Here is a 218083-nt window from a genome sequence, read left to right on the forward strand (position 1 = left end):
ACAGATCAAAAGATTCCCCTCCCACTTTCTCTCTACCCTGCCTCCTCCCGAACCCCCTCCCAGACTGAAGCTCCAATCCATGTGCTCTGTATTCAGAGCATGGGTCAGGCTGGACAGCACATGTTACACTGACTCTGGGTTCCTAAACTGGCCAGCAGGGGGCAGCCAAAGGCAGCAAAGGAGAGCTGGGGCAGTTTAGTCAGGGCTGGCCGGGGGAGGGGAGCCCCGGTGGGGCACGGTGCCAGCCTCTGTTTGGACACAGCATACAACATTCATGCGGAGGGGCTTGTCTGCAATCTGTCCTCATCCCACACTCAATAGGATACCTTTCGGGGACTTTTTACTCCTTTTCACCAGAAAGCCTTTAGGCATTGTCACCTTAACAGCATCATGGGCATCTGGACAAAGTAATGCACTGGGGCCCCTACCAGAGAGAGAGAGTTGCAACTTCCCCACAATAGCATTCAATGCGCGTGGTTGTGGTGGGGATGATGCAGCATTTAGGGTGTTAAAATAGGTGGTGAGGAGGTGACATAGTGTCTCTTCAACAACTGTCAAATGCGTCTGAAAAGCAGTCTGCACAGGGATCTGCACATCCCTGTGCAGATTTCTCTTCAGAGGAGTGGCAGTCTTATGCAATCAGAGACTCAGAGAAACAGAAGCAAAGAAGACAATATGCAATGTCAAGGGGGGGATGTTTGGACAGTGGACTCACCAATTTTTCAGCCTCTAGTGTGTGTCCTCCAATTTGTCGCCTGCTGCACACACACCTTCCATACTTCCACATCAGGGGGTGGAGTATGGGTGGGGCTGCTGGCGCAGGCACAGATAGGATTGGCTAGATCACAAAGAGGTGGGCCAGAAATGATGGGCCCCTTCAGCACCCTGCACTGTTCACTAAATCCTGTCTCTCAATATCTCACAGGATTTGTGTGAATGAGATTTTGAGTAACAGGATTGGCACAAGCAGCCACAGTTCGCACAGTGCACTGTGCACCCGCTCCCAGCCATGGCCAAGACCAGCATTCAGCAATGATCGAAGGCTCAGGTGACAGCTTGGGGATGGCAAGCAGAACATGCCGCCGGACTGTTGTCCTCTCAGCCTGAGTCCCACTGCTAACAAAACTAAAGTTACTTGTGTGCAGTGCAGTTACCATGCCAACTGACCTCAACACTGTTATATCCCCCTGGATCGGAGCCGGTGTAGCCTTTTTACAGGGTATCAGAGAGGCCCAGGGAGCAATTTCCCCCCTTGCCCCACGGCCCAGTCCATCCCTGGTGCCACTCCCACAACCGCTTTGTCCACAGAGCACAGCAGATTATGTTTCCCGGTACCCAGCCCCTTTGAGCAGCCGGGGGATCACGTGATCGCTATTAAATCACATGATCACAATGTCATCAAAGCTGTTATGAATGAATTTCATTCATATCAGCTGTGATTCCTGTATAGTACTGCTGTGGTTTGCCCACAGCTAGTACATGGTACCTGGGCGTAGCACATCACCCTGTACCATGTGAATATCTGTAGCCAATCCCAACATGTCAACAATAGTGTCGGGTAGTTCAAATGATTGCTGTCACAGTGATAATCACTGTAGCAGCAATCACAGTGTAAAAAATGAAAACACCCCTGATTATCCCCCAGAGTGGTACAGTGTCACTGAAAAAAAGGTAAAAAAAAAGTTTAAACAAAGTCATTTTTCTTTCTACATACTCTCACCAGTCAGTATCCCTGATCACTGTCACACCAGTAATATGATGAGGTTATACTGCATGACAGTATGAAAAAACAAAATGTGAACAAAAAAAACTTGACTTAATTTCTTAATTTTCCAAAAAATGTAACAAAAAATTACAAAGTTAAAAAAACATATAATGCCTCTTACTAAGTACCCCAGACTGTCTACCTTATAACCTTGCAGTATTTTCGTAGCAGTTTCTTAGTGAATTTAACATTTTTTTGGAAAACGCTGTGTGGTATCTTACTACATACTCAGATGTAGTAAGATACCAATTTGTGAATGGAGCCCAATGTGTTACAAATCTCAGGTTTGAACCCAGCCTTACTGTTACAGGTTACAGGCCCCTTATGGGACCAGCTCCCTGTACAAGAAAATCTGGGAGTTAAGGTGGACCCCTTCAAGCTACTTCACCACTTGTTTCTGAAGAAACAGGATTTCCATTTTTTACATTTGAAACTTCCTTAAATAATAACAAAAGAGGCAGGAGTGTACTTAGGGTGACTAAGTGCCCATGTACACAAGAGATCTGCTTTATAAGAGCGTTATAATCTCTATAAAATGCAAACACTGGTGTGTATTGTGTAAGAGCAGTGTGATGCATTGTTGGAATGCATTGCACTATTTACTTTTTTTTTTTTTTTTTTTTTTTTGCTTTATTGAAATGTCACCAAATGAACTGTGAACTGAAACAATAGTACATAGGGCAAAATGCCTTGTCCATACATTCGGACTGCAATGATCAATGCAGGCCAATATACATGGTGTAAATGGGCCTTAATATCTAGCTAAACAATCTACAGTCAATAGATGTGTTTATTTGCAAAATCAGATGGGAATTTGCGGTTTTACCTAAAATATCTGTTATCTGATCTGTGAGGACCTAAATTGCCACCCACTTTGCAGTAAAGCCTAACACTTCTGCCTTCCTCAGTAAGGCTTACTGTGAAATAGCTATTACAGTGAAACTTTTCCTGTCTCTGCAACTATCAGCAATAATGATAATTCTTCTTCTTGATGGACGTAAGTATATTATCTACATTTATTGTTAAAATATTCTTCTGCTAATGAATAATAAAGGTTAGACTAGAATTCCACCTTTAGAAAAAAAGTAATAAATGCACCCATTTTTGCAAAAAGTAAGTGTGCATTTTTTTTTATTTTGGCCTGCAGAGCATTGCACTCCAATCAGTGGGTGCAATGCTCTGACTCCTTCAAACTTTTTCTCCAGCCACGGGTCCATACCAAGATACAGGACTTCAGCTACAGAGCTGGCGAGAGTATCAATGGACTACAAGTGAGGTGACATCACCACACTTGTGCTCCATTGAGAACTACAATTGCCTCTGCCATGGTGGAAGATGGGACTTGTACCTATTTCATTCACAACTGAGAATGAATGATGTGGCTGCGTGGGTGGAGCCATGCACAATACATGCATAGCTCCCAACTGTCCCTGGTTTGGAGGGACTGCCCCTGATTTGGAACAATGTCCCTCTGTCCCTCTCCCCCCCTCATTTGTCCCTCATTTTGAATTGATCTATATAGATGTATATAAAATTCACCTTTTATCTATCAATAAGTGTTTTCCAGTGCTAAACCTTTCATCCAATTTCTAAATTGCTGCATTTGTAAATTTTAAAAGCCAATATAAAGGAATAGTTGTTGTAAAAAAAAAAAAACCCTTGTTGATTTAATTAACCTTTTTTTTGGGTTAATTCTCCTTTAAGGGGGTGTGGCAGGGGGCATGTCCTATGCCTACATACGTTTGTTAGTAGGTGTCCCTCATTCCCATCTCAAAATGTTGGGAGGTATGGTACATGACTGTGATGTAAAATGTTCTCTGTGCATGAAATTGATGACAGCTGTGCTCCAGTGCTTGTATGCAAAATATAGCAGCTTACCAACAGCACAAACTAGCAGAGTCTGCATTAGCGTTGCCAACCTACCAGATTGAAATTTACTGATATGACACAAACATTTTTACTGGCACCGCCAAGTTTTTAATGGCATTTCCAAAAATTTTAAGTGAAAATTTCAGTATTTAGGCTACAAACAAGTACGGTATGTAATTAGCAATGTGATTTAAGGTTGATATTTAAGGCAAAAAACATATTTCTTATTTTATTTTCAATATAGTAAGATCCCTTTCACACTGAGGCATTTTTCAGGTGCTAAAGGGCTAAAAATAGCGCCTGTAAAGCACCTGAAAAACACCTCCCCTGCAGCCCCAGTGTGAGAGCCCGAGTGCTTTCACACTGGAGAGGTGCGTTTGCAGGACATTAGAAAAAGTCTTGCAAGCAGCATCTTTCAGGTGGTGTGGGAGAGCTGTATACACCACTCCTCCAACGCCCCTGTCCATTGCAAAGCGCTTTGTCAGCGCCACTTTACTGGCACATTTAACCCTTTCTTTGGCTGCTAGCAGGGGTTAAAAGCGCCCCACTAGCAGCCGAAAAGCAATGCTAAAACGATGGTAAAGCATCGCTAAAACTAGCGGTGCTTTACCACTAATGTGGCCCGCTGGCAGTGTGAAAGGGGTCTAAGTAAGTAGCTACAGGACAGGATAGATGATGATGACACCCCCCCTCCAGTCACAGTGACAGTCTCTCACCACGCCAGGTGGCCCCTTCAGTCACTCCAGTCCAAATAGCACTCATAAATGAAAACGAGGAAAAAGATATCAGCCTGTACAGGCCAGAACCGAGCATACACTGGAATAATACATGTATGATACTTTAATAAATATGTAACTTTTATATCATTTCAGCGTATGCTCCTTTCTGGCCTGTACAGTCCCATATCATTTTCCTTTTGTTCATTTATGTATACATTTACGGATGATGGCCTATGAGCGTCACAACATTTGTTAAATCCAAACAGCACTGACAGTCCTGTTTCCGGCTTGCCTTGCTCCCATCCTGCAGACCCGTACATGAAGCTCCGGCTGCTCCACTCCCTTGCACCATGACATCATACGTCACACTCAGGCACCGCCTCCGCCAGACCCCCCCCCCACAGGCACCACCCAAACACTCTGTAGCAGCCAGGGGCGTAACTACCACCATAGCGACCCATGCGGGCGCTATGGGGCCCGCAGCTGAGTGGGGCCCAGTGAGGATAAGAGTACCGCCGGCACAGTCTCCCAGCCAGGGGAAGAGAGAGGAAAGGAAGAGGTGAGCTGTCCGTATCAGCAGAGAGCTGAATTGCCCGATGTAAGAGCTTTCATTAGAACTTCCAGTGTTCCTGGGGCTCACGTCACATAGCTCCACCTTTTGGCCCGGTGCCTTTGATAGACAGAACGCCGATCCAATGCGGGACATGTGACGTCATCAAAGGCGTCGGGCCAAGAGGTGGGGCTATGTGACAATGAGCCCCGGGAAGACAGGAAATTCAAATGAAAGCTATTACAGCGGGCAATCCCACTCTCTGCTGATCCGGGTGGCTTGCCTCTTCCTCTGTATAGGTGGGGCTGTATGGGGCACAGGTCACGCTGTATTGGACACAGGTCACGCTGCATTGGGCACAGGTCACGTTGTATGTGGCACAGGTCATGCTGCATTGACACTAGGGCAGCTGTGGGGGGGGGGGCTGTTTGCAGGGGGGCCCCATACAACATTTTGCTATGGGGCCCTGCTATTTCTAGTTACGCCCCTGGTAGCAGCCACTCGGATGGTCTCGGCTGGCTCCGGATGTGCAGTTCCGAGCCAAGCATCACAGCCATATTTTTTACTGCCAACCTTTTCCTGTCACTGGCATTTACTGGCAGGAGAAATGTGCCTGTTTTTTACTGGCTGCCTGTAAAAATACTGACAGTTGGCAACACTGGCATATATGCATGAGAAACTCTTCCAGCCGGGTTAAAACGCAACTATCTCCACTTGGATCGCCAACATGAAACTCAATCCCTCCTCACATTCCAGGGTAGCCAGTTAAAACATAAAACAGGAGAGCTCCATAGTGTAGTAAAGTCCTATATAAAAAAAATGTATTTAAAAATAGATGTACATACATAGACGCAATCAATCATAGCAGTAAGATCACAGATAAGAACCCCACCACAAAATCAAATGGCCTGCAGTGACGTCACACGATCGCCTCTGCCCAATGCATTTCCCCCAGTAGGGCATCTTCAGGGATAGAGACTGATCCTAAGACATTAAGTTACAATGTAAATAGCCAAGCTAAGGACAGAGCAAACCGCTGCTGACCAATCCACATTAAAAATAGCACTGGGTACAAAAACATGCCCAAAAATAGCACAAAGAATACACTAAGGATTGATCCTTAGTAAAAATATACAAGAAAAATAAAAAAAGACAGAAAGCGTATAAAAGGTAATAGGTGCCATCTAGTGGTAAAAAAAAAGCAGCCATTTACTCCACTCATACCCTTATTACACATATCAGTTATTTAAAAACAAACATTTACAACATAAAACTGACAAGCAACTATAATAACCTAACTACTGTTAATATAACAGTTGATGTCCCATTCTATATTTAAACCTGAGGGAGCAAAGGATTTTAAATCAAATATCCAGCAAGTTTCATGTCTGGATATCTGCCTGCAAAGGTTGCTACCTCGCCAGTGCTGGGAATAGTTTTCAATACCTATCAATTTTTAATAACGAGGGTCCCTATTATGGCAATTACATAAATGTTTAGAGAGACCCTTTAAGCCATTCTTGATATTATTTAAGTGTTCCCCCATGCTAACGTTAAGTGCCCATGTAGTGCGTCCTACATACTGTAAGTAGCATGGACATTCCAAGAAGTGAATGACTCCTTTGGTGGAACAAGTAATGAATCCCTGTATATTGTATTCCTTTAAGATGACCATTTTACACTTCCTACATATATTGCCTCTCCTGCAAGGGAAACATCCTTTAAGATTCCCAAACATTTCCAAACTGGGAAGTTTTCTACCAAATTGGGAACAACAGTGTACCCTAAAGTGCATGCTTTTTTGAAAATCACTTGAGGTTTATCTGGAAGATGTGGCCCTAATATTCGCTCATTCTTATGTATACACCAATGCTTTTGCAAGGTCCTACTGACTCACCTGTGCTGGGTAGAAAAGGTGGTCAAAAATGCGCATTTAAAAACATTGGTGGCTTGTAAAATCTTATTCTTAGGCACCAATAATGTGTCCCGTTCCATATTGGACACAATCTGGTATGTACCCTCTGATATGAGTGCAATTATGCCTACTTCTTTTAAACTACCCCCCAGGAATGGCTTTCAGCCAAGATGGATGGTGGCAAACCATTCTGGTCAGTGACCAAAAAAGGTCTTGGTATAAAGCCTTTTAGGCTCCCTAAAAATCACTAGTTCTAAAAATGTAACCACTTCAATACTGGGCACTTTCAACCCCTTCCTGCCCAGTGCAATTTTCAGCTTTCAGTGCTGTCGCATTTTGAGTGACAATTGAGAGGTCATGCTAAACTGTACTCAAATTCATTTTTAGAATTTTCTTCCCAAAACTAGAGCTTTCTTCTGGTTGTATTTAATCACCACTGGGTTTTTTATTTTTTGCTAAAAAAACACTAAGATCACAATTTTTGAAAAAAAAAAAAGTTTTTCTTAGTTTCTGTTGTGAAATGTGAAATATGTAAATAAGTAATTTTTCTCCTTCACTGATGTGCGCTGATGAGGCAGCACTGATGGGGTGGCACTAATGAGGAGGCACTAATATGCAGCACCGATGGGCACTGATATGCAGCACCAATAGGCGGCACTGATGGGCACTAATAGGTGGTACTGATGGGCACTGATAGGTGTCACTGATGCGCAATGATAGGCGGCAATTATGGGCAATGATAGGTAGCACAGATGGGCAGCACTGATGCGCACTGATTGGTATCACTGTGCACAGATTGGCCTCACTGATGGGCATAGAGTGGTGTCAATAATGGGCACAGAGTGGCATCACTGATGGGCACTGTTGGAGCTGCATTATAATTAGGACACTGATGATCAGTGCCCTGATTACCTATACACATCTCCTCTATGAGGAAATGCCGCTGATCGGCTCTCCTCTCCTCACACTCTGTCAGTGTAAGGCGAGGAGGGCTGACAAAAAGCATCTTCTTGTTTACATGTGATCAGCTGTGATTGGACAGAGCCGATCACATGGGTAAAAAGCCGCGGCCATGGCTCTTTGCGGAGATCGGGGTCGCGCCAAGGCAGGGCGTCCTCATATGACATCATCCCAGAACAAGAGCCATCTCGCTCTGCCATCAATTGCCTATACAGCGGGCAGGAGGCCGTTAATAGAAGTTTGGTTCCACTCACAGTCATATACTGATTTTCATTTCTGAAGATCTGCACAGTGGACTGGATTCCTCTATTTTGCACAATTACCCTAGCCTTGATCGTCCCACTGCGTCACTTTCCCTATGGCATATCTCTGCTGCCATGTCTTTCAGTTCCAGTGCAAATTGCAGAATGGATAAACTGTTAGCAAGGTATTGAAATTATGCGCTGGGAGCTTCTTGTTTGAAGCAATAGCATTGCTTTTATGGAGAATATCAGAACATGCCTTTACATCATGAGAAACAGGAAGAGAAAAAACAACAAACGAGTACACAGAACAGAGGAAAGACAATACTTCCTCTTATTGCATTACAATAGATTTTCCATCCACATAACACTATAATGCCGCATGCACACAATCGCACATTCTGACAACAAAATCCATGTTTTTTTTCCTTTGGATGTTGGCTCATACTTGTCTTGCATACACACAGTCACACAAATCTTGTCGGAAATTCCGATCGTCAAGAACGCGGTCACGTACAACACGTATGACGAGTCGAGAAAAATGAAGTTCAATAGCTATTGCGGCTCTTCTGCTAGATTCCGAGCATGCGTGGAATTTTGTGCGTCAGAATTGTGTACACACGATTGGAATTTCTGACAACGGATTTTGTTGTCGTAAAATTTGAGATCCAGATCTCAAATTTTGTTTTTCGGAAATTCCGACGAAAAATGTCCAATGGAGCCTACACACGGTCGGAATTTCTGACAACAAGCTCACATCGAACATTTCCCGTCAGAAAATCTGACCGTGTGTATGCAGGCATAACACTGCAGTGCCACCTGCTGGATAGATAGCTATAATGCATCTATATAGTTCACAGTACACAGTACATTACATGCTGTTGCTTTTTCCAGCATTAACCCACTCTCTACTTTCCGCCAATGAAGTGGGCCCTAAGGTCTCCTAATGTAGTCTCTCGGTTTTTCACTGCTTCTAAGAGGTTAACTATCTTGTCAAAGGAATCCTGGTTTTCTGCTGGGAGCAGCAGGATTAACCTCCTTGCTTCCCCCCACTAAGGCATGGCTAGTTCTGCCTGCAGAGTGGACAGAATCCCACATGAGCAGATCAGGCCCTGCAATCTCTTAAACTAATAAGAATAAAAAAAAAAAAAAAAAAAACCCTGTTGAACCGCTAATCAATCAATTAATGAGCAATGGCTGATTTGTCTTAAAGCCAAAAAAATACCTCATATGTACCAATGATTGAACAATTCTAAAAGATTGAGAACACAGAAATGTCCCCAGAATGGTAAAAATTCGGAGGGTCAACCACAGTCTGTTGCACAAAATGTTAGACTTTATTGATAAAAAAATGTTAAAAAGCGTAAGATACATCAGAGGCGGCACAATTGGGTGCTCAACCACCGATGTAGTATGCTCTCACAGTATCGGACAACAATTCATACACTGAAACACACAAAGACATAAAATCTTAAAAACCACTAAACTCAAAAATTCTCCCCATTAGCTCCACTATCCACTCCAGATTCCACCCTCACGAGAAAAGGGGAGTGCTGATGAACCGTCCGTGTAGCAAAAAGGTTTTACAGGTGTTTCAGTGCTGTCCAGTGGTGAAATCTGGCAAGTGTTTTATTACTGAACATGTCATGTATAGTCATCAATTCCCATTGGTTGAGGGCCAACCACTGATATCTACAGCAAGGGTCCTGGTAATAATGTTCCACTGCTTGCCTTAATCAACTTAAATCATAGGATTCATAAAGAAACAGTTCCGTAATGAAACCTTATAATGATGGTAATGCTTGCGCTTACAGCTGTAAGGAATTACCACTTTGCACTGTTGACTGACTGCATAGTTTGGTGAAGGGTAGGTCTTGTATAGGTACATGATTACAATTACTTCTTTTGCACTGACACCCCAAGCCAGGTTTAAAATTCAGAGATGTGAGTTACAGGTAATGTATGGAAAGAAGTCTCTTCATTAGCTCATACCATTCCTCCGCACCATTCAGTTCATTGATGTGACATCAAATGCCCAGCGGAGTTTATCATTAATAAGCTGAACCAAAGGGACAAAGGGGTTGTAGTTAAGTTTTTTATATGTCTGTCCATCTGAGAGGAGGCGACGTACCTCTCTCTCATACATATCAGCAGACATTAAAACTACATTCCCTACTTTGTTTAATGACATCGCCGGCTTCTTGTAATTCTTTTAATGCTGATATGTATGAGAGAGAGGTACGTCCGCTGGGCATTTGATGTCGACCACTTATCAAAAAAGGAAATGGAATATTTGTCTGTGAATTATTACAATTTTCCAACATTATACATAATCCCCAAAATTCATAAAAATAGGGACAATCCTCCGGGAAGGCCAATTGTATCCGCGATCAAGGGACCACTTGAGAGAGTGGGGAAGTACATTGATTCCCTGATTAAAGATCTGGTTAGATTCTTGCCTTCTTATGTGCGTGACACAGGTGACATGTTAAATAAAATTGCGGACTTGACCTTTCCAGAGGACTCCCTCTTGGTAGGGATAGACGTGGAGACACTCTCCATGTCTATCCCCATGAATGGGGGATCGCTGCGGTTTACCACTTTCTTGAGCAGCAATTTCCAGAAATGGAGACACAAAATGAGTTCATAATTGAGCTCTTGGAGATTGCGCTCAAGAACAACTTCTTTCAATTCTCAGGAACAAATTATCAACAACTTCAAGGTACCTCGATGGGGGCACCGTGGGCCCCCGCCTATGCCTGTCTCCATCTGGGCTGGTGGGAGGAGGAGGTTGTCTATGCCTCGTCGATGTACCTTGGCCATGCTAAACTTTACGCTGATCCACATGAGATTTCGTTCTTGGATCTCTCCTTTAGGCTCCTAGATGGCCAACTCATAACCAAAACCTTTAGGAAGGACACAGCAGTCAATACGCTGCGACGAGCAGATAACATCATCCCCACTCCCTAATAAAGGGAATCCCAGTGGGACAGTTCCACTGAAGAAGATTACAGAGTCTTTGGAACTCTATCAAAGGTTTAGGGAGAGGGGATACTCTCACTGTACACTTAGAAAAGCTAAAAAAATTGCAAGTCTTTGATCAAGAAAGGAACTTCTGCAACCTAAAATAGCTAAAAATCAACCCCAGAAAGATTCACTGGTGAGGTTTATAACCCCCTATGGTACCCATTGGCACCAAGTGAATTCTATACTCCTTAGCCATTGGCAGATTTTGACTTGGCCAGAACACCTAAGAAAGATTGTTGGGGATAGGCCCTCCATGGTAGCCAGACTAGCTAAAAATTTAAGAGATAGACTTGTCCAGTCAGAATACCAAAGACCCCAAAATAGGAATTGGCTTACTGAAATGCCAAGAATCAATGGGATGTTCCCATGTGGCCAGTGTGGCACATGTAAACATGTAGATTGTTCACAAACATTCAGAGATTCTGGAGGCGTACGTGAATATAAAATCAATTTGTTTATTAACTGTGCCACAACTAGGGTCCTGTATATTCTGGAATGACCGTGCAGGACATTATACGTAGGTAAAACCAAACGCCAGCTACATGTATGATAATGAGCACTTGAAAAGTGTTAAATTCAATGAAGATACCCCGATAGCTAATCACTTTGCAGAATACCACAAGGGAAATGCTCAAGGGCTAAAAGTCAAGGGATTTTACTCTCTTAAACTTAGTGACCGTAGAGGGGACTTTGATACGATACTCCTCCGCAAGGAAAAATTCTGGATATTCAGGCTCAACATGCTCCAGCTGTCTGGCTTGAATAACGAACTGAGCCTGAAGATTTTCCTTGAACCTTAAGATTTGGGTAAGGTGCAATACTTACCTTTCTGCTGCTCGATATTTTGGCCATATTGCTTCTTTTTGCCTCTCTAATTCCCCTATCATTTTCCTTCCTTTAACTATCCGGGGTTAAATATCTTTGATTTGATTTATTTGCAGAACAATGGTAACATTGGTAAAAAGAATATATATATATATATCTTGCTAAGCTTCTCTAGAGACATTTGGTACGCTCAAACGATTCCACATATGATCAGCTCTATATATCTGATAATATTTAAGTCAAGGTAAAAAGTGGTGACAATGGATCTCTAATTGAAGTTAGTTTTAATTGAAAAATACTGTATCCATGCTTTCCCTCACGGGAAGGCTTTGTCTGTCTGGGTAGTTCAATATTTGGATCTGTAACACATTCAATTTACCACAAGATGGCAGTATAAAGTATTAACAACAAAGGTGAGGTTTGATTGGGCACAAGCCCCTACAAATAGTCTACAGCAACCTCTGTTGGGCGTCCAGATGAAGTGCAGATGAGCTTCACGAAACGCAAGCGTTGACGCGGCTGATGTCGGCTCACCCCTGCTCTCCCTTCCAGTCCCTCTCACTTACCCATAAGGCAACTCCTGGGGCTTTCCATCATGGGACATGATGACACTCAGCTTCCATAGTTTGCCTCAATGAATTGGATCACTACTGAGAACGGTTCCCGACAAATGCATTGCCTATTACAGCTCATTTCTTTATAACTAAACAGTGAAGGCTCTTCGTCATATATGGATGTAAGGAAAATAAGAATCCCGTTTATAAGGAAATGATTCATCTACAGTTGTGAAAGTGAAATCACGCAGAGCAACTTTATAGAGACTCCTGTGGAAATCACTGTCATAAACTACAAACAACCCAGGAGAGATAAGTACCTATGTAAGGTGAACTCTCCGTACTGTTTCATAATTATAGCGATATCATAAGGACTAGACTTAACATCACTCTGTGCCTAATTAAGGAGGCTCAGCTGCTACACCCCGCCTGTCACATCAATGAACTGAATGGTACTGTCTCTAATCTACTTCAGTGAGGCAGCTGATTCAGTTAGCTGCAGTGTATTTTGTATATATATATATACATCCCGGCTTTGTATATACAGTGAGGCAAAAAAGTATTTAGTCAGCCACCAATTGTGCAAGTTCTCCCACTTAAAAAGATGAGAGAGGCCTGCAATTGTCATCATAGGTATACCTCAACTATGAGAGAAGAAATGTGGAAACAAATCCAGACAATCACATTGTCTGATTTTTGAAAGAATTTTTTTGCAAATTATGGTGGAAAATAAGTATGCGGTCACCTACAAACAAGCAAGATTTCTGGCTCTCACAGACCTGTATCTTCTTCTTTTAGAGGCTCCTCTGTCCTCCACTCATTACCTGTATTAATGGCACCTGTTTGAACTTGTTATCAGTATAAAAGACACCTGTCCACAACCTCACACAGTCACACTCCAAACTCCACTATGGTGAAGACCAAAGAGCTGTCGAAGGACACCAGAAACAAAATTGTAGACCTGCACCAGGCTGGGAAGACTGATCTGCTTTAGGGAAGCAGCTTGGTGTGAAGAAATCAACTGTGGGAGCAATAATTAGAAAATGGAAGACATACAAGACCACTGATAATCTCCCTCGATCTGGGGCTCCACGCAAGATCTCACCCCATGGGGTCAAAATGATCACAAGAACGGTGAGCAAAAATCCCAGAACCACACGGGGGGACCTAGTGAATGACCTGCAGAGAGCTGAAACCAACGTAACAAAGGCTACCATCAGTAACACACTACGCCGCCAGAGACTCAGATCCTGCAGTGCCAGACGTGTCCCCCTGCTTAAGCCAGTACATGTCTGGGCCCATCTGAGGTTTGCTAGAGAGCATTTGGATGATCCAGAAGAGGATTGGGAGAATGTCATATGGTCAGATGAAACCGAAGTAGAACTGTTTGGTAGAAACACAACTCGGGGTGGCAACATCATGCTTTGGGGCTGTTTCTCTGCAAAGGGAACAGGACGACTGATCAGTGTACATGAAAGAATGAATGGGGCCAAGTATCGTGAGATCTTGGGTGCAAACCTCCTCCCATCAGCAAGGGCATTGAAGATGAAACGTGGCTGGGTCTTTCAGCATGACAATGATCCCAAACACACTGCCCGGGCAATGAAGGAGTGGCTTTGTAAGAAGCATTTCAAGGTCCTAGAGTGGCCTAGCCAGTCTCCAGATCTCATCCCCACAGAAAACCATTGGAGGGAGTTGAAAGTTTGTGTTGCCCAGCAACAGCCCCAAAACATCACTGCTCTAGAGGAGATCTGCATGGAGGAATGGGCCAACATACCAGCAACAGTGTGGGACAACCTTGTGAAGACTTACAGAAAACGTTTGACCTCTGTCATTGCCAACAAAGGATATATAACAGAGTATTGAGATGAACTTTTGATATTGACCAAATACTTATTTTCCACCATAATTTGCAAATTAATTCTTTAAAAATGTGATTGTCTGGATTTGTTTCCAAATTTTGTCTCTCATTGTTGAGGTATACCTATGATGACAATTACAGGCCTCTCTCATCTTTTTAATTTGGAGAACTTGCACAATCGGGGGCTGACTAAATACTTTTTTGCTCCACTGTGTATATATATATATATATATATACACACTGTATCCAGTTTAGCTAGATCTCACTGCAGACTGTTCCTGGTGTACTGTTTCTAATCTACAGTGTATTTAGTATATATATATACATCCCGGCTTTATATATATATATATATATATATATATATATATATATATATATATACACACTGTATCCTGTGTAGCTAGATCTCACTGCAGGCCATTCCTGGTGTACCTATTCAAATACACTTTCAGGCAGGCGGGCCAGGCAGGCTATTCAGTGATCTGCAGTGCATAAAATATACATACTGTCTCCTACATATATATCCACTGCATTCTAGTCTAGCCAAGCCTATATCTGACTGCAGGTAGTTCCTGGTGTATGTTTTCATATACACTTTCAGGCATGCAGGTGATTCAGTGATCTGCAGTTCATTAAATGTATATACAGTCTTCTACATACAGTGGGGATGGAAAGTATACCTGTCTACAGGCCATTCCTGGAGTACATTTTCAAATACACTTTCAGGCAGGCAGGCAGGTGATTCAGTGATCTGCAGTGCATAAAATATATATACTGTCTCCTACATATATATCCACTGCATTCTGGTCTAGCCAAGCCTATATCTGACTGCAGGCCATTGCTGGTGTACGTTTTCAAATAAAATTTCAGGCAGGCAGGTGATTCAGTGATCTGCAGTGCATTAAATATATATACAGTCTCCTACATATATATATATATACACTGCATTCTAGTCTAGCCAAGCCTATTTCTGACTGCAGGTAGTTCCTGGTGTACGTTTTCAAATACACTTTCAGGCAGGCAGACGATTCAGTGATCTGCAGTGCATAAAATATATATACTGTCTCCTACATATATACCCACTGCATTAAAGTCTAGCCAAGCCTATACGTGACTACAGGCCATTCCTGGTGTACATTTTCAAATACAATTTCAGGCAGGCAGGTGATTCAGTGATCTGCAGTGCATCAAATATGTATACTGTCTCCTACATATATATCCACTGCATTCTAGTCTAGCCAAGCCTATACCTGACTACAGGCCATTCCTGGTGTACGTTTTCAATGACACTTTCAGGCAGGCAGGCCAGGTGGGTTATTCAGTGATCTGCAGTGCATAAAGATATATATACAGTCTCCTACATATATATCCATTGCATTCTAGTCTAGCCAAGCCTATACCTGACTGCAGGCCATTCCTGGTGTAATTTTTCTAGTAAACTTGTAAATGGGCCAACATACCAGCAACAGTGTCTTCACAATCTTGTGAAGACTTACAGAAAACATTTTACCTCTGTCATTGCCAACAAAGGATATATAACAAAGTATTGAGATGAACTTTTGATATTGACCAAATACTTATTTTCCACCATAATTTGCAAATAAATTCTTTCAAAAATCAGACAATGTGATTGTCTGGATTTGTTTCCAAATTTTGTCTCTCATAGTTGAGGTATACCTATGATGACAATTACAGGCCTCTCTCATCTTCTCATCTTTTTAAGTGGGAGAACTTGCACAATTGGTGGCTGACTAAATACTTTTTTGCCCCACTATATATATATATATATATATATATATATATATATACTGTATCCAGTTTAGCTAGATCTCACTGCAGACCGTTCCTGCTGTACTGTTTCTTCTACTTCAGGCAGGCAGTTGATTCAGTTAGCTGCAGTGTATTTTGTATATATATACAGTATATATATATATATATATATATATATATATATATACATCCCGGCTTTGTATATATATATATATATATATATATATATATATATATATATATATATATATATATACACATATACACACTGTATCCAGCAGTGTATTTAGTATATATATATATATATATATATATATATATATATATATATATACACCCCGGCTTTGTATATATATATACACTGTATCCTGTATAGCTAGATCTCACTGCAGGCCATTCCTGGTGTACGTATTCAAATACACTTTCAGGCAGGCAGGTTATTCAGTGATCTGCAGTGCATAAAATATACATACAGTCTCCTATATATATATATATATCCACTGCATTCTAGTCTAGCCAAGCCTATATCTGACTGCAGGTAGTTCCTGGTGTATGTTTTCAAATACACTTTCAGGCATGCAGGTGATTCAGTGATCTGCAATGCATAAAATATATATACAGTCTCCTACATATATATCCACTGCATTCTAGTCTAGCCATGCCTATACCTGTCTACAGGCTATTCCTGGTGTACATTTTCAAATACATTTTCAGGCAGGCAGGCAGGTGATTCAGTGATCTGCAGTGCATAAAGATATATATACAGTCTCCTACATATATATCCACTGCATTCTAGTCGAGCCATACTTGACTGCAGGCCATTCCTGGTGTAATTTTTCTAGTAAATTTCAGGCTGTGTTTTGCTAATCCAATTTTACAGCATGTCTGGAAGGCCACCAAGGAAAGGCAGACGCTCACAGGTCACTAAAAGAGGGCAAGCAGGCTCTGTGTCTACAGCCAACAGTGCTGGTCGTGGACACGGTGCATCCTCAACACGTGGCCATGGGGCACACTTGTCCTTTTTTTCAGCAGCTGGCCGTGTTGAGAAACAACATGCAGAAGAGTTGGTAGAGTGGATGACAAAGCCGTCCTCATCCTCCTCATCTTCTGTCACCCAGGCTAAGAGAAGTTTGGCTGCCAATGCAGCTGCCAAAGTGGCCTATTCCATCGGCTCAATGGCATCAGTCACTCCTTCCCTAGCCCCACCATCATGTCCTGAGGAGTCCCCCGAACTGTTCGACCACAGTGTCAGGTACATGCTGCAGGAGGATGCGCAGCGTTTTGAAGGCTCCGATGATAGTACCCAGGTTGAGGATGAAGGCAGTAACATGAGCCCAGAGAGAGGGGGTGCCCAAGGACAAGAAACTGGCAGTCATGTTCCCCCAGCTGCAGCACACTGCCAGGCTCCAGTGGCGAAGAGGGAGGGGATGATGAGGTCACTGACTCTACGTGGGTGCCTGATAGCAGAGAGGAGGAGGAGGAGGAGGCACATCTCCAATGAGGCAGGATGCCCTCCATGGGCCAGCTTAAGGACAGCCAACCGACTGCATCACACCGCAGAGCTCCGCATGTGCAGGGCGCTGCTGACTCCGCGCATTTTTTCAAAAGTTCTTTGGTGTGGGCTATTTTTGAGAGCAGATCGAACCATTGCTGTTCGCAACATATGTCTAAAGCGTATTAAGCGTGGCCAAAACAGCAGCCACTTGGGCACCACATGCTTGACCAGACATATGTCGAGCTCCCATGCAGTCTGTTGGCAACAGTACTTAAAAGACCCACACCAAAGAACAAGGCGGACCTCTCCTTGCTCCTCATCAGTTGGGATCTCCAACCCCACTATACCTTCAGTCCTCTCAGAGACCTGCACTGAGAGGAATGAAGGTGTAGAATTAGGTGTCCCAAGCACTTGCGGCCAATCTGCTAGCGGTACACCTAAATCCTATTGTAGCAGACAAATTTCCCTACCCCAGTTGCTAAACCGGCGAAAGAAATTCAGTCCCAGCCATCCACATGCTCAGCGGCTGAATGCTAGTTTGGCTAAATTGCTAGCAGTCCAACTGCTGCCTTTTCAGCTGGTAGACTCTGCCCCCTTTCGAGAATTTGTGGAAAGTGTGGTACCTCAGTGGCAGGTTCCCAAACGCCATTTTTTTCTCGCAAGGCCATTCCGGCTCTCTACTGGCATGTGGAAGGCAATGTCTTGGCCTCGTTGGTCAGGACGGTCAGCGGTAAGGTGCATATTACCGCTGACTCATGGTCTGGCAGGCATGGACAGGGACGTTACCTTTTTTCGTTACCTGGGTAACCCTGCTGGTAGCTGGGAAGGATGCAGGACACGGTGCAGTAATGTTGGATCTTGTTCTGCCACCACGCCTCCAAAATGCTGGTAGTGGTGATTCTGCCACACCTCTCTCCTCCACCCCCTCCTATTCTTCTTCCTCTATGGCCCTGTTTCTGTGCAGATTTGTCATCAGAACCAGCAGTGCTCCGTAGGCGTACTAGGGGCTACGCAAGCACTCAGGCAAAAAGATTCATGCGGTGCTTGAGTTGGTCTGCTTAGGGGAGAGGAGACACACTGGGGCAGAGATTCTGGCAGCTCTGCAGGGGCAAGTTCAGAGGTGGTTGACATCACACCACCTTCAGCCAGGAATGGTGGTTTGTGACAATGGCACCAATCTCCTCTCTGCCTTCCGTCAGGGACACTTGAACCATGTTCCCTGTTTGGCTCGCGTTCTTAATTTGGTGGTGCAGTGGTTCTTGTGCAGGTACCCAGGCTTACTGGATCTCCTGAGGCAGGCCAGGAAAGTCTGTGTGCTCAGCTGGCTGACCTTCAAAAGGAATGCAATGCCATCACTGAGTATCTGTGCGAGTATGGCACCAGGACAGGGTCAGGGGAGCTTGGCTTTTTTTCGCTACGCCAGTGGCTAATGATCAAGGATGCATGCACTGTCCTGCCACCATTTGAGGAGGCCACGAGGATGCTGAGCAGTGACAGTGCATGCATCAGTGATACTGTCCCTCTTGTCATCCAGTTGGAGCATACGCTACGTGGAATAATGGACAGGGCACTTGAGGCAGAACAGAGGGAGGAAAAGGAGGCCTTCTTTACCTCTCAAGGCCCCCTTTATCCAGACAGTATTCCTGTGAGCCCACCTATCAAACAGGAGGAGGATTGTGTCAGCATGGAGTTGGAGCCTGGCACTCAGCATCAGCAGCAGTCTTCAAGGGATCGTTTTCAGTCCCAAGAAACCCATGGACTTGTACGTGGCTGGGAGGAGGTGGCTGCGGATCATGTCGCCTTTAGTGACCCAGAGGACTCTGGACCAAATGCCTCAGCAAACCTACGCTGCATGGCCTCCCTGATCCTGCAAAGCCTGCGAAAGAACCCTTGGATTTGTGGTATCAAGGAGAGGGATCAGTACTGGCTGGCAACCCTTCTTGATCCACGTTACATGGGTAAGATTGCAGAACTTATCCAGCCGTCGCAGAGGGAGCAGAGGATGAAACATCTTTGGGAGGGCTTGCAGAAAGGTTTGTGCAATGCGTTTCCAGAGCCTGGGAGGTTACAATTTCCTGGTCCTCCTGGACAACGTGTTGCTGAGGCTTTGGTCAGTCACAGAAGGAGCATGAAGGTGGCCGTCTGACCGATGCATTCAGACAATTTTTTAGTCTGCAGCCCCAAGGTCTGATCGGTTCCAGCAACCATTGCCAGCATCTGATTTACATGGTGCAGGAATACCTTGGGGCAAGATCAGACTTGGAGACCTTTCCAACCGAACATCCACTGGGTTACTGGGTCTTGAGGATGGATCACTGGCCAGAGCTTGCACAGTATGCAATTGAGCTACTGGCCTGTCCTGCATCCAGAGTTCTATCTAAACGCACATTCAGTGCTGCTGGAGGCTTTGTAACTGATCACAGAGTGCGCCTGTCCACAGACTCGGTTGATCAGCTCACCTTCATAAAAATGAATCAGTCTTGGATCACCAGCTACCAAGCACCTGATGCTGATGTAACTGATTAACTTTTTTATGAATGTGAGATCCCTTGAAGACTGTCTACGCTGATGCTGAGTGACTATCCTGTTATGCTGAGTGACTATCCTATTCCTCCTCAATGTTCATGTTGATAGCTTCTAAGAACATTTTGGTTCTGGGCACCAGCACCAGTGCCTAAAGCCCAATTTTTCAGCCCCTGTATAACAGGGGAGTGTAATTACAATTTTTGCTGTAATATTTTGCAGCAGGGCTCGTTCCTGCTCTCAACTAGATTATCTGTGAGAGGTTGCAGTATTGTGGCACCACCACCACCGCCGCCTAAGGCCCAATTGTTCTGCCCCTGTATAACAGGGGCACGTAATTACAATTTTTGCTGTAATATTTTGCAGCAGGGCATGTTCCTGCACTCAACTAGAGTATCTGTGAGGGGTTGCAGTATAGTGGCACCAGCACCAGTGCCTAAAGCCTAATTTTTCTGCCCCAGTTTAACAGGGGCATGTAATTACAATTTTTGCTGTAATATTTCACAGCAGAGCCTGTTCCTGCGCTCAACAAGAGTATCTGTGAGGCTTTACAGTGTTGTGTCACCACCACCACCACCACCGCCTAAGGCCCAATTTTTCTGCCCCTGTTTAACAGGGGTGCATAATTACAAATTTTGATCTAATATTTCACAGCAGGGCTCGTTCCTGGGCTCAACAACAGAAACTGTGAGGGCTTACAGTGTTGTGGCACCACCACCACCACCAAAGGCCCCATTTTTCTGCCCCGGTTTAACAGTGGCGCGTAATTCCAATTTTTGATCTAATATTTCACAGCAGGGCTCATTCCTGCGCTCAACAGAATCTGTGAGGGGTTACAGTGTTGTGGCACCACCATCACTGCCTAAGACCCAATTTTTCTGCCCCGTTTAACACGTGTAATTACAATTTTTGATCTAATATTTCACAGCAGGGCCCGTTCCTGCGCCCACCAAGAGTAACTGTGAGGGTTTATAGTGTTGTGGCAACACCATAACCAAAGGCCCAATTTTTCTGCCCCTGTTTAACAGGGGCATGTAATTACAATTCTTGATATAATATTTCACAGCAGGGCCAGTTCCAGCGCCCACCAAGAGTAACTGTGAGGGCTTGCAGTGTTCTGGTACCACCAACACCTAAGGCTCAAATCTCTGCAAAGTATATAGGGCAGGCCGTATAGTATATACAGGCGGTCCCCTACTTTCAAACATCTGACTTACAAATGACTCCTACTTACAAACGGAGGCAGACAACAGGAAGTAAGAGGAAATCTACACCTAGGAAGGGAAATTCTCTCCTGTAAGAGTTGGGAAAAAGGTGTCTCCACTGATGCTTTATCACCAATCCTTGTTTCCCTAAAAACCTCAAATTTTCAAAATCCTATTGACAGAAAGTGAGGTGAAATCTTCTGAACAGGGGCACAGACAGCAAAACAAATGTTACAGGGGTGATGATAACCTTTCCCTATGTTATCCAAAAAGCTTAAAAATAGATTTTTTGGCTGGAGCTACACTTAAAAAATCTACCTGTTCCAAATTACAAACAGATTCAACATAAGAACAAACCTACAGTCCCTATCTTGTTTGTAACCCGGGGACTGTCCGTATACTGCTGTTCAGAGTATATAGGGCCTGGGGGCCCCACGCCCTTTCTTTTTTTTTTGGGTGTGGGGTTCCTCTTAATATCCATACAAGACCCAAAGGGCCCGGTAATGGGCTGGGGGGTCACCCATGCCGTTTTTCTCAATAATTTTCATCCATATTGCCGGGACCGGACATTACATTACAGCCGCAAGCATTTTTAAATGACTTTTATTCCTTTAGAAATGTCATTTTGTGCAGGGACTGTTCTAAACACAGGAAATACGTGCCACTTTACAGGCATACTATAGACACCCCCAGGTACGATATTTAAAGGAATATTTCACTTTTATTTTTTCACTTTAAGCATCATTAAAATCACTGCTCCCGGAAAAATGGCCGTTTTTAAAACTTTCTTTTGCATTAATACATGTCCCCTGGGGCAGGACCCGGGTCCCCAAACCCTTTTTAGGACAATAACTTGCATATTAGCCTTTAAAATTCACACTTTTGATTTCTCATGTTCAAGTCCCATAGACTGTAACGGTGTTTGAATGTTCGTGCAAACTTTTGGTCCGTTCGCATGTTCTGAATGCGAACTGAACCAGGGAGTGTTCGGCTCATCCCTAGTCATGAGGACTTTGTGGATGATTCAACTCTGCAAGGATACGTCTCCCCATCCAGTAGTATCCGCGGCCCGGAGAGTGAGACTAGAGACGCTGTGAGCCGGGAGGCAGCGGCGACAGGCAGAGAGAGGCAGCTGAGCTCAGCTGACAGTGTCCAGCAGGAACAGAGGGTAAGCGGATCTGATCGTGGGGCTGCCAGTGCCTTCAAGGCTTCAACACAGGTGTGCTTTGGGGGTGTCTGAATAGACTACATTGCACTGTGTCTATCTCTCTGGCATAATAACATGGCTGCTGGTTGCTGATTTTGTTAACTTATTGGTCATAAGTTAACAAAATTAGCACCCAGCAGCCATGTTATGTGACACACTGTGACAGAGCCATCCAGAGCCATGATAGAGTGCCTGCTGCCTGTGTGTTATCATAATGCTGCTGATCTTAACCAGTTGCCGACCACACCATAGCAGATTTACTGCTACAGGGCGGTTGCGCTGCACAGAATCATGTATATATACGTGATCCTGCATTTCTGGGTATTGGAGCCGATCATTCTGTACACAGGCAGAATGGCAGTCTGCCTATGTAAACAAGGCAGATCGCCATTCTGTCAGTATGGAAGACATTGATCCTGTGTTCCTGCAAAGCAAGGACAGGGATCTATGCCTTCCCTTAGTAAAAAGCACCTCCCCCACAGTGAGAAAACACTTGTTAGGCACACATTTAACCCTTTGATTGCCCTAGATGTTAACCCCTTCCCAGCCAGTGTCTTTTGTACAGTGACAGTGCATATTTTTAGCACTGATCACTGTATTAGTGCCACTGGTTCCTACAAAGTGTCAAAAGTGTAATTTAGTGTCCGATTTGTCTGCCACAATATCGCAGTCCCACTATAAGTCGCTGATTGCTGCCATTACGTAAAAAAAATTATATGCCCCCGGATTTAATTTGAAAAATCTTGTCACTTTAGTTCAGGCCTTTTATGTGACAAGCTCCCTGTCCAAGAAAATCTAGTAGTTAAAAGCTGTTTCATCTTTTTTTTTTCTAAATTCCAGCCCCCCTATATACCAATATAGCATCAATGTACTTCTTTTGGAAAATAAAAACAACTTTCCATTTATTCTACACACGCTTACCTCACTCTCTTCACAGCTGTTTAAAAACACTGCTCCATTACTTCTGCCTTACTTCCTGGACAGATTTTAGGTCATGAGACAGGAAGGAGTTGACCAGCTGATCTCATTAGCACACACCCTGCATCATCTACCCTCAGCTGGTTAACACCTTTCTGTGTCATGACCTAAAGTCTGTCCAGGAAGTAAGGCAAAAGTAATGGATCAGTGTTTGTAAATGACTATGAAGAGAATGAGGTAAGCGTGTGTAGAATAAATGGGAAGCTGTTTTATTTTTGCAAAAGAGGTACAATATTGCTGCATAGGGGGGCTGAAATTTAGGGGAAAAAAGGTGGCCTTAGCCTTTAAAGGTGAACCATTTCAAGCTACTTTACCACTTGTTTCTAAAGAAACAGGATTTCCTTTTCTGTTTTTTATTTGAAATCTTCTTAATTGATAATGAAATAGGCAAGTGTTTACTCCAGGTGATTAAAAGCTCATTTACACCTGGAGATGCGCGTTATGCTCTCTATAACATGCACACACTGGTGTGCATTGTGTAAGGGTGGCGTAATGCATTGTTGAAATGCATCGCACTGTTTTTTTGTTTTTTTATTTTATTTTTTTTAGCTTTATTGAAATGTCACAAAATGAACTGTGAGCTGAAACAACAGTACATAAGTCAAACTGCCTTGTCTATACGTTTGAACAGCAATGATCGAAGGGCTAATGTACATGGAGTGAATGGGGCCTAATATATAGCTAAACAATCTACAGCTAACAAATGCGCCCATTTGCAAAATCAGATGGGAACTTGCGGTTTTGTCTAAAATATCTGTTATCTGATCTGTGAGGACCTAAATTGTTATCAACTTTGCAGTATAGCTTAACACTTCTGCCTCCCTCGCACATTCCGACAACAAAATCCATGTTTTTTTCTGACAAATGTTGGCTCAAACTTGTCTTGCATACACACGGTCACACAAGGTTGGTCGGAAATTCCGAACGTCAAGAATGCGGTGATGTACAACACGCACGAAGAGCCGAGAAAAATTAAGTTCAAAAGCCAGTGCGGCTCTTCTGCTTGATTATAAGCATGCATGGCACTTTGTGCGTCGGAACTGTGTACACACGATCGGAATTTACGCGAACGGATTTTGTTGTCAGAAAATTTGAGAACCAGATCTCAAATTTTGTGTGACAGAAATTCCAATGGAAACTGTCCGATAGAGCCTACACACGGTCGCAATTTCCGACAAATGGCTCCCATCGAACATTTTCCGTTGGAAAATCCGACCGTGTGTACGGGGCATTAATGTGAAATAGCTATTACAATAAAACTTTACCTGTCTGCAACTATCGGCAATATTGGTAATTCTTATTCTTGATGGACTTAAGCATATTTGGGGTTATTTACGAAAGGCAAATCCACTTTGCACTGCAAGTGCACTGAAAGTACACTTGGAAGTGCAGTCGCTCTAAATCTAAGGGGTAGATCTGAAATAAGTAGAAGCTCTGCTGATTTTATCATCCAATCATTTGCAAGCTAAAATGCTGTTTTTACTTTCCTTGCATGTCCCCCTCGGATCTACAGTGACTTTACTTCCAAGTGCACTTTTAATGCACTTTCAAGTGCACTGAAAGTCCAAAGTGGATTTTTTTTTTTTTAGTAAATAGCCCCCCTTGTCTATATTTATTGTTAAAATATTCTTCTGCTAATGAATAAAAGAGGTTAAAGGAGAATTCCACCTTTTGCAAAAAAAAGCAAGTGTGCATTTATTATTTTTCATTTGAGCCTGCAAAGCACTGAACTCCGATCAGTGGACTACCGGGTGGCTGTGGTTACAAAGGCAAGCAGCTGGAGGAATGCCAGGCTACACAGGGCAGCCATCGCATTGGAATTTCCGTACTCTAGTGAGGTCATCCTCTCTCACATTAGCTGAGTCTTCTTGAGAAGCTGCATGCTATAGAGGCTTTGTCGCGACTGCTCATATGCAGCTTCTGACAGTGGAGGGCCTTCAACTTGGCAGCAGATCACTTTACCAGCTGTTTCTGCCTCATCAAGTGTGGCCTCTCTAAACTACTAAGATGGAAAAGCAGGGAAACTTATCTCCCCTGGACCTGTTGAGGAACCCAGGGAGTTTTGGGAAAAGGGGTTAAACTTGCCTGCGAGAGGATCCAGAGGTTGTCAGCATCCCAGGTTGCAGAGAGAAAGGCTCAGGTCCCACAGTGGTTTCAAGGATACATGAGCGTTTAAGCATATTTTACAGGAAAAGTTCTGAGGAGAACCCAGCTCACCTCATTGCAACCACTCTTAGCTCACAGCTGTCCACTCAGGTGTTCCCACTTCACAGATGCCCTCCTAGGATTGGGTGAGGTTCTAGGGACACCTGTATTTGACTGCTCTATATCCACAGGTATTAGTCTCAGGACATAGAGGCTAGGATCTTCTTAAAATCACTTTGCAGACCCTGCTCTCTACACAAGTGTAACCCCTAGGCCCTAATCACACCTGTGCACTGCACCCCTGCGTGTTAGGAAAAATAGTACAGGTGCATTCTTTGGTGCATCAACACACGACCCAAAAACTTTTAGGGCAGCGCACAAGAAACACATGTAACAATTCTGTGCGTTTTCGTGCATGGCAACAAATCCCCACTCCTCACAACCTCTACTTTATTTAACTTTCTTTGTCCAAGCAAAAAAAAAAGCAGAAAGCATTAAAAAAAAAAAAAGTTTACTAAAAAGTGGGCAAATGTGCTAAAAATCTCAGGTTTGAACCTAGCCTTACTGTTCAGGTCTCTTAAGTGACCAGCTCTCTGTCCAAGAAAGTCTGGTAGTTAGGGTGGACCACTTCAAGCTACTTCACCACTTGTTTCTGAAGAAACAGGATTTGCATTTTTTAAATTTGAAATCCCCTTAAATGAAAATGAAATAGGCAAGTGTTTACTCCAGGTGATTAAGGGCTCATTTACACCAGGAGATGCATGTTATGATCTCTATAATATGAACACGCTGTGCATTGTGTAAGGGCAGCGTGATGCATTGTTGCAATACATTACACTGTTGACTTCTTTTTTATTAGCTTTATTGAAATGTCACAAAATGAACTGCAAACTAAAAAAATAGTAATAAGGCAGACTGGCTTGTCTATACGTTCGGATTGCAATGAACACCGCAGGCCAATGCACATGGAGTGAATGGGCCCTAATATCTAGCTAAACAATCTACAGTTAATAAATGTGTTTATTTGCAAAATCAAATAGAAACTTGCGGTCTTGCCTAAAATATCTGTTATCTGATCTGTGAAAACCTACGTTGTCACCCACTTTGCAGTAAAGCTTAAAGAGGAAGTAAACCCTGATGGGTGTTACTTCTTCTTTGTTTCCCTGCAAAGGTAAAGCATAATGGGCTACTATGCATTGCATAGTAGCCCATTATGTGACACGTACCTGCAGGAGAAGCCCGCAATGTCCCATCTTTCTCGCTAGTAGCGAGCGTCCATTCTTCACTCCTCTTCCTTCCGGGGCTGCAAACTCCGTCTTTGTGACTGGCTGGAGTCGCGTGACGTTACTCCCGCACATACGCTCGGGAGCCGCCTTTAACGGCATGACCCGAGCTAGAAACGGCACAGCATGCCCTTTCTAACTCCAGCGCATGCGCAGAATAAATCGCCCTACGGCGATTTGCAAATATATCCTAGACCGTGTAGGTCTGGGAGATATTTCAAGCACCTACAGATAAGCCTTAATCTAGGCTTACCTGTAGGTTAAAGTGGTTGTAAAGGGTTTACAACCACTTTAAGGCTGCTTTCACATTGAGGCGCTTTGCAGGCACTAAAGTGCTAAAAATAGCACCTGCAAAGCTCCCTGAAAGAGCCGCTCAATGCACTTCAATGTGAAAGCCCCGAGGGTGCGCTTGCAGGGCGGTCAAAAAAGTCCTTTGGATCGCTGTAGGAGTGGTGTATTTACCGCTCCTAAAGCTCCCCTTCCCATTGAAAACAATGGGGCAGCGCTGCAAACCCGCCAGCAAAGCGCCGCTGCAGCGGCGCTTTGCGGGCAGTTTTAACCCTTTTTCGGCCGCTAGCGGGGGTTAAAACCGCCCTGCTAGCGGCCGAATAGCGCCGCTAAAAGGACGGTAAAGCGGCGCTATATTTAGCGCCGGAGAAAGCCCCACTGCTCAGGCAGGTCCACCAACAAAGAGTCCTTTATCTCCGGAAAGAAATAGAGCCCCAAGTGCTGGCTATTGCATGTGTAGATTAGGATAGAAGGAGAAATTCTGGACAGCCGCACACCGATAAAAGTTTCTTACGCCTTTATTTGTGAACCAGGATCACAAAGTATACATGACACCAAAGCGGAGTGGTACAGAAAGACAGCTGACGCGTTTCACACTTATACCAAGTGCTTACTCATATGTAATCAAACATGTGACCATACGATTATATAGGAACTCAGAACAGCTGTGAACCGGCCAGCTGAGATCTCCGCACATGCTGCTGAGTGGTAAATTGTGAAGTGAGGGAATTCTCAAGATGATATAGTGTGTAAGCAACAGAATAAAAAAGTGAAAAAGAAAAAAGATTACTGGTAAATGAAATAAATGAATCAAGATGACCTAGTCAGGACTATACATGAATTGAGTTAAATGAAATGAATACGAAGAAACGAAACACAATAAAAAGATATGTGTATAATAAGACTAGGAGGACTAAAGTTTTTGTTTTTTTATTTTTTTGTGCAAAGGAGAATAATCACTATGTGTGTGGTGACTACGGTTTCAAAAAACTGTTATAATGAATAGAAAGGTTAATATGGTGATGCTTGTGATGGTATATGGTGAGTGAAATGAATGCCCTAGAGACCAAAAAATCGGGGGAAGGGAAATTTTAAAAATTGCTAAAAAATTGGGAAATAAATAAATAAATATATAAAACATAAAAGATACAACTAAGGTGAAAATAGATGTGTACTATGGATAAATTATCAGTAGTGTAACATTGTTCTGTATGAATGTACGTGTTAAATATAGACACAAAGCTGGAATGACCGAAATGGAACAATAAATCCCATAAATGAAGTGTTCATACTAAGACATTGTCCCACATAAACATGTGTACTACATCGACATTGGAATGAAAGACAAAGCAGGACATTATCAGTTAATGTATATATAGAACTGTCAAAAGAGACGATAGTATCATGATGATGGTGTAATCTGATTACCTAAAAAATTGAATCATATGGAATAGTGTTTATTGGTACGTTGATATGTGTTATGAGTGCAAGACAAGCAATGCCAAGCAACAAGTGCTGAGATCTCAGTGTACAGGACATCATAGGCAATTATACCTAAATAGATGATTTTAGTGTGTGGTGCTAAGTACTCGTCATACACAACGTTCTAGTCCATATTCAAAGAAAGCAAAAAAGAAAGAAGACCAATGTGTCAGATAATCCCACATTCAATACCACAGCACTCATAACCCAATTAATATGCAAATAAATAATATAATTCTTGTAGGTTGCTGTAAGAAAAAAGAGAGAGATCACCCATATGTACGCATAACTGTAAAGAGTTGCATAACTATCTTATGTTTAAATATTTGTACATGTGGATGACAAACAATTAACAGACAACCTAATGGGCAACGTCTAAACATAAAGCTAGATAAGAAATGTAAGCTATATTTAGCGCCGCTGTACCGCCAGCGCCCGCACCCCTTAGTGTGAAAGTACCCTAGCACTTCTGCCTTCCACAGTAAGACTTATTGTGAAATAACCATTACAATGAAACTTTTCCGGTCTCTGCAACTATCAGCAATATTGGTAATTCTTCTTCTTGGTGGATGTAAGTATATTGTCTATGTCTGCCTGTACGTCCCCCTTAATTTGCGAGCCTAGTAGGCGCGCGCGCCCACCGCGTACAGCGTGACCATGCCCGCGGGTCCTGCGGACTCGATATCTGCCAGTGTCCCGCGATCGTGTCACAGAGCCCCAGAACGGGGAGATGTAAACAAGGCATTTCCCTGTTCTGCCTAGTGTGACATGACAGGGATCTACTGCTCACTGTCATCAGGAGCAGTGATCGCTGTCATCTCAGTGGTGGCCCATCCCCCCCACAGTTAGACTCACTCCATAAAACACACTTAACCCCTTGATCGCCCCCTAGTGTTTAACCCCTTCCCTGCCAATGTCATTTACACAGTAATCAGTGCATTTTTATAGGACTGATCACTGTATGAATGACAATGGTCCCGAAATAGTGTCATAAGTGTCCAATGTGTCTGCCATAATATCGCAGTCATGATAAAAATTGCTGATCGCCGCCATTACAAATAAAAAAAAGTTCATAATAAAAATGCCATAAATCTATCCCCTATTTTGTAGACGCTATAACTTTTGCGCAAAACAATCAATATACGCTTATAGCGATTTTTTTTTACCAAAAATATGTAGAAGAATACATATTGGCCTAAACTGAGGAAAATATTTTTTTTTATATATATTTTTTGGGGATATTTATTATAGCAAAAAGTAAAAAATATTGCTTTTTTTTTCTAAATTGTCGCTCTTTTTTGTTTATAGGTCAAAAAATTAAAAATGCAGAGCTGATCAAATACCACCAAAAGAAAGCTCTATTTGTGGGAAAAGGTGCTCTGGTCAGGAAGGGGGTAAAATCTTCCAGGGCTGAAGCGGTTAAATACCACCAAAAGAAAGCTCTATTGGTGTTTAAAAAAATGACAAAAATTTCTTATGGGTACAGTATTGCATGACCATGCAATTGTCATTCAAATTGTGAAAGCTGAAAATTGGCCTGGGCAGGAAGGGGGTAAAAGTGCCCAGTGGTTAAAATCACCTTGCAGACCCTGCTCTCTACACAAATGTAACCCTTAGGCCCCAATCACACTTCTGCACTTCACTGCTGCTTGTTGGGAAAAACAATACTGGTACATTACGTTTTTGGACCCAAAGTCTTCTAAGGCAGCTCACGAAAAGCACATGTAATGTTTTTTGTGTTCTCGTGTATGGAAACAAATCCCCACCCCTCACAGTCTTTACTTTATATAACATTCATTTGCTAAACAAAAAAAAAAAGCAGACTGCATGAAAAATGTGCTAAAAATCTCAGGTGTGAACCTAGCCTTAATGCTCAGGCTAGGGTGACCAGACGTCCTCGGACTGAGGACACCATCCCTGTATCCAAGTCTGTCCCCGGTTTTGTCCCTGGATTGGATTTGAACAGAGGCCCGGGCAATTTCAAAGACAGTCAGTGCAGAATAAAAAAAAAAGTTACACACCACCGCTTCGCTGCTTCTACTCCATTATCTGTGCCCCTTTCTGATGATCATGTGCTGGTTGGAGCGGAGGGACTATTTCTTCAGTTTCGGGCACATGCCCATTCCCACGTTCCCATGCCTTGGCTCAAGTCCCGGACAGCCGCCTGCCTGCTTCCCTGGTGGAGTGATCTTCCTCCGCTCAGCTCCGCTCCCCATCCAGTAGTAGCCTGGGGCCCGGAGAGTGAGACTCAAGACGCTGTGAGGCGGGCAGCAGTGGCGACAGGCAGAGAGAGAGGCAGCTGAGCTCAGCTGACAGTGTCCAGCAGGAACAGAGGGTAAGCGGATCTGATCGTAGGGCTGCCAGTGCCTTCAAGGCTTCAACAAAGGTGTGCTTTGGGGGAGTCTGAATAGACTACATTGCACTGTGTCTGTCTCTCTGGCATAATAACATGGCTGCTGGGTGCTGATTTTGTTAACTTATTGGTCATAAGTTAACAAAATTATCACCCGGCCACCATGTTATGTGACAATTTAAAAGAAAAAACCCACTTGAATCCACTTGTGTATAATGCCAAAAAATAAAAGATCAAATGATTCGTCAATATGATGGGCTATCTCCCACGTAGCAAAAATGTATATGTAGAAAAAGGAAAGGATGAGACCACAGCAGTCCCAGGAATGCAATCAAAAGGGAGAATCAACAACGTAATATGATCAATTATATGATTAACTTTATTGAAAAATGCACAATAATTGAAAAGAATCCCACATATGTGGCACAAAGTGGGACCCGTTCCTCCATGATGCCTACTGACAATGGTAAAAAATTACAAACTGTAGAGAAAGAAAAAAAACAACGTTGTTCATTAAAAATATATGCTGACAATGAAACCTCCCCCTATCGCTCCCGAGCTTAAAACTTCCTTGAGCCAATAAGAACCTCGAGCCTGGTTATAGAAAGTAATGTCCTCTGTATGTAACAAACAGCTTATAATTGTTCCAGACCACTTAAAGATTTGTGCCCTAACTAGGAAATCTAAATAGAAGTGTCAACAGGAACACACAGGGAGCTAGCTAATGCTCGATGCAACTGCTCTCATGTTGTTGAAACAATATAAGGATGGTAATAATGATCCTGCCGGCATGGGTATATATTAAAAACCAGTTCATCTGTGCATAATCAAGCATAAAGATCTCCAATTATTCAGTGATAAAGCAGAGCACACCCGGACAAACGAACTTTGGTTCAGTTGGTGCAAAAAACTGCAAGGATAAATGCTGATTATATGAGCCCCGGAGCCATCTCATGTCAATTAGTGCACATAACGACCGTTAGTCTATAGCATATAGACAGATGTGGAAGCTTGTGTAGAGAGAATATACCAGTCCACATGGGGTTCTTACCCTTGTCTTTACTGTAGCTGCTTGGCCAAAAGGCGTCTTTCACAAGTCAGATTTAGACAGATCCAGCAGACAGAGACAGGTTGCGGTCGGAGTAAGTTCCGTGTATCCGGCAGAGTGACCACTTGTCTGCATGGAGAGCAGTAGATCTAATTGCATCCGGTTCGCTGTACAGGTCGCTCAGCTACGTTCAGCCAGCAGAGGGCACCCTCTATTAAGTCCGTACCAGAACTTTTGCCTTCGGTATTCCAGTGCAAGGAATGACCTTGCCGTTAACAGTATGGAGCCGCTCAGGGAAAAAGGGGGGCTGCCAGCATCTATGGCATAGCTATGTCGACGCGTTTCGTGCTTTAAGCAAGCACTTCATCTGAATTCCACCTTTTGCAAAAAAGCAAGTGTGCATTTATTATTTTTCATTTGAGCCTGCAAAGCATTGAACTCCGATCAATGGAGTACCGGGTGGCTGTGGTAACAAAGTGTGCATTTATTATTTTTCATTTGAGCCTGCAAAGCATTGAACTCCGATCAGTGGAGTACCGGGTGGCTGTGGTAACAAAGACAAGCAGCTGGAGGGATGCCAGGCTACACAGGGCAGCCATCCCATTGGAATGTCTGTACTCTAGTGAGGTCATCCTCTTTCACATTAGCTGAGTCTTCTTGAGAAGCCGCATGCTATAGAGGCTTTGTCGCGACTGCTCACAAACAACTTCTTACAGTGGAGGGCCTTCAACTTGGCTGCAGATCACTTTCCCAGCTGTTTCTGCCTCATCAAGTGTGACCTCTCTAAACTACTAAGAGGGAAAAGCAGAGAAACGTATCTAACCTGGGCCTGTTGAGGAACCCAGGGAGTTTTGGGAAAAGGGGTTAAACTGGCCTGGCTATGCATCTTAGCATGGTGAGTATAAGGGCACTCCACTACGTAAACACTGTAGGGAAGTGAGAGGATCCAGAGGTTGCCAGCATCCAGGTTGCAGAGAGAAAGGCTCAGGTCCCACAGTGGTTTCAAGGATACATAAGTGTTTAAGCATATTCTACAGGAAAAGTTCTGAGGAGAACCCAGCTCACCTTATTGCAACCACTCTTAGCTCACAGCTGTCCACTCAGGTGTTCCCATTTCCCAGATGCCCTCCTAGGATTGGATACAGTTCTAATGACACCTGTATTTGACTGATCTATAGCCACAGGTATTAATTTCAGGTCATAGAGGCTAGGATCTTCTTAAAATCACCTTGCAGACCCTGCTCTCTACACAAGTGTAATGCTGCGTACACACGGTCGGACTTTTCGTCTACAAAAGTCCTACAGCCCGTCCGACAGACTTTCGGCGGACTTTTGGCGGACTTGCGGCGGACTTGCGGCAGACTTTCTAACGAACGGACTTGGCTACACACGATCACACAAAAGTTCTACAGCCTAGTATGCGGTGACGTACACCAAGTCCGGCGAGACTATAAAACGGAAGTTCAATAGCCCGTACGACACCCTTTGGGCTCCTTCTGCTAATCTCGTGTTTATCTCGTGTTAGTAGAAGTTTGGTGAGAGATGATTCGCGCTTGTGAGACTCGTATTTTTCAGGTCGTTTTAACTGTTGTCCAGTCTGTGCTTGTGAGGTTTGTATCTGCTTTTCAGTGCATTTGGTCAGTTGGCATTGAGAAATCTTTGTTTTATTGTCCGCTCATTCCTGATTTTCAGGTCGCTCTTCACAGGCCTTGCTGTTCTTCAGTGCGTTCTGTTAAGTGCGTTCTGACCAGCCGACCGTTTTGAAGCCATGTTACCTGTACATACTCGTCGTCAAGCTCGTGCATTGTATGTGCTTGGTGCTGTAGATCATTCTTCAGCCCAAGACCTGTCCATGAACAGGGCGAGGAGGAGTTCATGGACCAAGAATTGGTTGCTCCAGCGTGACCAGTTCTGTCACATGCCATTGCTCCGTGAGATCCGTGAGAATAATCCTGAAGATTTCAGGAACATTCTCCGGATGACGGACCTCGTTTTTGACTGTTTGTTGGCTTTGCTGACCCCCTATATCAGCAGGCAGGATACCTGCATGAGGCAAGCCATCACTCCGGAGCAGAGGCTAGTTGCCACGTTGCGGTACTTGGCGACAGGGAGAAGCCTGCAGGACCTCAAGTTCTCGACAGGCATCTCCCCCCAGGCTCTGGGGATCATTATCCCAGAGACCTGTTCTGCCATCATCCAGGTCCTGCAGAAGGACTATATTAAGGTAAGAATTTTTTCTTTTATTAGCATCACATGTTCTTTTATTTAATCTTTGATAATGTAATGTATTTCTTAACTCAAACACTACTTACCATCATTGCAATATAGTGTGAATGTCCCCTTTTTCTCCTCATGCATGCTGGACTTTTTTCCTGTTCTTTTTTGTCATGCATGTATATTTGGCTTTAATAACCTCCCCAGCATACAATGCTGGGCACATATCCACCTAGTCTACTCAGTTTGAATGTATTTAGTCAGCTGCATTGTATTTTGTTTCCCCTAAACTCCATCCAAATAGTGTGCATGTAATTAGCTTGATTAACAACCCCCCCCACCTAAACTCAATACAAAAAGTGCGCATGTAATTAGCTTGATTAACAACCCCCCCCACCTAAACTCAATCCAAATAGTGTGCATGTAATTAGCTTGATTAACAACCCCCCCACCTAAACTCAATCCAAATAGTGTGCATGTAATTAGCTTGATTAACAACCCCCCCCCACCTAAACTCAATCCAAATAGTGTGCATGTAATTAGCTTGATTAACACCCCCCCACCTAAACTCAATCCAAATAGTGTGCATGTAATTAGCTTGATTAACAACCCCCCCAAACCTAAACTCTATCCAAATAGTGTGCATGTAATTAGCTTGATTAACAACCCCCCCACCTAAACTCTATCCAAATAGTGTGCATGTAATTAGCTTGATTAACAACCCCCCCTCCACCTAAACTCAATCCAAATAGTGTGCATGTAATTAGCTTGATTAACAACCCCCCCACCTATACTCAATCCAAATAGTGTGCATGTAATTAGCTTGATTAACAACCTCCCCACCTAAACTCAATCCAAATAGTGTGCATGTAATTAGCTTGATTAACAACCCCCCCACCTAAACTCAATCCAAATAGTGTGCATGTAATTAGCTTGATTAACAACCCCCCCCACCTAAACTCAATCCAAATAGTGTGCATGTAATTAGCTTGATTAACAACCCCCCCCACCTAAACTCAATCCAAATAGTGTGCATATAATTAGCTTGATTAACACCCCCCCACCTAAACTCAATCCAAATAGTGTGCATGTAATTAGCTTGATTAACAACCCCCCCACCTAAACTCAATCCAAATAGTGTACATGTAATTAGCTTGATTAACAACCCCCCCCCACCTAAACTCAATCCAAATAGTGTGCATGTCATTAGCTTGATTAACAACCCCCCCCACCTAAACTCAATCCAAATAGTGTGCATGTAATTAGCTTGATTAACAACCCCCCCACCTAAACTCAATCCAAATAGTGTGCATGTAATTAGCTTGATTAACAACCCCCCCACCTAAACTCAATCCAAATAGTGTGCATGTAATTAGCTTGATTAACAACCCCCCCCCCACCTAAACTCAATCCAAATAGTGTACATGTAATTAGCTTGATTAACAACCCCCACACCTAAACTCTATCCAAATAGTGTGCATGTAATTAGCTTGATTAACAACCCCCCCCACCTAAACTCTATCCAAATAATGTGCATGTAATTAGCTTGATTAACAACCCCCCCCACCTAAACTCAATCCAAATAGTGTGCATGTAATTAGCTTGATTACCAACCCCCCCCCACCTAAACTCAATCCAAATAGTGTGCATGTAATTAGCTTGATTATCAACCCCCCCACCTAAACTCAATCCAAATAGTGTGCATGTAATTAGCTTGATTAACAACCCCCCCACCTAAACTCAATCCAAATAGTGTGCATGTAATTAGCTTGATTAACAACCCCCCACCTAAACTCAATCCAAATAGTGTGCATATAATTAGCTTGATTAACACCCCCCCACCTAAACTCAATCCAAATAGTGTGCATGTAATTAGCTTGATTAACAACCCCCCCCACCTAAACTCAATCCAAATAGTGTACATGTAATTAGCTTGATTAACACCCCCCCACCTAAACTCAATCCAAATAGTGTGCATGTCATTAGCTTGATTAACAACCACCCCCCCACCTAAACTCAATCCAAATAGTGTGCATGTAATTAGCTTGATTAACAACCCCCCCACCTAAACTCAATCCAAATAGTGTGCATGTAATTAGCTTGATTAACACCCCCCCCCACCTAAACTCAATCCAAATAGTGTGCATGTCATTAGCTTGATTAACACCCCCCCCCCCACCTAAACTCAATCCAAAATCCAAATAGTGTGCATGTAATTAGCTTGAATAACAACCCCCCCACCTAAACTCAATCCAAATAGTGTGCATGTAATTAACTTGATTTCCAACCCCCCCTAATAATTTGCTATAATGTTCTGTGGTGTTGATTTTTACAAAGCAAATATATTTTGCACTTTGCAAAATGCATTTGCACTCTGCAAGTGCATTTGCTCCAGTGCTTTAGTAAATGAGCAGAAGCTCTGCTGATTTCCATCATCCAATCATATGCAAGCCACAAAGTGTTTTGATAAATTGCACTTGCATGTGATTGTGTACTCCTTGCAACATGAAAACCTTTTTACCTTACCTCATTTACTTAAGCTGTGGAGCAACTGCACTTGCAGAGTGCGACAACTGCACAGTCTTGTAGCCTTTTAGTCAATAAATCCCTGCATGTCCTTAAACTTTTTTTTTTTCTAATTTCACCACCCCCTAAAACATAATCAATGTGCCATCAGAGGGGGTGAGCAATCTAATAAGTGTGCCTTTCCATATTATTTATTCAAGAAGATTTCAATTATTTAATGTTATACTGATGCTGGGCAATAATGTTTGAATTGTATAATTTTCTTGCAATGTTATTTTCTAAATTACTGAGTTTTTTTTTCTTGTTTGATTCCCCCGTTTCCTTCAATGCCACAGGAATGGCAGACTGTGGCATCCCATTTTGCCACCCGTTGGGACTTTCCCAATTGTGGAGGGGCTATAGATGGGAAACATGTCCACATCGTGCCACCACCCCATTCGGGGTCATACTATTTTAATTATAAGGGGTTCCATAGTATTGTTTTAATGGCGGTGGTGTCGGCACACTATGAATTTCTATATGTGGATGTGGGGAAGAATGGCCAGATGTCGGATGGAGGAGTATTTGCCCAGATGGAGTTCTGCCAGCGTCTCCAGAGTGGTGGCCTGGGATTGCCACCTGATGCAGATAACGTGGAAGGACTCCCCTTTGTTTTCATTGCCGATGAAGCCTTCGCTCTGAGCAAGCACCTCATGAGGCCATTCCCCCAAAGAACCCTCACCCCGGAGAGGAGGGTTTTTAATTTCCGGCTGGCCAGAGCTAGAAGAGTTGTTGAGAATGCGTTTGGGATTCTGGCCAGCCGGTTCCGCCTGTTTCAAACCTCCATTAATTTGGCGGAATACAAACTTAATTTTATCATTTTATCATGCTGCATCCTGCACAACTTTTTGCACAAACATTCCTCTAATTATATTGTGCCAGTTGGGCCTGAGGCCGGACTTATTAGCAGTGACAATCTTACGGGCCTGGATACTGTCCGTACTGGCTTGGCCCCCCAAAGTGCCCGACAAGTTCAACAGCAATATGTAAATTATTTTATGAGTAGGGGGGCCATTGCCATGGGCCAGGATATCTAAATAATCAAAATAAAAAATCTTGATGAAATATTGAATTATATTTATTGCTTGCCTTTCTTTTGGGCTTTCTCCTAGGTTATGGTAGAGCAGTTGTAGTGCCAAGTGTATTTCCCTTGTAAATTTCTAAATAAGCTCCATTGTCACTGTAAACAACTATTTTAAATTTAAACAAACTGATACTGAGCATTGAAATAACAAACCACACATTTATTTAATTCCTAAACAGATGTTTTAATATTTGGTATACATTCACTTATGCATTAGTATAAAATGTTCATAGTCAAAAATATCTTGATATATTTACAAATTTAGAATAATATAATTAGTTATATTTTGTGATAATTTAAAATATACATTTTTTGACATTTTGATTTTACCAAACAGGCCTTTTTTTTTTTATATATATATTTTTTTTGGACAAAACAGGCCTCATTTTTGCAAAATTTTTTGGTGTTTTTTTGAAAAACAGCCTTTTTAATTTTTTTTAGGTTTTTTAAAAACAGGCTTTTTTTTGTTTTTTTAAAAAAGGGTTTTTTTTTTTTTTTTTAGGTTTTTTTAAAAACAGGCTTTTTATTTATTTTTTGGGGGGTTTTTAAAAAAAAGTTTTTTTGTTTTTTTTTTTTTGTTTTGAGAAAAACAGGCTTTTTTATTTTTAGTTTAACAGGCCTCTATTATTATGTGTTTTTTTTTCAAAACAGGCCTCCTTTTTTTATAAAATGATGTTTGTTTATGTTGTTAAACAGGCATATCATTTACACAAAATAATAAAGAGAAGGCCCAGAATGGGGTCAGCAAACCAGGAAATGAAGGACATGATTGATGTTTTTTGGGTTGAAAAAGGGCATTTAGATTCGACCCAAAACATCAATCATGTCCTTCATTTCCTGCTGCATACGATCCAGCCGATTCCGCATTTGATCTATCTCGCCATTCCAGGCCATTATTTGAGCTATGAGTCATTGGGCACTGTCTGTGGTGAAATAATCACTTGGACCTAAAATTGAATGAAAAAAAGATGTGTTTAGAAATATGCAGACATACATAGTTTACCTTACCGTAAGCTGGTGTCTCAGACACTGACCTGGTGGGGTGCCCATGTTGCATACTTCATGAACATCCTCGGGGGTGGCACTGTTGCTTGAGTCAAGCACAACCAGATAACCTAAAATAGAGTAGAAAAATTACATAAAATAAAAGGCAGCCATGCATAGATTACCGTAAGCTGGTGTGTCAGACACTCACCTGGTGGGATGCCCATGTCGCCCACCTCTCCTTCCTCCACATCCTCAGTGGGGCTTGGGCTGATTTCCCAAGTATGTTCTTTTGGTTGGGGGGGGCTGGGTTCTTCTTGGCTGAGTGTTTTTTCCCCTATGTGAACCAAAAAATTAATATACTTAGCACACAGATATTTTAGTACATAGTAATCTTCAAACATTGTAGTGAAGTGGTGTACAAATTGTCTGTTTGTGTAGAGTTCCTAGTTTACTAAAGATTTTAATTTTCTAAAGACATATCGAGAGAGATAGATATATCAATATCTAGATATCAATATCTAAATATATCTAAAAATATTGATCTCTCTCTCTATATCTATATCTATAAATATAAATTTAAATATATATATATATATATATATATATATATAAATAAATATAAATATATATTTAAATTTATATTTATAGATATAGATATATATAGAGAGAGAGAGATCAATATTTTTAGATATATTTAGATATTGATATCTAGATATTGATATATCTATCTCTCTCGATATGTCTTTAGAAAATTAAAATCTTTAGTAAACTAAGAACTCTACACAAACAGACAATTTGTACACCACTTCACTACAATGTTTGAAGATTACTATGTACTAAAATATCTGTGTGCTAAGTATATTAATTTTTTGGTTCACATAGGGGAAAAAACACTCAGCCAAGAAGAACCCAGTCCCCCCCAACCAAAAGAACATACTTGGGAAATCAGCCCAAGCCCCACTGAGGATGTGAAGGAAGGAGAGGTGGGCGACATGGGCATCCCACCAGGTGAGTGTCTGACACACCAGCTTACGGTAATCTATGCATGGCTGCCTTTTATTTTATGTAATTTTTCTACTCTATTTTAGGTGATCTGGTTGTGCTATATATATATATATATATATATATATATATATATATATATATATATATATATATTTATTTATATATATATTTATTTTTTTATATATATATATATATATATATATATATATATATATATATATATATATATAAATTTATATTTGTAGATATATATAGAGAGAGAGAGATCAATATTTTTTATATAATATATAAATATATCAATATATATACATAGGGATAAGATGATGAGGGTTTAGCAGAAACATAATAAAGTGTTTTTTGTCTTGTGTCTTTATCTTTTACAGACATTATGAATGCCAAATTTAAGGAGCCTGAATTTTTGTTGGCTTTCATCGACAGATATAGAGAGATGAGGAATCTGTGGGAGGTGAAACACCCTCAATATTATTTGAAGCATGTCAGGAAGTCAACGCTGGAGAGACTTCTGACATTTGTCCAGACGACCATCCCAGAAGCAACAATGGAGACGTTGTTAAAGAAAATTGGGATCTTGAGGAACATGTATAAGAGGGAGCATAACAAGATCCAGGAATCCATGAGATCAGGAGCATCAGCAGATAATGTATATGTACCCAGGCTGTGGTACTACAATAAACTACGGTTTCTTGATGACCAGACTGAAGCCAGGGCATCACTTTCAACCCTTCCCTCCACCCTTCCCTCCACCCTTCCATGCACTCTTCCATGCACCCTTCCCTCCACCCCAGCAGAGGCTGATGAGGACCAAGCTGGGTCTTCCATCCTGGATGAACCGGATATGACCATCTGGAGTCAGGTAAATTAATTTCAAAAATATTTACTGTCCTAATATTAATGATGTTAACTGGATGTTATAATTGATTCAAATAATTTTCCCCTAAAAATGATGTATACATATCAATTGACATTAGTGGCTAAATATGTTTGTCACCTGCTTCAAAAAATTAGGGTGTCTGATTTCTATTTTATTAAGAGATGTATTCACATTGAATTTGCTAGTCATGAGAAGCAAATTGTGTGTCATTGATGAACCCAAAAATAAATACTAAAACTATGTCCTTTTTTTTTACACAGGATGAGGCCAGCCAGGAGGAATGTGGGGAAAGTGGCAGGCAGGAGGAGACCGGGCCCATGGACAGCCTGGAGGAGGCCGGATTCAGCATAATCCTGGAGGAGGCCGGACCCAGTGTCAGGCAGGAGGAGGCCGGACCCAGTGTCAGGCAGGAGGAGGCCAGACCCAGTGTCAGACAGGCGGTGGCTGGGCCCAGTGAGGTGGCTGGGCCCAGTGTCAGGCAGGAGGTGGCTGGGCCCAGTAGGAGCCTGACACAATCACAAGTGCCTCCCCTCCGCATTCCAAAAAAAAGGGCCAGGAAGGGGACGGTGACACAGGAGGCATCCCTGCGCCTCATGAGAGAGGCCACCCATTTTTTAACGAGCCCCCCGAAGCTGAAGAGGCCTATGGGTGCTACTTAGCCAGCAGGCTGTATAAAATGGAGTGGGGCCAACGCCTCATTTGTGAGAGACTGTTTGGGGAAACAATACACAAGGGCCTGCAGGGCGCGCTAACCAGCAACACACAATTACATGAGGCAGCCCCCCTCCTCCTCCTCCTCCTCCTCCTCCTCCTCCTTCTCCTCCTGCCACAACTCAAACACCAGAGCCACAGCCTCCAAAGAAGGCTGCAGGGAAGGCTGCAGGGAAGGGTGCAGGGCAGCGTGGAGGAAAGGCTGCAGGGAAGAGAAGAAAGTGATGACCTGGGTTCAGTCTGGTCTGACAGAAGACGCAGGCTGTTGTAGTACCACAGTCTGGGGACATATATGTCATCTGCTGCTGTTGATGTCTGGGATTCCTGGACCAGATTGTGCTCCCTCTTATATGGACTCCTCAAGCTCCCAATTTTCTTGTACACAGACTTTTTCCAGCGTTGACTTCCTCTTTATTTTATTTAGACCATGAATAAATGGATATTTGAGTTTATGAAAAGACTTTATGTGTTTTATTTTAAATCATTGATTTTAGACACAATGTCAAATTAACAAGGAACAACAATCTCATTGAGTTTGCAAAAACACACAAAAAATACATTAATAATGTTAATAATGTTCTAGTGGTAAGTAAAAAAAAAAATGATACATAACCAAAAACGGTTCTTTGTGTTAACTTTATATACAAAAAAGAAAAAATCACAATAAAAAAAAACCAAAATGGTTTTTAAAAAGCATACTATATCATTCATGAGATCAAAGAGAAAAAGAATCCAGAAATCAGTTTGGGAGAACTCTGTTTGAATATGAACAGCAAAACATCTTCATGCTTTATAGCATTAAGTAAAGAAGACATTAATGCGCTGCATTCAACGATCACAGATTTTGCAGCGTGAGGAATGTGCTACCTACAATACGAACACTAGTTTTACTAGACCGAGTGCTTCCGTTTAGTTTTTGCTTAGGAGCATGCGTCGTTTTTTTGTCCGTCGGACTAGCATACAGACGAGCGGATTTCTGGGTCCGGCATAGTTACGACATAAAGATTTGAAGCATGTTTCAAATCTAAAGTCCGTCAGATTTGAGTCCGCTGAAAGTCCGGGGAAGCCCACACACGATCGGATTGTCAGCCAGCTTCAGTCCGTCGGCGTCCGCCGGACTTTTGTAGACGTAAAGACATACCGTGTGTACGCGGCATTAGGCCCTAAGGTGTTAGGAAAAATAGTACAGGTGCATTCTTGGGTGCATCAACACACGACCCAAAAGCAGAGAGCAAAAAAAACATATGTAACAATTCTGTGCGTTTTCGTGCATGGCAACAATTCCCCACTCCTAACAACCTCTACTTTATTTGACTTTCATTGTCTAAGCAAAAAAAAAAAAAGCAGAAAGCATACATTTTTTTTTTTTTTTACTAAAAAGTGGGCCAATGTGCTAAAAATCTCAGGTTTGAACCTAGCCTTACTGTTCAGGCCCCTTATGTGACCAGCTCCCTGTCCAAGAAAATCTGGTAGTTAGGGTGGACCACTCCAAGCTTCTTCACCACTTGTTTCTGAAGAAACAGGATAGGCATTTTTTTATTTGAAATCCATTTGAAATGCATTAAAATGCATTGTGTAAGGGCGGTGTGATGCATTGTTACAATGCATTACACTGTTGACTTCTTTTCTTTTTTTCTTTTTTAGAATTATTGAAATTTCACAAAATGAACTGCGAACTAAAAAAACTGTACACAAGGCAGACTGCCTTGTCTATACGTTCGGACTGTAATGAACACTGCAGGCCAATGCACACGGAGTGAATGGGCCCTAATATCTAGATAAACAATCAGTTAATAAATGTGTTTATTTGCAAAATAAATGTGTTTATTTGCAAAATCAGATGGGAACTTGCCTAAAATATCTGTTATCTGATCTCTGAAAACCAACATTGTCACCCACTTTGTAGTAAAGCTTAAAGAAGATGTAAACCCTGATGGGTGTTACTTCCTCTTTGTTTCCCTGCAAAGGTAAAGCATAATGGGCTACTATGCATTTTATAGTAGCCCATTATGTGACACTTACCTGCAGGAGAAGCCTGCGGTGTCCCCGTCTTCCTCGCTAGTAGGGAGCGTTCATTCTTCAGGGAGGCGTGATGCATTGTTGCAATGCATTACACTGTTGACTCCTTTTCTTTTTTAGATTTATTGAAATATTACAAAATGAACTGCGAACTTAAAAAATAGTACATAAGGCAGACTGCCTTGTCTATACATTCGGACTGCAATGAATACCGCAGGCCAATGCAAATGGAGTGAATGGGCCCTAATATCTAGATAATCAATTAATAAATGTGTTTTTTTGCACAATCAGATGGGAACTTGTGGTCTTGCCTAAAATATCTGTTATCTGATCTGTGAGAGCCTACGTTGTCACCCACTTTGCAGTAAAGCTTAACACTTCTGCCTTCCTCGGTAAGGCTTACTGTGAAATAACCATTACAATGAAACGTTTCCTGTCTCTGCAACTATCATCAATATTGGTAATTCTTCTTCTTGATGGACGTAAGTATATTGTCTATGTAGCACCCTGGTCCTAAACAGGGCTGCTAATAAATCTAGTTGTGCTAGGTGGTAACTAGCCTGGCTAAATTGGTAGGTTAGTCCACTGATTCCTGTCCTAAGTCTGAGTTTGGTGTAGTCTCTCTCTTCATGGCATTGTTGCATTTGGCATTGGAATGATGGACTGCCATAAATTCAGGGAATGGATAATTAGGTTGTCTCAGCCAATCAGCAGGAGTTTCTTTAACCACTGTGTATGCTGGGATAGGCTATTTATTTGGGAGGAGTCAGGTGATGGGGGTTCTTCCTGCCCGGGGCTTCAGCCTGGCTGTGTGTGTGTGTGTTGAGGAGCGCCTGGTTGCTAGGCCTGAAGCCAGAGGCTTATCCAGGAGTCATGCTGGCTGCTAGGTCCACTTAAGGCCTATCCAGCAGTTCAGGGTTTGCGCAAAGGAGGAGCAGCCAAGGTTAAGCACAAAGCCTGGGGCGGAACCAAATATGTTAAAGGCTCAGCCGAAAGGGTGCCTGATTGTTGTCGGTGGTAAAGGAGAAGCAGTTGCCACAAAGGGATGAACACTTCTGTTACTGGAAGCAAGTTTAAGAGGGATGAAGTTCTGAAGGAGTACCAGAGCAGATGCTTCACTAGCCGGGGACAGTGAAGTAGTGGGAAAGCTTCAGAGGAGACTCATCCAGTTAGGCAGGGGGTAGCTGTGAGTAAAGTTTGAAGGAGTACGGCGGGTAGCTGCAAGTAAAGCTTGACGATAAAGTACAATGGTTAGCTGTGGGTGAAGCCTGGGAATCCAGCAGGTAGCTGAGAGTCCAAGAAGACTAGTGAGAGAGACAGCGAGCTGAGCTTAAGGATCTACAGTGGGATACTGTGAGTCAGCTGGAGGATCTACAGTAGGATACTGTGAGAGAAGTGTTTGCCATAGGAGACAGCAGCTGCTACAAGATACAGATTTGCTGCATTCAGCTTAAAGGCCCTCTTTCTGTATTGCTGTCTGCCTAGTTCTATTTTTGTCTGCGGAATTTGCCTTAATTGCTATTGCATTTGCCTAAGGCTGTCCTGTGCCCTAAACCCTCTCTCCCCAATGTTCTTGTTAAGAGAACTAAAACTCTCTTTGTTCATCTTTACAAAAAGTGACTGGCACCAAATCTTTTCACTTCTGAGTAACTTGATACCCAATACGTATGTAGAGCGTTAAAATTGTATGCACTCAAGAAATCAGGAAAAACGTTGGTACCCTAAATTTTCCATTCACAATGCTTTAAAAGCCTTTATAGGTCATCAGTTTATAGTTAACTGTGAATAATAGCGCTAGAATCATTTGTATCATCCTTGAGGCCCCTTTCACACTGGGGCGGTTTGCAGGCGGTATTGCGCTAAAAATACCGCCTGCAAACCGCCCCTAAACAGCCTCCGCTGTTTGTTCAGTGTGAAAGCCCGAGGGCTTTCACACTGAAGGGGTGCGCTGGCAGGACGGTGAAAAAAGTCCTGCAAACCGCTTCTTTGGAGCGGTGAAGGAGCGATGTATTCACCGCTCCTTCACCGCTCCTGCCCATTAAAATCAATGGGACAGCGCGGCTATACCGCGGCAATACCGCGGCTATAGCCACGCTGTATGAGGGATTTTAACCCTTTTTGGGCCGCCAGCGGGGGTTAAAACCGCACCGCTAGCGGCCGAATACAGCTGCAAGAACGACAGTACAGCAGCGCTAAAAATAGCGCTGTTGTACCGCCTACACCCCCACCACCCCAGTGTGAAAGGGGCCTGAGAGCACATATGTAACATGTATAGCACAATCAAAATGTTTGTGTTTAGATTGGTTTGTGTGTTAATGGGGGGGGCTCAAATTTTTTTAAGGAGGAGAGATTTATATGGTTAGATATAACACTTTTTAAAAAAAAAAATTTCACTAAACTTTATTTGTTATTACATGGGGACAAAAAACCTTCTATATGATACTATTTTTTGGGGACAGGTTCTCTTATGATTATGCTCTATTAGCTCCTAATAAGCAGCTGAGGAAAGTGACAGCCAAACCCAGAAGTGATATAATACATGATGCCACTGGATTCTTACTAGGTAGGGGAGAAGTCACCCCCACCCAGCATTTCCACCCTTGGCCATCTTGAGTAAGGGCAGATAATTCATGTAGCATTTACTTCCTGGAATCCCTTAGCTCGGGCATGCAGGCAGGAGGGTGTGCTTAGCTGAGAAAACCCCTCCTCCTCTCTGCTTGGGCCAGAAACCAGCAATTGAAATGAAAAAAAAAAAAGTTTAAACAAGTAAATATAATAAACCTTCCTACCTATTTACTAAGGCTAGCAGCAAAATGATTAAAAGTAGTTAAAGCAGACCTTCAGTCATTTTTTCATCTTTCCATCTAGTAGATCTTCTGCCCTTGTTGTTTTAACTTTGGATAGTAAAACATTTTTTTTTCTGCCCGTAAATACCTTATACAGCCCACTTCCTATTTCTTGTCTGGTCAATAGCCTAGGCTTATGACATCATGCACAGTTCTCTCTCTCAATCTTGTGAGAGTTTGCCAGCACGGGGTGTTGAGAGTGGAGGAGAGATGAGTCATAGGAGAGCCAAGGAGAGCTGCAGAGCTGGAGAGGGCTGGATGAGTGCAGAGATAATAGAAGACTGCAGAGATCCATGTGTATTCATAGAGAGAGAAGAAACAAGCAGTGGTGTGAGTGTGTCTGTCTGTCTATATACATTTGTGTATGCGTGTGTGTATGTGTGTGTCTCTGTGTGTCTGTGTAAATCCAGGAAGTGAACAGGCAGCAGCTTCATCTGCCCACAGTTAGGCCCCATTCACACTAGCGCGTTTTTTGATGCATTTTGCATTTTGCAGAAATGCACGGGAATTTTTTAACATGGGTTCCTATGGAACATGTTCACATCAATGCTTTTTTGTATCTCCGCGTTTTTGGAAAGGGTCGGGGACTTTTTCTCATGCAAAATGCAGCGTTTTGCATGTAATGGTTTTCAATGGACAAGCATCAAAAACGCAAGTGCACCTTTTTTGCAGCGTTTTTGATGCGTTTTTGGTGCGTTTTTGGTGCGTTTTTGCCGTTTTTTTTTTTTTTTTTTTTTTTTTTTTTTTTTTGTAATTTTTTTGTAAGACTGTAAAAAAAAATGAAAAAAAAAAAAAAAAAAAAAAAAAAACGCAAAACGCAAATCGCGGCAAAAACGCGGCAAAAACGCCGCTAAAACGCGGCAAAAACGCGGCTCAAAAACGCGGCAAGCATGAAAAAAAAACCTCCAAAAACGCTCAAAAGCAACATGCATAGGTGTGAATCGAGCCTTAAAATGGATGCAGCCAGGCTCAGTGAAGGGAGATTTCTGCAGCATATTTGGCAAGTACAGAATCACAGTATGGCTCCATGCACACTGAAGATCATAAACGTCCGTTTTTGGGAGGTTGAGCATTTTTTTAACAGCCCATAATCTCCCCTCTATGTTACACATGGACGTTTATCAGCAGTGGAGTTTATGGGCTGTTTTCTGAACGCCATAAAATCGCGTTCAGGAATTGCCAAACGCTCATTAAATGCTGATGAACGTCGATAAACGCTCAAAAACGTGGCTCACCAGCATTTTTTAAACTTTTTGATCCATTAAAAAAACAAACCTAAAAAACGCTATTGCAAAAACGTTAAAAAACGTTGAAAGACTCACTGTACTGGCGTTTTTATAACGTTATTCTAACATCCAGTGTGCATGGAGCTTATATAGAAAATAATATGCAAAGTGGTTGGAGGGAAGCTTCAGAATGGCAAAGATGTTTTTTTTTTACAAATTATGTGAGCAGACTGCAGTTCCTCTTTAATGTTGATTGAGTGAGTTTAGTTCTGCTTTAATGGATTTTATGTCAGCTTGTCAGTATTCAGTACACATGCACAGCAAACACAGAAGTTGTTATTGCATGTCTCTGTTGATGATGTTCCATATTTACAATGGCAAGCAGGCCCAAATTTGGAAGGGGACGGGGTTTCTATTTTTCCAGCCAGTAATTGAATGTACCGACTTACCAATCTGTTTTTTAAATTTACCTACAGCATTTTTGTCTACTTGGTCATTTTAAACAGCCTGCTTATGTTATTTTAATTCACATTTTAGGAGCTTGTATGAAAATTATTAGAGGAAAAGAGGCAAAACCTCATTCACGACCTTACATGGTGCACATAAAACAGGAGTCCTGGATCTGTGGAGTAATCCTGATTAAACCTCACTGGGTGTTAACTGCAGCACACTGCAACTTGTAAGTACTCACCTTTTCCAATGTCTCAGAGCATTATATTTTATTTCATAGGAGCTTGTTTTGCACCTTTATAACTTTTAACTTTTGTAGTCCACCCCAGATAAGACTTTAATTTGGCAGCAGATGTGTTCATTAACCCCTTGACCTTTGGAAGATTTACCCCCCTTCATGACCGGGCCATTTTTTGCAATACGGCACTGCGTTATTTTAACTGACAATTGTGCGGTCGTGCGCCACAGTACCCAAATAGAATGTCTGTCCTTTTCCCCACAAATTGAGATTTCTTTTGGTGGTATTTGATCACCTCTGTGGCTTTTATTTTTTGTGCTATAAACAAAAAAAGAGCGATAATTTTGAAAAAAAAAACAAAACCTTTTTTTACTTTCTGCTATAAAACATATCCAATAAAAAAAAAACTGAAAAAAATTATTTCTTTATCAATTTAGGCCAATATGCTACATATTTAGACATGTGCACTGCCAAAAAATTTGTTTGTTTACGTTTTTGTTTCATTCGTTTTTTTTTCTTTTTATTTTTCGGGTCATTCGTTATGATCGCGATTCATAAATTCGAAAATCCGAAAATTCGAAAACTCTAAATCAGTGGTCATCCATCCTTTCCTCAGGACCCACTAACAGGCCAGGTTTGCAAGATAACTGAAATACATCACAGGTGATATCATTTGCTGCTCAGTGATTGCAGTATTCTAGTCTGCATCTCCCAAAGGTAATACATAAAACCTGGCCTGTTGGTGGGCCCTGAGAACAGGGTTGATGACCACTGCTCTAAATGATAATTAACTAACTAACTAACTAACTAATAACTAACTATTAAATTGTTGGTATTGGAATTTCCTTTTTCAAATTTGGCTGATAGTGAACGTAACGAATACGAATTTATCTGAAGTTACGAATTATCCGAAATTATGAATGCCGCATCTAAACAAATAGAATGGAACAAATTAATAATAAATAGCAATAATAAAAAGTTTTTATTATTATTGTTATTTATTATTATGAATTTGTTACGTTCCATTCGTTTAGCTACGGCATTCATTATTTCGGATAATTCGTAACGTCCCATAAATTCGTATTTGTTATGTTCACTAACAGCCAAATTTGAAAGGATATTCCAATAGCTAGAATTTAATAGTTAGTAATAGTTAAGTTATTGTTAGTTATTATTTCAGATTTTTGAATTTTCGGATTTTCGAATTTCGAATTTCCGAATCTTCGAATTTACAAATTTCCGGAAAAATTCATTAAACAGGTTTTTTTTAAATTTGGATATTTTTGAATTAACAAAGTTTGCGAAATTCATTAAAAAACTAATTTGGAAAGAAATTAATTGCATGTCTATTTTTGGTAAAAAAAATCCCAATAAGCGTATATTGATTGGTTTGTGCACAAGTTATAGAGTCTACAAACTCAGCAACTTATAGCGGGACTGCTAGTTAGTGTCCGGATAATCGGACACTAACTGACACTTTTGACACTTTTTGGTGACCAGTGACACTAAGGCTGGATTCACATCTATGCAGTTTTAGTGCTTTTTGCATTTTGCAGATTTGCACTACAATCCATTTAACATTGTTTCCTATGGAACATGTTCTGTAGTGCAAATCTGCAAAATGCAATAAACATTAGAAATGCATAGGTATGAATCCAGCCTAATACAGTGATCAGTGCTAAAAATATGCACTGTCACTGTACTAATGACACTGGCTGGGAACATCAAGGGTGATCAAAGGGTTAACTGTGTGCCTAGCTAGTGTGTTTGTGTGCTGTGGGAGGGGCTTTTACTAGGGGAAGGCATGGATCCATGTCTCTGCTTTGCAGGAACACAGGATCAATGCCTTCCCTATTGACAGAACAGCAATCTGCCTTGTTTACAAAGGCAGATCGCTGTTCTGGCTCTCTGCCTAACGATCGGCAGGTGCCAATGGACATCGAGTCCCTGGTACCTGCAGATCAGCTCCTGCTGTGTATATTCACAATGGGAGCAGGTTGCCGGCAGCGCACATGCATGCCCCAGACCCAAAGTGTTGGATCACGTACTAGGTACATGGTCTGGCGCAGCAGTGCCACCTTGCCACAGCATAAGTATGTTATACTGGCGGCAAGTGGTTACAGACATCCTCCTTATCAACTGATGACATCATTGGTTGTTAGGATGCCAGTGTCTACAAAGTCGTAATATTGCAAAATGAAAACCCATGGCTTTGTGTAACTAAAAGGCAGGCTTTATCTGCTGGCTTGTATACAATTTTTGATTAATTTGTAGGCATTTTGCTAAGGCAGCCCTGAAGAAGCCTCAAGGCACTCTGGTTGAAATAGGCTACTCCAACCTTCTGGATAATAGGGGAAACAATTAAACCCAGCAGTAGCTACTGAAACACTGAGCAGACCTAAGTAATCACACACACAGCTGCAATGAATACAGTGAGCCAGCTAATTTTACCTGACCCAGCAATTGCAGCCACACACATTACAGTGTGACAAGCTAAATTTACCAAATTTATCAAAAAAACACACACATTGCCCCTCATCAATACCTCCCAAAGGTCCCTAAAATTGTTAAGAAAATTCAAAAAGGAAAATTTTATAATTTGTGGAGACTTTAATGCCCCGATGGACCCATCCATAGATACCCCTAAGGGAATTCACTCTACAAGAAATGGTTTGAAAAATATCTTTTCTCAGGAAGACCTTCATGACCCATGGAGATGCCTTCATTCAACAGTAGGGATGAGCCGAACACTCCCCTGTTCGGTTCGCACCAGAACATGCGAACAGGAAAAAAGTTTGTTCGAACTCGCGAACACCGTTAAAGTCTATGGGACACGAACATGAATAATCAAAAGTGCTAATTTTAAAGGCTTATATGCAAGTTATTGTCATAAAAAGTGTTTGGGGACCTGGGTCCTGCCCCAGGGGACATGGATCAATGCAAAAAAACGTTTTAAAAACGGACCTTTTTTCGGGAGCAGTGATTTTAATAATGCTTAAAGTGAAACAATAAAAGTGTAATATCCCTTTAAATTTGTACCTGGGGGGTGTCTATAGTATGAATGTAAAGGGGCGCATGTTTCCCGTGTTTAGAACAGCAAAATGACATTTCAAAGGAAAAAAAGTCATTTAAAACTACTCGCGGCTATTAATGCATTGCCAGTCCGACAATACACATGTTCATTGATAAAAACAGCACACAGGGGAACCCCGAACCAAAATTTAAAAAAAAATGACGTTGGGGGTCCCCCTAAATTCCATACCAGACCCTTCAGGTCTGGTATGGATTTTAAGTGGAACCCCGCGCCAAAATTTAAAAAAAAAAAGGCGTGGGGTCCCCTCAAAAATCCATACCAGACCCTTATCTGAGCACGCAACCTGGCAGGCCGCAAGAAAAAAGGGGGGGACAAGAGAGCGCCCCCCCTCCTGAACCGTACCAGGCCACATGCCCTCAACATTGGGAGGGTGCTTTGGGGTAGCCCCCTAAAGCACCTTGTCCCCATGTTGATGAGGACAAGGGCCTCATCCCCACAACCTTGGCCGGTGGTTGTGGGGGTCTGCGGGCGGGGGGCTTATTGGAATATGGAAGCCCCCTTTAACAAGGGGACCCCCAGATCCCGGCCCTCCCCCCTGTGTGAAATGGTACCCCAACATTTCACTAAAGTGTCAAAAATGTTAAAAATGACAAGAGACAGTTTTTGACAATTCCTTTATTTAAATGCTTTTTCTTTCTTCTTTCTTCTATCTTCCTTCATCTTCTTCTTCTTCTTCTTCTGGTTCTTCTGGTTCTTCCTCCGGTGTTCTCGTCCAGCATCTCCTCCACGGCGTCTTCTTCCCTTCTTCTCCTCAGGCCGTTCCGCATTCATGGCATGGAGGGAGGCTCCCGCTCATCTCTTCATCTTCTTCTCCTCTTCATCTTCTTCTCTTCTTCATCTTCTTCTCCGGGCCGCTCCGCATCCATGGCATGGAGGGAGGCTCCCGCTGTGTGATGCTTCTCCTCTTCTGATGGTTCTTAAATAATGGGGGGCGGGGCCACCGGGTGACCCCACCCCCCTCTGACGCACGGTGACTTGACGGGACTTCCCTGTGATGTCATGGGGAATGCCACAGGGAAATCCCGTCCCGAAGAAGAGAAGAAGTTGAAGAAGAGAAGAAGATGAAGAGAAGAGCGGGAGCCTCCCTCCATGCAATGGATGCGGAGTGGCCTGAGGAGAAGAAGGGAAGAAGACGCCGAGGAGGAGATGCTGGATGAGAACACCGGAGGAAGAACCAGAAGAACCAGAAGAAGAAGAAGAAGATGAAGGAAGATAGAAGAAAGAAGAAAGAAGAAGCATTTAAATAAAGGAATTGTCAAAAACTGTCTCTTGTCATTTTTAACATTTCTGACACTTTTTTAATCAAATGGTAGGGGTACCATTTCACACAGGGGGGAGGGCCGGGATCTGGGGGTCCCCTTGTTAAAGGGGGCTTCCAGATTCCGATAAGCCCCCCGCCCGCAGACCCCCACAACTACCGGCCAGGGTTGTGGGGATGAGGCCCTTGTCCTCATCAACATGGAGACAAGGTATTTTGGGGGGCTACCCCAAAGCACCCTCCCAATGTTGAGGGCATGTGACCTGGTACGGTTCAGGGGGTGCACTCTCTCGCCCCCCCTCTTTTCCTGCGGCCTGCCAGGTTGCGTGCTCGGATAAGGGTCTGGTATGGATTTTTGGGGGGACCCCACGCAGTTTTATTTTTAATTTTGGCGCTGGGTTCCCCTTAATATCCATACCAGACCTGAAGGGCCTGGTATGGAATTTAGGGGGAACCCCCACGTCATTTTTTTTTTTAAATTTTGGTTCGGGGTTCCCCTGTGGGGAATTCCCATGCCGTTTTTATCAATGAACTTCTATGTGTATTGTCGGACCGGCAATGCATTAATAGCCGCGAATAGTTTTAAATGACTTTTTTTCCTTTGAAATGTCGTTTTGCTGTCAGACTGTTCTAAACACGGGAAACATGCGCCCCTTTACAGGTATACTATAGACACCCCCAGCTACGAAATTTAAAGGGATATTACACTTTTATTGTTTCACTTTAAGCATTATTAAAATCACTGCACCTGAAAAAACGGCCGTTTTTAAAACTTTTTTTTGCATTGATCCATGTCCCCTGGGGCAGGACCCAGGTCCCCAAAAACTTTTTATGACAATACCATGCATATAAGCCTTTAAAATTAGCACTTTTGATTTCTCCCATAGACTTTTAAAGGGTGTTCCGCGGCATTTGAATTTGCTGCGAACACCCCAAATTGTTCGCTGTTTGGCGAACTTGCGAACAGCCGATGTTCCAGTCGAACATGAGTTCGACTCAAACTCGAAGCTCATCCCTATTCAACAGAAAAGGACCATACTTTTTACTCTAATGTGCACTAGTCTTATACAAGGATCGATTTTTTTCATCACTGATAGATTTCTCCTGCAAAAAATTAAGAATGCCCAGATACACAACATAACATGGTCCAACCATGCTCCAATTTCGATGAGCATTAATCTAGGACAACAATCTCCTAACTCCTCACTCTGGAGAAATAATACATATATCCTATTGCAGGAGAAAACTATCAGTGATGAAAGAAAGACTAGAAGAAATGTTTAATATTAACGATAATGATTATGTTTCTGCTCTCAGCTTATGGTGCGCTCACAAGGCATATGCCAGAGGGTTACTAATTCAAGTGGCTGTTTTTGTTTGTTGTTGTTTTTGTTATTTTTGAGATCAATAATGGCACTTTTGAATTATAATAATATATTCAAATTATCTGTTTTTTGATAGAAGGCTCTGTAAGCTGCACATGACCAGTGTCCCCTGAGGAAGTCCTATGGGCGAAACATGTTGGGAATCCATTATTGCTTTATTGTTGCATATATACCATTGTACTAGCCAGTACTATATCTCCTTTTTCCCTTGTTCCCTTTCTTTTAAATACATAAATTCTTATTTTGTTCATCAAAATAAAATAATTTTTTTATACTATATTTGATATTGTGTCTAATTACTTGCACCTTTAAAGTCCCATTTTCGTGTTTTCTACTTTCTAAATTTTGGGATGTGGTGCCATTAAATTATTTGGGGGTGTTCATGCTCATAAAAATCCACATAAGCTGTATGAGGTAAATTACCTTATTTTATTAGAACAAATCACTCAAGACCTCCAATCCATCCAAAAAAATCATTTATCCTGGATCGGTAGAATAGCAGCATTTAAAATGCAAACACTACCTAAAATTTTATATTACTCTCTCCCTGATGTTCATCTCTACTATTGTGCATCATTACTAGATCAGATGAAACACTGGTTTGTATATTCTAATCATATACTATGGTTGAATATTGAACGTGAAATAGTTAAAGGTAACAATCTTTTCCTTAGCCTTCACTTATTACCTAATCCAAAAAGTGAATATGCCTAACTACCTAACACTTAAATCTACCTTAACAGCCTGGACGTTTATTTTAACCAAACTACAACCTATAAGCTATCCAGCCCATGTTCCATTACCAATAAGAACTATTGACTATTGCAAAGCATGGCTTAATGTAACGCCCTGGACTAAGCAAGGCTTACATTTTTTTCTTAACCTGCCAAAAGACCCGATTCTCGAATAAGCTTAATTACAAACCTCACCTCAACGATTTTTAATCCCAAAATGAAAATGGAGATTCCTAGGGTTATCTAGGATTTCTTCACCTCTAGCAAAGTAAAAAAAAAGAGGCATATCACTGTTTTATAAACTCATCTCCTCTTTTCCCCCAAAAACCAAAACATCTAATATGATTAAATGGGAGAACGATCTTTCTCAATCTTTCTCATGGGAAACATGGCATAAAGCCATAAGGATTAATAGCTCAGCATCTTCATGCATGGAACACTGGGAAAACTCCCAAAAATGATTAAACCGTTGGTATTTGACCCCATACAGACTTTCTAAAATATTCCCATCTTCATCTTCCCTGTGTTGGAGATGTAACACCTAGATAGGTAATTTATTACATACACTTTGGGGATGTAAAGCTTTGTCCAGCTTTTGGAAGACAATTTCCTCCTTTGTTGCGTCTCTTACAGGTAATCTAACAGCACTCACACCAGCAATGGCCTTACTAGGGTTAAACTTAGATTTATACCTGCTCAATTATAGGACTATAGTAGCCAATATATTATTAGCCTCGGGACTCACCATAACTAAATTATGGAAATCCACTTTAGCTCCTAATCTCTCTGATGTCATTTAACCACTTCAATACCAGGCACTTAGACACCTTCCCGCCCAGCCCAATTTTCACCTTTCAGCGCTGTTGCAATTTGAATGACAATTGCGCGGCCATGCTACACTGTACCCAAACAATTTTTTTATCATTTTGTTCCCACAAATAGAGCTTTCTTTTGGTGGTATTTGATCACCTCTGCGGTTTTTATTTTTTGCGCAACAAATAAAAAAAGACCGAAAATTTCGAAAAAAAACAAGTTTTTCTTTGTTTCTGTTAAATTTTTTTGTAAATAAGTACGCTTTCTCCTTCAATAATGGGTACTGATATAGCTGCACTGATGGGCACTGATACGGCGGCACTGATGGGCACCGATGAGGTGGCACCAATGAGGTGGCACTGATGAGGTGGCACTAACGGGCACTGATGATGGGCACTGATAGGCGGCACTGATGGGCACTGATAGGTGGCACTGATGGGCACTGATAGGTGGCACTGGTATGCAGCACTGATGGGCACTCATAGGTGGCACTGATGGGCACACATAGGCGGCACTGATGGGCACTCGTAGGTGGCATTGATTGGCATATATGGGTGGCACTGATGGGTACTTATGTGTGGCACTGATGTGTGGCACTGATGGGCACTGATAGGTGGGCACTGATGGGCACAGATGGGCACTGACAGGTGGCACCGATGGGCACTGACAGGTGGCACCGATGGGCAATGACAGGTGGCACAGATGGGCAATGACAGGTGGCACTGATATAGCATTGCTGGGCAGATCTGGTCATTGCTGGGCAGATCTTTGGCATAATAGTGCCAATCAGTGCCCATTTGTGGGCACTGATTGGCACAGATTGGGCACATGTGGATGGCCATGGGGTACATACCTGGCCATCCACGTTGCCCCTTCCCTGGTGGTCCTAGTGGCATCCCTGGTAGTCCAGTGGGGTGATCTGCGGGGGGGCTGCGCTGATAAACAATCAGCGCAGACCCCACCTGCCAGGAGAGCCGCCGATCAGCTCTCCTCTACTTGCGTCTGTCAGACGCGAGTGAGGAAGAGCCGATCAACGGCTCTTCCTATTGACAGCGTGATCAGCCGTGATTGGACACGGCTGATCACGTGGTAAAGAGCCTCCGCCGGAGGCTTTTTACCAAGATCAGTGTAGCGGTGTGTCAGACTGACACACCGCTCCACCGATCGCCGCGATGCGCGCCCCCGGGGGCGCGCTGCGGCATGTTATCCTGCTGGACGTCATATGACGTCCAGTCAGGATAACACAACCACTTCCCGGACGTCAATCCGCTATAGGGCGGGCGGGAAGATTCAATTCCATAGCCCATTTTGAATTAATGTTAACTCACAAAAATGGCTCCATAGCTAAATTTACAATAGTTTGGCTTGCATGGACATTACATCCTAGAGCTTCAGATTTTTTGATAGATAACAAGAACTACTAAACTTGTGTTTCCAACATAACTCAAGACAAAGCTATAAAACTCATACGGTAACTTCCTCTCTCTTTCTTTCCTTTCCTCCTTTCTTATAGTTTAGCAACCTATCCTTGTTTACAGAGTGTTCTCCTTTGGGATAAACAAGGATTATTTTATTATTAAAGAATAATACAACGTTGGTTTCACTTAGTCTAGAGCAAATCAAAAAAGATACTGATAATGTATTTTGTTTGCTTACAGAAGTCTTACATCTGTTTTATGGTGACATTATCGAACCAAAATATTAATCTACTATTTTTGTTAAATATCTGAAAAGTCCAATAAAAATCTTTGAATTGGGAATATAAAAAAACACACACACACACGGTGAGTCAGAACTAAATCTAACTAATCCTAACACCTATGTAGGAGGGTGCTACAAACATTTCTCTTTAACTACATATTTGCGAGTAATTGGCTCATTTTTCTTAAAGACATTTCAGCACTAAGCCAAGAGACTTCTTCAGTTCTACAGAGTATTAGGACTGGTGTACACTGGCTTTGAATGTAAAAAGAAAACGTACTAAGAGCAAGGCTGTGATTGTAGTCATTTTCTGAAAATAGTTGTCAGGCTGTAATGCTGATCCAGTGGCTTCAGTAAATTTATAGTCACAGACCTGGAACAAAAATGCAAATTGGAAGTTGTCACATCACTCTTAAGCTGAGTATACACCCAAGAGTCTTCAGGCAAGGAGGAGGGGTTTTCTCAGCTAAGCATACCCTCCTGCCTGCATGCCTGAGCTAAGGGCAGATGCATTTCAGGAAGTAAACGCTACATGAATCATCTGCCCTTACTCAAGATGGCTGTGACTAGAAATGCTAGGGGGTGTTGTTCAAAGTGATTTCTCATCAAAATAGAGCATGGAGACATGGATGGATGGTTGAGTTTGCTTTGAATATGAAAAATGAATTAAATAGCAATTTTGGTTTGTGGTGCTCAGATGCAGTGTAGTTCAGCTTTAACCAATTGCCGACAAGCTCACGCAGATATACGTCGGCAAAGTGCCATGTTCCCGCGAATTGCCGTATATGAACGGCAGCTCCTTTAAGAGCCATAGCAGGCGCACACACCCGCTGCACAGTGGAAAACCCAATGCCCGTGGCCAGCGGGTGCGATTGCCGCCTGCCACCCACGATCGCGGGCACTAGAGCTAGAATAGGGTGTGGGTAAACACACAAATCCCTGTTTCCGACAGGGGAGGAGAGACCGATTGTCTGTTCCTATTAAGTAGGAACAATGATTTGGCTCCTCCTCTAGTCAGTCCTATCCCCTCACAGTTAGAAACACACCTAGGGAAGATATTTAACCCCTTGATCGCCCCCCTAGTATTAACCCCTTCCCTGCCAGTGACATTTACACAGTAATCAGTGCATTTTTATAGCACTTATCGCTGTATAAATGTCAATGGTCCCAAAGAGATGTCAAAAGTGTCCGATCTGTCCGGTGCAATGTCGCAGTCCCACTAAAAATCGCAGAACAATGCCATTACTAGTAAAAAAAAATAAAAATGCCATAAAAATGATATAAATCTATTCCCTATTTTGTAGACGCTATAACATTTGCACAAACCAATCAATATACGCTTATTGCAAATATATATGTAAAAGAATACATATTGGCATAAACTGATGAAGAAATTCATTTTTTAAAAACATTTTTGGGAATATTTATTATAGCAAAAAGTAAAAAATATTGTTTTATTTCAAAATTGTCACACTTTTTTTGTTTATAGCACCAAAAATAAAAACCGCAGATGTGATCAAATACCACTAAAAGAAAGCTCTATTGTGGGAAAAAAAGGACATCAATTTTGTTTGGGTACAACGTCGCATGACCGCACAATTGTCAGTTAAAGTGATGCAGTGCCGTATCGCAATAAAATGACCTGTTTGTTAAGCAGGAAAATCTTCCAGGGCGGAAGTGGTTAATATAATTTTATAATTGTATTTGTTTTTTTAAAAACACATTTTTCGTCCTTTGTTAAATAATTGAAAACCTTTTATAAACATGTTTTTTTCCACACAGTAATCATACAGCAAACATTACACTTGGTGCCCATTCAATTTCTGCTGTAGAAGAAGAAAAGCCATTTCTAAAACTGGACAGAGTGATTACACATGAGCTTTATAAGGATGGATCATTTAACTATGATGTTGCTCTTCTGCAGGTAAAAGTAATTTATAATTCTTCTGGTGATTAAATGGTCAATACAATATTATCAGCAGCAGTAATGACAGAATTTGGCACCAACAATGGCTTTCGAATTTTTAGAAAATAAAAAAGGCCATAGAAAAAGAAAAAAAAAAAAGATGTGTACTAAGGGTTCTTCCACGCGGCGATCTGCCCGGAGGACTCTGCTTTGCTCAGCGGGGGATCAATCCGCTGATCCCCACTGAGCCAGAGGATGACAGGTCCATCTCCGCTCACTGTGCAGAGACGGACCTCTCAGAGCCCCGCTCTCCTCTATAGGGAGATTGGATGAAAACGCATCCGCCTGCCTGTTTTCCTCCGATCCCATCCAATCCTCCAGACAGATGGAAAATAGGGTCACTATCTGTCTGGATTTCACAGACAGGATCGGATAGCAGTGGGTGTCAGCGAACATGTCACCGTTGACATCCGCTGCTAGGAGTGAATGGAGCATTCGATGAAAAACTAACAGGCGGACCTGATCGGAAAGCCCATGTGAAAGGGGCCTCTAGCAAAAAACAAAACAAAAAAAAAAACAGAGTGGTGGGTGGCAGCAATTTTAATAATGGTTAAAGCGGGAACTTCACCCAAAAGGGGAGTTCCACTCTTCTTCCTCCTTCTCCTCCTACCCCATTCTTCTGCAATATTTGGAGCATATTGGTTTTTTTTTGGGGGGGGAGCAGGTACCTAATTTTGACAGATACCCACTTCCACTTGAATTCCCTAGGCAATCTATGTGGAAGTTTTCCTCCCCCACACCCCCTTGCCAGCAACTTTCTAGGACACGTCACAGGTCCTAGAAGGCTGCAGGACCATTCATAATGCAACACGACCAGGGTGACCACACTATTAAGCTCTCACCGCTGATAAATGGTGGTTACTTACTTCCTGCCACTCCTCTGATTGAGAGGTTCTAACCGTAGCCTGCATACAAATATTGAAACTGTCCCTGGGAAAAACACCAGAGTGGGTAACCCAGGGATAAAGATGGCTACTAATGGTCAGAGAGGGCAATAGGAGAGGAGTGGGTAAAAAACAATGCCAAATTTTATTAGTTTACCAAAACCACATGATGTATAAAAACATGTTGCTTCTCAATGGAAGCCAAAGATTCTCGGTCCCCCGTCACCAACCATAAAATGGTACACCAGGAGAAACAATCACAGATGGTGCACCGATGGAACAGATAAACTGACAAGGACTAACAAGACAAACCGTACACATTAAATAACAGACAAAGAAAACATGCAGTGCAGGCGCCTACAGTGATCCACACATACATAGAAACTCCAATGGCTAAACGCCAATAAACGTAATTAACCAATATTAATGAAAGAGTACATAGGGGTGACTATGCATGTGTGGCCCCCGGGGGAGCAATGAAGCTGAATCTGGCTAGTAGGATAACATCATGAAAAATAGGGCCACTAAGAATGAATAGTATTAGGATGACAGATAGCGCTAAAAGGGGGTCCTTTAGTACATGCTGTGGTTGTACAAAGTCACACTGGTTGCATATTGTAAATGCATATCCTAGGGATAACAAAGTTCAAAAAGCAAGGCTCCTATTGCAATGATGTTCACATAACCATAGGCGTGAATCTAGTCAGTTATTTGTCAGGCATGCCAAAGTAACAGTGATTGTTGGACGAGTTGCTAATACCAGAAAAAGTTCAAAGTAGTATTATGCCATATAGCTTTTCGGACGTCATCAACACTAAGTGTGCCCTAATTGCATGTCCATCAGAGCAGACTGTCACGGGATCTGGGTCAATCCCCGTGGCACTCAGTTACTGACTAGCAAAGTTCCAAAGTAGAAATACAATGAGTACAAAAGTGTTGCAGTGTAACGTTACCGCCTTCCTTGTTGGTATGAGAGCAGGCGCTTCAGAGGTAAAGCGGGCTCATCACATTCCCATCCGTCTGTGGGGGGTAGGTAAGTTGGCGCCAGTGGATCTAACGTCCTGGGTATCCACCCGCTCTCTGCGCGTGAGTCGGCCGCGCCGCGGCGGAGTCCTGCAACCGCTGGTGGCTTTACTCGCGATAGCTTCAACTGTGTGGGTGGAGACATTTAGTAGGGAGCTTCTCCGCTTCACCGCTTCCTGGGATGTTCGGGGAATCACTGGAGCGGCGTCCATGCATTGCAGTTACGTCGACGCGATTTGCAATGTCACGTAGCTTCAACGTAGTGATTAGACTGGCAGGTACTGCAGACTCGATGTCCGCTGGCACCCGCCGATGCTTCGGTACACAGGCAGAACGGCGTTCTGCCTATGTAAACAAGGCAAAATTGTCTTTTTTGGTTTATAGTGCAAAAATTAAATAAAAACCACAAAGGTGATCAAATAAAACCAAAAGAAAGCTCTATTTGTGGGAAAAAAAAGGACATCAATTTTGTTTAGGTACAGCGTTGCATGACCGTGCAATTGTCAGTTAAAGTTATGCAGTTATCGCAAAAAATGGCCTGGTCATGAAGAGGGGTAAACCTTCCGGAGCTGAAGTGGTTAAAGTGGTGTTCCGGCCGAAATTATACTTTTTAAATAAAAATACCCCTATAATACACAAGCCTAATGTATTCGAGTAAAGTTAGTCTGTAAACTAAGGTCTGTTTTGTTAGTTTATAGCAGTAGTTTGTTATTTTATAAACTTACAGCAGGCCGTGGCCATCTTAAGTGTGGACAGCTGAAGCCAGACTATATTTCTTCCTGGATCTAATCCTTGCAGATCTTGCACATGCTCAGTGCAGCACAAGCAGTGTAATGGGTTTCAGGTTAGGTTTTCATAGCAACGGCAGTGTCAGAGGAAGTTGCCGCCCCTTCCCAGAAGGCATTGCAAACAGGAAATGATGCGATGGGCCACGGCGAGGGAGGAGGACGTGAAAAATGAATACAGCAGATATACCGTAGGTGCTGAGAAAAAAAAAAAAAAATATCCAATTCGTTTACAGTGCACAGTTTAGTGAGCGATGCTGAAGAGTTGTAAAAGTGGGTGGAACTCCACTTTAAGATCACTAGTGTCATTTCTGTCTGCTGCTTCATTCCTTTGCTATCGGCATGAGTCAAAAGTATATCAATATTCCTGCGCTACCATGTGTGGAAGAGAAAAAACTAACTGGAAAAGCTGCCTTCACTGGATAGGGTACACCTTGCCCCTATTGGTTAATGACACAAAAATAAAAAATGTGGTGCTGCGCTAATCCAACAAGAGCATAATACATAAAAATGTGAAAATATAAAACCAGATTAATGCCCCGTACACATGGTCGGATTTTCCGACAGAAAATGTGTGATAGGACCTTGTTGTCGGAAATTCCGACTGTGTGTAGGCTCCATCACACATTTTCCATCGGATTTTCCGACACACAAAGTTTGAGAGCAGGCTATAAAATTTTCCGACAACAAAATCCGTCAGAATTTCCGATCGTGTGTACACAAATCCGACGCACAAAGAGATGAAAGCTATTGAAAGCTATTGGCTACTGCCCCGTTTAAAGTCCCAACGTACGTGTTTTACGTCACCACGTTCAGAAGGATCGGATTTTCTGACAACTTTGTGTGACCGTGTGTATGCAAGACAAGTTTGAGCCAACATCCTAGGATTTTGTTGTCAGAATGTGCTGATAATATCTAAAATACTTTAAAGTGACAGTGCTTGTGCTAACGTACTAATATTAGAGATAGATCCACATGTGACCAACAACATGTGCAGGGTAATAACAGTGAATATTCCCAATTAATAAATTAAATGCAAATAAGTAAACTAAATCTTAAACTGGGTAGGTAAAGAAATGCAGATAATGTGCACACCAGGCACACATCAAGCAAATGAATGGACAAAGTGACTAGTGCAACCAGGCAAAAATGTTTGTGACAAATGTCTAAAAAATGTCCACAGATAAAAGTGCGCATATAATAGTCCTCTTGAAAGGAGTGAGGTGACTGGAACAAATATCACACAGTGATGTTTTCCTCTTCTTGCAACACAACACACACTTATAAGTAGTGGCCCCTTACCTGCAGGTAATGGGGTAACAGCATAAACCAATATTAGGAATGACGACCCTTTCTCACTAACGAGTCCATATATATCATCCACCAGTTAGGAGGCTGTTATATTTCCGTCTTACATTATTTTTTATTAATTTTATTGTGTACATGTTTTATTTTTATTTACTAACAGCTCTCTGGTTGTATACTCCCCTTCAAGACCATTATTACTCTGTCTATACATTTTGATAATTGAGTTATGGGATTGTCCCTTTTATGCCATCAATATGCATTGGCTATTGGGGGATATCCGTCCCCCAAATAGCCATACTTTTTATCTTCATATTTTTTACTTTCGCTTCTTCCCAATCCCGGTCAGCATAGATGTCTCTCCCTGCCGATCGGTTATAGAGATTTTAATTAATTAAATAACCCTTTTATATTAATGTAGTTGGCCTTATAGATGTTTTTATTTTTAATTATATCCGCCTTTGTGATTATTCCACTTAATACTTTATATACAGAGCGAAGGCTGTTGTCACCATCCCGGGTTCTTTCCCTTTCTGCTGACAGTTGCTGTCAGTGTGTTTACTAATTGGTTGTCTGACTCTCAGCTGTCTAAAATTAACACCGCCCTCCATTTCACCTGATGTGTGTCCGGCCGCTCTGTTGGTTATCAACAATATGGCCGCGCCCGTCCATCTCCGGGAAAATGGCCGCTATACTATTATTCATAGACTCCAAGAAAATGGCCGCCCATTAGAGTCTATGGGTGAGCTATATAAAGACATCTATCGTGCCTCCCTGCATCCCCTGATGAAGTCACATGGTCCGTGACGTCACGTGTAGGGACGGGACAGGCACTCTATTTTGATTGGTGATACGAGCTCGCCGCTCGTCCGAGTAAGGAATTGTTTATCTGTTTTTAATGTGAGTACCTTTTGTATGCTAATAAAACCCAGCTTGTTGCCAACAATATTACACTATCTGGGACCTTCCTTTGTTCTTTCTCATTGGTGACCCCCTCTATATCCGTGGAGGGACTGAGTTCCCGCATGAGGCTATCGTGTATAGGACCAAAGGTTGTCGCCCCCATTACTGGTCTTACGCTGGTACCCCGCCACCTGGAAGGATTTAGCCCCTGCACCAGGAGAAAGGATCGTCATTCCTAATATTGGCTTATGCTGTTACCCCATTACCTGCAGGTAAGGGGCCACTACTTATAAGTGTGTATTGTGTTGCAAGAAGAGGAAAACATCACTATGTTATATTTGTTCCAGTCACCTCACTCCTTTCAAGAGGACTATTATATGTGCACTTTTATCTGTGGACATTTTTTAGACATTTGTCACAAACATTTTTGCCTGGTTGTACTAGTCACTTTGTCCATTCGTTTGCTTGATGTGTGCCTGGTGTGCACATTATCTGCATTTCTTTACCTACCCAGTTTAAGATTTAGTTTAATTATTTGCATTTCATTTATTAATTGGGAATATTCACTGTTACTACCCTCCGCATGTTGTTGGTCACATGTGGATCTATCACTAATATTAGTATGTTAGCACAAGCACTGTCACTTTAAAGTATGTTAGATATTATCAGCACTGTTAGGCTGGGTTCACACTGGTCCGACAAACGCTCCGACATTGGGAGCTCATGTCGCATGACGTGTGAAATTTAATGTTTCCCTATGGGAGCCGTCCTAACTGGTCCGACACAAGTCGTTCCGACTTTAGAAATGCTCCCTGTACTACTTTGGTCCGACTTTGATCCTACTTCAGCCTATTGACTATCATTGAAGTCGGATCAAAGTCGGATTGCCGTCTTGCATGATCCGACTTCGGCACGCGACTTGTGCTCAGATGTTCTTGAGGGGGAACTCCGCGCCAAATTTTAAATAAAAAACCGGCATGGGTTCCCCCTCCAGGAGCATGCCAGGCCCTTGGGTCTGGTATGGACCTTGAGGGGAACCCCCTACGCCGATAAAGACGGCGTGGGGGTCCCCCCCAATCCATACCAGACCCTTATCCGAGCACGCAGCCCGGCCGGACAGGAATGGGGGTGGGGACGAGCGAGCGCCCCCCCCCTCCTGAACCGTACCAGGCCGCATGCCCTCAACATGGGGGGTTGGTGCCTTGGGGGAGGGGGCGCGCTGCAGCCCCCCACCCCAAAGCACCTTGACCCCATGTTGATGAGGACAAGGGCCTCTTCCCGACAACCCTGGCCGTTGGTTGTCGGGGTCTGCGGGCGGAGGGCTTATCGGAATCCAGGAGCCCCCTTTAATAAGGGGGCCCCCAGATCCCGGCCCCCCACCCTATGTGAATGAGTATGGGGTACATGGTACCCCTACCCATTCACCTAGGGAAGTGTCAATAAAAAAAACCACAGTACACAGGTTTCAAAATTAATTTATTGGGTAGCTCCGGTATCTTCTTCCGACTTTTCCCGGTGTTCCGCCTCTTCTCCCGGGCCCCGCCGCTATCTTCTTCCAGCTCTATTGCCAGCGAGGGGCCCGGTCTGCTGCCGCTGTCTTGTCGCCGCTGTCTCGCCGCTTCTTCTCTTCATCTCTTCTTCCGATGTTGACACGACGCTCTCCCCGGCTGGAATGCTCTCTGTGAGCTCTGCTCTGACTTATATAGGCGGTGACCCCGCCCCCTTATGCCGTCACAGTCTCTGGGCATGCTGGGACTGTGACGGCATAAGGGGGCGTGGTCATCACACCCGTACCACAGGTGCCGATCACATGCAATCTCTTTTTTGCACAGAAAATAGTGCAGAGACTTGTTTTTCCCCACACTAGAATCGGATCACATGGGTGTTCTCATGCGATCTGATTCATGTGCGAGTTCACAGTTCGCACTGCGATCTGTGAACTAAACTGGGGGTGTCATTAATTAATGACACCCGCAGTGGTTCACAGAATGCAGTGTGAACTACCTGTGGGAGGGATGCGATGCGGGAACCAGCGCTATAATCGCACTGGTTCCCGCATCGCACATATGTGAACCCAGGGTTAAAGATAATCTGGAATGATAATAAAGTTACATAATCAAGAAAATGTCATTTTAATCTGAATTTTCTGCATTCTCAACAGCCTGATAAAAACGTTAGCTAAACCCAAGAAATAAAATATGCCATACTGCAGCTTAATGGTCTTCAGACGTTTGCTTGACAAAATCACATATTTTGCTGCTTAACCGCTTGCCGACCCTATACTGTATATATACAGCGGCAAGGTGCATTTTTTTTTTTTAGCACTGATCACTGTATTGGTGTTACTGGTTCCCACAAAGTGTCACTTAGGGGTTGATTTACTAAAGGGAAAAAGACTGTGCACTTTGGAAAGTGCAGTTGCCCTCTTCAGGAGCAGTTGCTCCAGAGCTTGGTAAATGAGCAGAAGCTCTGCTGACTTCCATCATCCAATCACGTGCAAGCAAAAATGCAGTTTTTTTAATTTTCCATTGGGTACTCTTTGCAAAGTGAAGCCTTACCTCATTTACTAAGCTCTGGAGCAATTACACTTGTAGAGGGCAACTGCGCTCTGCAAAGTGCACAGTTTTTTTGCCTTTAGTAAATCAACCCCTTAGTACCTGATTTTTCCGCCGCAATGTCGCAGTCCCACTATAAGTCGCTGATCGCCGCCATTACTAGTAAACAAAAATTGTAAAAATTAAAATTCCATAAATCTATTCCATAGTTTGTAGACACTAACTTTTGCACAAACCAATCAATATACGCTTATTGGGATTTTTTACCAAAATATGTAGCAGAATACATATTGGCCTAAATTGATTGATGAAGAAATTTGATTTTTTAAATTTTTTTTATTGGATAATGGATATGTTCTACAGCAGAAAGTTAGAAATATAGTTTTGGGTTTTTTTTTCAAAATTGTCTGTATTTTTTTATTTATAGCGCAAAACATAAAAAACGCAAAAACGCAAATAGCATAAAAAAAAGCTCTATTTGTGGGAAAAAAAGTACTTAATTTTATTTGGGGACAGCGCTGCACGACCGCACAATTGTCAGTTAAAGTAATGCAGTGCCATATTGTGAAAAATGGCCTGGTCATGAAAGGGGGTAAACCTTCCAGAGAGCAAGTGGTTAAACAGCAGACCTATTAAAGGCCTTTAAAAAAATTAAATGGATCAAATAATAATACACTAGGGTGTTTTTTCTCTCTGTAAGCAAAGTTAATCTTAAAGCGGAGTTCCACCCAAAAGTGGAAGCTCCACTCGTTTGCACTCACATTTTGGCCCCTTTTTTGGGGGGCGGGCAGGTACCTGCTTTTGATGGGCACCCGCTCCTCCTCCTTTCCCCGCAGCCTTCTGGGACACATCACAGGTCCCAGAAGACTACAGGACCATTCGCAAGGCACAGCGTAACTTGCACATGCACAATAGGAAACATTCTGTGAAGCCCTTACTAGAGAAGCCAGCGCCTGCACCCAAAGAAGCAGATCGAGTGAGGACATCACTCGATCCCTGGACAGGTAAGTGTCCTTATAGTAAAAGTATTTGTAGCTGTTGACTTTATTTTTTTCTGAAGGAGCCTGGAGCTCCTCTTTACCTCTTTACTTCTGGAGGAAAAGATATTTAACCTCTACATGCAGAAAGGTTTCTTCACAGTAAGAGCTGTGAAATTACAAGAGCTTCAAGAGCTAGTTCTTGCCAGCTTAGTAGCTCTTATTTAAAAAAAAAGAGCTGGATTCATTCCTAAATGTACAAACTATAACTGAATATTTCCATTTATAGCTAATAACACCTTATTAGTTGATCCAGGTAATACCCACTTGCCTCCTGGGGGGGGTCAGGAATTAACTTTTTTATCCTGTTAGATCATATTAGATCATGCTTTATTGTGTTTTTCTCCTTCCTCTGGATCAACTGTGGGTATAGGATAGTATATTTGGAGGTATTTTATTTCCTCCTCCTCCTCTTCCTCCATTGAAATCTATGGGACACGACATGAGAAATCAATAGTGCTAATTTTAAAGGCTTATATCCAAGTTATTGTCATAAAAAGTGTTTGGGGACCCGTGTCCTGCCCCCAGAGAACATGCATCAATGCAAAAAAAAGGTTTAAAAACTGATGTTTTTTCGGGAGCAGTGATTTTATTAATGCTTAAAGTGAAACAATAAAAATGAAATATTCCTTTAAATATCGTGCCTGCGGGGTGTCTATGGTATGCCTGTAAATTGGCACATTTTTCCCGTGTTTAGAACAGTACCACAGCAAAATTACATTTCTAAAGGAAAAAAGTAATTTTAAACTGATCGCGGCTGTAATTGTCAGGTCTCGGCAATATAGATAAAACTCATTGAAAAAACGGCATGGGTTCCCCCCAGTCCATTACCAGGCCCCTTGGGTCTGGTAAGAATATTAAGAGGAACCCCGAACCAAAAATGTTTAAAAGATTGCATGGGGGTCCCCCCAAAATCCATACCAGGCCTTTCAGGTCTGGTATGGATATTAAGGGGAAACCTGCGCCAAAATGTAAAAAAAAAGCATAGATACATAGACACAAGACACAAGTTTTTTTGTGATGATGGTATGAGCATAATGAAAACACAGAGGATAGATTCAGACACAGTCCGCTAGACAATGTAATCTCTATTCCAAAGTAACTTAGAATAGAGTTATGTACCATTAGACTGTCATCAACTCATAAATCAGCAAGATCAGCAATAAACAATGTATATAAACATTAATTACAGTGTGGATAAGGATACTGTAAATGGTTTAGAGTGCATTATTAAAATAATGTCTAGGGTTCTATGCAATATTTCCTGAGCGGTACCTCTTACACTAAGCAATGGGCGAAGGTCTCTGTGTAGCAACTATAAGGAAGCAGTCTTCAGTGCTGGCTCATCAGTTGGTTAGCGTTGGGGCCCAGTTGTACCATTGTGCACATTAGGAACAGTCCCAGGCATACCTGCTGGCAGCAATAAGACTACTAGGCAACTGTCTAGTCAAACACTTGCCTGAAGATAGGGCCTTGCGTGGCTCCAAAACATTGCCTTATGTGTACCATGTGACCACGAGAATAAAGCTTTGGACCCTTCTTGAGGAATCCTTGGTGTGCTGATCACATCTCTTCACTCCAAGTGATACTAAAGCCTCAGTTTTTTTTTTGCTTAAAAATAACAAACATGTTATACTTACCTGCCCTGTGCAGTGGTTTTGCACAGAGCAGCCCAGATCCTCCTCTTCTCGGGGCCCTTTTCAGCTCTCCTGGCCCCTCCCTCCTTTCAAGTGCCCCCACAGTCAGCAGCTTGCTATGGGGGCACTCGAGCCGAGCCAAAACTCTGTGTGTCCATTCAGACACGGAGCCCTGGCTAGGCCCCGTCCCCTCTCTTGCCTTATTGGCTCACTGACTTTGATTGACAGCAGTGGGAGCCAATAGCGCTCCACTGCTATCTCAGCCAATGAGGAGGAGAGTCCCAGGCAGCCGAGTCTCTCCTGCAACATCGCTGGATAGAGATGGGCTCAGACAAGTAATAGGGGGACTGATGGGGGGCTGCTGCACAGAGAAGGTTTCTTATATCATAATGAATTAAGATAAAAAAATGATGCCTTTACAATCACTTTCAATGGGACTACATGTCCCATGATCCTCCACCAGCCATTTCAGTTTGGTCCGCTCCGCTGCTTGCCAGGAAAGAGGAGTAGGGGGAGCGAGTGGGGGAATCACACACAGCCCCTCTGCCCTTTCTTGCAGCAGCAGAGAGGTAGAAAGAAGAAAGCCAGCAGCTGCACACATACACATGGGGGCGGCAAGAGAGCGGGGGAGAAACACAAATTGCTCCTGTTGCCAGCAAAGCAGCACCTGGCTACATTGTTTATCCAATACATCAATGTATTTAGTATTTTTTCCATCTGCCCAGAATTCAGCTGCAAACGGGTCCCAGAGTAATGGGGATCTATATGAGATCTTGTTATATCTCTAAATCTTCTGACTAGTCAGTGTTGGCTGTATTATGTTTACTGTATGAACCATAGTCTGCTTTTTGCTGAATTACCAAACCACTTAAATCATCAATTACTCTTTGTCTTAATGATATCTACATACTGTGGTCACCAAGTAAAACAGGAACAACTTTTTTTTTAATCTTCTGTGGTTTTTACAGTGTCTACACAGTCATTGCTGTCCATAGAATTGGTCATGAAAAGCTAGTCGTCTGTTATGTATAGATAGTCACCTTATTTTATATCTATATTTTTTTTGACAGGGAGACTCTGGTGGACCACTGATCTGCAACAGAATGCTGCGGGGTGTCGTATCTTTTGGCGCGCGTGTATGTGGTATTACTGAAAGTCCAACTGTCTTTACTGATTTGAATAGCAAGATCGTTTGCTGGATATATAAACACCTGAGTGGCTTGCCGTAAAGAAAAAAATGCTATCTTTAGTAAATGTTTGATACCTTTACCTTTCCATTTCAATTAGCAGCCACTTATGTTTTTCTAAAACTGCCACAAATTCTACTATTGGCTTTGTGAAATCAATGCAACAGTAGAAAAATTGGGTGGGAGAACAAAAAAATGAAAAGCACAATCCCCAAGGAGACAATAGTGAAACAATGGGGTGTACCCAAATCTCTCACTAGGGGGAATCTCTCCCCTTTCATCCCCGCACCTCCCCTAGTGGGAGATTCAGGTACGGCCCATTGGTTGCAGTACTCTGTCCAGAATTATCACCCCCTGTTCATGCGACTGGCTTTGTATTTTTCACAGAAATTGAAACTTCTTCATTGAATTTTGCCATGTGCAGTATTTAAAGAGTAAATTTACTTTTGTTGAGAAAAAAACAATCCCCTCTGGGTGATCAATGTACACCGCAAGGATTTTTAACAAACTTATCCATTTCTGTTTGTTGTCTGCAGAGTGAATCTGAATGGGAGTGTTTTTTTTTCTATTGTTATTACTCAGCTGATACACTTGCAGTGTTCTAAAGAGGAAAATGTAGGATTTGCACCCCTTTACAAGTGATTAACCCTTTAGAAGTATCTTGCCAAAAATTACATTTTTGTTGCAGAGGGTGCCTAAAATATGACATGTATTTTGTAGCAGAATTTTGAGAAATTACTGAGCCAATCACACATGCAGGAAATGACATTTCTGGGGGTGTTCCATGCACCATTGGTTGCCATATTGCATTGAATTTTACAGAAAATGACAGCACTGCGGATTGAAAAGGAAATGCCATTTTTTAACAGCATTCAAATACAACATGTGTAGCAATTGTATATGCTATATTTTTTATTTGCTATTTATAGTGGAGTAACCCTTTAACTAAATTGGTAAAACTTTTTTTTTCCAGAAAAAAAAAGTTGCTTCACTTTAAAGTGGTTGTAAACCTTTACATATACCCAGTGACTAGCCTTAGGTGATACACAGAGATGAAACAAATCATCCTATATAAGTTGTACTGGTTTATCTGTGGCCATCTCTCCTCTACATCCACCTAAAACACCCAGATCAAAAGACTATTTCTCAGCAGTAGAAGGCGGGAGGCAGGGATGTGACATCACAAACACTGCAGAGCTAGAGCACAGAGCTCAGTGAAACCTGAAGCCTGAGTGAGGGAATGAACACACCCACCTCTAAACCCTGTCATAGGGAAATATACACAACTGGAGCTATCAGTCACCTCCCGTGTGTCCGAGGGGGGCAGGACATCCCCCAGGGGACTGTGGAGTCGGCATAGAGTATTATCAATTATTTATGCAGATAGCAGAGGAATCAGAGATCAGAGAGAAATGACTCCCGGTGCTTTGGATTGAGGCAAGTATACACTAAAGAATGATATGCTTTGTTTATTTTACATGTTAGAGGTTTACAACCACTTTAAGCTAAAAAAAAAAACAAACAAAAAAACATAGCATTCAGTACCACTTTAATTCCTTGTTCTTCTACAGTTTATCACATGATTAAAAACAGTACAGCGTCATTTTTTTGTTTAAGCTTAACATAGTATAATTAGTTATCCTAAAAATGATAAAATGTCACGCTTCTGTTATTCTTTTGCATCCTCTGTAATCATATATAGATTATCTTCACTATATGCTTTCCAGCAGCTTTGCTCAGTCTGAAACTGGGCAGCAATAAATCCTTTTCACTTGACACTTACTTGTACTGGCTCTTTTATTAAACTGCTTGTAAAGGCAGAATGTTTTTTTACCTTAATGCATTCTATTCATTAAGATAAAAAATCCTTCTGTGTGCAGCTTCCCCCTCAGCCCCCCTAATACTTACCTGAGCCCCATCTCGATCCAGCGATATTGTAAGAGAGACTCGGTTGTCCGGGATGCACCCTCCTGATTGGCTGAGACACAGCAGGCAACACCCCCCCCCCCCACCACCAGTTTGCAGGAAAAAAAAATAAAAATAAATTATATAATTATTTTTTCTGTGTAATTTTTAACTTATCTCTGTCTCTCTGCCTAGCAATAGGCCGTCCATCCTCAATATCATTAAAACTGCAATGTAAAAACACAGAGAAATCGTTTCTCCACGCTTATTTGCTCCTTTTCAGAACTCTGTTGTGTTCAATAGAGCTCATTAGGATCGGCCGATATGCCGACCTGGCCCGCCTATTGAGCTCCCCAATTTGCTCCCTGCACTGGGGGGTGGAGATCCAGCAGGTCCAGCCCCCAGGATAGGATTCACCATGCGGAGTTCTGTCTGTGTCATCCAGTGGCGTAGCTGGGAGGGGGGGGTGCAGCCTGGGTGACACCCACAGAGGAGTGACACCATCCTGAGGACGGCGAAAGGTTCTCTGTCCTGAAGACAGGGCTCTCCAGCCAGAAACGTGCCAGCGCCACGCTAGCCCTGAGTGAGACTCTCAATGCTGCTGCGGCTGCCTCTTTTCACTATACACAAGCCCACCACCTGGAGAGTGACAGTCTGAGCAAGCAACTCTCCAGGCGGCTGCACACTGAATCCTCCTCCGCCCAGATGCATGAGGGGAGGGGTTATCCTGAGGGGGGTATGTACTGATGGGGGGGGAGTTTGTCCTGAGAGGGGGTCTGTAGTGATGGAGGGGGGTTTATACTGAGGGGGGTATGTAGTGATAGAGGGGGGTTATCCTGAGAAGGGGTCTGTAGTGATGGAGGGGGGTTTATACTGAGGGGGGTATGTACTGATAGAGGGGGGTTATCCTGGGGGGGGGGTCTGTACTGATGGAGGAGGGGGTGGTTTGTCCTGAGGGGGGTCTGTACAGATGGAGGAGGGTCTATACTTAGTGGAGGGGGTCTGTACTTAGGAAGGGGGGTCTGTACTGAGGGGTGACTATAGATGGTGGAGGGGGGTGACACCATGTTTTACCACACTGGGTGACACCAACCCTAGTGATGCCACTGTGTACCATCCCTGCCTGTCCTGTGATATGCGGCTGTACAGTACACCTAATGGCACGTGCAGGGTGTTTGGTATGTGATGGGAGGCGGTCTGGGTGTGCAGGGCAGGATGATGCTCGGAGCTTTCACTGCAATAGTTCACCACCATTCCGGGGGGGAGGAGAACTACCAGCCCCTCAACGCCACCGACAAGTTAAGAGCTATATAGAACAGTGCAGAGTCTACTACTATAGTTCAGTGTTATAGTACAGTTTTCTACTCTCTTATAATACTGTGCCAGCTTCAATACTATATACAGTGCCAGCCCCTCTCCTATAGTATAGTGTATGGTTAGTATAGTGTATGTAGTATAGTGTATAGTATATTGTATAGTATAGTGTGTATTTAGTATAGTGTATAGTGTTACACTGTACTATACTATACACTATGACTATACTATACACTATGGGTGGAAGCAAGTGGAATACAGGGGATGGAGTGGGTGGAGTCTATAAGGGGTGGGGCTTATGAGAAGTGGGAGTGGCCAAAAAGGAAGGGTGTGGTCTGGCGCCCCACTATCTTAAAACATCACCAGCCGCCACTGTAGTGAACACCAGGTGGCATTACTGAATGTCAATAAATAATATTATGTGATAGTCACACTGTACAGCAGAGCCTAACTGGCTTAGAACCAGGTTCTTACAACACAATTTTTGCACTTTTTTTCCAAATAAGGACATCAATTTATGGTTTTTATCTGCCTGACGTTTAGCCTTAAAGTAGAACTAAAGGCAAACATTTGTTTTCCATTTTGGATGAAGGGAGGGTTATAACCTGTGTCAGTTTTATTTTTGCCTTGTGTGTCTCGGTGGGGAAATTTTCCTTCACTTCCTGTTCCCAAAAAAGGAGGTTGGAGGAAGTGCCTCTAAAATGAGGGAATCCCCGGTTAACACAGGGGTCACTGGCACTAGTGTCCCCATTGACAGAATTCCCCCTCTATTCCTGTTCAGGTGATAACCCAAAATTTGGGATTTTCTATCACTTTTACTTTCAATGACAACAATTCAATTAAGATGAATCTCCCTAGTGGGGGCACAGACAGCAATAAAAACAGATGTTCTAACCACTCTCCTCTCTAAAATTAAGAAAGTTTTCTTGCTTGTTTAGTTATACTTTAAAGTAGAAGGAAAGGCTAAGTAATAAATTAAATTGAAATGTTCCAGCCTCTTTTCTCCCCATGGCCCTGCATATGTTTTTATAATAAATCATAAAGATCTTTTTTCAGAGTATATGTATGATGTCATATGACCTCAAAGCTCCGGGCTCCTCTGTGTAATGTGGAGGATCGACAACAAGGATGAAATTCTTAGAGCTGTGACATCACCTGCCGGTATTATCTCCCATCAGCCACAGCAGATGGTGGTGGAGCCGGAGCTTACAGTCATGAGATTGCATAGAAAGGCTCTGAAAAAAGGCGTATGAAGAGAAAAGATGAGGGGAATGTATAAATGTTGCCTAAAGTATGTTTGGTGTTGGGGTAGATGGCGCTGCCCTCCAATTAGATAAGAATGTGGGTAGAGATCAGGGGCGGACTGACCATTGAGCCACTTGGGCACTGCCTGAGGGCCCTGGGCCACTAGGGAGCCCCATCAGGGTTGCCAGCCTCAGTAAAACCAGGGACAGTATGTATAAATCTGTTTTTTTTTTTACATCTGTCTGTGTATACTGTGTGTACATGTATGTGTATACTGTGTGATTGTATACTGTGTGTGTGTATACTGTGTGGCCCCATAATCTCTGATTGCCTGGGGGCCCCATAATCTCTGATTGCCTGGGGGCCCCATAATCTCCTATTGCCCGGGGGCCCCATGAGTTATCAGTCCACCCCTGGTAGAGATGTATTTATGTCCTACTATAGTTTAACTTGTGATACTGTGATTATTAGTTAGAATACACTCCCTCTTGGGTGATTTTAAAATCCTCTCCCTATTGGGTGATTATATCCAAAGTGATAGTGAACCCTCCAAAGTGGTAAAATTGTATTTGATAATTGTGTCAGGTTGAGCCCATTGCTTTATTCCACCTATGAAGAGCAAATCACATTTTGGTCGCTCTTCCCAGGGGTCAGCAAACAGGGGATGTGTGTACAATAAGTAGTTACTGCTCAGTCAAACCTCCCTATACAAGCTCTTATAAGGAGGATGATCCTTAGAGTAGGCAGAGTTGTGATAAATACCCTGAAAAGTGATCCTAACTGCTGTCACCCTACTATGGGTGAGTTTGCAAATTTGTGATAAATAACCTAAAAAAGTGATCCGAAGTAGTGTCACCTTAAAATGAGTGATTTATATCCTAGGATTAATTATACATCCTAAAGTGCACTTGTACACTGGCCTCAATTGCACTTTAGGATGTATAATTAATCCTAGGATATAGATCACTCATTTTAAGGTGACACTACTTCGGATCACTTTTTTAGGTTATTTATCACAAATTTGCAAACTCACCCATAGTAGGGTGACAGCAGTTAGGATCATTTTTCAGGGTATTTATCACAATTCTGCCTATTCTAAGGATCATCCTCCTCATAAGAGCTTATATAGGGAGGTTTGACCTAGCAGTAACTACTTATTGTACACACATCCCCTGGGAAGAGCGACCCAAATGTAATTTGCTCTTCATAGGTGGCATAAATCAACAGGTTCAACCTGACACAATTATTAAATACAATTTTACCACTTTGGAGGGTTCACTATTACTTTGGATATAATCACCCAACAGGGAGAGGATTTTAAAATCTTCCAATAGGGAGTGTATTCTAACTAATAATCACAGTATCACAAGTTAAACTATAGTAGGACATAAATACATCTCTACCCACATTCTTATCTAATTGGAGGGCAGCACCATCTACCCCAACACCAAACATACTTTACACAATCTGGATCCCTCTTACCAGGGATCTCCAGGGGAGGCAGCAGCCCAGGAATATTTCCTAAGCGCGGAGTTAACAATCATATATAAGAAATGTTGCCTTATTACCCCCTTCCTGACCAGAGCACTTTTTGCAATTCGGCACCGCGTTGCTTTAAATATGCAATATCCCTATCACTGGTTTACAGGATCTTTCTTAGGCAGGCCAGAAGAGTGTGTAGCCATTTTAGGCAGTCATACCCAGCTAATGTGTGGCTGGGTGAAATTCAGTGGAACTCAGTTTGCCTGTACACCGCCTGATGTGTGACATGCCCCCCTGGAGGAACTCTACGTTGGCCATGCCGCATTGGCTGCAAAGGCATCATAAATGAGTACTTGTGCAAGTATGGTATGAGCATAGGCTTTGGGGAGCTGGGGTTCCCTGTCTCCAAGATAAAATGGATGGAATTCTTTTTAGCCAATCCCTTTGAAAATACATTTGTTATTCATATTTCTGGATGGAAGAAGCAGAATCTCTGCTTCTAAATATGGCTCCTATAAAAAAGGGTGAGATTCTGTTCAACATGTAATGTGCAATCTGTAAAATCTGTGCTAGCTCTGTACATAGGTCATTTATGCTTAAAGACTTGTAAAGTCTTGTTTTTTTCTCTATTAAAATAACAAACATGTTATACTTACCTGCTCTCTGCAGTTGTTTTGCACAGGACAGCCTGGATCCTCCTCTTCTCGGGTCCCTGGCTGGAGCTCCTGGCCCCTCCCTCCTGTTGAGTGCCTCCACAGCAAGCAGCTTGCTATGGGGGCACCTGAGCCAAACTGCAGCACCCTGTGTCCATTCAGACATGGAGCTGCAATTCGGCCCCACCCCCTCTCTTTCCTGATTGGCTAAATGACTTTGGCAGCAGCGGGAGCCAATGGCGCGGCTGCTGTGTCTCAGCCAATCAGAAGGGAAAGTCCCGGACAGCCAAGGCACTCGTGTACAGCAGTGGATGGAGATGGGGCTCAGGTAAGAATTAGGGGGACTGAGGGGGGCTGCTGCACACATAAGGCTTTTTATCTTAATGCATTAAGATAAAAAACCTTCTGCCTTTACAATCATTTTAATCACCACTAATGGCAATCCTAAAAGCAAGAGGTGACTGCATCCAGCAACTCATACAACCTAAAAATCTAATCTGAAATAGTTAATAATGAAGGAGCAGAGATGTTTGAGCCATTAGATTAGGAGCCAGGAAGACGGATTAATTGCTATGCCAAGGAAAAGCTAGTTGTCAACTGTATCAAAGGCAGTAGAAAGGTCTAAGAGCATAAGTATGGAGTAGTGGCCATTGATTTTAACAGTAAGCCGTTAATAAGCTTTAGAAGGGCAGTTTCAGTGGAATGTTGTGGGTGGAAGCCCGACTATTATACCAGAGTTTCCCACGCTACCGTGCAAATTGTTAACCAAATTCAATAAATAATATAAATGATTGCTGCAGCTGTTGTCATGTGTTCCCACACCAAAAGCCAGACTGTAGGGGCTCAGGAAGGTTGTTATCAATGAGCTAGCAGCACAAGCGATTGTACTTTTACAAAGCGTTCATGAATTTTGGAAGCAAGTGGGAAATGGGTCTTAAGTTGTTTAAACTGGTGGGTCCAGTGAGGGATTTTTAAGTGTAGGCATGTTTGAGAGACGTGGCAAAGATGCTGGTACAGAGGGAGAGATTAAAAATGTGATGGGTGATGAATCCTTAAAGCTCAACTGCAGGCAAATAGCTAAACACACACACATAAAGTACATACCTATCAAAGAATAGGTACATTATCTGTCTATTCAGTTCTTAGATTTACACACCACAGCAGCTGGCTCCTTGTGCTGCTTCTCATCCTCCATGTCTCAGCTTTGTGATAGAAAACTGCAAAAAGCTGTCACCAAGTTAAATTTGAGGACTAATACAACTTGCATTAAAAAAATAAATGATGCATTGATTAATAAAAAAGCTCCATTCATGTATATGTTTTATATTTGTCTGGACTTCAACATTAAGAATGTCTGTTAGTTAGAGACAAGGACTTTGAGCAGCACAATATCCCATAAGTGGTCATAGTATTAATAATTGCAACACCTTCCCATTATTCCAACATATTGGTATAGCAAACTGGAAAGCCACCTGATCTAAACAAGCCCACTGTCTTGGTAGGGACTACATACGTTATCTTAAAACCACTTCTTCCCGCTCCATCTACCTATGCTGTATGGGTCTGGTAAAAAAAAAAACGTATTTCAATCTGCTCCGGTCTGGTCACGAGATGCAGAAGCTCTGACTCTCCAAATGTCATGGAGCAGCTGCTGCAGGGGAAAGTTGGGAGCATGGGCAATGGAAGCTGCTGTGTTAGCAAGTGCAGTTAACTTGCCTGCCACTAGATGGCTCCATTGTCATTATTGCAAGGTAAGGGGAAAGTTATAAGCAGGTGTTAGCTCTCCTTTTAGAGAAACTCCTCCATTTGTGATGTAATTGGTAGCATCATAAATGCCAGCTTTAGGTGGGGCCCAAGTGTCCAGGGTATGGAAACTGGACACCCTAGAGCTGCTAACATGTAGCCCTATACAGAGCTGATCCAAGGCACCTTTGCAGGACTGGCTGAATTCCAAGGCAAGGTGGTACAGATCAGTTGTAGTTGACCTGCCTTTCTTCTGCAGGTCCTACAGTGGGGTGTGTAAGGTCTTGGAAGCCTGTACAGTGTCCTCCTAAGTGAGTCGCGGTGAAAGCCTGAGAATGAGTATGTCATTTGGGAGAGTGCCTGGCTAGGCAAAGCTATAGACGGGACATTTGAAAACAGACTGGTATACTAACGGGAGTACCTTGTTCCCCCTGATCCTCAGTTGCGGGTCCTGGGACTTGGTGATAGAAGCTTGAAGCTGTGGACTTAGTATATGTAGGAAGGTGGTCCCAATACTATGGTACTCCCAAGGAGGAAAGGAAATTAATTAGATGGCTTAATTAAACAATGTGTACTTGTGCTCTGCAGTGACTGCTACAGAATGTCTAACCCCACATATCTAGTATGTCAAATGTGATATGTCATAGGGGCTTAAATGAAGATGTGAAGTTGCAGTTAAGTGCTAAGGTGCTAGATCTGTATGTGGACATTCCTTTATTCTGAGTATTTAGGCCTCTGGCTGGGGATGTCATGAGCGGGCCTCTGGCATGGAGCATGATACAGTATGGCAGAGAGTTTCTCTCAACTCGTAGATGACCACTTGCAAAGCTATAGGGGTCACAGAGTAACAATTGCAACCTGGCCCCATGCTCCAGGGGCTTGTGCAGCAATAGAACCAATGCCCTCCATTTCCTCCTGCAGCCTGATAAGGTCAGGGATTTAATTTAGAGTTCTCACTTAATATGATGCCTACATGTAAATCTGTTTTTAACTTTTTGGCTGTTGAACTCAATTGAAGCTGCTTTTGTTTTCTTGTAACTGTATTGCCATGGTGTTGAAGCTTGTGTTCGTAGCCCAGGTGACTCCTGTTGTTGTTTACCCTTGCCCTGTGTGGGGGGGGTTGTGCTAATGCTATTGTTTGTATAAAAGGCCTTTGAAAGAAGTAAAGGCAGCAGTCCATTATGCTCAAGAACTGATACACGGATTTCTGACTCTGTGTCTTAATTCCTATATGAAGCAATAATTTGACAAAGCAATATAAACTTAAAGCAACTTATTTAAAAGTTGCCCCTAACATTTTGGCGCTCGAACAGGGACTCACCGATGATACTACAAGAGGTGGACGAACGCGGCTGACGGAACAAAAAGGAATAGGCATTCCGGGAACCACAGATCAAAACCTGGCCAGGTAAGAAAAAGCTTTATTTTTCTTATATTCTGTGCTCCCCTGATTTGTGCCTATCCGTTCTGTCAGTTACGGTTCTCCTGGTTTTAAAACACCAGCCTCTGTAGTGGTGAGTCTAGAATTACTGCATATTTTAGTTTATATTGCTGGAATTATTTGTTTGTTTTTGTTATCTGTGTTTGTCTTGTCTGTCTTGTTGAGAAAGTGAATGAGCCTTGTCAAGGATGGTATGAGTTAGAAGGGGATTGCCGAACTAAGCAACAGAATGCACCTTACCTCACACGATTGGGAACTTGAGGGCTTGTGAGCTTTGGGGTCTGACCCTTATGCTTAACCTCACATCTAACTCATAAACCATAGACGGGTTGAACGCATAAGCCCTGTCTGCTCCATAAAGCAGGGATAAGAGTGTATGAGAGGGATTCCCAGATACGGGAGGGGAATGAGGTCTCTATAAAGCCCGGAGATCTAGTCGGATACCTGGTCACTTCAAGGAATGCTTGTATATGTTGTAGTCGTCAGTCTGATCACAATATTTTGTCAGTTGACTAGCATATAAAGTAATTCGGTTTCAAGAATCTCATTTAGGAGAGGTTTTTAGTATTCTGGCATCCTAGGAGGAAAAGGCAACGAGGAACTAGTGTAACTTGGTTAAGTGTTTTATATTGTACACTAATGCCGCGTACACACGGTCGGACTTTTCACCTACAAAAGTCCGACAGCCTGTCCGACATACTTCCGACGTACCTTCGGCGGACTTGCAGCAGACTTTCTTACGAACGGACTTGCACACACACGACCACACAAAAGTACGACAGCCTAGTACGCGGTGACGTACACCAAGTCCGACGAGACTATAAAACGGAAGTTCAATAGCCGTACGACACCCTTTGGGCTCCTTCTGCTAATCTCGTGTTTATCTCGTGTTAGTAGAAGTTTGGTGAGAGACGATTCGCGCTTGTGAGACTCGTATTTTTCAGTTCGTTTTAACTGTTGTTCAGTCTGTGCTTGTGAGGTTTGTATCTGCTTTTCAGTGCGTTTGGTCAGTTGGCATTGAGAAATCTTTGTTTTATTGGCCGCTCGTTCCTGATTTTCAGGTCGTTCTTCACAGGCCTTGCTGTTCTTCAGTGCGTTCTGTTTAGTGCGTTCTGACCAGCCGACCGTTTTGAAGCCATGTTACCTGTACGTACTCGTCGTAGAGCTCGTGCATTGTATGTGCTTGGTGCTGTAGTTTATTCTTCAGCCCAAGACCAGTCCATGAACAGGGCGAGGAGGAGTTCATGGACCAAGAATTGGTTGCTTCAGCGTGACCAGTTCTGTCACATGCCTTTGCTCCGTGAGATCCGTGAGAATAATCCTGAGGATTTCAGGAACTTTCTCCGGATGACGGACCCCGTTTTTGACCGTTTGTTGGCTTTGCTGACCCCCTATATCAGCAGGCAGGATACCTGCATGAGGCAAGCCATCACTCCGGAGCAGAGGCTGGTCGCTACCTTGCGGTATTTGGCCACAGGGAGAAGCCTGCAGGACCTTAAGTTCTCGACAGGCATCTCCCCCAGGCTCTGGGGATCATTATCCCAGAGACCTGTTCTGCCATCATACAGGTCCTGCAGAAGGACTATATTAAGGTAAGATATTTTTCTTTTATTAGCATCACATGTTCTTTTATGTAATCTTTGATAATGTGATGTATTTCTTGCTTCAAACACTACTTACCATCATTGCAATATAGTGTGAATGTCCCCTTTTTATCCTCACACATGCTGGAATTTTTTCCTGTTATTTTTTGTCATGCATGTATATTTTCCTTCAATAACCTTCCCAGCATGAAGTGATGGGAACATATCCACCTAGTCTACTCATTTTGAATGTATTTTGTTTGAGTGTATTTAGTGTGCTTATAATTAGCAATTATCTAGATTTCACAACTCCCCCACCCCCCCCACCTAAACTCACTCCAAATAGTGTGCTGCTAATGAGCAATTATCTAGATTTCACAACCCCCCCACCCCCCCCACCTAAACTCACTCCAAATAGTGTGCTGCTAATGAGCAATTATCTAGATTTCACAACTCCCCCACCCCCCCCACCTAAACTCACTCCAAATAGTGTGCTGCTAATGAGCAATTATCTAGATTTCACAACCCCCCCACCCCCACCCTCGTTAAAATTTGCTTGAATGTTCTGTGGTGTTGATTTGTCTAAAGCAAATATATGTTGCAGTTTGCAAAATGCATGTGCACTCTACAAGTGCATTTGTTCCAGTGCTTTAGTAAATGAGCAGAAGCTCTGCTGATTTCCATCATCAAATCATATGCAAGCCTCAAAGTGTTTTCATTAATTGCCCTTGCCTGTGATTGTGTACTCCTTGCAACATGAATGCCTTTTTACATTACCTCATTTACTGTAAGCTGGTTAGCAACTGCACCTGCAGAGTGCGACAACTGCAGTCTTGTAGGCTTTTTAGTCCCTAAATTCCTGCATGTCCTAAAAGTAATTTTTTTTAGGGATTTCACAACCCCCTAAAATGTAATCAATGTTCCATCAGAGGGGGTGAGCAATCTGATAAGTGTGCCTTTCCATATTAGTTATTCCAGAAGAATTAAATTATTGAATGTTATACTGATGCTGGGGAATAATGTTTTTAATTGTCTAATTTTCTTGCAATGTTAGCTTTCAAATTAATTGATTTTGGTTTTCTTGTTTGATTCCCCAGTTTCCTTCAACGCCACAGGAATGGCAGACTGTGGCATCCCATTTTGCCAGCCGTTGGGACTTTCCCAATTGTGGAGGGGCTATAGATGGGAAACATGTCCACATTGTGCCACCACCCCATTCGGGGTCATATTATTTTAATTATAAGGGGTTCCACAGTATTGTTTTAATGGCGGTGGTGTCGGCACACTATGATTTTTTATATGTGGACGTGGGGAAGAATGGCCGGATGTCGGATGGAGGAGTATTTGCCCAGACGGAGTTCTGCCAGCGTCTCCAGAGTGGTGGCCTGGGATTGCCACCTGATGAGGATAACGTGGAAGGACTCCCCTTTGTCTTCATTGCCGATGAAGCCTTCGCTCTCAGCAAGCACCTCATGAGGCCATTCCCCCAAAGAACCCTCACCCCGGAGAGGAGGGTTTTTAATTACCAGCTGGCCAGAGCTAGAAGAGTGGTTGAGAATGCGTTTGGAATTCTGGCCAGCCGGTTCCGCCTGTTTCAAACAGCCATTAATTTGGCGGAATACAAACTTAATTTTATCATTTTATCGTGCTGCATTCTGCACAACTTTTTAAACAAGCATTCTACCAATTATATAGGCACAGTTGGGCCTGAGGCCGGACAAATAGAAGCCAACCTTACAGGCCTGGATACTGTCCGTACTGGCTTGGCCCCCCAAAGTGCCCGTCAAGTTAGACAGCAATATGTTAATTATTTTATGGGTAGGGGGGCCATTGCAATGGGCCAGGATATATAATTTTTTACAATAAAAAAAATATTGCGGAAATCTGGCATTATATTTATTGCTTGCCTTTCTTTTGGGCTGTCTCCTAGGTTATGGTCGAGCAGTTGTAGTGCCAACTGTATTTTAATTTTAAAAATGTCTAAATAAGCTCCATTGCCACTGTAAACAACTTTTTTACAATTATAACCAAACTGATACTGAGCCTTGAAATAACAAACCACACATTTTTTAAAATCCTATAAGGAGATGTTTTTATTAATGGTTGTTATGCATTCAGTTCTGCATTTAGTATAAAATGTTCATAGACAAAAATATAATGATATCTTAATAATGTAGCAAAATATAATTATATTTAAATATTTCTACCTAATCCACAAAAAAATATTTTTGGCTTTTTGATTTTCGCAAACAGGCTTTTTTTTTTTTTTTTTGGAAAATCAAGTTTTGTTTTTTTTTTTTTTTTTAAAAGCAAGTTTGTTTTATTTATTTTTTTTTTTTAATCAAGTTTTTTTATTTTATTTTTTTTTTTAATCAAGTTTTTTTATTTTTTTTTGGTTTTTTAAAATCAAGTTTTTTTAGTTTTTTTTGGTTTTTGCAAATCAAGTTTTTTTATTTTTTTTTGGTTTTTAAAATCAAGTTTTTTTAGTTTTTTTTGGTTTTTTAAAATCAATTTTTTTATTTTTTTTTGGTTTTTTAAAATCAATTTTTTTAGTTTTTTTTGGTTTTTTAAAATCACTTTTTTTTTTTTTTTTTTGTGTTTTTTAGAAAATCAAGTTTTATTTTTTTGTGGATTTTTGAGGTATTTACGAGAAACAGCCCTCCTTTTTTACATTAGGTTAAACAGCCATTTATGTTCTGCCAAAAAAAGAAAGAGAAGGCCCAGAATGGGGTCAGCAAAACAGGAAATGAAGGACATGATTGATGTTTTGGGGTTTAAAAAAGGGCATTTAGATTCGACCCAAAACATCAATCATGTCCTTCATTTCCTGCTGCATACGATCCAGCCGATTACGCATTTCATCAATGTCTTTAATCCAGGCCATTATTTGACCAATTAGCCGTTGGGCACTTTCAGAGGTGAAATAGTCACTTCTTGTTGTTGTACCTAAAGTGGAATGAAACCAAAAAATGTCTTTAGAAATATGCACACATACATAGTTTACCTTACCATAAATAAAGCTGTTGTCTCAGACACTGACCTGGTGGGGTGCCCATGTAGCCTAATTCCTCCACATCCTCGGGGGTGGCACTGTTGCTTGAATGAAGCACAACCAGATCCCCTAAAATAGAGTAGACAAATTACATTAAACAAAAGGCAGCCATGCATAGATTAACGTAAGCTGGTGTGTCAGACACTCACCTGGTGGGGTGCCCATGTCGCCCACCTCTCCTTCCTCCACATCCTCAATGGGACTTGGGCTGATTTCCCAATCATGTTTTGCTTGGGGTGGACTGTCTTCTTGTTGTTGGCTGAGTGATTTTTCCCCTATGTGAAACAAAAAATTATTAATCTAATTAGCACACAGATATTTTAGTACATAGTAATTTTCCAACATTGGTAGTGAAGTGGTTTGTGTAGAGTTCCTATTTTACCTCAATATTTAAAATTATAAAGACATATCGGATAGATAGATATCAATATCTCAAAATATAGTTAATAATCTTTTGATCTCTCTCTATATCTGAAACAAAATCTCTAAATATCTAACTAAATGTAAAGCAAAAAAATTAAGATAACTTCAAATATTCAAAAAGAATGTTTTACATTTCTATATCTATCTATCTACCTATCTCTATATTTCTCTCTCTCTATATATTTCTCTCTCTCTCTCTCTCTCTCTCTCTCTCTCTATATCTATATATCTATATCTATATCTATATCTATATATATATCTATATCTATATATCTATATATATATATCTCTATATATCTATATATATATAGATCTATCTATAGATATGTAACGAGGTTTATTAAAAGATCGTTTAAAACGATGAACAAAAAATCGTATAGGAAGGAAAAGCACATGGAGCAGTATACAAGGTAATAAACACAAGAGAAAAACACGACAAGTACTTACTTTTTTTAAGAACTTTCCGGATACGTCGGTATTGATCCGGCTCCCTGAGTTTCAGGTCAGACCATCTTTTTCTCAATTGATCTTTGGAGCGCTGGACCCCAAAAGATGCCTGCAAAGTCTCCACGACCTTCGCCATTATTTTGGCCTTGCGCAAATTTGGCCGTGCGTACGGCCCATAATTGCCATCATAGTCGTCTTTGTGAAGAATGGCCACCATCTCCACCATCTCTTTAAAACTCATATTAGAGGCCTTAAATCTAGGCCTCATAGATTTCGTTGACGTTCCAGCCTCCGGGCTGTCTCCACTACCTGAGGTCGTCAACATTTCAGGTGTCTCCGCCATTCTTTAACTCCACTACGCGCCGTAACAAAAAATGGGCGGAGAACATGAGTTAAAATCGAACGTCAGGGGCGGGCGACGCAGGCGGAGTTTCACACATGCGTAGTGTATAAAGAGGGGCCTTGCGCACGTGTCGTACGTACGTTCTGTGCGTCGAATTAGGGGGCGGAGAACATGAGTTAATTTCGAACGTCAGGGGCGGGCGACGCAGCCGGAGTTTCACACATGCGTAGTGTATAAAGAGCCTTGCGCACGTGTCGTACGTACGTTCTGTGCGTCGAATTAGGGGGCGGAGAACATGAGTTAATTTCGAACGTCAGGGGCGGGCGACGCAGGCGGAGTTTCACACATGCGTAGTGTATAAAGAGGGCCCTTGCGCACGTGTCGTACGTACGTTCTGTGGTAGGTGATAGTGGACCAGGACGTTACAAAACGAAGGTAATTTTAGATATATATTTTTTGGGTTTTATGGTCATGACTTTGTAGCAAGCGGCCTATATGGCTTGATAGATTGATGAGGCCTACATAGGGAGAAGATGATGAGGGGTTAGCAGAAACCTATAATAAAAGTGTTTTTTGTCTTGTGACTTCATCTTTTCCAGATATAATGAATCCCCTATTTAAGGATCCAGAGTTCCTTACAGCTTTTATTTCGAAATATCGAGAGATGAGGAATTTGTGGGAGGTGAAACACCCTCAGTATTATGCAAAGCATGTGAGGAAGTCAACGCTGGAGAGACTTCTGGCCTTTGTCCAGGCGACCATCCCGGAAGCAACAATGGAGACATTGCTCAAGAAAATTGGGGTCTTGAGGAACATGTATAAGAGGGAGCATAAGAAGATCCAGGAATCAAGGAGATCAGGAGCATCAGCAGATGATGTTTATGTACCCAGGCTGTGGTACTACAATCAACTCCGTTTTCTGGATGACCAGAATGAAGCCAGGCCATCACTTTCAACCCTTCCCTCCACCCTTCCCTCCACCCTTCCCTCCACCCCAGCAGAGGCTGATGAGGAGCAAGCTGGGTCTTCCATCCTGGATGAACCAGATATGACCATCTGGAGTCAGGTAAATTATTTTAACAAATATTTACTGTACTAATATTAATGATGTTAACTGGATGTTATAATTGTCTAAAATAATTTGGCACTCAAAATTGTGTATACATATCAATTGACAGTAGTGGCTAAATATGTTTGGCACCTGCTTGAAATAATTAGGGTGTCTGATTAGACTCTTTTATTAAAGAGATGTATTCACATTGAATTTGCTATTCATGAGAAGCAAACTGTGTGTCATTGATGAACCCAAAAAAATATACTCAAACTATTGTCCTTTTTTTATACACAGGATGAGTCCATCCAGGAGGAATGTGGGGAAAGTGGCAGGCAGGAGGAGACCGGGCCCATGGACAGCCTGGAGGAGGCCGGATTCACCATCATCCTGGAGGAGGCTGGGCCCAGTGTCAGGCAGGAGGTGGCTGCTCCCAGTGAGGTGGCTGCTCCCAGTGAGGTGGCTGCTCCCAGTGAGGTGGCTGGGCCAAGTGAGGTGGCTGGGCCCAGTAGGAGCCTGACCGAATCCCAAGTGCCTCCCCTCCACCTTCCCAAAAAAAGGGCCAGGAAGGGGATGGTCACACAGGACGCATCCCTGCGCCTCATGCAAGAGGCCACCCGTTTTTTAAGGAGCCCCCCCGAAGCGGAAGAATCCTATGGCTGCTACTTAGCCAGCAGGCTTCTTCAGATGGATTGGGAGCAGCGCCTCATTTGTGAGCGCCTATTTGGGGAAACAATCCATAAGGGGCTGCAGGGCACGCTAACACAAAACACCCAACTACATGAGGCAGCCCCCCCTCCTCCTCCTCCTCCTCCTCCTGCCACAACTGAAACACCAGAGCCACAGCCTCAAAAGAAGGCTACAGGGAAGGCTGCAGGGCAGCGTGGAGGAAAGGCTGCAGGGAAGAGAAGAAAGTGATGACCTGGGTTCAGTCTGGTCTGACAGAAGACGCAGGCTGTTGTAGGACCACAGTCTGGGGACATCTAGATCATCTGCTGGTGCTGTTGATCTCTGGGATTCTTGGACCAGATTGTGCTCCCTCTTATATGGACTCCGCAAGATCCCAATTTTCTGGTACACCTACTTTTTCCAGCGTTGACTTCCTCTTTATTTTATTTTGACCATGAATAAATGGATCTTTTTTGAGTTTAGCAAAAGACTTTATGTGTTTTCTTTGAAATCATTGATTTTACACACAATGTTAAATTAACAAGGGACAACAATCTCATTGAGTTTGGAAAAAACACACCAAAAATACATTACTAATGTTAATAATGTTCAAGTGGTAAGTCTTGAAAATAAAAAAATTTACATAACCAAAAACGGTGCTTTGGGTTAACTTTATCTAAAAACTAAAAAATAATCACTATAAAAAAAAAACAGAATAATGGGTTCTTTGTGGTAACTTTACAAACCTAAAAAAAAAAAAAAAAAAAAGGGGAAAAAGTATTATTAGTATGGAAACATTGTTTTTAAAATGCATACTATATCATTCATGAGATCAAAGAGAAAAAGAATCCAGAAATCAGTTTGGGAGAACTCTGATTATGAACAGCAAAACACCTTCGTTCTTTAGAGCCTTCGTAAAGAAGAAATAAAATGCGCTGCATTCAACGATCACAGATTTTGCAGCGTGATGAATGTGCTACCTACAATACGAACACTAGTTTTACTAGACCGAGTGCTTCCGTTTAGTTTTTGCTTATGAGCATGCGTCGTTTTTTTGTCCGTCGGACTAGCATACAGACGAGCGGACTTCGGGGTCCATCGTAGTTACGACGTAAAGATTTGAAGCATGCTTCAAATCTAAAGTCCGTCGGATTTGAGGCTAAAAAAGTACGTTGAAAGTCCGGAGAAGCCCACACACGATCAGATTACCAGCCAGCTTTAGTCCGTCAGCGTCCGTTGGACTTTTGTAGACGAAAAGTCCGACCGTGTGTACGCGGCATAAGTGTCCCACACGCCACCTAGGCTGGACTGTCAGAATGGGCCAGAGGAACACAAAACCCCGTCAGGGAATTGTAGCGCATTACACGGTGCCACAGATAATTAAAAACATCTGTGGGGAAGATGAAGCACGGGACTTAAAGGATGTCCTTCGTAAATTTAAGGTGAAAGGAGCAGCGGGTTTAGACCCGGATGTATGGAGTGAAATAGTGAAAAAAAAAAAAAAAAAAGTGAAATAAAAAGGGACAGACAAGGAGAGGTGTTAGAGAAGCAATGGATGAGTCAGGTTCAATGCTTAATTAAGGTTTCAAATAGAGAAAAAAGAAAGGGGGTGGAAATATAATCCAGATTGTGATGGTTGGGATATGAAAGACAGAAGAACAAAAAATGTTGAAATTTTAAATAATTTTAGTTGAACCATCCCACCCCCATATACTGACATAGAACGTAAATCACACAAGATATATCCTGTACTTAAGGGTAGAGAATGTTTTTTTTTTTTTTTTCAGGTTTGTGGAGTATAAGAATTTCATTCAGAAACTGTAGCTCCCGTACGCACTGATACATGCATTATAGTAAAGCCAGCTGTTTTCTGTAGATTTGTGACACAGTTAATGAATACACATGAAGCAACCTGGCAGGATGGGGAGGATTTATGCAGACATAAAATGACTCTGACCCTGTTTAACCAGTTTATGACTGACCTGCAGACCGAGCTGAGGGGGATGGCAATACTGGAGACAGACAGACACATAGACTCAAGGGCTCCTTTTATTGTTAGATTAGAAGCTTTCTGTCAGGCAAAACAACAAGAGAGGGGGTCAATATCACCCATGAAACAAATGCCAGGACAGACTGTATCAGAATTTTACTTGTCTATGGAAAGTATGATGGCAGATGAGAGAATGGATTTAGAGCTGCCAGTCACGATCTGAGCCTTCAATAGACAGTTTATGGAAGGATTAATTCCACAGATAAGTGAAAGACTGAAAGCTTGCACACCACCCTTAATTTGTTGCGATTTTTGGCAGAAAAAGGTTGCAAGGTTAATAAGAAAAAGTTACAAGTGTGTCAGGAAAAAGTTATCTTTTTGGGACATTGTATATCACAAGGTACAAGACATCCCACTGAGGAGAGGGTTCAAGTGATAAAGGGAATGTTACCCCCACGGAATTTCAAACAATTGCGTATATTTTTAGGTATCGTATCATATTGTAGACAGTGGATACCACATGCTAGCGCTTTGATGCAGCCATTATACGATTGTTTGAAAATTGTACCGTATATGCTTACAGAAGTAGCTTATGAGTCGTTTATCATTTTAGATTATACTAAGATATTTAATCTGTACATTGCTGAGATCACTGGACACGCCACAGGTGTTCTGACACAGGCACATGTAAAACAAAGACCAGTCGCTTACTTTTCAGCAGCATTAGATCCAGTATCTAGAGGTTCACCGTCCTGTGTACGGGCGGTAGCTGCAGTGTCAATTATCATAGATAAGTCATCAGAGATTGTTCTAGACAATCCAGTCGTAGTGCATACCACACATGACATACATGCAATCTTGTCTCAGGTACAGCCCAAACACATTTCCATGGCTAGGCAATTAAGGTTACAGTGTACTTTACTTTTACCTCCAAATGTCACTTTTCAGCGCTGTACAACCTTAAATTTGGCCACCTTTTTGCCTCTTCAGTCACCAGATTTGGCAAGGGGGAATGATAGTGCTAATAGTACTAGTGAGAAAGGAAATGAGGTACCTAACACTCTTTTGTTTAAGGAAGTAAATGAACACGATTGTTTTCAGCTCATGGAACAGGAGACAATGGGATTTCCACATGTTACAGATACACCAATTTTAAACGCTGAGCACACTTTGTACATAGATGGCAGTAGGTTTGCTGATGACAAGGGTAAATATCACACAGGTTATGCCGTAGTGACTGATACACAGGTAATTGACGCACAGCCCTTACCAGCCCACATGTCAGCACAAGAGGCAGAATTAAAAGCTTTAGAACAAGCCCTAGAATACTTAAAAGGACGAGAAGGGAATATTTACACTGACTCCGCCTACGCTTATGGTGTAGCGCACGATTATGGCCACATATGGAAGGCTAGAGGTTATCTGACAGCAGCAGGTACACCTGTAAAACATGGAGAAGGGATTAAGAGAGTCCTGAACAATCTTCAAAAGGTTAAACGAGTAGCCATTATGAAGATAGCGGCACACACGAGCGCAAAAACAATTGAGGCAAAAGGAAATGCATTTGCAGATTTGACTGCAAAACAGGCAGCTCTAGGGGAAGGAAACCCTGAGACCTTAGCAGCGGTAGAGGTGAGTATCCCAGAACCAACATGGCAGCAGCTGAGTAAATTACAGGAGCAAGCAGGGGAGAGCGAGAAAGATAAGTGGGTCAGAATGGGAGCAGCACCAGACCTTGACAATGTATGGAGGGAAGGGGGCAAAATATGCCTACCTGCCTCTCTGTACCCAGCAATGGCAGCGGCAGTTCACCTACCCACACATGTCAGTTCCAATTCCATGTATAGGATTGTGAACCAAGGATGGCTCGCCCCCGGATTCAGTAGCACTGCAAGAAACTACTGTGCAGCCTGCCAAATCTGTCTCCTGAATAACCCAGGACAGAGAGTAAAAACCTCACAAAAACACCAGGTCCGGGCCCAATACCCCTTCCAGAGACTGCAAATTGACTACATACAAATGCCTAAGAGCGGCCCCTTTGAATTTGTTCTCGTGTGTATCGATTTATTCTCAGGTTGGCCTGAAAGTTATCCAGTAAAAACAGCTACAGCAAAAGCCACAGCTAAGAAACTGATCACTGAGTTAATACCTAGGTTTGGTCTTCCTGAAACCATAGAATCAGATAGGGGAACACACTTTACAGGAGAAATCATGCAGAATGTAATGACCATGTTAGGGGTTCAACAAAGTTTTCACACCCCTTACCACCCACAGAGTTCGGGATTGGTGGAGAGAGTAAATGGGACAATAAAGTTAAAAATACAAAAAGCCATGCAGGAGTTAAACAAGCCATGGCCTGAATGTTTGCCTTTGGCTTTATTCTCTATAAGGTACACCCCTACAGGGAAAACGGGATTATCCCCATACGAAATACTTTTTGGTAGTGCACCTAGATTAGGTTTATACTTTCCACAGAGTATGCAATTGCAATGTGATAGTTTGACTGCATATGTAATACAATTACAACAACGTCTAACTAAGATCCACAAAAGTGTGTATTCTTCTCTTCCAGACCCTAATTCAATAACAGGTACACATACGCTGCTACCAGGGGATTATGTATATGTAAAGAAACACACCAGAAAGACATTGGAGCCAAGGTTTGAAGGTCCTTATCAAGTGCTTCTGACCACAGCCACTTCAGTAAAGCTGGAAGGAAAGCCTACCTGGATACACGCATCACACTGCAAGAAACAACCCGAGAAAACAACATGATGAAATATCTACTTACATATTGTTTGTTGCAGATTGTTGTTTTACAAATACATGCATGGACTCCTGGTATTAATGTAATAGAGGTAGAGGAAACAGCAAATTTTAAATGGGTTGTAGATGATCCTAAAGTAGCAAATGATTCAGGATATGAGATGAATAAGTATTATGATGTAGGTAATTACACTGTTAAAGGACACAGGTACAATCACGAATATATGTGTATACAGGAAAATAAATAGGAAAATTAGGAGAATAGACAGGGCATACTGATCAATGTGTATTGACATCACCCACTCCTGCTAAACTCCTCTTCTTGAATTTAAGATGTTAGTAATACCTAGGGAGATGGGTTCTACCCCTCTGACAACTTGCGGTCAGGGAAAGGACTCTGGGGAAAAACTGACTAGAACTTATTCATGAGGACCCAGGGGGAAGGAGAGGATGATGTCAAAGGGGGAAATTGATAAGGTCAGGGATTTAATTTAGAGTTCTCACTTAATATGATGCCTACATGTAAATCTGTTTTTAACTTTTTGGCTGTTGAACTCAATTGAAGCTGCTTTTGTTTTCTTGTAACTGTATTGCCATGGTGTTGAAGCTTGTGTTCGTAGCCCAGGTGACTCCTGTTGTTGTTTACCCTTGCCCTGTGTGGGGGGGTTGTGCTAATGCTATTGTTTGTATAAAAGGCCTTTGAAAGAAGTAAAGGCAGCAGTCCATTATGCTCAAGAACTGATACACGGATTTCTGACTCTGTGTCTTAATTCCTATATGAAGCAATAATTTGACAAAGCAATATAAACTTAAAGCAACTTATTTAAAAGTTGCCCCTAACAAGCCCCTGGAACCTGTGTGCCCCCTTGTCCCCCAGCTCCATCCTCCCACCCCGCAGTCCACAGCCCTGCCGGCTGCTGCGGGGGATATTTCAGGATGGAGAGCAGGGGAGGGGGGTGGTAAATATGTAATTTACTGGCCCCTTCCTTTTCTGAATGAACACAGTGAGTGATCAGTGCCTACCACCCACTGTGCTCATTTATAACTGAAGCATAGGCCAGGTCAACTTTTGCATCGGGGCCCACAAGCTTTAACCACTTGCCGACCGCCGCACGCCGATGTATGTCCAAAGTTTCCCGGTGGATATTGTTGTTATGGCAGCAGCTAGCTGCCATAACTCAGGTATCCCCGTTTTCGTGCGGCGGTCGGCTTTCAGATAAAAGTGGTCTCTGCGGTGGATTCGCTACGAGATCACTTTTATCGGTGGCGGAAGAGGGCCCCCCCTCCCGCCATGATCCAGTGCCCTCCGCCGCTTACCGGAGCCGTCAGTAGTGACGGAGGCGATCGCGTCCTTCTCAGTGCTGTGCCTGGAGACGAGTGAGGCTAAGATGGCACCCACTCATCTCCATGACACTGCTGGGTGGAAGCGACGTCAAAACGTCACTTCCGCCCATACGTCTTAAAGGCACATTTTTTTCATTGTCATTTTTTTAAATGACTTTTTTTTTTTTATTGCATTTTAGTGTAAATATGAGATCTGAGGTCTTTTTGACCCCAGATCTCATAATTAAGAGGTCCTGTCATGCTTTTTTCTATTACAAGGGATGTTTACATTCCTTGTAATAGGAATAAAAGTGACACATTTTTTTTTTTTTAAACAGTGTAAAAATAAATAAAATAATGTAAAATAAGTAATAAAAATAAAATAAAAATGTAAAAAACCCCCTGTCCTGACGAGCTTGCACGCAGAAGCGAACGCATACGTGAGTAGCGCCCGCATATGAAAACGGTGGTCAAACCACACATGTGAGGTATCGCCGCAATCGTTAGAGCGAGAGCAATAATTATAGCCCTAGACCTCCTCTGTAACGCAAAACATGCAACCTGTAGAATTTTTTAAACGTCGCCTATGGAGATTTTTGAGGGTAAAAGTTTGACGCCATTTCACGAGCGGGCGCAATTTTGAAGCGTGACATGTTGAGTATCAATTTACTCGGCGTAACACTATCTTTCACAATATAAAAAAAATTGGGCTAGCTTTACTGTTGTCTTATTTTTTTATTCAAAAAAGTGAATTTTTCCCAAAAAAAGCACGCTTGTAAGACCGCTGCGCAAATACGGTGTGAAAAAAAAGTATTGCGATGACCGCCATTTTATTCTCTAGGGAGTTCGAAAGAAAACAATATATAATGTTTGGGGGGTTCCAAGTAATTTTCTAGCAAAAAAACCTGTTTTAAACATGTAAACACCTAAATTCCAAAACGAGGCTGGTCCTTAAGTGGTTAAGCTATGCCTCTGTAGGTGACTGCCCAATCCAAGAAGAAGTCGGGGACTTTTACAGTTTGGCACCAATACCTGCCCAATCACAACTCTGAATTGGATCGATTTTTATTCATTCAGGTTGTATTTGTAATTAAATCTGTGTGCACTGCCAGAAACTTGTATGAATTTACAATAAGTGAATTTACAATAAATAATTCTGCCATGACTGAAGAGGTGATGATGGGTGGTTGTTACCTTCAACACTGATCCTCTTCCCATACCAGTCTATGGAAACACAAAGCCATCTAAAGCAGGTCAAATGAAGATCAACTGCACCTGCAATGAATTCTGAATGATCTCAAAAGCATATCAAACTGATGTCAAAAGTATGCTTACTTTGCAATTAAAGCCCATTGACATAGGCCCATGGGGAACAGATCTGATCTAAAATCTGAATAGTGGTTGAACAAATAGTCCCTTGATATGAGGGTCTAACATAAATATTAAAATATAAGGGATTTCATATTATTTGAAAATAGGTTGAAATTCTTCATTATGCACTTCCTATTCCTTTTCATTGCTAACTGATCACAATATTCTATATCTGCCATCGATCTAAGATTGGGGAGATTAGTGGGACATATACTGCCAAAAATAATATTCTTGCTTACTGCATATCTGTAAACATTTTGTAATCTCCTCAACACTGATACAATCAATTCTCAATTATGTAAAAAACCACACACAGACACCAGGCACAATTCATGAGAAATATAAAAACCACAATAATTCTGCACTGGGGAAGATTTTAACACATTTGGTGTAGGCTACAATTAATGAGAAACTTAACTGCATCTGAGCGCCATAAACTGAAAATGCTATTTAATTCATTTTTTAATATTTAAAGAAAACCCACCTATCCATCCACTTAACCTAACTTATAAACACCCCAAAGCCGTGGCCATCTTGAGTAACTGCAGATAGTTCATGTAGCATTGTACTTCCTGGACCCCATCCACCCTTAGGTCAGATATGCAGGCAGGAGGTTATGCTTAGCTGAGAAACCCCCGCTCCTCCCCTCCAGAATAAAGTGAAAAAATGGCCATGAAGACTCCTGGGATGTACAGTATGTATATCATTTTAGCCTAGGCCAGAAAAAGGAAGCAACTGAAGAAATGTAAAAAAAAAAGTTTAAAACAAGTAAATATAATATACCTTACTATTTACTAATTTTTCAGTTATGCGAGTTCAGTTATGCTTTAAGATCACATAGCTCAATGTTAATTTAGAAAATCAATTAGACACCTTTTTTCGATAATCAATTTTTTTACTGGTTTTAAACACCAAAAACATATAAGCATATACAGGAAAGAAAAAAAAAATACATAAATAGGACATATCTTTTAAACATCAGACACCAAAAAAGCACATTGTGTACTAATACATAAATCTTATAAAGTATAATACAGACATACAAACAGGCAACTCTGTGTCTTTTCCCATTCTTATTCTTTTACTGCAATGAAGATGTTCAACAATGTAATCTTAACCACTTACCGACCGGCTCCTGTACATATACGTCGGCACTTTGAAGATGGATATCTCGGTAATGGCAGCAGCTGCTGCCACAACCGAGGTATCCATTTTTAAAGGAGCCGGTTCTGTGTACGATAATGGTGGTCTCTGCGGCGGGTTCACCGTGAGATCACCGTTATCGGCGGTGGGACAGGTGCCACCCCCCCTGCCCCTTACCGGAGCCGTCGGTAGCCGCGGAGGCGTTCGGGACCTTTCTGTGCCTGGGTATGGAGACGAGTGAGGCTAAGATGGCCGCCACCCATCTCTATACCATTGGATGGCAGAAGCGACGTCATTACATCAGCTCCGCCCACTTTTCTTAAAGGCATATTTTTTTTTTATGTCATTTTTTCAAACGACTTTTTTTTTTGCATTTTAGTCCAAATATGAGATCTGAGTACTTTTTGACCCCAGGTCTCATATTTAAGAGGACCTGTCATGCTTTTTTCTATTACAGGGGATGTTAACATTCCTTGTAATAGGAATAAAAGTGACACCATTTTTTTTTAAACAGTGTAAAAATAAATAAAACATTGTAAAATAAATAATAAAAATAAAAAAAAAATTTTTAAAACCCCCCGTCCCGACGAGCTTGCGCACAGAAGTGAACGCATACGCGAGTAGCGCCCGCATATGAAAACGGTGGTCAAACCACACATGTGAGGTATCGCCGCGACCGGTAGAGCAAGAGTAATAATTCTAGCCCTAGACTTCCTCTGTAGCGCAAAACATGCAACCTGTAGAATTTTTTAAACGTCGCCTATGGAGATTTTTGAGGGTAAAAGTTTGACGCCATTCCACGAGCGGGCGCAATTTTGAATTGTGTCATGTTGGGTATCAATTTACTTGGCCTAACATTATATTTCACAATATAAAAAAAAATGGGCTAACTTTACTGTTGTCTTATTTTTTTATTCAAAAAAGTGAATTTTTTCCAAAAAAATTGTGCTTATAAGACCGCTGCGCAAATACGGTGCAAAAAAAAAAGTATTTCAATGACCGCCATTTTATTCTCTAGGGTGTTAGAAAAAAAACAATATATAATGTTTGGGGGTTCTAAGTAATTTTCTAGCAAAAAAAACTGTTTTAAACATGTAAACACCTAGAATCCAAAACGAGGCTAGTCCTAAATAAGCCATCTATATGGAGTGAATCACTTACTATACATTGGTTGTCCTACAGATACAGTGTCATTTATGTCTGTTTCACAATATTACATTTCACACACGCTTTAAAGCTTAAGTGTAGTCATAATAATAAAAAAATTATATACATATATATATATATATATATATATATATATATATATACATACAGAGGGGACGGAAAGTATTCAGACCCCCTTACATTTTTCACTCTTTGTTATGATCTATCAAAAGAGAACTCACTTGTTCCACTTTTAAGTGACAGTGCTGTCCGTTTTCTCCTAATAAAGAAAATTATAAAATCACATCTAGACGGTTGTCAGGCATCCTCTTCCAGGATACGGTGCTGCTGATCGACCAGCATGCACCGCCCGTTCTTTTCCTGATCTCGCGCATGCGCAGTAGACTGAAATCGGAGCGCCATCAACAGCTCCGGTTGCCATCACAACGAGCAGCGTCGTAGGAAGTCCCGCCCCGTTGTGATGGCAACGGAGATAATCAAAGACAAAAAGAAGACAGATCAGAGAAACCTAGAGGAGAGAGCGGCGCTGGAGTTAGATTAAAGGTAAGTATAAAAATATCTTGTTCAATGCGGCTAAAATCCTAATTTTCCATATACATTCTCTTGGCACAAATATTTTTAATATAGAACTATTATTTTTAAAAAAATAAGGCTTCCCTAATATATATCTTTCTCTCTCTCTAGATATATATATAGAGAGAGAGAGAGAGAGGGAGAGAGAGAGAGAGAGAGAGAGAGAGAGAGAGAGAGAGAGAGAGAGAGAGAGAGAGAGACTGTATCTATCTATCTATCTATCTATCTATCTATCTATCTATCTATCTATCTATCTATATATATATATATATATATATATATATATATATATATATATAGAGAGAGAGAGAGAGAGAGAGAGAGAGATAGAGATATATATTGATATAGAGATAGAGATTTAAATTTTTCACAGTTTGTTATATTGCAGCCATTTCCTAAAATCATTTAAGTTCATTTTTTTCCTCATTAATGTACACACAGCACCCCATATTGACAGAAAAACACAGAATTGTTGACATTTTTGCATATTTATTAAGAAAGAAAAACTGAAATATCACATGGTCCTAAGTATTCAGACCCTTTGCTCGGTATTTAGTAGAAGCACCCTTTTGATCTAATACAGCCATGAGTCTTTTTGGGAAAGATGCAACAAGTTTTTCACACCTGTATTTGGGGATCCTCTGCCATTCCTCCTTGCAGATCCTCTCCAGTTCTGTCAGGTTGATGGTAAACGTTGGTGGACAGCCATTTTTAGGTCTCTCCAGAGATGCTCATTTGGGTATAAGTCAGGGCTCTGGCTGGTCCATTCAAGAACAGTCACTGAGTTGTTGTGAAGCCACTCCTTCGTTATTTTAGCTTTGTGCTTAGGGTCATTGTCTTGTTGGAAGGTAAACCTTCGGCCCAGTCTGAGGTCCTGAACACTCCGGAGAAGGTTTTCATCCAGGATATCCCTGTACTTGGCCGCATTCATCTTTCCCTCGATTGCAACCAGTTGTCTTGTCCTGCAGCTGAAAAACACCCCCACCACCATGCTTCATTGTTGGGACTGTATTGGACAGGTGATGAGCAGTGTCTGGTTTTCTCCACACATACCGCTTAGAATTAAGGCCAAAAAGTTCTATCTTGGTCTCATCAGACCAAAGATTATTTCTCACCATCTTGGAGTCCTTCAGGTGTTTTTTAGCAAACACCATGCAGGCTTTCATGTGTCTTGCACTGAGGAGAGGCTTCCATCGGGCCACTCTGCCATAAAACCCTGACTGGTGGAGGGCTGCAGTGATGGTTGACTTTCTACAACTTTCTCCCATCTCCCGACTGCATCTCTGGAGCTCAGCCACAGGGATCTTTGGGTTCTTCTTTACCTCTCTTACCTCTCTTTACCTCTCTCACCAAGGCTCTTCTCCCCCAATAGCTCAGTTTGGCCAGACAGCCAGCTCTAGGAAAGGTTCTGGTCGTCCCAAACTCGTCCATTTAAGGATTATGGAGGACACTGTGCTCTTAGGAACCTTAAGTGCAGCAGAAATTTCTTTGTAACCTTGGCCAGATCTGTGCATTGCCACAGTTCTTACTCTGAGCTCTTCAGGCAGTTCCTTTGACCTCATGATTCTCATTTGCTCTGACATGCACTGTGAGCTGTAAGGTCTTATATAGACAGGTATGTGGCTTTCCTAATCAAGTCCAATCAGTATAATCAAACACAGCTGGACTCAAATGAAGGTGTAGAACCATCTATATCTATAGATATATATGTAGATATCGCTCGCTCTCTCTCTCTCTCTCTCTCTCTCTCTCTCTCTCTCTCTCTCTCTCTCTCTCTCTGTATCTCTTATTAGTTATTTACTTTTTGATTTTTTTACAATTGATTTATTTTTATTTATGTAAATAGATTTTTTTTACATTTTTAAAATAATTATAATTTTTTTGTGATAGACATAGTCTAATTATTTATTTTTTTAATGTTAATTTTTGTTTTTTAAAAGCTCTTTAGTTTTGCCTTTTAAAAAAAGAATTATATCTGGACCTTTTCTTGTCAACACAATGCTTATCTGTCTTGCCTTAGCAAAGTGGCAGACAATGACTTATCTCTAAACCAGTGGTTGACTTTTTTTCTACATAGTGATAGAAAGCTACATCTCATGTGTTTACATATATAACACTATGTAGAAAAATAGTCCACCACCGGTTTTTAGATAAGTCATTGTCTGCCACTTTGCTAAGGCAACACAGATAAGCATTGTGTTGACAAAAAAAGGTCAAGATTTTTTTTTTTTTTTTTTTTCAAAAGCTAAAACTAAACAGCATTTAAAAAACAAGAATTACCATTCAAATAAAAATAATTTAACTATATCCAAAAAATGTTCTTAATTATTTAAATAATTTAAATAAATGTATTTTCACACAAAAAAAATGTCCAAAAATTATAAATAATCAAAAAATAAGAGAGAGATTTATAGATATATATCATATATATATCATAACAGAGAAATACATCTTTATTTTTTTTGTATTTCTATTTAGATCATAAAAAACAAAAAATATTAAAAAAAAACACCTATACAGATCTCACTTTGTCTGCATAATATTTAACATGTTATAATTATTTTTGATTTATAAAATTTAAAATAAAATAAAATAAATCATTTAAAATTTTCATTTTTTAATTTATTGTAGCGCAATATGCTAATACAACAATTATTAGCCAGGTACCCGCCACCAGACATTGATCGTGCCTTTCCAAGAAATCCAACGGTTCCCTCTTCCAGTATTGTTTCTTCAACCTCTGAATCACAAGAGACTTCTGATGACCGAATAGGCAAAACACACTGGTGTCAGTGTCAGTGCTGTATACCAATGCCAACACAAGTGGAATCAGTGTGTTGCAGAGAGATCGAAGAGGTACAAGGATGCATACCAGAGGGAAGAAAATGTATAATTGAAGCAGACATGTTCTGCTCTCAAATAGCTACAGAGGAACACGTAAGACTAATGTTTACGATGTTGCATTTAGATGGCCTACCAGTTGTGGATGCCAACAACAACCGATAAGTACATTAATATACAATAGAATATAATGATATTATTTTTCATAATAATAATGACTGTGTGAATTTTATCATCTTATACACAATTCTGTTTTTATTACTTTACTTTTTTTTTTTTGCAGGAGATTAAGGAAGACCGCCTATCGTGCTTTCATAGCATGGATCTATGTTTTTTAGGGAAGAGTAACAGAAGGGTTATCCCATCATGCGCAGTGAAAGTTGTGCGTCAGATTTTTCCTGATCCTAATGGCACATACGTAGGATTTCTATACTCAGACGACTATGATGCATCAGAAATGGCATTTCATTAAATTTAAATATTATCTATAATGTTAGAAATAATTTATAATTTAATGTTTATTGTAATATTTGTTTAAATTTTTTTTTTAATAATTATAATCTTAGCAATAAAAACAAATTGTTTTACAAAACTAACGTTTCGTTTATTTGGACATGATTAATTTTTGTAGTAAAGATAATAAACTTCTTGAATTATTTAAAAAATACACAAATCAAATTTATTTTATTAATATAATTTTATTTTAAATGAATTTCCAAACAAAACAGTATTCAAGATAAACTAATCACAACAATCACTATCTCTTAAAATAATATCAAATTATTTTAATATAATTTTTAATAAGAATAAATGTTTATTAACATAATAAAACTAGAAATACATTTAATGCTTCATTTTGCAGCAGTTGGAAAGCGTGTCATATGTTTTCTCACTGCAACACTAGTTTCCGACCTTTCCACTGGTGCAATGTTTTTAGGCATATCAATATTTTTTGATGTTCAAGAACTTGTTATGGTCCCCTCTATAATGGAAATCATGTTTGACAGCATTATTTACGTATGTTCATTATTCATTTTTCAAAAACATTACGCACAATCCATTTTTTTCCTACCCTTGGGAAACTCCAAGTTTTTCCTTTCAACCAAAATCTCCTCACCACTAGCATCCTTTTTTTTGTCAGAGCAGGTTTCCGTATCACATTATGATTGTGGCATAATGCCACCAATTTAGTTCTGGCATCCATAGAATCAATTCAATAATGTATTCTTTTTGGACGATATTTTAGAATCATACTGTGATACGTTTCAATGACACCGGTCTGACAAAAAAAAGTGAAATGTATCATGTCCTTTCTCAATTGGGAATCCAAAACAATTGTGGATAATGCATGAAATGCAGGTGTCTGTTGGCTTAAGCAGGGAACAGTCGGAGAATGCACATCGATCTCATCGTGCAAGCATTTGTGTTCTGTATCTCCAATTTTCCATACATGGACATTAACTATATGATGTAGTAGAGATTCCCAAAGAACTGTAAAACGCTCCTCGTTTCCTTGGCAAGCTCTACTACACCAATAGAAATGGTTCAGTATGGCTCCAATCCACGGCAAAATTGGACGATACATTTTTTTTTTTAAATTTCCATCAATTTTCCTTTCAAATTTTTTACGTAATGCCAAATGTCAAATTGATGATTTATATTTTGCATTTGTTAATAATTTACGTATGCCTGTGTGTCGATCTGTTCCCACAAATTGAACATCTAATTTTTTACCAATTATACGATCTAAACTTTTTTCAAAGCCAAATTTCTCCATTGCAACAGATGAAGTTGTTTGAGACACCTGCACCAACTCGTAAACCACAATTTTTTTGGAAAAGAGATCCCTGAAGGTGTATGTTGAGTATTTTGCTGAAAAACCTGGGCTGTCACATTGGCCGTCCCCAACAAGAAACAATGGTTTGTCTTTCAATTCATTAATTACACTGACATTGTTTTCTTGCCAACTGTAGTCAATGGATTTAAAAATGTATTTGTTTTGAGCTATATTGTAAGAGGATTTGCCAAATATCTGAATTCCGCAAAGTTTAAACATTTCGCGAACTTTGGTATAGCTACCTCCACTAACACAGATGGATCCAGCCAGCAAAATGTTACCAGTGGGATACTGTTTGATTTTTGGCTGGCTTTCCCATAGCTTCATTCGATGTTCTGCACAACATGTTGAAAAGACAGATACCATTGTTCCTATAATTTTTTTTTCTATTTTTCTTATTTTTGAAAAACATTCTTCATCAGGACATCTCATTCGATATAGTAATTGATCAAGATTGCTTTCAAAAATAATATTTTTTTTTTTCCTTAACCAAATTAAGTGGATATATCAGAGTGTTTTGTGGATGTGTGTCTTCAACACTCTCACAGAAACTAATGTCACTAATGTCACCTTTCTGTGGTGTGTCACAATCCGACAGGTGGAAACTAGGGTCATCATAATATGTCAATTTTCTTTTAGATGCGCTTTCTGGATTATCATCCTCTGTCATAAAACGTGACCTCTTCTTCTTTGTCGTTTCTAAATTTGGTGTCACGATAGGTGAGAGTGATAGTGCCATACTGGATTGTGGTTTCAATGTTTTTTCATGACGTAATGGTGTTGACCCATCAAGAGGTACTTCATCCAATTTGCAGTATGAATGGTCCATACTTGTCACTCTTTGACTTGCTATTTTGCAATAACTGTCTTCTGACTAAGACACTGAAAAGTGGAATGGCTCTGTTTGTGTGCCTGCATCTTTCATTAACAACCTCGGTAACTGGCATGTACATTTTGGGGTGTCAGGCTTCGATTGTGAAGTTTCCGGCATTATGTACATCTTTTGTTTAATTTTGTTCAGTTTTTTTTCCCATTTATTTTCAGAGACTATATCTGTTGCAGTTTCCATGAAAATAGTAGGGACTGATTCTGGTCTTAATTTTCTTTGTTTGTCTTGACCAATAAAACAAGTAAGGCTGAAGTGTGCAGAACACATCCGAAAAATGTTTCCACGCAAGTCTTCTTGTATTAATGGAATAAATTGATCAATCATTTCAGGCTCGATTCCAGCATTTTCAAGCCAAATTCTAATCTCTTTACTATCCTTTGGAAATATGCAATACCTGATATTGGTCTGTTGTTTTGGATTATTTGAGTTGTGGCTGCAAAATTTGGCAAAAGAGCTAGGCATGTCTATAGAATAAATAAGAATAACATTAACTAATGTAACATAAATTACCTTATTTCATAATTAAAAATTGTAAAAATTAAATAAATTATTTATATTAAAACTAAATAATATATAAATTAATAATCGTTGTAAATAATAGTTTAAAAAATATTTACATTTTATTAATATTAAATACATTTATTTTAACTTACCTTCATTTCTAGATTGTATATAAAAATAAAAATTTTTAGAATAACATTTTTGCTATTAATTAATACATTATTATATTTTAATATTATACAAAAGAAAATGAAGCATAATATTTCAAAAATATTTTCTAATTTTATTTATATTAAAAAACAAATAGACATAGATAGAGAGAGACATATAGGGGGGGGAGGGGAGAGGGGTAAGGAGAGAGAATGATAGAGAATGAAATAGAGAGCGTACAGCAAGAGAGGGAGTGGTAGGGGAAAGAAGAGAGACAGAGTGGAGAGAGGGGGGAAAGGGAAAGAGAGAGAAAGAGAGAGCAAGAGATAAAGAGATAAAGAGAGAAAAGAGAGAGGAGAGAGAGAGAGAGAGAGAGGGGGGGAGAGGAGAGATAGAGAAAAGAGAAAGATAGAGAAAGAGAGAGCAAGAGATAAAGAGAGAAAAGAGAGGGAAAAGAGAGAGAAAGAAAGAGAGAGAGAGAGAGAGAGAGAGAGGAGAAGAGAAGAGAAGAGAGAAAAATAGAAAGAGAAACAGATAACGAGATGGAGAAAAAGAGAGAGAGAGAGAGGGAGAGAGAGAGAGAGAGAGAGAGAGAGAGAGAGAGAGAGAGAGAGAGGAGAAGAGAGAAAAAGAGAAAGAGAAACAGATAACGAGATGGAGAAAAAGAGAAAGAGAGAGAGAGGGAGAGAGAGAGAGAGAGAGAGAGAGAGAGAGAGGAGAAGAGAAGAGAGAAAAAGAGAAAGAGAAACAGATAACGAGATGGAGAAAAAGAGAAAAAAAGAGAGAGAGAGGGAGAGAGAGAGAGAGAGAGAAAGAGAGAGAGAGAGAGGGAGGAGAGAAAAGAAAAAAAAAATGAAACAGACAATATAATACAATTCAAAACATAAATATTTACATACAATTCACAATTTTTAGGGTTTTTATAAAAATTAAAACCCATTGTCGGGGAGGGAGAGAGAGAGACAGAGAGGGAGAGAGAGTGAGAGAGAAAAAGAGAGAGAGAGGGAGAGAGAGAGAGAGAAAGAGAGGGAGGAGAGAAAAGAAAAAAAATGAAACAGATGTAGCACTACTCTCGGTGGAGCTGCTGGTTTAAGCGGGTCTGTTACCTTCACCTTGCTTTCCTCTGTTTCACCGGCACCGGTCTAGGGGTTCCGTTGAGTTTACTTCTGGACGACACACGCACCAACACTGGAGTACGTTTTCAATGCTTTACTGAACAGACACTTTAGGAAGTAGCAGGAAAGAGGCGGAAAAGGAAACTCTCAGGAGAAACTCAAATATTTTCTTGCAAAATCTTAGCGACAAATGTCCCGGTAAAATTCAGATAATTATGTGGAATGCGTTCCACTCATGGGACACACTCTTTGCTCGTCTGGATAGGCCTCTCTCACCAGTCTGGCAGCCAGTACGCAGCACGAATCTAAAGTCTCTGCCACAGACTAGTTTGGGGGGGTAAATCTGCACAATCCTCTGCCACAGGATGTATCAGATTCTCTGCAGTGAACAGTCAGTCACAGTGCCTGAACCTTTAAGCCGAACCGGCAACACTATGCTGTATGGTTACTTCTTTTGGATACATCCTCCAGCCGAGTCACTAGGCCCCTCTATAGACCAGCACACTGCATGATCTCTCCAAGACGGGTCCTCCCCTGGGATCTCCTCGGCTGTCCAGCTTTGTCACACAGGACCGACAGCTCAGGACCATTCCTCGGCCGCGGTGGTAGGCCCCAGACAAGCCTCTGGACCCACTCCTGCACCGCAGCATCGTGGGCCTCCCGATCGGAGGACCACGAGGTAGCTCCTTAACGCATACCTGTGGGCCAGGAGAGCCAACAGGTGGCTGTAAAAAACCCTAGAACATGGCGTCTGTCCCATAAATACCCTCTTCCCAGAATGCAACTCGGAGGACCACCTCCACCGAGCTTGTCTCCAAGACAGAGGAGCATCTATACACTTTGACACGTTGCCTTTCCAACACTGACCAGTGGTAACAGCGACACCCTCTGGTCAGCACGGAAGCACACACAACGTCAGCCAAGCTGGAACAGAGGCGAACTTTTAACCTTCTTACACACACAATTTACTAAATTTACCTAATCTGCGGTAGATTGTAAATCTACCAGCGCTACATACTCCCCCCACTACAATAGACGTTGTCCCCAACGTCTGTCCTGAACACAGTAACAGTAACTCTCAAGCCTGAGAGTAGCATTTGAGTTTCTCATAACTTTAGATAGGAAAAGAGAGAGAAAGGACAGTTTAAAGACATTATGAGACTTATATCTTATAAAACATTATGTTCACAGTCGCGAACAAAACCACAATACAATTTTATACATCCTCACTAACTAATTAAGGAAATAAAAAACCGCGCTTAACCTTTTACATGTGAATACCACTATGGTATAAAAAGAGTATTAAACAGTCCTATATAGTGCATTAAAGTCCACAAAGTAAATTCAAATCTTCAGTGATGAAAAATTGATGTATGCCCAGAAGGAGTGACAAATAGTAAGTAGAATGCTTACCAGATGGCAAGCCAATTCAAACAAGTGGCTTAAACCCAGCCTGGGCCTTTAGGGAACCAATCCCGGTGTATATGAGCAAAACTTCCACTCGTGAAGGGTAAACGTGGATTCATGCGAATTCATCCCAAAAAAAATTGGATAGAAAACATAGTGTAATATTGTCAACAAATATAGAAAAGAAGAAAGAGAGGAGCCCTTACACAGTGATAAATCATAAAGGATCATACAAAAACACCCAGTGCCCATGGACACACACAGGGTCTCTGTGCAAGTGACATATGAAAATGTGAAATAGTGAAAATAAACCCAAAAATGAGTGAACACAAAAAACTTGCAGGGTTACTGCTTACCAGATGTTAGTGAATAAAAGTGAATATAGAACAAACACCGGATAGTTGAATGGCAGGAATAACACAACGTGCCGCAAAACACACCAATTCCCTGCTTACCAGACGGAAGCCTTAGCTAGACACACTGACACAGCTTGGGAATCAGCCTCCTTCCACCGGACACTAGTATGCCAATCACGTCCGTCTTAACCAAAGCTCCATGGTATCCATATAATAAAGATATGGCAAGGTAGTATAATACCTTTTAAACAGCTTTATTATAGAAAGAGATGCACTTACAAAACGAATAAAAGATTACAGCGATGCCGGCCGGCAAACAAACAAACTCCCGTCCTCAAAGGGGCGATGCGGTGACGTCAGCATGTACCTCCCAGACGCGTTTCGTCATAGGATGACGTTTTCAATGGGGAACGGGCAGCGTGCTGAACCACCGTCTAATATACATGTACCAAGCCTCGCATTGAGTTCTATTAAGAGGATGCCGAGGCGCCATCTTGAATAAGGGCACAGCCAGCACTTCCACCAACATTAAAGAAGAAAGGTCTGTGAACTCATACAGATGGCCTAAATTGAACGGGGCACAAAATCATACAACACCCAATAGGATGACCAACAAATTCATTAAAATATATGACATTCGGGCCCAATTAAACCTAGTAATCCTTAAAATGAATATATTAACACCAATCAAGGAAATGTGGATCAAAATTAAATAATAACATGTCTAAATGAAAGAATATTAATAAAAAATAAAGATATAAAAAATAAAGATATAAAAAATAATAAAATAAAATAAAATAAAATAAAAATAAAGATAAAAATAAAAATAAAAATAAAAAAATAAAAAATAAAAATAAAAAATAAATAAAAATAAATGCCAATGGAAGTTGAATACAATTCAAACCTGGGTACCAGCAGAGGAAATTTGGGAGACCCTCATAGCTGTGGGTGTAACCAAATGCACTGGTCCTTACAAAAAGTGTCCATATAAATTAAAAAATGTGAATTAAAAAAATGTACATAATGGACCCCATGGGGGAAATAAGGCCACTAAACTGAAACCAATATTTGTAGAAGAAACATTAATCAAAATACTATTTACCCAAGGTCCATAAGGACCCTATCTGCCCCCCGGGATGTCCCATTGTGAGTGGGATCGATTCCATCACTTCCCGGGTGGGCAGATACATAGATTTTACATAGATTTTTATTTGCAACCCTTAGTCCAAAAGATGCCCTCTTATATAAAGGATACACGGCAGGTATTGAACCTTCTTTCAGGGATTGATATCAGACCTGGCCTATGGATGGTGACCGCTGATGTCACCTCCTTATATACTATTATTCTTCATCACCTTGGTCTGGAAGCCGTTGAGGGTGCCTTGATGAGGGACTCAGGACTCCCTGTGCGCCAGATTTCCTTTATTATGGAGCTTCTCGAATACGCGGCCTCCCACAATTACTTTTGGTTTTCCAATAAATTCTATCGCCAAAGTCGAGGCGTGGCTATGGGGGCTAAATATGCCCCCAGCTTGGCGAATCTTTTTATGGCCAAGTGGGAGGAGGATGTCATCTATGCCCACAGAAGTTCCCATCTCATCCTGTGGGCTAGGTATATAGATGACATCCTCCTCCTATGGGATGGAGATGGTCATGAGCTGCAGCAGTTTATGGCCTCCCTTAATGAAAATGATAGGGGTATCCATCTCAATTTTGAGATGAGTCAGACCCAGATTCATTTTCTAGACCTCACTTTGACCATTGAAGGTGGTGTTTTGTCCACATCCACCTTCTTTAAGGATACTGATCGCAATTCCTATATCTCATTAGACAGCTGCCATTATAGGCCCTGGCTTAATTCAATCCCTAAAAGCCAGCATATGAGATTGCATAGGAATTGCTCGGATCCTCAAAAGTTTATAACGCAGGGCAAGGTTCTCACTGGTAGATTCCTGGAAAAAGGATATGCCAGTGAGTCTTTGTCATTAGCGTTTAAAGAAGTACAGGAGATGGATAGGGGACTATTGTTGCGTGAGAAATCTCAGGCTGACAATCTAGGCCAAGAATTTGGGGTACCTTTTGTTACCACTTATTCTCTCCAGCATCGGAAGGTGAAGCAGCTGATTTCTAAGCATTGGCACATTGTCACCAATTATAGGGTTTTGAATACTGTTTTACCATCCAAACCCAAGGTAGTCTTTAAAGGGGCCCCGTCTTTCAGGAATAGATTGGCCCCCAATGTATTAGACCCCCCAGTGAATAAGTCCACTTTTTTTGATCAGTTTACCCGTTTTTTCAAATGTCGTAAATGTCGTGTCTGTTCCCTTAATAGCTGCCATGATAGGAGAACTCAGTCCTTTATCTCCACTAGCACAGGACAGACCCACACTATTGCCCCATTCGTTACTTGCTCCACTTTTGGAGTGGTTTATTTGTTGCAATGCCCATGTGGCTTGCAATACATTGGGCGGACTAAACGCCCCCTTTCAGTCAGACTGAATGAACACATCACCAATATTCTTACAGGGTTTAGGAATCATTCGGTCTCCAAACACTACAGGTTAGTGCACAACAGAGACCCCTCCAACACCCTGTTTTTGGGGATCGATAGGTACAAACCACACTGGCGTGGGAGCTCTATGGTACGGGAGATTTCCAGACTAGAGATGTCCTGGATACACAGGGTCAGGACTTATACCCCTCATGGGTTAAATATTGAGGTGGATGTTAATGCTTTTATTGACAATTCTTGATTTCCATATAGCCTTGGATTCCAGCAGAGGTTGTGTTCTAGCTGAGTTGTAAATTACTTACCATGCCCCTTAGCATATTTTTTATATTTTTCAATTTTTTTGAATAATTTTTGATTATCATTCCTATTAACGGTGCATTGAGATCCCGTAGGGAATGGGTTCGTTATACTATTCTAGCATATTTTTCTGGGTCTCTCTTGTGTTCGGTGCTATTTTTAATTTTTATTTGAGTCATCGAATCCAATTGTTTTAACTTACAGAGGGCCCTATCCAATTGTCTGAGCCGATTAATGTTTCTTCTACAAATATTGGTTTCAGTTTAGTGGCCTTATTTCCCCCATGGGGTCCATTATGTACATTTTTTAATTCACATTTTTTAATTTATATGGACACTTTTTGTAAGGACCAGTGCATTTGGTTATACCCACGGCTATGAGGGTCTCCCAAATTTCCTCTGCTGGTACCCAGGTTTGAAATTGTATTCAACTTCCATTGGCATTTATTTTTATTTATTTTTTTATTTTTTATTTTTTATCTTTTATTTTTTATTTTTATTTTTTTTATTTTTATCTTTATTTTTATTTTATTTTATTTTATTTTATTTTATTATTTTTTATATCTTTATTTTTTATATCTTTATTTTTTATTAATATTCTTTCATTTAGACATATTATTATTTAATTTTGATCCACATTTCCTTGATTGGTGTTAATATATTCATTTTAAGTATTACTAGGTTTAATTGGGCCCGAATGTCATATATTTTAATGAATTTGTTGGTCATCCTATTGGGTGTTGTATGATTTTGTGCCCCGTTCAATTTAGGCCATCTGTATGAGTTCACAGACCTTTCTTCTTTAATGTTGGTGGAAGTGCTGGCTGTGCCCTTATTCAAGATGGCTCCTCGGCATCCTCTTAATAGAACTCAATGCGAGGCTTGGTACATGTATATTAGACGGTGGTTCAGCATGCTGCCCGTTTCCCATTGAAAACGTCATCCTATGACGAAACGCGTCTGGGAGGTACGTACTGACGTCACCGTGTCACCCCTTTGAGGACGGGAGTTCGTTTGTTTGCCGGCTGGCATCGCTGTAATCTTTTATTCGTTTTGTAAGTGCATCTCTTTCTATAATAAAGCTGTTTAAAAGGTATTATACTATCTTGCCATATCTTTATTATATGGATACCATGGAGCTTTGGTTAAGACGGACGTGATTGGCGTACTAGTGTCCGGTGGAAGGAGGCTGATTCCCAAGCTGTGTCAGTGTGTCTATCTAAGGCTTCCGTCTGGTAAGCAGGGAATTGGTGTGTTTTGCGGCACGTTGTGTTATTCCTGCCATTCAACTATCCGGTGTTTGTTCTATATTCACTTTTATTCACTAACGTCTGGTAAGCAGTAACCCTGCAAGTTTTTTGTGTTCACTCATTTTTGGGTTTATTTTCACTATTTCACATTTTCATATGTCACTTGCACAGAGACCCTGTGTGTGTCCATGGGCACTGGATGTTTTTGTATGATCCTTTATGATTTATCACTGTGTAAGGGCTCCTCTCTTTCTTCTTTTCTATATTTGTTGACAATATTACACTATGTTTTCTATCCAATTTTTTTTGGGATGAATTCGCATAAATCCACGTTTACCCTTCACGAGTGGAAGTTTTGCTCATATACACTGGGATTGGTTCCCTAAAGGCCCAGGCTGGGTTTAAGCCACTTGTTTGAATTGGCTTGCCATCTGGTAAGCATTCTACTTACTATTTGCTGCTCCTTCTGGGCATACATCAATTTTTCATCACTGAAGATTTGAATTTACTTTGTGGACTTTAATGCACTATATAGGACTGTTTAATACTCTTTTTATACCATAGTGGTATTCACATGTAAAAGGTTAAGCGCGTTTTTTTATTTCCTTTATTACTATTTGGTGTACCCCACTTATAACCGCAGCATATCTACTTATTTTCAGCGCAGTTTTTTTCTTTTTATATCTCACTAACTAATTAGCTGAAAAGCCTCCCAGCTATACATATGATCCGATGATCCCCGAAAAAAAGAAACATATTTAAACACACATATATACAACCTGCGCAACACCAGGAGCAAAGCCTCATTTAAAATGAAACTCTCTTCCTATGATTTATATTAGAAAAAGAAAAAAATATACTTTAGGAGTCCATCCCGGGGTAAGAACTTTTTTTTTTTTCTAAAAAAGAAATCCGGCTAGCAAACATAAGTCCTTGGATTTAACACAGAACAGGATCTGTAGATCTTGACCACGCAGATCTCTTTACCCTGTCGCTATCTAACTAGGTAACTTCAAAGTAATAGTGTCCATAATTACCAGTAATACCGAGAATCTGGTAAAGTCACATATTTTCCTTCTTTATCCACAGTGGTAATAAAGTACACAGCATTGTCCTTTCCCGGTCTGCAGATTACCACTTTATCAGCATAGATATGCCGACCATAGTTCCAATGTACAAAGCATCCGTTAAAGTGTTCATCCATCCAGAGAGAACATCCAGTCTTTCTAAAGGGCTTAGGCACAGACAAGTAGTCCCAAACAACGTCACTGTACCAAAGTTCCCGATTAGCTTCAATCTCCCGCATGACATCCTGGGGCACATAGGGGAACTCCAATCCATACTCTGCGGCCACACGCTTGTTTAACATCCTTTGCAAGCGAGCAAGTTTTGGCAAAGGTCTGTCTTTTCCTATACAAGGCGGCACACAGGAATCCAGTTTTTCACCATAGACCCAGCCAGTGTCTGTAGTGAATCAATAACTTTTAACAAAGTTCCAGCAACAGCACTGTGCGTCTCCACACAGGGTGACGTCTTCCCAGAACTCATGGCAGTCCATTCAGGAAGGGTCATTGTGGAGGCAACATCTTTGCCTTGTGACCACAATAGCTCTTGTGACATGGTTTCAAACAAGTCATCATCACTGGAAAGATCCAACATTCTATTTCCGAGTCTCTCAATTCTTCCGTTGGCAAATACTTATTTACAGTCCCCAACAGTGGTTTACCCGTCCCAGGCGTAGACTCTGGTAGCTCCGGCTCAGGTAACCTCTGGGGTAGGCCTCGACCATGGCCGCGGGAAGCCTTCACATAGCCCACTTTCTTCTGAGTAGGTACTACAGGAACAGGCGTAGTGGACTCAGAAATCAAAGTAACGTCTCCTGATGAGACGGCAGCAGCAGTGTCTCTTTCTGAAACATTTTCAGTAGCAACAGGCAAAGTAGCGGCCCGTCGCTCTCTCTCTGCAGCGGTAGCAGCTTCCACTGTAGCGATACCTGTCACCCAATCCATCCGATAGGCACGGGGTGGCATAGTAGATGGCTCCACCACAAACAAGTACTCTCCACACTGCGGACATCGGCCGAATGGACGAAGATGCACGGCCAATCCTCCACATCCATGGCAAGTCATGCCCAGTCCCTCAACATCTCCTGAGGTATACAGGACAAACTTCCCCTGCGGCTTCATTCGAACTCCAGTATCCGTGAGCAGAGTTCCAGATTGCACAGTATTCATCACGGTGCTTGCAGGGAACACTCTGGGTCCCACAACCGATTGCAACGCCGGAAAAGACATGGCCACACTCTGATCCTTCAGCACGATCACGAGGCCTCTCTTCTCCTCTGGCGCCAAGCACACACATGCGTCCCACGCGGTAGAAAGTAGGACAACTCCTCCCACTTGTTCTTTTAGTCACGTAGCTCCTGGTCCTCTTCTGACGCCCAGCGTCTACGCACTTAAAAGCAAAGTCCTGCAGTTTAACCTATCCTCTTCCTGAAAAGATTTTTTTTCAAAGTCCAGCTCTCTCTGTAAACTCCCGGCAAAACACTCCACTGGGTTGCAACAATTGTCGGTCAACAAATCCCGGACGACGCCCCCACATGTAGCACTACTCTCAGTGGAGCTGCTGGTTTAAGCGGGTCTATTACCTTCACCTTGCTTCCCTCTGTTTCACCGGCACCGGTGAGAGAGAGAAAAAGAGAGAGAGAGAGAGAGAGAGGGGGAGAGAGAGAGAGAGGGAGAGGGAGAGAGAGAGAGAGAAAGAGGAGAGAAAAGAAAGAAAAATGAAACAGATGTAGCACTACTCTCGGTGGAGCTGCTGGTTTAAGCGTGTCTGTTACCTTCACCTTGCTCCCCTCTGTTTCACCGGCACCAGTCTAGGGGTTCCATTGAGTTTACTTCTGGACGACACACGCACCAACACTGGAGTACGTTTTCATTGCTTTATTGAACAGACAAACTTTAGGAAGTAGCAGGAAAGAGGCAGAAAAGGTAACTCTCAGGAGAAACTCAAATATTTTCTTGCAAAATCTTAGCGACAAATGTCCCGGTAAAATTCAGATAATTATGTGGAATGCGCTCCCCTCATGGGACACACTCTTTGCTCGTCTGGATAGGCCTCTCTCACCGGTCTAGCAGCCAGTACGCAGCACGAATCTAAAATCTCTGCCACAGGCTAGTTTGGGGGGGTAAATCTGCACAATCCTCTGCCACAGGATGTATCAGATTCTCTGCAGTGAACAGTCAGTCACAGTGCCTGAACCTTTAAGCCGAACCGGCAACACTATGCTGTATGGTTACTTCTTTTGGATACGTCCTCCAGCCGAGTCACCAGGCCCCTCTATAGACCAGCACACTGCGTGACCTCTCCAAGACGGGTCCTCCCCTGGTATCTCCTCGGCTGTCCAGCTTCGTCACACAGGACCGAAAGCTCAGGACCATTCCCCGTCCGCGGTGGTAGGCCCCAGACAAGACTCTGGACCCACCCCTGCGCCGCAGCATCGTGGGCCTCCCGATCGGAGGACCACGAGGTAGCTCCTTAACGCATACCTGTCGGCCAGGAGGGCCAGCAGGTGGCTGTAAAAAAAACCCTAGAACATGGTGTCTGTCCCATAAATACCCTCTTCCCAGAATGCAACTCGGAGGACCACCTCCACCGAGCTTGTCTCTGAGACAGAGGAGCATCTATACACTTTGACAATTTTGCCTTTCCAACACTGACCAGTGGTAACAGCGACACCCACCGGTCAGCGCGAAAGCACACACAACGTCAGCCAAGCTGGAACAGAGGCAAACTTTTAACCTTCTTAACACACAATTTACTAACTTTACCTAATCTGCGGTAGATTGTAAATCTACCAGCGCTACACAGACAATATAATACAATTCAAAACATAAATATTTACATACAATTCACAATTTTTAGGGTTTTTATAAAAATGAAAACTCATTGTCGGGGTGAGAGAGAGAGAGAGAGAGAGAGAGAGAGAGAGAGAGGGAGAGAGAGAGGGGAGAGAGAGGGAGGGAGGGAGGGAGAGAGAGAGAGAGAGGGAGGGAGGGGGAGAGAGAGAGAGAGAGAGAGAGAGAGAGAGAGAGAGAGAAATGAGGGAGAGAGGTAGGGAGAGGGGGAGAGGGTGAAGGACAGGGAGAGGGTGAGAGAGAAAGAGAAGGGGAGGGAGGGGGTTAGGAAGAAAGGAAGGAACGGTGTAAGTGAGGGAGGGAGGTAACACTGAAGAGGATAGTAAGGAGGAGGGATAGATTACATAAAAAAACACATTATAAATTTTTTTTTAACATCAAGTTCAATTTTGGCATGGTTTTGAATAATCAAATCCACTTGTCTTTTCAATCTATGGAAAAAAATATAAATACATAAATTAATGAAAATAAAATAAATAAAGAAATTTTACAGACACATGTTGATCAAATTGTATATATATATATATATATATATATATATATATATATATATATATATATATAACACAAATATATATATATATATATATATATATATATATATATATATATATATATATATATATATATATATATATATATATTTTTAGATGCTTCATAATCGAGATATATATATAAATTTAAATTAATTTTAAATTTAATATATTACCTGCAATAAAAGCAATAGACTAAAACGATCCGCTCCCCATGATGTCTGAGACAAGATCTTCAATATTACTTATGTCTTAAAAAAAAAAATTAATGTTAGTACCTCACTTAATTCCTTATTTGGATAAATGAAAATAAAAATATATACATTTAATTTAATATAAAACTAACATTAAATTCCAAAAAATCATATAATTATTAATTTTTATTTTTTACATACCTTTAAATGTAATGCAGCTAGCATTGATGTATATAAATTTCTGCTTTACGCTTAACGTTCAATATAAATATATAATCTAAGGAAACAAAATAAAAATTAAATAGATACTAAAATGTCAGATTAATAATCAAATAACATAATTACAATCTTCTTTGAATAAAATAAAAAAAGAAAATTCATATACAGCAGTAACATATAAATGATTAAAACTTTTTTTTAATTAAATAAACCAACATAATAATGTAAATATAACAAAAAAAATATGCAAGTTAGAAAATGTATATTCTATAAAAGTTAGGTGTAAAAAATATATAGTCATATTACATAATTTTTATAATTTAGCGTATAATAAAAATAAAAAAATAAAAAAATGATTTAAATAAAAAAATTAGACGTGACAATTTAAAAATGTAATAATTAAAAAATCGAACTACACACTAATCGCAGACTATTAAAAATATACAATTAAATAAAAAAAGAGAGAGAAAAGAGAGAGAATATACTGTTTAAAACTTACATGTGCAGCGATTATTAACATAAACAAAAAAAAATTACTAACACGTTCAAATGCTTGAATACTAGATAAAATACACTTACCACTTTTACATTTCATTACAAAAAATAAAATTATTATAAAATTACTGAGACTGACCTTTTTTTTGGTAGTATATGAAGGTTTATCTTTGAATTTTTGCAGCCTGTCCTCCAATTGTCCGTCTCACACGTGTGTTCAGGTAATACTGACCATGTATACTGGTCAGTATTACCTGTTTTCCCTCGATTACAATGGCGGTTTTGGAACCGCCCTACGAATGTGACTGTCGTAATGACGTCACTCCCACTATGGAAATCTCGAGATAACTCTCGTAACAGGCCGCCGCACTGACTCCTGGGAACAATGACACAAGCTCCCAGGAGCCAGTGCGGCTAAGAGGAAGTGACGAATTAGCTGCAGAAAACACGCCCCTTTCCGCAGCCTGTACTTCCTAGAAGGCATAAAGAGACTATCAACAAGAAAGGTACAGTCTGGAAAAAAAAAAAAGTGCCGTTTTGTCATTAGGACATTGCGGTAATCCGCTGCAGCTAGTGTAGTAAAATCGGGTGGAGATCCGCTTTAAGTTCATTTTTTTCCTCATTAATGTACACACAGCACCCCATATTGACAGAAAAACACAGAATTGTTGACAATTTTGCAGATTTATTAAAAAAGAAAAACTGAAATATCACATGGTCCTAAGTATTCAGACCCTTTGCTGTGACACTCATATATTTAACTCAGGTGCTGTCCATTTCTTCTGATTATCCTTGGTTCTACACCTTCATTTGAGTCCAGCTGTGTTTGATTATACTGATTGGACTTGATTAGGAAAGCCACACACCTGTCTATATAAGACCTTACAGCTCACAGTGCATGTCAGAGCAAATGAGAATCATGAGGTCAAAGGAACTGCCTGAAGAGCTCAGAGACAGAATTGTGGCAAGGCACAGATCTGGCCAAGGTTACAAAAAATTGTATGCCACACTTAAGGTTCCTAAGAGCACAGTGGCCTCCATAATCCTGAAATGGAAGACGTTTGGGGCGACCAGAACCCTTCCTAGAGCTGACCATCCGGCCAAACTGAGCTATCCGGGGAGAAGAGCCTTGGTGAGAGAGGTAAAGAAGAACCCAAAGATCACTGTGGCTGAGCTCCAGAGATGCAGTCGGGAGATGGGAGAAAGTTGTAGAAAGTCAACCATCACTGTAGCCCTCCACTAATCGGGGCTTTATGGCAGAGTGGCCCGACAGAAGCCTCTCCTCAGTGCAAGACACATGAAAGCCCGCATGGAGTTTGCTAAAAAACACCTGAAGGACTCAAAGATGGTGAGAAATAAGATTCTCTGGTCTGATGAGACCAAGATAGAACTTTTTGGCCTTAATTCTAAGCGGTATGTGTGGAGAAAACCAGGCACTGCTCATCAGCTGTCCAATACAGTCCCAACAGTGAAGCATGGTGGTGGCAGCATCATGCTGTGGGGGTGTTTTTCAGCTGCAGGGACAGGACAACTGGTTGCAATTGAGGGAATGATGAATGCGGCCAAGTATAGGGATATCCTGGACGAAAACCTTCTCCAGAGTGTTCAGGACCTCAGACTGGGCCGAAGGTTTACCGTCCAACAAGACAATGACCCTAAGCACACAGCTAAAATAACGAAGGAGTGGCTTCACAACAACTCTGTGACTGTTCTTGAATGGCCCAGCCAGAGCCCTGACTTAAACCCAATTGAGCATCTCTGGAAAGACCTAAAAATGGCTGTCCACCAAGGTTTACCATCCAACCTGATAGAACTGGAGAGGATCTGCAAGGAGGAATGGCAGAGGATCCCCAAATCCAGGTGTGAAAAACTTGTTGCATCTTTCCCAAAAAGACTCATGGCTGTATAAGATCAAAAGGGTGCTTCTACTAATTACTGAGCAAAGGGTCTGAATACTTAGGACCATGTGATATTTCAGTTTTTTTAATAAAGCTGCAAAAATGTCAACAATTCTGTGTTTTTCTGTCAATATGGGGTGCTGCGTGTACATTAATGAGGAAAAAAATGAACTTAAATGATTTTAGCAATATAACAAAGAGTGAAAAATTTAGGGGGGTCTGAATACTTTCCGTCCCCACTGTAAATATATATATATATATATATATATATATATATATATATATATATATATATATAGTATCTCACAAAAATGAGTACACCCCTCACATTTTTGTAAATATTTTATTATATCATTTCATGTTGTGACAACACTGAAGAAAGGGCACTTTGCTACAATGTAAAGTAGTGAGTGTACAGGTTGTTTAACAGTGTAAACTTGCTGTCCCTCAAAATAACTCAACACACAGCCATTAATGTCTAAACCACTGGCAACAAAAGTGAGTACACCCCTAAGTGAAAATGTCCAAATTGGGCCCAAAGTGTCAATATCTTGTGTGGCCACCATTATTTTCCAGCACTGCCTTAACCCTCTTGGCCATGGAGTTCACCAGAGCTTCACAGGTTGCCACTGGAGTTCTCTTCCACTCCTCCATGACAACATCACGGAGCTGGGGGGCGTGAGAGACCGTACGCTCCTCCACCTTCCATTTGAGGATGCCCCACAGATGCTCAATAGGGTTTATGTCTGGAGACATGCTGGGCAGTCCATCACCCTTACCCTCAGCTTCTTTAGCAAGGCAGTGGTCGCCTTGGAGGTGTGTTTAGGGTCGTTATCATGTTGGAATACTGCCCTACAGCCCAGTCTCTGAAGGGAGGGGATCATCATCTTTTCAGTATGTCACAGTACATGTTGGCATTCATGGTTCCCTCAATGAACTGTAACTCCCCAGTGTCGGAAGCACTCAAGCAGCCCCAGATCATGAAACTCTTACCACCATACTTGACTGTAGGCAAGACACACTTGTCTTTGTACTCCTCACCTGGTTGCCATCACACATGCTTGACACCATCTGAACCAAATAAGTTTACCTTGGTCTCATCAGACCACAGGACATGGTTTTAGAAATACCATGTATTTAGTCTGCTTGTCTTCAGCAAACTGTTTGCGGGCTTTCTTGTGCATCATCACCTCTGCAGCAATGCTGGCAGCACTCATATGTCTATTTCTCAAAGACAACCTCTGGATATGAGTCGACCATGGCGAGGTCTGTTCTGAGTGGAACCTGTCCTGTTAAACCGCTGTATGGTCTTGGCCATCATGCTGCAGCTCAGTTTCAGGGTCTTGGCAATCTTCTTATAGCCTAGGCCATCTTTATGTAGAGCAACAATTCTTTTTTTTTTAGATACTCAGAGAGTTCTTTACCATGAGGTACCATGTTGAACTTCCAGTGACCAGTATGAGAGAGTGAGAGCGATAACACCAAATTTAACACACCTGCTCCCCATTCATACCTGAGACCTTGTAACACTAACAAGTCGCATGACACAGAGGAGGGAAAATGGCTAATTGGGCTGTCAGGTCACCTGAGTCCAGGTGACAGATGCACCCCATTGGGGTCTGGAGTGCACCGCAAGGTAGTGGACCCTACGGCTGACTGCTGTGGATGGAGCCAAAGGTTGAGATATGAAGCAGACGAGGACAGTCAAGAACAAGCCAAGGTCTGTAAACAGGATCAGAGGTGGGACACAGAGCAATGAGCACATGGAAGCCAAAACACACAAAATTGATCAGCAGGGCTGGCTTGCAGTGCACAGGTTAATATAGAGTTCCCTGATAGGGGCTGGGGTGGAGCCATGCTTTGAGGAGCAATTACTTAAGCAGCCAGGTGAGAGTGACTGGCCTCTAAAGCTGAACACATGGAGAGGTAAGCTGACAGACAAACATTACTGCATAACCATGACAGTACCCCCCCTCTTACGAGGCCTCCCCCTCCCCTGCCTGGACCAGGCTTAGAGTGAAACTTTAGATGAAACCTCCTCAACAGACGAGGCACAAATACCTCAGATGCAGTGATCCAAGACCTCTCCTCAGGACCAAACCCTTTCCAAAGCACGAGGTACTGAAGAATGCATCTACAGAGCCAGGAATCAAGAATTTGACTAACCTCGTACTACTGATTATCCTCAGAGACCGGGGCCACGGTAGGGAGAGGAAGAGAGAACTTATTGAGGACTAAAGACTTCAGAAGAACAACAGGGAAGGAGTTAGAGATTTTAAGGCTTTTAGGAATCTGGAGTTTGAAACAAACCGGATTCAGTTTAGAGGTTATAGTGTACGGACCAATGAATCTTGGGGCAAACTTCAGAGAAGCAACTCGGAGCTTGATGTTCCTGGTGGAACACCAGACTTTTTTTTCCTCTGGCTGAAGAGAAGGCGGTTTATGCTTGTGGCGGTCGGCAAAGCCTTCGAATTTGTCAGCAGCTGCCTGGAGGGAATCATGAACATCACCCCAAATAGAATTGAAAGACTCCTGAGCTGTAGCCAAAGCTGGAATATCTGGAGAGCAGGTCATGGGAGGAAGGAGTTGAGGGTGTTTTCCATAAACTGTGAAAAGGGGTGTCTTCTGCAAACTGGTATTTACATGATCGTTGTGAGAGAATTCTCCCATGGGAGTAGAGAGGACCAATTGTCATGATGAGCAGAGACTAAGGTGTGAAGAAAGACCTCTAACTCCTGATTAACCCACTCAGTCTGTCTATTGGATTGAGGGTGGTAAGAAGAGGAAAAATCCAAGACAATATTGAGGGATTTGCACAAGGCTCTTCAAAAACGAGACGTAAATTGAATGCCCCTATCGGAAACAATATGAGAAGGAACCCCATGGAGGCAGAAAATTTCTCAAACAAAAATGGGAACCAAGGCAGGAGCAGAAGGAAGACCAAGAAGAGGAACAAAATGAGCCATCTTGGAGAACCGATTGATTTACACCCAAATGACCGTATTCTTTTCTGACAGTGGGAGATCGGTGATAAAATCCATGTCCAATCCAATGTGAGACCAGGGCTTCTTAGGAATGGGCAAGGGCATGAGAAGACCAGCAGGGGCTTGTGTGGAGGATTTAGACTGAGCACAGACATGACAAGCCTTAACGTAGTCTTTGACATCCTAGCAGAGATTAAGCCACTAGTAGTGATGACTGATGAGCAGGAAGGAACACAGCATGACCTGCCACCTTGGAATCATGTCCCCAACAAAGGATCTTAGCTTTTAGCTCAGTGGGGATGAAGGTCTTGCCAGGAGGAATTTTTGACTCCAGGGTGGTAGAATGGGCAACAGTGCATGAAGTCGGAATGATCAGCTCAGGTTCAGGGGTGGACTCCTCGACCCAGAGAGTGCATCAGCCGACCGTTGCAGGGACCAGGTTTGTACATAATCGTGAAATTAAAACGGGAAAATAAAAGACTCCATTTGGCCTGTCTGGGATTCAGACGTTTAGCATTCTGTAGGTACTGTAAATTCATGTGATCAGTAAAAACCGTTATGGAGTGAGGGGAACCCTCCAAGAGATAACGCCACTCCACTAACGTAATTTAATTGCGAGAAGTTCCCGATCACCGATAGCATAATTTCTCTCTACCTGAGAATTTTTTCTGGAGAAGAACGCACATGGTTGACGTCTCTTCTCAAAGGATTGAAGAAGCACAGCTCCCACCCCCCCCACTGAAGAAGCGTCCACTTCAATAAAAAATAGGTCCCCAGGATTAGGTCTCCTCAAGAGAGGTCCAGAAACAAAGGCCTGTTTCAGGTCGTTAAATGCAGAGACAGCTTCAGGAGGCCAGTACTTGGCATTCGCACCCTTCTTGGTCAAAGCGATAATAGGTGCAGCAATGGAAGTATAATTCCTTATGAACTGCCTATAATAATTTGTGAAGGTACTGTAAATTCATGTGATCAGTAAAAACCGTTATGGAGTGAGGGGAACCCTCCAAGAGATAACGCCACTCCACTAACGTAATTTAATTGCGAGAAGTTCCCGATCACCGATAGCATAATTTCTCTCTACCTGAGAATTTTTTCTGGAGAAGAACGCACATGGTTGACGTCTCTTCTCAAAGGATTGAAGAAGCACAGCTCCCACCCCCCCCCACTGAAGAAGCGTCCACTTCAATAAAAAATAGGTCCCCAGGATTAGGTCTCCTCAAGAGAGGTCCAGAAACAAAGGCCTGTTTCAGGTCGTTAAATGCAGAGACAGCTTCAGGAGGCCAGTACTTGGCATTCGCACCCTTCTTGGTCAAAGCGATAATAGGTGCAGCAATGGAAGTATAATTCCTTATGAACTGCCTATAATAATTTGTGAAGCCAAGAAAGCGCTGTGTGGCCTTGAGGCTAGCAGGAAGAGGCCAGTTGGTAATGGCCAAGAAGACCCAAACTTGAGACAAAGCATCCCAGAAACAGGACCTCAGAACATTCAAAGGAACATTTCTCCAGCTTGGCATACAGATTATTCTGTAAGGCACTGAAGTACGGTGCGGACATGGTTTCTGTGGACAAGCGGATTTTCCAAAAAGATGAGAATGTCATCCAGATAGATGGCAACAAACTGGTACAACAGATCCCTGAGGATTTCATTGACAAAGTTTTGGAACACAGCTGGGGCATTACACAAACCAAAAGACATAACCAGGTATTCGTAATGCCAGTCTCTAGTGTTAAACGTGGTTTTCCATTCGTCAACCTCCCGTATCCGAATCAGAGTGTATGCACCTCTGAGATCCAACTTTGTGAAAATGGAGGCACCTTCAACCTGTCGAATAGCTCAGAAATTAAGGGTAAGCAGTATCGATTCCTGATAGTCACTGCATTTAAACCTTGATAGTCGATGCAGGGTCTCAAGGTACCATCATTTTTGGCAACAAAAAAGAACCCTGCGCCTGCAAGCGATGAGGATTTCCGAATGAAACCTCTCTATAGATTCTCGGTGACATACTCTGACATGGCCCGGGTCTCTGGGATGGACAGAGGGTAGGTACGACCCCTGGGCAGAGTTGCTCCAATAGCAATAGCACAGTCAAATAACAATAGCACAATAGGTCAATAGCACAGTCAAAAAACCTGTGGGGAGGAAGCACAGCAGCTGATTTCTTACAGAACACATCCCGGTAATTGCTGTATGCAGCGGGAAGATCAGACGATAAAGATGTGGTAGCAACCGCAAGTCTCTCCTTGGGGGCTACCTTGAGAAGGCAGGACGAGAAACATGAGGGACCCCAAGCCAGGATCTGCCCAGAGACCCAGTCCACATGTGGAAAGTGGAGCTGTAGCCAAAGAAGGCCCAATACAATGGGGGTAGAGGCCTTGGGTAGAATGAGGAAGGATATCCACTCCTGGTGGAGAATCCCTACAGACATCTTAATAGGTAAAGTCGGGAAGCGGATAGGGCCCCCTGGGAGAACAGTGCCATCAATTGCCGAGACTACCAGTGGCGTAGTGAGGGGTGAAAGGGTAAGCTTCATGGAGGAAGCAGTTCTCCAATCCATAAAATTGCCAGCAGCCCCAGAATCCAGATATGCAAAGATTGATTGAGAAGCGCCTACATGAAAGAACACCGGAAGAAGACGGGAAGGTGATGTTTCTGGGTCCAATACTCCACCTTCAGATGTATTAGACCCAAACATTTCCGAAGTGATCAGGAGTCACGAAAATGACCCTTGCCCCCACAATAGAGACACAAGCCCAGAGTTCTGCACCTAACACGTTCTTCGGGGGTTAGCCTGGTCCGGCCCAGCTGCATAGGGTCCTCAGCAGGCAGAAGATGCTCCATGGGATGAAGGGAGTGGAGCTCAGACTGGCTAGGGCCCAGGGAGTGCTGGCGTCTTTTTTTTCTAGGGACCTCTCCTGAAAATGAATGTCGATCTGGTTACACAAGAAAAAGACATCGTGCAGACCGGCGGGAATGTCTCTTCCCGCTAATTCGTCTTTCACTTGGTCAGAGAGGCCCTGTAAAAAGGTTGCAACCAGGGCCCCATTGTTACAGCTCAACTCAGCTGTGAGGATACGAAACTAAAGAGCATATTGTCCCACTGAAGAAGATTCTTGGCAAAGATGTAAAAGGGCACTAGCCGCTGAAGAAATGCGAGCCGGCTACTCGAAGATGTTTTTGAAAGTTCTTCAAGAAGACGGACAGGCTGGTAACCACAGGATCATTCTTCTCCCACAGGGAGACAGCCCAGGCTAAAGCTTCACTGGAGAAGAGGGAAATAATATAGGTTACCTTTGCCCGATCAGACAGGAAGTTTTGAGGCTGGAGCTCAAAATGAACGATGCATTGGCTGAGGAACAGGTCTCTGCAGGCCTTGGAGTCCCCGAAGATACGGGACAGAGCTGGCAGTTGTAGCGAATGTGTGGCTGTGACTGCGACTGCAATAGGTGCAGCCGCCAATTGTACTTGAGGTTGCTGACTCGGGGCTCCCAAGGAGGCCTGAAGCTGCTCGAAGCAGCAAACCAGATCTGGGGGGAATTGAATAAACTGAGTCTGATTCAATCCCTGGGTCTCAAGTCTGCGGACTATGCCCTGCAATGGATCATCTGCGGGTAGCGGCACGTCAGCCGGGTCCATGGCTGATCAAACTGTCAGGTCACCTGAGTCTAGGTGACCTGACAGTGACAGATGCAGCCCGTAAGGTAGTGGACCCTATGGCTGACTGCTGCGGATGGAGCCCTGGGTGGTTCAGGAAAGCAGGTACTCTGGAGCACCACCACAGATCACACCGGGAGCTAGAGCATGAGATTTCCCAGGGTGCGGAATCTAAGAGCCAGCTGGTGTTCACCAGGGCCCCTGATGGTGGGGATGGACTTCACTGCAGTCTGGCTCCAGGTCACGGGCCCCCAGGGTCTCCCAGCTCACGCTCACAGTAGACTACTGGAGGATAGAAAGGAAGCAGCAGCCTGGAACAACAAGGATAGTCGGGAGATAAGCCAAAAGGTTGCCAACAAGCAGATAGGGATAGTCAAGAACACGCCAAAGGTCGGGATATAAAGCAGACGAGGACAGTCAAGAACAAGCCAAGGTCGGTAAACAGGATCAGACGTAGGACACAGAGCAATGAGCACATGGAAGCCAAAACACACAATATTGATCAGCAGGACTGACTTGCAGTGCACAGGTTAATATAGAGTACCCTGATTGGGGCTGGGGTGGAGCCATGCTTTTGAGGAGAGATTACTTAAGCAGCCAGGTGAGAGTGGCTGGTCTCTAAAGCTGAACACATGGAGAGGTAAGCTGACAGACAAACATTACTGCATAAAAATGACATGGGCCCAATTTGGACATTTTCACTTAGGGGTGTACTCACTTTTGTTGCCAGCGGTGTAGACATTAATGGCTGGTGTGTGGAGTTATTTTGAGGGGACAGAAAATTTACACTGTTATACAAGCTGTACACTCACTACTTTACATTGTAGTAAAGTGTCATTTCTTTAGTGTTGTCACATGAAAAGCTATAATAAAATATTTACAAAAATGGGAGGGGTCTACTCACTTTTGTGAGATACTGTGTCTATCTATCAAGGCCAGTATGGTGGCCTGAATTTATGGGAGGTGTCCCGGGGGTATTTAAGCAGCCCAATCACCTGTGGTCTTTGTCGGTTCCAGTGCGCGATTGGTTACGTCATTAGGCCGACACTTCATGTTCGTGAGTCTGTGTTCCTGAATTTTAGGGTGTTGCAGTTGCTCTGGTTTGTGTTTTTTTCGATCGAGTCTCGCTCATTGTTGCAGGTAGGATTCGTAACCATGTTGTGCATCATGTGTAGTCATTTTGGTTCATTGTGTTCCCCATTTCGTATTTACGGACTCCGTTGCGGGACTTACAAATCGTTCGTATGTCTCAGAATGCAGTCTTTTATTTAACGTTTGTACCAACCACAAATTAATTTCTCAGTGCGTTATGCACGCCGTTATACCGCACATGGCCAGTCACAGGCCTTTTCAATTTCGTTAAAACATTTTTATATAGCCCGATTCGAAACTAGTCACATCGACAGCACATCGATTCGTATAGGATCCATGTTCATACTCTTCGGAGCCTGATTTGTATTGGATCCATTTCATACTCTCTACAACCGATTAGTATCGGATCCATTTCAAACATGCTACAGTCCAATTCGAATCTAGTCATGTTGGCGGCACAACGATTCGTATCGGATTAATTTCATACACTCTACACCCAATTCGTATCAGTTTCATCTCATACATGCTATAGCCAATTCATATTGGATCCATTTCATACATGCTACAGTCCAGTTCTAATCTAGTCATGTTGGCGGCACAACAATTCGTATCAGTTTAATTTCGTACAGCCGTTTCGTATCGGATTAATTTCATACACTCTACACCCAATTCGTCTAGGTGACCTGACAGTGACAGATGCAGCCCGTAAGGTAGTGGACCCTATGGCTGACTGCTGCGGATGGAGCCCTGGGTGGTTCAGGAAAGCAGGTACTCTGGAGCACCACCACAGATCACACCGGGAGCTAGAGCATGAGATTTCCCAGGGTGCGGAATCTAAGAGCCAGCTGGTGTTCACCAGGGCCCCTGATGGTGGGGATGGACTTCACTGCAGTCTGGCTCCAGGTCACAGGCCCCCAGGGTCTCCCAGCTCACGCTCACAGTAGACTACTGGAGGATAGAAAGGAAGCAGCAGCCTGGAACAACAAGGATAGTCGGGAGATAAGCCAAAAGGTTTGGGCAACAAGCAGATAGGGATAGTCAAGAACACGCCAAAGGTCGGGATATAAAGCAGACGAGGACAGTCAAGAACAAGCCAAGGTCGGTAAACAGGATCAGACGTAGGACACAGAGCAATGAGCACATGGAAACCAAAACACACAATATTGATCAGCAGGACTGACTTGCAGTGCACAGGTTAATATAGAGTACCCTGATTGGGGCTGGGGTGGAGCCATGCTTTTGAGGAGAGATTACTTAAGCAGCCAGGTGAGAGTGGCTGGTCTCTAAAGCTGAACACATGGAGAGGTAAGCTGACAGACAAACATTACTGCATAAAAATGATATGGGCCCAATTTGGACATTTCACTTAGGGGTGTACTCACTTTTGTTGCCAGCATGTAGACATTAATGGCTGGTGTGTGGAGTTATTTTGAGGGGACAGAAAATTTACACTGTTATACAAGCTGTACACTCACTACTTTACATTGTAGTAAAGTGTCATTTCTTTAGTGTGGTCACATGAAAAGCTATAATAAAATATTTACAAAAATGGGAGGGGTCTACTCACTTTTGTGAGATACTGTGTCTATCTATAAAGGCCAGTATGGTGGCCTGAATTTATGGGAGGTGTCCCAGGGGTATTTAAGCAGCCCAATCACCTGTGGTCTTTGTCGGTTGCAGTGCGCGATTGGTTACGTCATTAGGCCGACACTTCATGTTCGTGAGTCTGTGTTCCTGAATTTTAGTGTGTTGCAGTTGCTCTGGTTTGTGTTTTTTTCGATTGAGTCTCGCTCATTGTTGCAGGTAGGATTCGTAACCATGTTGTGCATCATGTGTAGTCATTTTGGTTCATTGTGTTCCCCATTTCGTATTTACGGACTCCGTTGCGGGACTTACAAATCGTTCGTATGTCTCAGAATGCAGTCTTTTATTTAACGTTTGTACCAACCACAAATTAATTTCTCAGTGCGTTATGCACGTCGTTATACCGCACATGGCCAGTCACAGGCCTTTTCAATTTTGTTAAAACATTTTTATATAGCCCGATTCGAAACTAGTCACATCGACAGCACATCGATTCGTATAGGATCCATGTTCATACTCTTCGGAGCCTGATTTGTATTGGATCCATTTCATACTCTCTACAACCGATTAGTATCGGATCCATTTCAAACATGCTACAGTCCAATTCGAATCTAGTCATGTTGGCGGCACAACGATTCGTATCGGATTAATTTCATACAGTCTACACCCAATTCGTATCAGTTTCATCTCATACATGCTATAGCCAATTCATATTAGATCCATTTCATACATGCTACAGTCCAGTTCTAATCTAGTCATGTTGGCGGCACAACAATTCGTATCAGTTTAATTTCGTACAGCCGTTTCGTATCGGATTAATTTCATACACTCTACACCCAATTCGTATCGGTTTCATCTCATACATGCTATAGCCAATTCATATCGGATCCATTTCATACATGCTACAGTCCAATTCGAATTTAGTCATGTTGGCGGCACAACGATTCGTATCAGTTTAATTTCGTACAGCTGTTTTGTATCGGTTTCATTTCATACACTCTACAGCCGATTCGTATCGGATTCATTTCATACACGTTACAGTCCGATTTGAATCTAGTCGCGTCGGCGGCACAGCGATTCATATCGGATTCATTTCATACACTCTACAACCGATTTGTATCAGATTAATTTCATACACTAAAGAGTCGATTCGTATCGGTTTCATTTCACAGTCGATTCGTATCGGTTTCATTTCATACACTCTACAGCCGATTCGTATCGGATTCATTGCATACACTCTACAGCCGATTCGTATCTGTTTCATTTCACAGCCGATTCATATTGGCTTAAATTCATACACTCTACACCCGATTCGTATCAGATTCATCTCATACATGCTATAGCAAATTCCTAACGGATCCATTTCATACATGCTGCAGTCCGATTCAAATCTAGTCATGTTGGCGGCACAACGATACGTATCGGATTGTAAACAAAACAAAGGGGTTACTAATGCACAAAACCACAATAACCATAGAGCTGGAAAGGAGCCCCCAACATAAATAAGTGATCTCACCTAACTCAAACCGAAATATAAACAAAGGTATGTGGTGCTGCCTAACCTGAGTGAAACATCTTGTGAACCAAACAATATAAATAAAAAAAATATTGCATAAAACTAAATATAAATATCAAATTAAATCAATGCATCAAATACAATTCAAATAGCATCATTAAAATAAAATAAGTGCAAAATAAATCGATAATAAAGTGCAAAAGTGAGTGAATCCAAATAATCCGGATAAGTGCAATATATAATAACCAAGTGCAATGGTAAGTGTAACAAACAGATCAAGCGATGTGTATATAAATAATTGCAATAAGATAATATCGTGACACACCTATGCGTGTGATTAATGCCCAAAAACAGCAAGAAAAATGTAAGTGATGGATACGATCCAATGAACCGTATGCTGTGACTCCCAGTAACAAAGGGGTCAGATCTTCTGATAGCCGTTCAAAAAAATAAAAATAAAAATAAAAGAAAAGTGCAAGTGCAATATGCAATCGATGTGGCGGAAATGTCTATGATGTATGTTCCATCCAACTACAATCCGGAGTGCGCCACCTGTTTCCCCCAGCCTCTCACCTCTAGCAGCGGCCCCCAATGGGCCGAATCGAGCAAGAACCAGCAATAGGTACAGTAATCCACAGGTGATCAACCTCAGGTAATCGTCACAATGGGGCACACAGGGACACACGATATCCAGCACAAGGTTGCGATCTCCCACACTCAGAAAACGCAGTTAGGATATTAGGATAAATGATGAAAGAAAAAGGTGGCTCCATAGTGTAGTAGTTAAAAATTTATTTTCCACAAAACAAGTAGTAACTTACATATGGAGAACTTGACCCTTTGAGAAAGTCACGTGTGTTGTGACGCAACGCGTCAGGGAGGAGCCAATACACATTGCTTGATCTGTTTGTTACTTACCATTGCACTTGGTTATTATATTGTCAGGAAATGTTCCATCCGCTGGTAATATCTGTTATTTGGCATGCAGTACTGAGGTCCACCAGCAGGTGTCTCCTGGCAGTTTGGAATTGTCAGGAGAGCTTTTCCCTGTTAATGTTATGTCATCTTTGGGCCGCAGTACTGGCATCCACCAGTGGATGGATCCTGGCAGTATGGAGCAGGTATTCCCCTCTGCAGACAGGTGTCACCTGACGTTAATTAGCAGAGCTGCAGTATAAATACCCGGCAATTGCACACTTATGTTGCCCTGGTATTGTCCTTGATGCCTGATGCCTGATGATCCTGTTTCCTGTCCGTTACCTGAACCCTGGACTCTGGACTCTGAGCTTTGTACCTTACCCGTCCCTCCAAAGATCCATCCATCCTCTCTTGTCCTGTTTATCTCCCTTCCCAGCTACTGATCTCCTATTTATGACCCCGGCCTAGCTTGACTACGATTCTGGTACTCCCTCTTGCTACATATGCTGTTTGGTTTTATATCACTGATTGTTTGGTTGTTCACTTTGTATTAGTGGTGTGTTCACATATGCATTTTCCTTAATAAACTTACTTTCACTTATTTATGTCTGTTCACTCTGTCGCAGTCACACAGTTCTGGTCACATCTGGTTTATGACAGAATACCAGGGCCATCCCTGACTGGAAGTGGCTGCACAGGGGAACCATTTTGATTCAGTTGGTTGCAAACATGAATGCCGATGAGGTTATTTATTTTTCTCTGCTGGCATCTGAAAGTGGTGATTATTGCCGCCAGGCTTTGAAAGGATGGTCTAGTGACCAGTTGTTTGCCACTATACGTTTGGCTCACTCCCTGGTCGATCAGGGTTATATATTGTTTGGGGAGGTGCAGCCTTTGATCAAGATCTGTACTGAGCTGGCCCTGCCCTGTATTCCAGAGGGCCGTGATCAGGGGAGGGCTGGCAGCTTTAGGCCTGGGGGGCAAGTCCAGTCAAGTGGCCCATTAAATTACCGAATCAGCTCACCATCCATCTACACCACATTGCTGGCACAGAGAGAGAGAGTGAGGAAGACTGCTCCACATTGCCCCAGAGAGGGAGCGAGCACTCCACATTGCCTGCACAGAGAGCGGGAGAGACCACTTGACACTGCCTGCACAGAGAGAGACCGCTTCACACTGCATGCACAGAGAGAGAGACCGCTTCACACTGCCTGCACAGAGAGAGAGAGAGACCGCTTCACACTGCCTGCACAGAGAGAGAGAGAGAGACCGCTTCACACTGCCTGCACAGAGAGAGAGAGAGAGAGACTGCTTCACACTGCCTGCACAGAGAGAGAGACCACTTCACACTGCCTGCACAGAGAGAGAGATCGCTTCACACTGCCTGCACAGAGAGAGAGACCGCTTCACACTGCCTGCACAGAGAGAGAGACCGCTTCACACTGCCTGCACAGAGAGAGAGAGAGACCGCTTCACACTGCCTGCACAGAGAGAGAGAGAGAGAGAGAGAGACCGCTTCACACTACCTGCACAGAGAGAGAGACCACTTCACACTGCCTGCACAGAGAGAGACCACTTCACATTGCCTGCACAGAGAGAGAGACCACTTCACACTGCCTGCACAGAGAGAGAGACCGCTTCACACTGCCTGCACAGAGAGAGAGACCGCTTCACACTGCCTGCACAGAGAGAGAGAGACCGCTTCACACTGCCTGCACAGAGAGAGAGACTGCTTCACACTGCCTGCACAGAGAGAGAGACCACTTCACACTGCCTGCACAGAAAGAGACTGCTTCACACTGCCTGCACAGAGAGAGAGACCGCTTCACACTGCCTGCACAGAGAGTGACCGCTTCACACTGCCTGCACAGAGAGAGAGAGAGACCGCTTCACACTGCCTGCACAGAGAGAGAGACCGCTTCACACTGCCTGCACAGAGAGAGAGAGAGACCGCTTCACACTGCCTGCACAGAGAGACCGCTTCACACTGCCTGCACAGAGAGAGAGACCACTTCACACTGCCTGCACAGAGAGAAAGACCGCTTCACACTGCCTGCACAGAGAGTGACCGCTTCACACTGCCTGCACAGAGAGAGAGACCGCTTCACACTGCCTGCACAGAGAGAGAGAGAGACCGCTTCACACTGCCTGCACAGAGAGAGAGAGACCTCTTCACACTGCCTGCACAGAGAGAGAGAGAGAGACCGCTTCACACTGCCTGCACAGAGAGAGAGACGACTTCAGACTGCCTGCACAGAGAGAGAGACCGCTTCACACTGCCTGCACAGAGAGAGAGACCGCTTCACACTGCCTGCACAGAGAGAGAGAGAGAGACCGCTTCACACTGCCTGCACAGAGAGATAGATCACTTCACACTGCCTGCACAGAGAGAGACCACTTCACACTGCCTGCACAGAGAGAGAGACCACTTCACACTGCCTGCACAGAGAGAGAGACCGCTTCACACTGCCTTCACAGAGAGAGAGACCACTTCACACTGCCTGCACAGAGAGAGACCACTTCACACTGCCTGCACAGAGAGAGAGACCGCTTCACACTGCCTGCACAGAGAGAGAGACCGCTTCACACTGCCTGCACAGAGAGAGACAGCTTCACACTGCCTGCTCAGAGAGAGAGAGAGACCGCTTCACACTGCCTGCACAGAGAGAGAGAGAGAGACCGCTTCACACTGCCTGCACAGAGAGAGACCGCTTCACACTGCCTGCACAGAGAGAGACCGCTTCACACTGCCTGCACAGGGAGAGAGAGACCACTTCACACTGCCTGCACAGAGAGAGAGACCGCTTCACACTGCCTGCACACAGAGAGAGAGACCACTTCACACTGCCTGCACAGAGAGAGACAGCTTCACACTGCCTGCTCAGAGAGAGAGACCGCTTCACACTGCCTGCACAGAGAGAGACAGCTTCACACTGCCTGCTCAGAGAGAGAGAGAGAGAGACCGCTTCACACTGCCTGCACAGAGAGAGAGAGACCGCTTCACACTGCCTGCACAGAGAGAGACCGCTTCACACTGCCTGCACAGAGAGAGACCGCTTCACGCTGCCTGCACAGAGAGAGAGTGAGACCGCTTCACACTGCCTGCACAGAGAGAGACAGCTTCACACTGCCTGCACAGAGAGAGAGACCACTTCACACTGCCTGCACAGAGAGAGAGACCACTTCACACTGCCTGCACAGAGAGAGACAGCTTCACACTGCCTGCTCAGAGAGAGAGAGAGACCGCTTCACACTGCCTGCACAGAGAGAGAGAGAGAGAGAGACCGCTTCACACTGCCTGCACAGAGAGAGACCGCTTCACACTGCCTGCACAGAGAGAGACCGCTTCACACTGCCTGCACAGAGAGAGACCGCTTCACACTGCCTGCACAGAGAGAGAGACCGCTTCACACTGCCTGCACAGAGAGAGAGACCGCTTCACACTGCCTGCACAGAGAGAGAGAGACCGCTTCACACTGCCTGCACAGAAAGAGACCGCTTCACACTGCCTGCACAGAGAGAGAGACCGCTTCACACTGCCTGCACAGAGAGAGAGAGACACCGCTTCACACTGCCTGCACAAAGAGAGAGACTGCTTCACACTGCCTGCTCAGAGAGAGAGAGAGAGACCGCTTCACACTGCCTGCACAGAGAGAGAGACCGCTTCACACTGCCTGCACAGAGAGAGAGACCACTTCACACTGCCTGCACAGAGAGAGAGAGATCGCTTCAAACTGCCTGCACAGAGAGAGAGAGATCGCTTCACACTGCCTGCACAGAGAGAGAGAGACCACTTCACACTGCCTGCACAGAGAGAGAGAGATCGCTTCACACTGCCTGCACAGAGAGAGAGAGATCGCTTCACACTGCCTGCACAGAGAGAGAGAGATCGCTTCACACTGCCTCCACAGAGAGAGAGACCGCTTCACACTGCCTGCACAGAGAGAGAGAGAGACTGCTTCACACTGCCTGCACAGAGAGAGAGAGAGACCGCTTCACACTGCCTGCACAGAGAGAGAGAGAGAGAGACCGCTTCACACTGCCTGCACAGAGAGAGAGACCACTTCACACTGCCTGCAGAGAGAGAGAGAGAGACTGCTTCACACTGCCTGCACAGAGAGAGAGACCACTTCACACTGCCTGCACAGAGAGAGAGAGATCGCTTCACACTGCCTGCACAGAGAGAGAGAGATCGCTTCACACTGCCTGCACAGAGAGAGAGAGATCGCTTCACACTGCCTGCACAGAGAGAGAGAGAGAGAGAGACCGCTTCACACTGCCTGCACAGAGAGAGAGAGAGAGACCACTTCACACTGCCTGCACAGAGAGAGAGACCACTTCACACTGCCTGCACAGAGAGAGAGAGAGACTGCTTCACACTGCCTGCACAGAGAGAGAGAGAGAGATCACTTCACACTGCCTGCACAGAGAGAGAGAGATCGCTTCACACTGCCTGCACAGAGAGAGAGAGAGAGACCGCTTCACACTGCCTGCACAGAGAGAGAGACCGCTTCACACTGCCTGCACAGAGAGAGAGAGACCGCTTCACACTGCCTGCACAGAGAAAGAGACCACTTCACACTGCTTGCACAGAGAGAGAGAGAGACCGCTTCACACTGCCTGCACAGAGAGAGAGACCGCTTCACACTGCCTGCACAGAGAGAGAGAGAGAGAGAGAGACCGTTTCACACTGCCTGCACAGAGAGAGAGACCGCTTCACACTGCCTGCACAGAGAGAGACCGCTTCACACTGCATGTTAAATGCCTCAGAAAAGTGACCCGAGCATGGATCGCTTTTTAGTGGAGTGGCAGTGCCTGCGACAAGCGAGCCTTTGGGCTCACACTAGTGTGCTGTGTTTGGCTGCAGTGCTGGTGTACTGGCGGGTTTCTTTAGCTGCTGTCCCCAAGACTTCTTTTAGGTTGCACATTTTTGCTGCATTTTCTAAAAGTGTACCAAAGATGCAGCATGCAGGACATTTTTTGTGCATTTTCAGAACATGCAGCAAAAAATGTGCAACCTAAAAGATGTCTATAATGGGACTAGGGGCACCATGCAGGAAGACTACCAGCTCTGCAGCATGTCAGTGTGAACCTCTTCATACCACAGAGGAGGGTGAGGTACTGTCACAAGCTGCTGGAAAGAAAACTCTCTAGCTGCAGGGAGGAATTTGGGAGAGCAGAGAGGGAGGAGGAGTTTACTTACATGGATGCTCACTGATTCCAGCCGGCTGCTCAGTTTTAACTTTCCCGCCCCACACATCTTCACAGACAGCACACAGGCTGCCCGGAGTGTGGGCGGGGCTGCACAGAGTGTGGGCGGGGCTGCACGGAGTGTGGGCTGGGAAAGAGAGAACAGATCTACCAGCCATTGGTGTGGAGGAGGGAGGGGCTGGACTGGGCTGCGCTCTTGTAACATGGACTTTCAGCCCAGTGACAGAACACACTGCTGGATGGATCTGCAGCACTCGGCCAGCTCAGAAACTGCGCATGCCCAGTTGTGAGCTGGCGACACAGCGACCAAATCGTACAGCACATCAGAGCGGCCTGGAGGGCAATTGCATCCCTGCCCCCCGGCCCAGCCCGCCCCTGGTCGTGATGATTTCACTCCTCCTTTTGATATGAATCAGGTTGTATCCCTAGTGTGGCTTTTTGAAGATGATCCCGTCGATTTTTGTGAGCACTATTCAGCCTGTTCCCCACAGGTGATTGCGGAGTGCATTGTGTCTGCTCAGTCTTTTGTTAGACAGGGAGATTTAAAAGCACAGTTTGTACAACCTATACTTTCAGCATGGTCTGACATGATGCAAGCAGCTCCAGCCAAACAAACCACCTCTGCCACCAAACACCAGCCTACCCAAATGTATGTTTTCCCATCACCCATGTCAACCGCAGTTGCAGCTCAGTATGCGCTGCTTCCAACCAAATACTCATATCCAGTCTCTGCTCCCTGTACCTATCCTGCATTCAACCCACCTGCCTCTTCTCAGCTGCCCACAAACCCACAGGAACTTCCTCCAGCTACTGTTACCTCTTCTCTGCCATATCCCAACCCTCCTTTCCAGTCTGCTGCACCCCTCACCTACAGAGCCTGCCTTCCAGCCTGATGTCTTTGTGCCTCCCTTCCAGCTTGATGTCTCCACTTTCCAGTCTGATGTCTCAGTGCCTGCCTTCCAGCCTGATGTACCTGCCTTCCAGCCTGACGTGCCTACCTTCCAGTCAGATGTGTCCGCCTTCCAGCCTGATGTCTCGGTGCCTGCCTTCCAGCCTGATGTCTCGGTGCCTGCCTTCCAGCCTGATGTCTCGGTGCCTGCCTTCCAGCCTGATGTCTCGTGCCTGCCTTCCAGCTTGATGTCTCCACTTTCCAGTCTGATGTCTCGGTGCCTGCCTTCCAGCCTGATGTACCTGCCTTCCAGCCTGACGTGCCTACCTTCCAGTCAGATGTGTCCGCCTTCCAGCCTGATGTCTCGGTGCCTGCCTTCCAGCCTGATGTCTCGGTGCCTGCCTTCCAGCCTGATGTCTCGGTGCCTGCCTTCCAGCCTGACGTCTCGGTGCCTGCCTTCCAGCCTGACGTCTCGGTGCCTGCCTTCCAGCCTGATGTCTCGGTGCCAGTGTTCCAGCCGGAAGTGCCAGTGCCTGCTCTCCAGCTTGATGAGCCTGCTCTCCAGCTTGATGAGCCTGCTCTCCAGCCTGATGTGTCCGCTGCCCAGCCTGATGAGCCCGCTGCCCAGCCTGATGAGCCTGCTGTCCAGCTTGAAGTGCCCATGCCTGCTGTCCAGCTTGAAGTGCCCATGCCTGCTGTCCAGCTTGAAGTGCCCATGCCTGCTGCCCAGCTTGAAGTGCCCATGTCTGCTGCCCAGCTTGGAGTGCCTGCTGCCCAGCCTGGAGTGTTCCTGTCTGCTGCCCAGCCTGATGTCCATCTTCTGCCAAGCCTGATGTGCGACCTTCTGCAAAGCCTGATGTGCCACCGTCTGCTGCCCAGCCTGATGTGCCACCGTCTGCTGCCCAGCCTGATGTGCCACCGTCTGCTGCCCAGCCTGATGTGCCACCGTCTGCTGCCAAGCCTGATGTGCCACCGTCTGCTGCCCAGCCTGATGTGCCACCGTCTGCTGCCCAGCCTGATGTGCCACCGTCTGCTGCCAAGCCTGATGTGCCACCGTCTGCCAAGCCTGATGTGCCACCGTCTGCCAAGCCTGATGTGCCTCCGTCTGCTGCCCAGCCTGATGTGCCACCGTCTGCTGCCCAGCCTGATGTGCCACCGTCTGCTGCCCAGCCTGATGTGCCACGTCTGCTGCCCAGCCTGATGTGCCACCGTCTGCTGCCCAGCCTGATGTGCCACCGTCTGCTGCTCAGCCTGAGGTGCTCCTGTCCGCTGCCCAGCCTGAGGTGCTCCTGTCCGCTGCCCAGCCTGTGGTGCTCCTGTCCGCTGCCCAGCCTGAGGTGCTCCTGTCCGCTGCCCAGCCTGAGGTGCCAGTGTCTGCTACTCAGCCTGTTGTACCAATGCCTGTGCCCGCTGTCCAGTTTGAGGTCCCAGTGCCTGCTGCTCAGCCTGACATCCCAGTGTCCATGTTCTAGTCTGACGCTCTAGTGACTACTGCTCAGTCTGATGCACCCGTTGTTCAGCCTGTTGTGTCACCACCTGTTGTTCTGCCTGATGTGCCAGCGCCTGTGTCTGCTGCCCAGTCTGAAGGTCCAGTACCTGCTGTCTGGTCTGATGTCTCGGTACCCGCTGTCCAGTCTGATGAGCCTGCTGCCCAGCTCAAGGACCCAGAGACTTCTGCCCAGCTCGAGGACCCAGAGCCTGCTGCCCAGCTCGAGGACCCAGAGCCCGCTGTCTGCCCTGATGTGCCCGCTGTCTGCCCTGAGGTGCCTGATGCCCAGCCTGAAGTGCCTGTGGCCCAGCCTGACGTACCCCCATCTGTTATTCTGCTTGATGCCATAGACTATGGACAATTACAACCAGTTGGAGCGTCCGGAGGCCACTCCTTTGACGGGGGGGTACTGTCAGGAAATGTTCCATCCGCTGGTAATATCTGTTATTTGGCATGCAGTACTGAGGTCCACCAGCAGGTGTCTCCTGGCAGTTTGGAACTGTCAGGAGAGCTTTTCCCTGTTAATGTTATGTCATCTTTGGGCCGCAGTACTGGCGTCCACCAGCGGATGGATCCTGGCAGTATGGAGCAGGTATTCCCCTCTGCAGACAGGTGTCACCTGACGTTAATTAGCAGAGCTGCAGTATAAATACCCGGCAATTGCACACTTATGTTGCCCTGGTATTGTCCTTGAGCCCTGATTTGATGCCTGATGCCTGGAACCTGTTGATCATGTTTCCTGTCCGTTACCTGAACCCTGGACTCTGGACTCTGAGCTTTGTGCCTGACCCGTCCCTCCTGAGATCCATCCATCCTCTCTTGTCCTGTTTATCTCCCTTCCCAGCTACTGATTCCGTGTTTATGACCCCGGCCTAGCTTGACTACGATTCTGGTACTCCCTCTTCCTACATATGCTGGTTGGTTTTATATCACTGATTGTTTGGTTGTTCACTTTGTATTAGTGGTGTGTTCACATATGCATTTTCCTTAATAAACTTACTTTCACTTATTTATGTCTGGTTCACTCTGTCGCAGTCACACAGTTCTGGTCACATCTGGTTTATGACATATATATTGCACTTATCTGGATTATTTATTTTGCACTTATTTTATTTATGCAATTTGAATTGTATTTGATGCATTGATTGAATTTGATATTTATATTTACCTATTTATTGGTGTATAACACGCACTTTTTTTGCCTTAAAATCAGGGGGAAATCGTGGGTGCGTGTTATACGCCGATCCCCGCCATTCCTCCCTGCTGATTGTGCAGAGTGAGCGCCGGCCGCTGATATACATACATAGTCGTGTGTACTCGGCTAGGCTTGGCTAGCTCCGCTCACAGTCATGCCCAGTCCCGCCCTATGATGGACATAACACAGGGACTGGGCGTGACTGTGAGCGGAGCTAGCCAAGCCTAGCCGAGTACGCTCAGCTATGTATGAATATGGGCGGCACTCGGCTCCGCTCACAGTCCCGCCCAGTCCCACCATTGGACCTGTGTTATGTCCATCATAGGGCGGGACTGGGCGGGACTATGAGAAGAGCCGAGGCCTGTCTCTGTGTATCTCATCGCATGCAGATGGACGCTGTGCAAGGCTGCAGATGGACACTGATAAGGCTGTATTGATGGGCATTTAAATGTAAGTTTTTTTCCTTAAAAAGTTTTTTCTTTAAAATTCCCTCCTAAACTTGTGGTGCATGTTATACGCCGATAAATACGGTAGTTTTATTTTATTTTATGCAATATTTTGTATTTATATTGTTTAGTTCACAAGATGTTTCACTCGGGTTAGGTAGCGCCACATACCTTTTGTTTATGATACGTATCGGATTTATTTCATACACTCTACAGCCGATACGTATCAAATCTATTTCATACATTCTACAGTCGATTCATATCGGTTTCATTTCATGTACTCTACAGCCGATTCATATCGGTTTCATTTCATATAGCCGATTCGTATCGGATTCATTTTATACACTCTACAGCCAATTCGTATTGGATCCATTTCATACACGTTACAGTCCGATTCTAGTCGCGTCGGCGGCACAACAATTCGTATCGGATTCATTTCATACACTCTACAGCCGATTCGTATCGGATTCATTTCATACACTCTACAGCCGATTCGTATCGGTTTCATTTCACACACTCTACAGCCGATTCATATCGGATCCATTTCATACACGTTACAGTCCAATTTGAATCTAGTCGCTTCGGCGGCACAGCGGTTCGTATCGAATTTACTTAATACACTCTACAGCCGATTCGTATCGGATTCATTTCATACACTCTACAGCCGATTCGCATCGGTTTAATTTCACAGCAGATTCATATTGGATTAATTTCATACACTCTACAGCCGATTCGTATCGATTTAATTTCATACACTCTACAGCCAATTCGTATCAGATTCATTTCATACACTGTACAGACACAATCCAGCCACACATAATTTCTAGTTGCACACAATCTGGCCACTCATCATCTCCAGTGGCATACAATCAAGCAACTCGCTATTTCTGTCTGTCGTTTTTCCTTTAGATCAGTCGAGTTCAGGTTCCACCCTGCACCAGGTTGGATGTTATTTCATCAGGTAAAAAAAAAAACCCACAGGGATCTCATCTTCACCAGGGCCAGTCGCAAAGCAAGGTTGGGACAGGTCCTTTTAACAGGTTAAAAAAAACTGGGCTTTTTTGACACCTCACTACAGGTTCCTGGTCGACTGAGTTCTCAACCTCAACTAGGACTTCGCTACTAGTGTGCCAGTCAGGTGTGCAGTACACGGGTCCTCTCTCACATCATTCTGCAACACCCTTTCACTAAACGTTTGCTGTACATTGGGCGTTAGTTACTGTCACATGTTTTTTTGCATTACACTCTGTTTTTGAAGGGGACCCTTCACCCACGCAGACAAGGTCACCAAACGATTGAGCTTGTTGACAGTGCAAGCATTGGCAGGCCGAGCACACGTCACGAACAACAGATCGCAATATTCCTACTTAGGCCGCAACAGACTTCAGCTTCTCGCCCCAGTTCGCCCTGGGGGCTTTGGTCCAGACAGCACAGACAGGCACCCAAGCTATCGGTGACCTGGCCAGTCACCTCCTGGCTCGCCTCGGTTGCAGCGCACTCTTTTGAGTTTTCTAAATTTCCACTTAACAGCGTTCAACGCTTCAGAACACAAACTGGCTTTAACTGTGCCTGTCATTCCTTTTCCTGTCCTTCTTGTTTTTTCCTTCTTATCTAAACTTTCTGTATACAACTACGCTCACTATCCTACTTCTATGACTCCTCTTAACACATGCACCTCCCTTTGTCTTGTCTAATAGCTGGAGCCATGTTGCAGGCTGGCAGTGAAGACTAGGGATGAGCTGAGCACCCCCCGGTTCGGTTCGCACCAGAACATACAGAACAGGCAAAACATTTGGCAGAACACATGAACACCGTTAAAGTCTATGGGACACGAACTTGAATAATCAAAAGTGCTCATTTTAAAGGCTTATATGCAAGTTATTGTCATAAAAAGTGTTTGGGGACCCGAGTCCTGCTCCAGGGGACATGTATCAATGCAAAAATTTTTTTTTTTAAACTGGCTTTTTTTTGGAGCAGTGATTTTTTTTAATGGTTAAAGTGAAACAATAAAAATGAAATATTCCTTTAAATATCGTGCCTGGGGGTGTCTATAGTATGCCTGTAAAGTGGCGCATTTCTGCCGTGTTTAGAACAGTACCACAGCAAAATGACATTTCTAAAGGAAAAATTGTCATTTAAAACTGATCGCGGCTGTAATGAACTGTCGGGTCTCAGCAATATAGATAAAACTCAGCAAAGAGCATGGGATCCCCCCAAGTCCATTACCAGGCCCTTTGGGTCTGGTATGAATATTAAGGGGAATCCCTAACCAAAATTTAAAAAAAAAATAGCGTGTGGGTCCCCCTAAAATCCATACCAAGCCCTTCGGGTCTGATATGGAAATTAAGGGAAACCCTGCGCCAAATTTTTTTAAAAAATGGCGTAGTGGTCCCCCCAAAAATCCATACCAGACCCTTATCTGAGCATGCAACCTGGCAGGCCGCAGGAAAAGGGGGGGATGAGAGAGTGCCCCCCTCCTGAACCGTACCAGGCCACATACCCTCAACATGGGGAGGGTGCTTTGGGGTAGCCACCCAAAGCACCTTGTCCCCATGTTGATGGGGACAAGGGCCTCATCCCCACAACTCTTGTCCGGTGGTTGTGGGGGTCTGTGGGCAGGGGGCTTATCGGAATCTGGAAGCCCCTTTTAACAAGGGGACCCCCAGATCCCGGCCTTCCCCCTGTGTGAAATGGGAACGGGGTACAAAATTACCCCTACCATTTCACAAAAAAAGTGTCAAAATGTTAAAAACGACAAGACACAGCTTGGGGACAAGTCCTTTATTAAAAAAAAAATGTACCACGATGTCCATTCATCTTCTTCTATCTCCCTGCGATGGATCAAAAAAGGAAAAAAAAAAAGGTCTGGTATGGATTTTGGTGGGGACCCCTACGCCATTTTTTTTTTTAATTTGGGGGGACCCCTTCCTGCGCCATTTTTTAAAAAATTTGGCACAGGGTTCCCCTTAATTTCCATATCAGACCCACATTCTTTTTTAAAATTTTGGTTAGGGGTTCCCCTTAATATTCATCCTAGACCCAAAGGGCCTGGTAATGGACAGGGGAGAGGGATCCCATGCTCTTTTTTTTCAATGAGTTTTATCTATATTGCCAAGACCCGACAATTCATTACAGCCGCGATCAGTTTTAAATAACAATTTTTCCTTTAGAAATGACATTTTGCTGTGGTACTGTTCTAAACATGGGAAAAAATGCGCCACTTTACAGGCATACTATAGACACCCCCCAATACTTTAAGGAATATTTCATATTTTTTGTTTCACTTTAAGCATTAAAAAAATCACTGCTCCCAAAAAAAATTTATGTCCCCTGGGGCAGGATCCAGGTCCCCAAACACTTTTTATGACAATAACTTGCATATAAGCCTTTAAAATGAACACTTTTGATTTTTCATGTTAATGTCCCATAGACTTTAACGGTGTTCCGGCGGCTTTCGAATTTGCCCCGAACACTGCATATTGTCGCAGAACATCTGAACAACCAAAGTTTGGCCCGATTCCCTAATGAATACTTCACACCTGCTCCTCTGTCACCCAGAGCGGCAGCATGCAGTCCTCAGGGGATGGACAATCCCCAAGCTTACAGCAGAGCTGAGGCGAGGGAGCATTTCCTACCCCGCTACATCCAGAAAAGCCAAGCTCTTCAGGCTGCTCTTCCCACCACCAGCGGAAGCGGGGCCCAGCACCCAGCAGGCGCCCCTGCAGTCAATCTCCATGGCCATTTCCCAGCCCCACTCCATGGTGACCTCACTGTCTACAGCAGTCTCGGACGTCCAAACCAGAGTGGCAGTCCTGGAAGTGCGCCCAGCTGCGGCCCTCTCAGACTCGGTCGCTGTTCTGGTCTTGGCACCTCCTTCCGCAGGTATGCCAGAGATGAGTCCTACCATCTTCCCCACCCATCTTGTCCCAGCCAGCATCAGGAAGGACATCTTGGATGCAAGAACATCAATCTGGCTTCCCTCCTTATATCAGTCTATGACCTGGACAAGAATAAGTTATACGCCTGGGGGGACGTCTCAGTGGTCCTCAAGTCCAAAGGCCCCAGGCTCAACTGCAAGCTGACAGTCACTAAATTTGTTTTGGCTTTCGGGATGTGGAGAGATGTCCTTTGCTCGCCCAACCCCGGCAGGCAGAGAGAGCTGGACTTGGACCTCCACGCAGTGGTTGACCTAGGCTATAAGTACGGGGGATATTAGTTCTATGACTACCACCGATCGTTTTTGGAAAAAAGGAGCAGCTAGGTTCGCGCAGTTTCAGGCCAGTACAAACTGGAAGGTCATCGACACAGAGCTTTTCTGCTGCCACTTTGCTGGTCTATGCTCCCTGCTCTGTCAGCCCACCATCCATACGGCTAACTGGTGCTCCAACGCAGCCACTAGATGCCCCCGCAACTTCCCCTCTACCTCCAGTACCGGTCAGGGCATGCCGGCTCCCACACAATTGTGTCAGGTGGACAAGTTGGGGCGGCCCGTCCTGTCAGTAGAGGGAGCATCGATCTGTAACAACTTTAACTATGGATCATGCAACTATAGTCAATGCCAGCTGCTCCATATTTGTGTGACGTGCCACAAGGCTCATCCTAAGATTACGTGGCATCTTAAACAGCTCAACACATCCTGACTAGGCCGAATAGATGTCCGATGGTTGGGGTTTTACCTCTCTGCACACCCCACTCCCTCACTGGCCATTTTCCTGATACACGGGTTCACATCAGGATTTCACACTGGCCTTATCACCTTACCCCACTCGACTCAGAAGTGCAAGGATCTCCTGTTAGCTGCCATAGATCAATAGGCTATAGACACTCTATTGCAGGCTGAACTGGACTGAGGGTTCATCATCAGCCCCTTCACACAGTCTCCTTTCACTACCTGGAGAGTCAGCACTATTGGGCTTGTCGAGGTCAAGTTATCAAATAAACTTTGGTTGGTGTACGACTTGTCTGTGCCTTATTCTTCCCCCATCCCAAGTCTAAATTCCCTAATTCCTTCCAAGGAATTCTCCTTGAAGTATGCATCGGTTGACTTAGCTATTCAGGCCATTATTAACATAGGTACAGGCACCTGGCTGTCTAAAGTAGACATTTCAGCCGTCCCTCTGGCGATGGCATGGTATCAAATGGAAAGATTCATATTACTTTGCCACTAAAGTTGACCTTCGGCTCTAAAAGCAGTCCGTGGTTCTTTGATATCTTCAGCCAGTCCCTTACCTGGATCCTATTACACCAGGCCCAGTGCCAGATGGTCATTCTTTATCTTGATGACTTTCTGCTCCTCGAACGGCCCTGGACCAGTAGACCTGGACAGACTAAGGGTGGTGTTCCAAGAATTTTCAGGTGTAAAATAGCACCCCCTCATGTGTCCCCACTCACCGGATCGGAACGACTCCCAGCTTTTAAGTCTAGGGGTCACTTCAAGCTTGTAAATGATATCTTGGAATAGCGGATTTGGTCAGGTCATCAGATTGCAAATTTCCAAATAGAGGCTCTCATCCGGATAGACAGGTACCCAAAATGAAAAGAGGATGGACTAATAGTGAAGTACTGTTATAAAAAAGATTTATTGCGCAAGGGGAACGGTACTTACAAAAATTGCGATAAAAACAGGCATAAACATAGAGCTGTAGATGCAGAAACCGCCGTCTCTAGCGTGCGTTCCACGAGACCGGAAGTGACGTCAATCGGAACCGGAAATTATGTCAACGCGTTTTGCCCTTCCACAGGGCATCATCAAGGACCTAATTTCCGGTTGATAGGGCCATCCTTAAATACTGGGAGAGAGAGAAACTCCCCTAAATAGAGCCAATCAGAATGGTATTGCGGCCATCTTGTTGGTTAAGTAAGACTGTCGCTCCTAGGGATAGGGCACAACCCACAGGAGAGACAAGACTGCCATAGAACTGGTTGGATAAAATCCAATGAACTTAGAAAAATTATTGACGTCAATTCCGATAACATGATGGAACTAATGGCATATACAAACATAAAAAACATAAAAAAACTCTACCTTCTATAATGCTGATATACACAAAATACAGGCAAAATACCAAAAAATATATAAATATACAAAAAATGTATTAAAAAATGAATAAAAATAAAAATAAAAAAATGAAAAAGAAAGAAAGAAAAATAAACACATTGAAAATAAATATAAATTAAAATAAAAATAAATAGAAAAATAGAAAACAATCTAGAAAGGACATTAAAACTCCCACACTAAAAATTGGACAAGAAACAATTCAGATCTAGTTCGATGTTTAACCCCTGGGGGCTCATTTTTTTTTTAAACGATGGATCCACTGGGTGTCATTACGAGAAATAGCTCATATGAGGTCACCTCCTCTCCAGTGTCCTTCAATGTTATTGATAGGGAAAGTCCAGAATTTAAGGACTTTCAATAACGTTGACTGCTGAAGCCAAATTATGATGTATTTATTATACAAGCCCATAGTTTTAGCTATAGGCAGGGAGAACAATACAGTAAGTACATGGTGACATTCAATATGATTGTTCTGACTGAAGCTGGGACCTAACTAGCTTTTATACTCTATACATAGCTGTGGGCTACCTTGTAAGTCTCTTTGAAGTCCTAATTAAATTATTGGCCATTTACAATGCTAAACAGATGGTCAATTCACATGGTCAATTCACATATAGATGTCACTTAGATATCACCTCCCAATCTCTGTGGGAAATCAGAGATAAACCTTTCCACAGCTGAAGGTGTGAATGGCATTTGACCACAACCAAAAAACAGCAGTTAACTCATACATCCTGTAACTAAACATTTGTAAAATATCTCTGCTTAATCAGAATACATGTTTTGATAATCATAACTAAATGTTTGATAAATAAATAGTTATTCCATTTACCCTATCAATCCCATCTCTTGGTCAAATTAAAAATTGACCACATAACTAACAAAACATAACATAACAGCACATAACAAAACAATTCATACACTGGTTGTGGACAGTTGGGTTCTTGACTATTCAGTGTGTTCTTTTGGTGACAGTTAAAGCTGTGTGGGGCCTATCTAGATGTGAATATTACAGGCAATGATATTGGGAAAATGGAACAAACTAGGTCTCATGCACAACTTAAAGAATGGCAGATAAAATTACAATTCCTATAAATTGCTTCTAAATTCCAACATCTCCCTCCAACTGCCTAATCTTAGTTTATTTATTTTTCTAGTTCATATTCCTCCTAATTTATGTACCCAATTTACTTCTGCAGAAAAATCTCATTTTGCTTTGTCAAGGCTAAACAAAAATAAAAAATACAAAAATTGTCTAAAAAAACAAAAATTGATTGCTCCGCTGTAACTTTGACAGCTCGTCCTCCATAAGACTCCATTGCAACACCTTAAGAAGGCATACAGTTTTCATACATAATCTTGTTTTCTTCAGGACTATCGCAGTCCACATGACAAGAAACTTCCAGTAGGTGTGCAGATCTTTTTGCAATTATATCAAAGTGAGCTGTGATTTTTTTTAGACAGCTGACACGATAAGTATCAAAGTTCTTCAGACATCTCAAAAGCTTCTGAAAGCACGCTTTTCCATCAATGTTTGTGGCGGATGTCATAAAGCCAAGGAATGAGGGAGGATATTTGTGAAGCTGGCGTCACTCAGATTGTTAGTCCAACATTTGATCATTAACAAAAATGCCCATAAAGCCGTTTGAGTTTTTTTTTACTGCTGAAGTAAATCTATATTCTAGCAATAAGACCTAGAAGAAAAGAAAAATGTCTTAATACAAGGAGAAACCATTCTCATTTAGTATAAAATGTTATTCAACTGTCATTTAAACTAAACTGTCTAGACTATATAAACATTTATCATGAACAATAGGCTTCTCAGAAGGGGGGGGGGGGGGGGGCTATCACGTATGGCCTGGATCATTGATCCTACAGGAACATAGACAAGGATTTACAAGAATGACAGGAGTATAGTGCAGTACTGGGGTTCAGGTTTCACAGGAGATACAGTTGACATGTACAAGGATTCTAAGCCAGGAAGGATACCTAATGGTACTATCTGGGGAGAACGCAGCATGTCTGCACATGCAACAATGGTGAGGGCCCTTGAAAGGGCCGAGGCGCAGAGTCTAAGGAACTGCCTTGTCTTCTCCAGAGCTCTTGATGGTAGAGATGGTTTTGTGCTGCAGACAGATCCCCGGTTGCTGCCCTCTTACTCACCCAAGTAGGCAGATACCTAGAACTAAGGGCCAATGGACAAATAAGAATCCCTTGCAGTGCTGAGGTGCTGGGATCACTAAACAGTAGGGAGTAAAATTCAAGCTAACAGGTGTGTGCCTGGACACACACAGACATTGGGGACAGATACACAAAGACACATAAAAAGCTAGAAATGAGTAGCCATGAAAACAGTCACACAGGAATCTATAAGAGTAGTGAAGTTGCATGGTGTCACCGAACAGGAAACTAGTTTACAAACATACACTTGGAGCCACAAAGGCAGACTTGCTTGGGACATTATTATTCAAAGCCTATGGCAATCTGCTTCATTTTGAAAAGGCAGTTCTGGCTGGGCATGTAGCTAATTCAATTAACAACAGGAGGTTTAATCTAGTCTTAAAAACAAATTTTGTGGGACAAGAATACAACCGCAGATCTTATATGTTAAAGCATTGGAACTAAATGCCAATACCAGTACAATAATAATACCAGCATACCTGCTGATCTTTGGGACTTCAGCGACTTTGAAAAGGTTCTTGCACTACCTTGATGAGACATTCAATGCAACTCTGATCAAGAGACTGTGAAGATGAAGTCACACTCCAGAGTCTCTGAATCACATGACTTTGGTAGTCATTATAGTGGAAACGTAGTCTAAGACAAGAAACGCTTAATTATCTAGGGCAGGGGTGTCAAACTCAACTTCCCCATGGGCTGCATTCGCATTATGATTGTCCTCAAAAGGGCTGGTTGTATGTGTAAGATTAGATGTCCAGCGCATCCCCTCCCCTTACATTAGATTTTAAGAGCCACCCCACCATCAGAAGTTGAGTCCCCTACTTTCCCTTACATCACAGTGCATCCCCCTTCCTTATGCTGCTGCTAGGAAGAAGCTGGATGCATTGCTTGAAAGCAGAAAGTAAGGGTCTGGAGGAGGACCAGAGGAGGGCTGGAGCTCTCCTGCAGCTGCAGGAGAGGTGAGAGGGCCACATGAAATGGCCTGGAGGGCTGGATTCGGCGACGGACCTTGTGTTTGACACCTGTGCTCTAGGGCATTGAAACTCGTTAAATTTCAAAGCTCATACATGTCAGATCATAACACAACATAAAATTTAGCACCTAATATTGTAAATAGGAACAAGAAACTGGGCAGTGCAGACTCAGATGACTGCATCAATATTTAGCTAGTGGGGGGGGTAAAACCCATCAATGTTGACATATGAAAATAGAAACATTTAAAAACAATACTTCCATCGGTGAATTGTCTTTGAAGGCTGTGGTCTCCTTCTGTTTGGAAAACCTTAAATCAATCAACTCAGGGTATAGAACTAATCTGAGGAATAAGCATCAACATTTTAGTAAAAACACATTATATTTTCCTCCTAAAAATAAACCAAAGGTTAGAGATATTTAGCATACAGTAGGCATTTTGAACATTTTCTTTCTTAGATGTTTTACTAGTGCACTTTTTCTAATACCAAAAAATTTTTGACGTCAAACTAAATGTTACCACGTGGATTTTATGTATGGTATACCATTACTTAAAGAAAAAGAAACTATTATTCACCATGGTTAAAAATGAGCAGCTCAAAAAAACGAATTTTTTATAAGTTCCCCTTTGTCTTGCAAGACAGTTATACTTCACCATACTGAGCACATTGGAAAACTTCTTCCAAAACTGTTTCTTCTATGGAAACAAAGATTACCGTTAATAAACACACATATAAATATACATTATTAGGAGGTATTACTTTCTCTTTTTTTTTTTTTTTTTTACAGTTTACTCAGATCACTCAATTTGCATGACAATATAGCTGTTCACACACAAGCCATGCAATTTAACCTGTGTCAAAGAAAAAAGTGGGGGCTCGTTGCTCCTGTAAACTATAAAACACCATCCCTTATTTTTAAACTTTAATCATTAGTGAAAAAGGTTTTTTTCTTACTAATTTAATTTTATTAAATGTATTGGGTGTGGCTCCAATGACCACATGATCAGCCACCCCAGCAAGTATTTAATTTAACGATTTTCAGCTCACAGTTTTTAGATTAAACTTTCTTTTAGAATAAGTAAATATAATAATTTCTTTTTCTTTTTCATATTAAATTGACCACAGTGCAAAATGACTACACATTGCACACGAAATTTATAATTTTAAGTAAAATTTTTTTAATACCCAAATTTATATAGATCAAATTGTTCTTTTAAGTCAGAAATACAATTTAAGTCTATTTTTAAGGTCACACTTTACAGACAAAATATTTTTCTTGCTTCTAAAAGTTGCAATGACCAACATTCTACTGACTTGTTACCTGTAAATGTCCATGTGGCAATGTCCCATCATTTTAAAACATACATAACAAACTCAAAACACAATCATCATGCCACCCATATTCATAGTGTGTTACTATTATTTCACATTCATCAGTCCCTACCCTCAAGGAGCTTACAATCCTAAGATCCCTAACTCACATTCATACATACACTAGGGACAATTTAGACAGGATCCAAGTAACCCACCAGCATTTCTCCAGTGTAGGAGTACCCAGAGGAAACCCAGGCAGGCACAGGGAGAACACGCAAACTCCATGTAGGTAAAGTCGTGGTTTGGATCAACTGTTTTGCTGATACAGTGGTTTGGGCGTATTAATACAACTAACATGACATAACAATCCATGGATCTCACACTCATATATACAACAAACATAACTCTCACACTTATAGGGCGTACACACGGTCGGACTTTGTTCGGACATTCCGACAACAAAATCCTAGGATTTTTTCCGACGGATGTTGGCTCAAACTTTTCTTGGCTACACACGGTCGCACAAAGTTGTCGGAATTTCCGATCGCCAACCACGCGGTCACGTACACCACGTACGACAAGACTAGAAAAGGCCGGTTCAGAACCAAGCGCGGCACCCTTTGGGCTCCTTTTGCTAATCTCGTGTTAGTAAAAGTTTGGTGAGAGACGATTCGCGCTTTTTCAGACTCATGGCTTTCAGATCATTTTCTACCGTTCAGTTTGTGTTTGTGGGTTTGTATCTGCTCTTCAGTGCATGCAAGCAAGTTCCGCATGACTTTAAGTAGTCATTGTATTCTTGTTCGTTCGTTACTGGTTTTCAGGTCGCTCTTCACAGGCCTTGCTGTTCTTCAGTGCGTTCTGTTACTTCGTTCTGAGCAGCCAACCGTTTTCTAGCCATGTTTCGTATGCGTACTCCTCGTAGAGTTTGTGCTGTGTGGGGGCTTGGTGTTGGGGTCCTGACCTTGATACAAGTCCAGTCCATGAACAGGGTGGGGAGGAGTTCATGGACCAAGAATTGGTTGCTTCAGCGTGACCAGTTCTCTCATATGCCTTTGCTCCGTGAGATCCGTGAGAATAATCCTGATGATTTCAGGAACTTTCTCAGGATGACGGACCACGTGTTTCACCATTTGTTGGCTTCGCTGACCCCCTATATCAGCAGGCAGTATACCTGCATGAGGCAAGCCATCACTCCGGAGCAGAGGTTGGTCGCTACCCTGCGGTATTTGGCGACAGGGAGAAGCCTGCAGGACTTGTGGGTTTGTATCTGCTCTTCAGTGCGTGCAAGCAAGTTCCGCATGACTTTAAGTAGTCATTGTATTCTTGTTCGTTCGTTACTGGTTTTCGGATCGCTCTTCACAGGCCTTGCTGTTCTTCAGTGCGTTCTGTTACTTCGTTCTGAGCAGCCAACCGTTTTCTAGCCATGTTTCGTATGCGTACTCCTCGTAGAGTTTGTGCTGTGCGGGGGCTTGGTGTTGGGGTCCTGACCTTGACACAAGTCCAGTCCATGAACAGGGTGGGGAGGAGTTCATGGACCAAGAATTGGTTGCTTCAGCGTGACCAGTTCTCTCATATGCCTTTGCTCCGTGAGATCCGTGAGAATAATCCTGATGATTTCAGGAACTTTCTCAGAATGACGGACCACGTGTTTCACCATTTGTTGGCTTCGCTGACCCCCTATATCAGCAGGCAGGATACCTGCATGAGGCAAGCCATCACTCCGGAGCAGAGGTTGGTCGCTACCCTGCGGTATTTGGCGACAGGGAGAAGCCTGCAGGACTTGAAGTTCTTGACAGGCATCTCCCCCCAGGCTCTGGGTATCATCATCCCAGAGACCTGTACTGCCATCATACAGGTCCTGCAGAAGGAGTATATGAAGGTAAGATTTTTATCCTTTTATATCACATTTTATTGTATTGAATGTTTGCTAATATATTGTATTTCTTTCCTCATTCCCTAATTACCATGATTGTAATATGCTGTGAATGTCCCCTTTGTCCTCATGCATGCTGGATTTTTATGTAATTATTATTTTAGGTCCTTCATACATATTTGCCCTTCAATAACCTCCCCAGCATGGTGTCTCCTGGCCTATATTCACCTCATGTAGTCACTTAACAATGTATTTTATCAGCTCTATAGTAGTGCTTTACCCAAACACCCCCTAAAATGTTTGGAAATGTTATTTTTGATTTAAATTCTGGCAGAGTGCCAGAGGCTTTTTTTTGTTGGTGTCCCCAAATAATTTTTTGTAACCCTCCCTCCCCCAACTGCTAAGTCAGCTGATCCCAATTCTCTATGTATCCTCAATCATCTATCTGCTGACTTTGCCAAACCCATACACACTATACCCACCTCTTTACTGGTCAGATTTATGGATGAATTGCCCAAAGCATGTAGTGCAAGGGCCTGCCTGTATACTTTCCAATGGTACTGTTTCAAGTTTTTGTATTCTATTATTATCTTGATAGCTGATAGCAGAATGTCCAAATGTCCTCAAATGTGTACAATGTGTATTTATATCTTTGTATTATGACACTTCTTACCTGTCCAGTGGTCTGCCAATAGCGTAACTAAGGAGGGGCTGTTCCAAGTAATACCCATTATTTAGGCATTCAGCTCTCAATGAAGTGAAGAGGGTTACCTGTCCAAGATTCCCCCCCCCCTATAATGTTAGAAATGGCCCATGAGAGGGGGGGGGGGGGGGGAATATGATAGGTGTACCTTATACTTTGGCCTTGTTAAATTCCCCTTACTAAATGCTATTTGGAGGTTGCCACATAATGTTTGTGCCTAATCTGCTTGCCATGTTTCTGTGAAAAAATAGTAATGTTTATTGTTTTTTCCTCAACAGTTTCCTTCCACGCCACAGGAATGGCAGACTGTGGCCTCCCACTTTGCCCAGCGGTGGGACTTTCCTAACTGCGGAGGGGCAATTGATGGGAAACACGTCCACATCGTCCCACCACCCAACTCGGGGTCGTACTATTATAATTACAAGGGGTTCAATAGTATAGTGATGTTGGCGGTGGTGTCGGCTAATTACGACTTCCTGTATGTGGACGTGGGGAAGAATGGCCGGATGTCCGATGGTGGAGTCATCGCCCAGACGGAGTTTTACAGGCGTCTCCAGAATGGCAGCTTGGACTTGCCAGCTCCAGAGGACAATGTTGAAGGACTCCCATTTGTGTTCGTTGCTGATGAAGCGTTTGCGCTGGGGGACCACCTGATGCGGCCATTCCCAATGAGGACCCTCACACCCCAGAACAGAGGGTTTTTAATTACCGGCTGGCCAGAGCCCGAAGAGTGGTGGAGAACACATTTGGAATCCTGGCCAGCCAGTTCCGACTATTTCTGACACCCATCCATATGGCGGAGTATAAACTGAACCATATTATACTGGCATGCTGTGTTCTCCATAACTTTTTAAGGAAACATTCGGCCAACTATGCTGGCTCAGTTGGGCCTGAGGCCGGAATCCTACATCAAACCACACTGACGGCGCTTGAAAGTGGCCGTCCTGGCTTGCCCTCCCTGAGTGCCCGTGATGTCCGGTTACGCTACCTGGAGTTCTTTGCGGGTAGGGGGGCTATCAATATGCCAGACAATCTGTGAAGCCTTTTTATAATAATAAAAAAAAGAAATTCTTGGTGGACATTTACTGCTTGTGTTTGTTTTAGCTGACCCTGACAGAAATGTGTTGAGTCCAGAAAATGTCGTGATTGTGTAACCTTAAACAAAGCACTGTTGGCTGTTATTTCCTAAATGCAAAAACACATTTCACTACAAGTGCACTTGCAACTGCACTGAAACTGCACTTGTAGTGCAAAGAGGATTTGCCCTTAGGAAATAACACCCGTTTTTGCAGAAAACAGCAATTACATCACCCCAAAAGTGTTGTATTGTAGTGTTGAGACAATAATCCACACATTCTTGAGTAAGCCACTTTTTTATACCTGCACAATCACATGTGCATTTACCAAAGGTTTTTAAAACAAACCAACATGTTTGTTGTATAACAATTTTTGCAGTAGCATTATCAAAAATCGAAATGTCCATTTCAGATAAAACAGGCCTGTGTAAAACCAACAAGAAAGCCAAAAAACTTGAACTTACAAAGTTCACATTAGGTAAAACCTGAAGGCTATATCAGACATCAGTATTTAGGAACTGGGTTTGATATAGCGTTCAGATGGGGGGAAATCACCCCTGGAAAAGCCAAATTTGGAAGATGCACACCAATTTACAAATGTCAACATGTGCTATCTGCCATCAGGGGGGATCAAGGGACGTGTTTTGGGGGAGCAAGCCCTTCCTCAACGCTACTTTATAATTAAGGAAGGGGTTGCACCCCCAAAACGTGTCCATTGATCTCCCGTGATGGCAGATAGCACATGTTGGCACACTGTGTGCATCCTCCAAATTTGGCTTTTCAAAACATTGCAAAAATATTTAAAAGATTGGACCACAATCCAAAAAGTGATTTTGTGGGGTTTTAAATTCCCCCCAAAACATCAATGATGTTATTATTTTTTTTAATAACATCATTGATTTTTTGCTGTATGTTTTGCAGTTCGACATTACACCCCATGATCTCCCCGATCAGGATCTGGGCACTTTCTGATGTGAAACGTTCTGGATCCACAACATCACGATCACCTAAAAAGAGAGAAAGAAAACAAAAACAGGTCTCAAAAATCTGCCACCATCCATCTCTTTTACCTGAGCCTGTGGTCGCAGACACTCACCTGTTGTGGTGCCAATCTCCACCACATCTTCTTCTTCCTCCTGCTCTTCTTGGGTTGGTGTTATTTCCCCTTTTTCCAGAGGTGGAGGGTCTATGGTCTCCTCAGATGAGGGGTGTCCTCCGAGTCTTTTCTCCCCTATGTAAAACAAAAATGGTATAATTAGCACACAGATATTTGATGGCAGAACTAGAAATAGGAAACATTGCTTGGAAGTGGGGTACAATTGTCTATTTTAGCCGAGTTCCAAGATGTATCTTTTTTATTGGCCTTTGTCAAGCTGCAATACTTTACCTGTTTAGTACAAGCTTCACAGATGGAGACCCCCCTATAGTATACACTGGAGCACCTGTGTGACCCCCTAATAAAAATGGTGTTCTTGTGTCCCACACTAGTGCTCCTGTGTCCAGATGTGAAAACAGCTGCTGAGTGTCCTCTCCTTACATACAATCTAGTTGGCATTTCATTCTAGTAACAAACCCATCTACACAAACAACTATTTGGCATCCAAGTAGGCCCCAAAAAAATGTGGGAAAATGCATATGGCCTAAACAATGGTGTTTTAGAGGCCGAAAGAAAAATGTTTGATACGAACGAATAATGGGCCCATGAACATTAAAGTTGCCCTTTTAAACTGTACAATTAAGAAAAGCATATGGAGCAGCACGAACGCAATAAAGACAGAAAGAATAGGAACACAGCACAACTACTTACTTTTTTGCAGCACTCTTCGGATCTTTCTGTACTGCTTTGGCTCTCTTAACTTCAGGTCCGACCACCACTTCCTGAGCTGATCTTTCGATCGTCGTACCCCAAAATTCTTGTGAAGGCTTTTGACCACTTTCGCCATTAACTTTGCCTTTCTGATGTTGGGGTTGGGGTAAGGCCCATACTTTCCGTCATAGTCGGACTTCTTCATGATGTCGACCATCTCCAACATCTCCCCAAAGGACATATTTGTGGCCTTAAAACGTCTCCTTCTGGATCGGGACGTGTCCGGATCCGGGCTTTCCTCCTCCTCGTTCCTGCAATTAGCACGCACCTGCTGTGACTCCGCCATGTGCTCTTCCCCCACTGCGCCGAACGAAAAGGGGCGGGGAATAGACTAGAAAGAACGTCAGGGGCGGGCGGAGTTACACGCATGCACAGTGTGTATAAAGCGTAACACGCGTGCGTATTACGTACGATCTGTGAGCGGAGGAAGGAGCATTGGACGCGCCGATCGTAAGAATGAAGGTAAGAGACAAACTTGTGCCTATACTGCTTCTACATTGAAGCCTATATTGTAACAAGATTAGGAGAGTTTTGTCTGACATTAGGCTTTGTCTTGTGTTGTGTCTTGCAGTGAACATGGATATCTTAGTGAAAGACAATGACTTCATATCAGTATTCATAGATATCTTAAGGGAGTTGCCATGTCTGTGGGAGATTAAACACCCCCATTACAAGAACCAAGCAAAGAGGAAGGCAGCACTGGTGCAATTGTGTGAAATTGTGAAGCAGGTGATCCCCTATTTAAAGATCTTAATTGGTGGCCTGAGGAGCACATATCTAAGGGAGCGCAAGAAAGTCCTGGATTCACAGAGATCCAGAGCAGCAGATGACATCTATGTCCCCAGGATGTTGTACTACGACAGGCTGCATTTTCTGGCAGGCCAGACTGAACCCAGGCCATCCCTCTCCAGTCTTCCTTCCACGCTTCCTTCCCCCCCGGCTGAGGCTTCTGACGCCCAACCTGGGCCTTCCAGGCAACATGTGGAGGAGCCCAGATTGAGCCAGGTATAGCATTCCTCTAAATATTTCTGCTTGTCCAATCAATGATGTTACCTAGATGTTAGTTTGGAGTACTAATTTAGGATTGTGATTGATGAAGCAAAACATTACAACCATGTCCCTTTTTCATACACAGGGAAGTTTCAGCCAGGAGGTGGCTGGGCCGAGCCAGCTGGCTGATCTGAAGTTCCCCCTCCCCCTGAAAAGAGAAAGTGGCAGTAGGAGGAGTGCCCTAGAGGAGGCTACCGGAGGACTCTTTTGGAGGGCTACAGAGGTCCTGGGAGCACAACAGACCGTGGAGGAGGACATTGCTGCCGTCATTGCATATAAAATGCAGAGGATGGAGGAGGGCCAACAAGTCTTGTGTGAGGCGCTCATATTGGAGGCTCTTAACAAAGGTATGAGGGGCCAAATGACAGCTCAGACACACCTTTGCGATGGTCCTCCTCCTCCTCCTGCAGGTCCTCCTCCTCCTCCTTCTCCTCCAGGTCCTCCCAGTCCTCCTCCAGGTCCTACTCCTCCTCCTGCCACATCTCCAACTGCACAGCCACAGCCCGGAATGAAGCGTGAAAGGAAGACCAGAAAGTGAGGACCCTGGATCCAGTCTGGTCAGCCAAAAAATGCAGCCTCTTGTGGTACCACAGCCTGGGGACACACATGTCATCTGCTGCTATCCAGATCTCTGCGAATTCTGGACCAGACTGCCCTCCCTTACATATGGACTCCTCAGGCCACCAATTTTGATGTTCAAGAATTGATGTCTGCCCTGGGGGTCCCAGGCTTCGCTAATTTCTCCTGTTGATCCAGTGTTGCCTTCCTCTTTGTTTGGTTCTGAGCCCTTAATAAAGGATTTTTGTTTTGAATTATACTCTCCTATGTGTTTTACTTCAAAAAGGACAGTTGGTTTGTGAGGATTCAGGTACATTTCAAATATACAATGTGAAATGAACAAGGGACACCAACACCAAACAATCTCCTTGAGATTAAATAATAAAAGATATCAATGGTGTTGGGGTAACTTGACACACAAAACACACCCAAAAATATTCTGGAGTAAAAATAAAAATAACATTGAACAAATTCAAACATTAAAAAAAATAAAAGGCTTAAAATCCCCCAAAAAATTAAATAAAAAAAAAAATTCAGTCAGATGTGACAACTAATAACAATATATTCAGGGAATCCCAATAAAAAAACAAAAATAAAACTTTGTGAGAAGTGTGTGTGAATATGAGCAGCAAAACTACTTAATTCTTGTCACATTATAAAGAAGAAGAGAGTGCGCTGTATTAAACCATTTTTAACATTGCAGCGTGACGAAAGTGCTGTATCCATTGCGAACGCTAAGTTTACCAGAACGAGCTGTTCCGTCTTGGAATTTCTTCTGAGCATGCGTGGCACTTTGTGCGTCGGAACAGGCCACACACGGTCGGAATTGACGCGATCGGATTTTGTTGTCAGAAAATTTTATCTCCTGCTCTCCAACTTTGTGTGTCGGAAAATACGATGGAAAATGTCCGATGGAGCCCACACACGGTCGGAATTTCCGACAACACGCTCCGATCGGACATTTTCCATCGGAAAATCCGACCGTGTGTACGGGGCAATAGCCAACTACACCCTGTAGACAAAAATATTTCTTTAATAAAACTGCACTTTCCCTTCTTTTTTTTTTTTAATATGGTCACTCATCTATAATGAGCTCTAATCCATATGTCTACTTAGGTCATTATAAGTGCGCTGGGTGGTAGAGTATAATGTGCTTGCAGGTATTTTTAGTTATTATTAGGTTCAAATTCATATACATGACAATAAGTTTCTTTCATTTCCTTTTTTCAACATTTTTGTCATTTGTTTTAGCCTTCTAGTGGTCCAAAAGCATCTTGATTGTTATCATTACCTTTGAGAGAAACATCAGCATACATATTATTCTGAAAGGCTTTATTGGACACTGGTTGGCCTTCTTGTCAATATCTATCCAGGTTAGAGGACTCCCTTTTGTTCTAATTCAAGTTCTTTTTGAGGTTTAGCTTGATCATTTTTGCAAAATTTTGCATAATGGCCCCTTTTGCGACATCTGCAACATGTCACATTAGAGGGATCATGTTTTCCTGACTTAAAATGTTTTTTATTTGTTTTATGTCTACTATTCTCAGGTACAAATTTACCATTAGGACCTACATACATTACTTTTTGTGGTCTGGCTTTCTCTTTTTCCTCTATATCTCGTATTATAGAAAAGGACCCCATTGTCCTCCATTCTGGTCTTATCATTTTTATTCTGTCACTCACTTTTTTGTTAAACCCACTCATCAAAGCACTCATAAGGATTCCATCAATCACTTCCTCATTTGCATTCTGACAACATGCAGCAACATGCTCACTCAATCTTTGAAAGAACATATCACATGTCTCATTCACCCCCTGGGTTGTCTGCAATAGACCAGCCCAATCACCCCCCTTGTATTGTTTTTGTACCTGTGTACAGAAGGTGTTAATCCATTCCTCACCCTCTTTCACATCAGAATTTGGTATAGGTTCTTTCAGACTGCCACTGGTATTAATAATTTGATTAGTAATTTGGACACCCAGGCATGCACAACAAACTCTGTACATATCATATGCTGAACACTGGTAAGCAATTTGTAATGCCATCATCTTTTTAGTGAAAGCATGTGGATTTCTTTCAGGGTCAGGCATGGTTTCTATAATTATCTGTAAATCAGAGTTAGTGATGGGGCAAGACAGGTGACAGTAGTCCTTGCCCCATCATTTGCTGTTATCAACTGAGTTCTCACAGGCCCCCAAAAATTAGATTGATTGGGTGAAATAGGCGACATGGGAGGCTGATGTGTTATCACAGGTCTCCCTGAGGGGGAGAACGTTAGGATGGCTGAGAACCCCTCTGCTAGTGGTATTGTAGAATCTGCACCTATTGTTGTTTCTGGCTGGGGGGGTAGGGGTGGGGGTGCAGAAAAATTATGTATAGTGGAACTGTTTGCTGCCCTTTGATCATTATAAGTAGGTGGAGGTGGTAATGTAGGGTATAATCTGCTTACAGTCATTTCAGCAATATTGTCATCAGGCTCTTCAGCACTGTATTCATATAACTTTCTCACAGGGCATTAGGTTTCTTATAATCTGGTTTTCAGCATGTTTTGACACTGCTCACTTGCATGCATCCATTTATCTAATGCCTGTTTGTCTTTTCTTGTTTTAAAAGTACTTGGATAGTATTTTTTACATTCATTCCAGAACTTAGGGTCAAATTTCCCTTCTAGAGGTATAAACCCTTGTGTGCCTCTGTTCCATTTCTTTAGGGAATGGACCTTCCCTGCTCCAAAGTTATATATCATATAATCTTTGGCAGACCAGGAAGGGTTCACAATAGGATCACACAGATCCTCCTCTGAGGCGTACGCGGTGGCACAATTCCCCATCTCACACGGTGATGAGACTTCCTGAAGAATTCATCTATTACTAGATCCCCACGTCACACAGACACAGTGAATCTTAAATAGCAGGAACGGTATATCTGGCCCCAAACCTGGCCAAGGTTCTATACCAGACTATACACTGCACAAATTAGCCACACAGACTGACCGGCACACAACTAAAAAAAGAGTTCAGTTACATAAACTGAACGGGGTTACACAGACAGATTAAAACAGTTTACGAATGTAAAGATACTCCCTTAGACAAGGCAGGACACACACAGCATCACATATTCCAACAAATTGTGCAGTACAGTAACAAAAATCTCAATAGGAGAAAATTCTAGAGTATAGAATCTAACAGTTATGCTTCCCTAAAGTCTTCCACATCAGTTTACAGGCACTGTGCAGAATAGGAGAGATAGTACATGTGCTTATTGTGTATTTTTATGGAGAACTACGCAGATGCGAAAAGTAAATCAGAATTTCATTCAAAACTGGTACTAAGGATTCAAGCAGCGCTGTTTTTTTAAGCAGGCCATCACCCTGGGCAATAAACCAGGGCCTCACCACACATAGTACCTTATCAGCCACAGCCTATGAATGATCCCTTGAGTCCGAAGACCCGATTCCTGACCTGCACAGTCCCCCGACACAGGAAATGCAGAAATCCTAACTACGCACACATTGAGCCTGAAATAGGGCAAGTCATTCACACAGAACACACACTTGCAAGGACAGTAATAAGTACAGATAGTATTGAAAGTAAAAAAGAAACGTAAAAAAAATAACAAAATTCAACAGTCAAGGTTCTTGGAAAGAGTACTTCTACATGACACCAACTTACGCAAATCAGTACAGCACAAGGGGAAATCACAGTAAGCAGAAAGTTAGCTTACCTTAGCCAGTTTCCAGCTTGTGTTGTCCTGTTCTGCGTCTCAGCGGCGTCTGCAAAGTATAGATTTCCGGCTTCGAAGGACCAATTGATAGGGAAAGTCCAGAACTTAAGGACTTTCAATAACGTTGACTGCTGAAGCCAAATTATAGATGATGTATTCAGGGGAGGGATGGCAGCCTTAGGCGTGGGGGGCAAGTCCAGTCAAGTGGCCCATTAAATTACCGAATCAGCTCACCATCCATCTACACCACATTGCCCGCACAGAGAGAGAGAGTGAGGGAGACTGCTCCACATTGCCCCAGAGAGGGAGCGAGCACTCCACATTGCCTGCACAGAGAGCGGGAGAGACCACTTGACACTGCCTGCACAGAGAGAGACCGCTTCACACTGCATGCACAGAGAGAGAGAGACCGCTTCACACTGCCTGCAGAGAGAGAGAGAGAGACTGCTTCACACTGCCTGCAGAGAGAGAGAGAGAGAGAGAGCGCTTCACACTGCCTGCACAGAGAGAGAGAGAGAGACCGCTTCACACTGCCTGCACAGAGAAAGAGACCACTTCACACTGCCTGCACAGAGAGAGAGACCGCTTCACACTGCCTGCACAGAGAGAGAGACCGCTTCACACTGCCTGCACAGAGAGAGAGACCGCTTCACACTGCCTGCACAGAGAGAGAGACCGCTTCACACTGCCTGCACAGAGAGAGAGAGACCGCTTCACACTGCCTGCACAGAGAGAGAGAGAGACCGCTTCACACTGCCTGCACAGAGAGAGAGAGAGAGAGACCGCTTCACACTACCTGCACAGAGAGAGAGAGAGAGACCGCTTCACACTACCTGCACAGAGAGAGAGACCACTTCACACTGCCTGCACAGAGAGAGATCACTTCACACTGCCTGCACAGAGAGAGAGACCACTTCACACTGCCTGCACAGAGAGAGAGACCGCTTCACACTGCCTGCACAGAGAGAGAGACCGCTTCACACTGCCTGCACAGAGAGAGAGAGACCGCTTCACACTGCCTGCACAAAGAGAGAGACCGCTTCACACTGCCTGCACAGAGAGAGAGACCACTTTACACTGCCTGCACAGAAAGAGACCGCTTCACACTGCCTGCACAGAGAGAGAGACCGCTTCACACTGCCTGCACAGAGAGTGACCGCTTCACACTGCCTGCACAGAGAGAGAGACCCCTTCACACTGCCTGCACAGAGAGAGAGACCGCTTCACACTGCCTGCACAGAGAGAGAGACCTCTTCACACTGCCTGCACAGAGAAAGAGACCGCTTCACACTGCCTGCACAGAGAGAGAGACCGCTTCACACTGCCTGCACAGAGAGTGACCGCTTCACACTGCCTGCACAGAGAGAGAGACCGCTTCACACTGCCTGCACAGAGAGAGAGAGAGAGAAAGAGACCGCTTCACACTGCCTGCACAGAGAGAGAGAGAGAGAGAGACCGCTTCACACTGCCTGCACAGAGAGAGAGACCGCTTCACACTGCCTGCACAGAGAGAGAGACCGCTTCACACTGCCTGCACAGAGAGAGAGAGAGAGACCGCTTCACACTGCCTGCACAGAGAGAGAGAGAGAGAGACACCGCTTTACACTGCCTGCACAGAGAGAGATCACTTCACACTGCCTGCACAGAGAGAGACCACTTCACACTGCCTGCACAGAGAGAGAGACCACTTCACACTGCCTGCACAGAGAGAGAGACCGCTTCACACTGCCTGCACAGAGAGAGAGACTGCTTCACACTGCCTGCACAGAGAGAGAGAGAGACTGCTTCACACTGCCTGCACAGAGAGAGAGACTGCTTCACACTGCCTTCACAGAGAGAGAGACCACTTCACACTGCCTGCACAGAGAGAGACCACTTCACACTGCCTGCACAGAGAGAGAGACCGCTTCACACTGCCTGCACAGAGAGAGAGACCGCTTCACACTGCCTGCACAGAGAGAGAGACCGCTTCACACTGCCTGCACAGAGAGAGACAGCTTCACACTGTGTGCACAGAGAGAGACAGCTTCACACTGCCTGCACAGAGAGAGACAGCTTCACACTGCCTGCTCAGAGAGAGAGAGAGAGACCGCTTCACACTACCTGCACAGAGAGAGAGAGAGAGACCGCTTCACACTGCCTGCACAGAGAGAGACCGCTTCACACTGCCTGCACAGAGAGAGACCGCTTCACACTGCCTGCACAGAGAGAGAGAGAGACCACTTCACACTGCCTGCACAGAGAGAGACCGCTTCACACTGCCTGCACAGAGAGAGAAACCGCTTCACACTGCCTGCACAGAGAGAGAGTGAGACCGCTTCACACTGCCTGCACAGAGAGAGACAGCTTCACACTGCCTGCACAGAGAGAGAGACCACTTCACACTGCCTGCACAGAGAGAGAGACCGCTTCAAACTGCCTGCACAGAGAGAGACAGCTTCACACTGCCTGCTCAGAGAGAGAGACCGCTTCACACTGCCTGCACAGAGAGAGACAGCTTCACATTGCCTGCTCAGAGAGAGAGACACCGCTTCACACTGCCTGCACAGAGAGAGAGAGACCGCTTAACACTGCCTGCACAGAGAGAGACCGCTTCACACTGCCTGCACAGAGAGAGACCGCTTCACGCTGCCTGCACAGAGAGAGAGTGAGACCGCTTCACACTGCCTGCACAGAGAGAGACAGCTTCACACTGCCTGCACAGAGAGAGAGACCACTTCACACTGCCTGCACAGAGAGAGAGACCGCTTCAAACTGCCTGCACAGAGAGAGACAGCTTCACACTGCCTGCTCAGAGAGAGAGAGAGACTGCTTCACACTGCCTGCACAGAGAGAGAGAGAGAGACCGCTTCACACTGCCTGCACAGAGAGAGACCGCTTCACACTGCCTGCACAGAAAGAGAGAGAGACCGCTTCACACTGCCTGCACAGAGAGAGAGAGAGACCGCTTCACACTGCCTGCTCAGAGAGAGAGACCGCTTCACACTGCCTGCACAGAGAGAGACAGCTTCACACTGCCTGCTCAGAGAGAGAGAGACCGCTTCACACTGCCTGCACAGAGAGAGAGAGAGCGCTTCACACTGCCTGCACAGAGAGAGACCGCTTCACACTGCCTGCACAGAGAGAGACCGCTTCACGCTGCCTGCACAGAGAGAGAGTGAGACCGCTTCACACTGCCTGCACAGAGAGAAAAAGCTTCACACTGCCTGCACAGAGAGAGAGACCACTTCACACTGCCTACATAGAGAGAGAGACCGCTTCACACTGCCTGCACAGAGAGAGAGAGAGACCGCTTCACACTACCTGCACAAAGAGAGAGAGACCGCTTCACACTGCCTGCTCAGAGAGAGAGAGAGACCGCTTCACACTGCCTGCTCAGAGAGAGAGAGAGATCGCTTCACACTGCCTGCACAGAGAGAGAGAGACCGCTTCACACTGCCTGCTCAGAGAGAGAGAGAGACCGCTTCACACTGCCTGCTCAGAGAGAGAGAGAGACCGCTTCACACTGCCTGCACAGAGAGAGAGAGAGAGAGATCGCTTCACACTGCCTGCACAGAGAGAGAGAGACCGCTTCACACTGCCTGCACAGAGAGAGACCGCTTCACACTGCCTGCACAGAGAGAGAGACCGCTTCACACTGCCTGCACAGAGAGAGAGAGACCGCTTCACACTGCCTGCACAGAGAGAGAGAGAGAGAGACCGCTTCACACTGCCTGCACAGAGAGAGAGAAAGACCGCTTCACACTGCCTGCACAGAGAGAGAGAGAGAGACCGCTTCACACTGCCTGCACAGAGAGAGAGAGAGAGAGAGACCGCTTCACACTGCCTGCACAGAGAGACGACTTCACACTGCCTGCACAGAGAGAGAGACCGCTTCACCCTGCCTGCACAGAGCGAGAAACCGCTTCACACTGCCTGCACAGAGAGAGAGACCGCTTCACACTGCCTGCACAGAGAGAGAGACCGCTTCACACTGCCTGCACAGAGAGAGAGACTGCTTCACACTGCCTGCACAGAGAGAGAGACCGCTTCACACTGCCTGCACAGAGAGAGAGACCGCTTCACACTGCCTGCACAGAGAGAGAGAGACCGCTTCACACTGCCTGCACAGAAAGAGACCGCTTCACACTGCCTGCACAGAGAGAGAGACCGCTTCACACTGCCTGCACAGAGAGAGAGAGACACCGCTTCACACTGCCTGCACAAAGAGAGAGACTGCTTCACACTGCCTGCTCAGAGAGAGAGAGAGAGACCGCTTCACACTGCCTGCACAGAGAGAGACCACTTCACACTGCCTGCACAGAGAGAGAGAGATCGCTTCAAACTGCCTGCACAGAGAGAGAGAGATCGCTTCACACTGCCTGCACAGAGAGAGAGAGACCACTTCACACTGCCTGCACATAGAGAGAGAGATCGCTTCACACTGCCTGCACAGAGAGAGAGAGATCGCTTCACACTGCCTGCACAGACAGAGAGAGATCGCTTCACACTGCCTGCACAGAGAGAGAGAGAGACCGCTTCACACTGCCTGCACAGAAAGAGAGAGAGACCGCTTCACACTGCCTGCACAGAGAGAGAGAGAGAATGCTTCACACTGCCTGCACAGAGAGAGAGACAGCTTCACACTGCCTGCACAGAGAGAGACCACTTCACACTGCCTGCACAGAGAGAGAGAGATCGCTTCACACTGCCTGCACAGAGAGAGAGAGATCGCTTCACACTGCCTGCACAGAGAGAGAGACCGCTTCACACTGCCTGCACAGAGAGAGAGAGACCGCTTCACACTGCCTGCACAGAGAGAGAGAGAGAGACCGCTTCACACTGCCTGCACAGAGAGAGAGAGAGACCGCTTCACACTGCCTGCACAGAGAGAGAGAGACCGCTTCACACTGCCTGCACAGAGAGAGAGAGAGACCGCTTCACACTGCCTGCACAGAGAGAGAGAGACCACTTCACACTGCCTGCACAGAGAGAGACCGCTTCACGCTGCCTGCACAGAGAGAGAGTGAGACCGCTTCACACTGCCTGCACAGAGAGAGAGACCGCTTCACACTGCCTGCACAGAGAGAGACAGCTTCACACTGCCTGCTCAGAGAGAGAGAGAGACCGCTTCACACTGCCTGCACACAGAGAGAGAGAGAGACCGCTTCACACTGCCTGCACAGAGAGAGACCGCTTCACACTGCCTGCACAGAGAGAGACCGCTTCACACTGCCTGCACAGAGAGAGAGAGACTGCTTCACACTGCCTGCACAGAGAGAGACCGCTTCACACTGCCTGCACAGAGAGAGAGAGACTGCTTCACACTGCCTGCACAGAGAGAGAGACCGCTTCACACTACCTACACAGAGAGAGAGACCGCTTCACACTGCCTGCACAGAGAGAGAGAGACCGCTTTACACTGCCTGCACAGAAAGAGACCGCTTCACACTGCCTGCACAGAGAGAGAGACCGCTTCACACTGCCTGCACAGAGAGAGAGAGACACCGCTTCACACTGCCTGCACAAAGAGAGAGACTGCTTCACACTGCCTGCTCAGGGAGAGAGAGAGAGAGACCGCTTCACACTGCCTGCACAGAGAGAGAGACCACTTCACACTGCCTGCACAGAGAGAGACCACTTCACACTGCCTGCACAGAGAGAGAGAGATCGCTTCAAACTGCCTGCACAGAGAGAGAGAGCGCTTCACACTGCCTGCACAGAGAGAGAGAGACCACTTCACACTGCCTGCACAGAGAGAGAGAGATCGCTTCACACTGCCTGCACAGAGAGAGAGAGATCGCTTCACACTGCCTGCACAGACAGAGAGAGATCGCTTCACACTGCCTGCTCAGAGAGAGAGAGAGAGAGACCGCTTCACACTGCCTGCACAGAGAGAGAGACCGCTTCACACTGCCTGCACAGAGAGAGAGACTGCTTCACACTGCCTGCACAGAGAGAGAGACTGCTTCACACTGCCTGCACAGAGAGAGAGACCGCTTCACACTGCCTGCACAGAGAGAGAGACCGCTTCACACTGCCTGCACAGAGAGAGAGAGACCGCTTCACACTGCCTGCACAGAAAGAGACCGCTTCACACTGCCTGCACAGAGAGAGAGACCGCTTCACACTGCCTGCACAGAGAGAGAGAGACACCGCTTCACACTGCCTGCACAAAGAGAGAGACTGCTTCACACTGCCTGCTCAGAGAGAGAGAGAGAGACCGCTTCACACTGCCTGCACAGAGAGAGACCACTTCACACTGCCTGCACAGAGAGAGAGAGATCGCTTCAAACTGCCTGCACAGAGAGAGAGAGATCGCTTCACACTGCCTGCACAGAGAGAGAGAGACCACTTCACACTGCCTGCACATAGAGAGAGAGATCGCTTCACACTGCCTGCACAGAGAGAGAGAGATCGCTTCACACTGCCTGCACAGAGAGAGAGAGATCGCTTCACACTGCCTGCACAGAGAGAGAGACCGCTTCACACTGCCTGCACAGAGAGAGAGAGACCGCTTCACACTGCCTGCACAGAGAGAGAGAGAGAGACCGCTTCACACTGCCTGCACAGAGAGAGAGAGAGACCGCTTCACACTGCCTGCACAGAGAGAGAGAGACCGCTTCACACTGCCTGCACAGAGAGAGAGAGAGACCGCTTCACACTGCCTGCACAGAGAGAGAGAGACCGCTTCACACTGCCTGCACAGAGAGAGACCGCTTCACGCTGCCTGCACAGAGAGAGAGTGAGACCGCCTCACACTGCCTGCACAGAGAGAGAGACCGCTTCACACTGCCTGCACAGAGAGAGACAGCTTCACACTGCCTGCTCAGAGAGAGAGAGAGACCGCTTTACACTGCCTGCACAGAGAGAGAGAGAGAGACCACTTCACACTGCCTGCACAGAGAGAGACCGCTTCACACTGCCTGCACAGAGAGAGACCGCTTCACACTGCCTGCACAGAGAGAGAGAGACTGCTTCACACTGCCTGCACAGAGAGAGACCGCTTCACACTGCCTGCACAGAGAGAGAGAGACTGCTTCACACTGCCTGCACAGAGAGAGAGACCGCTTCACACTGCCTACACAGAGAGAGAGACCGCTTCACACTGCCTGCACAGAGAGAGAGAGACTGCTTCACACTGCCTGCACAGAAAGAGACCGCTTCACACTGCCTGCACAGAGAGAGAGACCGCTTCACACTGCCTGCACAGAGAGAGAGAGACACCGCTTCACACTGCCTGCACAAAGAGAGAGACTGCTTCACACTGCCTGCTCAGAGAGAGAGAGAGAGAGACCGCTTCACACTGCCTGCACAGAGAGAGAGACCACTTCACACTGCCTGCACAGAGAGAGACCACTTCACACTGCCTGCATAGAGAGAGAGAGATCGCTTCAAACTGCCTGCACAGAGAGAGAGAGCGCTTCACACTGCCTGCACAGAGAGAGAGACCACTTCACACTGCCTGCACAGAGAGAGAGAGATCGCTTCACACTGCCTGCACAGAGAGAGAGAGAGATCGCTTCACACTGCCTGCACAGACAGAGAGAGATCGCTTCACACTGCCTGCTCAGAGAGAGAGAGAGAGAGACCGCTTCACACTGCCTGCACAGAGAGAGAGACCGCTTCACACTGCCTGCACAGAGAGAGAGACTGCTTCACACTGCCTGCACAGAGAGAGAGACTGCGTCACACTGCCTGCACAGAGAGAGAGACCGCTTCACACTGCCTGCACAGAGAGAGAGACCGCTTCACACTGCCTGCACAGAGAGAGAGAGACCGCTTCACACTGCCTGCACAGAAAGAGACCGCTTCACACTGCCTGCACAGAGAGAGAGACCGCTTCACACTGCCTGCACAGAGAGAGAGAGACACCGCTTCAAACTGCCTGCACAAAGAGAGAGACTGCTTCACACTGCCTGCTCAGAGAGAGAGAGAGAGACCGCTTCACACTGCCTGCACAGAGAGAGACCACTTCACACTGCCTGCACAGAGAGAGAGAGATCGCTTCAAACTGCCTGCACAGAGAGAGAGAGATCGCTTCACACTGCCTGCACAGAGAGAGAGAGACCACTTCAAACTGCCTGCACATAGAGAGAGAGATCGCTTCAAACTGCCTGCACAGAGAGAGAGAGATCGCTTCACACTGCCTGCACAGACAGAGAGAGATCGCTTCACACTGCCTGCACAGAGAGAGAGAGAGACCGCTTCACACTGCCTGCACAGAAAGAGAGAGAGACCGCTTCACACTGCCTGCACAGAGAGAGAGAGAGAATGCTTCACACTGCCTGCACAGAGGGAGAGACAGCTTCACACTGCCTGCACAGAGAGAGACCACTTCACACTGCCTGCACAGAGAGAGAGAGATCGCTTCACACTGCCTGCAAAGAGAGAGAGAGATCGCTTCACACTGCCTGCACAGAGAGAGAGACCGCTTCACACTGCCTGCACAGAGAGAGAGAGACCGCTTCACACTGCCTGCACAGAGAGAGAGAGAGAGACCGCTTCACACTGCCTGCACAGAGAGAGAGAGAGACCGCTTCACACTGCCTGCACAGAGAGAGAGAGACCGCTTCACACTGCCTGCACAGAGAGAGAGAGAGACCGCTTCACACTGCCTGCACAGAGAGAGAGAGACCGCTTCACACTGCCTGCACAGAGAGAGACCGCTTCACGCTGCCTGCACAGAGAGAGAGACCGCTTCACACTGCCTGCACAGAGAGAGAGAGACACCGCTTCACACTGCCTGCACAAAGAGAGAGACTGCTTCACACTACCTGCTCAGAGAGAGAGAGAGAGAGACCGCTTCACACTGCCTGCACAGAGAGAGAGACCACTTCACACTGCCTGCACAGAGAGAGACCACTTCACACTGCCTGCACAGAGAGAGAGAGATCGCTTCAAACTGCCTGCACAGAGAGAGAGAGCGCTTCACACTGCCTGCACAGAGAGAGAGAGACCACTTCACACTGCCTGCACAGAGAGAGAGAGATCGCTTCACACTGCCTGCACAGAGAGAGAGAGATCGCTTCACACTGCCTGCACAGACAGAGAGAGATCGCTTCACACTGCCTGCTCAGAGAGAGAGAGAGAGAGAGACCGCTTCACACTGCCTGCACAGAGAGAGAGACCGCTTCACACTGCCTGCACAGAGAAAGAGACTGCTTCACACTGCCTGCACAGAGAGAGAGACTGCTTCACACTGCCTGCACAGAGAGAGAGACCGCTTCACACTGCCTGCACAGAGAGAGAGACCGCTTCACACTGCCTGCACAGAGAGAGAGAGACCGCTTCACACTGCCTGCACAGAAAGAGACCGCTTCACACTGCCTGCACAGAGAGAGAGACCGCTTCACACTGCCTGCACAGAGAGAGAGAGACACCGCTTCACACTGCCTGCACAAAGAGAGAGACTGCTTCACACTGCCTGCTCAGAGAGAGAGAGAGAGACCGCTTCACACTGCCTGCACAGAGAGAGACCACTTCACACTGCCTGCACAGAGAGAGAGAGATCACTTCAAACTGCCTGCACAGAGAGAGAGAGATCGCTTCACACTGCCTGCACAGAGAGAGAGAGACCACTTCACACTGCCTGCACATAGAGAGAGAGATCGCTTCACACTGCCTGCACAGAGAGAGAGAGATCGCTTCACACTGCCTGCACAGACAGAGAGAGATCGCTTCACACTGCCTGCACAGAGAGAGAGAGAGACCGCTTCACACTGCCTGCACAGAAAGAGAGAGAGACCGCTTCACACTGCCTGCACAGAGAGAGAGAGAGAATGCTTCACACTGCCTGCACAGAGGGAGAGACAGCTTCACACTGCCTGCACAGAGAGAGACCACTTCACACTGCCTGCACAGAGAGAGAGAGATCGCTTCACACTGCCTGCACAGAGAGAGAGAGATCGCTTCACACTGCCTGCACAGAGAGAGAGACCGCTTCACACTGCCTGCACAGAGAGAGAGAGACCGCTTCACACTGCTTGCACAGAGAGAGAGAGAGAGACCGCTTCACACTGCCTGCACAGAGAGAGAGAGAGACCGCTTCACACTGCCTGCACAGAGAGAGAGAGACCGCTTCACACTGCCTGCACAGAGAGAGAGAGAGACCGCTTCACACTGCCTGCACAGAGAGAGAGAGACCGCTTCACACTGCCTGCACAGAGAGAGACCGCTTCACGCTGCCTGCACAGAGAGAGAGTGAGACCGCTTCACACTGCCTGCACAGAGAGAGAGACCGCTTCACACTGCCTGCACAGAGAGAGACCGCTTCACACTGCCTGCTCAGAGAGAGAGAGAGACCGCTTCACACTGCCTGCACAGAGAGAGAGAGAGAGACCGCTTCACACTGCCTGCACAGAGAGAGACCGCTTCACACTGCCTGCACAGAGAGAGACCGCTTCACACTGCCTGCACAGAGAGAGACTGCTTCACACTGCCTGCACAGAGAGAGACCGCTTCACACTGCCTGCACAGAGAGAGAGAGACTGCTTCACACTGCCTGCACAGAGAGAGAGACCGCTTCACACTGCCTACACAGAGAGAGAGACCGCTTCACACTGCCTGCACAGAGAGAGAGAGACCGCTTCACACTGCCTGCACAGAGAGAGAGAGACCGCTTCACACTGCCTGCACAGAAAGAGACCGCTTCACACTGCCTGCACAGAGAGAGAGACCGCTTCACACTGCCTGCACAGAGAGAGAGAGACACCGCTTCACACTGCCTGCACAAAGAGAGAGACTGCTTCACACTGCCTGCTCAGAGAGAGAGAGAGCGAGACCGCTTCACACTGCCTGCACAGAGAGAGAGACCACTTCACACTGCCTGCACAGAGAGAGACCACTTCACACTGCCTGCACAGAGAGAGAGAGATCGCTTCAAACTGCCTGCACAGAGAGAGAGAGCGCTTCACACTGCCTGCACAGAGAGAGAGAGACCACTTCACACTGCCTGCACAGAGAGAGAGAGATCGCTTCACACTGCCTGCACAGAGAGAGAGAGATCGCTTCACACTGCCTGCACAGACAGAAAGAGATCGCTTCACACTGCCTGCTCAGAGAGAGAGAGAGAGAGACCGCTTCACACTGCCTGCACAGAGAGAGAGACCATTTCAAACTGCCTGCACAGAGAGAGACCACTTCACACTGCCTGCACAGAGAGAGAGAGATCGCTTCAAACTGCCTGCACAGAGAGAGAAAGATCGCTTCACACTGCCTGCACAGAGAGAGAGAGACCACTTCACACTGCCTGCACAGAGAGAGAGAGATCGCTTCACGCTGCCTGCACAGAGAGAGAGAGATCGCTTCACACTGCCTGCACAGAGAGAGAGAGAGAGACCGCTTCACACTGCCTGCACAGAAAGAGAGAGAGACCGCTTCACACTGCCTGCACAGAGAGAGAGAGAGAATGCTTCACACTGCCTGCACAGAGAGAGAGACAGCTTCACACTGCCTGCACAGAGAGAGACCACTTCACACTGCCTGCACAGAGAGAGAGAGAGAGACCACTTCACACTGCCTGCAGAGAGAGAGAGAGAGAGACTGCTTCACACTGCCTGCACAGAGAGAGAGAGAGACCGCTTCACACTGCCTGCACAGAGAGAGAGAGAGACCGCTTCACACTGCCTGCACAGAGAGAGAGAGACCGCTTCACACTGCCTGCACAGAGAGAGACCGCTTCACGCTGCCTGCACAGAGAGAGAGACCGCTTCACACTGCCTGCACAGAGAGAGAGAGACACCGCTTCACACTGCCTGCACAAAGAGAGAGACTGCTTCACACTACCTGCTCAGAGAGAGAGAGAGAGAGACCGCTTCACACTGCCTGCACAGAGAGAGAGACCACTTCACACTGCCTGCACAGAGAGAGACCACTTCACACTGCCTGCACAGAGAGAGAGAGATCGCTTCAAACTGCCTGCACAGAGAGAGAGAGCGCTTCACACTGCCTGCACAGAGAGAGAGAGACCACTTCACACTGCCTGCACAGAGAGAGAGAGATCGCTTCACACTGCCTGCACAGAGAGAGAGAGATCGCTTCACACTGCCTGCACAGACAGAGAGAGATCGCTTCACACTGCCTGCTCAGAGAGAGAGAGAGAGAGAGACCGCTTCACACTGCCTGCACAGAGAGAGAGACCGCTTCACACTGCCTGCACAGAGAAAGAGACTGCTTCACACTGCCTGCACAGAGAGAGAGACTGCTTCACACTGCCTGCACAGAGAGAGAGACCGCTTCACACTGCCTGCACAGAGAGAGAGACCGCTTCACACTGCCTGCACAGAGAGAGAGAGACCGCTTCACACTGCCTGCACAGAAAGAGACCGCTTCACACTGCCTGCACAGAGAGAGAGACCGCTTCACACTGCCTGCACAGAGAGAGAGAGACACCGCTTCACACTGCCTGCACAAAGAGAGAGACTGCTTCACACTGCCTGCTCAGAGAGAGAGAGAGAGACCGCTTCACACTGCCTGCACAGAGAGAGACCACTTCACACTGCCTGCACAGAGAGAGAGAGATCACTTCAAACTGCCTGCACAGAGAGAGAGAGATCGCTTCACACTGCCTGCACAGAGAGAGAGAGACCACTTCACACTGCCTGCACATAGAGAGAGAGATCGCTTCACACTGCCTGCACAGAGAGAGAGAGATCGCTTCACACTGCCTGCACAGACAGAGAGAGATCGCTTCACACTGCCTGCACAGAGAGAGAGAGAGACCGCTTCACACTGCCTGCACAGAAAGAGAGAGAGACCGCTTCACACTGCCTGCACAGAGAGAGAGAGAGAATGCTTCACACTGCCTGCACAGAGGGAGAGACAGCTTCACACTGCCTGCACAGAGAGAGACCACTTCACACTGCCTGCACAGAGAGAGAGAGATCGCTTCACACTGCCTGCACAGAGAGAGAGAGATCGCTTCACACTGCCTGCACAGAGAGAGAGACCGCTTCACACTGCCTGCACAGAGAGAGAGAGACCGCTTCACACTGCCTGCACAGAGAGAGAGAGAGAGACCGCTTCACACTGCCTGCACAGAGAGAGAGAGAGACCGCTTCACACTGCCTGCACAGAGAGAGAGAGACCGCTTCACACTGCCTGCACAGAGAGAGAGAGAGACCGCTTCACACTGCCTGCACAGAGAGAGAGAGACCGCTTCACACTGCCTGCACAGAGAGAGACCGCTTCACGCTGCCTGCACAGAGAGAGAGTGAGACCGCTTCACACTGCCTGCACAGAGAGAGAGACCGCTTCACACTGCCTGCACAGAGAGAGACCGCTTCACACTGCCTGCTCAGAGAGAGAGAGAGACCGCTTCACACTGCCTGCACAGAGAGAGAGAGAGAGACCGCTTCACACTGCCTGCACAGAGAGAGACCGCTTCACACTGCCTGCACAGAGAGAGACCGCTTCACACTGCCTGCACAGAGAGAGACTGCTTCACACTGCCTGCACAGAGAGAGACCGCTTCACACTGCCTGCACAGAGAGAGAGAGACTGCTTCACACTGCCTGCACAGAGAGAGAGACCGCTTCACACTGCCTACACAGAGAGAGAGACCGCTTCACACTGCCTGCACAGAGAGAGAGAGACCGCTTCACACTGCCTGCACAGAGAGAGAGAGACCGCTTCACACTGCCTGCACAGAAAGAGACCGCTTCACACTGCCTGCACAGAGAGAGAGACCGCTTCACACTGCCTGCACAGAGAGAGAGAGACACCGCTTCACACTGCCTGCACAAAGAGAGAGACTGCTTCACACTGCCTGCTCAGAGAGAGAGCGAGACCGCTTCACACTGCCTGCACAGAGAGAGAGACCACTTCACACTGCCTGCACAGAGAGAGACCACTTCACACTGCCTGCACAGAGAGAGAGAGATCGCTTCAAACTGCCTGCACAGAGAGAGAGAGCGCTTCACACTGCCTGCACAGAGAGAGAGAGACCACTTCACACTGCCTGCACAGAGAGAGAGAGATCGCTTCACACTGCCTGCACAGAGAGAGAGAGATCGCTTCACACTGCCTGCACAGACAGAAAGAGATCGCTTCACACTGCCTGCTCAGTGAGAGAGAGAGAGAGACCGCTTCACACTGCCTGCACAGAGAGAGAGACCATTTCACAGTGCCTGCACAGAGAGAGACCACTTCACACTGCCTGCACAGAGAGAGAGAGATCGCTTCAAACTGCCTGCACAGAGAGAGAAAGATCGCTTCACACTGCCTGCACAGAGAGAGAGAGACCACTTCACACTGCCTGCACAGAGAGAGAGAGATCGCTTCACGCTGCCTGCACAGAGAGAGAGAGATCGCTTCACACTGCCTGCACAGACAGAGATCGCTTCACACTGCCTGCACAGAGAGAGAGAGAGAGACCGCTTCACACTGCCTGCACAGAAAGAGAGAGAGACCGCTTCACACTGCCTGCACAGAGAGAGAGTGAGAATGCTTCACACTGCCTGCACAGAGAGAGAGACAGCTTCACACTGCCTGCACAGAGAGAGACCACTTCACACTGCCTGCACAGAGAGAGAGAGAGAGACCACTTCACACTGCCTGCAGAGAGAGAGAGAGAGAGACTGCTTCACACTGCCTGCACAGAGAGAGAGAGAGAGACTGCTTCACACTGCCTGCACAGAGAGAGAGAGAGATCGCTTCACACTGCCTGCACAGAGAGAGAGAGATTGCTTCACACTGCCTGCACAGAGAGAGAGAGAGACCGCTTCACACTGCCTGCACAGAGAGAGAGACCGCTTCACACTGCCTGCACAGAGAGAGAGAGAGAGAGAGAGAGAGCGCTTCACACTGCCTGCACAGAGAGAGAGAGAGACCGCTTCACACTGCCTGCACAGAGAGAGAGAGAGAATGCTTCACACTGCCTGCACAGAGAGAGAGACAGCTTCACACTGCCTGCACAGAGAGAGACCACTTCACACTGCCTGCACAGAGAGAGAGAGAGAGAGAGAGAGAGAGAGACCACTTCACACTGCCTGCAGAGAGAGAGAGAGAGAGAGACTGCTTCACACTGCCTGCACAGAGAGAGAGAGAGAGACTGCTTCACACTGCCTGCACAGAGAGAGAGAGAGATCGCTTCACACTGCCTGCACAGAGAGAGAGAGATCGCTTCACACTGCCTGCACAGAGAGAGAGAGAGACCGCTTCACACTGCCTGCACAGAGAGAGAGACCGCTTCACACTGCCTAAACAGAGAGAGAGAGAGAGAGAGAGAGCGCTTCACACTGCCTGCACAGAGAGAGAGACCGCTTCACACTGCCTGCACAGAGAGAGAGAGACCGCTTCACACTGCCTGCACAGAGAGAGAGACCGCTTCACACTGCCTGCACAGAGAGAGAGAGAGAGACCGCTTCACACTGCCTGCACAGAGAGAGAGAGAGAGACCGCTTCACACTACCTGCACAGAGAGAGAGACCACTTCACACTGCCTGCACAGAGAGAGACCACTTCACACTGCCTGCACAGAGAGAGAGACCGCTTCACACTGCCTGCACAGAGAGAGAGACCTCTTCACACTGCCTGCACAGAGAGAGAGAGAGAATGCTTCACACTGCCTGCACAGAGAGAGAGACAGCTTCACAATGCCTGCACAGAGAGAGACCACTTCACACTGCCTGCACAGAGAGAGAGAGATCGCTTCACGCTGCCTGCACAGAGAGAGAGAGATCGCTTCACACTGCCTGCACAGAGATAGAGACCGCATCACACTGCCTGCACAGAGAGAGAGAGAGAGACCGCTTCACACTGCCTGCACAGAGAGAGAGAGACCGCTTCACACTGCCTGCACAGAGAGAGAGAGAGAGACCACTTCACACTGCCTGCACAGAGAGAGAGAGAGAGAGACCGCTTCACACTGCCTGCACAGAGAGAGAGAGACCACATCACACTGCCTGCAGAGAGAGAGAGAGAGAGACTGCTTCACACTGCCTGCACAGAGAGAGAGACCACTTCACACTGCCTGCACAGAGAGAGAGAGAGACTGCTTCACACTGCCTGCACAGAGAGAGAGAGATCGCTTCACACTGCCTGTACAGAGAGAGAGAGATCGCTTCACACTGCCTGCACAGAGAGAGAGAGAGAGAGACCGCTTCACACTGCCTGCACAGAGAGAGAGAATGCTTCACACTGCCTGCACAGAGAGAGAGAGAGAGCGCTTCACACTGCCTGCACAGAGAGAGAGACCGCTTCACACTGCCTGCACAGAGAGAGAGAGACCGCTTCACACTGCCTGCACAGAGAGAGAGACCACTTCACACTGCCTGCACAGAGAGAGAGAGAGAGAGAGAGAGACCGCTTCACACTGCCTGCACAGAGAGAGAGACCGCTTCACACTGCCTGCACAGAGAGAGAGAGAGAGACCGTTTCACACTGCCTGCACAGAGAGAGAGACCGCTTCACACTGCCTGCACGGAGAGAGAGAGAGACCGCTTCACACTGCCTGTTAAATGCCTCAGAAAAGTGACCCGAGCATTTATCGCCTTTCAGTGGAGTGGCAGTGCCTGCGACAAGCGAGCCTTTGGGCTCACACTAGTGATAGGGTTGAAATAATGACTTAGAGTTCCACTTTAATTGTTTCTGTTTTTTCTTACCTGTGTACGTATCAATTGTTCTATTTAAATTGTTTATGCTCCTTTCTTAGCTGTGTACGTATCAATTGTTCTATTTAAATTGTTTGTGCTCCTTTCTTACCTATGTACGTATCAATTGTTCTATCAATCTGTATCTAGATGGAATTTGGAACTGCTGAATAATCATTACATGTTCGCTGATGAGAAACTCTTTGTACCTTAACCTCATTTGGTAATGCCGATAAGATTACTGCTTTTGGAACTGCCTATAAAAGATGTAAAGGGAGCAGTCCTTTTTTGGGGATGCTCAGAACTGTGATACAGACATACCTGACTCCGTGTCATTATTCTTATAGAAGCAATAATTTGGCAAAGCAATATAAACTTAAGCAACTTGTTTAAAAGTTGAACCTAACACTAGTGTGCTGTGTTTGGCTGCAGTGCTGGTGTACTGGCGGGTTTCTTTAGCTGCTGTCCCCAAGACTTCTTTTAGGTTGCACATGTTTGCTGCATTTTCTAAAAGTGCACCAAAGATGCAGCATGCAGGACATTTTTTGTGCAATTTCAGAACATGCAGCAAAAAATGTGCAACCTAAAAGACGTCTATAATGGGACTAGGGGCACCATGCAGGAAGACTACCAGCTCTGCAGCATGTCAGTGTGAACCTCTTCATACCACAGAGGAGGGTGAGGTACTGTCACAAGCTGCTGGAAAGAAAACTCTCTAGCTGCAGGGAGGAATTTGGGAGAGCAGGGAGGGAGGAGGAGTTTACTTACATGGATGCTCACTGATTCCAGCCGGCTGCTCAGTTTTAACTTTCCCGCCCCACACATCTTCACAGACAGCACACAGGCTGCCCGGAGTGTGGGCGGGGCTGCACAGAGTGTGGGCGGGGCTGCACGGAGTGTGGGCTGGGAAAGAGAGAACAGATCTACCAGCCATTGGTGTGGAGGAGGGAGGGGCTGGACTGGGCTGCGCTCTTGTAACACGGACTTTCAGCCCAGTGACAGAACACACTGCTGGATGGATCTGCCGCACTCGGCCAGCTCAGAAACTGCGCATGCCCAGTTGTGAGCTGGCGACACAGCGGCCAAATCGTACAGCACATCAGAGCAGCCTGGAGGGCAATTGCATCCCTGCCCCCCGGCCCAGCCCGCCCCTGGATGTATTTATTATACAAGCCCATAGTTTTAGCTATAGGCAGGGAGAACAATACAGTAAGTACATGGTGACATTCAATATGATTGTTCTGACTGAAGCTGGGACCTAACTAGCTTTTATACTCTATACATAGCTGTGGGCTACCTTGTAAGTCTCTTTGAAGTCCTGATTAAATTGTTGGTCATTTACAATGCTAAACAGATGGTCAATTCACATGGTCAATTCATATATAGATGTCACTTCCCAATCTCTGTGGGAAATCAGAGATAAACCTTTCCACAGCTGAAGGTGTGAATGGCATTTGACCACAACCAAAAAACAGCTGTTAACTCATACATCCTGTAACTAAACATTTGTAAAATATCTCTGCTTAATCAGAATACATGTTTTGATAATCATAACTAAATGTTTGATAAATAAATAGTTATTCCATTTACCCTATCATTATCAATGCCACAGAAGGTAAGACCACTTAGGTCCCTTCCATGGACAAACCTGAAGTGATTGGATAAACTGTGATGTTTAAAACCCTTTTTAATCCTCTTGACATGTTCACGTAGTCTAACTCCCAATGCTCTGGTGGTCCTGCCCACGTACTGTAGTCCACAGGTACAGGACAACAGATACGTGACGTGGGTGGTACCACACGTGATGAGCTTGTTGATTTTAAAGGACTCACCAGAGGAAAGTGCCGTGAATTCCATTGTTTTCCTTACCCTATGTTTAGATGTTATACACATTACATACTTCCCGCAGCTGAAAAAACCAACTTGATCTAAAAAGGTGCATGTTTTCTGGGTGGATCAACAACATTGGGGGCCAGTTTAAGTCGTAAAGTGGGGGGGTTTTGTGTATATGAACTGTGGTTTACTCGGTAACAACTTAGCAAAATCATCATCCTTTAACAGAAGATGCCAATGTTTGCAAATTATTTTTTCTACTTGTTTATGCTGACGAGTAAAACCTGTCATAAAAGAAACACCAAAATCTCTATCGTCCACCTCTTTTTTCTTAAACAGATCGTCTCTATTAATGCTAGACTTGTGCGCCGTCAATAAATTTGTTTCGTTCTGTTCCGTTTCGTATTAGAATTAATTCGTATTTCGTAATTCGTGTCCGAAATTCAATTTGGATTCGTACGAAATATAAATTTTCGCTAGGTTCGTTAATTTTTCGGAACAATTACGAATGTTCGTTATGATAAATTTATCATTATGAGGGGCTCCCACCATCCCTTTGCTTTGCTGACTTCCTGGGTTTCTAACTTTTAGGTTCGTTAACTTTTCATAACAATTACAAATGTTCGTTATGATGAATTTATCATTATGAGGGGCTCCCACCATTCCTGTGCTGTGCTGACTTCCTGGGGTTTTAACTTTTAGGTTCGTTAACTTTTTGTAACAATTATGAATGTTCATTATGATGATTTTATTATGAGGGGCTCCCACCATCCCTATGCTGTGCTGACTTCCTGGGTTATTTAACTTCATCATAACGAATAATCGTAATTAACGAACATTCTCGTTTCTGTTGTAACGGAATTTGGATCTGAAATTTGAAAACAAAATTTTGGATTTTGTATAAAATTCGGAAGCATAGTAATTCGTATTTCGGATCCTCCTGAATGTACGAATTTACGGAAATTCATACGAAACTAATTGCACATGTCTAATTAATGCCTCTTACCACTATTAAAGTTTTATTCAACTCACAAGGGGAGTAACCCTTTTCAACAAATCTGTCAAACAAAACTTTCACCTGTAAATCAAAATCTTCAATTCTAGCACAATTCCGCCTCACTCTCATGAATTGGCTTTTGGGGATTGTACTAAGCCATCAGGGGTGATGGCAACTTCCCAGCGGAATATAGCCATTTCTGTCCACTTCCTTGAAATAGGTTTTAGTGGACAGTTGATGATTTTCCTTAAAAATTACTAAGTCTAAGAAATTGCCAAGAAGGAAATACCAAAACTATTCTTACCAATTTTTTGATAAAAAACATGAAAATGAATCTTTTGATACTGCCTAAATAATAATGATGTCATCAATATAACGCTTATAAAACTTAAGCTGAGGTAGATTACTACTGAAGATGGCATCTTTTTCCCAGTAGCTCATGAACAAGTTGGCAACTGAGGGGGCGTACTTAGCCCACATTGCCACCCCTCTTTTTTGGCAATGGGGCAATGGGGAACAGGTAAGACATATCTTAAAGGGGCAATAGCCCCAAAAACCTGAGGTAACCTCACCTGTGCATTTAAAGGGCAAGCAGATGGGCAGTGGCATAAAACAAATGATGGTGGACATACAATCTGTGGCCACCTTTAAGGTCATTCTGCCAATTTCTAATGTCTGTTTTTGTGCTGAGGAGATTAACCCTCTCTATTCCTGCTGGTGACTACTTTCACCCCAATGCACTACAGAGTAGCAGATTGTGTAGTGCACTACAATGCACATACCATGGATTATGGTGTGTTGCAGGGGAAAAAGAGTCAGGTGCGGTTTCTGATCCACTGTGGTGTATTGACTGAATGGGTGACCCTTACAAAACACACATTAATGTACAATATAACATAAGTTAACACTGCATATGTGTGAATGGGTCCTTAAAGTTTCCTTTAAGAAGCTGCTGTGTGATTCAGCATTCCCTAAAAACAAAAGTATCAGTTTGGGCACCCTGAGCCTTTAACTACTTCTAGGTCTGCTGTACCCATGGTCATCCAGAAGTTGAGTTACGAGTCAGCAGCTCAAACCTATAGAATATGCTACCCCACCATTTCATATTCCTGATGTGTGCCTGCTGTACCATGTACTTATGTACAGCAAAAAAATAAATAAATAAAATTATTTGGCAATCTTCTCCCGGCCCTCCAGGAAATTTGGAACCCTCCCAGCAGAGGAAAAAATACTCTGTTCAGTTCTCCTAAAAATGGATCACCTCCCCAGCCACCCTCTGGGCACTTCTTAGCCAAGGATTGGCTGGAGTCTGATACATTTTCATAAATCAGGGGCTGATCCTCCTGCTCTATGTTCTGGAAAGTTTTTTTCCATAGGCAGACAAACGCAATCAGCCATTGACCTTAGGAAAACCTGACCAGATCAAAAAAAAAAAAAAAAAAATAGATCACTCCACTGAGTACAGTAAAGCCAAAAACTAAATTTAGCCTTATTTTAAGGGCAGGGCATTACATGTATCACAAGATTTATTTCAGCCTTACATATTGATGGTGTTTATTTTTTTCTCAGGAAGATGCTAGAGGTCAATTAAAGTGGGGTTCCACCCAAAAAACAAAAATACCTGGAAAAATTCTTTAAAAAAAAACAAAAAAACATTTGGATATTTTTTTTTTTTTTACTTACCTCTAAATGCCTGTTGCTAGGTGGTCCCTCGTAGTCTGCCTGTTCCTCTGCCTGGGCTGGTGACATCACTTCCCCCCAGGCACAGGAAGGGCTCCGCTCTGCTCCCTCCCTCCTGTCAATCATCTGGGACCCATTACAGGTCCCAGGTGATTGAGCGGCCAATCACAGCGCGCGGCGCCGCTCGCGCATGCGCAGTGGGTGCCAGGCTGTGAAGCCACAGCCTGGCGCCCACAGTTGAAATGCCGGCGCCGACGAGCGAAGGGGGGGGACGAGCGGGGCTTCGATCCCCCGCATCGCTGGACCCAGGGACAGGTAAGTGTCCAATTAAAAGTCAGCAGCTGCAGTATTTGTAGCTGCTGACTTTTAATTTTTTTTTTTTTTGACGGCCCCCTGGGTGGAACTCCTCTTTAATCTGCAATGGAGTGCTCAGAGGAATCACATCATTTGGAGTCTTTTCGTGTGGCTCGACTGGAGTCAAGTGTTTTTTCTCGTCTTATCGAGGACTATCTCTGCTGGATTTATAAAGTTGTCAGCACATGGTCTTAGGGCTCTTTAAGATCATGCCATTTTAAAATGTGTAGCAGATGCATTTAAAGCAGAACTTAACTGTATCTGAACACCACAAACTGAAAATGCTATTTAATTAATTTTTAATATTTCAAGCAAATTCACCCATTCACTCATGTCTTCATGCTTTATTTTGTTGGGAAAACACCCCCCAGCATTTCTAGCTACAGCCAGGCAGGAGGGTGTGCTTAGCTGAGAACCCCCCCCCATGCAAAAATGCCCATAAAGACTCATGGGATGCATGACATAATTTTGGCCTGGGCCAGAATCCAGGAAGCAAATGAAGAAATGAAGAAATTTAAAAAAAGTTTAAACGTAGTATACCTTCCTATCTGTTTACAAATGCTAGCAGCATAAGGATTAAAAATAGTTGATTGAGAGTTTAGCTCCGCTTTAAGTAACTTTTCACACTTAGGCCCTTTCAGACCTATGCATTTTGGGCACTAAGAATGACCTGAACTTAGTACACATGCCATGTGTTGGTGCACTTTATTTTAAAAAGAGTGTACAGGGCACGTTAAGAGCTAAATACCACACACTAACATGCATGCGGCTAACATGCAATGGACCACAAAGGTCTGAAGAGGGTCATATGCGCTTGCAGTAACATGCATTTAAACTGACTGTCAAATCTGTTTTTTGTTTTTTTTTTTGTTTTTTAAATAACAAGCATGTTATACTTACCTTCTCTGTGCAGTTGGATTTGCATAGAGCAGCCTGGATCCTCCTCTTCTTGGGTCCCTCTTCTGCTCTCCTGGCCCCTCCCTCTGGTGAATGCCCCCTCAGCCAGCAGCTTGCTACAGGGGCACCCGAGCCGAGTCAGAGCTCCGTGTATCCTCTCTCCCGATTGGCTGACTGATTTTGATTGATAGCCGTGGGAGCCAATGGCACCGCTGCTGTGTCTCAGCCAATCAGGAGGAGTGTCTGGGAAAGCTAAGGCACCCGTGGACATCACTGCAGAGAGAAGGGGCTCAGGTAAATAATTAGGGGGTGCACAGGTGGGTTGCAAAAGTACGTTGGGGTACCATTCATAATGAATGGCACTGCAGCATACCACCACATTTAGCATACATTATCAAAGTGCATTAATATAATGTGAATAAGATGTAACAAGCAGGTCCTTTACACCCTTTTACACTGTTTATGATGCTATACTGTATACATTTACTGTAAACCCTATTGTATAATGCTTTGCAGAAAAGGCATAAAAATAAAGATAATATCAATAACCCAAATCCTATCATAGACATTCTGTTCCTCATTTTTGATTAATTATTTTTAGTGTACACTTGATTAATTATTTTTAGTGTACACTTTCCAGTTAAAAATGATTCAACCATGATAATTGTGAAAGAGTTACCGTTCAGAGATGTGTATCAAAAAGACAGATTGCCGAGATAAGATTGTTAGTTGCAATGTACAGATCTGTGGGGTATTTATAAGTATCACAGGGTAAAGTCTCCATATTATGCACAGTTCAATCATATGCGAGATTGGAACCTCCAGCATGAACCAGCCAATAACAGCTCACCTCTGCTATCTACTCACCACTGCATGCTTTTTGCTAATTACTCACAGACTATCACTTTTAATTATATAGCAATATACACACGTACATGTGTTTGGACTTTTTTTATAATAATTTTTTATTTTTATTTTTGATATCATCCATTGTCACTTTTTATTTATGTTTATATTCTTTTTATTTTTTGATCGTGGTATTTTTTGGCATTTATTTATTTGAATCATGTTTTTTTAATTCACTTGGGGGCACTTTTGTTCCTCATTTTTCTTATTAATTAAGTCATCCCCCTGTTTTTAGCACTGCACATTATATCATTATTTGATGTGGGGTACTGTTATATTTTATTTTCCATGCATTCACATTTTTTTACACTTATATTTATTTTTGACTTTATATTTATCCGAAGCACTTAGCACTTTTATGGAGAGTTGTTCAGATCAATTAGTGTAGTGGGTTCCACATACAATTTATCACTTTTGAACAGCGCCACTTCCCCTGAAATACATTTTTCCAGGAGAAGATTTCTACTTAGTCAAGTGTGCACATTCATTCTTCAGACTCTAACTATGATCAAAGTATATTGAATTCAGTAAATATGATGGCAATGATTAATTCTATGGGTATCCCATATCCCAATCCCTATCCAAGTTGTACCCCCCAATAAAACAACAAAAACAAAGCTTGCAAAAGACTGTTCATTGTCTCTAGAAAGGATGCATGAAGTCTGGCAGTGGGGTGATTTCGCGGATTGTTTGTCAGTAGTGCTAACACCGTAACTACATGTAGAAAAAAGTTAAAAAAGAACTGGCAAAATTTCCGACTGGAGCACATCACAATTGAAGACAATTACTTATATGAATTAAAAATGTTTTACTTGTGTTCACCTGGGACCTTACTTCCAACTAAATTGTTACACTTGAGAACTTTGCTATACACTATTTGCCTGGTGTTTTGCTGATCTGCAAATAAAGCATATGCCAGTAGCCGGTAGCATAGCTACTAACAAAAATAAATAAATCTAGGTTTACGTATTTTTAATGTGCATCCAAGAAGGGACACGAGGGTGGATGGCACTGCAGTCTGAGTGTACAAGCAGCCTGACAGTCCGTTGTACACTCACAGACTGCAGCATCGGTTTTCTCTGTTCTCTCACTGAGAGTAGAGAGAACCGATCTTTACTTTCACCTTCCATTGTGTACTACGTGATTGCTGTGAATGGACATAGTAATCACATGGCAAAACACCATGTAATTACCCGGACACAGCGGTACTGTGATCCGCTGTATCCAAGTGATATGCGGAACCCCGGGCTCCATGGGGCACACTTTGTTAGCCGTGTAGGAGCCGCCGATGCGGGGTGACGTACATGTACGTTATTATAAAGCAAGTAATAGGAGTGAGTGTGGCCCTGCTAATGAGGTTGAATAAATATTGTGCAAATAGGTGACAAACAAAAAGGTAAATATTACCATATGCCATGAAAATGTGCAAAAACTGCAATGTATACGCAAATGAAAAACTACTTAAAGTATATCTAAGGTCCATTTTAAGAAAAACAAACATGTTATACTTACCTCCTCTGTGCAGTTGGTTTTGCACAGAGTGGTCCCAATTCTCCTCTTCTGGGGTCCCTCAGCGGCGCTCCTGGCTCCTCCTCTTCTCGAGTGCCCTGTTGGAGAGCGCTCTCCCTCAGGGCACTCATGCGGGAACGCTCCCGAGTCCTGCTGATGCATCTATTGACACAGACATGAGGACTTGGCCCTGCCCCCTGGCTCCAGCGTCATTGGATTTAAATTGACAGCAGCGGGAGCCAACGGCTGCGCTGCTATCAATCTATCCAATCGGGACCCAATACAGCGGCTGGAGCTGGTGTGCTCGTCCCCGTTGCAGGAAAGACTGGGTTCAGGTAGGTAAAAAGTGGGGCTCTTGTGGGGAGCTGAATCACAGGAGGTTTTTCACCTTAATGCGTGAAAAACCTTGAAGGTTTACAACCCATTTAAAGCCAGAATCTGTGCAAATAAGCAAACACAGTGCAAATAAACCAATATTAACCTAAAATAAACATACTATATAATTCATGAATGAATTCTAAGAAATTCCTCAGTATTCAAAAATACATAAAAAATAAAGATAACAATTAAATTCATAAACATATATTGTATAAAGAAATTACATATGCATAAAATCAAAAATATACATAAGTGATATAGTTGATATAAAGTTGGTGAAAAAAACGTGATCAAGAACCAAAGAGTCTTTAATACTAATATGTGGAAAACAGTGCTGCAATATCCACAGAAGTGGGCGGTGTCCGCTTGTCCCTCGTGTTCCCCCTTTATGTGAGCTAAAACTCCCCACTCAAGGGGTAGCACACATTCACAGTTGTATACAAGTCTTTCTGCGGTTGCCTCACTCTTTGAGTGTTTTGTCATAAGGGTATCAGGTAGGGCTAATAAAAAGCCTCCATAGTGTAATTCCATAAACCATTTATTAAATGTAAAGGTAAATATTGCACAGGTTGTACTATTGTACATGTATGTTAGCCCGCATCAGCGTTGCTTCCCGTCTGCTGTCTGTAGGCAATGGGCAGATAAGAAGCAGTTAAAGGATATTAGGGCATCTACGATAGATCAACGCAATGGGGTTCATTTACTAAGGGCAAATCCACTCTGCAATACAAGTGTACTGCAAGTACACTTGAAAGTGTACTTGTAAGTGCAGTCGCTGTAGATCGCAGTAGATTTGAGGGGAAGCTTTGAAATGAGGGGAAGCTCTGCTGATTTTATCATCCAATCATGTGCAAGCTAAAATACTGTTTTTTATTTTCTATTTTGCATGTCCCCCTCGGATCTACAGCGACTGCACTTCCAAGTGCACTTGCAGTACAAAGTGGAGTTGCCTTTAGTAAATAACCCCCCCCCCCATGTATTGTAAACAATTGCTTTGTTTAACCACTTCAGCCCCGGAAGGTTTTACCCCCTTAATGATCAGGGCATTTTTTGCGATACGGCACTGCGTTATTTTAGCATGGCAATTGCGCGGTCGTGCGACGTTGTACCCAAATAAAATTGATGTTCTTTTTTTTCCCACAAATAGAGCTTTCTTTTGGTGGTATTTGTTCACCTCTGCGGTTTTTATTTTTTGCGCTATAAACAAAACAAGACCGTCAATTTAAAAAAAAAAACAATATTTTTTATTTTCTGCTATAAAACATTTAAAAAATCAAATTTCTTCATTAATTTAGGCTTAATGTACACGGGACGTTTTAAAACCTCTCCTGAACGATTTAACTTGACAGATAGTAACTGACGTATAAAAACGCCCGTTTTGCCGTGTTTACATGCCACGTTTAGCCACGTTTGCGTTTAGAAGGATTTTTTCTTTTTTTTCAAATTGTCAAAAATGAAAAACGCCTGTAAACAAAATGCAGCCACATGCGAGTTACCGCGTTTACACACGTTTACAAGCTGTTACAGGCATTTGGCATTTCCTGAAAGCATTTTTTTGCTTTCCAAAAAATTCTTCTGAACTCAACTGCCTAGAAATGACTATAAACGACCCTGTGTACATGTACTGATAAGATAACATAGAGGAGAGTTCAGGGGCAGCTGAAAAAAACACCCAAGTTCTCCTAAACGTCCGTTTACCAGCAGCAGTGTACATGAGGCCTTAGGCCAATATTTATTCTGCTACATATTTTTGGTAAAAAAATAAAAAATAAAAAAAATAAGCATATATTGATTGGTTTGCGCAAAAGTTATAGCATCTACAAAATAGGGGATAGATGTATGGCATTTTTATTATTATTATTATTATTTTTTACTAGTAATGGCGATCAGTGATTTTTAGCGGGACTGTGACATTGCAGCGGAGAGATCGGACACCTAACTGACATTTTTTACACTTTTTTGGGAACCAGTGACATTATTACAGTGATCAGTGCTAAAAATATGCACTGACATTGTACTAATGACTGGCAGGGAAGGGGTTAACATCAGGGACGATCATGGGGTTAAAGGGGTTGTAAAGGTAAAAATGTTTTCACCTTAATGCATTCTATGCATTAAGGTGAAAAAACTTTTGACAATACCGCCGCCCCCAGCCCCCCCCGTTTTACTTACCTGACGCCTCGAATCTCCGCTGCTCGTTCTCGTCATCTCCATTGCAGCTCAGCCTGGTCGCTGATTGGCTGCAGTGGATGGATTGAAAGCAGCGCAGCCATTGGCTCGCGCTGCTGTCAATCACATCCGATGACGCGGCGCGCCGGGGGGCAGGGCCGAGTGATACAGCAAGCGGCTATAGCCGCCGGCTGTATCACGGGAGCGCGCCCGCAAGCACTCACCACCATGCGAGGGAGCTCGCATTAAGGTGGTGAATGCTTGCGGGGAGGAGCTGAAACAGCCGCCGAGGGACCCCAGAAGAGCAGGTTCGGGGCCACTCTGTGCAGAACGAGCTGCACAGTGAAGGTAAGTATAACATGTTTGTTATTTAAAAAAAAAAAAAAATTTACCTTTACAACCCCTTTAACTGTGTTACCTGGGTGTGTTAACAATACTAACAGTATGCCTGGGATAACACATTGATCCTCTTCCTGCAAAGCAGAAAGACAGGATCTCAGTGTAATCCCTTGTCAGAATGGAGATCTTACTTATTTACTTTTGCAGATTCCTGTTCTTTCTCTGTGGGAAACAATCACGGGTGGCCGGTGGACATTGAGTCCGCCGGACCCACTGATTGGCACCCCGTTGGTCAATCCGCACGCGCACACCTCCACAGAAGCTAGTCCACGAATCGCCATACCAGTACGGTGATTTGCGCAGCCAAGCCACCTTGCCACAGTATAACTGCGATGGATGGTCAGCAAGCGGTTAATTACATTAGATATTAATACATCTTTTGTCACATTTCAATGCTGCTAATAGTCCCCAGATGAAGTTGTGTGAAACAACGTAACGCGTAGGGATTGGCCGGATAGAGCCGTGACCGGAAGTGACGTGAGAAGGCGAGAAACAACGCCTAATTTGTTCCCTGTGTTTTTTAATTTTGCTTTGTGTAAGAGTATATGCCTTTTAATAAATACATTTTTTAAAATAAACTTGACATACTGCACTATTGGAGTGCCCCCCCCCCCCCCCTTCCCCCCTTCCCCCCTTCCCCCCTTTTCTCTCTCTCTCTCTCTCTCTCTTCACGGAGGTGCCATCCCATCTAACAGGAGAGAGAGACTGAACGTAGCTAGGAGAGAGGAATCACGATATGCCATCCAGAGGAGAGATGATCACTGCTTAGGAAAACCGAGGGATCCCCCCAGTGGTGACGGCGGTAATTGCATGCTATCACTAATCTCGAGGTAAGAGTTCTGGGAGACCAGACACATAAAGGAGCTGCAGCAGAAACATTTGGAACAATCATCCTTACCTCATCCTATATTCATAGGACTTTATTATCCTCTACCCACTATAATACAGTTTGGACTTCCCACAGATTGCCCCTTATCACTGTCATACACTTTTAAAGTGAAACTTATCAAGACCAGACTATACTTATTTCATCCATCTAATTCCATATGTTTGGATATATATTTATTTGTTTATTGTTGATACTATTGTCTGCCAGGCACTGAGAATTCACATATGGACATTATTATTGCCATATAGATTATTGATTGAATATTTCCCATTTGAGAGATAATATTTTTAAATATTTGTATATACTTTTAATATTTTTCATATACTTTATATATTTTTTCCTAAATACCACGTGGTTCTATACGATATGGACATAATTTAAATACTCTCCTAAAATATTTTAATTCATTACTTTGGCACTATTTTAATATCTGCGCAGAATCACCTTATTATTTATTTCATTTGAAAAGTGGTTTGTGTCACACTAATAGATTTTGCTGCATTTATTTATGCACTTGCACTTTTAAATTGTTTATGAATATTTTGCACTTATCCAGAGTAGCGCGAAGGCACTTTGCTCACTAATGCTGCTAATATCATGCAGTTTCTTTGCAGTCACTTTCTATCTACACATACTCCAGTGATGGCTACTTAGTATTTCTCATGCAGGTTTCCTGATGGTGACAATAGTGGACAGCTTCGGTCAGGGTTACCAGGTATTCTAATTAAAGCTTAAAAATGTTTAATAATTTAATTTACATTAAAGCTGAAGTGTGGGAAAAAAAAACTTTATTTAGGCATTAGCTACATTTCAGTAAGGTACCTCAATTATTGCGTTCCCCACTGGTGGCTGCTGCTTTCATGAAAAATATTGCATGCAACCCCTGACATATATGATATCACCGTTGAAGTTCTGGTAGTGAAATAGACATTCAGGGCTGGAACACAGGGATCACAGCAAGTCTCTTGCTGTGCAGCTCATCCATTCAGAAAACGTCTTGTCTTCTTTTTGAAGATTTCACAGTGTTCTATAATTGGACAAGGGACATTTGAATGTTGTAATGTCCCCTTGTCCAGTCACAGAATGCCTTATAGTCTTTGAAAATGGCTTACACACTTTAATATTTCAAATGTAATTTACCAATTCCAGTTTTTCAAACAAAAAGCGTATGCATACGGCATGTACTTACTGCCTGCATTACATGAGTGAGGTGTAATGCCCTTTAACACACTACCTTGTTAGGTGCTTATTATTATTTTTTATTATTATTATTATTATTATTATTATTATTATTATACAGGACCAACAATTTGCACAGTGCTTTACAACACAAGGGCAGACAGTACAGTTACAATACAATTCAATACAGGAGGAATCAGAGGGTCCTGCTCATTAGAGCTTACAATCTAAAAGGGAGGGTCAAGTGATACAAAAGGTATCTGTGGGGAACGAGCTTATGAGGAGAAAATAAAAGTACAGTTGTTAGGTGGAGGCAAGATAGGGTTTCAGGGATCGCCTAAAAGTGGATAGTGTAGGAGATAGTCAGACAGATCGGGGTAGGAAATTCCATAGGGTGGGGGAGGCTCTAGAGAAGTCCTGGAGGTGAGCATGGGAGGAGCTGACAAGGGAACTAGAGAGCAGGTGGTCTTGGGAGGGACAAAGAGAACGATTGGTTGGTAGACGTAGTAAAAGGAAACTGCAAACAAGGTGGTGTCTGCCCACAGTGTATATAACTACGATGAAATCTAAAGTTGCTATCTTTGCTGTTTAGACAAACCAAAAAGAAGATGCTCTGTTGGATCTCAGCATGTTTGTTAGCTTCCCTTCTGCTTCCAAATGGTAAGTTTGACCTACAATATATTTTTTTTTTTTATTAAGAAGATTAAGATAGAATAGATAAACAAGGTAATACAGATATGTTATATAAAATAACATCAATGAATATACAATTAAATATATTGGGAATAGTTAAGAACAAATAATAAAAAATGAAAAAATAAAAAGAAGAAAGGGAGAACAAAAGAAGAAATAAAGAAGAGTAGAGGAAGAGGTGGATTAAGATATGCTGGATTTTATATGAATGGTGTATGTATCATTTTAGAGGGAAAGTAAAGAATTATCAATATTAAGTGTGTTGGTAAAGTCAAGCGATGGAGACCAGAATTGTAAAAATTTAGAATAATTATCAAGTAGGATAGATGTTAATTTTTCATGAACCATGGTGCCCATAATTCTTGGTTTCACTTCTATAACATTCAGGGATGGAGTTCTCCAGGCTTTAGCAATAGTTTGTTGGGTGGACAAAAAAAAGAGATCAATTTTCTCTCAGGTTTTCTAAAGCTCAGATGTGGTTTATGTAGTAAGGGTAAGTTAGACCTATGAAAGAGAAATTAGTACAGACCAGACTCATGTTTGCTTTGTAAGTTTAGCAAATAATATTTCTATTTTGTAAAACATCCACCTAAATTTGATGTTATTTTTTATGACACATATGGCTTTCTACAAGTTACATAGTTACATAGTAGGTGAGCTCAAAAAAAGACACAAGTCCATCCTATGTGTGATTATATGTCAGTATTACATTGTATATCCCTGTATGTTACGGTCGTTCAGGTGCTTATCTAATAGTTTCTTGAAACTATCGAAGCCCCCACTGAGACCACCACCTGTGGAAGGGAATTCCACATCCTTGCCGCTCTTACAGTAAAGAACCCTCTACGTAGTTTAAGGTTAAACCTCTTTTCTTCTAATTTTAATGAGTGGCCACTAGTCATGTTAAACTCTCTTCTGCGAAAAAGTTTTATCCCTATTGTGGGGTCACCAGTATGGTATTTGTATATTGAAATCATATACCCTCTCAAGAGTCTCTTCTCCACAGAGAATAAGTTCAGTGCTCGCAACCTTTCCTTATAACTAATATCCTCCAGACCCTTTATTAGCTTTGTTTCCCTTCTTTGTACTCGCTCCATTTCCAGTACATCCTTCCTGAGGACTGGTGCCCAGAACTGGGCAGCATACTCTAGGTGCGGCCAGACCAGAGTCTTGTAGAGTGGGAGAATTATCATTTTATCTCTGGAATTAATCCCCTTTTTAATGCATGCCAATTCTCTGTTTGCTTTGTTAGCAGCAGCTTAACATTGCATGCCATTGCTGAGCCTATCATCTACTAGGACACCCAGGTCCTTTTCCATCCTAGATTCCCCCAGAGATTCTCCCCCCAGTGTAAAGATTGCATTCATATTTTTGCTACTCAAATGCATTATTTTACATTTTTCTACATTGAACCTCATTTGCCATGTAGTTGTCCACACCATTAATTTGTTCATATCCTTTTGCAAGGTTTCCACATCCTGCGGAGAAGTTATTGCCCTGCTTAGCTTAGTATCTTCCGCAAATACAGAGATTGAACTGTTTACCCCATCCTCCAGGTCGTTTATGAACAAATTAAATAGGATTGGTCCCAGCACAGAACCCTGGGGGACCCCACTACCCACCCCTGACCATTCCGAGTACCCATGTATCACCTCCCTCTGAACTCGCCCTTGTAGCCAGTTTTCAATCCATGTACTCACCCTATGGTCCATGCCAACGGACCTTATTTTGTACAGTAAGTGTTTATTGGGAACTGTGTCAAATGTTTTTGCAAAATCCAGATACACCACGTCTACGGGCCTTCCTTTATCTAGATGGCAACTAACCTCCTTATAGAAGGTTAATAGATTGGTTTGGCAAGAACGATTCTTCATGAATCCATGCTGATTACTGCAAATGATGCCGTTCTCATTACTAAAATCTTGTATATAGTCCCTTATCATCCCCTCCAAGAGTTTACATACTATTGATGTTAGACTAACTGGTCTGTAATTCCCAGGGATGTATTTTGGGCCCTTTTTAAATATTGGTGCTACATTGGCTTTTCTCCAATCAGCTGGTACCATTCCAGTCAGTAGACTGTCAGTAAAAATTAGGAACAATGGTTTGGCAATTACTTGACTAAGTTCCCTAAGTACCCTCGGGTGCAAGCCATCTGGTCCCGGTGATTTATTAATGTTAAGTTTCCCAAGTCTAATTTTAATTCTGTCCTCTGTTAACCATGGAGGTGCTTCCTGTGATGTGACATGAGGATAAACACTGCATTTTTGGTTACTGAAGCCCCTCGATTCCCTTTTGAAGACTGAGGAGAAGAATAAATTCAATACCTTCGCCATCTCCCCATCCTTTGTAACAAGATGTCCTTCCTCATACTTTATGGGGCCGCCTATCAGTGCTCATCAGTGCAGCCTCACCAGCGTACATCAATGAAGGAGAAAAAGTACCTGTTTGCAAAATTTTATATAACAAAATATAAAACTTTTTTTTTTTTTTCAAAATTTGCTGTCTTTTTTTTTTTAACAAAAAATAAAAAACCCATCAGTGATTAAATACCACCAAAATAAAGCTCTATTTGTGGGGAAAAAAATGATAAAAATGTCATTTGGGTGCAGTGTTGCATGACCGCGCAATTGTCATTCAAAGTGCGACAGCTCTGAAAGCTGAAAATTGGTCTAGGCAGGAAGAGAGTTTAAGTGCCCAGTAAGCAAGTGGTTAATCTCTCTCTCTTTTTTATACAAATTCCCTATCTCCACCTCATTTTAATTTAGGGAAATGATTAATGGCCATATATAGTACTTTAACTGTAAAACCGCATGGCCATTATCAAGTGTCTAACTAATGGTATTTCAATTCTTTTATCACAAACTGCATATTTATGCCTTGCAATGCGGCCTTAAAGAGGTATTGACCCCAAAACCAAAAATGTAAAACTACATACCGTATGTCACTCTTTAATCCTCCATTATTGATTTTAATTTATGTATCTATAAACAGAATATGTAGTTCACTGTATTGCATATTATTGCTAAATTTCCACCATATATTTAGCTCACTATGGAATTACTCCAGGAACAATACATTCTTATGCCATATGGCGATGTATCATCTATGAAGTGACCCCACTGCAGGCAATATCCTTGAAATAATTATTGAGAATAAATACATTTCTCCGCCACCTACAAAAAAGTATTTAATCCCCTGCTGAGTTTGTATGTTTGCCCACTGACAAAGGAATGATCAGTCTATAATTTTAATGGTAGGGTTACTTTAACAGTGAGAGACATAACAACAAAAATATCCAGTAATAACGCATTTCAAAAAAGTTTTAAATTGATTTGCATTTTAATGAGTGAAATAAGTATTTGATCCCCTAGCAATCATTTCTGGCTCTCAGGTGTCTTCTATACAGGTAACGAGCTGAGATGAGGAGCACTCTCTTAAAGGGGGTGCTCCTAACCTCAGCTTGTTACCTGTATAAAAGACACCTGTTCACAGAAGCAATCAATCAGTCAGATTCCAATCTCTCCACCATGGCCAAGACCAAATAACTGCCCAAGGATGTCAGGGACAAGATTGTAGACCTACACAAGGCTGAAATGGGCTACAAGACCATCGCCAAGCAGCTTGATGAAACTGTGGCAACAGTTGGTGCAATTATTCGCAAATGGAAGAAACACAAAATAACTGTCAATCTCCCTCGGTCTGGGGCTCCATGCAAGATCTCACCTCCCAGAGTTTCAATGATCATGAGGACAGTGAGGAATCAGCCCAGAACTACACAGGAGAATCTTGTTAATGATCTCAAGTCAGCTGGGACCATAGTCACCAAGAAAACAATTGGTAACATGCTACGCTGTGAGGGACTGAAATCCTCTAGCGCCCGCAAGGTCCCCCTGCTCAAGAAAGCACATGTACAGGCCAGCCTGAAGTTTGCTAATGAACATCTGAATGATTCAGATGAGAACTGGGTAAAGTTTTGTGGTCAGATGAGCTCCAGCCAGTGTCTCGGGTCCTCATTGGATAGATTGATAGCAGCAGGATCCATTGGCTCCCACTGCTGTCAATCAAATCCAATGACGCAAGAGCCAGGGGGCGGGGCCGAGTCCTGCTGCCTGTGTCAATGGACGCAGTGCCTCCAGGGAAAGCTCTTCTCCGTGGGGGCACTCGATGCGGGGAGGAACCAGGAGCACTGTTGGGGGACCCCAGAAGAGGATCGGGTCACTCTGTGCAAAACTCTAGCACAGTGGGGGTAAGTATGACATGTTTGTTATTTATTTTTTTTAAACAAAGCTTTACCTTACCTTTAAGGTCCTGCAGTAGCCTAGCCAGTCTCCAGACCTTAATTCCATAGAAAATATGTGGAGAAAGCTGAAGGTTTGAGTTACCAAACGTCAGCCACGAAACCTTAATGACTTGGAGAGGATCTGCAAAGAGGAGTGGGACAAAATCCCTACTGAGATGTGTGCAAACCTGGTGGCCAACTACAAGAAATGTCTGACCTCTGTGATTGCCAACAAGGGTTTTGCCATCAAGTACTAAGTCATGTTTTGCGAAGGGGATCAAATACTTATTTCACTCATTAAAATGCAAATCAATTTATAACTTTTTTGTAATGCATTTTTCTGGATCTTTTTGTTGTTATTCTGTCTCTCACTGTTAAAATAAACCTACCATTAAAATTATAGACTGATCATTTCTTTGTCAGTGGGTAAATGTACAAAATTAGCAGGGGATCAAATACTTTTTTCCCTCACTATATGTCATAAATCATTTGTGTTAGATAGAGCAGCATTTGAACCCATCCCAGCTCCACATAACTGTTAATAATAATCCTGTCTGAATGATAAAAAATTATTTTCCAAAGTAATCCTTAAAGGGTTAGTTCACTTTTACAGAAAAAAATTTAAAGATGAGCTAACACTGGACACTATCCCCCTTCCCTCCCAGGTCTCTGCTGTACTTACCCCCCATTTCAAATTCACTGGAGTGATGCAGGGGTGCTGACAGCTCAGCAACCCTGGAGGTAAGAACAGCAGGGACTAGGAGAGTCAGGAGGGCGTCCAATGTTAGTTCACCATTACATTTTTTCCGTAAACGTGAACTAACACAGGTCCAAAAGGAACTGTATTTGTGCTCTTGTATACCTCTCTGACTGTACCAACAAAGCTTTAGATGCTTCATTATATATATTATACTGACAAGCTTCAAGTAAATAAGGAATACAATGTTGAATCAAATGTGTAAGGCAATAATTTAGAAGGCAGTTTAGATTTAGAGCTGACCAGCAGTGCTGTTGTGGAGAACTTACCAGGACCATTGCAATGTGCATCATTATTATTACTGGGGTAGTTCCATAATGAGAAGGTGTGGGATAAAACAAACAATGCTAAAAAAGAGTGTTAGCAGCCAGTATGTGTAGAAAAGGATCCCAGAGGGTATGCCAGCAGGCAGAATGTGCAACAGATAACTGCTCAGGGTATGACATAAGGTAGTATGTTCAGGAGGGCTGTACCAAGGGTATGACACTATGAAGTATGCGCAGGAGGGAACATTTTAGCTTGAACTATTGAGTTCTGTAAACAATGGACTTTATTTTAGCAAAGAAACTAAGTCTACTAATCTGGTAAACATCTGAAAAGGAGCCTACAGCTAAGTGAAAATGAACATAGAAAATATTCAGATACAGTATTTAATATTTTTCTGACTCAAAAAGTACAAAATATTTGCAACTTTGCCTGGTTGTTGGTTTGACCCTTTCTTACATACCACTTTCTGAGCCTAGCTGTTGGTCAGTAGGGCTGACCATGTTTTAAGGTGCCCATGTTTCTGACAGATTTATTTACAATGTTTTTGATTGTTTTTTGTTTTCTTCATAATGTGTTCCTAATATTGTACAGGTGAATGCAGTGACATCATTGGAGGACGGGAAGCTGCTCCTCACTCTAGACCATATATGGCTCTACTGAAGACAGGAAGATCCCAATGTGCTGGAACATTAATAAAAGCTGACTGGGTGTTAACTGCAGCTCACTGCAAAGTGTAAGTAAATATCAGATTCTCTGTGCTTAATAAAACTGTTAAAATTGTTTCTTAAAGTAAAACCCTGAAAAACAAAAAGGATCCCTTGCAGCCATCCCCTCCACTCTGGCAGTGGACTGGACTGTCCCACAACATCCTCATGTCTCTGCATGGAACCTGATGAAGTCAAAGCACCTTAGATTACTGGAGTGCAGGGAAGAAGAAGCTGCAGGGACTGGTCTAGCATCAGGGAGGATCCTGCAGAAGCAAGATATGTATTCTACCTGGGAATTAGGTTATGGTTCTTATATGTATTTTAACTTTTTATATAATAAATGTGAAACAATTTAAGCATATGCAGTGTTGATAGTTGTAAGTGGCAAGGTTTGTAATGTAGTTCAACCAGTTCTGAGATTTGCACAGCCCTGCCAGACAGTACAACAGGTTGGTGACCTCACTATTATCTGCTGCAGTTAAAGCAAAATTAAAATGTTTAATGATTTTTTTTCCTATGCCATTATGTACTAGTATGCAGCATATTAGCAGATTATGGCAGGCCTATCTGTCAATCGACTCCCCTCAGCGATGCGGTGTCAGGGCCCTTGTTGGACATAGATACCTCCATTCTCTGGGATGCTTGATTAGTTATATTTACACTTTAAACAGTGGCGTCTCCAGCTTTCATATTTAGGGGGGGGCACATGGGGGGCAACTCTAAAAAGCAATTATATATATATATATTATTATATATATCCTGGGGCCCTTTAAGACGATCCCACAACGGGCCCTTTCACATGTTCTGCAGTGAGCTCCCTTCCTACTGTATTGGGGCCCCCCCAGGGTGGCAGAAAACAAGAGATATATGTCACCAGCATACCAAGAAAATATAAGGGTCCAAAGCAGTGGGAGAACTATCAGGGTTGCAAAGGTTGTCTTGCCACCGGGCCCTGGTGTTCTGCCACTGTGGGGTTCCCCAGCCTCCTCTTGCTGTCTTGCCCCTGCTATTGACAGCGCTGGTCTGGCATCTCTTGGAATTTACAGGCTGGTTCTCCTGTCCTAAGGACGGGAGAAATCAGTCTGTTTTTTCAGTAACTGAGAGACCTGGTGGAGTCCTTCCTGCAACTCGCTTTTCTCCCTGCCAATGAGGATGCAGGGGAAGGAGCAGATCGGGCGGCCGTGGTTGTGTGAGTGCTCGCATTGCAGTGTCAGTGAGCAGAGGGAGGGGGGAGGAATCACCCGCAGGAGCTGACTGGGGACGCTCTCCCTCTCAATAGAGACTGCGTTACTCCAGCGGCAGCCCGAGTAAGATGTGGCGCATCCACTACGAATGCAAACAAAAAGACATTGCCTTTTTTTGTAAAAAAAAAAAATTATTATTTTTTTTTAATGGGGGGGCACATGGTGGGGCACAGCATAATGTTGGGGGGGTCAGGGCCCCCTCTGGCCTCCCCTAGGATTGACTTTAAATAGTGCTTTTTGTAGTCTACCTGTTGAACTTTAAATTGCTTAAAGGAAGTCAAACATTCTCTCCAAATTCCAAATGCATGTGACTAGGAATGAAAGACAAGACTTCACCAACATTTTAGAGAAAGAAAAACTGTAAATGTTCTCCCTATATGTAACTGAAATTCATAAAAAGCACAAATGAACTGGAAAAACCATAAAAAATTTGGTGCTTTCTATAAATACAACTGCTTTATACCCCTAAAACATGTGTGCATAGACCCAACATGGCACATCCCTGATATGGATATAGATAAATTGATCAGTAATGTGTTGCACATGTCGTGGTCTGTGAAGATAACATCTTATTAAAGCTACAAATTGTGACAATAAAAGTAAACTTAAACAAGCAGAAAAAAGCCAATAGAGCACTAGACAAGTGCACCGCCGAAATTAGTTCGTTCTTATTTTTGTTTCATTCTTTCTGTTTTTCTTTTTACGGGTCATTCGTTATGATCGAAATTCGTTATTTCGAATAAATTCCTAACTTCAGAAAAATATTAAGATTCGAAAATTTGAAAATCGGAATTTCGAAAATCCAGGAATTCGGAAATTCAAAAAATGGAAAATCCAAAGATAAGAACGAAAATCCGAAAATTCGAAAGAATGAAAAGCCGAAAATAAGAATGAAAATACGAAAATCTGAAAATTTGAAAATACAAAATAATAACGAACTAACTAACTAACTAACTAAACAATAACTAACTATTAAATTATAGGTATTGGAATTTTGGCTGTTAGTGGATGTAACGAATACAAATTTTTCCAAAGTTACGAACTATTTATACTATAATAAATATAAATCAGGTGCGAATCAGGTCTGAATTTTTTTCCTGAATTTGTACCTGAAACTGAGCCAAAGACGCACAGGACCCTTTTCCAGTGCAGACCGCGGCCGCCCCCCGAGCTGTGTGAACCGGCTCCATTGAGAGCCGGTCACACTCTCCTGTCATGCAAATTGGATGCGGGGAAACCTTTGTGGGTCTTCGTCAAATGGCATCAGTTTGACATCAGTTTAAGAAACTTCTGAGATCTTTCAGAATTTACTGACAGGTGCATTTCACCGGCTTCAAATGAGTGCTGCATGTCCAAAGATGTGTAGCAGAATGCAAACCCTCCTTGAAGCAAACAAATGCAAGTTGACCCTTAAGCTGACCATACACTACCTAATTTTCTCATTCAATTTTCTTTAGATTTACCTTCAACCATGTGGTGCAAGGGCCTGCCTGACTGCATACAAATTGAAAGTGTTTAGGTTTGACCTCATATTATATGGTTTTGGTAAATCTAAATGAAAGTTGTACAAGAAAATGTTATAATGTATGGCCAGCCTTAAAGTGTTTGTGCAACCAAAACTTTTTCCTTCGTTTTGGATAGAGTGTGTAAGGATGAGCACCACATAGCAGTCTTCCCTATCTATCCAAAACTAGAAACATTTTTGATTTGATATATACTTTATTATTTTGATGTAACAAAAATAGTTTTCAGTCTTTTCAAATCTTAGTGATCTTATCATAAAAGTACTTGTTATGGGGTGACAACTGTCTCTGTGTCTCTGTTTGCACCCTATCACATGTACCTCTAGTTGAGACTACAGGCAGCCATGCCAACACACACTGCATAGACATGCTCCACTATTGTCACTATAATGCCCTGTACACACGGTCGGACATTGATCGGACATTCCGACAACAAAATCCATGGATTTTTTCCGACGGGTGTTGGCTCAAACTTGTCTTGCATACACATGGCCGCACAAAGTTGTCGGAAAATGCGATCGTTCTAAACGCGGTGACGTAAAACACGTACGTCGGGACTATAAACGGGGCAGTAGCCAATAGCTTTCGTCTCTTAATTTATTCTGAGCATGCGTGGCACTTTGTGCTTCGGATTTGTGTACACACGATCGGAATTTCCGACAACGGATTTTGTTGTCGGAAAATTTTATAGCAAGCTCTCAAACTTTGTGTGTCGGAAATTCCGATGGAAAATGTGTGATGGAGCCCACACACAATTGGAATTTCCGACAACAAGGTCCTGTCACACATTGTCCGTCGGAATATCCAACCGTGTGTACAGGGCATAAGTATGGTCATCTAGAGCAATGAGATGCAGCTAATGCTAGGTCAGATGTATCGAGACAGGAAGTAGCTGAAAAAGGATGAGATTAGCAAAAAGAATGAAAACAATATTTTATGGAATAATCACTAAATGTTGTCCAGCTGGGGTTTGCATTTACATTAATAGTAGAAAAAAACATTTGTTTTGCTCATATTTAATTTTTAGCAATTCTTCAACTACAATCAAACTGGGTGTCCACTCAATAAAAGCAGACGATACATATGTACAGAAGTTCAAGGTCTTAAGAAGCATAAGATACAACTATGATGAGAAAACAGTGGATAATGACATCGAGCTTGTACAGGTAAGCACATCATGAAAATAACAAAAATCACTCCAAGTATTTCACTCCAAGAAAACAAAAACAAATATATTGCAGTTTGCCGCTTCTTAGATGTGGTGGCTGCATTATATTTTTTTTCATTAGGCTTGCTTCTTTTAAGGCTCCATTCACAATCGTGGACGGAGTTGCCGCTATTACGCCCGCGATTCAAAATGGCAGCAAATCGCGGGAAGCCTGTGCGTTCCCTGTGACTTCCAATGGCACCCCAATCACGGGGCGATATTACCATGATTCAGCGGGCGACAATTGTGGTAAAATCACACAAACAGAATCACGGGACGCCTGCCGCCCAAAAGAAGCTCTTGTACTTCTTTTGAGAATATAACAATCTTCTGAAATTCTAATTTCAAAAAGAATACATTTAGATTGCAATAGAATAAAAATGAAAGTAGAACAAACAATATAATAAAATAGAAAAAATATAATCATCTTCCAAAATTCGAATTTTAAATAATATAAATTCAGATTCAAATGGAATCAATTAAAACTGGAATAGAAAAAACAATAGAATAGAATAGAAAGATAATTTCCCAAAATTCGAATAGAACACATTCTAATTTGAATAGAACAGAATAGAAAATAATAGAATAGAAAAGAAAAGAAAAAAAAAAGAAAAGAAAAGAAAAAAACTATACAATACAATAAAATAGGATATAACCATCTTCCCGAAAATTCAAATTTTGAATAGAATAAATTTTAATTCAAATAAAAAAGAAATGAATATAATAGAGTAGAAAATAAAATAATATATTAGAATGGAAAATAATAGACTAGAAAAGAATAAAAAAAAACCATAATAGAATAGAATAGAATAAAATACTGTAGAAAGAATATAACCATCTTTCGAAATTCAAATTTCAAATAGAACAGAATAGAAAATAAAATAGTAGAATAGAAAAGAATAGAATAGAATAGAAAAAAAAAAAAAACAGAATATAATAGACTAGAATAGAATAAAATAGAAAGAATATAACCATCTTCGGATATTCAAATTTCAAATAGAATACATTCGAATTTGAATACAATAGAAATGAATAGAATGGAAAAAGAATAGAATAGGAAATAATAGAATAGAATAGAATAGAAAAACCAACAGAATAGAATGGAATAGAACGAATATAGCCATCTTCCAAAATTCAAATTTTAAATAGAATAAATTTGAATTCCATTCAAATTTTCCAATTTTGGTTCGAATTCAAATAAACTAAACAAATTCCAAAAATGAATTGAATGAAATTAAATGAATTTAACGAATTTAACAAAACAAATTTATGTAAATAACAAATTCAATCAAAATGAAACAAAACACATTTTTTTGTTCTGCACATGTCTAATGTCACACTGGCTGGATTTTAAACCATTCTTGCCACCTTCATTCATTTTAAACCTGGCATTCTTCATCTCCACTACATGATGGGTTGATGCAAAAGATGGAGATATCATTGTTTATAAGATCTGTTAAGATTACAGGATGTGACAACAACACTGTATTTTTGGGAAAATCATTTATTTTCTGTATTTAAGTAAAGTGTTCTTAGCATGAAAAAGGAAATTCATGCAGCCACTACATCTAAGAATGAATAAGCTGCAATATATTATATTTTTATTTTTGGATTTAGATATACTTTGATATTTCCAGCAGGATGAATTAAAAACTTTTTTTGTGGTATTTTCTTTCAAATAATGTTTTCTTTTAGGGCTCTTTCACACGGGGCGGATCAGTGATGATCCACCCCGTGAACACCCGCTTGCTCAGCGGGGATCGCTCCGCTGATTCCCGCTGAGCAGGAAGATGACAGGTCCATCGCTGCACACTGTGCAGTGACGGACCAGTCAGAGCGCTGCTCTCCCCTATGGGGGATCGGATGATGACGAACTGTAGAGTCCCTCGTCACCCGCTCCGATCTGAAAATGGATGGAAAAGTAGGGTTTTTCTCCGTTACATTTTTCGGATCGGAGTGGGTCGGATGTCAGCGGACGTTCATCTGCTGACATCCGCTATTCCATAGGGATACATGTATGTCCGTTTTTCATCCGAAAACGGAAGGATGAAAAACGGACATACGGATCGTCCGTGTGAAAGAGCCCTAAAGCTTAAAAAAGTAGCCAAATGTAGAAAACCTGTTTTTTTTTTTTTTATCACCAGCAATTTTAGCAGGGTTATGAAAACTATTGTTGCTGTAGTTCTAAAATATATTCTCTCATTTTTTCCATTTATCACAGCCCTAAATATTTTTCTTGCACAAATCATGTTGGAGTAACTTGCTAATGAACTAAAGGATTTTTTTTTAATGTTGTACATTTATTTAACATATCACTAGCGAAAAAACTAACATAAAAAAACAGCCAAAGAGAGAAGTTGGCATATACAGTATCTAACTTAATGTAGTAATAAACCCTAAGCATTTTGTTCTTTTTGTATTGCTTCCTTTATGTAAAATCCCTGGTGTTTCTGTCAGTCGATCTGCTTTCCTATTAAAAACTGACCACACTAAGCAGGAGAGCACCCCATGGTCAATTCTCTAGGTAAGTCTGGGAACTCAGTGTGCTCTCCTCCACTGAGCAGGCTTGTCCTGACATGCGCCCGCTGCACAGTGCCCATTTACTGACAAGTTCAGTGTGCTGCTGCTTCTCCTCCCCCCAGCTCTTATGCAGTTGAGAACAGAGGGTATGTGATCACCTATAAAAAAGGAAAAGGGTATTTATAATGTTTTTTTTAAATATATACAAAAATGTTTTACCTTTCATTTCACTGCCTGACCACCCACTACTTTGATGTTAAATACCGTTGTTATGGCAGCAGATAACTTCCATAACCCCAGTATTTTTATCCACGCTGGCGATCCTCTTTCACATAAAAGTGGTCTCAGCAGAAGATTCGCCACAAGATCACTTTTATAGGTGGCGGAAGAGGTGCCCTCCCGTCGCTTCCTGGGTGTCTTCGCCGCTTACCGGAGCTGTTGGAAGTGGCGGAAACGATCTGATCCCTGGGATGGATGGGCATTGAGTGGAGTGAGGGCAAGATGGCCCCCACACGACTCTATGCCCTTGGTGGACCGGAGCAAAGTCAAACATAATTTCCCCCCTCCGGCCTTAAAGGGAAATGTTTTTTTATAGAAAAAAAAAAGAAATTACATTTTTTTAAATTTTTTTATTATTTATTGCTTTTAAGTGTAAATATGAGATCTGAGGTCTTTTTGACTCCAGATCTCACATTAAAGAGGCCCTGTCCTGCTTTTTTTCTATTACAAGGGATGTTTATATTCCTTGTAATAGGAATAAAAGGGATCCAACATTTTTTTAAAGGGACAGTGTAAAAATAAAAGGTAAAATAACTAAGAAAAAAAATTAAACATTTTAAGCGCCCCGTCCCTCCGAGCTCGCACGCTCATATGTAAACGGTGTTCAAACCACACTGTTAGAAGTCACAAGACTGCTATATACTGCTGAGAAAAGGTATTTAGCAGTTGATATTTACTAAAATAATTGTCCATGTTCTGTGTACTGTTTATTTAGACAGTCATAAAAAACTAAATAATTGAGCTCAATATAGCAAGACTCACACATTGTTAAATACTAATCTTCCACGCTCAAAATCCCCATGTCTGCCTATTATTCTAAATAATGACAACACTGTCTTCTACAGGTCCATTTATAGCATAATTGCAATTTTTTTATAAAGTCGATTTCCGGGATAACTATTTGGAGCTCATTACACTTTCTTGATACATAGACCTTTGGGGTAGTGTTCTTCTGTGTTCCCTGGCAGTGCCCCCTCTTGTTCCTGCCTTGTTAATTCTGATCTCCACATGATGGCATATGGGTTTTATTGTGTATATTGATTAAACAACATTAACTCCTGAAGAAGTTGGAAATCAATGGAACGCGTAGTCAATTGATTATCTCTCCCCATCTCTCTGCCATTAAGCTATATATGGATTCTAATACTGTATTAGAATAAAGTGTTCTCATTATTTAGAAAAATAGACAGACAACATGGGGATTATGAGCATGGTTATGTAATCTTTTACTATGTGTGATTATTGTTGTATCAGGCATGATTATGTGCTATTTTATAAAACTAAATATTTTTATTATACTGTATGCACCTTGACTATTTCTGGTACCTTAAAAGTCCCTTACTCTTTTTCTCCTATATATAATGCGCAACAGTATGTTCAGGATAGTTGAAAGGAGATTCCATTATGTTATCAACATGGCATTGTTTATTTATTTATTACATACATTTATATACATTTATATAGTGCCAACAGTTTATGCAGTGCTTTACATATATATTGTACATTCACATCAGTCCCTGACCTCAGAGCTTACAATCCAGTGCCCCTAGGACCAATATAAACAAGAGCCAAAGAACCTACAAGCATTTTTTTGGAGTGTCGGAAGAAACCCTCACAAGTATAGGAAGAACATGCAAACTGAATGCAGGTAGTGTAGTGGTTGAGATGCAAACTGATGATCCGTGTGCTTCAAGGCAGAAGTACTAAGCCACGGCACTTCCCTATAAAGAAAGCCTTTGTTTTACTGTGCGGTTAGGGTTACTGCTGGATTTAAGGTGTATTTGGAAATTTTTAGAAAGTCAGCTCCTATCCCAATATTGATTAGTGGCTTCAAATCAACAATAACTTCTGCAGTAGGAACAGACGCAAAAAAATACACCCACCATCATTCCAAATACGTGTTCTGTTTATTCCGTGTCTTTTTTTTATAACCATGCTTACGTAGGTATCAGAATAATATGACAATTGTACTTAAACACATACACTTGTATTTACTTAAAGCAGTTGTATACCCGCACATTAAAAAAAAAAAAAAACCCTGCAAGGCAAAGGCATAATGAGCTAGTATAACTAGCACATACTAGCTCATTATGAAATGCTTACCTCAGAAAAAGCCCCCATTTTGGAGCCCGGTCCACGCCGTGGGAGCTGACATCTTGTCCTTGGCTTGTCTTCCGGGTTCGTGGCTCCGGTGCTGTGAGTGGCCGCGCCGCATTGACGTCACTCCTGCGCACGCGCGTGGGAGTTTTCTTCCCAGCAAGGTCCGGCAGCATCTGCCGGTCCTTCAGCCGGGCATTCAGAGCGCATGCGTCGCTGACGTCAGTGGCTGCATGCAAAGGGAATATCTCCTAAACCTTACAGGTTTAGGAGATATTCATTTTACCTACAGGTAAGCCTTATTATATGCTTATCTGTAGGTAAAAATGTCAAATTTGGGTATACAACCACTTTAAGCTAACAAGGGCTATAACTGAAGCAGTACATAGTCAGGCTAGTTTCTTATTAGGGTCTAAGGAATGCAAATACCTGATAGAATAGTATGATCATGTGCAATACATTATTAGTGTCGTGTGCAGAATATGAGTGCAGTGTGCAAAACATAAGTAAAGCATACAAAATGGAGTACAGTTTAATACAGAATTGAATATTTCTTTCACAAGGGTTAGGGTTGTTTAACACAAGAACAGGTCCAAGATAATTTAAAGGACATTCCCCAACTCATTGGATCTAGTTAAAATCCACCGCACTCCTACAAATTTGCCTTCTCTATTTACTCTGCTGTATTTCGCCAAATTGGAGACATTTTGGCAAAATGACCCCATTTTTGCCAATATTTTGGCAAAGGGAACTCTCCCAATATTGTTCAGCTGTAAATATGATTTATGTTTGCTTCTCATGATCATTTTCCACTTAGATGAGACATCAGAATTTAATTATCTGAAAAAAAAAATGAATGTGGCTTTCCAAATCTCTTTCAGCTGTCTTACAAAGCAAAACTAACCAAAGCTGTGAAGATTCTGCCATTACCAAATGAATTTAATGATGTCAAAGATGGGACTTTGTGTAACACAGCAGGGTGGGGTACAACCCAAAAAAATAACACGCAACTGTCAGACAAGCTGATGGAAGTCGAACTTCCAGCATTAAGCAGAAAGAAATGTGCTGCAATGTGGAAAACTAGCGTAAAAAAACTCTCTAACAAGATGTGCACCCTTGATGCAAGCGGAATGAAAGCTGCATGCGGTGTAAGTATGGAATAGATATTGTCATTTAAGATAAGTTTTCCAAGTTGGGATAAAGTACAAGTTCAGGGCAATGTAGGCTTCATCCTCAACTCTAGCTGTTTGAGACTTTTTAATTAAATAGCCTGTTTGTTGACCCCACATCAAACCTCCAGCTGTGCAGGAAGTCATTCATTAGTAGCACTAGTACTACCTCCATCAACGAACGACGGCTTCCTGCTCAGCACTGTAGATTCTAAAATGCTGGTGGTTGCCCTATTCCTAGCAACTATTTTACATCCCATCCCCATTCAGCTGAATGTAAACAGTGGGGCTGGGGATGTTGGCTGACATCATTAACCATATATAGAGACATGTGGCCATATTTGGTCAGTGATGTCAGCTAACATCACCAAACCCTTTGTTTATATTCAGTTTCTGGCTGGGTAATCTCCTGGATAGAAGTGAATGGGGCCAGGGATGTGGGGAGAATTCTTGTCCTCATCAGTGCGGGGACAGGGTGCTTTGCCTAGGAACTCCCTTGAAATGGTTTAGGAAGAGAGCACATTGTCTGCCCCCCCCTTTTCCTGGTCAGCAAGGCTGGATACCTGGATAAAGGTCTGGTATGGATTTGTTGGGTCCCTATGGTGTTAGTTTATTAGGCGGGGTCCCCCTTACAATCCATACCAGACCCTTATCCTGGATAGATGTTGAAAGGAATCTCCTGTGGGTGGTTTACAACACGAATTAAGTGTCTGGGAACTTTATATATTAATCAGCAATTTACATGGCTTTTGTTATTTTGTAAATGTCACTTTTGCTTTATTATATTATTCAGGTGTGCCATTTCACAGGCAACTTTAGGCCCCTTTCACACAGGCTGTCCGAACCTGAAAAACGGACAGGCGGACCTGATCAGACCATCCATTCGCCCCTATGGATCGGCAGAAGTCCGCTGACATCTGCTGATATCCGATCCGCCCAAATCCAGATGGATGGTGGTCCTATTAGCTATCCCTCTGGTGGATCGGATGAAAACGGACAGGTGGTCTGCTTTCATCTTATCTCCATAGAGACGACAGTGGAGACAGACCTGTCACCCGCCTGCTCAGCGGGGATCAACAGAGCAAGCCCTGCTGAGCAAGTGGAGTCCGTCAAACGGATCCGCCCCGTGTGAAAGGGGCCTTAAAATATCCCCCAAGCTTGTTTTTTGAAATAATTGTGCATTTTTAATATGATCTTTTAAGCCTATATAAAAATGCTGCTCCTTGTTGAACAGCATTTAAAAAAAAAATGGTGTCAGCGCTTAATGGTATACAGGCATGCCCCACTTTTAACTATGCAATGGGGTTTATTTACTAAAGCTGGAAAGTGCAAAATCACTTCTGCATAGAAACCAATGAGTGTCCAGGTTTTATTGCCAAAGCTTCATTGAACAAGCTGGGGTTAGAAGCTCATTGGTTTCTATACAGAAGTGAGCCTGATTTTGCACTTTCTAGCTTTAGTAAATAAACCCCATTGTGTACTTAAAAGTGGGGTATGCCTGTATAGCTGCTAGTAATTAGTGTGGATATACAAAACACTGTGATAATAATAACAAAGAAAAAATGCAGCGCTCAGCACAATATCAATAAACACAAAACACCTGAAGTGTTATGAAAGTGAGTCCAACATTGAACCTATTCAAAAGAATCAAACATAGAATAGTTCTTATGAAGAAATATCAAGTGATATGATTCAGGTGATCTACTCCTCTAGTGCTTCAATCACCCAGCGCGACCTCCACCAATCTCAGAAAAAAGCACTCACCAGATATAGTTGTTGGCTAATGAATACAACAGCCAAAATGCATATGATATGATCCAGGTCATCAGAGGTATGTAGTCATCATAAACTCATCTTTATCCGGATCACAGGACCCTCTTCAGAGCTTATCCAAGTGTCACGTACCTGGTAGGTTGTGAGCCTGAAGTGCAGGAAAAGACCTCCCTTACAGCTCCCACTCCCGTTCCCCTGGAATGGAGACAGAGGGCCAGGAGTGAAGAGTGGTATGGGTGCCTGGCAGGATCAACAGTTGCTGAAAGTCCAGTAGTGGTGGCACCCTCTGAGGAGTAGACTGAGGACGGGGACTGGAATGCAGGACTGGAACCAGGAACAACAGCAGGTGATAGCAGACTGAGAGCTGGACTGGAACACAGCAGAAGATAGCCTGGAACGCTGGGCTGGAACACAGCAGAAGGTAGCCTGGAACGCCGGACTGGAACCAGGAACAACAGCAGGTAGTAGACTGGAACGCTGGACTGGAACACAGCAGAAGATAGCCTGGAACGCTGGACTGGAACCAGGAACAACAGCAGGTAGCAGACTGGAACGCTGGACTGGAACACAGCAGAAGATAGCCTGGAACGCTGGACTGGAAACAAGAACAACAGCAGGTAGTAGACTGGAACGCTGGACTGGAACACAGCAGAAGATAGCCTGGAACGCTGGACTGGAAACAAGAACAACAGCAGGTAGTAGACTGGAACGCTGGACTGGAACACAGCAGAAGATAGCCTGGAACGCTGGACTGGAACCAGGAATAACAGCAGGTAGTAGACTGGAACGCTGGACTGGACACAGCAGAAGATAGCCTGGAACGCTGGGCTGGAACACAGCAGAAGGTAGCCTGGAACGCTGGACTGGAACCAGGAACAACAGCAGGTAAAGGCAACTGGAGGCCGGACTGGATCCAGGAACAACAGCAGGTAGCAGACTTGAAGCTGATGAACACAGCGGAGGGTCAACAAGCCGGTGGTCAGTAACGTTCGGACAGCAGAGGTACCAGGGGTAATACAGAGGGATGGTCAGGCAAGCCAAGAGAGTCTAGTGCAGGCAGATAGCAGGATCGTCAAACAGGAAGCCGGGTCAGATAACAGGAAACACAGATTAGATCAGGTAACACTCACAGAACGCTGTAGAGCAGACAGCGGGGATGGAGTGTGACAGGCAGGTTTAAATAGCCCGCCGGGCACCAGCGGGAGTGCGCGCGCGCGTGCCTGTGCGTGACCGCACCCGTGAACGCGCGCGCATGCGCAATGGGACCCGTGGCCGGGTTCCCGTGCGCCTGGGACGCCGGTTACTGGCAGGATCTTCGTGACATTGCCCCCCCCCAAGGGGCAGCCTCCGGATGCCCCTTTGAAAAAATCTCTCTGGATGAGCTGTTTTAAAGGCTTGTAACAGGTCTTCAGCATGAATATTATCCTCTGGTTCCCAAGAATTCTCCTCTGGGCCAAACCCCTTCCATTTTATTAAGAATTGGTTTTGATTACCTCTTTTCCTGTGGTCCATGATAGCCTCCACCTCGAATTCCTCTTCCCCATCTACCAGGATTGGATCAGGAGGATCCGTACTTCGACCTGGAAATGGGTTAGTAATAGATGGTTTAAGCAGGGACACGTGAAAAACTGGATGTACTTTTAGTGAATCCGGAAGTTCAAGTTCATATGCAACTTCATTAATTCTCCGTTTAACAGGGAATGGTCCAAGAAATTTGGGACCCAACTTCTTGGAAGGGCAGGCCAACCTAAGGTTTATGGTGGACAACCATACCTGATCCCCAGGTGCAAGTAAGAGCTCACCTCGCCTCTTTTTATCGAAGGTCGCTTTGTTGTACTCCTGGGTTCTGGTCATGGTGTCCTGTAAAACTTGGTTGTTAGAGGTAAAGAAATCCAATTTCTCCTGGACTGCGGGTACCGTGCATTCTGGAAGAGAATTTGGTAAAAATGAGGGATGGAAACCATAATTCGCAAAAAACGGAGTTTGCTTGATAGCAGAGTGAATAGAATTGTTATAAGCGAATTCAGCCAATGGTAAAACAGCAATCCAATTATCTTGGGAAAAAGAAGAAAAACAGCGCAAATATTGTTCAAGAGTCTGGTTTGTTCTTTCTGTTTGCCCATTAGTCTGGGGGTGATAAGCCGATGAAAACGAGAGTTCAATGTCCAAGGTCTTACACAAAGCCCTCCAGAATCGAGAGGTAAATTGTACCCCTCGATCTGAAACGATGTTAATTGGTACCCCATGGAGCCTGACAACCTCTTTAATGAATGCTTGTGCTGTTTCTGTAGCTGAAGGGGTACCCTTCATTGGGACAAAGTGCGCCATCTTCGACAACCGGTCCACTATGACAAAGATTGAAGTGAAGCCCCCGGCCGGGGGTAGTTCTACAATAAAATCTATCGAGAGCATTTTCCAGGGTCTATCTGGGACAGGCAAGGGTTTTAGTAGACCCCATGCCCTTGTTTTGTGCCCTTTGTTCCTAAGGCAGGTGGTACAGGACTCTACAAACTCCTTACAATCTTTGCGCAGCTGAGGCCACCAGAAGGTGCGCTGAACCAAATCAGTGGTCTTAGCCACACCAAAATGCCCAGCCAGCGCATGATCGTGACAGAGCTCTAGTACTGGAGCTCGTAGTGTTTCAGGTATAAAGATCCTATTCTCATGCCACAATAACCCATCCTTAACCTGGAGTTCTGTCTTAATGGAAGATTCTATATCTGCGGAGGCCTGTTTAATCCGGGAAAGCAGGTTTCCCTGAAGTAGAAGAAAGTTCCCAGGAGACAAAATGGTGTCTGGAGGGGAAATCTCTTGAGGTTTGTGGAACATCCTAGACAGGGCGTCTGGTTTGGTGTTCTTGGAGCCGGGACGGTAAGTGACATGGAAGGAGAACCTGGAGAAAAAGAGAGCCCACCTGGCCTGACGTGGTTTCAACCTCTTTGCAGACCTCAAATACTCCAGGTTCTTATGATCTGTAAAGATTAGAACTGGATGAGCGGCACCCTCCAACAGATAGCGCCACTCCTCCAATGCTGACTTGATTGCCAACAACTCTCTGTCACCTACATCATAATTTCTCTCTGCCGTGGATAATTTACGAGAAAAGAAAGCCACAGGATGCAGCAGGGCCTTGGTTCCCTGTCTTTGGGATAATACTGCTCCTACAGCAATTTCAGATGCATCCACTTCTAGAATAAATGGCAGAGAGGAATCTGGGTGTTTCAGTACAGAGGCGGAGGTAAAAAGGCCCTTGAGAGTCTCAAAAGCCTTTTGAGCCTCGGCCGACCAATGGAAGCGTGTACCCTGTTTGGTAAGCTGTGTGATGGGTGCAATGATAGCTGAGAACCCCTTAATAAATTTGCGGTAAAAGTTAGCGAATCCAACGAATCGCTGGATTCCTTTCTTATCCGTCGGGACTGGCCAATCTAGAACAGCCGTGACCTTCTGGGGGTCCATTTTAATGCCCTTACTGGAGATGACCAACCCTAAAAATGGGATACTTTCCTGTTCGAATTCACATTTTTCAGCCTTTGCATACAGACCGTGTTGTCGAAGTCGACCCAGTACACTCCTGACGTGCCTACGATGGGATTCAAGGGAACAAGAGAAAATCAATATGTCATCTAAATAGACAATGACAAACAGGTCTAAAAAGTCACGTAGCACATCATTAATAAAGTATTGAAATGTGGCAGGGGCATTACACAGGCCGAAAGGCATCACTAGGTATTCAAAATGCCCATAACGGGTACGAAAAGCGGTCTTCCATTCGTCACCATCCCTGATACGAACTAAATTGTAGGCCCCACGGAGGTCAAGTTTGGTGAATATGGTAGCCGTTCCCAGTCTCTGAAACAACTCGGGTACTAAGGGGAGAGGGTACCGATTCTTCACAGTAATCTTGTTTAGTTCGCGGTAATCCACGCACGGCCTGAGAGTCTTATCTTTCTTCTGCACGAAGAAGATGCCTGCACCTGCGGGGGACGTGGATGGACGAATGAAGCCTCTTTTGAGGTTTTCATCAATGTATTCCTTCAATGCCCCTTGCTCCACTTCAGTCAGGGGGAATATTCTTCCAAAAGGAATTTCAGCACCAGGAAGCAACTCGATGGGACAGTCATAGGCCCGGTGAGGGGGTAACACCTCTGCCCTCTGTTTACTAAATACGTCCAGGAAATCATGATAGGCTGAAGGAATGGATTGAAGCAGACCAGGATCTGTATCTAGGCATAACAGGGTAGAGTTCTCCTGGATGTTCTGGGTTCTGCAAAACTGTTGGCAGTAAGTAGAGGAAAAGGTCACCTCACCCGTGATCCAATTTATATCCGGATTGTGGGCCTGTAACCATGGCATGCCAAGTATTATGGGGAACAGAGGTGAAGTGATGATGTCCAGGCGCAGCTGTTCCTGATGCATGTTGGAAATGAGAACAGGTATTGGCATAGTCTCATGGGTGACAGGTCCAGACTTGATAGCGGTTCCATCAGCTAGATGGATAGAAAGTCCATGAGCTTTAGGTGACAAAGGTATTTGGTGTTGGATGGCAAAACGAGAATCCATGAAGCAGCTGCAAGCTCCTGAATCAATAATGGCGGCGACTTGTAGATCCTTCCCTGGAAGCTGTAGCAGAAGAGGCAGAGCAAGGTGAGTGGTATTTTTAACCAGGGATGTTACATAGTCAGTAGATAGGGATAAACACTTACGGATCTTGAGAGGACAGTTCCTGACGTAGTGCCTGGGTTCCCCACAATACAGGCACAAGTTATTTGCACGACGACGTTGTCGTTCCTCTGGGGTGAGTGAAGGTCGCAAGACACCCAGTTGCATTGGCTCAGGTAAGTTAAACGTGGAGGTAGGTGGTGTTGATGATGGGTGATGTGGAACCTTAGGGGTAACCCAAGTTGGACGAGGAGACCCCATAGCTCTCTCCGACCTGCGTTCTCGTAGTCGTCGATCGATCTGGATAGCTAGATCGATTAAAGCATTTAAAGTCTGTGGTGTACCCACCCTGGCCAGTTCATCCTTCAGAGGATCAGAAAGTCCCAACCGAAATTGATAACGGAGAGCCGCATCGTTCCAGTTAGTATCCGCACTCCACTTCCTAAATTCAGCCACATAATCCTCTGCTGCTCTGCGACCTTGTTGCAGGGTGTGTAGAGCCGCTTCTGCAGTTACAGATAGCTGGGGGTCATCATATAGCTGACCTAGTGCGGCAAAGAAAGTGGAGAGGTTGGTCAGAGATATGTCTTTTTGCTCTAGGAGGCGATGGGCCCAGGTTTGGGGGTCACCAGAGAGCAGAGAAATCACATAGCCCACCTTTGTAGCCTCCAGGGAAAAGGTACGTGGCTGAAGAGCAAAAAATAGTTCGCAAGAATTGCGGAAAGCTCTGAACTTATGGCGATTTCCGAAGAAACGTTCAGGTGTGGGAACCTTAGGTTCCGGAGGGAGCATTACCACCGTTGAGGAAGGCCCAACTGAGGGAGCAGGAGCAGAGGAAGCTCCCTGGGCCCCAATGGGATTAGACAGGGTTAACACTCGTTCCTCCAGTCTGGTGTATCCTTGCTGCAGACTTTTGACTGCTTCAGTCAATCCTGCCAGGTGTGCACAGAGTTCCTCCATGGGAGATGTTCCCTGCTCAGGCTCAGACATGGCTGTCTGCTACTGTCACGTACCTGGTAGGTTGTGAGCCTGAAGTGCAGGAAAAGACCTCCCTTACAGCTCCCACTCCCGTTCCCCTGGAATGGAGACAGAGGGCCAGGAGTGAAGAGTGGTATGGGTGCCTGGCAGGATCAACAGTTGCTGAAAGTCCAGTAGTGGTGGCACCCTCTGAGGAGTAGACTGAGGACGGGGACTGGAATGCAGGACTGGAACCAGGAACAACAGCAGGTGATAGCAGACTGAGAGCTGGACTGGAACACAGCAGAAGATAGCCTGGAACGCTGGGCTGGAACACAGCAGAAGGTAGCCTGGAACGCCGGACTGGAACCAGGAACAACAGCAGGTAGTAGACTGGAACGCTGGACTGGAACACAGCAGAAGATAGCCTGGAACGCTGGACTGGAACCAGGAACAACAGCAGGTAGCAGACTGGAACGCTGGACTGGAACACAGCAGAAGATAGCCTGGAACGCTGGACTGGAAACAAGAACAACAGCAGGTAGTAGACTGGAACGCTGGACTGGAACACAGCAGAAGATAGCCTGGAACGCTGGACTGGAAACAAGAACAACAGCAGGTAGTAGACTGGAACGCTGGACTGGAACACAGCAGAAGATAGCCTGGAACGCTGGACTGGAACCAGGAATAACAGCAGGTAGTAGACTGGAACGCTGGACTGGACACAGCAGAAGATAGCCTGGAACGCTGGGCTGGAACACAGCAGAAGGTAGCCTGGAACGCTGGACTGGAACCAGGAACAACAGCAGGTAAAGGCAACTGGAGGCCGGACTGGATCCAGGAACAACAGCAGGTAGCAGACTTGAAGCTGATGAACACAGCGGAGGGTCAACAAGCCGGTGGTCAGTAACGTTCGGACAGCAGAGGTACCAGGGGTAATACAGAGGGATGGTCAGGCAAGCCAAGAGAGTCTAGTGCAGGCAGATAGCAGGATCGTCAAACAGGAAGCCGGGTCAGATAACAGGAAACACAGATTAGATCAGGTAACACTCACAGAACGCTGTAGAGCAGACAGCGGGGATGGAGTGTGACAGGCAGGTTTAAATAGCCCGCCGGGCACCAGCGGGAGTGCGCGCGCGCGTGCCTGTGCGTGACCGCACCCGTGAACGCGCGCGCATGCGCAATGGGACCCGTGGCCGGGTTCCCGTGCGCCTGGGACGCCGGTTACTGGCAGGATCTTCGTGACACCAAGTGTATGGATCATGACCAGAAAGTTTTAATTCTCGTTGGTACATGTTTTCACTTTAGACACTTTAGAGGCACATGGAACATTTATTTTTTTGTAGTATACACTACAGGATTATGAAAGACCAAGGACACCTTTAGGTGCCCCAAGGAAAGTAGTAACTATGTGAGCTATGGCAAACAGTGGGCGTGGACAAACAGCTCTTGCTGACATCATTGGCCCGCCCCCAGTGACGCCGAACCCATAGCTCCCAACTGTCCCTGATTTCGAGGGACTGTCCCTGACTTGGAACAAAGTCCCTCTGTCCCTCTTTTTGGTCTGATCTACATAGTTGAATATAAAATGCACTTTTTATCTTTCAAAAAGTGTTTTCCAATTTCTAAATTGCTGCATTTGTAAATTTTAAAAGCCAATATAAAGGAATAGTAGTGCATTTAACCAATCATTTTTCTGTGTGATTCTCCTTTAAGAGGGCAGGGCAGGTGCATGGCCTGGGGTGTGTCCTATGCCTACATACTCTTGCTAATAGGTGTCCCTCATTCCCATCTCCAAAAAGTTGGAGGTATGAAAACCTGCCCCCAGACAGACGCTGCAGCTCCCGGACAGGAACAGATTTGTGTGTGTCTAGCCCACAGCCCAGTCTAAATAATGTGTCCGGGTTTCAGGCAGACTAAAACCCGGACACATGATTCAAAACCCGAATTGTCCGGGTGAATCCTGGACAGGTAGCAACCCTAAGTGGCAGGCAAGTTCACAGCTTTGATCAACAGTGTGCTATCTCCCTGGCAGGAGCATGTAGTTTGTAGCTGGGCCCCTGCACATCCACCAGGCTCTAAGCTCCTGCCATCCTTGCCTTGTGGATGATCTGGCTCTGCGTAGCCACTGGTCATTGTGTCTGCCTAGTCTAGTAGTTTTTGTTTATATTATTTTGTTTTATATATTTCAGGGTGATTCTGGAGGACCTTTAATATGCGAGAAAATGTTTCGGGGAATTGTGTCTTTTGGTCCAAAACCATGTGCGAACCCTAAAATACCAGGTGTCTACACATTCCTCACCAAAGAGTATATCGATTGGATTGAAAAGGAAATAAATAAGAAAACAAATGCTATTAACTAGCCCTTTTGTGCTTTTATATCTAAAAATACTGCTAGTTCCTCTTTTCTGAACCCCTTCCTCATAGCTCATTTTCCCCCTCTGCTTACTATAATATAATACCCCTTTTCCAATCTTACCTGTTTTCAAAATTCTCTAAATTTCCTTAATTTGAAATAGGGATCTCTAGCATTCAGGGTTCCTATATATTATATATTAGCAAACAGCAGATGCATAATTCTTTCTATCATCCTGATCCCACCACATACTCAAGATGACTCTTTATACTATGAACACAAATTATGGTTATTTTTGTTGTTTCATCATTGGTTATTTTATATGACTCTGTACTTGCTTTGTTTGTAATTTGTGAAATGTTGACATTTTACTGCCTTTACATTGTATCTCTGCCACTTTGGAGCTTTTTCATTGACAATTACTGATAGTAATGTTAGATGTATCCAGATGTAAATAAAACAGGTGGAGAGAAATGTGTCCATTTAATCAAAGCAACCAATTCTCATGCTGGCTTGACAATAAAGTTTTACCTTATAGTCATCCTCTTTTTGTTTATTGTTTTCTTAATAACCTGCCTATTTACTAACCTAAAAAAGCAACATACATAGCTAAACAATATATAGCAAGCTATTAGAATCTTACACCTTACTCATGTCTGATTAGCGTTAACTGAAATTCATTTTGTTGCCATACAAATACAGTAGTACCTTGGATTAAGAGCATAATACCTTTCAGAAGCATATTTTTAATCCAAAGCACTTGTATATCAAAGCGAGTTTCCCCATAGGAATTAATGGAAACTCGGATAATTAGAT

General features: G+C 43.5%; 1 protein-coding gene across 8 annotated transcripts; it reads left to right on the forward strand.

The window, feature by feature from the left end:
• The first annotated feature begins 64027 nt into the window (after positions 1 to 64027).
• Positions 64028 to 217808, forward strand: LOC141133309 (granzyme A-like). 8 transcript variants are annotated; one of them, XM_073622623.1, is made up of 6 exons: positions 64030 to 64149; positions 70452 to 70517; positions 197368 to 197509; positions 201278 to 201416; positions 207235 to 207501; positions 217104 to 217808. In XM_073622623.1, exons 3-6 carry the CDS (start codon positions 197424 to 197426, stop codon positions 217272 to 217274), a joined length of 663 nt encoding a protein of 220 aa, XP_073478724.1. In that variant the 5' UTR covers positions 64030 to 64149; positions 70452 to 70517; positions 197368 to 197423; the 3' UTR covers positions 217275 to 217808. The 8 variants fall into 8 exon arrangements, 5 of the variants coding, with proteins under 5 accessions (XP_073478737.1, XP_073478724.1, XP_073478714.1 ...); XM_073622613.1 differs by having other exon boundaries at positions 64038 to 64424; XM_073622636.1 differs by lacking the exon at positions 70452 to 70517 and having other exon boundaries at positions 64028 to 64149.
• Positions 217809 to 218083: the final 275 nt, after the last annotated feature.

This window comes from Aquarana catesbeiana, linkage group LG01 (assembly GCF_042186555.1).
Source record: "Aquarana catesbeiana isolate 2022-GZ linkage group LG01, ASM4218655v1, whole genome shotgun sequence".
NCBI lineage: Eukaryota > Metazoa > Chordata > Amphibia > Anura > Ranidae > Aquarana > Aquarana catesbeiana.

What these genes read in the sequence shown, in the direction of transcription:
- LOC141133309 (XM_073622604.1), top strand. Translation starts at nt 191,386, where the DNA reads ATGCTCTGTTGGATCTCAGCATGTTTGTTAGCTTCCCTTCTGCTTCCA. An exon ending in ATGACATCGAGCTTGTACAG is followed by an intron (nt 201,417 to 207,234) that starts GTAAGCACATCA and finishes AATCTCTTTCAG; the next exon opens with CTGTCTTACAAAGCAAAACT. An exon ending in GAATGAAAGCTGCATGCGGT is followed by an intron (nt 207,502 to 217,103) that starts GTAAGTATGGAA and finishes TATATATTTCAG; the next exon opens with GGTGATTCTGGAGGACCTTT.